The sequence below is a fragment of the Calonectris borealis genome, chromosome 4, assembly GCF_964195595.1.
Source record: "Calonectris borealis chromosome 4, bCalBor7.hap1.2, whole genome shotgun sequence".
Taxonomy (NCBI): Eukaryota; Metazoa; Chordata; class Aves; order Procellariiformes; family Procellariidae; genus Calonectris; species Calonectris borealis.
Genome location: NC_134315.1, coordinates 56519392 through 56780940, shown reverse-complemented (window position 1 = coordinate 56780940; position 261549 = coordinate 56519392). Strand labels below are relative to the sequence as shown.

Here is a 261549-nt window from a genome sequence, read left to right as displayed (position 1 = left end):
CTTTAGACTAAACACCAGATCAAAGAATTTGGAAAACATTTTCTCTGAACTTTTCATTCCTATTTTGTTTCTCTGAACCACAAACAAGGCTTTTGTATCTGAAAGTCTTACACAGATGAGCAAAGCCTTTCAGTTATTTCACCCTGTTTAATTCCAGTCCAATACTGTTTTCCCTTATCTTGACTACCTCCATAGATAGTTGTTAATGTCCTGCTGATTACTAGCTATCTTGCTCAGTCTTTTAACTTGCAATCTTAGCTTGTGTTAGAGGAAAAAAAAAAGGCCATTATTTTTACTTAATGTTGAAAAAACAACCCACCCTCACTATGATGTTCTGCCCTTCTTTTTGTGCTTATTTGGATTCTTCTATGAGTTTTGAATATAAAATATTTCTGTTGTGATTGTGACTATAAAATCCAATGCATATTAAGTTATTGTGTTGAATTCAGATTGAACTGTTTAGTTCTCATGTACTCATTTCAGATCTAGATCCCAAATTGTCCCATAAAAAGGGGGTCTGTGTAAATAGCATAGCTTACAGATAAGGAAAGTAAGTCAATAACATGAAATAGCTATCCAGAAGAAGGCAAGAAGCAGAGTTAGGAGTAGAATATGAGCCTTCTGTCTATTTTTGTTAGCTATCCTTTAGACCATTTGAGAAAATTGATGACATCCCAAAAGCCAATGTCATCAGAAACTCTCCTTGATTCTTTATTGCCCTCTTTTAAAAATATTGGTTACAATCTGTCCGTTGTTTTCTGTAGCTTTTGCGTAAGTACAGTTGTTGTTAATGGCACTAGGAGCAACACATGCATAAATGTGGTTTAGTTTAAAGGAGAAAAAGATGCTGTTCTCTGGCAATGAAATCCAGACTTTGCATACGTGGAAAAATACTTATGAGTGGCTCTTGCCTGAGATCAAAAGCATACCACTTCTCAGAAACTCCAAAATCCGATTCTGCTCTCTCTGTTTTATCGGGGCTTTACCTCATAATTCACAGCCAGTATCTCCTGATCGCAGCTACATAAATCCCATTCTGAATTACTGTTTTACCATCTTAGCAAGTGCTGAGGAGGAGCCCATCATGATTTCGTTTGCTAAGAAAATACAGTTGGACTTACAAAGTTGCTGAAATTAGCCACATGGTGTTTTGTGGAGTTGGTCTTGGCAATGCCTGAGTTATTAAAAAGAATAATAACATAATCCTGTCCAATAAAAGCATTTAGTTATTATACCAGATATTTTATTATGTAGAACAGTAGTGGTATAGACAATCAAAGAAGAAAATTTATTTATATCCAGCTAGCCTTAGTCAATTGGAAAGACAGCAGCAGTCATCTCTGGATAGGCTGGTTTTTGAGAAGAAAACATGCACAGTGGCATTCCCCTACTGCTAAAGAGTGAGAAAACCAGTCTAATTAGAAGAAACATGAAACAAAATGATATGAGTCAAGCATAGTTAGTTAGTTAGAGAATACAAAAAGGCTTTGATGTCATTGGCCTAAAGGATACAGAAACTGCACTAAAATCCACTTTTCCAATTCATGGATGAAAGCTAATGGAGTTTTTGCTTCATAGTAAATTCAACAACAAAATACTGTCTAGAGAAAGGTAAATAATTTCCAAGTTGTTTCTGTAAGACAAAAAAAATCATTGCTACATCACTGATTTGTATATTTTTTTGTGAATTGCAGTGCAGTGAATTGCACTAAGCCAACTTAATTATAATGAAAACTTTTTTTAGAATGTTTCTTTTATCTTTGAGAGAATCATACTTGTGTTGATGCTGAGAAGATTTTGAAATTATTTCTCAGGTTTTCATATGCTGAAATTAATTACATCTTGTAAAGATTATCACAGAACTTTTAGTGTCTCTCTCCCTCTCTAATTTTCTATATACTTCTTATAGTCTACAGGAAGCTCTTGACCATTTTAATAAGCTATTAGTAAGATAATACAGATCCCCTTTTGCTTGTAAAAATGTTGGTAGTAATTTGCAATAGGTAAGTGTTCATTAGAAGTAAGTTATAGTGTGATTTGTTTGAAATTTTCTTTTGCAAACAGCAGACCCAAGTGCAAAAAAATGATTCTATCATGATTAATGTTCTTGTATTAAAAAGCATGGTTCTCTGTGCCAACAGAGAAATTGTTCTCCATTCAGTAGAGATTTTGTAATTTTTCACCTCCTTGGTATATTAGTGAAATCAAAGCTACAGCTTCTGCTGAATTGGTAAGTAATTAGATGAGGTATATAATGTTCCCTGACCCTTCTTTGTTTTTTAAAAAATCAGTCCATAAAAATTACTTTTCCCTTTTTGCATTTTTATTGCTCTTCCAGTCATAGCTAAATCTATGGTTGCTTGTCTTACCATAATGAAAAATCACTTAGCAGCTCAAATGAATGACTTTCTTTGATAACAACAAAGGGCCTTGTTCACTGAAGTACTTGCAAAAAATTTCTTCTATACTTAGGGAGAGGTTTGGGTATGCAAGAGGCATAGAGCTGACTTCTGAATATGACCATACTCACCTTATTTCATACTTGAAAATTTATGTCTTTGAAGATGTGTTCTGCCAAGATTGTTTTGTAAACTTAGAAACCAATGTGGTACTGTTGGACTTGCACTGTGTATAACTTTGTGCTTGACGTGTTGAATGGGTATGTCTGTGCTGCACAATGAAGAGTTGTGTTGAGAGAGATCTGTACTACCTCAGATACACAGAGCAGTATGTGTTTATAAATAGTGTATGCAGGAAGAAAGACAGTCATATTGATAAGGCAGTCAACCCTACTAAGAAAGGTGTACTATGTCATGAAATGATAGTATCTCTTTGTGACATAGTGATAGTATATCTCCATGAAGTGATGGTATTATATATTTGCATAGTATCAGGCACAGGATTTTCTGTCTTAAATGTGTATAGTACTGGAGCTTACTGCGCTACAAACTTGTTCTGTCATAACTGTATTCTAACACATTTGGGATAAAAGCTGCCTATAGACCATCCTCCTCACTCTTTAGTTAAGTTTGGCATACTCATCTTTTTTTTTTCCCCCAGAGTAGAATGTGTAGAATGCATCTACAGGATAGTATGAAACAGTTCTACAAAACAGTGGAAAAGGATGACATGAGGAATTTTCGCTTGTTCACTGAGAGTAAAGCTCCTAACTTTTGAAAGGCTAACAATGGTTACAGCAAGCAGAACCTGCATTTTGCATCTTACCTGAAAAATGATAACCTTTGTTACTTCCAGCACCATAATGTAATACTGGTTCAACATACTCTCTACAACACCTTATAAGTCATCAGTTCTTGAAGACTTTTTAATCACTTGCTGGATTGCAGCCTCAATTCTTAGCTAAAGTCCTATTTCCTAGTCTACTTAGCCATGCTGAGGAGAAAGCTCATAGAGTAAAACACAACAGAGAGGTGTCAGTCTATTTATAAGGCAGATCTCACCAGTGCAACCTAAGAGTACTTCTTAGCTGATAACTGGATGGGTGTCCAGATACATCTTGACGCCGTATTGGGATGAGACCCAGGTAAGTAACATCCTTCTTCCTTATCTTCTGTGTCCACTCTAATTTCCACTGGAAGGAAAGTGGCTTGCCAGCAAGGGTAGATCTGTAACTGTTTGCTTTAGGCAACTGGCACACCTGGGACTGTGGTTTACTCTCCAGAGCATACTTGCCTTGTGATTTAGACACAAACATAGGTACCAACATAGCTATAGAGCAACAATTGGAGCTGTTACTACATTTGACTAGTAATTACTTGTCCTGTGTGGGTGTGAAATACCTGCAAAGTGCCCGGCCTAGAGGGTTAAGGGAATATGTTCTGTTTCAGAAACATTATCCTTTTGGGTCTTCAAAGTGAAACTGCGTCCCAGGTTGCAGTTTACGAGAAACTTGAAAATACTGGTATTGGTAGGAAATTTAAGCCATAACTACATAATAGAAGGCACTCAATGAGCCACAAATCCTGCTTTTCCCCCAGCTATATCTACGCTATTTGTCTCAACTAAATGAACAACTAAACCTAGCAAGATTAGTAAATCTGTATTAGCAAGTTGGAACAGGATAGTTTGGTCAGGTTGCTGGTAGGTGATGAGATGCTGTGTGTGAGGGAGGAGCTTTCTCGTTCTTTTTCCCTCTGAGGCAGGAGAAAAAGTATATAAAGACATAGCTGACACCAGAAATGCAAGTCAGGGTGATCATGATTTGAGAGGGCACAATTAGTAATACAATTGCATGACAGTAGTAATAATTATTATAATTACTTTTATTTACATAAATTTAATTCGGCACTAAATGCTGTAATTAATGTTATGGACACATTGTGATTTGTGGCTTGTGAAGTGAAAGATGATTCAAATAGAGATTTCCCCTTGCACGGTGAACAGTGACTTCCTTTCTGAGGCTAAGAAATGTTGTAGTTTTATACTTAAAATAACAACAATCAATTTCTTTAAGAAACTCAGCCAAGGACGGGAGCGTATGGAAGGCACTAGCTCCTTTGGGCACTGTTCAGTATTCACTAAGAGCAAAGAAGAGAGAGGTCTGCTCAGCTAATCATCTGAAGTCTAACTGATCGCTGTGTAAACAGGAGTCATAAGGTAGCACCTGGCAATAACAGGCTCAGGCCAGAGTCTGAAAGGTGAAGTCCCCAGCAGTGGGTACAAGGATAGGAAGAAGATGAAGTGTCAATGTGGGAAGGGAATGGCACAGCACCTACTCCTTCTCTTGTGAGGGGAATTAAGGAGGACTTGCAACTCTTTAATGAAAACTGGAGGCTACCAGAGGGTGGATCTCAGAGCAACTGGTGAGAAACTAAATAACGAAGAGAAGCAAAGACTTGGGGCTGGCAGTGTTGCTGCTGAGAGGATGGAAGTACCTCTTAAGGAAGAGTCAGCTGGAAGGTTTGGGGGCAGGTATACTGAGAAAGCAGGGTTGGGTGATGTGGGGGATGGATGATGTCTTGGGAGAAGGAAAATAGGAAAACTGCTGATGTTTTATCTAGACTGGAAAAGGGTAAGTAGAATAGGTGGGTGACTATAGTCTGTCATGCCTACCCTCTGATTTCTGGTAACCCAGCATGGATTTGGAGCACGTGCTCTAAAGAATTGAAAGAAAGTAGCATAAAAGATCCCCTGTATTGTGGGAAACATATGGGCTGGGGCACATGAGAGACTTGCCAAGTTGGAGTACATTAGTGAGGTGAGGTAATTAATTATATATATGCTGTAGTATGTATTGCAAATGTGAACTATACATTGACAAAAGAGGCTCCCATTGGTGTGGACTGCAAGCATATGCTGAGGCAGTGCGTAGCCCAGGTGGCGTGCATGAAGCCATTAGCTGTGATAATTAACTCCACACCTTCTCTCAGCTGGGTTTAGGTGGCTAACAGGGCTCAGTGAGGTTTTTGCAGGGCCAGGAAACAACCTGCTTTAAAAACTTTAAATATGTAAAACTGATGAAGATGTGCCATAAACAGATTAGAGACGCACCCTTAAGGGTGTTTATAACAGAACAGATGGTTCTTCCTGGGCCTTACTGGCATCTTACTGCCACTCATACTTCTGCTGGGATTAGGCATGAGTCAAAGAGAGAGTTTGCTACCTGAAGTCTTTTGAGGAAACAAAATGCCTGGCTTTGAAATGGGAGTGACTGGAGCCTGCATCACACTAGGAAACCTTGGAGAGGAGGTTGAACTGCTTTGGACTTCTGTGTTGATTTGAGCTGAGGAGGAGGTAAGAGGGGTAGTGTTTCTGGGAAGGGTGAGCTAGGGAAGCTGAGAAGCCTCTACCACTATGGGTGGTATGGAGCTGGGTTGTGTTTCTGCTTTTCTGAACCTGCTCTGGGTGCTGCAGCTGTTTGTGAAGTGAAGTGCTGAGGATGCTGGCCAGAGAGCTGTGCTCCAACCCAGCATGTGGAAAACCCAAGGGAAGCATGAGGCAAAGGGACTGCAGTGGCAGGTTTCTCCAGAAGCAAGTACACTATCGGGGTAGCTGCAGCACGGAGTGCTTCTAAAGGAATCCTATAACAAAATCTTTATAGAATATTGTTCTGAATTATTGCAAAAAGAGCTGGAAGTTATGTAATTGCTGTGGGGTATGATTTCTGGGCACCATAAAAATGGAGGGGGGAGTAGCTGTAGGTCACTTGTATTTATCCAGATCCATGTGTTCAGCTGCATATCCATGTACAGCTGAATATAAGATGATGTTCGGTACCTGAGTCCAAGTCTGTTGCCGGGCTTGCTACAGCTGTGCTGGGTGCCAGAGAGAGTTGCTCAGCAGAACATGGACTGTGTTCATGTAACACAAGGTGCTTGCCACTTGAGCTGTCTCAGGAATGGGGTAAGTGAAATAGTGGGGCTAACATGCTGCTCTGCCTGGGCTAATTAAAAGCAATTTGTTTATAGCTTAAATTCCTATCTTTGTTTTGCTGTTGGGGCTTGATATTTTTAAGGGCGTATGAACTGTGATTTCTGAGAACTGCTAATGAGTTCTTTTGGTTGCTTTCATCTGAGCATACAAAGTTTTATGAAGATGTCATTCTTTCTCTTTTAAATGGTTCTGTCCTGTTAGGTGTCCAGACTGTTGGGTATTTTTTTTTTTAATTATTTTGTTCTATTGCTGTTGTAATGAGGGTGATAATCTTTGAGATGCTGAGTGTTTTCTATGGGGAATTAAGCCACTGGATGCTGTGGGCTTTCATGGGTGCCTGCCAGCTTAAACAATTGGGTCCCTTTTAATCTTAGTGTATTCGCTTAATTTTAATGGATGTGAATGCACCTTCTTGGAGAGAGAGGTTTACAAAACAACTTTTATCACTTCCTCTCTGCTCACTGTTGGGAGGGGGAAGCACCAAATCACTGAAAACTAATTAACAAAAAGAATGAATAGTAAGGAAGATATTGTGTTTAAGATGGGAGAAGCAAGGACTGTTGAGAGCTCTCTGCTTGTGGTTTTTGATCTTTAAGATGAAGATTTCCTACCTTTCAGGAGTGGTACAAGCAAAATTCATAAATATGTACGTTATAGTGACTGCTATGCAGAAAATCATATATAACATTTAAATTTAATGGTTTCAAATGCTTTCTGTTTTCTCCTCTGGAAAATAAGAGGTCAAGGAGGAGTAAGACCCTGTGACTTGCTGACACTGCAGATAAAGAAATATTCAGCTTGGCTTGTAGTAATTCCTGGATGGAAGCATGGGGAACACAGTACAAAGATGCCCAAGTTCCCTGGGTCTGCAACAGCATGTGTCTATAACAAGGCTGACTGTATTTGTGTGGTAATGCAGCCAGTGTCTTATTAAATGGGGTATGAGTTCATAAGAACTTGGCCATGTCGTGGTTTAACCTGGCAGGCAGCCAAATACCACGCAGCCGCTCACTCACTCACTCCCCCCACCCCCCCAGTGGAATGGGGAGAGAATCGGAAGGGTAAGAGTGAGGAAAACTCGTGGGTTGAGATAAAGACAGTTTAATAGAACAGAAAAGGGAAAATAATAATAATGATAGAATATACAAAATGAGTGATGCACAATGCAATTGCTCACCACCCGCGCTGACCGATAACCAAGTAGCGATCGGTACTTCCTGGATCACGCCTACCCTTCATATACTGAGCATGACGTCACATGGTATGGAATACCCCATTGGCCAGCTGGGCTGGCTGTCCTGACTATGTTCCCTCCCACCTTGTGTACCTAGCTCAGTCAGTAGGCACGGGAGCTGTCCTTGGACTAGGAGGGCCCTTAGCAACAACTGAAAACATCAGTGTGTTATCAACATTCTTCTCATACTAAATCCAAAACACAGCACTAGGAAGAAATTTAACCCTATCCCAGCCGAAACCAGAACATCCCCAAATCACACTGGTGAGTCCATGTGATGGCATGTGATCCTACTTGCATATTTGTTGACTTTTAGACAAAGGCAAAATGAGGTTTTCAAGTTGGGTCTCACTTTAGCTGCTGCTGTGATTTTGTGTAGATCACTTAAATCTACCTTCTCCCTTCATTTCCACTGCCTCCCTGAAATGGCAATAATGGTCCATCTTGTCTATTAGTTTAAAGCATTGCTAATTGCAGGCTGTTAATGTTTGTAAAACACTTAGAAAATGAATAGCCATCTTGGGTGAGATCAAATTGCCACTTTGTTCTTACCACAGAAATAAAAGCACGTCAGTGTCAACTTGCCCCAGATCCATTTTTGACCCCAGGCCTGACAACACTGAGGCCTGTGCCTGGGGAGGCAAGTTGTGACTCATATAGTGACAACAGAGCTATTTGCTGTCTATTCTTCAAAAAATACACAAATCAAGGAAAAGAGTTTCAAACCTTGGAGGTAAAACACTGCTTTGCTTCTGTATTACTTCTTGGCAGGCAAGTTGCAGGGAAATTTCTCACAATTTAGAAAAAAAAAAAAAAGGTTGAGCACTTTGTGAATAGACTTGGGAATGGCAAAACAATATTCAATATGCTGGAAAAAAACAGGGAGAAGTGTGTGGGTGGTAGTAAGAAAAGAAGTTCCTATAAAGGATACTGAGTACTGTCATAGTGCTGCCCTTCTATATTTCTACTAGTGAGTATCAAAAACTGTCTGTTGAAATTCATAAACCTGACTTCTTACAGCTCTCCCTAGCTACCCCAGACAGGAAATTCCCCTCCACAGACGTGGCACAGTTCTACAAGTCGGAACCCAATGTTTGCTACTTCAGTGACCCAGCTAAATCCTGGGTCTTCCCACAGGAGTAGGATTTAGCATGGCTGACAGCTGCTATTAACATTAATTTGTCTGGCAAACTAACTAGAAGTGTCTTTTCTAGTTCCAAATGCTAAGAGCCAAGATGAGAAGGTGGCAACTATCTAGTCATGTAAGTAAAATGATTAGCTTAGGCTGAATTTTTAAGCTCTGAATTCTTTCAAAGAAGATAAAAGAACATAGAAGCTTTCTCAACATGAATAAACAAATGCAAGAGTCCTAACTGGCTTTGCAAAATTGGAAGGATGTCCAGTCTATCTAGATCCATGTCCAGATTGATTATTTGGTCCATATCATGGTCAGGGTAAATGAGCTAATGTTCCTTTTTAGCAAGGCCATATATTTCATAGCTGAACCCAGTCAAGATAAAAATCTCCTTTCATCAAAAATACACAGACTTAAGCTGAAGGCTGGTTTTAATGTAATTCTGGTAGGACTTGTAAGAATATATACGGTATATCTTCTACAGCAATTTCTGCTGGTTTCCTTGAACACCTGCTGTTCATAGAGTAGACCAGACCTTGGTCATGCCCTTCCTAGTAAAAGAAAGTTGGAGGTCCAGTCTTCATGAGTGGCTGTTGATGTCTGCAGACTGGGATAACGGGGCTAGCCAGGCCCTTGGCACAGAACCTTCATGTGTGGGCTGCAGGTCAGAGCAGCTTCGAAGTACTGAGCCAAGATACTAAATGCTAGAGGAGATGCAAGTGTGGGGGAAATGATTGCTGAGTCACACAGCAGTGGACAGGGGAGGAAAGGGTGAACATGACTTTTAAGCTATGGAATAAACCACGACAGATCTGTGCACTGGGGTATTTGTGATAAAGGGCCTGAAAAGGCAGCCTGGACTGAAATAGAGCAGACAACATCAGACCATAGTGCTCCCAACTGAGAGCTCAAACTTGCTTAAAGTCTGTACAAGTGATTTTAGAGACAGCAAGTTGGAGAAACACTTTGGAGTCTGGCAGACACTGGAGGGTTAAAGCAGAGAGAGATTTGACTGCTAATTTGCTGATGGTTGCTTAGACTGTTCTCTGGGTAAGAAATGACAACTCCTCCTGTCTTGCCTTAGCAATTGGGTGCAACTGTGCTTTCCTACAGAAGGAACTGAGGATATGTTCAAGCTCAGCCATATTACAGCAGTTTTGTACTTAAGCCTGAAAAAAATATATTGCAACCTCCCTTTCTTTTCCCTATTAAAAAAGCTCCCAAAGCTGTAGTGAATCTTTGCAAAATAAATGGGAGCAGAGAAAACTGGAATGGGCAATCTCTCACTGAAAACATAGGTCCTATAACTTTACATTCGGGTATCTTTGAGCTGCTAATGTCACTTGCCTCTTTGGTAAATTAAATCAGTTTTTTCTTGACTATTTATCGATTTGTTCCCTTTGTGGGAACTGTTTTATCTCAGTGTTGGTGCAAAAAGTTTTGGTGAAGTCAACAGTGCCATACTTGCCCTGTTTATTTGTAAAATTGAATCACGTACTTTTTGCTTGAAATTGAGATTAAAACTTCATCCACCATGGGAATATTTGTGTCGGGCAACAGTACCATGTGCTGTAAATTCTTGGTGCCAGCTGAAGCTCTTGAAGGTCTTATTTGTGGTATGGGCAATCAAAAAATGGAATCTACAGAAGCCCAAGATCTGACCTTAATTGAGAGAAACTTCTGGAGCATCTTAGAGACTTCTTCTATTCAGGATGTCTCTCCTAAAGCCCTTCCTGGATAGGATCATCCACATGTTCTTCTCAAAAATCAAGGTGTGTTTCTGAAAGACAGGTCCTGTGTTAGTATTGCCTTTAACCCAGTAACAAGAAGGAAAGAAAGGAAACATAAATTTTGCTTATGATGGCAAACTAAGAAATATAACTCTCAATATTCTCTTAATAAATTGGACTGATTCTATAAAGGTAAAAATTCCTTGCTCATGAGACACTCTCTAGGTCAATAATATAGGAAATATAAGGGATTTTTTTTTTCCTCCCAGAGTTGGCCATTTAGTTGTGGTTTCCAAGGAAGGTCAAGAGGAAAGGAGCTATTATCAATGGTGGTTGAAGCCTTTCTGATCTTGCTGGCTGATATAGCAGCTGGAGAAATTAGTTTCCTAGCCTTGAACTCCTTTTTCTTTGCAATTTTCTCATCTTTGCTACTAACAAAAAGTAATGCTTGTCTGTGTTACAGATCAGCTACTTCTTTTGTAATTTCTGTAGTGTTTTCATTGCTTTTAGTGCTGCTGGCAACTCAGCTGATGATCTCATGGGAGAATTGCCACTGAAATACCTGGTTCATGTCTGTCATGTCTGCTCATTTTGGATTTCCATATGAGATATTTTACAGAAAAGTAACACTGGTTATGCAACTGTGCATAATATATGGGCTGAGGGGAGAGAGCTCCTCAGTTGGCTTAAATCAGCCCTGCTCTCAAAGCTTCTCTGAGATTTTGTGCAGTGTCCCTCCTATAAATACTGCCTGTATTGGAGAAGAGTAACACCTTCATCTCAACTGCATCACCCCAATTCTTGGTCGTAAGTGTGTGTGTTTCATAAATGGAGGCTGAGGGGTTTTGTGAGATTAGACCAGTGATCTTTATCTCTCTTGTTGGACTGCAGTCTCCATGGGGCTGTAACATAAAGGCCGCTTTCATTCTTCCCTTGGCAGATTCCATCTATTGTGAGTACCTCCCTCCTTTCAAAAGGCAATCACACACAGATAAAGAAATTAATTATCTTTGCATGTATGGTGAGTTCCTGTTAATACCCTGTTGAAAAATACCCTTTGGAAATAACTGGAAATGGATTTGTTGTATAATTTGCACCACCTTACAGAATATTGAGCAAGGAATTTGCCAGCAATTAAAACAGTGGCTGGATGTGTCAGGGAAAATAGTTTTTCATTTAGTAGACTGCAGATGTTTGGTGCATACATTCTGGCTGTTCCTCATGTTTGGAAACAATTTTCCCCTCTGTTGTGAAAAAATTGACAACAACAGATAGAGACAAACTACAGAACTTGGAAGGTGCTGTAGGTTATTCTAAGGCAAAACCAAATTGTTGAGTTGTCAGATACTTATCAGTTGTTAATCACATCGCTTCCTGTCTCAGCATAGCTACACTGCTGTAATAAGGTTCTTGCTGCACAAAAACTGTGCTTATTTATAGCTTCTATGATTACACATTTGGCTTTAAATTGTGAGGTAGCAAACCAATCCTAGTGGCCAGCTGCTTTCTTAAATGGAAAAAATTATCCCACAGTCCAGGGCAGATCTTTGAGACACTGAAATAAGCTAGCTGCTCTGGACTGTGGTGGAAAAATTCTGAGGAAGTTTTAGGATATGAAGAGTCCACATTGCTATGGTCATCTCTGTCTTACGGAGGCACTTCATACCTCTAAGTCTTCCCCAAAATCAATCATGACATCTGTGCCCTGTTTGGGTATAAAATTTATTTTTAATTCCTTAGTGCTAGATTGCATTGAGCACTTACAGATGTACATCCATTTCCTACACATGCAAGCACTTGATTATTAAAGCTGTCCCATCAAACTTAACTGTAAGTTCTTGCAGATGGGAAGAGGTGTAGGCTGGTCTCCACTGACAGCATCAGTTATACCTGTGTTATAGGATGGCCTCCATCCAATACAGCTTGCAAGCCTGATTTCCCTATGGCCTTGCTGCATATGCCGCTTGCTCTTACAACGTATGTGTACAACACTAAACTATACGAATTCCCTTCTAGCACGTATCTACTTTGTTTGTCACGAAGAATTGGCTTCAGTGTTGCTCATGGACGTTCACTAGAAATGACTCAGTGTCATTCCCTTGGAGCGTGGCTTTAGAACTGGATTGGCTGATACAAGGAAAATGACTGTTACAAGGGCTTTGCTGAAGAGCTCCCTTCAAATGAGTCATATGGGTTCCTACCTGTCCAGCTTGGTCATTTCCATACTTTTCGTACGGCATAGGTGTTTCAGAAAGATCTCTATATTAGGGAGAAAAAGCTTGAAATCTCTTGCAAATCTGAACCAGTTTTCTTCCAATTATATGAGAGGAGATCACAGTTTGAGGCTTGAAATGAAGTCAAATCCCTTTGAAGTGCTGAATAAATAGCACCAACCTTCAGAAGGATGAAAACTGACAATGCCTGAATCTTACTGACATGTAAAAGACACATGGTTAGCTACTGGAGAAAAGGGGGTTGGTTTTTTTTTTAATAATATATTTTTGCTCTCATCCTTTTCTTCAAACTCCATCCTGCCATGACCTGTAAGTTTTTCATATGATAACAAGCATTTTTACTTCTTTGTTTAATTGGACACCATGTAGCCAAATAATTCTGTGCAACCCTTACAAAACTTAGCAGAAATACCTGGATGATTTTGATCTCAAGTCTACCAATAAGCGAAAAAAGACAGTTCAAATAAGTAGAGGTACCACAACCGATGACTATTACTACTGTGAATAATTTTAGGCTTTTGTGCAGCTGCATTTATTTCTCCTTTTCTAATCCCTGAAGCATCGTCTATAGTATAGAAATAGAGCCTTTTATATATATCAGGACTGTATAATAAAGTATGATGAAATCCAGCAACTAGAAAAAAACCTCTATGTATGTGTGGGCAAACTTTAATTTTGCGTAAAGAATGTAACTTTCTGCTTTTTAATTTGTGGTGCAGATACAGCAAATCTGCAATTAAGCTTTCTAGCAGGTCTGTGGGACTGGTAATTGTTTTGTAATCCTTCCTTAGAACACAGTAAATGCAAACAGTAATCACAGGTTTAATGAGTATAATCTATCATAAAATACCTAACAAAACAGTATGTGCAATATTATCTTCTGGTTCATGCTTCAAATATTCCAACTGTATTAAAGGAGTGCAGCAATTGCTGAGCACCTACTTAGGCAGGAAAGAGAGAACAGACTTCTAAATAAATAAATAGGATGTATCTGTATGGTAAACAAGAAGGCTTATTCAAAATTCATTTGCTCTTGCGGAGGTGAGTGGAAGCGTCTTACTGATTGCAGGTGCACGCCCGGCTGCTACGCTAAGGCCTAGTTATCTAAAACCTTTTTCGAGGGATCACACTGAATATACAACAGGATATTTAGAAAAGGTTGCTGAATCATGAACTGTAAGACTCAATATTTGTCCTAACTGCATCTCTGCAGAAATTCTTATCCATGTCTTTGTTCTCTTATGTCTTAATTGCTTCAGGTTTCTCACGTGTGCATTTACCTCTCAAAAAACATATGGAATACCCAGTTTCCAACTTCATGTAAACCAAAGGGAAAGTTACTGTAGAGCTAATTATATGGCTCTAGTTCTACACTGCCCTTACACTTGCTCCTTCATGAAACACATCTTGGACCAATCTGAAATGAAAACTCTAGCTGTGTGATTCTTTTGGGGAAGCTGTTGACACTGGGTAACACTGAAATAGTTTTAAACTGAAGTTTCTGGCCAGAGTTGCTGAAAGGCTCAAAACTTGTAAACTTGAAATTGAGAAACCTTTTCAGCCCAAGATTAAACCGAACCTGGTGCTACCTGTGACTTCAGGCAGACCTTGCTGACCTTTAGGTTAACTTAATTCTGTTGCTTACCTTCTCACCGCCCTGAAATGTTAGGAGAATTTGTTGCTTGAAAAGCAGATAGTTGAAAAGATAGTGCAAATGTCATTCTCAAGGGATTAACACTTTCTGCTAGGACAAATGCATAAACTTAGTATGTTTTTCTAGTCTCTTCCTGAGCATACAGAATAGTATGCCGTAGGGGAAGTATCTTGCCTTGGTAGAAATTTGACTTTTGTGTATAAACACGTTCTGCAGACCCAATTGCTGTGCCTTTTCTGTAGGTATCTTGTGCTGTCACCAGAGAGAAATGCCACCTCTTCGAAACCCACGTGTGGCAACTGTTGCAGGCAGTCTCTTAGTCTTTCCCTTGGTTTACATCCGTTCATTTAAATCCACTATGGAATCAACTAAAGGAACTGACTATTCAAAAAGCTTACATGAACTTCTCTTCAGCTGACTTGCAACACAGTGTTGTTTCCAAGTGATCTGCCAGTCTGACATCAGTATTAAATAGAATATCGCACCTCATGGACTAACCATCTGATTCATTGTGACAGTTTTTTCCTCTAATGTCTGAAGTTGTAATTAAGGGAGGAACATGTGGGAGAGAGAATAAAAATCAAGAGATAAAATAAGAAATTGGATTGTAAAGGCAAGGAAAGAACCTTGTAATTTATTACTCTAAGAGAAATATGGGAGCAACACTAACTGCACAAACAGTTGTATATCCTGGTTAAAAAAAAACAAAACCATTTTGATTGATTTTACTTAAATCTGGAGCATTTTTAAAGCTTTTTTTTCATATGCTTATAGAAATATAGTAATAAGTAATAAGTGCAAGGAATAGTGCTCTTTACCATTTCAGTGGATAAAAACTCCAGAGTGAACGCGTTTGTGTGCACACACATGTGTGTTATACCAAGCTGAAACTGTAGCAAGGGCCGAGCACACCACCACTCTGAGCCTGCACATGCCGTGCCTTGGTCTGAATTTTCTAGTTTGAGCTGGCCTCAATTAGAGAAAATCTGAAAGTGACATCTGCCGCAAGTTAGCTTGTGTTTTGTAGTCACAGGGCATTAGTCAGTGCTCATTACAGACAGATGAATTTTTGGAATAATTTGTCTCACCAAAGAGCAGTGTCAGTGGATTCAGTTTCATTAGACTAAAGGTTAATTTGGCTCTGAAAACTAATAATTTCTATGGAAACAGTGGCATTTTCAGTCACAGGTAATTTTTAAACACCAGAGTGAAGCCATTCCCTGTAAAAATACAGTGAAGTTGTTGAAGACTTCAGTTTAATATCAGTTATGGTGTTACTTCATTTACAGCTATTAAGACTGAGAAGTTCTTTTGTGCAGAGCAGAGTAAGTAGGTTGTGGAAGGGGCGATGGGAGACTTCTGGCAGGCAGTAGTTTTCCATCCTGTATAGCTTTACATAAGGCAACAACGTGCTGTTGAACAAACTAATACAGCTTTTTATGGCAGCTGCGGCCTGTGTGTGGTTTGTATCAGAGATATTTAGAGCTTTTGACCACTGTAGCAATAGATTCAATAGCCACCTTCCTATCCCTGCCTGGCATGACTCAGACCCTGTGATGATGAGGATCGCTTTAAATCATGTACTGTGAAGTATGTGAAATCCACCTCTCCAATTTCTAATTGTTCTGAATGTAATCATTTATCAAGTATAGCACCTTTTTTGGTAAGAAAGTTTGGCATGGGGCTTCTGTCTTCAGTGAAGTCCTTGTTAAAAGCCAGTTGTAACTTGGTGCATCCCATACTCTTACTTGGCTGCGTGAGGAGGGCTGGGGTGAGTGTCACCCATACTCTTTCCTGGGTCAGATGTGGACAGCAATGAGCAAACCTGCTGAACATATCCCAGGTGAGATGCTGTTGGGGAATCAGCTATTTTCTCACAGTATTTGGGCCATCATTCTTCATCCACACGAGTTTAGACAGTTTTTCAAAGCGCTGTATTCTACTGTATGACAATACTTTTCGAAAGGATACTAAATGCTGTGGCTCGTGTTGCTTAGAGTAGATTGTGGAATAAGGTTTATTCCTCGATAATCTTACCAGAGTTGGATGCCTTCATCTTTGAGCAGAGCTGTGTGGATAAAGGAGTCTGCAGTCTAGGGGGACAGTTCTGTTTTCAGTGGTCTTAGTGCAATGAGCTCACATGGAAGTGAAGATCCTGGGAAAGAGGGATGTCTGGGAACTGCCTTTTCTCATGGCATCCTCTTCCCATTATGCCTACTATTATTTCTCCCAACCCTTTCCTACCTTTTTCAGTGGCTTCTATTATCACTAGTGCAGACAGGCTTGGAAAACCATAAGGGGAGAAGGGAAAATTTGTTTGCTCAAGAACTCAACATTGTTCTTAGATGCTTGGGAGCTACTAGGAGCAGTGGGATTTAATATGATTTAAGACCATTCATTCCAACTTCCTTTTCACCCAGGGGTGCCTCGCAAGCAGGGAGAAGGCCCGTTCTTTGAGACCTGTGCTTGTACCATGACGTGGCCTCCTCCAGATCCAGGCTAGTCCAAATCTCTGAAACACAGCCAGCAAATGCCCTGCCTGATGGTTGTGCAACAACTTTAGATTTACAGCACTTTGGCTGTTGCTTGGTAATTATTCTGTGTGGGTTTTACTGCTTGGCAAATGAAAGATCACTTGTTCCTCAGTTACTGCTGGGTAAGAGCTGGCACACAGCAAGTACCATGGCTTGGCTGAAGGGCTGTGAATCTAAATGAGAGATGGCTTGCACTCTGGGCTGCATGCTATAATCTCAAACAAGTGAAGCATATTCATACAATACAGGCATCTTCCTGTTTTTCCAGACAGGGATTTTTATATTGAATAAAATTTGCTATCAGTTATGCTTCCAATGTGGAGAGTTTGACATTTCTCCTAATGGGACATTAGGTGTGCCTGATTTTAAACCTGCTGTGATCTTACTTCTTACTGTGAGAAAAAATAAATTGTGAAAGAGAGTAAGACAACTAATTGCAAAATTAAATACATATTGAAAATTGACATAAGTCTCTAACCAATGGAGCATGCAATGTATTGTGAGAGCTTGCATCTACATTTGCAGAAAGAGCCTATGTTTCGGTAATTGTTTATATTATATAAATAAATGCTGTGTTCTTGGTCTCATGTTGTTTACCTTTTTCCTGAAGGTAGCTTATGTGAATACAGAGATAGCACTTCTTTCCTCCTTTGCAAACTGCTTTAGGCACAGACAATCATGATCTGGAAGCGCAACTCTTTGTTCAGTGGAGTCTGATCACAGTAGTTACGCTTCTGTAGTACAAATAACTATTTTTGTATCAAATACATCACTTATAGAGTGATGCTGAGACTTTAGTCACTTGCTTAGGTAAAAAAGCCACCTCTGAAAGGGGTTTGAAAAGAAATCTCTCTCTTTCGCAGGTTATTCCAGAAGAATCCTCTGAGTCTTTTACTAACACCTAACACAGTTAATACTGACAAGTAGCAGAATGGTTTTTGAACTGAAAAGATAGATTTGAGGTCTGGACCATTCCAGCAGTGCCGGCTTTGCCCTTGGATATTTCCTTTTTTAAAGAGAAGCTCCAGATCTTATTTTTGTCTCCTTAGAGTAATGACAGAATATCTTGGGAAAAGTTTGTTCAGTGATTTGCACAGTGGAACATGCTGAAAAATGTATTTTTTTTCTATATTAAATCTATGGAATGAATGCAGGCGTAAGACAGCTTATGCAAATCTGTAGCAGGTACAGTCTTCCTTTAGAAACACATCCTAGCTGTTTGTAAAATATAGACTGTAGCTTTTCTTGTGACTGGCATAACTGCCTTTCCACAATCTTTGGAAATTAAATCTCTTGATTAGAAAAGGCAATTCACTAAGCTGACTTTTGGGGCATCGGAGGAGAAGGGAGGGAAGAGAAAGTAAGGAAACAAAACACCTTTTCATCTAAAGAATGGCTGCTAAGGGGTAGGAGGGACAGGAATACCAATGGCAATGAATCAACCAACCCCCTGTACCACCAGTGTAATGTGTATAACTAAGCTTAATTTTTTTCCCCATCTTCATATGGCTCTAAATCATAGTAAATATTTCCTATATTCCATCCTATCATGTTATTCCCTCTTCTCAGGGTAAGTTAAATCACTGTTCTCTGTAGGTAATAACTTATGATAGCAGCAGCACAATTGCTTTTCAGTGAAACTAATTATATCCTATTTCCAAAGCAACCCTGACGCAGATTCTGTTACTCTACTTGTACTTTATGAGTGGATGGCTCTTCTCCAAACAGGCTTTCATTCTAGTAGTGTTAAGTAGTGGGGTGTTTCTCCCCGCCACCCCCACTTCACCAAAAGATTTGAAAAGTGTGCATACAAAAATGCACTGCGTTTTGAGTGGGGAAGGTGAGTGAATGGGAGAAAGTGGTTCCGGTATTTCAGTATTGGAGAGGAGGGCTGGAAAGGGGGAATAGAAGAAACAGGGAAAGGATATCATAGCCTCTCTGTACGTGGTCAGACCTGATTCCCCACCAATTCAAGCAGTAGTTAGGAATCATGAATCTGCTTAGGAGCAGCACAGCAGTCACCTGCTGTGAGTTGCATTTCCAACAAGCAGTTCTAGTTGGTATAAAATACCTCCTGGTAGTCCTTGAAGCTCTTCTGAGTTTTCATGTTATCAAAGTCAAATATTGTAAGACCATGTCCTTACAAACGTTGTCGCTATGCTGAAATCCATAATTGCCACTGAAATTAGGCAAATTCCCCCAACTTGTCATCTTCAGTTAAAAAAAAAACCCCACAACCCGCCTCGTGTACAACAGTGAAATTAAAGAAAAACAGCAATATTTTATACCAGACTGCACAACTATGAATGAATATCCAAAGTGTAAGATGGGGAGAATTGGTGTTAAGGCTCCAGTTAGACTCTGTCATGTACGTACTAGCTAGTGCTTGACAGACCCTTTTATAAAGAAAACATGCTTGCAATGTGTCTTCTGGGACTAATATTGTGTTGTCATAAGATACAAATAATAAATGTAACAACAAAAAGCAGAGATTGCAGATATGCTAGGACTAATCTAATTGCAAAAGCTCAATGGGAAGAACAAAAAATGAAAGATTTGGGGATGGGATAGTTAAATATTTTTATATGATATAAATCATACGAACAGAACTGCACTTTTATATGTATATTGCATAATTTAAAAAATCCTTTGTCAAAGGATGCTAAAATGAGTATGAATTATGTCAGCTTTTACTGAAAGCACTTTTACACAAGTAGTGTAGCATTTTTTGTACACAAAGAACCAGATTCCGTATTATAAAGAGGGTAGGATTTACTAATCTATCTTAACTTCCTATTGCGGATTTTGTTGGCCTCCTGGCATAGCAGGCATGATTTGGGGATGTAGAGTAAAACAGTGAATTTCTTCAATGACTCCCTAATACAACAAATTGCACTAATCTGGTGGCTATCCTACGTATAATGGATTATTTAGAAGATCAGTCAACTTCCTGTGTATGTGTTTATCTTTAACCATGATCAATAAATACCCCAAACCTTAATAAAACTCTAACAGCAGTTGAAGGGGAAGAAAATGACAGTCTGGCATAAAGAGCAGGTATTTGGAGCTGTCTTCCATTCTTGAAGTGAAAACAATACAATGTTTCCTTTGGTTTTAGTGGAGGGAGAGGGATCTAGATGAAGCGTGTCAAAACAAATAGAACATCTGTCAACCACAATTACATTTTTACCCACCGTAAATATTCCTTTTCCAAACTTGTTTAACTCTGAGAGAGATGTGACATGAGGACAGCTTCCTGAGGTCATATAGTACTGGAGAAAGGTAGGGAGGGATGGGTAAGAGTGTATCGCTTAACAAATCCATCAAGTCAATTCAGAAGAAGCAGAAGTCTTAATATTTAACAGGTACTCATTGTAACTCTTAATTAATTCTCTTCACTGCAATAATTTATTGATTTTGTTTGCTTCTGGGTCATAACCTAGAAAATTAAATGGCAAAGAAATTCCAACGTAGACATTTTCTGACCAATAAAACATCCAGTGTAATGAGCAAGTAGCCTTGCAAATCTGCACTTGCTTTGAATGGGATCTGCTTGTGCTGTTCTGCTAAGCCTTTTCTTTGGCTTCCTGTGAGTTGCTTTGATTATTGTTGGGAGGTTTAGTAGCCAAAGCATTATTTCCAAAGTGCAGAGGTGGGCAGTCTGGAGCCCTGTGGTGCAGTGCCACCACAGTGCTTGTTTTTTCTTGCTAGTTCAGCAGGGGCAGGAGGAGATCTGTGGCCTTAAACTCCTGTTGTCTCCAAAATGTCTCTCCCAGCACTAATACCTGGTAACGAAGCCATCTTACTTCTCACCTTCTCACCTTCCAATGGATTTCAAAAGAGCGTCTGAATGCTTGCATTTGTTACCAGGGCTTGTAGTGTTCTTTCTCTCTCTCTTTATATATATTTTTAAATTTTACTTTAAGCTTTTATACAGCGCTTACAAATGCTGTTTCCCTTATCTTTATTAAATTGGGCTGAAATATTATGCACAGCATAAAAAATCCTATGGTTGAATTTAAGCAAGGTTTGGAATTCCTTAACATTTAATTGTTTTCTTGTATACATCTGGTTCCAGAATAAAATGAGAACAGAGTACAGCAGTCTCTGTTAACGAGGTAAGTGGTTTTTTCCTACCGTTAGCTGGGGGTTAGCATGGTGTGAGGTAGGATAATAACCATGGCCATACCAACCACAGGCTAATCTCATGGTTGCTCTAAAGGATAGGCAGGAACATAAGAATTGTGGTGCAAATAGGTATAAAACATCCATTATAGATGATTTTTTTTTTTTCCAAATCCAGTGGCTGAGGTATATCCTGAGGTATGTTTTATGAATGTGTAAATCTTATTACCTATTCATGTCAAATGTTCTTTTAAATTGGTGAATTCCTGGCATCAACTATATTTTTAGCAACACAGTGACTAATTTATACGTATTTTCTTTCCATTAAGCTTGCTTTTGGGTTCACTCTCTTGTATTTTGAAGGTTCAGTAAAACATGTCAAGTTCATTCTTTCTGTATCTTTACACATATTCCCTGTTATCCTTTCTTACTTGACTTTCTGATCTTAAGAGTAGCAAAACCTCCCCAGTCTTTCACAATTACCCACAGTGCAATGTGAAAGACATGGAAAAGAAAACAGATTTGAAGACTGGGCACGTGGAGGTAGTTTAAAGCATCTTATCCAAAGAGGAAACAACTGATTTTTTTTTTTTCATAAGTAGCAACGTGTTTTCAGCTTTATCCTCCATCATTTTCTTACGTCAGTGTAAGATTTTTTTTTTGTTGATGCTTTAGTAACAATTGCGGATTCAGCAGAATCTCTCATGGAACTACTCAAAGTGCCAAGTGTTTCTTCCACGTTACTCATCCAAGCTCCTGGAGAATGTATGGTTTATTCAAACTGGAAAGAAAAATGTTCCTGATTTCAGAACATGAACTCAACCTGGTATCTGGTTACCTTGTGACTTCAGTCCTGAAGCTTGTCAGGATTTTTCTTCTAGTCTTCTGAGAGACTTGGTTTATCAACACATCACACCTCAGTGCTGGTCAGAAGTTACCTGAGCTGGTTGGGGCTCTGGAATCAGTATTCCTAGGCTGCCCCACACAGTCTAACTAGCTCTACCTATGTTTAATGTATATGGAATAATACATTTAATATGTGTGTGTTAGCCGCACTTATCTGCAGATGGGACCTGGACAAGCAGGGGAGTCTCTGTATTTTACATTCCAGGCAGGCATTGCAAGCACTTTGGAGAAGAGGTGTAACTGAAGGAGCTCTCCATACCAACACAAATCTGACAAGAAGCTGAAGCTATGCTGTGATGCCAATTAGGAAGTTGGCTATTAGCAAGAATGCTATTGATCAAAAACAATTTGCCAAAATTAAAAAAGAATGTTGAGCAGATATATTATCTGGATGAATACTAAGACTAACAAAGAATGTGTCAGCTAAAATGTTAATAATAAATTATGCTTTCCCATCCAGTGTCGGGACTGACAAGTGCAGTTATATCTGGTGAGTTGAGCCTTCTCCATTTCTTTATAATTTAAGTATTTTCTGGCTTTAGTTTACAGACCTTAAGACTGGGAGGACTTCTCACATCATCCATCCTGGTTTTTGCTCCCACCATCTTTCCTGGTTTTTGCTGGAGCACTGTACTCCCTAATATATTAGTGCTTTAAAAAAAACGCCTGAAACTCCGTCCCCCTCCCCACCCCCAAACCCCTGCCTGAGTCTTGCATACGTCTGAATTCTCCTGATACAATCATTAAAATGGCCTTCAACAGCAGAGTCTTCTCTGAAGAGTGAGAAGTTATGTGAATGTAGGGGAGAGAAAGCAGAGGGTATTTCTGACAATATGAGTAATTATAAAATAATTTGCTAGCACAGCTACTGATATTGCTCTGTTAATTCACATTTTGCAATGAGCACAATGAGAAGCCATTTCATCTAACGCAAGGTACTAATTTAAAGCCTGCGCTCCTTAGGTTGTGGATATTTGGGGGAAAAAAAAAATATTCCATTTACATTGGACCTCTAGAGACTACTCTGTCCCAGAGTAACTTATGAAGTTTCAGTTTAAAAATTATGAACAAACAGTGTAGGTTAATGTAACGTTTCTTTGTCTGCCCAAAGAGATTAACACAAGGCTGAGTTGTTAGAACCTGTTAATCACTGGCAACAGTGGTTTCAAAATAAATGGCTTTTAAGCCTCATTTATTTAAATATCTTAAAGCATCTGAAGAGTTCTCTCCCCATTATTTATTTCTCCTGCTGCTGCTAAGAAATACCTTGTATTTGCTAGACGCCTTTCACAGTGAAAAGTTAGACTCCAGGAGGCTTGCAGTGGTTATGGATAACGTGAATTCACCCATCCTTGCAATGCAGCCAGCTGTGGAGCTGAAAAAGTGCCACACGTTTCAGCAACAAGTAAACAATTTAAGGTAGAATAACCAAAAAGGGAGTTTTAACCCCCTTAGATCAAGCTCTCTGGTATTCTCTGTCCTGGACAAGACATCTAGTATATGCTGTAATGCTCTTAAGTCTTAGCCTTGCAAATACATCTTTCTATTTTAGCAGCTTTATGCTTTTTAGAAGTTAGGTGAAAACTGCTGATTGCTGAAGAAGGCCTGAAAAGGCTGGATTTTCAAATGATCATAGGCCTCGTGACAGTCAGCTTCTCAGCTCTGAACTTGTAGGTGCTGCATCTCTAATTCCTTACAAACGGGTATTTGGTCCTTCCTGCAGTACAGCCAGGGTTCGATGCCTTAGAGTGGCCCTGAGTTGCTGCTATGTGGCCAAAGCGCTCAAGTTAGAGGACAGCTGTGTCCTTTGGGCTCCAAGTGCATTGCTTAGATTTGGGATGAATCTCTGAGCTTAATCTTCTCATCCCCTGTGAGAGCACTAATCACAAGGACAAAATCTTCCAGGGTGTTATATGCCGTGTCAGGTGGTGGCAGCCAGACTGACTGTGCCCCCCCCCGGGGAAAAATGCAGCTGGCAGCCTACAACCACAATATAGAATTAAGCTACATGCAATAGCTGCTATGCTAGGGTAATGTGCCCTGCCGCCCAAGTCTCGGCTGGTGCTTTAACAGCAAGAGCATCCTTCTCTTTCCTCCTCATTTCTTTAAAAATGAGAGTAAATTTTGCAATATTGTCCTAGCAGGTAGTCACCACATTTGAAATTGGCGTACTTATTTAACAGTCTGTATAATTTAGAAGCTTGGTTTCATGCATTCCGGGCTGAAAGCTTTCGCTTGATCATTATTTTTCCATGCTTTGCCTATCATGTTGCTATACAGTCTTTTGTGTTCACTGCTGGTTATCTAGCTGAGTTGTAATCCAACCCCTCTTCTACACTGAGACACAATGATTCATAAGAAACCCGTATCTACTGAGAAAACCAAATAGATTTAAAATGGCAGTTTCAATCTGTAGCAGCAATGGGGGTTGTTACAGTCTGGTTGCTGTAGAATTTACTGTAGTCTGTGTCACTGCAATCAGCTGAGCACATCAGCTGATAAGAGATCGTGGGTTTCATCCTGAAGAGATCGTGAACTGTCAAATAATGAAGACAAAGTAAGGGAATTTTGCCATTCCTGCTATTATGCTCCATGTCTGTGCCCCATTATGTCTTCCCTTTGCTATTGCATATATCATGTCATGCTGGTAATGCCCAAGTTCATAAAGTGGGTGTCTGAGAGCTTGAAATACCACTTGCAGGGCTGTTTGTGTAGCTCACTGCTGGGTCAGGCTAGATTCTTTGCTATGTGGGGCAGAACTGTACAGTCTTGAAGCTTGTCTTGAACCCAGAGGGAAGAGGAAAAAATGCTGCTAGGAAAACATGAGGGCCCGGATGTGCCCAGGTATCATAGTTCTAATGGTGTCGGTAGAAGATGATTGCTTTTTCTCCTAAAATGTTGTTGTGTTGAATTTCTTCAGTAATCGCCCTTTATCACAATGTGAAGTGGAATGCATGGAGAGGGGATGCCTGGGCCCAGGCCTCCCTCTTAAATAAGACGGGGTTTTTCTTCCTGAATGTGGTAAGAGGCGGATACATCCATTCGGGATGAGAGAAGGGCTGGACAGTGTGAAACAAGAGGGAATGGTTCACTTACCTTCATCTCTCATCCCCGTCTGATTCCAGTGCAAAAGGTGTCAGCTCTCTTGCCTGAGGACTCAGTGGCAAGCAAACGTGGGGAGCTGCCTTTTCCATGGCTATCAAGGCTGAGCTCTTCAAGTTCAAGCTCTTGAATTTCAGCTGCCTTTAGCTTCTTTGAAACCCCGCTTTCCATGTTCGATGGTTACTGATGCTGCCTCCGGATCTAAAATTAGCAACTACTTGCTCTTGCAAATAGCCCCCGGGGGCGGTTTCAGTGGCTTTGCATCAGTTAGCTTGAACACTGGAACATTACATGCGTGTGTGATGTAAACCGGTGACGGTCCATCTTGTACAGCCTTTCAGAGCCTGCTCTCCCCACTGCTTCTCTTATTCTCTCAATAGCAGAGTGACAAAAGCCATTACTGTAATTCTGAATGCATATGTGCAGCTGGGCTGTCAGCAAGGAATACATGTGGGCGAGTGGCTGAGGGAGCATGAATGAATGATTGAACAGAGGTAAATGCAACAAAAGCTGTGGGTGGAAAGAGAAGGCTTGAAATTGGCTCACCCACCACTTTCATACATTCTTTACAATCATGTATATAAGTGAGAAGAGGATGGAGGGGTCTTTACTCCCCAAGCCGTTTGAATTCAATGTGGTTTTGTCTTGGGCATATTTTTGTTTCTGTGCTCTGCTTAGGAATGAGGAAAATGCCCTGGCTGCCAGTGCTCTTAAAAACCTGCTTGAATTTCCTGAGTAAATAAACTGCAGCTCCTGTGGCGAGTGCAGGGAATCTTGCTTAACTTAATGCTCCATGGAAAGCTGCTAGATAAGGAGGGCTTGGCTGTGTGAACTGAGCAAGCAACTGACTGTGGGGTTTTCTGGTATCCTAAAACTCACAAAAGTTCAGTGAACAGATTAGGTCAGTGAAGTAAGACAGACGTGTGGATGTTTCATTAGTCTGTTCAATTTGATGATATCTGTGACCTCTTCATGGAAAAAAAAGGAATGTTTTCCACCACTGAACTGGTTTCTCTCTAGGCTATGTTGTGGTTTGGCTGTAGCTGGCTTGCAGAAATTTAAGGGAGAATAAAAAAGAACTCAATCTCTGTGTGGCTGCAGAAGAGTTAGCTGGCATGCCATGGGGAAAAGTATGTCCTTTATGGCCTTCTGGGTGGGCAACCAAGCAGAAGGGAGAAGTAAGAAGTATGTGGGTGGGATATTGGCTTTTCTTCCTCAAGGCGTGTACCAAGCTGAGAAGGGAGGGGATCGAGGGAGGAGGGGGCACTAGGCTGAGCTGTTCGTACAGATGCAGTAAGTGTTTGAGCAAGGTAGGGCGGGAGGGAAACAGACATTATTGTGTGGCTTCCTTTGAGCTAGGGGACTTACATGCTTTCCTGTAGTGCGTAACTTGCTCTAGCCCTATCTAATTTCATTAGCTTTGATTTTCATTTATGTTAATTTGGTATCCTGTGGAAAACAGTACAGCATCTCAAATGCCTTCTGTCAACTGCCTGTAGAAAAAGGTTTCTTGTACTCTTGATTGTGGTTTGCTTTGTAGCCTTAGAGTTATTAACCTGGTCTGTGAACTAAGAGAGTCTCCTCCTAATGGCAAAGCAGTTTCTTTTCACCCTGTTGTTGGTACCACAGGAATATGCACGCATTCTTACACATGTAATTCAATTCACGTGCCTTGTCAGGAGCACCACCGCTTTTAGTTCCAGTATTTTGCTGAAAGGGGAGGCGGCTGCTTAAATTATCTTGGAGAAGTAGAGCTATAACTACAAAATTTGATCGCACTTTGCTTTGACTTCAGTTGGACAATGACCAGATCGGCTATGCAGGTCAAATTTCTGCTTTTTCTTCAGTAGTGCCATAAATGCTTTAAATTATGAGCTTTTACAATCTTAACTATTAATCTTACATTCAAAGGTGAATTAAAGAGTAGTCACTCTGTGAAACTAAGAATCTCGGGGTGATAATGACCATCAGGCCTGGATAACTGACCGACAGTACTGTCGTTGCGGACGTAACATTTGGAACGGTCAAATCTCACCTCTGAAGTATTAGCTGATCTGTGCTGCAAATGGGAAGCTATGTTTTCCTTACCATTTAAACATCAGAAACACATAGAACATCAGAAATTTGTCACTGTATTTCAGCCTTCATCCAGTTAACCCCTGGTCCTAAGTGGGGACTAATGACAGCTCAGTCACTGCTCTGGATGAGCCGGAAAGGAAGGACTTGGAGGGAATATCCCAGCAAAAGGGATATTTAAACACCAACTCCCATCCTGGGGTTAAGCCATCTTGTCTCATTTGGGAGGAGGAAGGGAGCCTGCTTTGGATCCACAAAATTACTTACTTACCTTGTTTTATAAAATAGTACTACATCTGCTGTCCTCACCAGGCAAAACAGTCAGTGTTTTACAGCACTGGGCTGTAGGAAGTGTTACTTACTGTTTCAAAATAGCTGATGCTTGGTGGGGTAGGGATGGCAGGAGCAGAAGTGTAGCTTTCTCTAAGACTATTTTGGGAAGCAGACCCATGCTCTAGAGAGCTCATTTTGTTAGAATCCTGATCTCAGCTTAATTTTGCAAACAGTATGTTTTTTTACTCCGAAATGCCTCCAGTGTGCAGTTTTGTTTATCTTGCGTGTGTTTGCAAGGCATACGATTAGACACAAATCTGACATCTAGTATGTAAAACTGGCAAAAGAAATAGGAACTGTATGCAGATCAACAGTCAGAAATAGAATACAAGATGTTGTTAATGACACTTGTGCAAAAAAAACACCAACCCAAAAAACCAACATAAAAATTAAGGTAATGCATACTGTGTGATGGCAAGCGAATTCAGTGTTCAAGCGCACTTAGCAGGAAATACTAACAAAAAGTATCCAGAAAAGAAGTAGTCCTGCCTGAGAAGTTTTATGATGTATCTTTCCTCCGAGGCTTCTTTTACGGTGTGTTCACATCTTGTAAACTTCTACTTTAGGTGGGCAGGAGAAAATAAGAAATGATGTGACAATGCTCAAATGGCAATGAAATTCCTCCTCAGACCAGAGGAACATTGCTGCCTCTTTCTTTCCTTTCATTCTGCTGTTATCCCAGGTGTCTAAAGCTGAGAAATAAAAATACTTCAGTCATTTTTCCCACAGGAGATGGATTATGTTAGTGTGATTTTAGCCTCCTCTTAATAAACTAAGGCAAGTCAGGTATGGTGTAAAGGCAACTTAAAACTCATTAGATAGATCAAGGAGAGAAGGATCCTCTGTAGAGCTGAGGCAGAAGTTTCTTGCGTGTTTTCGTCTCATCACTTTTCGGTCAGTCTTGCCTACCAGAACATTGCACCGCCATTGGGCCTGATAGATTATGTGAGATTGAAACTATCGACGAGAGAGGCTGTGGAAGTTGTGCAAGATAAAATATGCACTGCAGTTTGTGGATTTCCCTGTCGTACCTGTGTGCCATCTCTGTATTAATACCACTCCAAAAGTTTTTAGTGTGTTAGGGCTGGAAAAAGTTTGTTTTTAACGGTATTGATATTAATGAAGAAGCTTGCTTGGCTCCAAAGGGATTTAATTGATCAGTAGAGACAGCATCAGGAACTTCATTTATTGCATCCTGTGGTTATAGAGTGACTGAATCCGCCCTAAAATTGAAGATTAATGTAAGTTGTTGGCTGTACTGGCTGTGATGGGGTTTTTGAGGACGTACCTAAACGAAGGCTTCCCTTTTGCACTAATGGTGCAATTTAGCCCTTGCCTAATCCTTTCCCATTCTGCGTTTCCTTCACCAGAGCAGTATGTGTCTCTCCATACCGCCTTCGTGTGCTGTGAGCCCAAAACTATGACTTGGGAGAATGACAGCTGATGCGGGCTCTGTTTTGCAGCTAGGCAGCCGCTGGTATTTGCTTGCCTGGTTAACAGCAGATTGGAGTTGAACAGCCACTGCATTTGGGTGAAAAAGGATATGAAAACCTACCAATGTGAAAATCTGAGGCAGAGGTGCGCTGACTTGCAGTAGCACCGTTTGTTCGGTTACTTACTGCTACCTTATGGTCCCCGATTCTTGCCTTCTGAGTATAACTGAAATCTAAGCTGTGGAGCGGGCGCTGTATATTATGTACGTGGATCCTCATCTCCAGACTGAGGCACGTGGGTTTTCCTGCAGTGTAAGTAAACCGCAGTGATGTGTGCCGGCCCACGCCTTGCACGTGGAACTGTGTGTTGTAACTTCAAATACTACAACAAAGTTTATCAAGTCTGCTTTGTGATCTCAGTTTAAGAAGGGAAAGGATGTTTTCAAAGTTTTGGTTTTTTTTTTTGTTCTTTATCTAGAAATATCTTGGTATGAAAAGACTTCTGATAACAGCACTTAATCTAGCAGAGTAAGGTATTGCAAGAGTCAAAGGGGGATTGAATTAGACAAACCTCTGCTGGGAACAAGTCCTTCAGATAGTTGTCACACCTGTGTGTTTTGCCTTGAAGCACACTGGATCCAAGGTTACTTTCTGAAGAGCTGCTGTAACCCAACCAAGTTTCGTAGGTTAGTGCCCTGGGGTGAAATGTTCTGGCCTGTCTTCTGCCAGGAGTGAAACCACAGGTTCATAATGAGTCATCTAAGCATTACAATTGATGAGCTTTAATACTGGCTGATTAAAAAATACTGCTTTTTGCATATGTTGTGTTTGTTTTTTTTTTTCTTTCACCAGGTTAGGTGCGTTGTCTGTATAGATGGCAACAGTAAACTTTTTCTGCTGGTAAATTTTTTTCACACGTGGTTTTATTTTTTTAAATAAAACTAATGTGGTTTAGATATCCCATAGGAGCAAGTATCTTAGGTCACTTGCATCTGCAAACAATTGTATACATGTATTTTTTACTTTTTAATTCTGCTTTGAGCTGCACTTTGCACCATACCAAGCCGGGAGCACCCATGTCGGGCAGTCTCAATGGATTCTTCACCTATGTTGAAGGTGTCTTGCTGTCTGCATGTAGGGGGTCTTTGCAGAAGTGAGCTGAGACCTGGGTACTTTATTCCTGGGTTTTCTCATCTCCAAGAAGAGGCTCATCCAAGCGTTTGGAATAACTGTTGAGAGCTGGCAAGGTTGTTGGTATAGGTCTTCTGATTTCTTGTACTAGGAGTCTGGCATAAGCTGACTGTCCCTTCCCCGGGTCCATTTTCTGTCTCCATCAAACTCTTCCCTGCTCTCTTGATGCAGTTCTTAATTTCAGTTACTGCAGCCCAGCATGTCTGGAGTGGGATGAGACTGAGTACGTCCCTCCACCTCGCTTCTTGATGGCTTGTCTTGGGGCCTGTTTCTGGAATGATTCACTTCAGGGTTGCGTTTCAGTAATGCTGAAGTTTGTCAGGACGGATGTGGTTACAGCAGTCAGTCTACATGGTCCTGCCTCCCCTTCATTATTAACACCCCCTCGAGGACTGTCAGGACAACTCTTGTCATTTTGCTCCTGCTCTTATCACAGTAGAGGTTTCCTACCACGACTGAAATATATCCTCGGTGTCACTTACGTTCCTGCAAGGATTATAGCTTCTTAATAAAACGAAAGCAGGACTTTAGATTTATTCTTATTCTGCTATAGATTACACTGTTGTTGAAATGCTTCAAGTATTTTTTCATAGGGTGAACATCCAGCAAGGCCATACTGCACCCTCATGGATGACAGGCTAATCTGAACGGTGAGTTGCCCCAGCAAAAAGTGGACAACCTTTGAGCACTGATGACCCAGTGAAACGTCTCCTGTAACGAGGCTCCTCCTGGCACGTCAGCCAGGCCGACCACAGGATCCTGACAAGAGTTTTGGCTTGCTGATAACTACAGTCACTATGAATCTCTTTGTATTGTTTTCTTTCTCTTGGACATCACCATGTTTAAAATACTTGTTTTTGAACAGATTATCGGTTGAAGTTTAATAGAATACACACTGGCAGCTGGAAGGGCAGAGTGGTGTTATTTTGCTGATTGGTCAATCAGTGAATCTCCTAGCTTACAATGAAGATAGTATTTTAGAGCAGCTACAACAGGGATCTGTGTCAGTTAGGCTTTCAGGCTCTTGCGATTTACTTCATCATCCATGCTCTGCTAAACAGACACTTGCTGATGTTTCCTGTTAGTAATGCACATTTGGTTCGTAAATCTTCAGGACTTCCTTTGTGTCAGAATGTCTGCTTATAAACGTGTCTGAAGCTCAGTGGCACACCTTGGTGAAATATATGGAAATCCTGCAGCAGAAAATACTGTGTGAATACTGAACATGAGAGGGCTGGGGAACAAATGCTTTTATTTTTGTAGAAGTATAATGATTTCACTTGTAGCTTGCACATAATTAACTACACTGATATTCAGAAATTCCCTTTGGAGGAGGCGGGGGCGGGGGGGGAAGCATCCATCCCTTCATTTTCCTTCCGGGGCCTTGGCTGGCTGCCTCAGAGTATGGGTGGGTGGGGGCAATTCTGTGTGTGTAAACAAAACCCAAATGAACAAAAGCCCTGTTCTCGACTTGCTGCTTAGCCATTTCGACTTGCTGCTTAGCCGTGTGGAATTTCATGCCATAGAAATCACATTGTCATAGATTACATACAATTTGTCAGAAAGTTTTTGTACACCGACAAGAATTGAGCTGAGATCCAGGACGCATAAGAAACACTGAAAGCATTTTGGTGGGGGGTGATTTGTTGTGTTTTTTCCCGCCGTCCCCCCCCCCATTAAAATACCAGGAGTCAGAAGAGATTAAACTATTTGTGTCAAATCCACCCTCAGCTGAAGATCAGAGTGATAAAAGCAAGCAAATCTGTAGCATAGCAAAAAGTATTTCTTATTAAAGTGACACTGCATGTCTTTCCCATGGATTTCTTGCATCCTTTTGAGACTACTTTGCACTCTGTAGGATAGTTGTACTTTTGTGACAGCGGCAAAAGTAGCTGTCCCAGCTGCAGGAACTGAAAATACTATTGCTTTTTTGTACATCAGGGCTCAAGATTAAAGTTGTTTCAGTGACAGCTTTAGCTAGTTTAAATATTTACTGTTATTATACTTCTATTGTGCAACAGTGAGACGTTGTGGCTGTCAAACACTAGGTGCACTTGCTGCCTGAAAGAATGACATAGCCTTAGAAAATTGTGGGGAGATTAAAAAAGGAAAAAAAAGGAAAATGTGTTGGCTGGGAGGGCCAGCCTGAAATTTGTCAGTGTCTTAAGCTTGCTTATGAAAATTCCCTACTAAGCAAATGCTTCACGGATGAAAAATATGCGAGGTGCCTCTGCCTGTCCTCGCGTACCCTTCCTGTTCAAGGATTACTGAAGCTTTTTGCCTTTTAAATCTCACTAATGTTGCTGGGGCTTGAATTTGGCCTTTAAAATTCTAAAATCCTCTTTGCTGCTGTTACCCTGTAACAAGGCAATAGTTTCTTCTGTGCTTCAGTCTTTCGCAAATGGGAATTCCCTGCTTGTGCTCCCAACTGGAACTGGTGCTATGCTCGGACGCTGCTGAAACCTGTAACACTGGCGCTACTGTACTGGGTACGCTGAGAGCCGCGCTTGAAGGGAGCAGCAAAAGCAGAGAACAAGAGTTGCTTTGTTATGGGTAATCCTGGACTGCGCTGGGTTGGAAGTTGTGGCGTATCATACCATGCATTATAGATGCAAATACTTGTACATGCATAGACAGCACTTTTTTTTTTTTTTTTTTAATTTCCTGAGGGGAACTACACTCTGGCTTCTAGTTTGTGTGTTTGGCACTGTTGCTATATTGTTACACTCTCTCTTTTCCCTAGGAAACCCTTTTCCTTCATGTAACTTTCTGCGCTTTATTTTTGCAAATTTCCTGTTTGGTTGGGTTCTTACCATTGACCTCAAATCTCTATGTTTCCCAGGTGCCCTCTCACTGGGGAAAAGGAGCCGCTGGGCCACTGCCTCCCACTTGGCAACACTGAGAGCATCTGGATCCTGCCTGGAGGTCTGTGAGGACTGACCCCAGAAAGGTCCCTTCATCTCCTCTGCTACGGAAACAAGCAACAAACTTCAGAAAAGACACCGGGTACCGACATGAAGAAACTTTCCATGATTTGTATTCTCTTTTCAATTTATATGTCAGCTCCTCAGGAATGCTTGCCGGGGATACACTGACTAGCTAGGTTTGTAAGAATATAAATGGTTTTTTGGGGGAGGGAAGGGAACATCTTAAGGGAAAATAACAGCTTATACACATTCAGGTTTCCAAGTAATTCTCCCCCTCCATTTCCATGTGGCCAGGTAAGTCTAAAACATCACAGCTCCTCTCCTATAAAGCCTGACAGTCTCATGTCCCTCAGTTCATAGACACTGACTGTATTTCCAGATCTGGGAGACCTTATACATTTCAAGGTTTTTGCTGTGATTCAAATAGCTCATAGAAGCCTTTGTATGGAATACAAAGCTATGTTGCCACACTAATACAGCAGTCACTGAATATTTATGACTTCATAGCAATACATCTGCAGTATTTGTGGGAGTGTTTCTAACAGAAATGGAGAGTTTTTGCCAGAGAACAGATAATTTCCTGAAAATGTTTAATCAACCCATTTAAAATAGAATTTTAATTAGCTTAAAGCTGTATGTGGGATAGAAACTTGCAAGATTCTGTCATTATTTTAAAATCCCAACATTGTGTTTTTAGCTTGTTTTTACTTGTAACAGTTCTTGGCATAATAATTTGTTGAAATTGGAAAAATAATGACCCTCAAGGCTCATAAGTCTGAACATCAAATCCACTCCCCTCTTCCAAATTTGGGTGTCACATTAACATGTAGTTAAGGAGCAACATTTATTTATATTTAAGGGTTTCTGATTATAAGTAGTTTTCAGGTTTTTCTAACTAGAATTTAAGTGCAAGCATCTCTTAGTACATGCAAAGCAGAGATTCAACACTACTGAGAGCTTGAGGGGAGGCTTGCTATGAACAATTCAGGTTCCTGAAGATGTCTGCGAATAACGCACAACTAAGACCTTAGTAAAGATTAAGGTCCCTGTGGAGGCAGTTTTTGGCTAACAGCATGTTTAAGAAGGCTTGTGCAAAGCTCAAATAACTAGGGTGGGGGAAGTCTATTTAAGCTCCTACTTATCTGAAAGTTAAAATATTCTCTTATACCCTCTGCAGATTGCATATGAGATTTTTTTTTTTTCCTTTTTTGTGTATGAAATCGGGCAAGTCATCTTGCATACCCCTGTATCGTCACATGCTCACTTAGATTTTGGAGTATATCACTGTGGGAATGCAGACCATTATACCCGTTAACCATATTTATTCCTTCACTTTTGCTGTGTAAATGCAGTAGAGATTCTTTTGGTTTTTTTTCTGGATATCACTTACCTTAGGCAACTTATTAAACAAAACACAATTTCATTGTAAACCCAATTCTTGTAATCACTTTAATGCATTAGTACATAATTAGTACTGATTTACATAGTTTGACTTTAGAAATTAGCTTTACTTTGAGTACAATTATTTAAACTAATGATGGAGTACAAATATTATTCCTAGGAAAGACAAATTTATATACAAAGTTTATGCAAAAATGTCTTTACAAAAAGTAAAAACTAAATTTTATGTATTATAACTTCATAATCTTCATAACTTTTCATGATCTTCCTCTTTTGTGCATAAAATCTACTTTTAAACAACTATTAAGCATTATGGAAAAATTGAAATGGGTTTAAAAATAATTAAACAAAGCATGCAATATATCTTTATATAAATCCTCAGCTGTCATCTTGGAAAAAAAATTGGCAAAGAAAAAATGTAAAATGCAGTGCTGACTTTACAAGAAGTCTTACTAATTTGCTTTAGTGATACTGGACTTCTTCCAGAGTTGGCCCAGGTGAGAGATTCCAAGACACCGGAAGTGCAGCGATGATCACACAGCCATGTCACAGCAGTATGCGCTGGAGCCTCAGCCTGCCAGGGCGCAGCTTGGAGATGTGTGGGATGCCACGCAGAGGAAACTGATGCACAGCCAGCTGAAGAACTGCACTGTAAGAAATAACGAAAAATGCCTGTTATTCAATAGACTGGTCATGTTTGTTTAGAAGATCAAACGCTGTATTTGTTGAAATGAGTATGACAGAATCAAAACCACAGTCTTCAGATCCACCAGCTGGATCTCAACTCCGTTACTCTCCTCCCCCCTTGCTTAAGGAAAGTGTGATGATCTATGGGTAGGCATGAGCAACATAGCTAAGAACTTTGCACTGGAGTTGGAGGCTCGACTTTGGAAAGTCAGAATATTAGCAATAGAAATGTAGTTTTTGAATGTTTTATCTGCAATTTTTTTGTAATAATCAAACACTCAGAAATCTCCCTGCAGTTAGTCAGAAAAAAAGTGGTCTGTCTTCAGACACAGGTGGTTTTTTGTTTTGTTTGGGGTTTTTTTTTTTTTTTACAAGAAGGGGCCAGTCCTCCTAAGTGATATGCACACTATTGTTGTGTACACCACTGAATGTATTTCATAATTTTTAGAAAGAATACTGGAGTCTTTTTTTTTTTTTTAAGACTTCATTGGGTTGTGTTTGTGCCGAAAGCACATTTCAGACATGCAGTTAGTTTCTCAGAGGATTTTAGAATTTCACCTTAAATGCATGTTTTCCAGTGCATGCGGGTAAATGAACATTCCCTTTCCAACTTTGTAATTTTTCTATTAATATGATCTCCTTGAAAGTGGTGTAAAAGACAGAAGAATAAAAACCAACCCCCAAACCACCAAGTTTTTTTTAATCTTGCCAGGGCCATTCTACTACTTTACAGCTGCGGCACATATGCCTCTACATAAACTCTTTGCTTTTCAAATACTAGCATATTTAGTGCTATAGCATTATAAGGCCTCTGAACCAACCTGAAGACAGAAAACAGCAAGAAAGCTATGGAGAGGCCATACTTTGCAGAAGAGGAGAACCTCGGAGTTGGTGTGGATAATTCACAAATAGAATTGATTAAATGTGCTGGATAAATTGTATTTTGCAAGTTCTCCCACATCTAATTCACCTTCTCTCTCCCACGTAACAATTTTCTAAAAGTGACAGAGATCACCTATTCTGATCCCAGGGGTAATTCCCCCTCCCCCCTCTCGCTTTAGCTGCAATTTATAAGCACCAAGTTTTTCATATTGGATTTCTCCAGCTTCAGAGCTTTTAACATTCAAAGCTTTTTTACCCATTTAGTGTAGGTGACTTCAGCTCTACTCAAGGAAGCAGCTCTGTTAGGAAAGCCCATGTAGGAGTTGAGCTGCCCCTTGAAAAAGGAGTGATAATTTTTCATTGTCAGGTCACGCCACAAGACTAATTTTTTTTGTCTTATGAGAACTTTGGAGGAAGGGGGCCTGAACAAGTGATTTAGAGGATAAGCAGCGGCAGAAGAGGTACTATTGTTTTATGGTGTGGGCACTGTACTCCAGTGAGCTGGCTCCAGAAATGAGACATGGAAACACAGTTCTCACAAGGAACAACTGCCGCCTCCTTTACATGAGAGAAGGGTGGCAGAAAAGACCTCACTGAAGATTATCCATTCTCAGTGCCACAAAAATAACGCTACAGCAGTATAACATGTCATTCCCTCCACTTGGAAAAGCTGGAGAGGCAAACTGAATCAAAGTAACTTAGCTAGCAAAGACTTTAAAATTACATTTGTCTTCAGGAATAAACTGTATCATTTTGTTACTGTGGACAAATATTATTTAATCCCTTTTATAACTCTAATAATGCAAAATTACAAATACTACTCATATCTAAAATGGTAAACTTTAATTTTGAAACTTTCAGGTCCTAAAGTCATCTGAAGGAAAGGAAACTGAAGAAGAAAATCTAACTCTGACTTTTGGAGCTGTTCAGCACAGACCGTTCTTGCAGAGATCAACAAACTGAACAAATTCAGTGCCTAAGAAAACCAAGGGATCGGAAATTTGTTAAAGATCTCAAGGAAAAGATTTGCACACACATTAACAGAATGCAGACATCCTTGTTCTTGGCCTTAAACTTTTAATGGCAATCATCCTTCTGTACATAAGAAAGGTTGCATGACTCCTTCATTTTCAGAGGAATTAGCAAAATAAGAACTTTTCCAGGTGATTATTTCACTGAACCCTGTTCTCAGAATGAATGCAAGATAATTCATGAAGTCTACAACCTCAGATGGTGATCTAAGTTCAGTTCCTGGTAAGTTTGTTCTCAGCACAGATGTTGAAAACTGAACTGATTAAAAAAAACCACAAAAAACAATCACCAAACCCCCAAAACCCCAATGAATGCCATAAAACAGATTTGTCTACTTTTATCTCCTAGCAGCAAGCCTAATGATCAAGTTTCATTGAAAGGTAGACATACAGTTTTAAAACTGCTATGAGATATACATGGAAGCACACTGGTAGCATATAGTAGTTAAAAGCCTAACTATTAAAGATCTCATTAGATGCCCAAAACCAAGAAACTCACAATCACTAACACAAACATCAGAAAATTCTGCTGCTTGTGGAGACAGTATCATCACCTGTAAGCTTTCCAGCACTTAAATGACCATTGGTCTCTTGGTTAATCAGCATTTCTGGCCACATCCTTGCATCTACACCTCTCAACTTTATTTCGATATTCAGTATGTTTGACATTGCATGTGTGATCAGTATGTAGGACTACACTCTAATACAGCTTTTAGCTGCAGTAACTAATGGGAACTCCCTTCAACTGCATCCACAAGTCAGGTAAGTGTCTAACTGCTTGCAAATCTGCCCTGCAGTAACAACAATAGGTTGACACCTGACAAAAAATAAGTTCTAGGATAAACCAGATGATTATGGCTTATCTTGTGAAATCAGACCTCCGAGATGCACTTCCATTCTATTGTTAGGCAAATGCACTCTGATGGAAAGTATTTCCACAAGCGTTCATTTCCATGACAAATAATGTCTGTGTGTGTGTTTGTATACTTTAATTTATTTGCTCTTACCTCTGTTAATTAGATATCTGTTCCTTGTCTGTTGGGTTCCTAGTTGGAGACTAAAAAGAAATAGATGCAATTAATAAATATTCATGTATATCAGTGATAAATTAGGCCATTGCAGAATGTCTTTCAAAGTTGAATAATTCACAAAATACATACCTAGGATGAGTCACTTTTTATGTGTTTTATTTCAAATGTGAATACAACACATGTCCCTGGGAGCAAGACACATCCAAAAAAATAGGCAGGTGTTGTGTGGCAGAATGACATGAGGTGGCTTTTGTACAAACCTTACTTCTAACAGCATGGCTGGACTTTATTGGTGGCAATTAGGAGAGGCTGAGGGGTACATGGATATTCAGTTGTCTTGCTGAACTCCTCAGTCAACAGGTTGACTGTGGGCTTGCTCATGAAGACCTGATTTCGTGACAAATGGGCAGGAAACTGATTTTTGTTATTTTCTTGATTTTAAATTCGAGCATCATGTGAAGCTACAAAATACTTAAGAAACTGGAAATAAGCCAGGCTAAAGATGTAGCTTCACAAGTCCAATGGACGCTATTGTAAACTACCAACAAATAAGTATTTTCAAGACTAGAGGTCCTGGTTGAAATGCACACTGTTGAAGTCATGAAGAAAAAAAATCTTTTCTATGACTTCCTCACTCTCCACACATACAAAAGCTTGTATGTGCTTCAGGATCCCAAGTTATTTCAACTTTGCTAACTGGGTTAAGTAAAGAAGTTTGAGTTCCCATGGATCCAAATGTCAAAATTAGGGTCTGTCTTTGTTCATCCTCCTATTGACCTATCAGAGACAACAGCAATTGGTTAATGTGCTCAAAATTAAGTGCTGGTTTTTTAGTTTTCAGGGAACTCTAGACACTACCTGCAAGCTGGAGTGGCATCAACTGATGAATAAGCAATCTGTTAGCAACTTGGACCAAAAACAAGGTGCTGATAAGAGTTGAGGAATGAAGCCAGACATTTAGGATAGCGAATGTAATCAATAACCTGCCCATTTGTGAAAGGTGCATAGTGCTCTTTTGAGTGTTTTTTGGATGAAGCTGAGGAAGAAATTTGGTCTTTGGCAGCTGGTTGAGCAAACTTAATTGAATCACACCTGCTTTATGTCATAGGCATCTACAAATCTGGAAATCAAAATCTGGAAGAAGAAATTCTGTGGAGGCTGCCTTTACTGCCGTGGGTGACCTGGCTGTTTACAGTGCCTCACAGGAGTGGGTGAGTATTAAACAGTCTATAGCAACAGAGAAAAAAGTTGTCCTTCTTGGGCATGAAGGCCACTTTCAGTGTAAGTACTTACTGATTTTAACAGCTAAGAAATAAATGGTTTCACCTGAGTTCCCTGTGGAAAAAGCTTTTGACCCTTCCACAGCAGGCCACCTACCTTGTCAGTCTTGCCAAGGATCCCAAGACTGGAACAGATGCAAAGACTGAATTGCTCATTTGCCCCCCGGGTATATTTGTCACTAGAGGACTACTAAGCATCTGACATGTTTCCCAAGATCTACCTTCATTTAAAACTATTATGTAAGTTGCTGGCATTGAAATAATAATAATAATAATAATAATATTAAGTTAAGCTTAACATTTGCTTAATGCAGTATTGCTCTTCTGAAGTCCATCTGAGTTAGTTTGTCTTCTGCGGCCTTTATCTTGCTCATTACCTAGCAACGAAGCAGTGACACCTACTACTCAGTTCTTGCTACTACGCCAAGAGTGGAGAACAGAGGGTATCAGTCATTCCTGGTTTTGATGAGGAATCTTACACTATACTAGCTGTATCCCTAAAGACCAAGTTCAAGATTCTACAGAGATTAGCTGCGAGGGGATAACTAACTACCAGCAATTCAAACCATCTTATGTAGTTTCTGCAATCTTGCACTTCATTTTTAGATGCTGGATGACTAAATCTGGGGGATGTGGCACATAAGGTGCCATAAGTAACTGCAATAGGAGACAGATTTTGAAAATCTCATTTTCAGAAACAGCTAAATGAGATTCACATAGGTAATTCAAATGGCCAAAGATGCAGATAGGCATCATATAGGTTTTTTAAAAATTCCTGTGTGCTAGAAAGTATGGACATGGAATGCATGCGAAAGCTGCGTTGTCTTTTAAGACTTTAAAGGAAACTTGTCATCCTTACATAAATGTTGTCTAAGCTGCAGCCATTCATTCTGTTAGTGGAGACACACAAACCCAAGACTCTCAAGCCTTATCTTAGGCTTAAGGGTATAGGCAAGGAATCAGTTACACAGAGTCAGCTGAGGTCTAACCATACTTGTATGCTCATGCCTTGTGGGACCCCACAGCAGCAGCACGCATCTACCTCACTGTGGGCACTTTCTGCTGTCCCGATTTGGTAACATCTCCCAGAGGAGCCCTATGGCTGAGGACTTCAAATGCCAAGACACACCTCATCAGTTCAACTGTTTCAATTCTGTTGTTCTCTCCATTCTTCCTTGTCTCCTACTCTGTAGTATTTCACAGTTGGCACAGTGGCTTTCCAAACAGTGTATGAGCCTCGCTTATAGATAAAGTTTCCCATAGGCAATAGGCTACTTCTAGTTCAGTGTTTCGGTGGTGTCAGAAAAGATGCCGAGGAAAACCTTAAATACCTTAAAAAATCTGGGCCACTCAGACCAAAATGGAGCTTTTGTCCCCAAATAATTTATGTATTTCCATGAAATTTTATTAAAGGTATTTTTTGTTGTTGTTCTGTTGGCTAACATCTTACTTCCCTTCTTGGAAAAAAGACATTATCAATGTCTATGGGCAAGACCGTATGTATATTATATAGTAATGAGATAAATCACTGTCTGTGCCTGTACTTTCTGCAAATGAACATTCTACATGCTTAGTCCTTATTTAGTTGTTCTTAAAATAGGTTTTTGTAGATATTTCACGCCAAGAGTGACAGAACCTTTTGCTTTGCCGTTGATTTTTTTGAGGGGTGTTATTCAGTCCCATATTAAACTGTTGCAAAATGAGACACGAACTTTGAGATAGCATCAAATGTTATAATGAAAGACTGAACTGAGTGCCACTCTCATTAATAACTTTCATTACAGTGGAAACAAGATCAAACTTACCAAGAAACTAAAAATTATATTCCATACTAATTTATAGGAGATATTTTCTTTTCTCATTAAAATAAAATCAAATTCCTTTTCTAACAGGCTTCTGATGTGATCTCTTTAAAACCTCAATCAAGTCTTCAAAAACCGTCTATGAAAAAGACTATCCAAATCCTGATTTCAAATGTGGAATGTGAGAAGGAGGCCCATGTTTTTAAAGGTACAGATGGACAGTCTGTATACAGATGTAAAAACTAGAATTCACTAAACAAATCTGAGAACTGCTAACATTCATACATACCGCTTTATTAAATGGCATCTGGAACAAAAAGTCTCTAAAATGGATGCTCTCTGGTCTGCTTTCCTTAGGAACTATGAAAGAGAAAAGAATGTGATTGTCATTTTTGCTTCAGGCAATTTATTTATGTCTGGACTTGGGTATTGATCTTCTGAGATCCTTCTCTACTCTTGCCATCAATATGCTTTCCAGTTGTAGAGGGAGTTCCGCCTTTTAGAAGTTTTTTTTTCAAGAATTTAAATCTTTGATAATGAAGTGCAGTGTTGGACAAGACAGGGGCCTCCATAATGATTCTTTCCATTGTATTTCTGCAGTGCAAAGCTGCTGATTTATATGCATCACAGGATATAAGATAGTGTAACAGAGGGCAGAGAGATTAAGATCAGAAGGGAACATAGTGATCACTATCTGAGTTACTGGATAATTTCACAAAATTTACAATTCTGCTGTTGATACTACTGGTATGATTCTATGGTACCTACTGCTGGTATGATTCAACAACCAAACTCTGGAGAGAGAGAGGACAGCTACAGAAGCAGGACTGATGTGGCCTTAAAAGAAAACCCTACAGACAAATACTTTCCAAGAATCACCCTCATGTCATCACGAGCTTTGCCTTGCCTATAGAAAACAGATTGTAGGAACAAATGCCCTCAGGCTCCCAGCACCTTGTGAAGGCTTACGGACTGAGCTGTTCATGTGCTCAGGACGCTGCACCCCTCCCAACCACAGAGGGTATTAAAGCTGAAATATAAATAGTCTGGACTGCAACTCTGCCACTGGGCCAGCAAGAATTTCCCTTAATTACAGTATCTCACAAGTCCACATAAATACAACACTGTGTAACAGAATAACGAAAGCAATACTGTGAATTATTTTTCTCTCTTGCAGTAAGGGAATAACACATTTAGGTGGTAATTTTAAATAGTGATATACAAATGGTACTGAGTCCAATGTGAAAAAGCAATACTGAATTTCCCATCCAAGAAGGCATATGTACTGAAGTTTACAGAAATCATAGGCCAAAAGTCAATACCATCTAATACAATCTTTTCATAACAGCAAGAGAAAATAATTTGCAGGAAATGCAGGGGATTTATACTGCTGCAGATGACATTCAGTCACAAAGGGAAAAAAGCATCTTAAATGACCAATGGTACAGCTTTTATTAATGACTCACCATACTGAACTGCTGTAGCAGTGGAAAATTCATTAAGAATTTGCAAGTGCAAATTGATAGCTGATTTACAAATAAAATATTGAAGTCATCAAGTAAATTGTTCTAAAGAAATCATCTACCCTAATTGTAATGAAGCAGTAGGAAACGGGCTACAGAAAAGCTGAGCCACAAAGACTTGGTAAATTTTCTGCCCCATTAACTCTCAGTGAGCTCATCTTTGGGATGAAATCTTGACCCTGCTGAAGGCCTGATTACACTAAAATAACTTAAATATGGTCAGACACAGAAAACGCTCATTACAAATTCAATGCTTATGCTTTGGATCAGACCTTTGTAGTATTCTTACAGTTCAAGGCTTCAGTGTTCTGAAAGGCAAAGAAGGTGCGACTTACCATTCAGATTTTCCTTTTCTAGTCTGCTTCCAATAGTGGCCTCTCTAAGGTGGTGCACTTTTTCCTTTAAGTAAAAAACAAGCATAAAACCAGCAGCAGAAATCAGGAATGGAAGTTTACTGTAGAAATAATGAATAACTATAAAAAGCTGGATTCTTCAGCATTCTGAACACCAAGCTTCTCTCTCTTTTAAGAATAATTTAAAAAGACTGAATAACATCTATGATGCGCTTTAAGTAGATGCTAATTTTAGCATTTATACCTAAGAGTCTTGTGGAGTTTTTCCTATCAGTAAGTTATATCGATTCTGGTGTTAGATTACAGAGGCTTGGGAGTTTATTTTTTGCTTTGAACAAGCGAGTTTTCCTCAAAAATCCCAGTGCAGACCAGACAACTGCAGTGATATCATGAAGTAAATTCATCATGTTCATGTTGGGGTAACAGTGAAAGACTTCTCTACAGTACAATACCAAAGAAAAGTCACACATGCAATGCAGGGTATAAACTACCACTAGAAAGTAGTAGCTTTTTCCCTGAAGCAGTGAATCCTCCTCGAAATACACGTTTACGACTTAGTGCTGCTGTCTTTGCACAGATCAGATATCTGCACAAGTAATTCCCCTGACTGATAGAGCAATACTAGCAATTCCCATCTGCGTGCTTGGCCGCAAACAGATTCGGAAGGGGTATCCACCATTCTCTCGCACTGCTGCTGAACAGCTAGTGCTGTGCTGCTGGTGCCCAGCCTGGAAAGTGGGCTGCTACGCCGTTCTAAGCCCTTGCGCTTTTGCTGTTAAGTGTTCCACCGTGATGACAAAGCTCATTCTCTTTCTTCAGTAAATGGAAGCACAAAGAGCATTTAATCTCTCCTTGTTGGCAGCACCTGATAGCTCTCCTACTCTGTAGAGTAGAAAACTATCTTTGGTTCTCCTCTTTCTACTAAATGCACTTAAAGGACAACAAGGAAATATTTTTGTTAATACATGGCCTCATATAAAATGAGGGCATAACCTCTTCCTCCAGCTGTCTTGTTAGAAGTAATTAACAAACCTCCTCACCATGCCTTTCTCCTTAGCTTCTAGCTTTGATGCAGTCTTTCAGTGACTCAGTGTGTGGGCTTGTAAATCCTGTTTTTGTGCAACTCAACTTACTCCATACATTGAATATAAAGGAGCTGAAGAGTACTGCTAACAATTGTGAATTTCACTAAGTAGATTCAACGCTTTCAGATAGGCATAAAACCTGATATAAGTCAATATATATTAACAATGTATGCTTCATATAGTTATGTTCTGTTAGCTGACACTGTTCAATAGAGCATTCCATTTGTTCAGCTATAGAAGGTTTGTGGTTTCATAAAAGATGCGTAGACGAAAGCATCACCTAGCAGTTTAGAACAAAAGTCTTAAAAGATGAACATATTTAACTCAGGAGTTTAACCAAATGCAACAGCACCTGAAGTTAGGCAAAATAAATTCAGGAAGCCTCTCAAGTAATCAAACAACAGAGTAAACGGGCATCTAGAAGATTCAGAATCATAAGCAGCAAGTTCCTTGGGAGCTGATAGGCATATAAATCATGACTCTTATATTTGACCTCAGATGTAGGAGCCAAAATACAAGAGTTTGTTTTTGGAACTTCTGATCAAGATTCCCGTCAAGAAACATAAATTTCAGACTCATACCTGTTGAGTGGACCGTAGTCTCTGTTTTTCATTCTGCCACTGTTTAAATCTCTCAAGGGCTTCATCCACAGAAATTGCCCCCTTTTTCACCTGTTCTTGCAAGTGGATGAGTTCTTCCTGTTCAGCAGGGATGTTGTGTTTCACAGTGCTATCAGTTACTGTATCAGTGTGGCCTCTGCGTGCTGCCACAAAATGTAGAAAGATAAAGGTAAAAAATATTATTAACCCATTTCATTCCTTTCTCTTTATTATACAAGCATTTTTTTCAACAAAGGCATGTAAGCAGTGGTTTTATAATCTGACATCAATAAAACCACACCATTTTTAGGGTGGCTCCACCCCTCCCTTTTCTTCTTTCTGTTTATTTCGGTTTTTTTTTTTTTTTCAATGAGAGAAATGCAACAAATCAATGAGGATTCTACTATTACTCTTTGGCAGCAGACTAGCATCTTAAGCATTTCATTCATTACTATTGCCCTGATCCATGGATTTTCCATTAGTGTCAGTTCAAATAAGAACTTCCTTCTAGTGCTAAAGCTATAGTACTGACATTTTAAAGGAAGTTGTTGCTACGTTAAGACAAAAAATATCCACAGTGCCTTTTTTTCCCTTCCTTCTCCAACTTCACACATTACATTTCTCAAAAGCTGGGGCTGAAATTTGGTCAGAAAGAATTTTGAAGTTTCACATGATTTCCTTCCCCCAAATTATTAAATACATTGCAGTGACAAGAAAACATTACAACCTAGTCCTCCTAGAGATGACGATACAGGTGCACAACTGAAGGGAAATGACAGGGAGACGTGTGTTGTCAGATTCACAGCTTGGTCCAGGGAGGTGTAGCACCATGTATCTCCAGGATACTGATACTGAACTGGCCGATCCAGAACACACAAGCAGCCATGAAACAGGGCTCTCCGAGCCCTGTATGAGGCTGTTGCAAAGGTGCCATAAAGCACCTGTTTCACTGCACAGAGAATGCAGCCAGGATAAAAGTTTAAACCATAAGTACGATTTGGGTCAATTTTTCTGCTGTGTTATACACCAATATCTTTATTTTAAATGAGGAAGGACTGTGCAAAGGGAAATATACTAAGGAAGTGAAAAAACAGCTACTGTGGCTTCTCCCACTCCCTCCTTTTGATCATACTAGCCCATATTAGGCATGAATCTCTACTCTTTTCCATTTCAGCTAATTGTTTCTGCTTTGATGGAGTATCTGATAAGATTATTTGGAAATCAGACCAGTTTAGGTAAAACTGCATTTTTTTATATCAGCAAAAGGGGGGTGTGTGTGTGTATTTCCTCAAACCCATAAAAGCTATTCTGTTTTATCACAGAATCATAGAATGGTTTGAGTTGGAAGGGACCTTTGAAAGTCATCTAGTCTAAGCCCCCTGCAATGAGCAGGGACATCTTCAACTAGATCAGGTTGCTCAGAGCCTTGTCCAACCTGACCTTAAATGTTTCCAGCAATGGGGCATCTACCACCTCTCTGGGCAACCTGTGCCAGTGTTTCACCACCCTCATTGTAAAAAATTTCTTCCTTATATCTAGTCTAAATCTACCCTCTTTTAGTTTAAAACCATTCCCCCTTGTCTTGTTGCAACAGGCCCTGCTAAAACGTCTGTCCCCATCTTTCTTTTAAGCCCCCTTTAAGTACTGAAAGGCCACAATGAGGTCTCCCTGGAGCCTTCTCTTCTCCAGGCTGAACAACCCCAACTCTCTCAGCCTTTCTTCATGGAAGAGGCTTTCCATCCCTCTGATTATTTCTGTGACCCTCTTCTGAACCTGCCTCAACAGGTCCATGTCTTTTTTGCGCTGCGGGCTCCAGAGCTGGACGCAGTACTCCAGGTGGGGTCTCACCGGAGCAGAGCAGAGGGGCAGAATCACCTCCCTCGACCTGCTGGCCACGCTTCTTTTGATGCAGCCCAGGATATGGTTGGCCTTCTGGGCTGCGAGCGCACATTGCTGGCTCATATCCAGCTTTTCATCCCCCAGTACCCCCAAGTCCTTCTCGGCAGGGCTGCCCTCAATCTCTTCATCCCCCAGCCTGTATTGATGCTGGGGGTTGCCCCGACCCAGGTGCAGGACCTTGCACTTGGCCTTGTTGAACCTCATGAGGTTCACATGGGCCCACTTCTCGAGCTTGTCCAGGTCCCTCTGGATGGCATCCCGTCCCTCAGGCGTGTTGACCGCACCACTCAGCTTGGTGTCATCTGCAAACTTGCTGAGGGTGCACTCGATCCCACTGTCTATGTCATTGATGAAGATACTAAACAGTACTGGTCCCACTACAGACTCCTGAGGGACACCACTTGTCACCGATCTCCATCCAGACGTTGAGCCATTGACTACTACTCTCTGGATGCAACCATCCAGCTAATTCCTCATCCACCGAATAGTATACCCATCAAATCCATATCTCTCCAATTTAGAGAGAAGGATGTTGTGGGGGACTATGTCAAAGGCCTTACAGAAGTGCAGATAGATGACATCCATAGCTCTTCCGTTGTCCACGGATGTAGTCACTCCATCATAGAAGGCCACTAGGTTGGTTTGCAAAGGTATGCTACCAATATTCCACCATAGTAAGATCTAGAATGTCCTGCATTCTTTTCCTAAGTGGTTTAGCATTCATGAAAAGTAACGTCAGCAGCACTGGAGACTGCAGTTCCCCGCTGCAGAAATAAATAGGTGATTATGTGCTGCTCTATATGCTTTAATGCTGACCTGCTACTCGTTAACAGAAGAGGGAGGAAAAATCTTCACTGAGTGTTCATTCAGTTTTTACATAACATTGTTAATTATTTTAGGGTACCATTAATAGAATTTATGGTAGCAACATATTGATGGGCTAACAACTCAAATAACAACTGGACTGGCACAAGTAATTCCTTTTACATGGATGTTGGGGTACCCAGGAGAGGACTGTTGCTCCCCACACTGCTGCCTTTCCATGGCTGGAATTAGTGCACAGCTGAGCCCTCCTGTCCTTCCATTTCTTGGTTTTAATCACAATGGAGAAAGGAAACAGAAAAGCATAAAGTAACTGACTCAACAAATCTTTCCCACAAGACTGTAACTTTTATTTTTCTTTCTTTTATCTGATCTCTTAATGCTGCAATGCCATTAAGGATATAAATCATATGTGGGAAAATAGATGCTGAATCAGTCAAAATCAAGTCACAGCAAATCTCTACTAGTTCTACTGAAAAGCATCAAAGCAGTTAAAGAGCTAAATTAAATTCTGTACCGGGCTTCCTGGCATCGCAGTACGTCCTGTCATTGTCACTGGGCACTCGAGTGGCCTTTTGCTGAAACACTACAACAAAATTAAGAGTATAAGGAAGTTGATGAAAAATGGCAATAAAAAACATCACACGTTCTGAACGAAGGAAGGAGGCTCATGAAAGCAGGCTGGAATAAATTTCTTGTTCTAGCCTAGGAGTATTTCTCAACCCACTTGTCAGTCTAATGTTAATTACTTGAAAAATTGTTCTGTTGCACAGAATGGCAGGATAACTGATATTACAGATATCATGACAAGAAGCTTTGAAGAAAATAAAATAGACTTATCACATTAACATATTACTTTTTTAGAAAAAAACCAGCTAAATCTCGGAGTTCTTCACATGGTACAGACACGTACTTATTTTATGGGGAAAGCTAAGGCAGAAAAAAACAATAGTACTAGGTGAGAATAATGACACTGCTTAAGAAAGATTATGTGTATCTTTTTGTCTACCTTATTCAAGCACTAGGAACAGCAAAGCATGATCACTTATTCCATTAGCATAGCCCATCATCCCCATTCCTGTGAGGTGCCCAGAGTACAGCCAGCCTGGATACTCCGTGAAATGCTGCAGTCAAACTTGTGCTGGCAGCATGTGTAAAACCCAGAGGGTGGGAATTGCTTGGTTTCTGACTTAGCTACTGCCATATAGGCTTTCCCTCTTAAGTCTCAGTTCTGATTTTAGCTAAACAAACTGATCATCTAGAATAATTCCTTCCCGTTAAGTAATCTTTCTGACATCACTGCAATGCAGCAAACGTGCCAGTTCAATGGAGCTTGGGGACCAAGGCCCAGTACAATGGAGCTCTGATTAAGTGGCAGAGCAGGCATGCTCTGCATGGTACCCCGGAGTCCTGGCTTCTTGCTCCTGCTGACCAGGGAAACCCAGTGGACCTTGGTTTGCTCCTTGTCTGCCTGCTCAGGCTGCCTGTACAATGCATCCACTTTACTCAGGGAAACTTGTAAAACGGATGATCAAGACCGCTGTGACATCTAAACTCTGCGCATGCTACGTGCAGAGGTGAGGAAGGAGCAATTCCTAAGGGTGTATTTTCTACGCTGCAGAATAAAGTCTTTACGCTAACTCCTGAGTAGGCTTGTATGGAAGGTGATGATAAATGAAAACAGCTGGGGACTTGATGTTCCTTAAAATGTTCTCAGGCTAAATGGAGAAAGTAAAAGAACTATACAGGCAGCACAATCTGCTGATGTTATATCCCTAGCTTCAGCTTAACACTGATAGATTTTAATTTTTGTAATACTCTTCTCTGTAATTCTCAAAGAATCCTGCTAAATATGGTTGCAGTATTTTTTTTCTATACTTGAAATAGTATTCTCTTTTTAAAGAAGAAATTAAAGTAACCAGAACACAAAGGTAATGCAGGCAGCCTGAATTTTACTGCATAAGGAGGATATGGGATATACTCAACAATGTCCCTGATTGGAAAGCACTTTAATTGATAGGCTTTGAAATTTCTGCTGAGTTTTGCGGTGTTGGAGTAATCAGAAATGGAATTACTCTTTCAGTTCCAAGAAAAATTGTTAAAACCACTTTACATGCCGCATCTTGCTGAAATGATTTTAATTGGCAGCAAGCATTCAGCATGGGTGAGGTCAATGAAAACAAATTCCTGTTTCTGGAATACCTGGAAAGACGTATGTGCACACCACTGTACGACTGCCAAAGGTTTAGGGAAGACTCCAGCAATTTGCTCTTTCATTCCCACATTCTAATTACTTATGAACTGCTCAAATACAGCAGTGGAATGAAAGAAACAGGTAATCTTGCACAGGGATATATTCCATTATTTCTTATGGAAGATAAAGCGAATATTCCTTCAGTAAAGCAATATTAATATAGCAATTTTTTAAAGTGTCAGAATGCCCCAGTCCTTCAACTGAGGAAGGATGTCTATTTTCATATTTTCAGAGCCTCTCTGCCATAGATAATCTGATTAAAAAATTGCAGTACTTCCATTATGCTTTTTGACTTAATGTGCACCCTTCAATAATATCTGTATGATCAGAAAGAGAGTCCTTCTGAATTTTTAATCGCATTGTGACTGGCTAAAGTACCCATAGATGCTTGTAGGTCAAAATGTACAAATTAAATGTCCCGACCCGATATATGCTATATAATTTTTGTCTGTGTTGTATCTCCTCTTCTCTCTCAGTTTCTCAGAATTAAAAGAGGCTGAGAGAACTAATAAGTAATTCCACTTTATTCCCTCTCCTCTCTTCAGTTGCTACAGGACACAGATGAAGTTCTTTGCATGCCCTAAATACATTTTTATGTCTTGTGTAGTAAGATCACTTTTTAGGAATATAATATAACCTCAATATTTATTTCTCCAGGAAAGCAAACTCGGAGAGTAAGAAACTACTGCAGTATTTTCTAGTAGGACATGAAACCAGAAAACAACATTTAAAAAGTGTGACAAAACACAAACTTTGTGGCAAATATGCAGAACTCTGGGAAAATCCCTAACAGAAGGCTTGGAAAGTGAGTGGGATCCAAGGAACTCTGAATTGCCTTTTTTATCTCAATCAGACTAGCTACAGATGTTGTTTCAGGCTGTCTGCACATGCAGGTAAACAATGTTATGAGGCTTAAAATGTGGTTAATATTTTCATGGTTATCACCACAAATAGAAGGGCTAGAAACATTTGAAATCTAAGTCTCCTGTGTATAATCCTGTAGCAAGAGGAACATTTTACAGTCACACACTGCGCAAGAAACTGTGATGAGTATAAAGGGTCTAGAAAGAGAGAATGAAATTTTTTACAATAGCTGCAGGTTGACAAAAAGAACAGGAATTTGATTTTCAGAATTAATTGAGGTTTTAACACAAAGCCATAATGGTAAGGAATCATAGATGCACTATGACATTTCAAAAATTGCTTAGTGATAGGCCAGTAAGAAGTGATATAATTAGAAACACAGGCAATCAAAACGTGGAAAGAGTTACATTATGAGAGAGGACAACTCACATCAGTTAAGAGGCAATGATCAATCAAGGTATGGTTTCTAATTTACATTTCACTTTACCCATCTAAACTATGAGGGATGTTGCCTAATTTGTTTTATTAGCAACATTACCTCTAAACATCAAACAACAGTTTGCCACTCTACTAGCGATTCAAATAAAGTTAGATCGATGAACCTACCCTCTGGAAGAATATGTGAGCTAAGCATACCTAATACTTACCTACTTAATCAACACTTTTAGCAGAACAAACACAAAGGAGAAAAGACACAGTGAGAAAAAAAAAGTCAATAAATATCACTAATTTAAATTCAGTTTGCTTAGGGAAATTCAAGATACATTTATTCATCAGCTTCACTGAGCTGATGTTCCAAACAAAATTATCTATTGCCATGACTGTTTTATTTAGGAAACATTCAAATTAAAATCCAGGGGAACAAAATCTTTATAGAAGCACAAGGCTAAGCGATAATGCAAATTAATTAATACACTAGGGTTGCACTTATTAACACATCTCAACTCAGTTGCAAATTACAGTGAGTTTGTAAGCTTCCTCCTTGTTCTTAGTAGGCTTTTGCTTCATTCATTTTAGAATTGTCACGCAATTAACTCATGATTAATGGAAGAATGGAGGAGGAGGGGTGAATTACTAGTTGGGACATGTTGCAGGGACAGAATCCTATCTTTGCCCACTCCATTTTTTTTTCCCATTATTTAAACATTTTAACATTTAAACTGTGTGTGCATAGTACCTAGGCAAATAAAACTTGCAAGTTTTTTTTCTGGTAGAGATTAGATTGTAAATTAGATGTACCACAGCAAGGGAAGACAAATACACAGAGAATACTAAGGAAGGAATATAGTTGAATGATGCTTATTATTCAGGAGACGAGAACTCTGCAGATGTTTGTTCACATCTTTTTAGACCTCGTTTTCCTTTTGTCTGTTTTGTTTGCTAACACACTGAGCATCACTCAGCATGAGGACTAGACAGAGTTCATCAATGCAATGCTAACCAATAAGTTTTGTGAGAGATGATTAAGGACCACTTCTAAAATTTATACAAGATATTTCACATATTTAAGATTAAAACAAAAAATTCTAGTGATTCATAACATGAAATCAACTATGAAAATGGGGCACTGTAAACAGTATGGCCTTTTTTATTTTTCCGAGGCAACACAGCTGAGCACAGAACAAAAGCGTATCAGCATGCCTCATGACTCTGGTCTAGTTAGGCCCAAGCATTGCGGAGAAGGTATGGCTGTGCTGTGCTGTGCAAGGTAACAAAGGCTCAAGTCCCAGGAGCTGCCCTGTCATGGTAGAATGGGTGTCTGAATGCACTTACACTGTCAGAAGGCAAGGGGAAAAAGACTGGAGAGTCTTAACTGCACTGGTGTGAGAAAACCAGTGACCAGATCTAAACTGGTACAGCAGTTCTGATCTGTTCTAAATGTGCTGCCTGACACACAAGACATTTATGAGAACACACAACAGTCATTTCATCAGGATAAAGACTAGGTGATGTCAAATGCACGTGCAGAAATATCAAACTGCCATGCTGCTCCGTTACTTGCAGTGGCCCAATGCATGCTGCCTGAGTTTTTCAGCTACAGCATCACATCCACTCAACACAACTTATACAGGCTGTTGTCAGCCTCTACCTTCCACAGCCATATAATTAGTTGGTTGAGATTGAAAAAACCCAGTTTTCTCAGATCAAAAGTAAAATGATGTTAAAAAGAATCACAGTGTAATGACAATGTGAAAACACTAATCCAAAAATAAACACATGCTCACCAGCAATTCTCTTCCCAATTTGCAGTGAGATTCTGAGTCTGTCAAATATGAGCTCAAATCTGTTAGAATCCCAGCAACCTTGGTCAGGGAGGGACGTCAGGAGACTACACAGAGACGACTCCCCTCACCGAGGCAAGATAGAAAAAGTAATACCAGACCCCCTTCTTACAGAAGGGGTAAAGAGTGACTGAGCAGAATAGGTACTGGTGATTAGTTTAAGATACCATTCAGAAGGCGGTGTCAATGTACTTGCTGTACCATACACAATGAAGAGAACTCTCCCACTGTTGCTCTTATCAGACATTTAACTTAATGGATTATGGAAGTTGGAAGGACTCTAGCAATATACTCAAGAATATTTGCTCCAGCATGTAAAACCTGAATATACATCTGCAGTTCCATTTTTCTTCAGTGGAGAAAAGCAAAAAGGGGAAGACTCTAGATCTGGTTTTACCAGAAATATGCTATTTAGAACAGTTTGCTTTTCAACCCCGCAGCATCCTATAAATATTTTCTCTCTGTGCACCTTATTCAGTACATGTTTCAATCTACCAAAGTTAAAATAGCAAAAAATCTGATTGAATGAACACAGTGGGTGAAGCCAGTATACCACCTCCCAGCCAGGTCTCTAAAAACAGTCTGAGTGCTCTAAGACAGCTGAACAGTGGTTCCTAGTATTTTATTCATGGAAAAACACCCTCAAGTTGGGGATACATAATGAAATTCATCTGCAGTGCAGTACTTTATACTCACTGTAGGAAAGTACTAAAAAATTCCTCTGTGGGACATAAATGTTTTGCAGTTTGCATGGACTCCGAGGCTTCACTTTGGAAACCCCTGCTTCAAAGCATTTAAACAATCTTCATAATAAGAATTACTAACTCAGGATGCAATCACTATAGTTCCGAGTAATCAGCCTGAGAAGCTTCCAAGACACTAACAGCTCTGTTCTGGGTTTTGTTTTTTCATTTCATTTGGGTTTATGTTGTCTATTCTGTACATGAGAGATTCTGCCTCCCTAAAAATATCCACCGGCTGCTACTTTTTCTGCATACCCTGTGATTTTGATGAGCAATGAGAATGCTATTCTCTTCTGGGATAGTAACTGGGAAACATATTTTTCCACTGCTAACTTTTAACCCTAGTGTGAAGTCCCACAGACAGCTATCTTAAAATAGTAAAATGTTTCCAGTGCACAGAGGGGAAATGCATTCCTTCAGGGATTTGTAAGAGCAAAGGAACAAAGGCTATATAGCATATGACGTTTTATTTATGCTGTGGTAGGGCAGGTGTCCTTGCTGCAGAGAACCCCTGTCAAACTGGTGGTCTCTGATAAGAGGTAAATGATCAAACCAGGACAGTAGTGTAATCCTTAAGCCCTGAGGCAGTTCTGGTAGGTCAGACTTCAGAAATGGTAGGGAGGCATTACAGAAACTCATGCACCTGTCCTAAGAATACACCGGGGACTTCGGTTTCCAGCTCAGTCAAATCTGGTATCGATAGGGAACATTAAAATTGCACTGTAAACTGAAAACACACCACCTTCATACATTTATTTAACAGTTGTTTTGGCAGCACACAATTGGAAAAAACACCAAAATAACCTACAAAGGAATACTAAGCACTTGAGGAATGGAAAGGGAGCACACTAAGAATGCACACCACCTGGACAACAAGCTATTTGGCACCGATTTGCAGCTCCATTGGTTGATAAGCCTTTCACACAGAAGGCAGAGTTCTTGCAGTGGTCTAAGTTAAAGAACAAATGTACTCTCTGTTTGTTAAAGATGCAGTACGTTTAGCAGTGTTCAATACAGTAGTTTGCACATTCATTAAAATTTGAAAATAGAATAAATGAAAGTGAGTAAAAGCGATTAGAACACTTATGTTTTAAATCTTTCAACTCACTCATGTTTCCCAGAATTTATTTTTCAGCAAATTCAGGTCAGATGCTCAAACTGTAAATTGCGGTAATTCAGTTATGACAGCTTGCATCACTGAGTGTCTACTGCTTAGGTTTTGAAGTGTAGATCCTGCTCTGAAAAAGACTCTAAAAACGGGCTTGTGGAGTTCCATGTTTTTCTATACATCAACAGTTCCACTATCCTATTCTGCAGAGCACCAAGTGGTAATCTACAGGGAGCAGGCTTTCTGCCTAATGTAAACTTGAGCTTCCATGTATTTGAAAGCTACTTATTACAAAGAGAGCTATTTGCTCGCTTTCTTTGTTGTTACTCTCATGGAAACACCACTGCTTTTGCTTAAAGGAGAAGATACTCTTTTGTAACTTCATGGACTTCAAGGTATGGTGAAAACCCACACGTGAATTCAGCCACTTGATTTGTCCCGATGGATACAAAAAATAAATTAAAAAGGAGGCACCAGCATGCAATCCAAGAGGCAAAAGGCATTTCTGTTATCCAATGCTTACGCTTTTTTTTTTGCCAATAAATGAGCCCATAATTTTCCATCATCTCTGTGGGTACATAAAGGGCAAAAAGAAATCCTCCTCTTGCATCATGGCACTATCACAACAGCCCCTGCAATCCTTGGAGCATGAAGCTTATTCTTTCCATGAACTCCCAAAGTACATGGGGATCCAGTTGTGGGTGGCCGTGTAGCCTTAACACAGCCCTCCTCTGTGCATCATGCTCTATTCTCTAATCCCATTTTTCCCATAGGACCTGTGTCTTCCTGAACACCAGAAGGGAACGGTTCTGAAGATCAACCAGAACTGTGCAGTGAAGATAACCTGTTTCTTACAGGAATATGATTTAATTTGTTTTAGAAGTTAAAAGGTATTTAGTGAATGGAGAGAGAATACAGAGGAGGGAAGGATGCCTCAGTTAAGTAACTAAATGTTGCTCTGCGGAACAGGACTTCTCTCTCCAACAAAGCCCCAGCGTAACCCCAGACAAGTCATTTAAGCCAGCAATTGGGCTCGTGAATCCCTGACGTTAGGGTGCTGACTAGACACACTAGTGATTTAATTTGAAGTTCTGAGCACTTGTAGTGGCCACTGAAATCAATGGCATCTCTGCTTTGAATGAGTAAAGTATTATGCAATGCTGTTAATCTCAAGAATGGCATCTTAGTTACTTCATATTGGGCATCCAAAAACTCAATGGATGCAGAACAAACCAAAGGGTTTATCACAGGAGGGTCTGAAACAACACACTGGACCTAGGGCAGGCACGAACTGTATTTTGAACAAAAACGGGAATGAAAAACTGAAGAGTTTTGCATCTCACTTTAAACACTAGAAACAAAATATCTGTGATAAATAGCAGCACACAGCTTTGTACTTAAGGACTGTATTGTAATGTTTGTAGCAGGGAGAAGTAAAACAGCAAAACTACCTCAATTCTCACTTCTTGGTTATTTGACTTTGCAACTTCCGCAATGCTGTTTTTAAGATAACATATGAAAAAAAAACCCTGAAATTATCTTCAATTTATTTGAGGGCTGAAAAATGTGTATATGCACTAGCCAGAGTAATTTCATTTTACACTGATTAGATTAAATTATAAAGCAATGGCTGCAAACACATGCAGATTTTAATGATGGACTGGAATGAAATTTTCTAGTTCTTACAGCCGAAACAATCTTTTTTTCCCCCTGATTATAAGCAGTTTTAATATAATAAACTGGAAACTGGGATATTGCTGGACTGGATGAAGAATTTTTTAACCACTGTGGAGAAGAACAAAAATTGCCAATCCAAGTAGCAAGAAAAATCTTTCAGTTGAAGATATATGACTTATGTCTAAAATTTGACTATCGATTTCAGGAATCCCTGCACAAAACAGGAGAGCGAGAAACTCCAGATCTGAAACTAGCAGGATGGCCAGGTGAAACAGAGGCCTGAGTGGTCAACTGAAGCTTTCTTGAAGCGCTTCCACTTTTCTCATTTATTGTATAAGTAAATGAACTTGAGCCAGAGGCTGATTTCACAGAACAACAGGAAATTAATTTGGCTACCACCACCTGCTTATAAAAGCAAAGCTAAAAACCTTGGGGTGTGTGTGTGCGTGTGTGTATATATATGGTGTAAAAGAACCACAGTCCCATCAAAGCAGTTCCTCTGATAGTCTCTTCCTTAGTGAACAGTTAGGGTAGGCAAAGCAGAAACACTCTAGTGCAATAAAAGACAGTAAAAGCAAACTCCCAAATAACGCATCTTCACAGTAAGGGTTTTCAAGTTACTGGTCTGTCTATGACAATGGAGGACTAAGATTTGAGACACTGCTCTAGCAATCTCAGTAAAAGCAGCCATTTCAGGACTTTTTTAGTTGTAACAGGTCCCCTATACACATCCGTTCTTGGATTACACTTTAACCACCGTAATGATTCATCCTTATACCTCCTGAACATGCTAAAGAAAGAGCAACTAAGTGATGAACACATCACTCCACGCATTCTGGCCCTCACCTGGAGTTATACAGCCTGGAGGAAGAGAGCTAGCTAGGAAGAATAAAATAAATCACTGACTGAAATAGGCATGAAAAAGGAGGTGCTCCTCTGTATTTGGTAGGATGATTTGGGTAGTATTAATCCTGTTTTGGTGCACAGGATGGAGTATGCAATCTACTGGTATCCTTTCTTAACCTGGTTTTCTACCATTTATTCTTAGGCACATTCTTATACCTTGGCAGGTTTTTGTAGAGGAGGCTGGAAATGCAGGCAGTATGGATTTTGGGGCTTACAGACAGATCTCTGCAGTAGGTTCACAGAAATTCCTTTTGTTATTTTGAAATTTGGCTTCAGTTTGAATTGGACTACAAGATACCTGAAATCTCTTCCAGCCTTACATTTCCATGAATAAGCTCAAAGAGGTCCCCCAGTTTTCACAGCAATGGTAAAAGGATAGAATCCTTCCTCAAGTGGCCATTTCTAGCATCTTGCATTGGAGAAAGGATATTTGAAAGAGGAGTTCTCACACAGGCATTTCTCCCTACTGTTCTCATCAGAAAAAATAAAATGTCGCCAAAATCTCTCTCTTAGAATTAAGTAAAAACATTTTGACAAAGAAACTGAAAGGAAAGGCAATTCAAATAGCACATTCTGTATCGCACTGTTAAAACAGACATGCTCACAGCTAGCCCAGTGATTGTTAGTTTTCCATCATATTGTCATAATTTTTATAAAATTAAACCAAAAAAGTGATGCTATCCGAGATGCAAATTGAAAATTAACATTAGTCAGAGATGTTCTCAGCTCATTTGAAAGGTAAGAACAGGTTGACTGAATCAACCATTTGTTGGTTTGAAAGTAACTGAACAAGGATCTTAGTCTTTTAAGAAATATTATTCATCAAATAGAAGAGCCATGTCTATGTTCTACCAGCAAATATTTACAAAGCAGCAGCACTAACCTTGTACTATATAGGGAGTGTTCTCCTCTCTGACGGGCAAACACATGGGACGAGGGGCAGGGGCTGGCGGCCTGTTCACAATGAAAGACCTGCATTCTTTCCTTTTCTCCTCCTCAGCCACTATGAAATCATACAGAGATTCATCCAGTTTCACACAAGTGTATGGGTGTTCCTCCTCGCCGTCTCCCTCGCATGGATCTTGGTCTTCTCTGTAGCATGCTGTTATGAGTCCGCCACCACGTTCTCTTTCACTTCTGTCCTCCACAAAATTCCTCTCTGAAAAAGTGAGGAATTGTGTTCCACATATAGGGTAAAGAAAGGAGATTAGGACTTAAAGCTTTAGAGTTTCCTAAAGTAACTCAGAGACCTAATTTCACTTCTAAACTAAAGCGCTCTGATTTTCAGAGGCTTCTGATCATTTAAGTCAGTAGAGAGGATGTCCCAAAGGAATAGTTCTGACTTTAGGGCCTCCTCATGATTTCACATCAGAGTATAAAAAATAGATGCTTAGCTATTAGCCCCAAAATAAATGGGCTTATTTAAAAGAAACACTGAGTGCCCCAGCTGCTCCCACAAGAGTCACACAAACATGTTCTTTAATGGTGAAGCCAAGTAAGTGGTACCTGTGGCCCTTGGCATTTTGGAAAGTCAGGCTATTTGTTAGCTGTTGCAACAGCAACTTAAGAATTGAAACTTATTTTAGAAAATGTTGGGGTTTGCCTTTCCCACACCTTCAATGTCCCACTTGGTTTTAAGGGCTTTACTAAGATGTACTGTAGGACAAGGTGAAAAAAATTTAAAAAGCCCCTTACAGCGTAGATGGAATTTATGACCTCTTATAATCTATGCTAAGACTATCCAACGTCCCCACCTCAATAATTTCCCTGACTCTTTGTACTCCCTATATTTCATAGTACAACTACTCAGAACTTGCTTTCCTTTAGCTTTTACATTTTACAGCATTAAAAGGAATCGATGAGCTTCCTGATACCTGGCTTTGTTTTCATTTGTCTTTAAAAACCCCACAAACTGCTATGAGTTAGAAGCTGTTACTGAGGCTGGTGTTCCCATAAATGTTTATAAATTCCTTGTGCTGATTACCATCCTTCCTGCAAAAACAGTAGGCCTGCCTGGAATTCTTGTATTGAGTCATGTTTTCCTCATGCTGTAATCTAGTGCCTGTACATGTGTATCTGCTGAACTAGGCTGTGGTCGCTACTGGTGTTTTCAATCCTTTGGCTGCTATTTAAAGAATTGTTTTATCTGTTTATGGGTTCGGAGGAGCTAAACAATCTTTGTAAGTGGGATACATTTATAAATGGGATCTGTCATTTATAAATGGGATGTATAGTAATACGTACTATCAACATGTATTTTGGGTAAGATATAAAAACGTTTTAAAACAGCAAGTGGGATTAATACACCTGCCATATTTAATATGAAAAATATTTTGTTTCCATGTCACTATGAAAGTTCTGTTTCTTTCTCTGTAGGATATTCTTTCTTTTAACTCCCACAGGGGGCACTCTCATGCCAAAACAAAGACTTCAGGAAGAGGGGACTTGCCTTTTAGGTATTCCACAGCAATAAGGTATTCCACAGCAAAGTAGCTGACTAAAAATACATAGCCATGACTCATTAGAGCTCCTCTTTGAAAGCCAGCATCATCCTCATTTAGAAGAATTCTGATACCCCCCACCCCATTCCCCAGTGATGAAACCAAGGCTAACACTTCAGGAAAATTCACAGCATGTTTTAAATGAACTATTCACACAGGAGCCTTTTTAGATGAACTCTGCCTTACCAGCACAAGATTCAGCAGAGGACACTATGTAGCCGAGAAACTTCCTCTGCTGATACCCGCATACAGACAACCGGCATTTGGCAGAGAGGGTCACATTACTACTTGACGGTATAGCCACATGACAGCTATTCCAAGACAGGCATTTATATCAAACATACACTAACAAATTCTGTATGCCAAACCTGACCCCTCATTTATGCACACATATAGCTGCAGTTGAATATTTTGTGGGAAGCAAAACGCATCTTTAACATTAATTTTATTCTGCCCCTCCTTCTCTTAGAATCCACTTAGAATAGCCAACTTTTTCTTTCACAGCAGAAAACAGGACGAAAACCTACCTATAGCAGGCTATAAGGCTAGAAAGCTATTTCTGTCTACTTATGTGAACTTCAAAGTGCTTGGTGATGGTAATTTAAGACTCTAACAGGTTATGCCACATTTAAAAACAGAGTTAACAGTAATAAGCAGTGGAGAAACTGAAAAGCAATTTGTGTGCACATTTATCAGTAGTGTCGATGACAAATAAGAAGGTTTTTTCCCCTATGTGACTATTTAAGACTGGTATTTAAGCTTGAATTCTTTTGCATACTTATTTTTCCCAAAGAGGAAAAATGATAATCATTCCTTCTAAAATAGATGCAAATAGTATTTTGGGCTTCTCATCTCTTGAATCAAACTACAACACTAAATTCTAGATTTTTATTCTGGGGCAGAAGTATTAAAAAAAAAAGGCAAAAAAAAAAAGGCAAAAAAAAAGGCAAAAAAAAAGGCAAAAAAAAAGGCAAAAAAAAAGGCAAAAAAAAAGGCAAAAAAAAAAGGCAAAAAAAAAAGGCAAAAAAAAAGGCAAAAAAAAGGCAAAAAAAAGGGCAAAAAAAAGGGCAAAAAAAAGGGCAAAAAAAAGGCAAAAAAAAGGCAAAAAAAAGGCAAAAAAAAGGCAAAAAAAAGGCAAAAAAAAAGGCAAAAAAAAAGGCAAAAAAAAAGGCAAAAAAAAAAAAAGGCAAAGCATTTCATTAAAGGTCACAATTTCTCCCTCTCTTTTCAATCTGCAACACAATATAGCTTTTTATTTCTAACCACAACATTGGCTAAAGTGTTATAAAATACTATGTCACTCTTCTCTGCGCAGTCACTTTCTATTAATTCTACCTGTGAAATTCCAAGCTGTATTAAATCAAGACAGTATTTAATATTTGTAAATGGTAAATACTTAAGTCAACTTGACAAAAATACAAGCTCAATCTTTTGTTTCAAGCCTCTCTTATAAATCCAATGCATCATGTATTATTTCACAGCTCTCTGAGATGGGCAGAGTGAGGAAAACCTGAAACCTGAGCCCAGCAGCCCATACCACAATATCAGCTGACATACCTGGGCATGAATATCTTGATGCAGCAAAGTTCATATGCACATGCTTGCTTTGCAGAATTAGGGCCATACTGCCTAGCTGCTGTTAGAAGTGATCATACATAATCTCTACAGCAGCATCTCGTCTGCACTTGGACACGTTTGTATCTGGGATTGTTTTCCTCCCAAGATCGTACCTTGTGATAAATTGTGCAAATTGTCCTGTCTTAGGATGCCAAGCAGATTTCGAGGGGGATGAGAGGGTGGCCTCTTACAGAAAAACCAGTCTCTTCTGTTCTCTTTGAGATCATCAGGTATGCTGGCATACAAATTGTCAGGACTATTGTGAAAGCCGTATGAATCTTCCTCTTCTCGATCTTCATGTTCTGTGTCCTCTCTGCTGTCTTCTACATGATCTTTCTTTTCCTCATCCACCTCAGCTTCTTGCGGCCATCTTGATCCAATTCCATATTGATCTCCTGGGTTCTGCTTGGCTTTTAATGCTAAAGAATGCATTATTTAATTTAAAATTTGCCATCTCGAAACATTTCCTGTTTCAAGGATTCCCACAGAAGCAACACAATGGCTAATAAAACTTTTATGAACTGATACAGTAGGAAAGCTGTCAAATACATACTGTCAGAGAACAGCTTTTTAAATATTTACCAAATCAACAGTGGACGTTTTTATTGTATCTTGCTACTCTGATACACACCATCTTCGTGCATGCAATGTTAAACTTTTCTAGAATTGCTGTCAGAATGAAATCACACACACTTACCTTGCCTCCATAATTTGTATCACTTAACTTTCAATGCAGCACAGTGCAACACTTAGTAAAATAAAGCCGCAGCTCACTTGTGTAACTTGTTTTTATACAATGGTGTTTGGGTGCTTATTTAAATCTCTCTAAAATGAAATAAACATTGCCCCTGGGAGACATGGCTGTACTCCTGTGGAAATGGAGCTCTTCTGTCTTTAGTGGCTGACGGACAACAGAACAAGAATATAGTGGAGGGATGTGAAAGTGTACATTTTTATCACTATCTACAGCATCAAGATTTGGGTAGTCAACCTCAGTAACATAACTGAGTAAACTATACAAGTCCGTCAACAGACTTACAATCAATACGGAGCCCTTGAGGTAGGTTTCCACTCTGAGTTATCCTTTGGTGATGCCTTTCTTTCACCACTGATTCAAATGGGAGGTTAGGGCATTTAGTTGGCTAACATGGCCAGCTGATACAACCCGTGTTCTTCTTCCATATGTCCACCCTGAGGTGTTCCCATATACAGCGTGACAGAGACAGTGAAAGTGTATCAGGGCTAACCAGGTTTCTAGCTCACATTTTCACCTACCTAGATGTGCTAAAGCAACCGGTTTAAACTTAGCAAATAAGAAAAATCCTTTTCATACAGAATATGAGACAGTTAAAAAGATAAAATTGTCAACAAGCAGATAAGATAGAAACAGCATGAAGTTTAGCCTTATAGATCCATGATACTGTAAAACATATGCAAAATATATGCCATCAGTAAATACAAATAAGCAACTTTGTTTGCAGTTTTCAAGGGGAATGCATATGACCACACAGATTATCAACAAGCTTGTCATCAATATATGCTTAGATGTATGAACATCAAGCTGCAAAATGTCTACTATCTGTGCCTCCACACAGGAGTTAGCCGCACCTGGAGGCAGTGCCTCCCCTTATATGAAGGCTGATCTCTGAGAACTTGGAGAACTCAGCTGTTTTCTAGATTCAGAGCAGAGATCACAAATTTCCAGAATTTACCAGGAGGGGTGGTGGCAACTGAGGTCTGTCTTACTGAGCGATGACTTTGTTATCACGACTGAATCCCTCACCTGCCTTCCCCCTTTTCCTAGGATATCTGCCCTCCCTGGAAGTTGCAGTAACGTGTGGAAATTGAAAGTATTAAAATAATTTGCCCCCTCTGTTTGTCCATAATCCCACTCACCTAATGCAGCACGTGCTTTGTAACCAATAAAGCTGTCTAACAACATGACTTACTCACGGCTGGTTGAGTTCCCGAGCCTAACATAAGCACATAAGTGTCATCATCTTCTGCTTCCTCCTCGCAATTGGTGAAATTATCTGCTGTATTAATCTAGAAAGAAAAATAAAGGAGAACATTTGTTTTGGTGACATCATCTCCTACCTTCACACTCTGCTATCGATAGACTATTCAACATTCTACTAAGGGGAAAGTGGAGACAGAAACATCATGCATTTGCAACTATGTAGTGGTATACGTACTATAGGCAAAAGGAATGCGTATATGGGTACATATAAAGGACACATGGTTCTGCCATGAAGCGATATCCAAGTTTGCACAGCAAGGATTGAGGCTAACTGATCTTTCCTTAGCACTGCACTGGGCTGTCCACAGAGTTCCCAACTCTGCTCCCAACTGTGAAGCACTCATAGGTAACGAGAAAGATCAGTAACAGAAAAACAGAAAGTCTATAGGACATTACTGAATAGCTCAAGGGTGCACAGAGTGCAAGAAATCTCCGGAGAGCTCATTACACAGAGTTCCCGCATCCTAGAGGTTGGTACCAAAAGCCGCATGTGCACTGAAAAACTAGAAACGGGACTGCAAAGCAGTTCTACCTCAGTTCCCAAATGTAGCAAAGCGTTGTTTCTTGTTCCTCCAGAAAGCTGTTACGTTCACACAGCGCTTTTCAAAATTAGCCTCGGGAGGGTCAGAACAATCGGTTCTCTAAAATGTTATCAATGTATTTCTTCAAGCAGAAGAGGTACAAACTTCTGCTCAACCATAGCTGCTAAGAGCAAACCTGTTGCCTTATAATATACAACACGCACTTGTTAATTGCTGATTTTCAGAAACAACTGGAATTTCAAAAGGTGACAGTTTTTTTCAAGGAACCCAGCAGGACTTTGATTCCCATGTAAGTGTAATATGAAACTATCCTGCATAGGCACAGCGGAGCCCTCAATAATTATTCAGGAATTCTGAATCACAAAATATTAACTCTGGGGGTTTGAATACACCAACCCCAAAGCAGGTAGGGAAACAGCATGGTCCTTTTATCATCCAGTCTCCAAGACTAATTACAAGCAGATTAGTGGACAGTGAAGTCAAGAGGAAGAACTGATGAGTGTTACATCCTTCTGCATGGTGCAGAAACTGATTCCCATGAGCTCATGCCAGATCCTCAAGAAGTTTGTTCCTAGTATCCTGCTGCCTCCTGGCATCCACAGCCACTGTCTCAGGGACAGAGTTCTCACTGTGTGAAAGGGGAAAAAAATTGGAGAAATAGTGGGTTCTTCTGGGGAACTGAGAATGCCTTCTCCCCTGCTGCTCTTGTACGCAGCCATGTCATGAATACCAGTCTTAAGACAGTGCAGCCACAGGCCGTGCAGCAGGTGCCTCCCTGGCCTGCTTTGCTTTGCTGCTTTAAGAATATGCCTGGTTCTCCACAAAGCTATACCTGCCTCCAACAATAAAGTATTAATCTCTGTCTTCTATGCCCATATAATGTGCACATAAGTGAGAGAATCCTCTGTTTTGCTTGAATTTCCCCATTATTTAAGTGGTTCTCTATACTTCAGAGAAACAGGATACCTCTTAAAAACCCTGAAGTTAGAGCTTTTCAGAATATTTATTTTCAAAAGATTTAGGCCTACATGTGCTAAATGTAACTGTACAGTTGGGGAAAAAAACAGGTCTTCTGATAAGTTCTGTATTTCTCCTGTGAACAGAGGATGTGTGCAGAAGAAATCAAGCAAGCAGAGCTCTAGATGTATTAAGCTCTCCTGCTATTACAGTGGAGTACCACACCAGAGAAATTCTTTCAAGGTGTTCACTTTTATCTTTGCAAACATGAAGTACGCATGGATATATAGTTGGTAGAATGAGGTCAAAAGAGTAAGTGGAGGAAACAAATGGCACTTTCTGATTTTCTTCTTTGGCATAGATATTTCTCAGCTGAAGGAAACCTGGTGACTCACAGGAAAACAATAGAATAGATATGATTAATATGCATCTTTGAAACCTCAGTGTTTCAGAAGATTGAAGGTCAGCCTGCCCTGCTAGCTTATAGAGGCTCCACTGATAATGCTGAATCTTGGGGAATTCAGGATGCAATTCAGAAGTTTAGCCCCTGACTACACTTCCTAAAAGTCTCCTGGACCTGGGAGACATAGAAAAGCTGAATAGATGGAAACAGTCTTTAACTAAATATGTTCACACTAAAAAAAGATTCTGTCTGTATAATGCATAAATTATTGATAAAAGCCTCCTGTGTCATTGGGCATGATGACACCGTGCAGCTGAAAATGGTGCAGTGTCTCCAAAGGCAGTGGAGAGTATCCTTATCTAAGAATGCAAAGCAACATAGCTAAACCAGAATAATGCCACGGCTCAGCTTGAAAACTTTGCCATGATATCCTGAATGAATGCCCATTACTTTTAGGTTTGGAGTGTCTTTTATATGGGCTGGGTCACATAATTTGAATGTAATAGCATAGTCAGAATGATGCTTCTACAGTAGAATTTAGGGTGCGGTGTACAATACGCACACAGACCTGAACTTTAAAGTCTTTTGAGTCAGTTTGGCTGAAAATGGCTCTTTGATTTACATTGAGATTTCTTATGGAGGTCAAGCCACTTTCTAAAGGAAGAACTAGTTTTACTGGAAACCGGTATTACAAAAAAAGGTATAAAAAAGTTGTTGTTAGCACAGAACTGCTCACAACAGACTACTGAAAAGGGCTCTGAAGGTTTGAAACTCTAGTTTGCGAGTTAGCAATAAAATTTCTTTACCTCAAGATACAACAGGAATGTTGGAATGAATTGAAAGTCCTCTGAGAAACTGATAATGTTTCAAGTCCTAAGATTAAATGCCACCTCTCAACATCAAAAGGTAGATACTTAATTTTCTTTCAGTTATGTATTTTAACTGTCTTGATTAAGCTTCATGCCAAAATACTTTCAAAAAGGCCAAGTTTTTGAATAGCTTCAAAGCTGTCCCTCTTATACAAAGACTGAATTGATTTACCTCAGTTATTTACTCAGGAATGCTATTAGCAAAATTATTATAACCATCTTGTCAGCATTTTTTGCAATGCTCTTCTGAAAAGCCATCCTTTTTAAGGCATGTTTTCTAAAGATTTCCTCCTTCTTATACAAAGGATTTTCTTATCCCTCAAAAATATTTCTCTCCAGTGAATATATACTGAGAGGGAATCCTCCCACCTGGCAAGGGCCCACACCATGAAATTTGGTGCATTGTACCTTCTTGTACAGTGAGGAATGAAACATTAAAGAATTCAGAGGAATCTAACCCAACAGTGATATTGTATCAAATTATGGCAAGAGTGAGAAGCACCTGGACATCAGCACTTCCTTTATAAGCAGTAACTCACAGGTAAATATACCAATCACAGCTCACGTTACCTTTTATGTATAAGATATAAATGGATATATATAAAAATACATCCATACCTTATATTCCTAGAAACAAAGTAACACAGAACTCCTTATGGTACATTGCTCGACAGCTTTCAAAATCAGATCTTCATGCTTAAATTGGGCCTGGGACAATGCTTAGGGTAATAATTCATTAATTCATGTGATTCTTATGTGCTTGATTCCATTGTTTTCCAATTGTCTCCTTATTAGTTGTCCTTTTCTTCCAGAAAATTGGCCCTTAATAAGTTGAAATGCAACTATATATCTCTCTCTATATATATCTTTTTTACACTGAATAATTACATCCCTTGTGAGCCTAAATTCAGACTCACATCTCTATTTCATCTTATTGTACTGGTATTTCTCGAAAAAAAAATTAAATGTATGTAACAGAGGCTTCCATGTCTGTGTTGCAATTTGGGAATTCATGCTTTCTCCTACGTCCTCAGTTTTTCTGGATTGCAGCAATTAGGAAAACTGCTGGAGAAAATCCTTACCATTGTAAAATTACCATTGATCCTTTTGACAAGACATTCTCTTTAGTTAGGGCTGAATTAAAAAAGAATTATTATTCCATGGAAGTTAGCTCCCTGTCTTGATATAGGGTAGCTCATAGAAATGCACTGCAAGATTTAAATTGTTGTACAGACTAACAGAGTTGCTTGTTTGAGCTTAAGTATCAAGTACAATATTAAAATGCTGACATGGACTCAACAGTTTTGTGTCTCTGTCTTGACAAATCTGTCATCCCTTCTGTTGATTATCCTCCTGTTTCTTGCAGACTCTGTCTTCTCAAGTCACAGCCTCTGTGCTGTCCAGTGTTCAGTATCATTTGTACCTGAGAGCTCACATGCTGCCTTGGCAAACTCCTTAAATCTGAACAAGGCACATTATTGCAGAACCACTTACAATGCTAAATGAAATGTATATTCTGTGGGATTCTGCAGCGAATCCTTCCATTAAACGCTGGAACTTAAACTATTTTCTTCTCTACATGTAAGTCAGACTCTGCCAGGCCTACCAGGATATACTTCACAGCATTCTCCCCAGATATCCTCTGCTTCAGGATGAAATGATGTTTTTGCATCCTGTGTAAAAGATGCCTGAAGAACATCATGTGTTCCTTCCTCGAGACAAGATTTTCCTTCCTGAAAGTCAGTGCATTACTGGCTGAGCTAGGTGATCCCCTTCTCCTTTTCAGTACAAATTATCTTTCTCTTAGCCAGTATATCGAGTAGGAGAGCACAAAAAAAGCAGCTCCCTGCAGCCAGTCTTGCAAAGCCCATAATTTATAGGATTACTGCAGGCCACATCTAAATTTTAATTCTAATCTTAATTCTAATTCAATTTTCACACCTCAATCAGTCCATCTGCCTACGAGTTTTCTTCATTAAGCCTTTTTCTGAGAGAAGAAAGACTTCAAACAGTAGATTAAACTGAAGGTGCTGCCTTTAATTTCTTTAGGACAAACACTATCTGATCTTCTTCTGGACTCTAGAGCATTTCCAGCTGCCTGTTGGATAGCATTCAGGCTTGCTATCAGACAACTCAAAAATATTATCCAGTCACACTAAGGCCCGTTCTTTCAGAGCTGAGACAGATCTGCTTGTTTGATTTGTTTATAACATGTCACCACAACATTCCTTCTTATCCCACTCCCAACATTCAAAGTCTGCAGCTCAGAGTGTTGCTCTCATCTGTCTCCCACTACCCTGTAGCTCAGCATTTCAGATCAGAGACAACCTTGGTATGGCTGTCCTACAGGCATCTCCTTCTGACTATTAAGCAGCAAGATAACATTGCTGGTCACCTGGAGCTGAACCCATGTTGAACACCAGAAGAGAAACAGTTTCTATGTGTGGCTTCCTTGAGATGCACCAGTCTGAAAGACTCCACTGCTGCCCTCTCCCTCTGCTGATTTGGAGCCCTGATTCTCCTGGGACTCTGAGAAACAAGATGCCAAATGCTGGCTGAAGCTATCACAGTCTATATGAGCTTGCTAGACAGGCTGCCAGGGCATGTAGAGCCCAGGTGCAAGTACAGCGGTGCTTTTAAAATGATCTGATATCAACTATGCAGGTACATGGATGCCTACGTCTTTGGGGTCAGTGAATCCTAAAGAAACAATCACTATTTTCTCTAAATATTGCTATAAAAGAAACCAAGTGGACATGGACTCATTTGCACTTACACTTTCAGTGTCTTTTCTTTCTTTTCTCCCTTCAGCGCAGACCTCAATACTGCATACAGTCCTTTCTTAAAAGTAAAATCAACAGCTTTGAAAACCTGGAAGTAGATGTGAACTGGGAACATTTCAAAACTTCATGTAACTGGGTAAGATTATAAATCACTACACTGGATCATGGAGTTGGAAGGAATTTAAAAAAATATTTCTATTATCTAAATTGCTAATAGGGTACTGAATAGTATGGGAACCAGAACTACTCTAATCAATGAGCCTTTTGACAATGAATCACTGAAAACTAGCCTTATAAAAACATTTCTTATTACTTCTGATTTCTCTTGTTCACTGCATTTCATTTTGTGCCTTGGTCTTTCTCATAATGTCCTTAAGAGCCTGTGCTACACTTCTGTCTTTGACCTTAGTAACCTGATACAGTTTCTACTTCCGATGGACTTCATTCCCCTATTTGGGGTTGTTCTCTTACTACACTTTCAATGTTTCCTCCACAGAGAGGTAAGTTTGCACTTAGATATGCTTTTTTGAAATCTACTGCTATTATGCTGTTATTTCTCATTCCCATCATAGGAACTGTATATAATAACATATCTTAGATTGCCCTCACCAACATTAGCCTGTCTGGACATCCTCAATGACTTTCTCTTCTTTGTCCTCTAGCTATTTCCTTCACCTTAAATGTCAAAAGCTTACCAATGCATTTAAAAACCTGCTGGATAATGTCTCCTGCTGTACTTCTTTCCAGGCAGATGCCGGTGATCTGGGACCTCAGAGCAAGCCTACGCATCGCTGGTACACAAACACAGCACTTTTTTCCTTTTTCCCCTTGACTGTGTTTCCTGAATAAGCTACACTTTTTCATATAAATCATGCAAATTTTTCCATCAGTTATCTGTTACACGAATTAATTGCACATTTGGTCACATAAAAACTGTATCCTTATCTTAATTTCTGTATTTTTTAATTTTTATACAAGTACCTAAGTTTTTTGAGCACTGGCCTACTTTTCCTTATTATTTCTTTAGGCTAAAAATCCCCTCCAAATGAAATTGTAAAGAAACTTCTGCCTTCCCAGTTTGCAGACCACAATACAAATCATTACTGATCAGCATTTAAGATTCTAGAAAAAGGAGATAGCATAAGCAACCTAAGCCTCAATTTATTTTTTGAGAACAACAAGCCCTAATATGATCATGAGAAGTTCTCTACTCCAATAGAAAGGGATGTTTTTTAATCTATTCAATTCAAAGCAATGGCATGAACACCAAAAGAAGATATGCTGGCTTCCTTCTACAAAGTATGCTGGATTCTTGTAAAAAAGGTCAACTTGCTAAAAAAAAACCCCAAATCCCCAAACAAACCAACAAAAAACCCCAGTTTCCACACCCTCTCTAGTGCAAAGTGGAAAGTCTCTTCCAGATAATTTAAAAAGAATGTTTTTCCTAAGTGACATAACTTTTCAGTAATTTCATGGCCTTTTGCATGTGATTTCCTGATCTAATGGAAACATTATTGATCGCTTCACAAACTGCACAACTGAAAACCAGGATTGGCTCTGATAAAAAAAACTCAGAAAAAACTCAGCTGGTCTTCCCACAAAATCTACTTTCATGTATGCTGTAAAGATGTAGAAACAGATTAAATATCATGCAAAATACTGCCACGCTTCACATTCTATGCCCTACATTTGTATTTCTGATCTCAGGAGCAGAAAAATATTTTCTCAAATGATTCCATCAGTTCGTATTTCATTACTGAATCATTTGTTGGTTTGACCCTAACATGCTCATTTGGAAACTCAGCTCTCTTCCTTACCTAGCATTAAAGCATCAACATAATACATTTCTTACCCCTACGCTTCTTCCAAGTGCCTTCTACACAGCTAACTGTCTGCATTTTAATGTTAGCTGTTTTTGGATGAGTGACACATCCACATTTCATTTAGAAAGGACTTAAATTCTGCAAAAGTAGGACTAGATTCCAACTCTAAGTCCTACCACAATAACGACTTCAAGACTAACTTTATGGAGTACTTCAGGGTAGTTGCTGATGGACAAGCATTCCCATTTTGGGACAACGAAGACAACCTTGCCTTCCAGTAAGAACTGATGTTGGGATGAGTGTGGTGAGCCCGTCCCAAAAGAAAGGGCTGTCCTTCTGGCCTATATGTAAGAGCTGGCCTACTCTATGCCATCTGCTCCCAGAAGGCAGCAGCAACAATACAATACTGCTTTCCTCTGTTACTAGATTATTAAGTGGCATGCTTGGCAGGTTTTTTTTTCCATGGGAAGTGAACTGTGCTGGCAAAACCAAAAGCTCTGTCCTCTAGCCCAAGCAGGGTGCTGGGTGCCTCCCAGGGGAAGGAGTCCTCTCCCGTGCTCTGAAGGCTTTATTGACCAGAGGGCTTCAGTGCATGGATACAGACCTCACCAGGCAAGGATTACAGAGGTGGGAAACTTGCATCGCTTAACAGACCACAACGATAGCTATAGCATTTCCTCATTGGGAGTGAACTTGCACAGAGGAAAATGGGATGGAAATAGGGTAAGTCATCAAGACAGAAGAAATTATTTTCCTTAGCTGGATGTTTCCTCCATTTCCCTGTCATAGGCATACCAGACTCGCTTTCTAAAGTGTTTGTTCTTGCTTTCAGAGAAACTGGATTGAAACAGTAGTCCAGTAGCTGGACTTTTTTTCCAGCCCCAGGTGATATGCTCGTACCACTCCTCAGACCTGCCAGCACTGTCTGCGTAGACCCTAGTGCAGCAACCAAAGTAGAAGGGACCTCAAATATACTGCCATTTGGCACCCATCTTCACAGTTATCACTCCTTTTGTCTCACCCTTGCTACGGTCTAGCCTGTACTATACCCTTTGTCACTGGGCCTGCCAGAGCTTTCCAGAATGCAAAGGTGAGAACTAGATATACTCTAGGAAATAGCAAGCAGACAATTTGGCAAACTCTTTCATTCAGTTCCACCCAGATCCCTGAGCTACAGCCTAGTGACCAGCCATTCTGGTTATAAAAATTTTTCTAACTCTCAAGTCTCCATTAATGTTACTAATATTCACATATTCTACAATGTAAAATATTCATCAAAGTATTGGAAGTGTTTAAGTATTTATTACTCATTTTTCCCAGGACCCTATATGAGCACCTGGAGAAATGACTGAAGAAGCCAGCTTCATAAAATTGATTGCATGCATGAGGACAGATCCAACATTGCTGTTCATTAGCTTTATTAATGTTAAGCACTTTTACTACCCTATTACCTTGCTTGATAACTCATGCTTGCAAAAAAACAGATGAGAAAACACAGATTTCTCTAAAGCATGAGCGCAGTGAAACATTCAATACAGTGTTATAATCAAAGACAAAAACCACTTGGGAACCTAACCTGGTTTTAAAGCTGGGCATGTGGGAAGAAAGGGGGTGGAGAGAAGTTTTGCTGCACATGTTCTACCATGAAATGCTGAAAGAGAGAGCGGTTTAAAGCAGTGTGGGCTGAGTAGCCCGGGGGCTGGATCCAGCCCATGAAACACTTGAACTTGGCCTCCTGACCTAAGCAAGACTTGTCTTAGAGAAAGCCAAGAACAGCACATATTATCCTGCCGCCAAAACTGCTGCCTTCTCCTGCTTGCTCCCCATCTGTCAGAGCAAGCTGTGTGATGTGCAGTGCACTCTGCCTTCTCAAAGAGCATGGCTGAGCCATCCCTGATGTACTCTGTGCTGCTGTACAAGGTGGCCCTCAGGTTCCTTCTTCTCTGCTTCACCACGGACGAGGGAGTGTGCGTGCCCCAGTGCCTCAGCTCTACACCACATCTTTTGACTCATGCACATCCCGGGCTGTGCCCAGGAGCTGCACATGCAGCATTGCTGAGCCAGAGAGATCAGCACATCCAACGCCCAGAAATGAGTTAGAAGACCCTTCTCTGCTCTACTCGTTTACAGCAAAAGTACAAGGGCATAGAAAGTCCCTGGGATTTTTCTCACTGACGTTTGGTGCTGTTTTCCATGATTTCCTTTCAGTTTTCCCTGCCTTTCCATGCCACCTTCTATACAAGATGACAGCATCCACAGTGCCATTAACATCCATTAGCCAGCTGAGCGAGAAGCAACTGACCCAAACCTGTGTGTGCCACACAAGTCAGACCGCAAAAAGAACAGGTATTTAAGATCAGTAACTTTGTTTTTGAAATTTTTGTATAAAGCTGCTTACTCTATGAACAAAAGGCAATGATTGCACCATTACTCAAAATGACTTCTCAGAGTAGCAAGCAATCATAATTTATTGCAAACCCCTCACGCCTTTCTAGTTTCTCATGCAGCTGCTTACACCATTTGGCTTTTTATCAGGTCTCTGGACACAATAAACGCAGCAGTGTTGTTGCTTCTTAAATATATGACCCCTACCCCTGTTATGCCTTTAACATACATCCGTTATGCCTTTAACTCCTAACACTTGGAAGTATTCAAGGTCAGGCTGGACAGGGCTTTGAGCAACATGATCTAGTGGAAGATGTCCCTGCTCATTGCAAGGGGGTTGGATTAGATGATCTTTAAAATTCCCTTCTGACCCAAACCATTCTCTGATTCTACCTCAGCAGTATACACGATTTTCTTTCAAAGGCACGTTGTGTAAAACTGCAGCATCATCTTTCCCAGAGCACAGATTTCTCTTTTTGGGTCATAGCTGTGTAGAATTGCTTTATTTATCTGTATGGATTTCAGTTTAACCAGCCAGTTGCTGCTTTGTTCGTATCAGTTCAAATCAGGACTATCTCACGATCTAATGGACAAGCATACTTATGTTCTGATTAAACTAATCCTAACAAATTAGAACAAAACAAACACATACTAAATTAGGTAGAAAACCAAGCAAGGACACAGAATGACAGTAAAAATAATATTGTGACATTCACAATAATTTGAAAAATTCCTTCTGCACATAGTTTGCCAGAAGTCCCAACAGCTACCATATTTTCTGCAATACTAAAAGATGACGAAGTGTTATGATTCTCATGTCAATGTGCTGAAAGCATATAAATGCACACAACTACCAGAGATAGACGATTACATAGAATAAAAGAAACGAGACATGAAACACTCCACTGCCAAAATCTAATGATTTTGGGATCGGTTGGGAGTAAACATATGACTGAAACAGATGATTTGTAGTATATTAAGAAACTAAACAAATTAAAATATCAATGAATACCCAACTTTGGGCTCAGATATTTTAATAAGAGCAAAAAGAATCACTTTGTTTGAAATAATCTATTGTAATCTTAAGTAATTTCCTGCTCGTCTCTCTTACTAAACCATTTCACTTGCATGTCTGCCTTTAACTTCATTACAAGCAGATTTACTGCACCGCGTATCAGCCAGCTAGCATCCCTGAACTGATCCCTATTCACATCATTTTTCTGTGTAACTTCACACTTGCTTTGTATGCCTGTCTATCAAATCATAGTAAACTTTCTGCAACTTTTTTAAACTCCTGCTTTTAAATGAATTTCTGGGAAAAAGCCCTCCCTTTGTACAAATTCACCACCACCGAGAAACAAAAAATCAACAAAAACCAAATTAAGTAAAAGGTTGGTGTGTCGATAACCATATACCTCTTTGTGTTTTAAACGTCCATTTATTATTATACAGCCTTCATGACTACAGATTTGAGAGAAAAACATCACTGCAGGAGAAAGAAAAAGGGACTTCTAATCACAGAACTTAATTTACTGGTATATACAAAAATGTCTTTTTAAATCAAATCACTGCAGTCTCCATTTGAAGAACTTGTGCTCACTTTCTCTCTTCTAACATTTGTGCTGTTCTCTAATCTAACTACTGAGTATCAAGGGATTTTTCTTCTGAGCCTTCAAAAATAAAATTCCTCCTCAGACTCATTTTAGCTCATTTCTCCTTTAGCGACAATTCTTGTTACTTCAACTTTTCACACACCCACACGACTTTTTGAAAGACTTTCAAATCTTGTAGAGTACTGACTCTGCTGAACAAAATATCCACTGCTGTTTGACAGGCTGTGTAATCACTGCAAACTCCACAAAAGCACTCCCATCTCGCCAACAGGTTAATTTTTCAATCTAGCAGGATAGGAATTTCTCTTGCTTTTCTTAATTTTTTTCTGGGCAAAATGATAACCATTCTCCAGAGAGCTTCTCTTTCACTTGATGACAATTACACTGTTTGAACTTTCAGTGTAGTTACTAAATTACTGCTCCCTTTGCAGACCAACCGGTAGCAGAGAGAGGAGGTGGAAGACTCATTAAGTAACAGCAAGGGTTTGTGTATGCTGTGAGATGAAGAACCCCTTCCATAAGGATTCCCTGTGGGAATCTGAACGGGGTTAATAAATATAGATGTACTGGGTCTGCCTGGGATGGAGTTAACTTTCTTCATCGGAGCCCCTATGGTGCTGTGTTGTGGATTTGTCACTAAAACAGTGTTGATAACACACCCATGTTTTGGTTAGTACCGAAGAGTGCTTGTACAGCCTGAAGGCCTTCTCTTTTTCCTCCTCTGTCCCTCTCCCAGCAAACAGGCTGAGGTAGGCAAGAAGCTGAGAGGGGACACAGCCCAATGGGTATTCCGTGCCATATAACGTCATGCTCAGCAATACAAACGGGCAGAGGAAGAAGAGGGTGGGCTTTTTGGCTTTCCAAGGTGGCTGTTTGGAGACTGGCTGGGCATGGGTCTGCCTGTGGGAGGTGGTGAACGATTTCCTATGCTTCACTTGTTTTTTGCCCCCTCTTTCCTTCACATACTAAACTGTATTCATCTCGACCCACGAGTTTTCTTGCTTTTGCTCTTCCTATTCTCTCTCTCATCCCACTGGGGGCAGGGCCGAGGGGGCGAGTGAGCAGTTGTGTAGGTGCTTAGCTGCTGGCTATGGTCAACTCACCATATTAGATAAGTATACCCCTGTAAAAAGGGACATGTGTGGCATAACATTGATTTCTAAAGCTTTTCAGGCTATGCCAACTTCAGCATCAGCCACTATGCAGTGAATGCTCCCTCCCATCAGTTCATGACAGTTCTCAAGAAGCTGCTGTCCAGCTCAAAACTGCTCTGGCATAGCTTCATCTAGCCCTAGCACCTCCAAAACTCACCCTGGAACAAAAATGCTCTACCTACTATAGAGGTTCCTTGGCTTAAAAGAAAGAGAGCATTTGCAGTGCCTGACGGACAGATAGGGAATAAGACAGAATTTTAGATCTCATACCATTTTATTTCTGCTTTTGTTTCTCCTAGATGGCACATATTAAAACTTTTTTTTTTATACAAAGCAAGAAAAAGCTCATTAGCTCTGAGAAGCTCTTTGATTCCCTTAGACAGCAATAATATGAACAAGTAAGAATTTTAGCTTTGTAAAGCATAATTATGTTTTCTTCTTCCTCAGAAACCAGCAGTTTTGCCCTGTCTAGCAAACATTTTTTTTCTAATATTGAATTAAAGGAGAGTGGGATAAAGTGCCTAAATCTGTGAAATGCCATGGTATTTCTAGAATATGTTCCACATACATGTGCTATCAATAGTCAGAGTTTTCAGATACAGGTTTTTATATTCAGGTTCTTAAAATCATCTTTACATTCCTAAACAATAGCTAAGATAAAGAATGAAAACAGCAGCTGAAATAGCAGTTATTATCTGTACTGCACTTAACTGTGTCAATTAAAAAGCTACTGTTCTCAGGATGTGCATATACACACCAGCAAAGATTATCTAGTGAAACATTTCTTCTGTGGGGAAAACATTGGTACAGCATGTGGTAAAATTAGGCACTTTATGAGAAACAAAAGCAGGAAAAAAGGTAAAACACAATTTTCCCTTTGAAATGTATCATGTAAATTACACCCCCAGTCAATCAGATAAATAATTAACCGCTGTAGAATTTAGTTTTCAAAGGCCAACCAAGGTCCTTCTCTTATTTTTGCTTAACTGTGAACGGATCCAAACTTGGCACATGTATTGGCTTTCAGATTCAACTATTATAAAATTGTTGCTAGTACCCTGGCCATTCTGCATTATTGTTTTAGTTCAGGCACATTTTCATGTATAAACTGAAGGATGGTGATACTATAGTCAAAACAATAGAAAGCAAATCAGAAGACAGACTCTGCTAGAGACTTCATCTCTCTCTTTTTGTAAAATGGAGATGATAATTTTTTCATTCTGTAAGCAAGTTTCAGGACTTGGTAACAGGCTGCAAAACTACTTTGGGACCTTTGGACATCAATTTAAGTGAAAGCTCTTCTCTCTCTCCCAAAAAGACAATCTACGCATTTCATCAGTGACCTCTACGCTATTGTCTTCAGGCAAATCATTTCCCTTTAAGGTGCTTTGTTGCTTTCACGTATTTCGATGACAGTTGGTTTTATCTGATGGCTATGTATTTACTACTTTCAAACTGTAATCCATTGTCTCAGAAAATCCTGCACGTACAGAAAACACCTAAAAGAGGCAAAAAATCCAGTCTAGTTTGGGTCCATTTTGCATACAGCATGCTAACAACATGAAGTTCATCTTCATGGCTTCTGCAAACACTCTGACAATCTAGACCTCCAAACACAGGAGAGAAGATGGACAGGAGAGAAGATGGCAATCGAGAAAAAGAATACCAAGCTACAAGGTACTTGCAACTCAGCAAAACAAAATTCTTCTCAATGATCTGTGATGTAATGTAAAGTAACATTGTGTTTCACTTGAATATTTCTATAGAGACAAACTCCTAATGTTTGAGCAAAAAATTATACAACATGGAACTGTGAGTTCACAGAAGATGCTACTGAAAGAAATAAAGTTTTTTTTGTCCTAATTTTATAAAGTATTTCTCTCTGACATGCTCCCATATCTTAAGGAAAATATCTAGTCCTCTCAGCTTTGTTTGTTCTATGAACAGCAAGAAAACAACAGTGAGCAGTCACCTGTGCATTGATAATCTTTCCAAGAGTAGATCTACGTGATTTGTACCAGGGCTGTATGTACTTTGACACTCGGTGACCTACTGTGAAACCTGCTGTGATATGTGGTCTCTGCCTCTAGATGAGAGCATCCTTCTTGATCTATGGTGTTGCATTTGTTCCATCTTTACCACAGCCTGCCGTCAACTGCAACTGCTTTCCACATAAACCCAATAAGCATCTAAATATATGTTACCTGTGGCACTGTATCCCCTCAGAATGAACAAATAAGGGTTGAACAGCATAATGCGCTGAATTATACGCTATATACCATAAAATCTGTCACAGCTAAGGAAAGGTTAAACAAATATGAGTGTTTTGCATAAATATGAAAGAAATACATTCCCTGACTGATGACTGAAATACAATTAGTTGCTGCTTGCAGAAAGCAACCGAGTACCTGCTGAAAGTCATAAAAATTACTTTTGATCGCATGACGTGTTGAGGCCTACTTCTGCTTCAGGAGGGCAAGAGAGACGTAAAGACAAATTATAACTTTAAGACACCGATCTATGTAATTTCTGTTAAAAAAAGTCTGTAACATTTTTTCTTCTCAATTTAAGGGGGGGGGAACCAATCAAACTTGGGTAATCAGCCTTCTTTTATGTTAATGACATCAGTATTAGAAAATGCTTAGCAAGCACAGCTCGCTAAAAATGTATTTGACAGCCATTTTAAAGGCAGCTCCTACTAGATTAGAACTTGATATGAATATTGATCTCAAATATTACCTTTTCAGTGAGGACTTTCAGTTCTCAAGACCAGAAAGAAGGAGCAAAGAACAAAATAAAAGCCAAGGCGGAAAGAGACTATAAAGCAAGAGAGAGAAAGGGGAAAGCAACTTAGATCTGACACTCAGCGTGTGGCTTCCTACAGCATCACGTTCTTATTTAATACCAGTAGTGTTAGTGTACTGCAATTACCTTTGCTGTCGCTTACATTTTTCTAATTCACAGTCAGGATCCAGAAGCTTAGTTACTCAGCTTTATAATTTAGAGCAGTGGGCCAAGTTTTGCATTTGGCAGACATACCTGCTGCATTAGAGTAAAACCAGATGCTAATGAACCTGGGATGTAATACATTAGTGGATTGTTTTTTTCCTGCTCCTATCCCTCTCTCAGACACCTTGTAGCCACTGCTATCAATAATACAACACTATAAAACAGAAAAACAATATAAGCAAGCAGAGATACTGGAGTTACTAAGCAATTGGATTCTACCTTTTCACTTTAGTTTTTTTAAGAGAATTTTTCTTTTTCCCTAACAGGACATATAGCATTTTTTAACTAACTCGTTCCCCTCCTTCTCCTCTCCCCCCAGCACCACACAGAAAATAGCTATTGAGCGTAAAGACTGGGTAACTTTACAAGAGCTCAGGAGCTGGAAGGACCGCAGCAGCAGATGGGAAGAACAGTAGCAGCCAGCTACAAAAGGAGACCCATTTTATTCTTTACCCTGTGGTCTCTGCCAGTCACGTTGCACGCGTTTTGCTGCAACATGTGCATGCAGGATAACACTCCTGGGGCAGATCTTCATGTGTAGTAAAATGTATGTCAACCTCAACGGGACTGTAATACTTTACATGAACCTCTAAAGCCTATTTTTTGTCTAAATACGTGTAGCAGTGTAGGAAGAATGTCTGAATCTAAAGGTCTGTAAAATGCACCTATAAAAACGGGTCTGTGGAGGAAAAAAGAGTTGCAGACAAATGGGCTACTGCTCCCAACTATCACTTCAATGTCACTTGTCACAGCTGACCTCCTATTAAGTGTGGTTACCCTGGCAGGCAGGAATAAAAAAAGCAAGATAGAGATGGCACTGTATAACCTGTTGCCCATAGCACTCTGGTATTGTTTTTCAATGGACTGTTGAGTGTCCTGCCTTGTCTTTTTATTTCTTTGTTACGGTGTAAACTCCCTTTTGTGGAAATCTAATAATGCGTATAAACTCTGACACACAATTCCTGTGATGGGCAAGTCTTTGATATTCATGTTTCACTGAACAAACTCACAGTACGTGTAACTTTGTACAGCAGCGTATGATGCTGAGGAAGCTTAGAAATTGCATTTATTGTGGAGGGTGGAAATTATTTTTAAATAATCTCTAATACTGAGGAGAGGTTATTTATTGTCACAGCAGGCAGCTGTGGAGCATTGAGAGATATAACTTTGCTGGCTGAGGAGGAATGGGTGAATAGGAAACCTTAAAATTCAATCTATTTTTAAATTCAAAAGCTTCAGCAGACACCATAAAGAAGAGAGAATGCTATTGCAGGGGAATTACAGTTTAAAGAATATGAAAACCAGCATAACCCAAGTGTATTTCATATTGGTATTTCCATTCCTGCCTAAAATGCTTGAAAGGTTCATTTCCCCATGAGTGCTGGATAAACTGTTGTGTTGTTAAGTGCTGAGGAACCCAAGAATAATAAAAAAAAAATTAACAACATACCTAAGGGGTAGGAAGGATATACAAGACCAAATATCTAGCTTTAACAAACTGGTTAAAAATACCCAAGCATTCCTGAAAAATAGGCAGTCACATGATAGATTAATATGAAACTTTCAATTTTGCTCAATTTTCAGCCTGTCTCTATTTCAGCAGCGAGGTAGACAGGATAGACTGACACAAGAGAGAGCTAGAGATTGACAGATGAACAAGGACCTTGAGGCCTAAGTCATGAATTCATTGACTTACTACACTGTGGAGCACCAGGCTTTAGCTAACTCATGCTGAAATAGCAAGCAGCAAAACCCACACAGGAACAGGTATCATCAATACAGAAGATACATGGCTTTGACACTTGGTCATGCCTGCAGTTCAGTGTTCCATGGGTGACTTGTTAATGCTTCATACTTCAGGGTGGTTGCAGACTATTGCACTCATGTTTATTATACTTTAGATGAGTTCAGGTTTAATAAATGAAAACCAGCTCACAAGTACTGAGCAGACCCCAGCTGATCATCAATTCAAATGGGATGCCTCCCCTTCAGCACAGCAGATTCTGCAGTTATACAAGTGCTTTGTATGACTGATGCAATGGAAATACCAAAAGAATACAAACACTACCCACGTTTTCCAGCAGAGAGATAAGACAAGTTAAATTTTGACACTTCATTATAAACCATTTCACTAACGATGACAGTGGTTTGGCACATCTGGAAGGAAGGGAAAAAGAACTAAAATACAAGCAGATTCTCTTGCTTGGGATCTTTTTCCCAAGATCTGTACAAGACTCATAACCTCCCAACAGGCTGCCAGAAAGCAAATCATGGAACTGGACTCCATAGCCCAAGGGACACACACCTTGCATCATTTTCCCTCCCCATAAGAGAAGGCAAAGTAGGAAAAAAATGATAAAACCATACTTCTCTCCTGTGCAGTTGAAGCTGCACAGTTTTGGAAACCATGGGGTCCTCAATTTACAAGCTTTAGGACAGCTTTCATTTACATTTTTATATTTCACTTTGTTTTGCTCTGCATGTTTGGCTGTTTAACCAGTCAAGCCATCTAGATTTCCCTTTTTTCGCCAGTTTAACTTTTTGATTGCCTTATATAATGAAACACTCAATGTTTAAGATGCAAATGCCCAGTTTAGAAAAAATGTGCAACATCCAAATTGTTTTTGTTAATATAAGAAAAACAAATAGAAACCCATGAAAACTAGAGCTCTACAGAACCCCAAAGTATTGGCACAGAAAGGGCTCAGGGAAAGGCTCTTGTGCTTCCAAACAGCTTGGGAAGCTTAAACAAAGAATTTGTCTTCATAGTTCTCAGTGCAGGATTGTGTATCCCAAAACTCACGCCCAAAATATGCACCCACTGAGTTAAAAAGCAAGCAACTAACTAGGAGAAACCTATTAAGACCAACACAGAGAAATTTTAGGGAATGAGCTATCTCTTCTCTCATGTTTCATACCTTGAAGGTCTCTTATCTAATCAGCGTACCAGAAGATCGTTTACCAGCCCAGTAGATTTTCAGGCAGTGTCTCATATAGCCAGAAAAGAAAAACTGGTCAGAGAAATTCTTTGTGTAAACCTTTTGTTTCACAAAGCATCTACTAAGGGTGCCAATCTCTGAAATACATTATGCTTTTCATTGTAGTTTTCTGTCAAATGAATCCACATGAATATAGCTATCACAGCCTAAAATACTGTTCATCTTCAGACTTACCCTCAAATAACACACAGAATGTATTAATGCAATGTAATTACAGAAGTTCACCTACATCAGCATATCTTGTGGAAGACCTGAGTCACACCCAAGTCTTTGCAGGGTGTATATGCAAACAGGCTTTCACTGAATTACAAGGCAGAAATTAATCAAGCAGCCTAATTCTCTTCTATTTACAGTAGTAAAGGTGTCACTGTTATCAACTGTTGCAATGTTTAAGTGCAGAATTCAATACTTGAAAGGCATTTTCCAATTAAAAAAAAAAAAAAAAAGAACCCTCCCCAAACCTCCAAAGAATGTACAAAATTATATATAGCCACCAAAAAGAGACAAAATAAAAGAGAGACAGAGGAGAGCGAGAAAGAAAGAGAAAGAATGTAATAAAAAAAGAGAATATAACATTAAATCAAGCTATGGTGCTTTTCAATGGAACAGTCAAAATATTATGCCTCCTCTTCAGGCAGAAGAAGAGATAACTCTCATAACTAACTTATTCACTAATTTTGAATGTTCTTCATATGAAAAGAGGGTTTTGTATGTACACACACGTGCAATATTTTTATGAAACCACTTATGACATCTGTGGCTGAAGGTAAACAGTCATTACAATACAAACAGTACTTCGCAAATGTAGCAATTCCTTAAACATCCGTAGAGCAGCACAGCCATCTCCAGGTTTTGACACTTAGCAGACCCATCTGAAGACAAGGTTTTTTTGTTTCTTTTGTGGGGCTCAAAAAGGAAAAAGAAATGGAGAGTATCTGGAGATAACTGCAGTGACTCTTCTGAAAGAACTGGAAACAACAGAAATGAGAAGATCCTCTGGGAGCTCCAGTAAGGGAGCAGTAGAACAACCATCCTGATATACTGACTTCAGGAGAGCAATACTGCGCGTGCAAAGGAAGGGTAGCAGCTGAACTTCCTTGACCAACAAAATGAACGGTGATATATATGCAGGGAGGCAACTTCCTACCAAGACAGAGCAGAAGTATACAAGTCGGGACCCAACACCCACTGAAGCATACGAGTTTTGCACTGGCTTCAGTGGATCTCATAGCACTGATGCCATTTTTACCTCCTGTCAGCCACAAACACCACCAGTTAAACTTCCTCTTTAAAACCCGACAACTAGCACTGGACAATTTCTACAGTGGTGAAGAAAAGCATGTTATCTGCTACTCAGACTCACAGTATAGAAAATATCTTGCTGCGTTTTTATCATGGCAGACCTGTAGAAAAAGGTTCTGGCAAATACAGACATAAAATGGCTTTTTCTATTCCTCTCGTATTCTGAGATGATAAAAAAAATGCTGAAGTTGAAATGTGTGGTATTTAAAAAAAAAAAAAAAAATCAAAATCTGCTCCTTTTCTGAAAGTTAGAGCTCTTAGCTATCTACACAAGGTGCTATATGGCCTTGATTATATCCTGCCTGCTGGATAGCCACATCTCTGCTTTGGTGTCCTATAATGCTTAGGCTGTTTGGTTTAATTTTTCTTAGATCTTTGCAAAAACTCCAGTTCCTTCCTCTATGCTCTTGCTGGGTAGAGACTGGTTACTACGACCTTCCCAGGAGTGTAGTACAAGGGCTATAGGAGCAGTGTTGGCTCCTGAGACCCCATAATTACTTAGGCATTAATTTGTCAAGAGCTCCAACCTTGTGCATAAGGGGACAAGTTAAAGCTCATACAGTCTCTGAAATTTTTCAAGGAGTCCAGACTCTTTACCTACAGCAGTAGCATAAAAAATACAGGTATCTGTGAAACAACAGATGCTCACATGCCCTACTACACTTCAAATTCCTTGCCGTATTTCAGCACTCCTTGGAGCTAGGTCAGAGGTTCAACACAGCTTTTCTTGAGAAAAGGGAACCAGTTTCCCCTTTTTAAAGCAATCTGTTTCCTTTTCTTCTCCTCTCCAAACCTCCCTATTGCAAGCACTTTTGTTTTATAATCCCCATCCTCTACACCTGGGGACCCTTCCATCAGCCTCCTTAGGTGATCCAAGTCCCACCAGCCGACCTGTTGCTTAGTTACAACTCCTCTGTGTTTCAGACTCAAAAATGATCTGCCAACTTTTTGTAAAATATCGGTCTATTTAAATACATGTTCATGGTAGTTAAAATGACCTGTTATTTTTGCTTTCTGGCACTGCCGATACTCTCCCTCTTCTCCCTGGTAGATTTTACAACCATACAAGAACAGAGGCTGCTAAGAAAGAAACCAAGCTCCATGTTCAAAGTGGGGTTTGCAGCTTGATGCGACTCTGCTCCCAGCACTGAAGAGAAGTCCTATGCTGCACAAAAACTGAAGAAAACCCCCATATTTTAATAGCATGTGACAAACCTGGAGAACATGCTCAAAATATGTGGTTTTGTTTTACATGGAGCCAATTGTGCCAGATGTATTTTGCTGTAATAAAGTGCAGAAATCCACTTACAACATGCTAACACTCTGTGATGCTAGGTGATGTATGAACTTGTTCTGCTGTTTCCATCAGAACTGAAATCCATTACAGTTTGACCTTCTTAGCGTCTTTCAAATTTCCCCAGATCATACTTCTTTTTTCCTCCAAATCTGCAGTTACAGGCCTGATTCTGATTTCCCACTCGTTAGTTGTAAGCCACACTAATTCCCCCCGCCTCAGCTGAATTATTCTAGATTCCCTAAGTATCCATGAGTGGAGAATCAAGAAACTGGGAGAAAAGGAGAAAATCCTTGATTCCTGCAGGCAAACAACTATCTACAACATAAGACCTGATTAGCACTAGACTCCTGTCTCAGTCTTTGTTCTTGGAAAAGTTGTTAGTGGTTCCAGACTGTGATATAACATTTCTCATATTCCGCCCTATGTCCAGCCATGAATTTCACAACTGCAATGCAAAATGCCGGTTTGCTTTGGTTTTGGATTTCTCAACTTTTTTTTCTAGCTCAGGGTGGCAAGAGCAGTGTTGGCCATTAACATGCTGCCAGTTTACCTTGCAGATACACCACCCAACACACATTCCTCACAAAGACGCTATCTTCTTTTCTCCAACAAAGCACATGGAATAACTTAGGAAACAATGACAGGAGACTGCTTGTGGGAGACATACTGATAAAGATCTATGGCAAAATCTTGCTTCTGCCACCATCTACCAAGTAAGTTAACAGGAGTACTGCATCCAGCTCTGGAACCCTCAGCACAAGAAAGACATGGACTGTTGAGGCAGGTCCAGAGGAGGGCCACAGAAATGATCAGGGGGATGGAACGTCTCTTCCAAGAAGAAAGGCTGAGAGAGTTGGGGTTATTCAGCCTGGAGAAGAGAAGACTCCAGGGAGACCTTATTGCAGCCTTTCAGTACTTAAAGGGGGCTTATAAGAAAGATGGGGACAAACTTTTTAGCAGGGCCTGTTGCAACAGGACAAGGGGGAATGGTTTTAAACTAAAAGAGGTAGATTTAGACTAGATATAAGGAAGAAATTTTTTACCATGAGGGTGGTGAAACACTGGAACATGTTGCCCAGAGAGGTGGTAGATGCCCCATTGCTGGAAACATTCAAGGTCAGGCTGGACAGGGCTCTGAGCAACCTGATCTAGTTGAAGAAGTCCCTCCTCATTGTAGGGGGGTTGGACTAGATGACTGTCCTGGTTTCAGCTGGGATAGAGTTAATTTTCTTCCTAGTACTTGGTATAGTGCTGTGTTTTGGATTTAGTATGAGAATAATGTTGATAACACACTGATGTTTTAGTTGTTGCTAAGTAATGTTTACACTAGTGAAGGACTTTTCAGCTTCCCATGCTCTTCCAGGTGCACACGAAGCTGGGAGGGAGCATAGCTGGGACAGCTCACCCAACTGGGCAATGGGGTATTCCATACCATATGACGTCATGCTCAGCATATAAAGGTGGGTGAAGAAGGAGGAAGGGGGGGACGTTTGGAGTGATGGCCTTTTGTCTTCCCAAGTCACCGTTACGCATGATGGAGCCCTGCTTTCCTGGAGATGGCTGAACACCTGCCTGCCGATGGGAAGTAGTGAATGAATTCCTTGTTCTGCTTTGCTTGTGTGCACGGCTTTTGCTTTACCTATTAAACTGTCTCTATCTCAACCCATGAGTTTTCTCGCTTTCACTCTTCTGATTCCCTCCCCCATCCCACTGTGAGGGGAGTGAGCGAACGGCTGCGTGGGGCTTAGTTGCTGGCTGGGGCTAAACCATGACAATGACCCAAACTATTCTGTGATTCTATGATTCTAATACTTCCACTGTGTTCAGCAGGAATTCGATGTCACTCCTACAGCATCAGGACCTGAATTTTGTAGACAATTTAGGAGAAAATAACAACATCAGGACCTTAAATAAAGATGACAATTTAAACAACAGGAAAAGAAAATGAATTTACCAATCAGCTGGGCCATATTATTAGTGCAAGGTCCAAAAATGAGTATGTTTACTGTAGGAACCATCTCCAACAGCCTTATTTTCATTAGATAGCATTATATTCCAGTGCAAGTGCTTGCAAGATAAAGGACTACTGCCAGTGAATAAAGGCATGAAAACTCTGGCCTCAACAGTGTTAAAAATAATCTAGCTAATAAAGATACACAAAAGTAACTTAAAACAGCTAAAAAGCTGGAAGCACACAGAATAAGCTTACACAGGAAATGTTTCAAGATTGCTGTTTTAGAGGCCACTTTTGTTCCGGAAAGCAGTTTTTATTGTCCATCTAGACCGCTGTCAATGACCACAGAGGCGACCTACCAGAAAACATAATTGCTTTCTTCCCACAAGTGTGTCCACATTTCTCACCGAGGGGCCTTCCAGCAACCCTGCATGGGAATCCAGACTGAGAGACACCCTGCAAGGTCTCTGCCCTGTAATGTAAATACAGCCTTTATGTATTTTTCAGATGCTGTTTCACAAGGCCTGCAGGTTGATTGGAAAACCATTTATTGACCAGAAGTGAGGGGCTATGAGGCGCTGTGTTCCGAGTACCCAGGCACCCCACCACTGCCAGTAGCAGGAACTGCATGCCAGGTGGGAATTCAGGACAAGGCTGAGATGTGTTGTTAAGATTCTCAGAGATTATCAACAAGGTGATGACATTTTTAATGTAGTAGTAAGGCACAACCGAAGTATGAAGCTCAGCTTATGCCAAGTACAAAGTTTGCTCTCCTTCCAAAACCAATCAGACAAATTCCTTTTTGTATTTATATTGTGGCATTTGACATATTTGCATTATGTCTCTGTTGTACCTGTGCTTCCACCCCTCAAAATCCAACCTCACTTAGCATTGTGAAGTAATAGTGAAATTGCAATAAAACATTAAAAAAAAAGAAGAAATATCAAGATTTTCATTGAAAAAAAGATAAAGGTTCCACAAGGGACCTTACTATTGCTATCAATTCTTACGCTGAAAGCAGAAGAATAATACAGTAAGGAGTGATAATATATAAACCTAAAATAGAAAGCTCTCTCTAAGCAACAATTATAGCTTAAGGATGTTGCATATTTGTGACTGCGCACACAACCCTTGACTGTATTATATTCTGTGGAGCAGATCCTCAGGTAGCGATTTGGAGTCATGAAATTAATTTATGTCAGCTGAGGAGCTGCCTTATGAGAGTCTGAAGCTTATATTAAACTGAGAATACCGATGCAAGCACTTACTTCTGTACCTCTTGACTAGAGGTCCAATTATTATTCAAGGGATTTAATGGACTATATTCATGACTACTGATACTCTTCAGTGTACTATTTTAACTGTTTTTATACTGTGATTCATAATGCAACTTCTACAAGCAGCTGCATAACCCACTGTCGCAATGCATTATTTTCTCAACTGGTTACATTTATTCCCCCGACACACACACAGAGCTAATTCTGACACAGTGGATTAATGCTCACATTGCCATTAAGATTTTCTGTTCCCTGTGAAAAGTGCACTTTTATCCTGAATTACTTTTTATATTAGGGAAAACAAGGAGAAACAAATGCAATGTCTCCATGAAAGATTGGTATGTGTATCTTTTGGGGGGCAGCTAGTCTCAGAGCTGCAGTCAAGCACATGCCTCGTGTTGAGTTTTTACAGGTTTTGACCAACAAAAGTAACTTCAAAGCTCTTACACACATTCTTTTGTGATCTCAGATTTTCTTTGCATTCAGCCTGTGTATTAAGCTATATCACACACTCAGAGTCCCATCTTACTAAAATATTAATTCAGTGTACTGGGAGGAAAGGTGGTATCCTAGTTAAAGCAGGACAGTAGCAGTAATCTCTTTTTCTCTCAGCATTCAAAGAAACTGCAAATATTATCTCCCACATGATATAAAGCAGACACTACTATGCTCTTGCTTTGTCTACAATTAAGGCTGCTTACAACTTCAAAATCAATGTGAAATAACCACGGATATGCACAAGAATATCACTCCTGCACAGAAACAGCTAAATCAGCTCACTGGAGGCTTATATGAAGCATAGTCCAAAACACACAGCCAACGTGCTTTCCCTGTCCAGCTAGTGACCAGATGTGGAAGACTAACACAGCATTCCCAAAGCCATGCAAACGGAGGATGAGGTTTGCCTCATTTCTCTAAAATGCAACTGCCTCATTTCCCTAAAAACATTACAGTCTAAAGAAGAGTAAAATCCAAATAAGGGTAGTCAGACATCAAAGACTGAAGCCTACAGGGAAGAATTTGGGGACTGATAAGAAGAAGAGGGAATTAAAAGCCATTCTCCCATTTTGACATTGAGAGAGATGAAACTGTAGCTCCCAGGGTGCCCTTCTACAGAATACTCTAGCTGCCTCTATGCCCACTTTGATGTGACATGGAAGCTGCATTTTCCACTTCTCTCATGGATTGAAGCAATTTCTATTCAACACACCATAGTCCAATTCAGCTTTGCTAAAGCAAACAGTTGAAGAAAACAGTAAAGCTTAAGAGGTGCATGTATGTGCCAAGCACACATATACCTACATACCCTATTTTGCAGTGACAGAAAGTGTAGACCTGCTCTGCACTACTTTACCACCAGCTCTTTAAAACAAAACACACTATGCTCTGAACAATGCCCCTTTGTTAAATAACAATCCAGCAGTTACGGGGCCTGTGTTTCATGCTTTCTCCATTAAAATGCAAATCTCTGCCTTGACACAATGAGACCCAAAATGGAATTCAAGTAATGCAAAAGCACAGAGCTTGTGTCATCTACTGATAATGACGACTTCTACAATTATTTTAATTGCTTTCATGTTTATAATTTTATGTACACATTTCCTTAAGGAGGGAATAATTTTTAATATAAACTTAACAAGAAAGACATATACTAAAAGATGCGAGCTTAAATTAAGTTTTCTGATCTCAAACAATAAATTCCACGATAAATTAACAGAAACAATACAACAAGTAGCAACAGATTATTAATAGGAGGATTCTAGCCAAAATAGACTTTTCTAATCTGGGGGTCTGACAGTTCCATAAAAAATAGCAGACAAGAAGAAATAATAGCAAAGTTGTAATCACAATAATGGTAATATAGAATAAACCATGTCTTTTGAAAGGTAATGCTGTGAGTGGAACTTTGCACCAAAATTTCTTGAGCAAAAAACTGAGTACCTATGAAGTTATCTTTCGCTTCTTGTTCTGGTATGTATACAAATGAAAAAAGCCACAGATCTTAAAAAACACAGCAAACTGGCCCACTTACAGAATTTACATAGCCCCCTGAATAAAACAGGAAGAAATTTTAACCATGGGAGACTACAAACATAGTAGTTTATGCAAATCCACAACTAGCACTCATCTCTGGATGACTGTCAAAGAATACTGCTGTAAATATTGAAATGATATCTTACAAAAGCAGCCATAATTCTGCTCTTCTCTTTGAGATTTAAATACGGTTAAGCGTCTTTGCTTCTTTTTAGTTTGGGGATCAAGTGATCACCTTTATGAAGGTAAAACTAGACAGGCAAATTCTGCTGTTAGACCATGTGAAACAAAGAATATTAGTAAGTCTGAACCCACTTTCCTTTTCCATGCAACAAGTCAGTCAAGGGGCAGTGTTAGAAAGGGTTTGATATCAGCTCCAGTTGCATGTCCTTTTTGTAACAGCCTGATGTGGCCCCCATGCACTGCTCTATTTGAAAGTATTACCACATTAGCCACTATTACTACTTACCAACTCATCTGGAATCCCAGGGCAAACAAACTGCCTTACAACATTTAATTCCATTAAAAATAAAAATGAATATACTGGGTCAACCTGGTCCCAACAGTAGACATAGTGCAGAACACCTTTGATGCTCTCCATATCAACTATTTTCAGCTCAAGAGATTTCCTGAGCCAAATATGGTTTCCCTCTACTTATTAAGCCACCATGATTTTCTCTTCCAAGTACTAACCCAATCTCCCCTTGAACTAAGGGACACACTTTTAAAGCCTGAGCATTCACAGCACCCTGCGGCAACGATTTCCAGGAGTATATTGCCTGCTCTGTGAAAAATAATGTCTTGAACTCAGCTCTTACTAGTTTCACCCAGTGCTTCCTAGCTCTTGCACCAGAAGAGATGCTGATGGAGAGATGCCTACCTCCCCACTCCCTGCCCCTCAAGATGCCTGTATCCCTCCCCTCTTATATTCCCCACCTACTGATGCATTGCTGAAGAACACTACTTATGTAAAGCAAGTTCTTCCATACGCATATATTCTGATAGAATTGCATCAGTCGTGCTCAAGACTGATAAAGGAATCCTAATTTTATCTATACTTGCTGGTTTTACTGTGATTAAAAATTAATTAAAATATCTGGCTCAGTGCTCATGTGATAGTATCTCCTTTTCCAAAACAAACTTTCAGCTCTTTAGCTGACACAAATATCCTGCCTTGAGAGCTGCTCCTTTCCTAAGTAAATTGCACCAAGCAACTCAAAGATCTGTAAAAATACTACTACTGCTAAAACCTCTTCTTGACAGAATTGTCAAGTTCTTGACAGAACTGTATTTTATTCTTCTGAACTTCAAAAAAGTGTCATAAAAATCCTTCTGGCTGTTTCTGAATTATAAAATATAAAAATGCAAACAACATTCTTCAGTTCTATCCACATTAAGAATTCTTGTTCAAAAGATTTAATAAAATATTTTCCTGGGACTGGGATTATAAAACAACTTCTTCTGACAGTCATAAAACCACAGAATAACTTTTGTCAACATGATAGTCTTTGGTCACTAAAATTCACCTAACTGAAAATTTTCTCATTATACACAGCACTAAATCTATCATGTTATGCCACACACTCCTTAGAAAACTCCTTATTTTAATATGGTGATGTGGGTACTGCAAACCAAATACAGAGTTATTTTGGTTGCTTTGCCTTCTCAGCCCTTAGTTGGAATCTGTATCTTAGTTTTTTCACAGCAGTAGTGAAATTAGGCTTTTCTTATTTGAAACCCCTTCTAAAGCTCCTGGTATAGTAATATACCAGGCTCAAATCATCATTTCAACGTTTCTCTACAAACGCTGTGTTAGACTGTTAGTAATATACCAGACTGTTAGACTGTTAGTAATATACCAGGCTCAAATCATCATTTCAACGTTTCTCTACAAACGCTGTGTTAGACTGCACTTGCTTATAGTATGAAACAAAACTTGTGGCTTTACCTTGTTTACATTCTTTCAGCTGATTTATACACAGTGTAAGTCAGGAGCAATTCCACTGCAGATCAAGGAATTGTAATGAAATCAACACCAGTCCCTAACGATTCACATCATTGAGCTGTCATGCTGTATCAGTTTCTGCTTCTTCACCTTCGAAAGTCCAGAAAATGTAGCAAACTCTCTAGACCCGATTTTCCCCATCAATTAGAATTAAATAAACCAGGAATATCTCCACCACAATCACCATCATTGTGTGTAAGAATCAATGCACTTCTCCTCTAAACTCCGTTCTGAAAATTCAGGAGTTACTTTTAAGGCAAAACACCCAATTAATTCTCATTTCACTTTTATCAGCAGTCTACCAGTTAAAAAGAATACGAAGGTTACAGATCAGCTATAGTGATGAAATTGGAGAAAGCTTTTAAAAAACACTATCATCCAAAGAACTTAAATATCCAAGTCCCACCAAAATAGCTTATAATTTTTAGAGTCATAGATACTTTTGCAAATCCACTGCATTCAGCTAGACATGAGTTTATGGATTTTGCATGCTTTGTGTTCAATTTCAGCAGTCAGCGCTGCAATGAACTCAGGACAGAGACCCTTTGCTGATTAAGGGCTCATCATTTTGCAGGAACAAATACTTTTAGAGCTGCCAGTAAGCAAGGTACCGTAACTTCATTTAAATGGACACAATTTATCTTGTTCCAAATATCATAGAAAGCTATGAAACATTAAGGTGCCCAACTGCATCCTGTGTCAAGTCAAGGTTTTGAGAGCAAGATGTTAAAACATGCCTGACAGTCAAAAGGTTGCAAATGAGCTCAGGGAAAGCTGGCAAACATGTTTTCATTTTCTCTGTCCGCACTTTCTGATATCAGCCTCATCAAACACCTGCCACAGCGAGGCCTGCTGTGACCCTTAGACAATGCCAGTTGAGCTCCATTATTAAAAAACACCGTGGGCAATGCAGCTGTGTTTTGGTGCTAGCATGTTCCCAATTCAGTTTTCTCCTGAAGTACACAAGACAATATTAAGTATCATTCCACTAGAATAGAGCACTGCATTAATTCAGGGTTTTGTTGCAGAATCACACCCAGTGAGAATACATTTACTACATTTTGGCCCAGGAGGGCAGAACAATCAGCAAATGGATTTCATGGCTAGGAACTCCCTGAATCCAGAAAACCAGAAGCCTGAGTCTTTGCCATATCCTTCAATGAAGTCAAGCACTGTGATACACGATGAGCTCAGAAATCAACATAAGAAGGGAGGCGAGGACAAGTATTGTGAGGAGTGGGAAGAGTAAATGGGCTTTCAGAGCCAGTTCCCATTTACAATAGCAATGTTGTTGTTAGTTTTAATCTTGACAACTACCTTTGTTCTTGCAACTAAAAGAATGAGTGTATGGCTTTCCACTAATTAGACTGGAGCGTATTTTCAGGAAAAGGGTGTAACAAAAAAAATCTCTTAACTGAATGGCATGAAAGTGGTGATGATTCTGAACGTTAATTCCAAATTATTACACATTATGGTCTATTAACCTTTCCCATTGCACTATTTCCCAGTATATCAAATCCACAAAGTAACTGTGTAAGAATTGGGAGTGGCTATTCAAAGCTTTCGAGTTGTTTCACAATTTTCTGATGGACTTAACAGTCTAGAGGTAGAAATACCATTTCAGGCTGACAACATACATAGTCACCGTGATCACAACATCTGACAGATTTGGCCATCTGAATTAATCTTTGGCCTGGAAATGTCAGTATTTGACTCTTCTCTATTTTTTATTTTAGTCACTTGGGTCACATGGGAGATCACTTCAGAAGCATTACAATTGCAAACTTGTTCTGACATCAATTTAGCTTTTAATCATGGTAATTCCACTATTTAGATTTTGAAGCTGCACCTGATTTGAGCCACTTTGCTGAAAGCATAGAGTCCAGTGAAAGAAACTTTGTGAAAACAGCTGGGCTAAAATCAGTATTGCTATAAATGAGGATAGGAACTGAGTGGAAAATAGGTGCGAGATGATAGTCTTAAGATGATTTAACATTCAGAGGGCAAGGAGGTAGAAGAAGAGATGAGCTGCACCTGTGCATTTTTGGGCCCTCTGTGTTTGTGACCAAATTCTATGTTCTCATCACCTGTTCACTGGGAACACTGCTCACTTCAGAGCTTGAGTTTGATTCGCCACCCAAGACACTTATTTTGCACACATATACTAAACACAAAATCAAGTTCTAGTCACACCACGCTTCTATTGCATTTGGTTTCGACCAACTCAGACCTAATTAACAGCTCAAGCTACTATTTACGTCACCACTGAACAGGCCCAACATTTGTTTTCTCTTACTTTCAAACCTAAATTTTGCTGCACTCAAAACATACTGCTGGAGTTATCCTATGGAGACACTCTATAGACTTATTTCACATTTTATGAAATGTCTAAAGATCAAAGGACTCTATTTGAAATAAACTTCAATAATGAACCACATACAAATAAACAAAACAGAGTCTTACTATTTCTAATGAAATGACTGTAGCAAGATAGTAATAAATGAGTATAAACTAGAATGTACTTTCTCCCACAGGTTACAAAGGAGAAAAAAAAAGTCATCTTAGCAAAATGTCATATTTCAGTATAGTTCTTTTTAAGGTATTTTATATTCTGTTTTCTCTGTTAGGTCTTGCAGTAAATACATTTGATTTTAGCTATCCTTAATTGGAGATTATATTTACTAGGGAGTGAGAGAAGCAGGAAGTACTGCTTTTTTTTTTTCTCCTTTTTTTTGTGTTTGCGCCTTGGTCTCAGCTAAGGCATGCGATCCATTTATTGTATATGACTACCTGTATCATACTAATGGAAATGGATTTAGTTGTGGTCTCTGTTCCTAAAGGTATTGTTTATCACACCAATGCTAACTCTGCAACATGAGCTCCCCGAGAACTGGCCACGTATCACAGGAAACAGAGAAAGCCGGAATGAGGAGTGAACTTTCTGTTATCTGGTATGGTCAAACTCCAAGCAAAGCTTTCTCCTCATCAGCATGTAACAACTTGTGAGAGAGCTGAGTAACAGGGCATGAGCTCACATGGGCTACTTTCCTCCCCAGAGCACAATCCCAAGGGTCTCTCCACCACTCTTGTCATCGCTTCTTACAAAATCTGCAGAAAGCAAACATCTTTAAAAGGTAACAGTAGTTAAATTCCTTTCCACCAAATACTAAACCTTTCATCATAGTGAATTGGAAATGGACTGATAAACCTAAGCCCAGGTTTGTTATTATAGTTATGGCGAAACTCATATGGAAAAGATTATGCTTACGCATTTACTGGGGATTACCAAAACTTCTATGTAAACTATTGCAAACGATCAGAAAAAAGACGTTGTACTGAACATCCTGAACACTCTTAAGAAATATACATAATACAACAATAAAAGTGCCTTCAATCCATTATGTATTTCCAGCTGAATGCACTAAGATTCCTGAAATACACATTCCCTGGTACTACATTACAACATCGTGACTAAAACCCACATCTTACACTACGTTCTTGCTATGCTACCTCTGCAAATACCTGAGCTATTGTATAGCTCAGGTGTTTAAATTTCCTTCTCTAAACTGATGTCTTAAATGTGGTGGTATTAGGCAATAACAATGGGAGATGCAAGTCGTCTCTGCATATAAAAGTGGTTTTAGTGGCAGGTCATTTTCCATGTTTCTTCAGCTTTGCATTTTATAAAAGGAGAAAACACTTATCACACTAGCAAGGCAAATAATGCATGCCAGATTAGCTTTCCGCTGTCACAACTGGTTAGGTGTGCTGCAGCACTCTTCCAAGCAGCTAGGCATAAAGAGACATGTCAAAACAGTGACTCCTTCATGCCTGACTTTTAGGATTTACTTTGACATGGAAAACTATCACTCTGTACACTGTGGAAGAAATTAATTCACAACGCTGACACTTCAGGTATATTAAAAAGAAAGATGCAATCCTAACTTTTTTGGTAGGTCAGCATTGTTTCTCTAATGTATATCTTCATTACACAAGCCCTAAAGATGGTCTGTCATTTTTAACTTGTTCTTGTGGTATCAATCCAAGGTGGACTTGCTTTTCTTCTAAGTATTGTACAGTGGAACTGCTTGCCAAATAAGTGTAAAATATGTAAGATGTAATTTTGTTTAAAAGTCTGGTTTTTTTGATTATATAACACCAGAGAAGCATTTGTCTTTCTACATAATAATCACAAGAAACAGTTCTGAGAAAATCCATCTATAGATACTATTTTCCCTGTGATCTGCAAGCTTGCTATTTTTGTACAATACATACCCTTTGGAACATTAAAAAACTTGGTTGAACCTCTCAAGACTTTATTCTTCTGCCTTTCAGATGCCAAGTAAGCCACACAGCTACAATCTATAAGCACCTGACACAGGAAACTAGCTCCACTGAAAACTAAGCAAGTATTTGGTGCCAATGGGGAAGAAAGATGTTGAATGCCTAAATCTTGTTTACATCTTTCAAATAAGTCTCACCTAAAATGTTTTGGTAGCTCAAGGGCTTATAACAATGCGATTAAGCTAATACTAGTAGAGATACTACTAGTTCACACTAAGCAGAACAAAAGGAGGATTATGTCAATAATACACATGTGGGTTTCATGTCAGGTTGTTTTCCATACAGCATTCAAATTCTACAGACTTTAAACTTAGATCTATCACTCCTCAATAACATGTAATGGTAAAAACCTAAAGAAGGCAGTTTATCAACAGACAAATATCTCAAAGTTAGCACTTCTTGTCCTACTAGAGAGGTATAGGAGAGTCAGAATGCTTGTCAAATATGCTCACCTGCCACATCAACACTCAGCAAACACAGCTTTCAAAGGACAACAAACAAAAATTAAAAATCACAACATGGTATTCAAAATACAAATCTAGGAGCAAGTGTTCTCCTTTCATTCACAGATACCTTACTGCTACCTAGTGTATACAGGTCAAAGGAATTATCTATAAACATTAGGAAATCCAGTCAAATGGATGTGTGGTCTCTAGGATGTTCTTGAATGAGCCTTTGACACAGATTATGAGAAAAGACTGCATGTGTTCTGTGAATGGTTAAATTCTAAAGTTAGGGTCAATTTGTTTAATTATGACTGGAAGCGCTTCATTGTATATTTTAGAAAAGAGCGCACAGAAGAAATCTAAAACAACCCCAAAAAACCCAAATAAGCAGACAAATGGTGAACTCTTATTATGCATATTCATACTTTTTTTCTTTCTTTTTACAATACATACTTTGTTCTGACCTAGCATATGGGTAATTATCATCCTAGACAAAGAAACAGGATGCAGGGTATTTAATGTGCATTTGCTCCCACAAAGGCCCAAGCTCAAAAGCCAAATCTATACTCTTCCGCACACTAAACTCTGTTGTTATGAATTTATCATTTTTACTAACAAATGTTCAGAACTTCTTACTCTTTTTACTTTTTCTTCTTTTCCTGTGTTACCTTTGAGATAACAGTAAAATGCCAGTACTGGAATCCATTGGGATTGCTAGAGTGTTGTTTACAGAGTCAACTTCATATTTTTACTCTTAGCAGTTTACCAGTTCAGCTGATGTAAACATTACAGACTAAAGACAGAACGGAAAACTAAAAAAATTAAATCAATGTAGTCAAACCCTAACCTGTACATAAGAACTATGACATACTGAGAGTTTGGTGGTCAGTAAACAAGAACAATAGGAATAGTCAGTTTCTAGCAGCCAGCTTATTGCTCAGTGCTTGTGCATAAAAATCAATGCCCAAAAGCCTTCCAAATATATGGAAGAGAAAATTAAAGACAAGCCTGACATTTAAATCCCAATGGTATCTAAGTGAAATTTATCATCCCGAAATCTGACTCACGCCCTTCTGATTTGAAGAACATTACTTTCAATACACTAAAGCACACTAGTATAACTAATATAACGTTTGCCAGACACAATAAAATGCTGGAATCATCATATCATTGTCATTTTGTCAAGCAGAAGCAGTTTTGGGGGATTCTGGAAGAGAAAAGATAACTCTGGCAAGCTGCATTCACCCCCATGGCCAAAAGCAACAGTTTTTAAAGAAACTGTGGTCTCAAATTTTGTTCCCTCACCCCATTTGTCAATTGATGCTTTAAATTCTTCTAAGTCTGCTAGTCTTTGACAGACTGCAGTTCAATGTTCTTTTTTCTTCATCTAGTAGATGGAGGCAATGCGAGTCTCTGCATTTGATTGCTGTACAACACCAAGTAAACTCTGAACAACAACTACATCAATGTCGACTGTAACTAGTTACCTAATCACCTCCTTCTAGAGATGAATGGGAACAGACAAGCACACAAGTGCCTTTCAGGTGCAGTTGCTTCACTCGGCACTCATGGGGTTCTGCAGGGAAGGACCCTTCTAATGAAGTTTTATACTGAGTCCTTATTGGAATAATTCATGGGGACCATCTGCCCAAACAGCATCATACTCTGTATTGGAGTCATCTAATTACGGTCTTCAAGGAGTAGCACAATCCTCTGAGCATGGTAGTCAGTCCACATTTTGACACCATTGATTTCTCCTTTTACATCATTGGCTAATTAGCAATAATGCTGTGTTTGGATACATCACAGTCTCCCTCTTCTGGCACACGTTTAAAACAATGTAGGTATCAAAGCTCCTTCCCTGTTGCTTCCCCCCGCCCACAAACCACATTAAACTTCTGCTTTCTGTTTTTGGTTTGTAAACATAAACCCATTTGAGGCTAAGTTCTATGCATTTGTATTTATTACTACTTCTTGAATGTACCCCAAAAACATTTATAAGCAGAAGCGAGTGTGCAACTGTGGACCATCTCTATGTAAATAATGTCCCCAAACCAGTACAGAAATTTCCAGCCAAGAAAATCAAAACAGGACGAAAGCCCTTTTCTGCCATATATCAGGGACTGAACAGTAAGAATCTCAATAAAATTAGTAAAAAGTTAAACCAAACTGTTAACATGCCTTACTGCAAAGTCCTCATCATGGACAAGAACTCTAGTGCCCTACATGCTGTCGCAGACTACAACCATTTCTCTGCTCTTGCATCCCTGAGTCCATACAGGATTATTTCTTCAGCTCCGTGCTGTCTCTCGTCTTTCCCTAAAATTCTGCAATATGACTGAATTTTTTCTTTCAGACAAGTTACTAGGCAATTAATATTCTGAAAATCTGCTCTATGCATTTTATATTAATAAGAATTAATTACTGCATCCCAATGTAGCTTTGCTTGTAATCTATTCAAGTATTCTGATGGTTTCCAGATGAAAGAGTTGTAGACTTTATTCTTTTTACATTTAAAAAACACAAAGTACATTTCTCATAAAGATGGTAAATTGTCAGTTGAAGGTTGATTTGTTTGTTTGTTTAGCTAGGAGAGAGAAACTGTACAGATTTCCCTCCCTGCTCTGCCTATAAACTCTGCCTCAGAAGTCCATCATCCAAGAGAACCTTGGTGGCCTTTCCACCAAGACATTCAACAAAGACATCAAGTAACTGCAGTGGTGATAGTATTCTGCAAAAGTAAGGCAAAGAACAAGAGCTAAATTAAATTTTTGCTGCCATCTTTCAGTCTCTGCTGACATAGGCTAGATCTGAATGGTTAGGCTAGACAGATGGCACTGCAGATAGGAATCATCCATACAACAAAGAAGAATCTCTATACAAACCTACTTAACATGAAGTAAATCACTGAGGAATTTACTGTTTGTACAACAGCATTCATTTTCCTTCTAGTTTAATTAGGCAAGGAAATTAAATATCTTGCAATGCAGATATTACTCTCCTACAATAGCATAAAAGGCTGGCTAGAACACAGAACAGCTTAACCCCTTGGGTAATGCACAGCCAACCTCTATTAAAAGTAAGGAGTTGGTTAGCATCTCAAAAAGCAGGAATAGCTCCCACATTTGGTGGACTACATCCTCCTGGTGATATACATGCTATTCTAGTAATCATTTGTCCACCCCCATCTCTGCTGCTGTCAACACTGATGATGAGTGCCCAGCATTGTGCTGTATGGCTTAGCTGGTACAGAGATTTGAGCTGCTGCTGTCCATCATCTGTTCCTTCTCCACCTACAAACTCAAAAGTGAAGGAGAGAGAAACTTCCTGCCAGCATCCATTTTCAGACTTCAGAGGAATGAAATCTGAGAATATCCAAAGCAGCTATGATGCTTCTTTCTGCCACAGCTTTGTCTTCTCTATCTTCTGATTTTAGAGGATTTCCTTTCTGCCACAGCTAGGACCTACTCAGTCCTCTATGGGACTCAGGAGAGGAGAAGGGGAATAAATACATAGTTTGATAAAACCTTGATCTTCCTCTTCTACCCACAGGCTCTATGGGAAGCACTGTCTTAGCGCAAATATTTTTGTAAGACACAATTGAATTTGGAGAAAGTACATTGCCTTAAACCCTGGGGACCATATCAGTTCCAGAGCTGAAAGGTCAGCACAGCAGCACTAATGCAAAATGTATAAACAATGCAGGCTACTTATATAATGAACTCCATCTCTTCTGACCTTCAAATGTGAACTCAGGCTGTGCAGTCCACAATACCAATAAAACCCTCTACAACATAAACCATGAAGTTACTGCCTTAACTGGATGTTGTCTTGGACTCTCATCCACTGGGGGGACAGAACAAGTCTCCTCCTCTCCTACAGTACATTGCATATTGTTCCCTGATGGTTGCATCAATGCTTCCCAGAAAGTAGTGGCATCTGTAAAACAAATCACCTGCACACTCCTGAAGAAAGAACCTCAATGCTTGAACTAGATTGAGTAGCCCACAAGTCCATGGCCAGAGGGCACATGTAAACCTCTGCCTTAGTGTTTCCATGGAGGCTGAAGAGAACTGCGCTGTAGCCCGATGGATGCATGGCTCTGAACCTAAATAGTATCTGATTCCAAACATTGGAGGATATCTAACCTCTCTTCCCCATAGTCTCTAAAGAACTCCTACTCCGGGGTCTAATGCCAACAAAGCAAGCTTTTTTTTTCAGGAAACAGACTCTCTAGTTTTATCTTTTGGTATTCTTGTAGCAGAAAGCGGGTGTAAAGTGATGTACAACTTGGCTGTCTCCAACTGTATGCATTGCTATATACAGAAGTACTGTAAAAAATACAGAGCAAACATGACACAAGACTCCCTCCTCAGCCATGTGTACAGAATATTTATGATAAATCCATAGATACACGTATATGAACAGGAGCCAGTTAAATGAGATGAGGCATGAGTAAAGAGGATAAGATTCTATCTGCACTTTAATACTGTGTTATATATGTATTAGAATTATGAAAGTTTTTTTTTTTCATTATGAAAGTTTTTTTACTGCAACTTCTGCAGAGGTTAGAGGAAACTATCTTATTATTCAGATAACTTCTGACCCAGGTCAGGAACTTCCTCATCTCCAAATGAAAAATATCTTCAGCTAATGTTGAAAGTTTCTATGCAATCCTTTTACTTCTAAAAATAGGAAAAATGTAATAACTGCACTGCTTTACCAGAACAATAAAAAAAAGAGTGCAGAAAATGGTAATCTTTTAGCCTGTCTGATGGAATGACAAGAACTGCATTACCAGCATTAATCCACAAATTAGGATCAAATTAATCAACACTTCAGCTGCAAAAAGAAGATAATTCTTTTCAGCAAGTTATAAAAATAAAATAAAAATGAAAAAAAATTAAAAAGGGCTTAAAACTAAAGTTCTGCGAAATCAGCACTAAGGCTAAAAGGTAAAATGACAAGATTTTCTAGTCAGAAAAATTTTAATATACATTTTCCCCTATTTTTCTGTTATTTTAAAAATATACAAGTAGGGGGAAGTGATAAAAACAACAGATGACAGATGTCTTCTGCCACGTGTCAAGTCAAATTAAATCTATGCTCTAAAATATACTTCAGCCATGAATACTGATGGCTAAATAGTGACCTGTTGTCATACACATCTCTAGAACAATCATGCTTGAGACATTCTGACAAAACTACTTCCCACATACATATGTCATCTGAACACATTTGCACCAGTTCAGACTGTGTTGCTAGAACTAAGATCAATAGTATTATAAAAAATGGAAACATCTGCTTAGAAAACATCATCGAGTCCTGTGAAATCAGCCTCTGTCCCTTAGCAGTATTTTGACAGTCAGCATCAAATATTTTTAGCTGAAGCCATCTTCAAAAATCACAGCTAATACAGCATTTTAGGCATGTATAAGCACGCCCAGAAATGTAAATAAGAAACTATGCTCTAATCATTAACAGTATTTAAAAAATGCCAAATAGCTTTAAAATTCGAACACCCTCAATTTCTCTGATAGCTTGTCTATTCCTTACAAGTTCACCTTCATCTTTGCATTTGTTTTATTGAAGTCCTGCACTGTTCAGCTCAAAGCTTAAGACAAATAAATAAATATGCAAAAGTTAAAATAAACAAACAAATATGCAAGGCATGGGAGTGATGTTTCTCAAATAGCAATGGCAATTATTAAAGTACCCAGAGAAAGACTATTTTGTAACATATTGTTATATAGCAGAGAGGGAGCACAGGGCTTTACAGAGAATATGCTCCTGGCTAGCCGTATTTGCCTTGGTTGTAATCTCTTATATGGGTATAAATGAGAGTCACTACTAAAATCTCTCATGAAGGTGCCATAACAAATAATGCTGATGATTCCATAATGGGATATTTCACTCTGTGAAAGTCTTACTCTGCTTGCATCAAGTTCTAGCTATTTCTGATGTTTAAGCATTTTCTAGAACACTCACAGAAAAGAAAAACTAAAAAAGGAGCAAACACAAAACACTTAATAAAGAACCACAGTCAAATGTTTTGTGAATACTGATTTTGGTTTCTTATGTTTTCAAAAATATATCTGTAGCAGGTTTGTATGTCTAACATTTCAGCTTCCTTAAAAAGTATCTTCTAAAGAGGAAGTTCTCTACTAATACATAGGCCTTACTGGAAAAGCAAAAAATAATTCTTTGATTCTGAGAAATCTGTAAAAATTGCTAAAAGGTGTGCAGACCTCCTGCATACAATGGGCTAAAGACAGAGTAACTCCAGACGTAAGGCAAAGGAAATTAAAAGAAATATCCAAGGGATTAATTTGATGAATAATAAATCAGGAGGATAATACATTATCACCATCACTAATGTTAAAGCATATTACCAATGATTGGGCATAATATGGTGCTATATTAGTTTAAATTATTGTGGGTTAAGAACTAAAACCCAGTAATTCTTACCATTAGGCTAAAAAATAATAATTTGCATTTAAAAATCACATTTGTCAAGGCTTCCTTTTCTTTCAGACTCTTTAATTCTGAACCATTAAGTGCTGCAGCTTTTCCCCCAAGCAACTGAATTAGAGACAACTAGTATGCCCTCGTCTTACCATACAACTCTGCAGAACCTCTTGTGTGATTTAGTTCCACTCCCAGTTCCAAGAGAGTCTTAACAGACTCACAAGAAGAGTATGACTCATCTCTGCTTGTGGAATGGGGAACCCAGAACAGAGTGGGGAATCCCAAACCCCAAATACAGATTAGCAGACATCAGATTCGCAAATTCAGACAGGCACTGGTCTCTAAACTGGATTAAAAATACAGATACTTGCATGCAAAAATGGAGCCAGAAAGAGCCTTCTGCACAAGCCCCAGCAATTCTGATACTAACAAAGTCCATGTTACTATTCTGAAATCCTCAGTAAACATCTGCTTCTCAATCTCGAGTTTTTCCAAACTGTTACAGTATAAAATCACAATTTGAGTTATACAATTTACCGGTGTCAGAAGAGGGCGGTAAAAATCCCACTGCCCTTCCTGCAGGCACCCTTAAATTCCTCTCAATGTTTATACTCTGGCCTTTTGCTGTGACCCCTCAACAAGAAGGAGGTTCTGAGTGTGCACTACAACATAAGGGAAACTGGGTAGGACTGGTGCATAGATCAACAGCAAACCACTCCTCCCCTCACACTCAAGCAGGAAAAGGACAGGGAGACGCCTCCCTCCATTGCTCCATTCGTAGGAGACATGGCAGATCCACAATATCAGAAACTAAACCCAAAAACATTCCTTAAAGTCAAAAGGCCTTCCTTATCTGATGGTTTCACCAAAGAGACAGGGCTCCTGCATCAGTTACAAATCTTGAGCTCCTACTGCAGGAGCCACTGCCAAACTTAATTTGTCTGTTTTGTATGAAATGTACAAATGATACAGTAACAGTTACTGGAACAGCTGTGAATGAATCATCAGCTACAGTAAACACCATTTAGAAAGGCCCAATCAAAACATCTTGGTAATACTGCAAGTTTTGGGAACTGCAAACACAGAACTAGACTATCCCTACACTTGTACAATCTGCTGCTCTCTGAATCCTTCAAAATCATCCAGAAAAGGAAGAAAGGTGGGGCAAGACAGATAAAGCAGCTCCTTTCCTTTGGCTTCATTTTTCCCTCTTATACAACGCTTTTGTACCATGGAGATCGGAGAGCGATAGCAGATATGTAACCTCTCCTCAAGCTCCTCATATGCAGTCTGGCTTCTCAAAAAACCTTGCCATCTCACTGCATACATGGCATAACACACTGGCCACTTCCCCAGTTTTTTGAAGAACAGCCTACAGGTCCTTATGAAAATGAGAGGTGAGATAACATGCACAAACCAATTTTGGACATGACACAGAAGCCAAAAAAAGCGCAAACCTTTCACTACCTTCTTTATTGACTACATTTTGTTGGTCACGGCAGCACAAAAACCAAGCAGGAGCCTTGTCATGCTGTCTCCACTGGATGTCAAATATAGCTTCCAGGACTAATTTTGTTCTGAAGAGTTTCCTTCTGATATTTTGTCCTGCTCTTTTTTTTTTTTTTAATAGATTGCTGCAGTTTTTCATCACCTAAATCTAGCTATTCTTTGCTGTCAGATAGACTTGGCAAATTACAGAATATATGATGAATCATCTAAATATAAACAAATGGATAACATCTCAGTTGTCACTGGACTTACTCTGTTCCCTTAATATGGTTGTGAATTTTATGACTGTACACTTAACAACAGAATCCATCTATTAAATGTTTTTTAAAATATCACTGTAATACACAATAGCATCCCATTCTATAGGTCCTTAACCCACTTAAATGTACACAGACTTTGTGGCAGGGAAAAGCACGAAGAGAAATCGCACCAGGCAAAATACTAAGCAAACACAAAAGTCTACCTAGACTTTTCCTAAGTTTCAAAATAAATTTTACTTCTGTAAAAATAGTTTTTACTTTTTCAGGCCTTCCCACTTAGAAGTTTGAAACTTTCCTTCCCTCTGAGCCCACCTGCACATGTATTCTTCTATAATACATTTGATCTGCAAACAGAGGTTTACATAAGCATTTTTAGCTGTGTTCATCTCTAGCTGTTCATCTTCAGTCTGCTAGACTTACAACAGGACTAAGATTTGGAAGCACTTAAAAAATACCGATTGTCAAATAATGTCTCCTGTCTGCCAGCTTTTAATGTTGCAGATTTATCTATAGTACTTAGAATTAATTTTCTGATTTGTCACGTAAGTGCTTAAGTTTTTTTTACAGGAAATGTGCAGGGTACACACACAGGAATACCTTGCACAGCCAGCTAAAATATGGCTGTGATCATTTGACGAGGATACTATGTTTATTCAGCTAAGTCAGGATCTGAAGATACAGAAGCTTAATGGCAAAGCCTGTATATGGAACAGCTACCGATTACCTAGACAATAATTTACTTCACTCAAAAGACCAAAATAGTGCAAGTCTGTATACAACAAGGAACAAAAATCTCTGGGGAAAAAGGCTACTTTTTGCATGAAAACAAGCTATACGTGAATTTAAATTCTGAATTTAGCAGTCATGTCTCCTTTTTTATGAAGTTGGTTAATCTTTCTAGTCATTTTCTTGTAGAACACATTCATTCGCTTGGAGAATGCATACAGCTGCAAAAATTTTAACAGCTCCCACACTGGCATATAAAACTGCTACAAAATGATCTTACCCTTCTGTATCCACCACTATTAAGCTCAGGATCTTTACTTTTCCTTCTTTTCTAGGTTAGCTGCTTTATTTTCCCAGAGCATTACCTGCTTTTCTCTCCATGGAAAGACAGACATGGCATGTGTCATACAAACAAATTCCTTCTCTTCAGAAATAATACTCTAACCTGCATTACCCTCCAATTAGATAACTCCCTAGGTCAAGTTTCCTGTGTTCAAAAAAACTATCAAGTCCCTGTTTGTGATCTGAAGATCAAAAGCCTGGCTGCCTTAGTATTCCTCAAAGCGTGGAAAACAGACAAAAAAATAGCTGTTCTTGTTGTAGCACATCACTGCAGCTCGCTATCACTGACAATGCCAGGTGAAGCTATGCTCGAACCACTGCTTCAGCTATTTCTTCTTCTTTTTGTATGCTGATAAGCAGCACAAGCAGTATTGGATAGGGTAACCAGACTTGCTGACTTTTTTCCAGACCTAGAAGCTATTTCAGTGGTACTGTCCAAGGGTATCATCGCTTACGTGTACTGTGAGGCAATAAGTGGAGTTACAATAGGGAAGAGAGAGAGAGGTCAGAGACCCATACCTCAAAATGAAAGAGACTCTTCCGATGTAGAGGTATGAAACATTTCTTTTTGTGGAGTCAGAACACGTAAGGCTGAACCACAGCCCTATCATGTTCTAGGTCCACCAGGCAGCGCCTTACTAGCTCAGAGGAAATTAACACTAGACTAAAATAGCTTTACATCTTCTTAACATATCCACATCATACATAATTAATACAAAAGAATCTTACACAAGCACCATAATTTTATTAGCTTACATAATTTAGGTAGCACTAAACAGAAAGTCCACATACATAAAATCTCTACATATACATACAACATTTCCTGACTTCTACTCCCTTTATCTTTCTCTAACCCTAGGAAACACCCTCCTATTATTTCTGTGTAGAAAATAAAACCTGACAGCCCCAGTGGCATTCATCCCTTTCTTAACTAGTGTTGCACTTCTCCGATCAATAGAAAAAAAGAACATAATTTTGACTGAGGTAAGAAGTGATGAAGGAGAAATGACAGTGAAAGCACCTGAACTACTATATGTTTATAGTGGGCTTGGAACTATAGAACAAAGTCATAACAAATGCAGTAGCTGTGAATAAACTGATAAGCTGAATAGATATTTAAAAAAAAAAAAAAAAGGTTTGCAATGAAAATAGCAACCAAGTCTAACAAAAAACAATGATCAGAGTTAACTTTCATAACTTTGTATTCAACTGCGGGTTCAGTTCTTTACCTCCCTGAGTTTCCCGGGACAGAATCACCTACTCACTCAGCCCAAAGGACACAAGCTTATGTCATGAGCAACATGTAGCACTGTCACTTGCCAGAACTGTAAAGAATTGGGTAGATGCCCACAAATCCATCTCTATTACATTAGCAACTTTGGGATAAAGTATAAGAAATTTTGGTGTGGGGAAGACAAAATAAACAAAATGATCAGATTACCAGTCTAAATTTTACATATGTAACATATATAACTTTTGTGAAGCAGAACTTGTTGATATCTTGGAAATCATTAATAAAATAAGTATTAGATTTCTGCACTGATTTCTCCTCCTCCTCCTGTTGATCTCTGCTTAGCCCATCGATTAGAGTCATCTCTACGTTCTGCTTTCTGCTCAACACTGTCCTATGCTTTGCAAATAATGTTAGGACTCTCACCTAAATATTGCTTTGCTTCCATTTCATTCTTTTACTTACTCCAGCCCTTTTTGTATAAAAAGGTTAGGAAAAGAAGCTTTTCCTGAAGAAGGACTGAAGAAATTTTCTGAAGGACATTTTCTCCTTTCTGAAGGCCTAGTGGCATCCACTGAACATATGGTGTTTCAGGGGCCTCATACTCCATTTGCTGAGTATTTTCAAAGCCTGATTAAGCCTACAAGAGCTGGAGTGCAAAGCACAGAGCAGGACTAAGCCCAGAGGGAGGCTGGTTTAAAGACACCTATCACATTTACAATTTTTTTTTACCAGCTTCCTGTGCATGGAGATAAAGTAATAGTAAAAAGACAGAAGGAAAGAATTGACAAGGATAAAATGAGTATCTTCAAGAGCCACTTTGAGGAAAAATCTTAGCTTTTTTACATGGATATAACTGGGATCTCAACAAAATATCACGTTACCCAGAATTATATTTATTAAAGGCCACTCCCAGAACTTAAAGCTTCTCTAGGAATAAAATTTAGGCCTCTTCCTTCTCAGTCGAACCAACCTTACTTAGTAATAATGCCTAACCATCATGTACAGGTTGAACAAGGGAAAGAGGATTCACCATCACAAGAGACACACAATTTGGTGTTCCTTAACTACTCAAAAGCTGCACATCACTTGCACAATTTTGAGTATTGTTGGTATTGTTTTTTGGGTAGGGTAAGTTCCTTATTTATGATGTTAAAATATCCATAATCCTAGTGTTAATGGCAAAAACCTGTAATGAAATTGCATCTCATTCCTAATCAGCAGCACATCAAAAAATGTGATTATAATTAGAGATGGATCAAAATCACAAACAGAATCTGATTTTTTTGTTGGGTCAGGCATGTGACACCCACATGGCTCTGGCCTATTTCAGAGATTAGCTGTGATAGGAGTACCAGAAAGCCAGATCTAGACTCAGAAGCTTGCAAATACCAGGAAGGCTGAGATTCTGTTGGCCCATTTCTTATAAATAAAAGGCTTCATAGGCACTGCTCTGACATTCCCTCCTCTTGGTAGCTACAGACAGCTAAAATGTGACTAACACATGTAAAGTCGGTGACTCAAATGATTTGTCTCTATCCCTCTTCTGTAAGCAGATGTAGAATATAAGCTTAATGGGTTAGGGGCAACAATTTTTTTGGGATTTCTGAACTTAGATCTCTAGTCATTTTTTCAGGTCATTCAAAGTGATGGGAACAGAGGGTGTCTGATCTGTACAATATGTGTATTTACCAAATAAACTTCAAGCTTTAAATCTTGAAAAAAGTTAGCATACTCTCAGCACGCAATGCTTAAAATATGTTGGAGCTGGGACAAAAATTTAGAATACAGTTTGGTAATTAACCATTGATATATAGGATGACAAATACTGGCAGGTATTTGTAACGTGAGATAATTCTAGTTGTTATTCATAATGCCACATTTTAATGCATGATGTTTCATGTGTCTGAGCTCTAGGAAAGATCACCATGTACTTTTACATACAAGCTCTACTGATATGTGAATATTGCATCTAAAGCAACACTTGAAGGATATAATCAAGAACATCTTTAAAATTACAAAATGTTTCATAAAAACATAGAACTGCAGATGTTACGAGCCAAAGACTAGAATAATTTTGTTAAATCGCACTATTGACACTAATTTAGAGATAGGGATATTCATATACATTTCTTCTCAATGCTGAGACCAAAAATTGAAGAATTCAGTAACCATGGAAGCATTTACTCCTCAAATCACTCAGAAACAATTCTTAACCACATTCCTATCCTATATACCAGCATACTATGAGCTTGGTGTAGTACCAATAGAATCAATAATAGTTATAAGACCATTATAATAATTTGTATACCAACCTAACACAAAAGTTCCTCCAATCAGAAAAATCTGCAAATTAATCTAGAGCTATTATCTAAACAAACTAGCAGTATTCAATTAACATTTAACTGCTAACTGAATTATAATGAACACAATAAAATTCCCCAACTATTAAGTATTCAAAATGGAAATATCTGTAACTAGAGAAATCCAAAAGAAAGGTCAAATTACAATTCTGAATATCAAAAATGACTCACAAACTTATTGAGGCTATGATGAATTCAAGTCTCAAAAAATATCAGGGAAAATGTTTGAAACGAGCATCATGAAGCTAGGGTTCTTGGCAATTAAAATTCTTACAATCAGTTTATTAACTAAACAAACTAGTAGCATTTAAATACTCCACGTGATTCCTTGTAAACACAGGTAGATTTCCAAGTTTTCTAAAATACGTCAACATCGCTGCAGTCAGGTAGCAACAACCCATTTCTTTCTTCTCGATAGATACCGGGTTAGATACTGCAGTTCTGATGCCTCAAGTATTTATGGTAATCTCCTGTTACTCTGCAAAACAGTCCACTATTTTTTGTGAAAACATTGATATCTGCAGTCGCTGAGACCATTCTAAATAGAGTCTCGTGTCGAGAGCTGCTAGATCATAAATCCAAGTTGAGTTGACTGGCCTCTGCTGCTGTAGCCCTTCACATTTACAACAACTGTCCTCTGCTACCAAGAGCACAACCTTCTTGGTTACAGAAGATGACAATCCATTATTCATTTGCATTATTCTGCCAACTTACATGATTTAATACAGATCCAAGTATAATTCTACAGCCTGTTCGCATATAGCTACTTTTTAATACAATTTTTCACTAGCCTTTTAAGAATGAAAATAATGAACAGCAGCACTCAAATTTTTAAACCTGTATCTAATTGCAAAGCTTTTCACTCTTGCCCACATAAATATGGTTAATTTTCATATATTATGAGGTAAAGTATAGTGTTATCCAGCAAAATCAACATTTGATATATCCGATCACTAGTTTATCTACATTTGCTGTGAGAGCTATTGAAAGATCTTTTGAAGCTCTCTTAGGAAAATGAGACTAAAAATACAGAATACATGATTCCCCCTGCCCCCGGCAATATAAACAAACCTATGTCTACTTTTCTCTAGAGAGCTAATTCTTCATAAACTATCAACAATGCATTCTTTCACTTGACCTGGCCTATATTTTTGACATATATGAAAAGTCTTAGCTGTGTCTCCAATCATATGGTTTATTCAACACAAGTATAAAATATCTCTGCTTCCCCTGCCACAGATTTTTCTGTTCTTAAATGCATTTGTATTCTTTTGTATCCTTTATACTGTATTCACCCAAAACAGTATAAAAGTTTCCAGTTTCATCCCGTTAAAAAAGAGAAGAAATTCCACCTATATAGCAGAAAAACGCCTCATTATAGTAGTAATTGGGAATATGCAACCTTTGTTGCTTTGCACTATTGTCATCATTATTATCCACAAATCCTCCATAGCCCTTTTTGCAGCAGATCACAAAGTTCACTTTCTCCAAACCCAATACATATTTTTTAATTCATCTTTTATAACTAGACTGCGATGTCTGGTGTTCAGATTATGAATCCATAGCTAGCCTTCCCCTGAGTCCTCACGGACTTCTTAGGCAATAAAGCTGTTTATGATCCATTTCATTTAACACAAGCTTTTCAAAAGGATATTAATCTTTGAAAATTCTTGGAATCCTGCTAAATCCTTCTCATTTGCTTGGTATAATGGCATTTATTTTTGGTAGTGACCATGTTACATAAGCCACAAGCACCAAATTTTTAGCATATGCTTATGAGAACATGGTGCCACACAGTAAATCTTAGTTTGATGCTCACAGTCGCAGTACCTCAGAACTCCAGACACTTTAGTGATCATTTTTAGCTTCTCCATCTCTACTTGACCAATGTATATTTTCACCCCCAGTGATCTTCAGTTGCTGGTGGAAAAAGCCAGATCAGAAATAATTCCCTAAGAACAAATTCTCAATTCGAAGGAAGTGCAAATCCCTTTATCATCTTCTGTTCCAAATCTCTTTACTTTTTTCACCTCTACTGTGGTAGATAGTTAAAACTTCAGCTCCATTGAAGGTATGGTTTTGTTAATTTATGCCCTGGGTATGTTATTTCTGCTCTGTGGAACGGACAGCTCTGTAGCCCACCAGCTCTGCGTTTTTCCAAGGTTGCTTAAATCCTCTGCTCATGCACTTCTACCATCTACTCTTTTTGCTGGCATCTTCTGCTTGCAGATACAGAGTGAATCACTGTTAAAACCCTACTCAGTTATTTACCACCTTTCTGGAGATCTGCAACTCCAATAAGTCTTTTAACTACTCCTCCTAGTTAAGTGCTGCCTGAACAATGTGCTGCATTTTGCTCCTAGCACTGTGCATTATTTGTTCTTCAGTAATGATTCACAGTCAAGGGTCTTATAGAAGCCTGTTTCGTTGAGTGCCCAAGCTCTAACTAAACACATCATATTTCATGAGCCACAACACAATGCAGTCCCAACATACCGTATATGCACACTTGCTTCTTTGTCATTTTATTTACTAAAAAACTAGTAAGAAATATCATCTTTCTCTTTACATTACATGGGTACATTTAATATGCACAAAAGAAAAAGAAATTAAAAATAAAAAAATATTCTTTAATTAATAATCTGGAAAAAAGGAGGTGAACAAGTTCTCACTAATAAGCTCAATCATGATTGCTTTCAGAATTCTGAAATTATCTATTTTGGCTTTTTTTCTTCCTTGTTCTGTATGTGCATGATTAGCTCAGGCCTGCACCTAGGTCTGTCTTGTTTAACTTTTCTGAAGCGAGGAACAAAGAAATCTATAAAAATCACTAGCTTTTACAGTTATAACTTCACTGATTATGTTGTCAATGATAATAGGTGTCCCTAGGACAAGCTGGCCAGAACTGACTGCAGATCTATATACCAGTCCTAGATTTTGTCACCTTTAACCTCTTTTCCTTGCAACACAAGACTTTAATTAATTTGGAAAGCACCTTGGAGCCATATAAAGTCTCCACGGAAACTTTTGCTCAATCCTTTGACCCATTTACGTAAGACAGTACATGCTATCAACTGGCAGCATTTTAAAAAAATATATCTCATTAAAAAAGATCTTTGAAGGTTTAAGTGATCCAATTAGGAATCACACTTATTATATTACTTCCATGTCTGGTACAGATACTGATTTCTGTGTTTTCATAGGTGCCTGAAGGGAACTTGCTAGTGTCTTCCATATGGCAGGAGACTTTCCTAACTACTTTCATGCTTATGGCTCTCAGAAAGTGGTATTTATTAACAGCAAAATAATTCAGTTGGAATTCAGAAGGTAGCAGGTGACCAACTGCAGGTCTTAAGCAGTTCTCTAATATTTCAAGGATAGCTTCCAGGTCACCCCAAGACCATACAGGAGCAGCAAAATAACCTGAAATCTCAGGAGGAAGTAAAATCAAGCCAATGTGGTTCACAAGATTGGCATCATCAGAGAGTGCTAAGATCCAGTTATATGTCTCACACTCACAGTTAAGAGCTGTAGAGAACCATTAACAAATTCTGCCTGAGAAAAACTCCCAAACCTCTGACGTACATACACTGCTGCTGCCATCCACATGAAGATTCTGGCACATAGCTCATGGGGCTGAGGAAGGCTGCTCATGTCTGTTACACACACAGCATACAATTTCAATTATAGTGATTGTGATGGTTATTAAACATGTATTATAAAGCAATCTATTAACATATTGGCCTTCTTCATGAAAGTGAACATATATATGTCAATCACTGCATGTTCTTCTGAGTTTGGTAGAGTGTGGGAGCTCAGAAACCATTTTTAAGTTTGCATCAAACGTAAGAAAAGGAAATTATTATTGCTAGACAGCCTAGAGTCCTGGCAATGAAATACGGAATCATTTATTGTAAAACAATACATGGGGGTGGGAAGAATAGAAGGCAAAATAAAGAGGTGTGCCTTCTGTGCAGGATCCTCAGACAGAATTATAAATTGAGACTGTGCATGGCTGTGTTATACAGAACTAACACTATGCAGGACAGAAATGGATTTTCTTAAGCAGTTTCCATATAATGGGCTTGGTAGCTTTGAGAAATGCCTTTCCCAAATGGTCATTCTATTGATGTAGAGCCTAAAGACAATTTTTTTAATTAAGCAATAAATTACAGCTGTAGCAAAGTCTGGTAAGTCACTATTAGATCTGTGCAGAGCTCTGAACTTTCAGATTGCTAAGGACACAGCAAGCCTCTTACCTAACTTTACTCATTAATTCTTGCTCCTCCACCTAGTTTTTCTTAAGGCTTTGAGGTCAAAAAGCTCCCTTCAGAGCTCACAATATCACTCAGAAGGTAGGTAGTTTTGGCTCACAGATTATATCTACCACAATAACTTTAACAGCTCCTTTACCCTCCTAATTTTCCTTCATTTTCCACCATGAAGCTGAAAACCCCTTATTACAGTTTTGCTCTGTGGTTTTTTTTTTTGTTTCTGTTTTTTCCCTTGAGAGGCTGGAGAAAGGCATTGTTGATATGCTATCTTTCTTTGTGCTCAACAACTTGTAAGATATGACAGATGTTTGATTCATAGAATCATAGAATCATTAAGGTTGGAAAAGACCTCTAAGATCATTGTGTCCAACCGTCAACCCAACACACCATGCCCACTACACCATGTCCCTAAGGGCCTCATCTACATGTCTTTTAAATACTTCCAGGGATGGTGATTCCACCACTTCCCTTGGCAGCCCGTTCCAAGGCCTGACCACTCTTTCAGTAAAGAAATTTCTCCTAATATCCAATCTAAACCTCCCTTGGCGCAACTTGAGGCCATTTCCTCTCGTCCTATCGCTAGTTACTTGGGAGAAGAGACCAACACCCACCTCGCTACAACCTCCTTTCAGGTAGCTGTAGAGCACGATGAGGTCTCCCCTCAGCCTCCTCTTCTCCAGGCTAAACAACCCCAGTTCCCTCAGCTGCTCCTCATAAGACTTGTGCTCCAGGCCCTTCACCAGCTTCGTTGCCCTCCTCTGGACACGCTCCAGCACCTCCATGTCCTTCTTGTAGTGAGGGGCCCAAAACTGAACACAGTATTCGAGGTGCGGCCTCACCAGTGCCGAGTACAGGGGCACGATCACCTCCCTACTCCTGCTGGCCACACTATTCCTAATACAGGCCAGGATGCCGTTGGCCTTCTTGGCCACCTGAGCACACTGCTGGCTCATGTTCAGCCAGCTGTCAGTCAGCACCCCTGGGTCCTTTTCCTCCGGGCAGCTTTCCAGCCACTCTTCCCCAAGCCTGTAGCGTTGCCTGGGGTTGTTGTGACCCAAGGGCAGGACCCGGCACTTGGCCTTGTTGAACCTCATACAGTTGGCCTCGGCCCATTGATCCAGCCTGTCCAGGTCCCTCTGCAGAGCCTTCCTGCCCTCGAGCAGATCAACACTCCCACCCAACTTGGTGTCGTCTGCAAACTTACTGAGGGAGCACTCGATCCCCTCGTCCAGATCATTGATAAAGATATTGAACAGGACCGGCCCCAATACTGAGCCCTGGGGAACACCGCTCGTGACCGGCCGCCAACTGGATTTAACTCCGTTCACCACAACTCTCTGGGCTCGGCCGTCCAGCCAGTTTTTTACCCAGCGAAGAGTGTACCTGTCTAGGCTGTGAGCCGCCAGCTTCTCTAGGAGAATGCTGTGGGAGACAGTGTCAAAGGCTTTACTGAAGTCCAGGCAGACCACATCCACAGCCTTTCCCTCATCCAGGAGGCGGGTCACCTGATCATAGAAGGAGATCAGGTTGGTCAAACAGGACCTGCCTTCCATGAACCCGTGCTGGCTGGGCCTGATCCCCTGGTTGTCCTGGACATGGCTCGTGAGCACCCTCAAAACCAACCGCTCCATGATCTTCCCCGGCACCAAGGTCAGGCTGACCAGCCTGCAGTTCCCCGGATCCTCCTTCCGGCCCTTCTTATAGATCGGCGTCACATTGGCGAGCCTCCAGTCATCCGGGACTTCCCCAGTTAACCAGGACTGCTGGTAAATGATGGAGAGCGGCTCGGCAAGCTCCTCCGCCAGCTCCCTCAGTACCCTCGGGTGGATCCCATCCGGCCCCATAGACTTGTGAGCGTCCAGGTGGCGTAGCAGGTCATTAACTTCTTCCTCTTGGATTAGGGGGGGTTTATCCTGCTCGTCGTCCTTGTCTTCCAGCTCAGGGGGCTGAGTACCCTGAGGATAACCACTCTGACTACTAAAGACTGAGGCAAAGAAGGCGTTGAGTACCTCAGCCTTTTCCTCATCCTTGGTGGCAACGTACCCCCCCGCATCCAATAGAGGATGGAGATTCTCCTTGGCTCTCCTTTTGTCATTAACATACTTACAAAAGCATTTTTTGTTGTCTCTCACGACAGTGGCCAGGTTGAGTTCTAGCCGGGCTTTTGCCTTTCTAATTTCCTCTCTGCACGACCTAACGAGATCCCTGTACTCTTCTTGAGTTGCCTGCCCCGTCTTCCACAAGTGATAAACTCTCCTTTTTTTTTCCTGAGTCCCAGCCAGAGCTCCCCGTTCAGCCAGGCCGGTCGCCTTCCCCTTCCAGATCACTGGGAGGCAGCCAAAGGGCATACTCCAGGATAGTCTCACTGAGAGCATATACTATATCAAGGTAAACTGCTTTTTGACAGTTATACATATACCTTCAAATTGCTTCAACTGACAGAGACAAGACCCAAAACTTGCTTCTAGACTTTCCATTGGAATGTCCCAGCAATTCTTCCTTCTGCAGTAAACCTGGAGCTAAGCAAATTATTTTAGATCATTTCACCTTTTCCTCTGCATTGTAAGGGCTTCTGAGATGTCTGTATTTGAGGAAGAAGAAATAAAAAGGCAACCTTCTCACCTAATAAAAAGTTATTGGAACAGTCAGTACAGCAAAGGAACAATTGTTTTAATGGACAACTATGGAGTAGCTTCTCCCTTGGAGAATTTCTTCCTTAACCTCGTGCAACTGTTTTGTAATTCAGGTACAGGATTCACGCCCTCATGATGAAAAAAAACGTACTACATAGTGACTAAAATTTCTCCTTCCTATGCTTCTAGCTTCAGTGGTATCTTAACTAGCTGAATAGAGAAACTACATCTTGTAAGAAGAGTATTTAATGTAAAACTTATTTGTTCACTTACCATGAGAGAGGTTAAGCAGAAGCAGCTCATTTACTTTGAAAACAGTCATTATTCTACATATCTTTACCACATACTTTCTAACACTTCCTCAGGCTAGTGTAGAGTTTTTATCTACCTGAACGTATTTATTTCCACACTTCTTTAAAAGATGTGGAGGCCTGATTTGACATAGGCATCCCATTGATTTCTACAACAACATGATATGGTCACTTTTATTTTCTCTCACTTCTGTAAAGTATTTTATTTGCACTTTTCATTAACATAAACAGCTTAGCCAAATGTTTTTCACGTGTTCAAACAAATTCAGAGCCTAATGATGCAGATGAATGATATGGATGATTCCTTTCAGCCTAAATACTACTTCTGAAAAACTGGACACTCCCCACCCCACCTTCCCAAAAAGTCCCTTAGCTAAGTATCTTTGCTGATGTTGCCCTGTCAACAAAACAGTCAGAAGGACCTCTGGAAATCCCTTGGGTTTACAATTCTAAATACATTTAAGAACAGAGGTATCATTACTGAACCCTTTTTCATTTTTCCTGCTTCTAATTCACAAGCATTTTGCCTGGCATTCCATTAGTATTCAAGTTTCCCTTAAAAATTGTAAAGGCTTTTTGAAACAGTGACTTCCACTGTGTCACTGCTATAGTTACAGAATATCAAAAGGTGAGACAAAATACCAGACAGTTCTTTGGAAAAACCATCCTAGTTCATTTTAAATTACACACAACTTTCAATAGGCATCTCATACAGAAGTAAGGTTTCCAAATCTGCAGTTCCATTTATCATTCTTTTTGCAAGGAGGTTGTACTCAATTGCATAGTTATGACAGAAGATTTAATCACAGTTAAGGTGCAAGGTTCTAGCCTGAATAAAAGTCTACATAGACAATTTAAAAATGTGTTTAGTGTAATGACTGTGATTTTTTAAAAATGAGAAATCTAGCCTTTTCTCCTTAAAGCCAAGCTTCTTTTCTGTGCTCAGTCTGTACCTTACCTCTTCACTAAAACATAAATTGTCTGACCTCAAAAGGCAGTAGATACCAGCAAGGTGTTATTACAGGGAGCATGTCTTTGAGAACATGTGAAAAAGAGAAGAGGGAAACCTTGTCAGCCAGTAAAAATAAAAATAATGAACTCCCCAAACCAAATCTTAAACATAAGACACAAAGCGCTGATAATGGGAAGCCTCTCCACAAGCTATTTTGGAAAAGAAAGAGAACCCAGTGAACAAACATCTGATGGAAATCGTAGGATAACATTTGCATGTCAGCTGGCAGAAGCTCACAAGACTTAGCTCCAATTTCTCAAGAAGTTTAAGAATTTGATTTGTGAATATCCAGTCACTAAAAAAGTATCAAAGAATACGTTCGCTTATTCATTTCAGTTAAGTAACTTCCAGTGTACCAAAGGATGCATGTAACCAACATTTCTGAACATTAAAATATTGTGGCAAGAATAAAATCCCAGCAGGCTTCACCAAGGAATCACTAGTGGAGTAGCACAAATTTCAGAAGACTAATCCTCTTCTCTTTCACATACTCTTCCAGCTATTTGAAAGTAACGAGCTATGGGCCAGTGCAATACTACAGTAGCATTTAAAGTAATTAAAGAAATATTGATAGCAATCAGATTAATTTCATTTAAGATTCTTTAATATATGTCCACTTCATCTTTCTAAGCGTGGTCCTTCCCAAGCAGAAAATTAATATCTCAGGAAGATATTGTAACCAGATTTAAAAATATATTAATTTCATGCTGGGGAGCTATGCCATATCATGTAGCCTTTTATGGAAACATAAAGCTAAAAATAAATGTAAGAATAACACTTCTGTGTTCAAAAAAGCTGATTCCTGATGAGCTTCTAGAACTCCCTAGCAAATCATGAGAATCCTTGTTGAAGGGATTCCTGCCGTCTAAAGATTTATTGTCATTTCGCGATAGTAGATACAAAGCCAGGTAAGATTCTTTTTGCATAAATGACTGAGGAAAAAAGTACCCTCAATTTCCACAATACACCTTTTTTGCAGATTCTCTTCTATTTCATCAAGTTGAAGACACTTGAAGAAATTCTGTATTTTGGTTCAACCATTCACTTCAAAATAAGAGAGAGATGAGAGAGGTATACAATGAGGAATTACTTGCCAACCTACATCCCTGCCCATCCTTCACATTTGTTAAGATTTATAAAAACACAGTTTGGCATTTCAGAAACAAAAACTTCCCCCCCCAACTTATCTAAAACATGTGTCTTCCATAAAACAGGCTCCGAGTGAAAATTATGACCCCCTGTATGATTATGTTTCTCTCTGCTATCGAGGGAACTGCTAACAGCAGTGAACTCGGTAACTATCTAGACTTTGCAGGATGTACCTGAACAGAGTTAGAAAGGAATTGATGTAACTCTCCCTTCTGGAAAAAAACAAGCTTCTTGTGAAAGGCCCATCCAGGGCATTGTCGCAACCATAGAATCATAGAATCATTAAGGTTGGAAAAGACCTCTAAGATCATCAAGTCCAACCATCAACCCAACACCACCATGCCCACTACACCATGTCCCTAAGCGCCTCATCTACACGTCTTTTAAATACTTCCAGGGATGGTGACTCAACCACTTCCCTGGGCAGCCTGTTCCAAGGCCTGACCACTCTTTCAGTAAAGAAATTTCTCCTAATGTCCAGTCTAAACCTCCCTTGGCGCAACTTGAGGCCATTTCCTCTCATCCTATCGCTAGTTACTTGGGAGAAGAGACCAACACCCACCTCGCTACAACCTCCTGTCAGGTAGTTGTAGGGCGCGATGAGGTCTACCCTCAGCCTCCTCTTCTCCAGGCTAAACAACCCCAGTTCCCTCAGCCACTCCTCATAAGACTTGTGCTCCAGGCCCTTCACCAGCTTCGTTGCCCTCCTCTGGACACGCTCCAGCACCTCCATGTCCTTCTTGTAGCGAGGGGCCCAAAACTGAACACAGTATTCGAATCTATGCAATTCTAAAGGAACTTCAGCAATACATACAGAATTAAATACCTATTATATTTTCAACAGCTGCCTAAGGGATGCCCGAAGCAGGCAGACAGAAAATTATACTAAACAAGAAATCCAGACAGAGTTTTGCTGGTGGCAGAGGATAAAGATTCTTCCATCAGCCCACTGTTCTGCCATGGATTGCCACAGGCCCGGCCACAGATCTTCGGCAGGTTAAAAAAGCTCAGTAAACCTGTATTTTCCACCTTAGATTTCAGGCAACCAATTCTGAAATGTTAGAAGGTATTTTAAAAATAAAAATGAATTTGTGCTGTCTCGGCTGTGTGGTGGCAACATGAAATGACTGTTTCAATTTTTATATTTAAATAACATTTATGTCACCCCTAGGAATCTGTTTTAAAGGCCAAAGCTAACAATCAGAAGTTATTTGCATCACACAACCAATAAAACACTTTCTGAATTGTATTTTTCTTAGAAACTGTGATGTATACTACAAGTGGTACACAGTAATCTTCTTGACTACCACACATTCAGCAGCACAGTTCTTAGTAAAAGAAGGGAGAAATTAGCAACCCAAAGTGCTGGAACAAAGAATTACGCCCATACCAAAGCATAAATGCCTAAACTGGCTATCAGTGCGACCTCCAATTTTAAATGGTTAGGTCACAAATTGAACATACTCCCTTCATTAGTCACTTAACGCTTAGAAATTTTCTCTCACCTATTTTTCTGAAGTCTTCCTTTGTGTGCTGGATAAGAACGTCATTTAAGTGATTCCTTTATTTTCTGGAGGTGGAACTTTTATGTAGGCTTAGAAGACCACAGCTGGTGACAAGAACAACAGGCTGGTGTCAAAGCAGCTTTCAGGGACAGAGCATATGCAAAAGACAAACATTTGAAATGTTTGGGGCCCCGATATCCGAGCAAACTACTGTGGCTTAAGAAGGTACTACCTGTCATGGGTACTGTAACAACTGACCGCAAGATATGTTTGGAGCCTGTGGCTAATGGAAGGCAAAAGTACTTTGGCCTTTCTTACTGGTGTTTGAGCCATCAGCTGGATCAACTGAACTCAAAAGGCTCATTGTTTCCCCTGTTCAGATACTCTGAGACAACGATTCCTGCTAGTATTCCTACTGAATGTCTCTTACTAGTTTTAAATTCACACACTTGATCCAAGCAATTCAACCTAAAAGCAATTATGGAAAATATTCAAGTTCTTGGTTCTATAGAGGAATAAAATCACAAGACAAAGTAACAATTCAGGATGTTATCGCAGAATGTTAAGCGATATCCCTCTTTTATGCTGTAGAAGAGGGAATTAGTTAATCTAAACTATAATGAAACATGTAGAAATTGGAAATGAATGTCCATTTAGGTGGCTTTGTGCTAAAATGCAAGAAAAATACAACTTGCTTAGTAAACTGCTGGCACATTTGAAACCGAGCTTTATCATAATCCCCATTAAAGACTCGTTTAGGGACAGCTCCAACAATTTAGTACCTTTAACACAAATGGATCAAGTTTTGCAGTGTTCCCTCAGCACAAAGGAGACATTTTCAAGGAGTGTTTGAAAGGCAGGATTTCTGACAGAGAAGGCAGACACTACCACTTGAGGAAGCACACATTTATACAGGTTCTTAAGGGGTGTGATATTTTAGCATTTAATGACCCTGCATATAACACTGGTACTAAAAAGGGGAAAATCTCTTCCCCCCCATTCATACAGCTGTATCAACAGAAGCATGCCACATGTTACGTGATCCTTCCCTTGTGCTTTGGTTTGACACAAATCAGGAGATGAGCTCCCAGCATGCCCACCAGACACTCCAGATCTGCCTTCTGTGGCTATAACACTCCCCACATCAATGCTGTCGGTGTCCAGTTCCAGAAAAGAGGTTTTCCCTTTAAGCAAGGACAGGGAACTTGTGCCGTACAGATGACTCGGTGTGCAAGTTAGCCAGCTCCTACAGCTCACTTTTGCCAAAGGAGCCCTGAGCACCTTTCCAGTAAGCCTGCTGGACATGGGAGCTGAAGGGCATTACCAGCAAAGCTGGTAAAAAGCCCTGAGCACAGATCTGCTCACCAGCCACCAAAGAAGGCTGCACGGCAAAGCCCTGGGCTTGGAGGTAGAAATAGTAGCTGTGGTGCTGCCAATTCTTCCTTTGCTGCTCTCTCTCTAACCGTGTCAGGGAATTCGTACTCCCCAAAGGATTGCCCAGCACAAGGGCAAATGAAAGACACTTTCCAGGATTTTGGACAAATTGAACATATGTTTTAATACACTCATTTTTCTGGAACCCTATTGCTCTTTAAGATAGAAGTCATGAATTACTGTGTACATTTTGTGGCTATTCCTTAAAGGAATGACAAAACACAGGTAACAATTTTAAAACAGTGAGAGGTATGCCAAGTACAAGAGTACTTCTATTGTAATAATGAGCAATTTCAATACTCCAGCTGTAACGGGAAGTTCCTGGGATGTGGTTAAACTAAATTCTGCTTGGCTCAGAGCCATGCAAATATTTCTTTTCCACATTCCCATCCATTACAGTAGTACAGTAAGTGTTTTTGTTCTTAAGTGCACTATTACAGGGGACACAAATAAGCCATTTTTCTTCCAGTAGTTGGAGCTAACATTTCTAAAATACCACATTACACATTTGGCAGACTTGAAGCATGCTCCAATTTTTACTTGTGTCGGATTAGTAAGCACGCCATTTGAATCAATTGAAAATGGGTAGTACAACTGCATGTCCTAACCAGACTACACATGCTTACAATAGTAGTAGAGTTGTTTTTACTTCAGTGCTGGTATAAGTATTCACACCTGGGAGAGCAGCCATCATGAGCAGAGACCAACTACTGTTAACTGTTTACATGCAAACAATAGCAGATATGTACCATGAAGGAACCGCTTTAATGAAAAATTACACTGTATAAAGTCAGAGTTACCATTATAAATCCATGTTTTAGATTGATAATTTTATACTAAGACTTTATTAGGGCAATTAACAATCCTACTAAAAAAGAAAAGTTAATCAGAGGTATGCACATACTTTGCACACTTTTTAGAGTGAAATATATCACCCTCACAAATACTGCCTTCCATCACTAACAAAGTCTACCAAAATGTAAAAAGACTATAGAAGTGCAATGTACTCACTCCATGCATATCAGTTGTAGTCTGCCTGGACCATGTGTGCTTATGTTTCCTCTTACAGAGGCTCCAAACTATAACATGAGGTTGAATATGAGTGCATTTCTAAGGACAAAAAGAAAATTACCCATTTTCTGAAGCCTCCAGTCCCTTGTGGGGTGCACAACAAAGACACATGTCTGAAGTGCACCAGGGTGAGTTTCCACAACACTAGCGTAAAAACTAAATGTCCCATGGAATTAATCATTATCATTAAACATGATAAATTAACCATGGAAACTATGTTTCCATGCTCAACTCTTTGACTCATATGACCACCTTAGAAAAGAAATTTAGTTAAATATCACCTTCTATCAATTCTGCCTAGTCTTATCAATCCTTTACACATAGTGTGTTCCACCAGGGGTACCTGACCATACAAAGGTGGTATCTAGCCAGATCCACAGGTAGGGATGTTGGGGAACACAGTTCCATTCTCTTCAAAGCAAACTGGTAAGCTCCAAGAGCTGACCTTATACATCAGACTGCTACTGGCAGAAGCTCTCTGACCAGTGCTGAGGATGACTGAGACAACTACGGCAATTAGAAATTGTTAAATGTGAAATTACTAACGTGTTGATCGAGGAAGACAGCCTGGTTTTGTGGACAGTTTTATACTGCATGGTAAGGAGGATCACATTTTCTTCAGTTAAATCTGATCTCAACTACAGTATCAAAAACTGAGGTAAAAGCATCACCTCTGTAGAGCACTTCTTGGCACTCCATCAACAGAACAAGTTCTGCAATGCTTTTGAGATCTGATCAGATTAATTGTCCAGTAAATGCAAGAAAATATTCCCTGTCACTTCAGGAAAGACATCAGATCACATCCTCAATTAGGTATAATCTTTCTTTAACAGTATTAGAAAAGGACAAATACCTGCTTTGCAGATATCCTCCCTCCCTCAGTGTTTTTACAGCCTGTATCAATAGCTGTTCAAAACAACAAAAAGTTAAATAGCATATTCTCATTCAGCATCTTGACCACCACCAAAATGCCTTACTTTCAAGCTCTAGGGTCTGCAATTTTCTTCCCCTTGAACTCATTGAAAAAAAAAAAATCTGCTCATAAAACACTGCAAAAGCCATCTTCATGGTTCAACACTGATCACAGTAAACTTGACTTCAGTTTTCCCAGTGCCTCTCCTTTGCTTTTACATGAGATGCCAACTGTATCAAAGAAAAAACTTGACCTATCCCTATGTCCTTCCTCTAGAATTTTAATAACTAACCTCAGTCAGCCAGTGTTTCAATTCTTTATGATAGCTCTTTCTACCTTAAACTACCCTTACGTTTCTTGCATTAATCATGCAAACCATTCTCCCCTACATAATCTACACAGCTATTATCTTACATTTCTTCAAATGCCATCTTTGGTCTTATGTCTATCCATGGTTACATCAAGATGATTGGTTAACAGAAAAGTGAAACTTCTGGCTTTCTCACTCCTTGTATTTTCTCCTCTTTCATGTCTGTTGTTACCATCTGTCTGTGAACATGGAGTCTGACACCAAGAAACTAAAAAAAAAAAAAATTAAAAAAAAAAAAATCACACCATCAGCAAAGCTGTGCCAGGTCTTCACAACATAGGCTTACTTATGCCAGTGTTCACTTCCTGTCTTTCTTTCAATATATGATTTACCTGATTTGTTCTCTAGGGTTTAAAAACTCTAGGGCAAGAATTATCATCTCTGCTTATATTACAGTTAGCGCAATAAAGACTTAAAATAGGTTAAAGCTCTCAAATGTTACTACAGTATATTGCTTTTTATACTGCCAATTCTGTTAGATTTTATTGGCAATAATTTGCCTGCTAGAACTATGCACAGACCTTTATTCTATTATTACCTTTCATGTGGAAAGGCAACTATTGCCCAAAACTCCTCCTGCATAGCCAACTGAAGAAAGATTTACTCCATCTAACAAAGGGTGGTAAAATTTAGCCTTCCTTCACAGTGGAGTGGACAGCCAAGGCAGGGCAACCACTCTCTGTTGGATGCTGAAGGGTGGCAATGCTAAGAGCGTTCAGAGTCACTTTTAAAGCGACTTTTAAAGAAGTCTTTATCTCCTACTCTAGACGGTTGGGCTAAATTACTTACAATATAACTATTGTTTGGGCGCTGAAAGCACCAATCTAGCTAGGTCACATGAGGTAATTCTGATTCACTGTTCTCCTTCCATCAGATGCCTAAAATTCAAGGAGCACAAAAACTTTGATCTCCATTTATGACAGTGCACAAAGAAAGCGGCTATACCCCATTTTGACCCCTCTTTCTGAGACAGCAGGAGTACAATAGTATTTTCAGACAGAAGGACTACAACATATTAGGTTTTACAAGAGGAGATACTATGGGATCTCAGTAGTACATCATCATAGTCCCCCATAGTCATATAGATGACATATGAAAAAGCATATGGACTTACTGACAATTCTTCGATTAATTTTCTTAGTTCCCTGTGCCCGTGCTTCTCAGCAATACTTGCTGGATCATCTCCGTATTTGTTGGTTATTTTGCAAGCCCATGTGGCCTCAGGACAATTGAGTAGAAACGTTGCAAGATTCTTTAATCCAAATCTGGCTGCACAGTGAAGGAGAGTAGGAAATTCTTCGAAATGGCTATCTGTATATGGAAACAAAGTTTTCACAAAGAACAGTTTTGGTTTTATAGAACACCTTTCACCACCTTCTACAAAAGTCCTTTGAATATTAGTGCTACGGAATCACAGTTATCAAACTGCCAATACAGAACTGGCATCCAAAGAACAATTCCTCCAGCTAACAGTTTTACAATTCACATACATATTTTAATAAAGGAGCCTTTAGCATAACTGAGAAATCTCATTTTTTTCTGACAGAGGGATTTTAAAGCACTTTAGTTCTATTGAGAAATAAGTTTTCTTGCAAGGGGAAGAAAATTCTACAGCCAAGACATGCTTTTGCTTAGGTGTATATTATTTAATGCTTTAGGAATATTTTTAATTTGAGACATTTGAATGGGACATTTTTATAGGTTTATGGTGCTATGTTTTCATATTAAAAGACACTTCTGAAAATTCACATGACTACCAGAGACTTGCAAAAATTTGCTTATCCCTGTAACGAAAAATCAGAGAATTTAAAGATGAATGTATCAGATAACGGTTTTTAGGATTTATCGGAAATAGCATGATATTCATTTCTATCACAGACTTTATTTTTCACCTTGGAGAACCGGGACAAAGCTAAACTGAAGTCAGTTTATCATTTCAGCATAGTCCTGTATTCTAACCCTAAGAGTGGGCACAAGTTACATACAACAACAATAAAAAAAAATGATCAAGCATAAACAATACTTCCCTCTGCCTTCAAACTCTACTTTCTAATCACTTGTGGTTTGTTGTGTAGTGATTTGTCTATACATCAGCACGCAGTGTATCTCTTTTCCAAGTATGCATCCAGCCTGCCCCAGGCACCATCAACTTCTTGCACCCTCAGGGAGTTTTGGCAGTGTCTTTACTAGCCACTGTGTGAAGAAGTGCTTCCTCTAGTTTGTTTTGAACCTGGCTCCTGCTTGGTTCCCTAGTCCAATTGATAGTCCCTAATTAATCTTATTCTCTGTCCCTGTCTGCCCTCTCTGCACTTCTAGAGATTTACTCATTCCCAGAATTTCTTTCTTGAAGAGCTCCAGTCTACTTGATTGTGCCTTATAGAGAATCAACTCCATCACCTCCACTGCTCTTTTCTGAACCTTTTCCAGCTTTAATATAACTATTTTGAGATGATAGAAGAGCTGCACATGATACTCAACTTGTGGGTGAACCATGTAATTTATGCGTTGTCATAATTATGTCCTGTTTTGTTCTCTATTCCTTTTCTAGTATTTCATTTGCTTTTTGATCCGCTGCCTAGCAACAAGTTGATGTTATCATGGAACTACATGGTCTTATTCCTCAGTGCTAACAGCCTGCTCAAAGCCTCTCATTTTGTATGACAACATAGGACTGCTTTTTCCACTTGCATCACTTTGTTTTCACCTACAATGAATATCACCTGACATTTTACCGCATAATTAGTAAATGTCATGGGCCTTTCCCCCATTTCTCTTCCCAATTAGCCCTCCTCCTTACTACCCTGAATACTTTGTATCCCTAGCATAAGTTTTTTCCAACTGTCTGCCTCCTGGTTTTGGCCAGTAATTCACCCATGCCCAGTCAATTATTGTCTTGATCAGGTTTGCTGACTCTTACAAAAAACTACAAGAAATCTATAAAGCAAGACTTCATATTACAGAAAATTTGTTCCATTACAATTTCTATTAATTTGTCTGGCAGAGACAACACATTAACCTGCTTCTAGTTCTCAAGGTCCCCAGAGAAATTGGATTTTGGCATCACAGTTACACCTTCTAGTACTACAGAACTGAAAAATTGCATACTGCTGTTAGAAATCCAGCTGTTTTACTTTTAAATTCCCTCAGAGCTTTTAATGAATACCAGTTAGTCCTGGTAATTTCTTTGTGCTCAACCTGCCCATTTTTGCTATAACTTCATGATTCTTTCAACTCCAGACAGTCTCTTTCCAACCAGGACTACAGCTTGGGAATCTACACAGTTTCTTCCAGCTTTCTTGAGTTCTCTTTTACATCCCAGTCATCAGTTGTCCTACAGGCTAGCCAGCACATTTTCAGCCCTTGGTGCGCTGGAAAAAAGACTAAGTAGTAGTTATAACTCCTTTTGGAATTCTCTTAGCTGCCAAGTCTTTAACAAACTTTCTCATTTTTACATTCTTCTACATATTAAAATTTGGCTCAGCAGTGGCCAATTTGTGAATTTGTGTACCTTCCCCCCTACCCCACCTGTTTGCTCCTGCAAAACGTTAATATGGGAGAGAGTAAAACCTCACCCCACCATTAGATATAAGGATTCAAGGAACAAGAATAGTTCTTGGAATAGGCATAGCTAAGTACTGACTGACCAGAAAAATTGTTAGGACAATTCTTGACTGCATTTTGGACAAAGAATATTCCACCACTATCCCATTCCAATATTGTTTTGACACAAGGTATTTGAGTGGACTACGTTTTAGTTGAAAGTCACATTAACAACCCGAAATTGATATTTAAACAGAGTGTTGCCTGACTTTTATTTCCACCAGGCAACCAAAAATCCAACCAAGAAACTGTAAATACACAGCACCTGTGTAAATCAAGTCACTTATTTTAGAAGCCTTGGCAGGCTGAGCTTCTATCAACAAGGGTACGTGTTTTAGCTTATATTCCTTTGTATTTGCAGCATGCTTTAAAATCCTTTGAGTTACAATGGGCAATCTTGAAACTGTATAGCAGCTAAGGTTTTTGAGAGAAGCAGGTGCCACACAACTTCTTTACTCCATACCGCTCAACATTTTAACTGAAGTTCCACAAACTGGACTTAATTCTGTAATTAGAAGAACTATAAATGTTACCTCAGAGTATAGCCATTTGACTTATGATTTTTGTCTATACTTTGCTAACTGCAGGGAAAAACTAACGCCACCACAGACTGAGGCAAATATATAGCAACTTAAGGAGCTGTCACATGAGCAGTAAAAATGTACGCAAGTAATTTTAAGGCTGGGACGACAGCATCAAAGCTAAACAAAAAAAAAAGTGTCCAAGCCCAAGCTAATATTTCAAAAAACATCCACAAATCATCATCAAATTGCTTTTCTTAATGCTTCTGTCTTTTGCTTTTTTTTTTTTGAGATGTCCAGCAATGAAATAGGTGTTGAGCAGTAATTTTAAAGAAGAGCAAATTACATGAACTCTAATCAATATCTGCATTCTGTTAGCAGAAGGTCAAATACAGTCAGTAAAAAGAGCCTTAACAAAGTATTAATAACATGCTCTAAAAGAATTTCCACTCATGCTAATGAAGCCTGAAACAATTGGTTACAAATCTGAAAGGGGAATCAAGTATGTATTACCAATGGACTGGATGGTATGATTTCTTCATCAATATAAAAGAGAAAAAGAGTCAGTGGTATTCATAAGCCTATCCTGAGTTTTCAAAGTAACACAAAATAGAGGTATCCCAGAACCAACTCCAAAACCCCTTCAGCTCCTTAGCAGTTGAGCTGTTTTTTCCGGTCATCACTCAACTCCTCCGTAGCTAGGTTTGATATTCAAGCAGGACTGCTACACTTACATACTTTGAACATTGCAGGAGCTACATCATTAACAAATGAAATACCTCAGCCAGCCATGGAGGATGGTAAAAATCAATAAATCAATTTCCTAAAACAAACTTGTTTTTTATATTACTCTTCGCAGTAAGCAGAAAAAAAACGCTGTCTTCAGGTATGAAAACTTAAACAGCAGCACTGGTAGTGAGATCTTTTACATAATACTCAAAAAAGACATACATGAAACAAATGTTTTTAACACCACATAAACCATGTTAAAAAACTTTCACCAAGAACAGGAGATAGAAATAGTTTCATTTGTTTCTTATTTTGAGAATGAGTATTCAGATAAATCCGACCTGTACATCTTCACAACTATTTGGGCTACATGAGCTTTGTTATAGAATCATACTGTCTCAAAATGTTGGTTCTAGTTACGACTATAGCTGAAGGAGCCGTTGAGGATAGTGCTACTGCTACGTACTGACCTATCAGTCAGCAACTTTGTGCAACGATGCAGCAAAATTCCATACATATACGCAGATACAAGCAGGACTGTTTTTATTCAATAGTACAGGGATTTTCTTTTTTTACAAGATCCAATGAGATCTCAGATTGAAAGGCAATTTCCAAAAAGGTTAATTTTAAACAAGCATCAATGCTAGCATCACTATTGCATCTCTGAACAAAGAAGCTACAAGGATTACGTTATCTTCTTGGGAGTGCGTTAAATTTAAAGACTGAACTTAATTATTGAAGTGTTAGTTCCAGGATACAATTCTTGCTCGAGACATGAATCTACTGACAGTCATTATAAATAATTTCATCTTTTCTATCTTTTCACGGCATCCACTTCAAAAATGAGCAAAAAAGGGAAAGTTCTGTTCACAGAGTAATTCAAATGACTTTCACAGTACGAATTTCCGCCCCATGCTTAAAACAGGTGCAACAGACAGGAGTGCCATCAAAAGACCCCAAGTCCAGAGAGGACAAGTAACATAGGTTACAATAATTCTGTAATCCCGATGCAACTTATCTCCTAAGTTCATTCAAGAGCTCTCTCTGCAACATCTATTGTTACAGATAAATTTAAATACTATGGTGAAATCCATTTCTATAATAAATATGGCTTTATTATCGATAAATAAGTGAATAATTGACCCTTGAATTGAAAGTCTTTTAGTAGTACAAAAAATGATGGCATAATGGCAATTTTAACAGGAATCGAATCCTCTGGGAAAAACAAAATCATCACATTTATACCATTATTGGTATACTGTTATTACAAGTAACACAGAGTAAAATTGGCTGCCTGAAATATTTTGTATTGCTGAATACATAGTTTGCGCGTTCTATGACCGGATTTTTTTAGCCATGAGCCTTCCATGAAATTAAACACAGTTCCTTTTTAGTAACACAACTGCATGAATGCATTCTTCTTCCCAGCAAAGATTTAGCAAAATACAGTATTGACAAAACACTGGATTTTTGCCAGGCCATGCAACATAATACGTAGTATCACTGTTAGCTAGTAGACATGATCATAAAACACAATATACAGCCACATTCAGAAGCTTCAAGTTGTTCCCTTCAGACATTACTGAACTTCTTGGTGCTTATACTCTGCTCAAAATGAGCAGAACCCAAAGACCTATTTTCTTGTGCGAAGAAATTGGAACTACACAGCTTTATACAGTAGGGTGGTTACATGAACACTTTCTAGAAAAAATGCACGTCAGGTGAGCACACGCATGGCCTCTGGGGCTTCCTATTGTACAGATGCATTAAGAGCGAAGAGCTGTCTGAAAATAGCTGACTCCTGTCACACCAGTCCTACCACCCTAAGGTGGCGATCCCAGCTAACAAAACTCACCATTGTGCTCTCCTCAGCCAGGTGTTCCTACTCCCAAATGAACAACCAAAAACTCTTCCCTGTTGACAAGAAATACAGGCTTCTAACTCAAGAAGTCACCTGGGGAGACGCTTCATTTAAGGAATCCAAATATCGTTGAACCACATCATCATACTATTCCCAGTACCTTACTTTGGACTTCAGCTGCTTTCTTTTAGGCATGATAATATTCCATCTCCAGCCTAGGCTGGGTACTAACAAGACTGGGATTAGAAGTGGAGAAAGCTTTTTTCAGACTTCTTTTCCCTTCCCCTCAAGGAATTAATGCTAGGCATGAGATTGATCCAGTTGCTGCTGCGGAGTTAGAGATTCAGCAATGAACAATGTAGGAAGATAAAGCTTCCAGCCGCGACGACTGCTGTTTCTGCATTCCAGTCAGCCATGAACAGTTTCAGACATCAGACTACACCAGCTGCTCCCACAGATGGTTCATATGTACCACATGGTGCGGAGGGAGGGAGCCACACAAACACCAGAGATTTGTGAAGAAAGCAGGTATGCAGCTTTGTCTATTGGTCCTGGGCTTTGAGATTCCATTTCATTTAATTATCACAACACTTTTGGACGATAAGAATTCTTCAGGTTCAAGAGAGACAGATGTGCACTGTTTTTCCTTTAGTTATGTAGGTCACCAGCTGGGATTAGGAAGCCTCTGACTTGTCACCTTGCCCCTCCACCCACTAAATGTCTCATAACTACACCTTCTCCAGGTATCAATATATGGTGATATATCGATAATATAGAAAATAAGCAAGCCCTCAATCTGCACGCACTAACCTCATATCATCTTCAGCGGCTACAGCACCACCAGTCTTACTCTCAGAAAGGAAGGACCTCCACATCTTACTTCAGTGTTGTGCAGGATCGGTTGCCTATTAGAGCAGACGCATGCAAAGGCTGTGTTGAGTGGTTAAAATGGACAGATTTAATTTCTTTTGCCCATGAAACAGAAGCCTGGTGCCATCAAGTTGTGACACAAGGCAAAAAGTTATTGTGAGGACCATCAGATGACCATAGTGAGCTCCACCAATTTAAGACAGCTTTTAACACTTTGATTTGCAAAGCCTTTTCAAGCAACACAATGGGCCGCCCTCTGCACTTACACGAAGTAGGATGCAATCTTCAAGGGCCAAACTTTCCCAGTCTTGCTGATAGAAAACTCCGAACTATTGAACTACTTGAGGCCACCCTGGTACGATCGCTCTCTTGGTAAATGCTATACCCACAGCTGAGATGGCTGCTGTTCCTTCAGCAACCTCAGTAACACTTCAATGCCCATTTCTGTTTGCAGCTGTGGTACCAGTAGTCATTCTCTGCCCTGTATAAGCTAATGGCTTTGCCACCCATGCAGTGAGGGGAAAAAGATGTTGTTGGACTTGACCTCTCAGAAATTCCTCCCCTAAATACGTATTTAATTAATTAAAAATATAATAAGGTTAATGACCTCAAAAGAGATGATTGAAGCCTACTGGTCTTTCTTCTTGCCTTCATTCTGAAAAGAGGCACCACTAACTATTTAAATCCCTCCCAAGTCACCTGACAAAGGTGAAGAAGTTATCTCCTTCCTCCAGGTTCTACAGCAAAAGTCAATGACAACTAAGGGTACCATTATCAAAATTACCAAGTAAGAATAACCCAGTGCAAGATCTATTTGTGTTTGGGTTTTTTTTAAATTATAATTGTTCACTTAATTGCCAATTCACAACATTCAGTGAGCTCTTAAGACAAATTAGATGTTCTACTGTAAAGAAATTTCCACCATACTGTGTTTAACTGCTTTAACTGAAGTTCTGTATTATACACAGTAGGAAGAGGCTGTAATTATTTGAAAGCCTCAAATGCTTCAGGCAGAAAATACCATTCTTGAACTTGCAAGTTTGTCACACTGAATTGGGGAAAATTGCTGGAACTTTTATCAGCTGTGAAACTGGAACAACTGATACATTTCAGCTAAATATATAGAACTGAACAAAAGTAACAGTTATTAGGGTAACTAGAAGTGATCAGCTTTTATGCAGTAGCAGTCCTTTAAAGAAGAATGTTAACAGAGAAAAGGTGCCACTGTTTGGCACCTACGCTAAACTAGTTAGCTGATGATCATAAGCAGGAAGGAAAGGTTAAAGAGAAAGTGCCCAAGTGGCATATTTTTAAATGCATTAAGGTGGCTTCTTCAACTTTCAACTAACTTTAATTAAAAGCAAGCACTGGCCTCAAAGTTTGACATACACAAGTTTAAGAGAGAATTGCTGGTTTGTATGTTTTGTTCTGCCACAATCCCTTCTCTACTCTTCTCTGCAGAGCATTCTGGAACACCTCAGCTATAAACCAGAGCATAAAATCTAATATTACTGTATTGTAGCACTGTCTTAGCCTGCAGGAATTTTCATAAAATTGCAGTAAGCAAACAGAACAGCCTACAGTGATATTTCTGCAGATCTTTTAAGACATGCTTCTTTTATTTCCCAAATTATTGACACAGGACATTACTTTCTTTTCCCAAGCAATTTAAATAGACACTTATAATTACTTTTACAGTGTCAATATCAATTAAACCAAAGAAATACTTAAAGCCCCATCTGTTTCTTCTCCCCCAGTTTATCTTTTCTCCCATTGTTTCGCTAGCAGCTGAAAACCCAGATTCTATTTCTTCTTTTGGGACAGATATTTCAGCTTGAAAGAAAGAATTACAGAAATCAGGATAGGACTTGTTATGTTGCTAGCACTCTTAGGTGATAGAAAGCAGTATTTTCTACAAAAAGAGTAAATTCAGGACTTTTCATAAGCCTCGATGTTTGAGTTTAATCAGAGAAATACTAACAGATAACTTGTAAAAAAAGGAAAATTCACTAACAGTGGAAAAAGAAACAGGTTTTCTCCAAGTAAATTGCCATCTCTTGGACAGGCATCAATGCACCAAGAATTCCCAAACCTGAGGATTCAAAAGCAGAATCAGAGCTTCCCAAGCTCAAGAAAAGTTTTGAAATATGTTTGTATTTGTTAGTATGTTTTGACTGGATTCTACTACCAGAATATAAAGGAATAATACACATACAGGGTACCCTGAAATCAGTTTGGTACCGAATGTACAATATTCAGGACAGTACCTCCAGCTTTCGTTACATGCTTCCACAAGGGATGGAGGACACCACCACTAAAAATCCCAGACATGCCTTGGCTCTGTCTTTCAGTTAATGCTGCTGTTAAACACAGTATTTTTTCAGTGGCTTCTGTTCAGTCTGCGTTTAGCTTTCTAATATGATTGGGCTTCCAGTATTCCTCTTCAGAGACTGCAGAATAATCTCTTTAAATATCACTCATTACTAAAACATTCTTCCCCTTGGTAAGCTGAATAAAAGTCTTTATCTTAATTCTTATATACTGCTAGTAGGTAATATCCATGCATAATCCTAAATATATTTTGATAACGTTCAGTTACTTTTATCTTCTTTAGAACTACATAAAACATATCATACAACAACAAAAAAAGCAATTTAAACAAAAAAAGGCACAGTTCAAGTCTGAAGTGTGCGCTTTATTTCTGACAATCTTTTACATATACAGCAGTTCCAACAACATTTTTCTGGTAGAGTTCCGATTTACTTTTTGGTTACTACAATAACTATTACAATAGGATACTTCATCAAAAGCAAGCAACTGAAATTCGTCTTGTGCATGGCAAAATACATTCCAATGGCTATCATTAGAAACTATGGTTTGTAAAAAAATCAGCACAGATTTCTATTTTTACCATTTCCAATTGCTGCCTTTTATAAATCAATTTTTTTTTTAATAATACTGACAAACTTAAGAGGAGGTCAAACAACAAGTAAAGATACAGTGTCATCATTGCTTCCATTTAGGCAGAGATGTAATTTCCTTCCTGCATGTAGTCCAACAAGTGAGATCCCACAGAGAAAGAATATTACATACATGTTAAAGTGCTTGCAGGGCTATAGCCCTAGGTTTTCATATTGCAAGGAACTTCACAAAGTCTGATGTGCTGGTCAAACAATTCTCCTTGCTTAGATGGCAAGAGATTCAAATTTCCAGAATACAGATTTGTGATCCATGGCACCTTTTGAAAAACTTCCCTTATCAGAAATCATTATATCCAGTGATATACCTATCCTAAGCAGGTTCTGTTAGATACTATGGTAAGTTTATCAGGACATCTTGCTTTTTTTTATTAGTATTTAAACCAAATAGGAATACTGAAAATATTCTAGTTGAGTCTACCCCAGGGAAATAACAATGGATGATTTTACCCCAAGGGCATCTTATTTATAGGCATGTTTGCATATACATATGTTAGTATAGAGACAGGTAATCACACACGTTTATGAGACCTGGTTATATTGATATAATAGACTGGGTATAACAGACCAGTCATTCAGAAAAGATCATATTAAGCAAGGAACTACACATAAGGCCTGTCATCAAGTGCTCAAAGCCTCCAACTTAATTTGAATAAATGGAAACTGAAAGACAGGTAAACAGCCTCAGGGTTTGCAAGAAAAAATACTATAAATATGATCATGTCTGTACATGATAGGAAACACGCAGTGAGAGCTATAGTAATATCATGTACATACTTTCGTTCTTATCACCTAGAATAATGAAATTGCATTTCCAGTGAGATTCTGTGTACAAAATACAGTTATAAGATTGCCTTAAATTAGGCAATCTGAAACTATGCATTTTATAGTGAACCAAACAAAGAAGTGCTAGCTGAGAGGATTATTCAGACATTTCTAACAGATGCACTGAAAGTAAGATGGTATCACAGTTGAGCTTTTGCACCTTTGCCATCTACCTTGACTTTGCCAGCCTAGACACCGACCTCTCGCAAGTACTGCATTCATCATACTGAAAAACTGTTAAACAGCTGTTATGGGGAAGGGAGCGGCTCTTGAAAAATTATGTAAGCAAACAAGCATCTGGTAATGTCTTCATCTAAACCATTGTTAATACAGGCAAGCATCACATTGCATTTTTCTTTGATTACATCACGTGCATTTTCCCTATTAGATTTTACATTTAGTTTTACACTCCTAAGTTTTTAATCACACAGCTGTACACTTTATGAGAAGTCAAACCATGCAATTCATTAGTTAGCCAATAAAATCAATCATGAGATCTTCATTATTTGTTCACTTTGAGTTCATATTGAGAATTCTCAAGTACAGCAATTTATCAGCTGTACCCTGATGTGCTAGCTATAAAGTTAAAGTAAACCATTAAGGTAAAACCAAACAGAGAAAGGTTTCTCTTATCTATGCCTCATGCTGGAAGATTGACCTCCTGTAGTCATGCCAATGACTGGAGTCATGAAACAGTCTCCAAAGGATAAGGTTTAAAAAGATTTAAACTTTTTTTAGTGTTTAGGTTGAAAGGAATGCATCTTTACTTTGGAAGCATCTAGCTTCCAAGGAATGCATCTACGTTTGAGTAGAGGTATTATTATTAAACTAGAGCTTTTACACCCAGACCGGAAAGACAGAAGATTAAGTACAGTCCATCATACGCTAGAGGCACAAAAAACTCACTCCAGATTTTGGAGGAAATTACATATGCAAAGCTTTATGAACTAAGCATTTGATACCAAGTCTGATCAGAGGCTCTCTTTACTGAGTTCAAACAGGCTTTGAAGCCTTTAGAAGTGAAGTTTGAAAGTGGGCAGGAATCCCGTAGAATCACACACAGGTAGTCACTGAGAAGTTAAAAGTATATCTGTACTCTGACTTATTGACATGCCTCTATTTCAACCAAGTATGTCTCAATGCAAAGTGTCTGTGTTCCCCCTGAAAAGAGACAACTGGATTTCTGCCATAAGTTAGCCTATTTTGACCCCTAGGGAAAAGCAACACATACAGGAATTATGAAATTAGGGCTGATTCATCTGCCTGTTCAGAGATACAAGAAAAACTCATCTCAGTGCTAAAGAGCTTTTCATCTGATAGCTTCACTTCCTTCCCAAAGTATTTAATTAATTTTCATTCTTTGACATTGTCTCCTTGAAAGAAAAAAACGGTGCTTGGAATAAAATGCTATAAAAATGGCTGAACAAGGAGATGCTAGTCCTCTATTAGACCTGATATATCTAATACCTGTTTGGGATGCTCTTGTAGGGAGTCAAAGACATGGGTTTACATACCTTTCAGGGAGAAGGGGGATTAGAGCCTAGGCCTCCCACATTCTGAGTGCTTCCAGCTCTGCAACCACATCTTTCTTTCATGAAGAATCTAGGCATCTAACTTTGTATTTTCTTGTTGTGCTGTACATCAAACCCATTCATTTTAAGAAGGTCACTACTTGGCTCAAGCTCACAAGCAGTCAACTTGCTCTTGAACTGCACAGGCCTTTCGGGGAGGGATTGCAGGTTGATAAGCATTATTCTCAATATTCAAAAACGTGCCCAGATCTAACTGGTTACTAGAGAAGCAGAAAATCTTTTATTCATCAGAACTAACGTTTCACATGGGAAATGACTCTTTAATGCGTCCTATACACCCCCATCCTGCAGTCTTGCACAGAAAAATGTCAAGGACAGGTGCCTCACTTAACACCATACTTGTTTGCTTCCACTAACCTAGACTCAGATTTAAGCTCATTTTTAGAATACAACTGGAATCATGTTTATCTAGGACAGAGGGGTGAATTCCACCATCAAAGAAACCTTACTGAAAGGGAAAGGAAGCATGATAGTGATCACAGTAGAGCAACCTTCAAAACTTGTTATATTTCGTTATGAGAAGTAAGTGTTAAGTTGTACTTGATTATAGTGAGCTTATTTTCTCTCAAAACCATAGTCCAGGTCCACAAAACAGGAGTCGGGCAACAAGTGAAACACATCTTTCTTAAGTATTTCAGAAGGGAAACACATTTTCTTGGCTTGCCTTTTTTCCCCAAAAGTTTCTTAGAAAAGCTGAGGTCTAAGACACATCTGAAATAACATCATAATGATGCTTTCAAAACACACGCTGAATAATCACACTCTTGGTTTATTGCAAACCAATAAACGGTTAATGAATTCAACCAGGACCCTCCATTTGGTACTAAACAGTAGCTCTGTTGATACACTACTGAATTGTGCATGTAGTGTGTCTACTTTATAGACAAATCCTATTTTAACTCACTGGGATGCCTTTTTTTTTTTAATTAGAAATAATATAATTATCTTTTGGCCAGAAGTAATAGAAACTATTAAGTGCATAGGTAGTAAAGTGAATGGAGAAGTTTAGTGCTGTTCTAAGTTCAAAGGCCATCCATTCTCTTCAGATAGAGAAATCTTTCTGATTTTCTTTTTATGTCATCAAACTTTGAGAAAGTGAAGTTTAAATTGTATTGCAGAAGAGAAATTAGTAAAAAATATATAATGTACAGGCAACTACTCATGTCTCTTATTGCCAGTTTTCTCTATAAGTATAAATTTGCTCAGCTGTAAAGCTGTCAATTTGCAGTTAATCCAAAGCTGATGAAACACCCAGACAAGTATAGATACATAGTACTGAGTCACGAAATAATGATTTACAGAATTCTTTTTCCCATTTTTCCTGGTCATGTTGTTTTTATTGTGGATTCCTCCATTTCACTAGTGGCTTTAAATACTTAAAGATTGTCTTATTAACATTTATAAGTAATAAACATAGCATCAGTAATAAAAATCAATGCATATAAGAAGTGACTCACTAGTTTGCTGATGGTGCTCCTCTTCACTTTGGAATGGGCTGAATTCATAAGTAGATATTTTGCTTTTCAATAACAAAGTCAGAACATTGTCCAGCTTCTCTACAGAAGAAAATTTAAAAGCCTGTTTGAAAGGAAAAAAAAAAATTAAAAAAATAGTGCATTTGTTGCATATGTATTTTAAACTTTATTCTCAGAGTGCTGGTGAAGCAAATTACTCCAAACAGTATTATTACAAACTCACTCTTAGTAAGAGCAGCATAGTTTTTGAAAGCTACAGAACAGATATTCTAATATAGAAGGATCATGATAACACGATCCAACTGAAGAAAAACAAGAATTATAACTTATGAAGTTCAGCCACGACTGAAAACTTCTGGATGAAGGGTAAGGACGGGAAGATTTGTGTTTATCAACTCTCAATTTAACTACAACAATGCAGCGTAATAACCAGGAACTGTTCTGACAGATGCGAGGTGCCAATAAATCCAAGGCGTTACTACAGCAGTGATACAGGATGAGTTTAAAGACTAAAGTAGCTCTCTGTTACCCAAAACCTTTACATTAATATTGCATACTTTGCTAGGTAGGAAACAGCTTCAGTTCCATCAGCCAAGGCATAACATTGCTGACAGATTAAGAAACTGATAGCAACCAGTTAGAGTAGCTTCCTACTAAATACAGAGTCTTTAGACAAATCCTCAGTGACTGCCACGAGATCTTTTTTTGATTGCCTCTTTCTGGACAGAAGGCCAAGATCTATTCCTAACAACTCGCAAGGCAGCCATAATTAAGTGTTTCTTTGCTTGGTGTGACAAGAGAAGCACGACTACAGAGATTTGAACAGTACGGATATTTTACACTGAGTACTATGGCGCTAGTCCAGTCTGTGCTGCCCTGGGCACCAAAAGGAGTTCAGCCACAGCAGAGAAGAGCTCAGAGGAGTTGGTTTACTCTGCTCAGATGTCAGCAGCCCTGCGTTAAAGTTTGCCTTTCCATAGCTGAACTGTTTCTGGTTAAGACAATTCTGGGATCACTAACAGGGAATATCTGCAGACACGCTTAGCATATAAACTTAAAAAGAAACTCCGTGACTGACATGCTGAGGAGAAAAGGACAGAGGGGTCTACTGATGAAAAATGAAGTTTAATTCCCAAGGCTGTTAAAAGTGAATAAGAAAATAAATGTGATGTGATCAGAAAATGTTGAGTACACAGGCAGGATATAATTTTCATCTAAGTCCTTGTCATCTAAGACAAGTTTGTGCAGGTAGGGAGCTACCAATAATAAAATATGGTTGTTTATTTTTCCCATAATTAATATTGGCCCCTCTAATATTGATTATGATACATAAAAACCATTATATTTAGTAACTTGTGACCTATTTCTTTCCCTAATTCACCCTTTCTGTACTGTAATGTTATATTTTTTGTATTTGTAATTCAATAATTATGAATACATAATTTAGCCCTCAATAAGCAAAGCAATAAGCATTAAAAAAAGACTCCGCCTAGAAAAAAAAAATCTTTAAGGCTTGTTCTAGAATAAAGATCTAACCTGAGTACCAGACTTACAGTGTGGATTGAGAAATGATATGCAAAACCTCCCAAATATCTATCAAAAAACCTCCCTAATTAACACAAATAACCACATTATATTTAAAAATTATTAAGGGGAATAATACTAAAATTCAGTTAGGAATCCATACTATTCTGTCTTATTCCAAGTAGGTCTTCTTAGATATGGTATCATCATTGGTACTACCTTAAGAAAGTTCAATCTAGAGTAGGACAAAAATAAGTAATAAGACAGGAACTAGCTCAGATGAGTGTATATGCAGATATTGTGTCATGAAGAAAGAGGCTCAAAACCACCGATATTCACTGAAGCAACTGTATAGCAGAAATTCCACTATATAGATAATGAACATATAGGTGGGCTTCTAGACAAACTAATCCTGAAGTAATATCTTTAATTTCTATTTAAAATGGCAGGGACACCCCTTACACATTTTGCTACCTACCTAGCCCTCTCTGTTAAAAAAAAATGAACAAAAGAACTAGCCCAACAACACCTGCCTCTTATCACCTGTCCTGAAATGCCCAAGGAGCAATTTCAGACAGAATCCATTTCAGACTGTCTTGTATATCAAAGCCAAATAAACACCCCACAGTCTGTTTTCAGCAAGCACTCAGGGTAATCTTGCCTATAAAGCTCCTCTGCTTTTTAATCTAAGCTAAGGCAGGAACCCTTCCTTCTCCCTTTTATTCAGGCAGAAATCCAGAGGAGGAGTACCTTAAGAGTGTATAGCTCTTACTTTGCACTCAGACAACCAAATTTGCATGGGATAAAACAATGTTTCACAATCTGAGATGGAGCAAGTTTTTGAAATGAGAAGAGCGTACAACTTCAGGAACTCGCAGCAAAACTTTCAAGGCCATAAACAGTTGCATGGCTTAACCACATCAGGCTAGCTCAGTTTTTACAAGCCTCTGAGACAGAAATTAAACTGTCTGATCTCCCAAAGGGAACAGATTAAATTAGAGCTAAATTTCTGATGCTTTAACAGGCCTGCCTTCTGATGGCCAGCCTATCCATTCCTACGACTTCCAAGTCAGGCACAATACACTTCTTATACAGAGTTATCAGTGTAATTTGCTTCAAATTTTCCACCTCAGATTTTTTCTCTTACTCCAGGGATCTAAAATATGAAGGCTCAACCAATGATTTAACAAGCGATCTTGTTAACTAAACCATAACTTTGTTCTGCTACTCTACAACAAAGACACAGTAGGAAAATCTAATTTAGTTATTAAAAAAAAGTCTATGCTTACACCTTCTATCTCACATACAGGAGATAAAAGTTCCAGTACTTATGTTAAGATAATAGCAGAAATAACAGTGAAACAGAACTAGCAATAGGACCACTCTGCACTATCCAGCTCCATACCAACATAAAGGTCACCTCCCTCAAGAAGGAATTCAGTTTAGAGACTTTTACTTTACAGCCCATTCCTGCTCCAGAGCACTCACAGACTATGCAGTATGCTGCATTTACATATTTTGATGTACCCTACACAGGTCTCTACAGGCCCATGAAATCTTCCCAAGAAATCCCACCAACACTATGCACCTAAACTTAATGCTGAAGCTTCACTAAAGCCAACAGAAGTAGAACTGTATTTAAAGTTAAGCACACCGCAACAGAACACAGAGCCAGTCAGGAGTTTGAGATAGCCCACATTTTATCTGAATAAAGATTTAAAACATGACAGGAAAGAAGTAAAAGCCCTACTTTCTCCCTGTGTCCTTGCAGGCAAGTTCTTCTTTCCAGGAGCCACTCAGAATTAAGCCAGCGAGTTTGTAGGCAATTCTTCCCATGCTCTCTGAAGCACAGCCAGCTGCTCTCTGCTCTACCCTTCAATCTTGGTCCTTCTGCAAGTGCTCCAGAGCTTATCACCAGCAGCTTGTCCTTGCTCAGTACCACCTCCCCAGGTGTAGGCACTATCTCCATTTCCTCACCCCCTTTTCAGAGCAACAGGACGCAGCTGTGAACAACAGGGAAGCCCCAAGTGCTGATCATCACACCTGGGCTTCCAAAAACATCCTTGAAAAAGGAGAAGACCAAGCACATATTTTGCTACTTTTGTGAATGAGATGATCTACATTCTTTAATAACTGCTAACAAAGCCCTGAAACCGTGTGCCACTGAAACACAGCATACACAGCCAATAAATTAACGTATTACTCATTGGCTTTAGCAGTACTAACAAGGTTAATTTACGTAAAGATGAACTTCTTCAGTAGTTCTTACATATCAGACACTACTTTATATGCACTTCAATATCTAGATTATTTCTCCCAAAGAGAATGGGCTAGGCTTAAAAATCACTTAGGCATTTCTGACAATTTTAGCCAGTGATAGAATATGGAGAGATTTCATACTTAGAGGAAAGAAAGAAACATTTTAAAATAACAGCTGCTGACGTGGCTTTGAAGATTGAAATAATAAAAACAGTTTCAAAGGAAGTATCTCTGGGGATCAGGTAAAGGTGCATACATAATATCACCACATAAGTCATATAGCTATTTCTTACAAGTTTTCATAGAAAAGGCTGCAGTTTATTTTCATTCTTCTTTTTCAATATACACTGTAAATGGAATCCTGTTTGATGACTATGATAAAAACATCCTTTAAGATACCAAGTCTCTCAGAATCATAGGAGTATTATTCAACCACAGTTTGTTATAAAGACTTCCTGAATCTCTCTAGGTATTCTAAGTCACTCAAACTGACATGAACCTATCAATTTCAGTAATAAGGATATGACCTTAGTTTCAATTTTTTTTTTAAAACTTAAGAAATCTGTACCAGGAAACCCCAACACTACATAATTGAATCAATAGTTGCATTTGGTAGAAAGTCTGAGAGAAAAATCAGTATAGCATGTAAATCCAGCAGAATGTTGAAATTAGAAGTTGAAGAAAAGTAAAAAATGAAATATGAAAAAGTTTAATTATGAATTATAAGAACCTTAAAATCAATCTGTACACCAGGTTACTGCAAGAACCCAAACTCTCTAAGAGAGTTTCTTTAATGCAGAATTATATGAAAGTGAGAGAACAAAAAAATTCATGGCCTTTAGCCAACGCCCACCCTCACATATTCTGATAGCAAATTCATTCAGCATTATGATTCAGTTATTAGGATCCCAACTCTTCCTACTTTACTACAAAATTTCAGTTTTTTTTCTTTCAAAACTTATGCAAAGAAACTTATTTCATTTTTTACTCTATTTATTTCCTTACATTTTAAATATTTATTTGGTTGTTTAAAATGTCTTGCTCATGTTGGTAAATGCTTTTTAAATTCAGACAAATTTGGAACATAGAAAATTACAATCTATTAGATGTGGCAAAAAATTTCATCCAAAAACATGATTTGTAAAAATCTTAGAATACGTTTAATCTAAAATATGGCTAGTGTTAATCTTTAATTCCTCTCTAAAAAGAGGAATTGGTAAGGGCAGTGGTACCATACTTTGTTGGTCTCCCACTAAGATATGTGAACTGACCTGACCATCAGTAAAAGCAACGGATAGCTGTAAGCTTATTTGTTGGGTTTTGTTTATCTGTTCGGCTTTATTGGGGGACAAAGTGGAGAAGGGGACAATAATCTCAACGACAATAGCATCTCAAAGTAGCTGGAAGGGTTGGCAACACAACATACAACACAATGGAAGCATTTTACCAAAGCATTGTATCTTTGGTATGCATTACTGTAGCAATCTGCTTTCATCACAGAATTTTAATAAGGAGATACTTCTCAGATTGCAAGTATTTGTGAAAATCTTGAACTTTTCTTTGAACCACAGAGTGATATTGCTTTGATCAATAATTGCTGTAAGCTTTTCTATTTTATTTTAATTTTGTTTTCCATTGTATTTGATTGTTATTTTGCATAGATAAACCACTGTTGCCCCAGGATACTTTTGCAAATAAGCTTATAGTCTCAAAGGTTTTAATTATCCTGGTTAAATAAAAGTTACTACTAGTCCTGCTACTTGATGGGAATTCTAATTAGTATCAAGTCTGTTTCGTTTTTCCTTGTGTGAACATATTTTTAAAGGTTAAGTTAAATCATGCTCTGTAAATTGCATTTTTATGATGTATCTTATTGCCATTAAATCATGTTTACACAAGAGCTTAAAGTATTTTAAAAGTTTGAGGAAATAGTTTAGCTACTTAGCTAGTTAAGTGTACCTCACTCTGTGGCCCAGCAGGTATCATTAAATATGATGACAAATATTCCAACACACATGTACACTTACAAAAGAATTACCATTAGTATACTTTCCCACAGAGCAGCCATGATATTGTGTGGATTGTAAAACTTACCCGATTACAAAAATTTTCTCGGCATTAATTTTTCAGTTGCCAAAACAATAAAATTAAGAGCAGGCAAACAGTGTCTCCTCATTTAAAACCTTGCTTATTATCCAGATGAGTAAAGGTGAGGAAATTGTTAAACATACCTGATAGCCATAACACTGCAGCTGTATTTCCTGGTGTGCACTACTGCTCTGCACAGAACTATTTTTGCACTTGAATATAATTTGAATTGCATGTGTCTTACTAAATATCAGTCATGCTGGTTAAATGAGGGGTCAAACTCCTGAATAACACAAATAATTCTCCAATGGAAATACCAGGTGTGTTGTAGGTATCTAGGTTACCATGTTAATTGTAATTTTTTAATCATTATAACACACTTCTTATGCATAAAATTTTAAATGAAACCTGTTAGAAACTTACTTCAATGTCCTTCAAAATACAGGCTAAAGAATGATGGATACTATAAAGATTTTAAGAATGCACTTGTACTTACAGTTGCACTATTTTTCTTGTGCAACAGCCTGTTTTCTTAGAACAGAAGTGACTTGTACTTGGAAGGAATCTACCCCCATCCTTAACAGAACACTAATAATGCAATGTATCATTTTTTATTAATCCTTTCGTTATGAGTGTAATGCCTTAGGTGGTAGATAAGGTAGATTTGTCACAGGAAAATGAGACTGTCTGCACTGGAAACACAGGCTATTATTTTTGTTCTGGCTTTGCAATTACAATATAGACATTACGACAAGTCTGCTTGGGCTACCCACCATTCAACAAATGATACTTGAGATTCCGCCCTTTCTTAATAGATGCTTTCTTTTCTATTATTTTCTTTGCCATTGGCAAAAGACATGCTGCAGAGCATTGCAGCCTGTTGTGCTGATTTGAAACCCAGCTCAAAACCTGAATTCTTCTAAATATATGCAAAGAATCTGCATGGCAACCAGCAAACCACATGAACGATAATTCAGCAGCTGTAAATGGACTGTATATGAATGGCAACCTACTGTCTTCCATACAAGCTATGCCAGAAAAATCCCGTTTGCTGGTGAATGAATAATAACCCTCCAAATACAATGTGATTTAAGATTACTTGCTTTTATTGGTTTTAGAACATACTAAAAAGAACACTTGAAATGGAGAGGGACATCACTACTGTTCGTTATTATTTTCATCCTCTCTAATGCAGGATGTTGTTCACTGGGCATATACAGCACAAAGGATGTTTATATCACTCTCTAAACAAAAACAAAAAAAGAGAGAAAATTTGTTTTCACTTGCCTGACTTGCTTACAGCTAGACATCTCAAAGACAGGTCTCTCTAATCCTGAGCCTATTATTGAGCCATTACTCATCATTGTGCAATCAAAAGATTGCGTTTTATCTCTTAGCTCATATAGGCACTTATATTCTTTTTTTTTTTATTAGAAATGCAGAAGTCAACTTACCTGACAAGTGAAAGCTATTGGGTCAGCCACTTTCTTAAAAATGTGCTCAATCTCCTCTAGTGCAGTATAGTACTCAATCTGCGCTGTCGTCCTAATGACTCCCCCACAGTAGACATTTACATACACAGGGCCAGCAGGAAAATCTTATAAAACAGAAATCACAACAGTAGCTGAAAATATTTTACAGTCCCAGACCAGAGGTCTTGGGGAATGAGTAAAAGAACAGGAAAATATCACAGAAAATGCATAGAGTCAATGAACTGGATTTACATTTCACAGATGATTCAGTGTAGTCAGTTTTTTATCCAGGTCTTTCAGTCTAACATTAAAATGCTGACAAACGAAAACACGTATCTGTAAATCTGTATAAAACAAAGCTATTGTCTTGCTTCACGTTAGAAAGGAGATGAAAACAGTATGCTTCAAATTTCCAACTTCCCTTTGATAGACTGATGAGCTATAATCAGCTCCCTTATGCCTACAAATTAAGGAAAAGTTCATTTATTACAAATAGTGGAATTACTATTCATCTTTTGAAACATTTTTCTTAATTGCAGGCAAGTTTCTCAAAATTGGATTTGAACTAGGCTGCAGAAATTGCAGTATAATTACTTCCATTCCAGTTGTTTACCTAGTAAAAGCAAAGGAAAGAGGCATTTGCACAGTCTGTTACTTAAGTATGACTTGCTCTGTGTATGCGGCATGAGCCCTCTTTATGAGCACATTTTATAATTCATTAATATTCATTGTGCCAGGACTCCTGCTGTACCATACCAGCACTAGCATGGTTTTCTTAAAATTCTAACTCCACCCACAAAAGAGCGATAAAAATGGGCAACCCTGAAAATGGAGAAGAGTAATAGGGCCAAAGAAACTAAATGAATAGAACATCACCTTAAATCACTTAAATGGAAACTGCCCAAATGATTTTTTTTTTTTAAAAAAAAACATTTTTCTTATAACATCAGATCAGTTGGACTCTTATTAAAAAGGGTACTCCCAAACTTCCAACTTTTCCAGATTTTGAAACAGAAAAAAGCCTACAGAGAGAAGCATTAAATACAAATGATATAAGAAACAAAATTAAACTTGGGCTGCAGCTCTCTGCCAGTTTTTTCATAATATTTCATTTACTGTTCATATTTTATTTCTTCATCTAATATAGAAACCTTCCTGTGATCAATAACGTTCTCAGAATAATTGTGGAAGATCTTTTAAGATCTGTGAATGAGGACTTCAGCTTTCCTTCTCTGAAATCCAGTTACAGATGAAAGTTTCCTGTTGGTCATGTACTTCCCAATCAGGTCTCTAAAAACAAACTCTCTGCACCATCACAGCAATAAAGAACTCACAGGCCATATGTGGCCGTCATCCCAGAATGGTGTTCAGGATGAAAATCAGGCCACAAAATTACCCAAACGTAGCTCCAAGAAGCCACTGTTGAACATTGTGGCCTATATATATATTTCTTCCTATCTAATGTTGCATTGCAATGGTTTTAGAATAAAATATTGTATAAGTTCCTTTAGGAATTCACAGCATGCAGTGCAGTAGCAAGCTACACTCTGAATACTTAGGTGAAAAATTTTTTAATTCTTAACTCGCATCAATTGAGTGGGGATAGGTGTGCCCCTTAAATCTGCATAGATCTCCTAAGAGAAACTGCTAACTAGTTGAAACTGTTGGCAACTAGTTATGGATGGGGCAGTTGAAAAAAATCATTAGAAACTAGCAGAGCTGAGTGATACAGAGAAATGGCATGGACATGGACAAAGAAAAGAAATTATTTCCTGTGTCAGTAAGAAATATAGAGAGGAGCATAACCAATTTTACTGCATCAAATATAAAATGAAACATTTTAGTAATAGAATAATAAGAAAAGAATATAAGCTTTGCATTTTATGGCAGTGATTTTGAAGAATGTTAATCTGTGACTAATCGATGACATTTTAAGACTGCCACCTGCCATTTAACCACACAAAACCAATCTAATAGAACCTAGTTTCCCATAAATCACAAGGCCTTGCTGCTCTGCATTATTAATAAATGTTCGGCGTGCAAAACCCATGTACAGGAAACACCTACAAAATAGTGCAAAGTGAAACTACTTATCAGAAAAAGTGAAGGGAGTCCAAAATTTTCTGTTTACTTAAAGGTAAAGAATGTTTTTCTTACCTAAGGCTGTCAGGTACTTGACCTTCTTATTCCAAGAGGCTGGCTGTGTCCTAATTCGTTGATTATCTGCTATGAATTCAATTTCTAAAGTTTCATCATCTATTTCATCTTTCAACAAAATGAATATTTCACCAGGGTTCTATAAAATTAAAATATGTTCCCATTAGTCCTTCAGAAAATTATACTGGAAGTGTAAACTGCAAATGAAAACATAAGTTGGAAGGAAAGTTCCTTTACCAACAGCTTCATACAAAAAAATCATAATAGCAAAACATGATGCCACCTCAGTGTTATCCTTTAGTATTTCACTGACATAAACGACACAATAGTTGTAGCATTTTAAATTCAGGTTACCTAAAAATATTTTAAAACAGTATTTTAAATGCATATGTAGGTGAATTGTTACATTTTCTAAGACCGTTCTACTTTATAGTATAGAAGAATGACATTCAGCCTAGTAAGAACCTAAAATACTTTAGACTCACTTAAACTCTTACAGTGAACTGACAGTAAAGTAAGACAGAAGCAGCAGGTAATGTGAGACAATACCCCACTACTGCCTCCTGAGCCAGAGGGAATGTTACTCCCTTAGAACTGTACTGATCTCAACAATGAAAAGATGTAAGTTATCTTTGAAAGACAGATAGCAAGCAAAATACATGACATTCCATGTACACCGCAACCTCCACTTATTAAAGGAATGCAGTGCTGGATATTGTACTTCCTCTGTTTACATTTTCACATATTTTCTCACAGCAATTCTGATTTAAAAACAAACACACATGAACATTTGCATCCATCAGATATGCATGCAGATATGTATATATAAGCATCTCTGATTTAATTTAACATCAATACAACGTAAATGCTCACACAAGCACTTGTTGTGTAACTCGTGGTATGGGCACATATGCAGGTACCCATATACTCCCATGGATTCCTGCCAAGAGACACTCCATACCTCTCAAGAAGTGCCTGACTACATGCTCCCTCCAAACTACAAGGTCCACATGACAGTAATATCTCTACCCAAGCTGCCAAATAATTCTAAGAGAGATAAAATCCCTCAGAGGCTGTCTCAAAACTATTTTATTTGCAAATCTTTTGGCTGCAGTGTGGATGTGACACAAAGGCAAAATAAATCCCATTGCAGTGTTGATGCACTCTCATTTTGGCCCTTTACCTGTTATTTGTTTTCAAAACTCGTATAGTATGAATGAGATATGTCCTGGAAGAGGACAAGAACCTTGATTGTTATCCCAAAGATTTTAGCATCCAAAAACCTTACCTCACATGATATTCTTCCTGGAAGCACCAATATCGACTGCTCATTAGTTCCTAATGTTTCAGAAAGTATCTCTGTTTTAAAACTGAGGTCTGTTTTTTCTGATGCTCCCCTGACATCTGACAAGTTGACATTGGAGCTAGCCTGGTGATCTGAAATAAATAACGTGGAATGAGGTCATTGTTAATAATCCCAGATCAACAAAAGATGGCAATGATGTGGTTTCCAACATATTACTCATATGGCACGTGGAGTCACATTAAGGGCACTGCATGAAAGCCTGGCAAAATTCCTTTTCATGTAAATGTGGGGAGGTTTCTCCCTTTGACAAAGAGCTTGCCTCTGAAGTTCTGATCCTGCAGCCTTTATTTATAAGAACAGGCTCTGCTCATATGCTTCATCTTACTAAAGTCAAAAGGGTCACAGCCTTTAGACCAAAGGCGTTGTGACCAACGAGGTCACAGAGATCAGCGAGTTTTGTAATCTCAGAAAAACAAACTCTCATACGCGGGGATAAACTGGGATTTTTACCACTCTTCCTTTCCCAATATGTAAACAAGGACATGCTACACATCTACAACATCAGCCCACCTGTCCTACAGGAAGGATTTATGTGAGGGCAATGATACCTGTGACCAGGTAACTCTGACAGTAGACACAGATTTCCTTGTCACAGACTCCATAGTCTTTGCCTTCCTTCATGGACAAAATGATGGACTGAAGGCATACTTTTTTTGTGTAGGATATTCTGGGTTTGGAAATGCTACGCCAGTCATACAGATAGCTTGCAAGCAGTTTCTTTTCTGTTTTGCTGTACAGGTGAAGGCCCAAGAGCCATAGTGAATCCTTCACCAAATCACAGAATTTTAATGAGGAAATATAAAAGAACTGACAACTGCATCTGCAGAGCTCTGACTAAGCCTTTTCAGAAAAGCTATTCTTCACACCTGCTACTTCTCAGCTGTATCATTACTACTCCTTTCCAGACACACTGTTACCCTGTACAACATGCTCTTGCCACCCATCTCAAAGGACTGCAGCAGCTCTCCATCAGGCAGGATTACCCAGCACATTGCAGTCACCTAGTTAGATTAATGATATCATTCGAAACAGCTCAGAGTTAAAAAATCTTGACTGGCTGATGAGAAAATATCCTGAGAGACGTCAACAGTATTTTGTATTACTGTAAATTATAGAACACTCACAGTCAATTATATTCAAGGACACAAATAACTTTTCAGGCACATCTTTTCCTCTTAAATGGATGTAGAATATTAATATAAATTAGTGATGGGCAGAATACAGAGAAGCAGCAATTTGGCTTTGTTCAAACAAGTACCACAGCAGTTTTGAGTTTTTTCCAAAAGTGCCCAAGTGACTGAAGTACACAAACCACACAGTGCTCATAAGTGGTACAGAACTCATTCCATTCAGCATCAGTATTGGTAATTTACAATTAGTTTTCTCACTTCTTGCTTGCCTTTATTTCCTTCATATGTACCCGTTTGTCTGATACAGAAGGTTCCCTTTCCTTACCAACCTTGCCTTGCTTAAGAAGGCAGAGATTTAATAAACTTCTTCTACAATAAATGTGCCTGCTAAGTGAAGTTATCCCAGGGAATGTAGTACAGAAACTTGGGTATGCTGTCTGATGTAGCATTTTTTTTTTCCCAGAGATGTGCTTTAGTTGTTAGAGAGATCTCAGAAAAAGAAAAAAAAAAAAAAAAGAAAAGAAAAAAAAGAAGTATCATCTGTCCATGTTTCGTTGAGGAAGCTAAATGTTCTTTGAACATCTAAGGTGGGCGGGTTCAGTGTTCATCACCAGCTAGTAAAATCTCCCCAGCCTACTCCTGCTTATATCGCATGCCTTTAAGGCAAACTAATTCTGAATTTAAGCTATGAATTCAGTGTAGATTGGTAAAATTACACTGAACCTATGTGAAGACATACTTTACTGAATTGAAGTAGTTTTAATTCCATTTGCTTTAATTTATTTTGAAAGTTAAATAGGCTACACTGAACAAAGGCTATTTTGATTCTGAATGAGAATCCACCCACAGTTCAATGCAGTTTAACTAATCCAGCTCAAAAAGTAAATACATTAATTTCTCTGATTATCACTGCGAAGACTAGACTTTATTTAGCACCACCCTTCAGAAGAAGGAAGGCCTGAACCCTTGCTGAGGAAAACAGTTAGGATACTGTATGCCCATAGCACGTACTTTGGGAATACTATGTGTTCATATTTAAGTCACTCATAAATCTTATACTTAAGCACATAGAATTTACTTCAGAAGACAACTCATATGAGGTGCATGCTTCTTCTGAATTTTTTTCTGCCACGTTAGGCAAAGGAGTCTTGCAAAGACAAGAAACATTTCATTATTAGATTGACAAAATGAAAGGACTGAATAACAAATCTGGAAGGCACTGTATTCTCAGATGTCAGCTTTCTGTCAGTGATCATTCTTCAAGGATCGTGCGGATGCATTCTAATCTATGTGAAGTTCATGACAGCTTTATTTCTACAGTCTGCACTCTACCTATCGAAGATGACAGTAGTTACTTCCACCTTTTAATGTCCACAATAATTCATCTACTGAGAAGGTCAATGCTAGTGCTAAGAAATTGGTTTAAATTAGGATAACATTTTCCTCCCACATTAATTGCATTTTAATATTTTTATTATGCCTAGTGACATATAACTACAATATCAGGACTTCAATCCAGTCAGTATTGGGATTGCACAGCCCTAGAGTTTAGACAAATTATTAAGAAACGTGGCTCTTGCATCAAAGACTTGGATATTTAAGAGAATAAGGGATTCCCCTGCTGACTGTGAAAGTGGTTAGCAATTTATTAGTTAAAAATCATCAAGCAAGACCTCTTTCACTAAATGTCAGGTCTACCTGACAATCAATGAAAGCCATGTAGAGCAGTACAAGAATAACAGGGTTCTATATTATCACTACTATATATTTAATAACCAAACTCCAGAGCCACCATCTCCAGCACTCAGATTCCTACCAGCAGTTGCACACTATCTGTCCTAAAATATGGAACATGAAACAACCACGCGAAGTATTATTTGTAAATGCTGAACAAGCAAGACACCAGACATTAAGCAAGCCTTGGCTTGGTGGCATTACCTAAAACAATGTAGCTCATAAGGGTTTAATACCACAGTAATGACTGTAGTAACACAAATGGAGCAACGTATAGACAATATTTGTTTAATGTGGGCAGAAGGTGTGGCCTGATGTACAGGTCTTTTGAACACTTGAATTTTGGACATCTTCTCTGTGAATCCTCTTTACAGTCTTGCTTTTAACCTGAAAGCAATGGCTAGGGAGCTCCACTAATTGCTAAGGCTTTCAGAAAAATGATCATTTAACAAGAATTTACAACTGTAGGTGAAGATTAGCTTAAAAGAAACATAAAAGGAACATCATTATAATGCTGGAATATCTAAGAGAGAGGATTTATTAAAGGGTATTTGTTGCTTAGTGAATGTGTTCTTTTAACATTTATACAATGGTGACCTATCTGTGGGGTTCTTAAAATGTAGCAGTAACGATTAAAATAATGGATGAATAAAACTGGACCCTTTCTTGTAGGATCGAAGTATAACAAATTATTAACTATATCTAATGATGCTTAGACAGCACTATGAGCTAGAAGCTAAAAAGAAGGAAAAACCTATGATCATCTTCCCTTGAGTATTCAGGGCAGTCCTACTGAGAATTATCATCTATTATAGAGGGTAATGCTCCATTTCCATCCCGTTACTTTTGTTGGCTTACTTTTCACAAACGTCTACTGTTGATGGTCACATTGAAAGGACTGATCTTAAATTTAAGTTCATACTGAAATAATAAAATATTACACACATTTACTGTAACAGTTATTCACTTAATTGGGCACAGTGCTGATGTTTTCGATTTTACTTCAACGTTCTCTCTTAATTCATGTAACTTCAATACATCAATTTGGTATATTTTCCACAAAACCTTTTGGAATGCATTATTGCTTTCAATTTAACGTTTTTAACTGAATTAATGAAGTAACTTTGAAATTGCATTCCTTTGCATAAACTGAGAAATTTTAATGAAGCCTCTCTAGTCTCTTATGGATTCAACAATTAATGCCTCACCATGGCTTCTGAACGACTTCCATGCCACATCCAACCCCCCCCCCCCCCCCCGCCCCAATTCTAACTTTTAAAATACACTCTTCAGCTATCCCTTTTGCAGTTTACATGAGGATTATAAATTGTCTCTGTCTTTGATTACTTGGTAGTTGCTACATGTTTTGAGTCAACGATATATGTGACAGATTTGGGGTATTAAAAATAGCAGAAAACAAACTTATGAAAGATTTATGTGTTTTCTAAGGCTACTCATGGAATGAATCTCACAGCCAAAATTTAGTTGGTTTTACAAAAGCAAAATGCCTGCTAGCTTTACAAATTTCAGTTCTTCTTTAAAGTTCTTCCTAAAGCAATGCTAGCTGAAGAACTGAAACTGCATTACAAAAAAGGTCCTCATTTATCGCTAGATCACACAACATATAAGAGGATGAGAAAAAGGGCAAATCAGGTTAGGCAGATGACAAGGAATGGAAAGGTAATTAAGTACATGTGGCCAACTTGCCACGTGAAAGAAAAGATGGGGTGTTCCAGTGTCAAAGATTAAAATAAAGAGGATTACAGGGAAGAGCACTTAGCCTAAATTCAGCAGATCATTTAAGTGCAAGAGTCATCCCATGTAGTATGGTAGGACCACTCCCCAGCACAATGTGAGGTAAAGGCAGAGGTGGTCCCACTGGGTTCTGTGAGGTATAATTGAAAAGGTGCTCATGTATAAGTGACTTCCTTGCAATTCAAAAGCTTAAAGTCCAACACAGGTGTGAGTGCGCTGTAGAAATGTGGATAAAAGTAGAGCCATACAGAAAAAAACAAAGTAACTTTCTGTAACGTGGAAAAATCAGAAAAAAGACTTATGCACATCATATTCTTCCTGCAAACCACCGTAAGTTTATCTAAGACATTTATGAAAGTTAATCCTCTTGAAGTATGGGTATTGGTAAATGCTGTATAAACTCAGCAGAGAATGCAGCAGAGTGGGATTGAAAGGCAGCCTCTAACTGCATAAATTGCTCTATAAATGACCTGAGAAAGGCTGTGAGAAACATGGAGGCAGAAAACATCCACCACACTGGGCTTCATTCAATAAGCCTGTTTTCCTCAGCATGAACATGGGATTTATTAATTTTTACCATAAGCCCTTTCTAAAATATGACTTCAAAGCAAATCCCCTTTTCTGCTCTGCTGAAAAGTTTTCTTTTACTGATGATGAGAGAGGGCTTAGGAATGGAAAGGTTTCTAAAAATCACAGAAAATTATTAAATACATAAACATATAAACATCTGACTTAAATCTTGATTTCTTTCATTTGTTTTCTATCATGTATATATTCCAGACCAAGATAAATATACTCATTATTGAACAAACTTTAAATAATGTTTCTCTCCATGCTGAATCATCTATTTTCTGCAAATACATTGACAGTTATCTTTGTTTCTCCCAAAAGCATTCTCAGTCCCAGTTTCTCCTGCATGGTTGAGTTCTTCTGTCAAAAACAGTAGCTTTTGGCAAGTTGGCCTATTTTGCCCATGTCTCAAAAATTTTTCTATTACCTTATTTATGGCAAACATTTTTTCTTGCAAATAAGCATCAAATTGACAGTTCCTTTAAAAGCTATGAAGAACAGTTTTTCCTTTTCTGAATATTTGGAGTTGGTGTTTATGTCATGTTAGCAACCGATGGTGCTGCAATTTTCATTCACATCTATTTCTCTCCCATAACAGAGCAATCCCTGGAACTCCCCCATATCTATTGTTTTATGCATTACTATATACATGTAGGCAAAGATTGATTTGATTGTGAGGGTGCATACCCACCTGTTCTTGTATTATCGGGGATGTTTTTGTACACAACAATTTACCACTCTGATATAATTGTAGACTAATGGAGTCATCATAAAGGCATCTAAACACAATATAAAAGTCCTACTATGTGTAGCCATATTGGATCTGATAGTAAACCCCCAAAATCCTGCCTTCAAATAGCCCCAAAACAGCAAAAAGCAATTTACAATGAATTTATCAATAATCTTTAAGAAATAATTTGCATGAAACTGTAGGTGTGTGTTTATATATATACTTTCATATGATTTTAATTGTATATTCAGAGGCAATCTAAGGCTATGACAACTAACTAGTTCTTAACTGGTCTGTGGCTTGGAAGAAAGATTTGACTTAAACTCAGCAATCAGTGCTTTGGTTAGGATGCATACATTTAGAGGCTTTTTGGGACTAAGTTTATCTTTTACTTTATATCAACTCATGTTATTATTTTTACTGCAATCAAATCTATGATTTTCAGCTGCAGCAGCAGCATTAATAATATGACCACCCTGCTGAGCTTTAGACACATAGTAAGACTGTCCCAAAGAGTTTCTAAACTATTAGGCACACTGATTAGTTTGGAAATAATAACTGCCTGCCTGAAGTCATTTAGGTGCTGAGCAGAACTGTTGATGGAACCCAAGCCTGTTATTTCCAGTTTCTACATTCTGCATACTTTCATCCTGCCTCTTCTCCAGGCAGAAGCAAACTGAAGTCTGGCCTTCTGTATGCACCAGCAGTTCTCAGTTATTAAAGCCTCACGTTTTATTAAAGGGTCCATCTATCCACTTCAGTTACTGGAGTTCTAGCACAGTTTGGCATTTTTGTTCCATTTCTCTATGGTATCAGCACACACATATCCCACCTCTGTTTGAGGAGGATTATACAGCACCAAATATTGCCCAAAATGTGAGACGAGCTGTTACAACAACAGAGACAGGTTATTCTCCTGCTGCTGACTCAAATTACCACTGAAAACAAAAGGACTGATAGCAGAGGCATCCAGGGTTGTGAGCAGACCTTCAAAACTTGTTTGCCTGATAAAATGGTCCTGCAACTTCCTTATTATTCCAAAAGGGCTAGCTCTATTATCTCTAAACTACAATTCAAGCCTCTTATAACTGGCCTGACACAAATTGCACACTATGCTTGGACACAAAAGTGGCATGTGGCTACATTTTGAATTACATAGATATAAAAGAACACAGCTAGAGGGGAGCATTTTAGAATCAAGTCGTACTTCAGGGAAGCTCACCTGGCAGGCAGGCCAGAAGCTCAGATTTCAGGCTGAATAGAGGTTTAGGTTTTTACAGATATCACCCTCAAGGAACTACGAGTGAGTAGCCAAACTTTCCCCTCTTGGCCATGTTTGAAGCTATTCTCTTGATGAAAAATATTCTTTACAGTCATCAAACTTCAAAAAATGACATGGCTGGAGGGTCATGAAGTTTAACATAACTGAAAAGTCCTTTAACAACTGCATTGGGAGAGGCTAGGGGGAGAGATGCTGGTAGCTGGCATAGATGGCATTCTCAGCCTTCGCCCTACTCAAAGTACAGGATACACATCATTAATATTATCCAAACATTTACTGACACAAGACAGTATACTCCACGTTACAGCATCCCTTAAATCAATCTGGTAACAGAAACTAGCTTGGACTGCAGCAGCTTATTTACCAAATAGCGTATCTTAGTCTGAGTATGACAGCAGAGCTCCAATACCTGCACAGGCCTCTTAGCAATGCCTGGATGAAATTTATGATGCTGTTCTTGGTCTGTACAGCTCTAAATTACATGGCGCTTGTCTGTCTAAAAGACCACAGGTCTCCCTGTGCCATGCTGCCACAGCTGCTGTCAGCAGAAAGACTCACACCAGACACATTTGGTATTAAAGAAGGAAAAAAAAAAGTGAGTTGTCAGCAAGACTGACTCACTAGAGGACAGGCTGCTTTGCAATTTACGCCCACCTTTGGTTTGAAATAGCTAAAATCTACTGACCCTTAAAGCGGGCTAAAAGGTACACTGCTTTCTCAAGAACACAATCAAGAGTGATATTTTTAGAGACATCTGAAAACCATGCTTGCTTTCTAACTCCTGATTATTTTCCTTTTGTTAGGGTTATGAATAGGAAAGTAATCTGAGGTCTTTATCTTTTAAGGCACTGTCCTTTAATCCAACACCTAGACCCCAGAATAGGCACATTTTACTAAAACAGGATTTCAGAGAGCGTTATAGGAAAGAATAGCATAGCAGAGGTACTCTGATAGCTCTTCTTTATCTGCAGAAGCGATGCCATCTATTTTGTTACAAAGTACTGGCCTTTTTACAGTTTAGTTTGGTAAAGGATACAGATAACACAGTATGCACATATATGTTAGTTTGATGAGACCTCTGATCAGGACCAAAAGATGCCTGCTGTTAAACTTAATAGGCAGACATCTATTACATTTTAAAATCATCTTTTTGTGTTCCACTTGCCCATCCCTAATTAGTTCAGTTAATTAGTGCTAGGATACAAGCCTTAATGGCAAAAGTTAAAAAAGACAAAGCTGTTTCACAGAAGGGGAACAGCCTTTTCTGAAGCTGAGTATCATCTAATGGGTATCTAAATCTGAGGTTAGCTCTGTTTTGCAGGTAAAATAATGAATGCCAATTCCACAATAAGGCATTCACATTTTATCTGTGTGGTTACAAGACTGTATACCCAGATTCTAGTAAGATTGCTTCACTTTTCCAACCTTAGTACAAATTATAAATAATGATTCTTTGGGGAGCAGAAAATTTCCTGAGAAACCCCAAGGAAATTTCTCAAAATACAGCTTTCTAGTAATAAAAATAAGTCTACTTTTCTCATGTAGAAACCAGAAATAAAGTAAACACATAACAACATTTTTGAGTGGCTAAAGAGCTGACTTGTTCAGTTATCACCTACAGGAATGAGTCCTCATACATTCATATTATGGTGATTAGTATTCCACAACTGGATCTCTTCCAACACTTACTAGCAAATCAATTGTTTTCACATCTGCTTGTAGCTCATATTTCCCCAAAGGATCTCACTGATCATATCGTTTTTCCATTTTCCAGTGTACTGTCTGACCTTTTCTCTCAAGGCCTTGCTCAATTCACTTTTGTCAATCACTTCTTATTGATTGTTAGCGCTTGCTCATTCCCCACCTATCTTTGCTTTATTGGATATAGTTTGTTTTGGTTTGTTTTTTGGTTTTTTTTCTTTTCCTCCCCCAAATGTCCTGTCACCCACTTGCTACTCTTTCCACCCTTGTTGCTTTAGATTTCTCATTTAGCTTTATATTTCTGATCTGTTCAACTTTCATTCCAGTTCAAGTCTAAACGCCATCTTCTCTCGGCTTATCCTTTCTTTTGTACAATATCTGTATATTCAAAACAAACTTCAGCTTTCAGCATGCCAGTCTCCACTTAAGACCTTACATGAAGTGCTGTTCTTTTGTGAATTTACAGGGTTCTAGCAAAAATCCTTTCTTGGTTTATAATTTCTCCTGACACTTCTTGTTTGTGTCATACATACAATTTAGCACTGCACACACTTCCTTCTTATTAGGAAGAAGCAAAGAGAAAAGAGAGTCACTGGAAATATTTTTTCACAATTCATCTAAAGTCAAATCCTGTCTGGTACCTGAAGATTCACCTACTTTCTGCAGGGCACAAACACTGGCTCATTTGCAGCTGCCGTCTTACCTTTCTTGGTTTCGTAAAGACTGACATGCTGAATCTTGGAAACTGAATCATTTCACTTCTTAGGCTACTTTTCCCTCCGAAGTTCTGCAGTGGTATCAGATAACTGCTCCCTGTTGCACCACCACAGAAGAAATGTTGACTGCGTATTTCCTTACACTCATTCGGGAGTCAATCTTAACCTCACATACTGGATACAATTATTGGGAATCCTTCTTTTCCAGTTGGCCCTTTCACTCATCACAGCAATTGAGAATCTCTTTGGTCCTCTTAGCAATAACTAGATATTATTAACAAGCAGAGGCTACATACAATCAGTGCTATCGAGATGACTGCCAAAAGCAGACTGAGAACTGTGGTCCAGGCAACTTCAGCAAAGATTTCAAGTGAAATTTTTTGCTTTTAATGCAAGACTTTCTGAGCTGGAAAATAGTCAATTCACTTTATTACAACATCAACAATTCACCTGATGGGAAACGTGGACTTAAAGATGCTCTTCAAGTCCCCTTATAAAAGCAGAGAAGGATTCATATAAAAAGAATCAGGGTTTAAAGCGGGAGTAGCTTGGAGGAACATTTCCCTGGTCCTTTCTTTTCTTGGGATTCTCCATTTTCTCTGACCATTCTCTCTTTTACTGTCTCATTTTTTGGACATCACGATCATGAATGAGAGGAACAGTGATGCCAGATTATTGAGCACCTGGATGATGAGCCAGTAAATACAAAAAGCCTTTTTTATACCAACAAACTTCTTCAATGCACTGACCCATAGCATATTCAACACAGGACCAAATAGGAATGACTGGAGTATTTAAAAGCACATAGGTTGATGCACGTGTCTTGAAATTAACTGAAGAAGCTAAAATTCTAAACTCCATACATCACCTATGTATATTAAATTTGTGCCAGTAAGGAGGAGCCAGTGAGCTTGCAGCATCCTTCTGCCCTTACACTTTGTCAGCAAAACAGACCCACAGAGCCAGTAACTCAGAGTCCAGCAGCACAGAACTGCTACACCAGGAATTCCAAAATAACTTACTCATCCTTTTCCATCACTCAGCATGCTGGTGCGCTGTTAAGCCAATCACTTCACAACAGTGTCAACCCAGAAATAAAGTTGTTTAAGTAAAAACTGGGGATAGGAAACATGTTATGTAGCTCTTTACTAAAAGCAAGTGGAGATTTTGCCAGTCTGTCTTCCCTACTAAGACTCTTTATGGGCTTTCACAAATATAAATAAACCAGAATGGCAAATGTCAACAGGCTCTGAAGTCGTGACGCAGGGCTTCTCCCAGCCACTGGCTGCCAACGAATGATGCTGCAAATGTAATCTGAGTAGGACTGATCTATCTGAAATTTCAAATCAGCTCTCTCTTTACTACAAGGAAAACTCCTCAGGCTGGGAACAGAAAAGGAAAGCTCTCCACGTCTTGCTTTTTCTCTACTCTGAAATTAAAGGAAAAAGGAAACGTCCCTGTTGAATCTCCTCCCCTTTTCACACTTCTCACAAGAATGTGTAAGTGTAGATGTGTGGGTGGATGTTTGAGAACAAGGCATGTTCCTCTACACAACTGTATGCTATAGTAAGGTTAGTTTATTGCCTTTCATGTCTGACAAGATGTAAGAAAACAAATTTAATTTTCTGAAGAGTATCAGCTTTATCTGAGTAAATGCAACGGGAATTCAACTCACCATCTGCAAGAACTGTTTCATAGATGTAAGACAAAGAGTCTCCAGAATTTTCGTTCTGTGGCTTACCTAGGAAAAAATAATAGTTCTTTAATGGTATCTACTTGAAAATATCTTTAACTGGTCATCAACTCTGATGACAGTGATCATTACTATCATACTTGATTTTTCACAGAATGTTTAGTTTGCTCTAAGGAAGATCTTAGCATCAGAAATCAACCTGGGGGAAAAAAAAAAGGAAAAATTGGCAAAATAAAACAGAGTAAAGAAAACAAATGGACAAGCAACTTCAAACCTCAGAAATAAGGAAATACCATGACACCCATTTCCACTTTCTTTTTTTAGATGAAATTCTGTATGTTATTTTAGATGTAAGATAAAGTTATTTTAAAGCTACAGTTTTGCAGATAGGAAAAAAAAAAAATCCACAGGCTAGTGGAGAGGAACAAGCCTAGAGAGAACTTTAGATGGAATTGTATTTATCCCTTTTCAGTAAACATCCCTGTGACTGACCTTTTCAATTTACTATAGCAGGTAAGAAATGTGGGCTTGAGGAAGAAGGGAAGTTTCCCTGAAAGTCAATATAGCAAACAATGGAAGAGTTGGGCAAAAGGAAAGAGAATAGAATCATGTGCAGGAAAGTGAGAAATGGAAAATGGATGCGGGCATTGGGGTTTGGAAGACAAGACAACTGTGCAGGGCTGTGTTTGACAACACAATAAATCTGGTTACAGAGTTCCTGGTATTGGGTGAAAAAAAGCAATGGCCACATTATGTAAAGTACTGGTCAGTTCCAATTTGTTGAAATTATTTTGATGGCTTAATAACTACCAGGAGACTTTCTGCCGTATTATGCAATATCTGCCTATGCCACTCTTTCTTTATGTTGGATCAAATTATCACCTGTTTTTCCACATCTGAGATAACATTGACATAAGAGACATAAGGCCTGCCTGAGCTCCATATTGTGAGATCCAGCTAACTCAACAAACATGCTGTTGTACAGCATCTGCGGGATCCTGACCAGGATCCCATATATATTGCTGGATGCTCCAGAAGTGAGTAACCAATATTACCACAAGGGACCAAGACTGAAAAATCAGAGTCACTGGGTAACGATGCCAAGGCTAGGATTAGAAGAGGAGCCTGGGAAAGCGATTGCTTTACAATGACTTTATTAAGGTTGCATAAAAACCAACCACTCAAAAGCAGTTTTTCTCATTCGCAGTATATTATTGACTATTTCTTTTAAATTGATCTGTACTGTGGACAAGTTAGACCTACTCTGGCATTGACTTTCGGTCTTGTACTTAAAGAAGGTGTTGCTTACCATATTCTGATTCAGTTATTCTTGTGATAACCTGACCCACTGCCCTGGCAAAAGCTTCTTCGGAGGCGATAAAGGGAATGCTGTGGCACCGGCAGATCTGGCTGCGTGTCTAAATACGCCTGACGTACCTTCCTCTCTCCAAAGATGTGCTCATGAGGATGGAAAATATTTTAAGATATATTTTTTGGGGGGGGAAATATATATTTTTTTTCCATGTATTGTGGAATACACTGGAAAATTTCAGGGAAAATGCATTTAAAAGCCTTTTTTTAAGTCAAAGATTAGTATATTTATTAACTATTAACTCAATGAACGAGGAGAGGATTCCAGTAAGAGAAATGACAGTGATATTAGCTGATCGCTGCTCTAAAGAATTTAGGTAATTTCAGGTTCCCATCCTGAAGTTTTGAGGCAGAAAGCTAGAAGGCTTTTAAAACATGCTTTTCGCAAGTGCTCATTAGTTTTGTATTGCACTTTCTGTGAAAGACCTTAAAGTTGACCTGCAGACATCTGAGCAATCACAAATGCATCTGAAATTAAAGGGAGTTTGAATATGAATGTAAAAAATACTGTATACTGGTAAGTGTTATGAAAAGTAATGTCTTAAAGTGATATCAGAAATGGAAGAAATGCTTCATCCTAATCTTGCTAAATACTAGTATGCAAAATGATGATAAAATAAAATCATGTTTGGACAGCACTCACTACAGAAAGGAGTTCCACAGAAAAGCACGTTAGGAAATTAATAATTCTGTTTTCTCAACCGGATTTGAATAGCATTCAATACATAAATAATGCAACTGCAAACTCAAACACAAAACAAAGTAACAAATAACTGCTGCTTATATATATAAACTAACTGAGCACTATTTATCCTGTGTAGCAATGAGGGCAGGTTCTTCACAGGGCGTGGGGGGCAGGAAGAATGCACTTACATAATTAAAGGCAATCAATGCTATGAACAAGGGTCCTAATTAAAGTTTAATAGGCTACTTTGTACCTGTAACTTTTTGACTTTTGAACACCTAACTTTGTAACTGTAATAACATTTCTGGACAACATTCTCTCCTCATAGCCATTTAAGTAAGTACAGAGAGATCCTATCAAGAGCAAAATCTGATTCTATACAAAAAAGTTGTTCTTTTGCTATCCTAATATTGTTGGTTTTTTTTTTTTTCAGTATGAACTTAAATAGGTGCTACACTTCATTTTTTCAGGGATAGGTGTTACAATTTTTTTAATCTGGAAAACAACACGACCCTTATTTAATCCTATTTCCAAGAAGCTGACACTAACTTAACAGAAATACATCATGGTGAAATTACAAATAGTGATTTTGTTACAACAACACTTCTGGGCCAAAAAATATACAAAGAATGCATTTCCAGAGGACTTCTCTAGACGCCTTCCAATATTAACTTTTTAGTAATTGTGATTGGTAACCACAGTGCAAAACCTGACGAGAGTCAATAATACATTATATGAAGGACGTGCAAACCTACAGATTCACACAACCATTTTACAGTTCTAGCTGCAAAATACTTGCTGGAAATCTTAAATTATTTGTAAGCTTTAGAATAAGACTCACAACTAAAACTAAATACTGACTGATGACTGTTGTGCCATAACCAAGACAAATTTGGATGTTGTCCACTTGCAACCTTGAAAGAGCAGACTAATGATGATAAATCCATTAATTCATTTTAAAAATAAAAAAAATTATAACCTAAATAAACAACAGTAAAATCACAGTATATTAATTTAATTAGTACATGCTGTTGCAGTAATGCTTATGTTCTAGTCATTTGACTTTTATTATTAATAAAACTTTTTATGAGCTTGTCCTAAATGCTGTTAAAAAACATTCACTTTAAGATGTCAGTGCATTCACTTTTCGAGGTGTAAGCAGTTTTCATCCAATTAGTGTCAAAAATAAGAGGAAAAAACATCACATACATGATGCATACTTCAGAATCCAATGGTACAGGTCACCATGACTGGCTAGACAGACTGAAACATGAGCTGCTAAGAAACCTGATTATATAATGAATAAAGTCGTCTCTGGATTTTGCAGAAATAAGAAAAGAAAGAACAAAGAACTCAAAACAGTTTAAGCAGCAGGGGATGGCAGTCTCAACATCCTATCTCTGGTTGCCACCTCCAGGCTGCCACTCCAGTTTCTCTTCTGGTTTGAAATAGCCAGGATCACATGCCAGATGAAACAAGTTAGTGATACTAAGCACAGTTTTTTATTGACAGTCATCCCCATTACAAATCCCCATCACTGCACTGGCATCCCAGCAATCATTCTGTGTGGAGATGGAGAAACACATCCCAGGAAGATTTATTAATCTGGTAATTTTAGTAGCAGTCCCTGCAGAGCAGTTCAAAGACTCATTGGCAGGGCAAAAGGGAAATGAGGACTAAACCGTAGCACACTTCAGATAACAAAATCCCCCTTCTGCTCTTCTGCTTATGATAAATTCATACAGAGTATTTTTACTTTAATAAAAAAGTTTAATTGGCATCTGAAATGTTTCTCAATAAGCAGATGACCTCTCTGCCTTAAAGCACCAACAGTGGTATTCACTGTCTGAATGTAAATACATTGGGGAGGAAGGAAAGGGAGGCACAACTGTGCGGTCTCATTTACTGTAACCTCCCCTGGCAGTGAACGAGGCAAGAACCACCGCCCTCCCTCCCTCTGTTTACTCAATCTTGTGTGTCCATGTGAGAAATCTTTGCAACCAAGACTTTAATTCACACACACACACAAAACCACGCTGTATTCAGTATTCACAAACAAACAAAACCAAGAATTCTAGTGATTTGTTTCCTCTTCAACTTTGGTTCTTGTTAGCACTTTAGCTTCATTTCTTCATAGACTCCAAGTCAGTGTCAAAATCTAGGTGAAACACTTGCCCATTGAAGACAATGGTAAAGTTTCCACTTAAATTATGGGTTTTAGCTCATCAGCAGAAGTCTTGCTGACAGCCTAAGAAAACCCATCGTCAACCCACTCATACTTGAGTACCAATGTGAAGAGGATTTTACAGGAGAACAAGCAAAGCAGTGGATTGAAAATGTGAAGTATTACTTCAGTACTCAACGTTATACCCAAATTCCTGGTACAATTCCAATAAAATCTATGCCACTGTACTAGAAATGAAACAGAAGACAGATACCATAAAAGCTTATGGTACAAATATAGTGATTTATTTCTCTTTTCTGTGACCTCCACAATGGAAATTAGCCCCATATTTGATGCGGGCTGAAGATTTGCCTATGTTAAGCCCTATTTTAAGCTCCCAGCCTGTTTGTCCTACATTTACTTATTAGAGACAAATACCCAGTGGTAGTATCTCATTACTCCAGATCAATATCTTACTAGTAGTTGCAAAAGTAGTTTTCTTAACATTACTCTTCTTGGTGATTAAAATTGTGTGCAGGTACATTGAATACTTTTTAGGTAACAATCAGAAATTAATGGCATATTGCTGTCTCAGGTAAAAGTTACATATTCATTCAGGACATTTAAAGATCTAAGTAACTACCTCCAGCTGCAAATATCTATTTGTATCTACAAATCCCCTGCTTAAACATATGGCTAGCCTGAATTTGAAGTGAAAGTGTTTCAGGACTAAACAAAAAACCCAGCTATGTCTAGGCTAAAAAACCCCAGGGTATTGAATTAATACATTGAAAGTATGTCAATTTAATATAAAAAGGGGTACACAATTCAGCAGACCAAGAAGAAATTGTAGAAAGAAAAAGGGAAAGGAAAAGATAGATGCAAACAAAACGTGTCTCCTGATTCTACTTTCAGCAATATTAGAGAAAGTTGTTAAAGTCAGAATGCTAGAGTCACACTGGGCCATCTTAGATGTTAACACAGAATAATAAAATTTCTGAGTGTTCTACTCTTTCCCAGAGATTTATCTTTTTTTATGACAACAGGGCCTTACACAAAATTCAAAACCAACTCTAAATCTGAATGTAGCAGTTTCAAACAGTGAAGTGTTTTGTGAAAATCTGTCACCATCCAGGAAACATACATTAGCAAGGCCAGTTTCCATGTCTCAGTTCTCCCTTTATTCCTCCAAGAACATTCAAACAGGAATGACAAACCCTTCAGATTTTGTGTTTGAATCACATTACAGGGCAAACAAGCTCTCTGCTGGGTACAAAACCCACTGCATCTTCTGTTTTATTTAGTTTTACTAGGCATTTAATTAGTATTGTTTTTTGCCTAGAATTTTTGGCATATATACTACTTCAAAGGTAGAAGGAAGTTTTAACAGACAAAGAGCCCTACCTGCTCCAACAAGATGAAACTGGCACTATCTGGCAGGCAAAAGTTTTGGCAAAATAATTGGGGACGGCATATAAAGTTAGATTTATTTTGCACTCTTTCCATCTCAGACTGTAGAGACAATGCAAAGAAAATAGCATCTAGGGGAGAAAAGACAGCTGAGAATTTACCTTGCGTAGGAACTTTGCAGAGTATGGAGAAAGCTGTACTGGAAGGGTGGTGATTACTAGCACCTAAGCTACGCCATTACAGGACTGTGAGGTAACAACCTGATTTGGCATCCATCTTCAGTTGTTCTAACTACCCACAAGCCACTCCTGAACCCTGGCATCAATTAGACCCAGGATCTCGATGGCCTGCTGTCCTAAGGGATTAACAGAATTTAGTTGCAGTGGTGCACAACAGCGTGGTGCCATGTAATCATGGTAATTAAAGCACATCACTAAATTTTTAGACTTCGGTAGAGTGACAGCTCTTGTTAATACTGAGGAGACAAGAAGGTACAAATGCATGGAGGAACAAGTTAACAGCAATGAACAGTTTAGGAAAAAAAAGGAACTGAAAAGCATGAAGAACATATAGAAAAGTGTTTTCATCACTATCTCCAAAAGCAGAAATATAAGGGACAAGGGATAAGCACTGAAAACAATTAAAAGTGACAGAAGATGATGATCCATATGAAGAGAGATGGCAAATCTTGTGAGTGCACAGTCCTGAAGAAAGGCATAAAAAAATTGCTCCAAAGGAAAAATAATCCAAGTATACTTAATAACCTCTTAGCAAGCCATTTTAAATACAAGGGAAAAATCTTTTTCTCAGATGCGTAATCTGTCAAAATCCCTGCCACAGATATCACAAAGGCTAAGAGCTTAATAGGATTCTGCAAAAGACTATCATAAATACAGACACTGCAAACAGTCACCATTATCTTTAAGCAAAGGTAAATAATGATAAGACATGCACATCTTCATTCCTGAGAGCTTAAATCAACACCCAGATGTCAGCAAATCTTGCACTTGGAATACTTTCACTGTGCAACCGAGGGCAGTGCAGAGGTCTCCTAGCAAGCACTGATCTGAGTTGGCCTGCCTGATGGCCAGGGCACACCAGTATAGAAAAAAACAGGGCCAGAGCAGTTCTCAGCTCTGTGTATGGAGGAGGGCTTACACCCTGAAGCACTAGGCAGCAACACTACTTCCAGTCCTGGATCTAGTTCAGTCAATTGAACTTGTCTGATCCCAGCCACAGTCTTTGCATCCCTGGTAAAGATGTACACACTGAGACTGAAGCCTTCAACAACTATTCATTAATTCAGCTTTGCGCTCATCTCTGAAGTTGCTGATAATTGACCACTGCCAAAGAAAAGATCATTTCAGCACCTCCTAGTCACTTGACATTACAATGTAAGTAAAATCCCAAGGGCAGAGGCAATAAATATTTTTGTGAATGGACAGACCTAAGCAAAGAACCATCATCTGCCTTCTAGGAAACTGTTTATATTTGCAGAAAAGTTTGCCATTTCCTGTGCATGAGTCAACTGACTGTCTCTGGGCCCAGTTCCTTCCTATATATACACACACACATAGTATAGACCCACTGTTTTCATTCCACTAAAAAGCTGCCAAGGAACTCCAATCTGAAGCTACATATCAGACACAGTCAGAAACTGCAAACATTACCTCCTGAAACCAAACCAGGCAACTGTAATTAGCCCCAAAACTTAAAGTCTGAGAGACACTCAGAAAAAGATATACTGAGGAAAAGGTTAAAAAATACCAAACAGCAAGAAACATTAGAACAGGAGATGGTGGGGAAGGAGGAGTCCAAAACTTAGTTTTGAAAGCACTGATCTGATATAGCCAGACTCTGTGTAGACACATTCTGGGCAGGTTTCAAAGCCTTATAGTATGCTTAAGCTTATCTGCTCAAGCACAAGGCAGCAAGAACATCCAGCTAGGTCACTCTGACTCAGCTGGGGTCTCTCTACCCCTGTGTTCAAAAGAGTATTCTTGGTTGTTCATCTGCATCCAAAACCAGGTTAATCTCTGAGTAAAACTCCTGAACTGTAGGATGTCTTTCTTAAGCACAAGCTTCTGTGCCAGTAAAAAGGCACCTTGCAGGCAACAAAGAGAGAAGCACAATGTTCTGTTTAGTAGACAAAATCATGACAAAATAGCAAGAGCTGAGAGGAGGTAAGAGACCTAGAGACTACAAAGAAGCAGAAGTAAATATGCTCTCAAAGGAAAACACACAGCCACCTACCTGAAACTTGTGCACAACTTACATCGCCTTTCCAAAGTGGCCCATGCATCTGTCTTTCTAAAGCTATTTCTTGGTTTCATTTGTGCAGCCTGACAAAGTTAAACTTTGGGTTAAACTAAACCATGTGCATAGACTTTGCCATTTCAGTACCTCTAACCCTCAGGAGAGGGGTTTTCCTTACATTCCAGAAGTGCTGATTTTTACATTAATGCTTCTCTGTAGTTTCAGTGGATGTGCAAACACATACAAACTGGACAGTTTTAGTCCTTCCAGTGCAGACTTATTACTTGGGTTGGTAAAAGGGGAAGGGGGCTTCTGCTCTTACAACTTTTGTGTGTCACACAGGAAATGATGCCATCATAAGACTCATCCACAAAACTAGGTCTTACTCAGTAATTACTTTTCACTCTGTCAGATTTATCTAAAGAGACATATACACTGTCACATTAAGGCATTTTGAAAGAGATGAAACATAAGCCCATAGTTTTGTACAGTTTCTGAGATTTGTAAACTCGGGAAACAGAGAAACAAGTGTATGTCAGCTCTTCAATTTACCACGAAGGTAAGAATGGTAGGTTCACAGGTGCCAGTGGCAGCTTTTAGACTTTCCAAAGCTGCTTCTCTGTGAAATGAAGCCGATTAAGAGTACAACAGTTTCATCACTCTTCAATGACAAATGCGCCATCAAACTAAAACTGTTGGACCAAGCTGAAGAGAGATAATTTCTCCAGAAAATCTGAATGATCACTTTTTTTCTCTTCCAAATGATATTAATACAGCTAAGAAAACTCTTAATAATCATACAAAATTTTCATTTTTAGATTACCTGGTTGAATAATTCCAGTAACAACAGAGAGATATTCCTCAGGTTCCTGATCAGTGGAAATCTCTTTGCTGCCTCCATCTAAGGTCAGTGTCTCATAAAGAATTTCTGAATTCTCCACCCCACAAAGTAGAATCACCACATTATCTGGAGGTTTTAGAACTTGCTCCAGAAAATAACTTCTCTTTCGATTCAGGCAGTTAAGCAGTCCACATGATAGTATCAGGAGTTTACATTTATAAAAGGGTAAAGAGAATAGCTCCTGGTGCTTGAAAGATGAAGTCTCTAGATTGTAGAGTAAGATTCCTCCTTTGTTCACTATGTGTCCAAAAAGAGATTTTAGATACAGAGCCCACTCTTCCGCTTCTTGTTCATATATCACGAGAATATCCTTCGTATTTTCTAGAGAGAAAATATAAAAAAAAAAAAAATTCAAATGCATTTTGAATCCATTATAAATATCAGAAGACAGATCATTAGTTTTCCCCCCTCTTAAAAACTTGATGGGCTGAAGAAACAGGACAGGTCATCACCTTGAAATGACAACCATCTGCTTATTTCTAGACCAAGGCAGAAAGATCATCCATAGAAATGCTGGTAAAATAGCTCAGAATATTTTATGTTTAGAATAGCTTCAACTAGTATTTCAGAATAATACTGAAATTGCAGTGTAGAAAGCAGAGGGCATTCGCACATTCTGCTAATTCCTAGATTCTTGACAAGTAGGTGATACTATTAAAAATGCAACAGTTAGCTTTTAATGGCAGAAGTAAAGAATATATATTTGAACACTGGACATGATCTGACTCCATTAGAAACAGGATTGGTACGTTTAGGATATTTTCGCAGCACGGTATTAGGATAGTTGTTAGTGATCTTTCTTTACTGTCCTTATTCTAACAAAATTACCTACGAACCTGATAAAAATCAATCTAGAACTACATTTTTTTAGTTCTGCTTTCCCTTTAGGATGTAAAACATGATGCTAGTAAGAAGACTAATACTCTTCCACAGTGTTACTAGGGTGACAGTATGAAAGAACTGGCACAGGCTGCCCAGGGAGGTTGTGGAATCTCCCTCTTTGGAGCTACTTAAAAGGTGCCTGGACATGGTCCAGGCTCTAGGTGGCCCTGCTTGAGCAAGGTGGTTGTACAAGGTGGCTTCCAGATGCCCTTTCCAACCTCAACCATTTTGTGATTCTGTGAAACCATAAAAAAGCCTGTGATTTGCTGACCAACACAATATACATTAAAATGCCAGGGTGGCTTAATACTCCTGGAGTAGTTCACAATCACAGCCCTGTGGAGCAACAATAAGAGACTCAGGGATAGATACAGCTGCTGCACTTAACCTCCATTGAACTTCATTGCGTCTCCCAGGTTCCTGATGGGTCAGGCAACCTGACTGGCACTTGGCTGCAGTGCACCAGAGCTTCTTTGCAGGTGAGTTTCTAAGCTGCTTCTTTGTGAATATCAGGAGATATGGAAATGGTGGGCATGCACAGAGTTAAAATGTTTCTTGGGCGCATAATGGATCTGGATAGTGGGATGCATTGTTGGAAGCATAGTACAGATGTAGGTAAGGAGAATAAAAATCTTTTCAAGGATCCCACGTAAGCCTTTATACAAAAGAAGAAACTGAACCTAGATCTCCAGTCCAGGATTACTGCTTTAATTATTGGACTTCCCTTCTTTTTAGAAGAAGTTATTTCTAAATTTTATTCATTCATTCTTTACTCAGGAGATATTTCAAACAAAGATTACCCAGCTGAAGGCTGACTGAAATTTGTAGAATAGGGACACTATAGCTTAGTCTCTTGAGTTCACTATATGTCTATGAACTACTTGGAGGACAGCTGCCATCTTTTAAACATTTGTGAATACTCATCCCTTCAAAAACTTTTCTGTCATAGGAAATCATATAGGGTCATGCTCAATATGATAGTGGGTGATGATATTTCAAGACGAATGACCCTGACCAATACATTAGAGCAGGGTAATATTTGTCAAAATACATTTGGAAAGGTGGCTGCTACATTTTTCATGACAAAAGCATTCTGAAAAACGCCTGTTTCTGCTGAAATGCTGAAGTTTAATTGTAAAAATAAGTAGTAATGTATTTCTCATTTAACTCGGAGCAAAGTTACGTGTTTTATGACACTAGGATAAGAAACCTACTTGCTGCAATGCTGCAATGTTATTTGTTTTCAGAATCTTATTTGATTTTCCATAACTCTCACACACAAAAAAAGTAGAAACAAAAAGCTATGAAGCTTGCTGCACAGTTTCAAAAGAAGAAGTTATATTAACAGAGCTGTAAGGCCAGAAGCTCTTTCACCCTGACCACACCGTTTCATATCACAGGAAGTGGAATCACCAAGCACCTTCTATTTTCAGACCCTATTTACTAAAAGCACTGTAGTGGTCCTTTAAAAATACAGATTTAAAGAGGATGATTAATCCATGAAGAAGATTTAAGAATTCATTCTTTACACTTTGTTTGAATTTGCTTAGTTTCAACTTCCAGCCACAAAATATAATTTTATCTATTTCTGCAAGCTTAAAGAAGTATCTGGTCTCAGAAATCTGTCCCCTAGGATCTTCAGACTCTCATGAAGAGACTCTTAGCCTTGCCTTCGTTACAGTTTGTAAACTGGGATTATTACTCTTCCCACTACAAGAGAGGCTTTGTAGAACTCCTACCATTCTTTCTGCACTTTTGTGAACTCTCCCGCCTTTTCAAAATACTTTTTGAGGAAACCAAAACTGTATATAGGGTAAGAGTTCCTTGATACGGGGCATCAGAAGAATAAAATAATGTCACTTGAGATTACCTCAGATATGCATGGAAAGTTCACATTCAGTTTTTAAGTCAAAAGGTCTCATTTTAAGTTAATGCTCAGTTGCATTTCCTTCTATTATGATGGACTTGGTAAGGGCATAGCTAAGTGGAATTGCAGGGAGGGATAAAAAAGTATGTTTAAATTGAATGCTAAAAACATTTTTTTAGAGCTTCACAGAATCTTGGCATCCTGACTGTGCAGAAGAGGGATCTGCTGGTGTCTTCCACAGCACCCACTTGGCCAAGAGTCTAAATTTCCTCTCCATGTAGAAGGAGAGCACTGGTGAGGAATGGTGCACAACTGTGCCTCATCCCTGTGCAGACTGGAAGCACCCAAAAGGCATTCCCATATCCCAGAGCAGGAAAGAACTGCTGGACCAAACCATTCAGGCACAGCTGAAGAGCCCCCTGTGTGCTGGGTGTGGAGGAGTAAGTCCTTCAGTAGAAATATTCTTAAACACCTGACATTATATAATAATCCTAATAAAAATACACATAAGGTATAAAGTTCACCCCTGTGCAAATGGACAGTAAAAGGCTTGAGTACTCAAGAAATTCTAAAGATAAAAGTGAGGAAATTGCATTGAAATGATGAAAGAAGATGAAATAATTCTATTTCCATACAGTACATATGCACCTAAGTCCGCAGCTTTGATCTTAGCTAAGTGTGAATAAGCAAGGGATTTTAAGATGTTTATTGAAGGCTCGACTGCATTTCTTTTTAACAATATTGATTTTTATACATGAGAAAGAAGGCTTTATTTGTGTAAGAAAAGGGAGTGAAATATATCTAACACCACACTTGATGGAAGAAAGGCTCTGCAACATACATCTCATAAAACTTTAATTTAATATGGCTGCCGTATTTAATTTGTCTTTTCTATCTATATACAGAGGGAAGAGTCATACCGTTGAGGAGAGACTCATGTGAGCAAGGTATTTCATGCTGCAGTTTGGTGCAATGTTTATTGGTTTGAAGAAAGCAGCTAGTGCTATCAAGTTACCTGTGGGAAACCAACTGTGAGTTTGTTTTGAATTATATGCTTGTATTTTTTTTCTGCCATTGATCTGCCTTCTAGATTGAGAGTTAACTTTGATATTAAGGAGGAATGCAAGACCTACATCTTACTTCCCCAATATTGTATTAAAAGGTGAAATATCACTATTTTGAAATGCTTGCCTGACTTTAAATGTAGAGTCAAAGTTTACCCTAGGAATAGTTATGAAGTTCCCTATCTAAAATCTACTCTATGTGCCTTTAGCTTTCTCCTGTTACACAATGTTTTTGCCTTCAGAAATTTTACTAAGATGTAGATGCTTGAATGCAGCTTACTTGAAAACTAAAGCCCACCCAAAACTCTGCTTTCAAAACAGCATCATTTTAACCTGAAACAACAAAAGCTGAAGTCTAGGTTTAATGCAACACTACCCAATATTGAATACACAGTAACAATGCTTAACTTTTCAACTAGAGTTTTTTCCCCTTCATTATTTTCCTCTCTCACTGAATATTTATTTGAAGTTACTGCACTTGGAATATAATGTAAGTTGAGATGAATTTTGCTCCCTTGAACGTTAATGTAATAGAAACTATCATATCCTGACAAAATTAAGCCATGCTTCAACTACTCCTACTTGGAAATTGACTCAAAGGTAGAAATAAAATGTATTATTAGTTCAGCAATGAGAAACAGTAAGAGAATTTATGCAGTCATCCATAACCTGAAAGGGTTCTTCTGACAAGCAAAACTATTCTCTAGTTACTGATGTGTGGTTGCCCAAAAAAGCACATCTCGTGAAACATGCCATCTGAAGCCTTCCTTGAAAAGGAATCTTATGAGAACCAAATGAGATGAGGACATCTTTGCAGACTAGTGTGACCAAGCAGGAATCAAGAACTTGCACATATAAGGCAAAAAACCATCTCTTTTACGGCAACAATTAAAAGATATAGTACGGAGGGAAAAAAAAAAAGGCAATATATTAGAAAGTGAAAGGAAATCTCAAGAACTCTGTAATGCACTAAACACATCAGGAAGGCAAAGGAAACAAATCAAAGATTGGGGCTTGGGGCTACTCTTAAACAGGTACCTCAGTTTATGAATCTTGCAATCTTGTAAAAGATAGTTTCTGTGTGTTTAGAAGTGAGTAAGAAGTACTTGGTAACAGTCATCTTCGATAACTACACTGCTAGATTCAGAAAAGCAAGTCCTCTGCACAGATGCCAACTTATTCCCTACCTTTTAAAGGCTTAATGTTTGTAGATGATGTGCTTTATTTCTAGATATCTGCATTTTACTACAGTTGTTTCCAGCAAATCAGCATTAACATACTTTGTTTGACTTAAATAAGGCAGATTTCAATTAGGCTAGGGTTTAAAAATTTGCTCTACAGTCCCACTGTCTTAGGATGCTTTGACTAAAAAAAGTGAAACTTGAATACCAATGTTCACCCAAGTTTTAACCAAAAGATGGATCACCATATTTCTCGGGGTCATCCACAGCCTTCTCCAGTTAGGGTACTGGAACACAACAATGTCATTCCCTGTTGTTCACTCAGCTGCCCAGGAATTCCTATAACCACACAACAAGCTTGCCGCAGTCAACCCTAACTAAAAAGTAATCCAAGTCTGTTTACAATCTTTGCCTCAATCGCATTAGCTCTTGATATCTGTGTGAAGAAAACTCCCTTTCAAATTGTTCTCAAACACTATGTTGAGAAAGGAGAGGATAAACTGCTAGAGAAAGAAGAAAATTCATCCCTTTTATTTCTTCCTGTCACAGATGTCCTCACTTGGGGAATGGGAGGTTGTTTTATTTTTTTTAAATGGCAGTCTTGAAAGGAAAGACATTTGAGAAAGAAGTGTATGAACTCTGTCAGTATGTAATGAGCTACTGTCCATCAGCAAAAATTTTGCTAAAATAAGTACGGTTGCTGAGTATCTCGAAGGAGAAGTGGAAAAGCACAGAATGGAAGTTCTTGCTCACTTTCTCATAATATATTGATGAAAAATTGGGGCAACATAAGCAATACGGAATTATATCCATTGCATCTTTAATTCTGTTGTGAATAGCAGACTACACTCTCCAGGATTACCATGAGTATCTTCCCATGCAAAAAACTTACACAAAAAGTAGTAGTAGTTTTTTCCAGGCAAGGAGAGCCAGGGTAGGGAAACTGAAGACTTTAGAAGTCGACCACACTCATCTGATTAGACTTTTACGTATCTTAAGATTCTAGTTTCACTGTCCAAATCAAATGTCACCCAAGGTGAATGCTTAACATTCTGCCACGAGTTCCCATTCCAAAGAAACATGCCTTCTTCATCTAGAGAGTCTTAAGCCCATGGTTTTTAAAACGGCTAGGGTTTGAAAAATGTCTGTTTCCCCTCTGAGACATCTCCTCTGCTTTCCCTTTCCCCCATATTCCTTTCACCCTGTAGGATAAAACTATGGGTATAGTCAAGGGTCATGACACAATGACAAAAAATGGAGCATGAGAAACATAGGGAAGCGTAATAGACTCCCATCTTTGCTCGGAGATTTGCAAAACCTTTCTTCTAATCTCAAGAAGATTCATTTCCATTTGGGCTGTATGTAGGATGAGAATAGCAAGCATACATACCAGTTCAAATGAGACTCCAGAAACAAAAGACCTTTAGTCTCTTGGCCCCTTTGCAGTCTTTTCACAAAGATTCAGCCATTCATCTCTTCATATTGCTTGCCCTGATCACTTAAAATGATATAATAAGGAACTATAGAAAAAGTTTCACTAGCACTTCAAACAACCCCTGCAATTTAACATTTGGGAACAGAATGAGAACATTTAATTCAGCACTAATTAGTGGCCTTAGCATAATGAACTGCCCCTCACCCATCCAGAAGGCATTGATTTTCCCAGTCAGCGCATCTGACACACATCCAGTAAATGTATCTCAAAATGCATCTGTAGCTCTTGGTAGCTAGAATTCTGCAAGGCAAATACCCTCAAGCAAGCCAAAGTGGATTCATCGTGGGAAGGACAGCAGAAAGCACTTTAGAACTACTTGCAGATAATGGAAAATGTTTTCAAGTCAGTCATGTTGCTTCTCAGAGACGTTCCACTAATGGAAATGAAAATTATATAAGACCGCTTGTAAACTTTAGAGTTTCAGAGTGAGATCACAAAGTAGCTAAATAGCTGCAGTGCTGTGGCACACCTGTTTCAATTAAAGCAATTATCCTAAAGCATGGGACATTCCTGCCATCACTGTATCAGCCAGCAGAGCGGCTGCAATTCTATTCTCAAATGCCTATTTAACTAGAATGTAATAAGAACATTTTTATCGTTTATGTACCTTCTGTTGCTAATTGCTAAGCTATATGTGAAAACAAATACTTGGTCTATCTGTATAAAATCAAGCCTCATGTCTTCATCATTCTTCTTACAAAGCTCAGTCAGGTCTGGAGCGGGCAAAATGAGGTTCTACAGAGAGGAACAATTTTCCTACAAATGGGATGAGTTTAGGCTTGATCTTGTGGGCTTTCTCTGTAACAAAATTCCATTGACCTTCCCTACAGTGACAATGGGAACACAGAGCCAAGTAAGTTCCTGAGGTACCTTTCCACAGCATGGACCTGACCCAGGTAGACTAGAAAGATACCTGACTATGAAAACTGAGAAAGCTAACACTATGCCCAAAAAGCTGTGATACGGCCCTGGTTTAGGCCTCTCTGTCTGATCTGTCCTATGAATACATATGCAAGTGCAAGGATTATCACAGTATCTTTGCCTGTGGAGGCTTGTCCATCTACAGCTGAATACCTACTGATGGACAGGCACTCTCATTTCTAATGACTAAGCACAAACATGGGATATAGAGGTCAGAACTCAGTCCTCTATTTCAAGGTACACCTCCTCCTTTATCACCATCGCAATGAGGCAAAATTTTGTGACTTTACAGTCACTTCCTCAAGAGCAAATCACACCTTTGGTAGATTTTAGCAGAATACGATCAGGTAATGCAGAAATGCTTTAGACACAAATAAATAATGAAAAGAAAAATATACCGTAATGACAGTATAAAGAGCTGAAGTAATATACTACTTTTTTTATGATTGCTGTTGAACAAGTCCTTAAGGTCACATGAAAAACTGAACAAGCTGTATCCAGTTTGTATTAACTGATGCTATTGCTACTAGAATCAAACACCATCTGAAGCTTTCCCTTACGCTATCACTATAACTATAGTTCTATAAACATGAAACATTTTTAAAAATTTCAATTTCAAAATTTCACTGTTAGGGTAGACCAAAGTGTCCTTTGTTTTTTTTTATTGCTAGTGTTTCTCTTATCAGGATCTCTCTAGATGTGCCCACCCTGACTTAGGCCAGATATTTTTGCATTTATGATCACATTTAAACTCTGCTCTTTTAAATTCACCTTCTTTGCTTTTTCTTCTGCCTTCTGTTGCTTTTTCCTCTGCCACCTTTGATTCCATTGTTACTTCAGTTTCTCACAAATTCTTATCTCCAATTCCTTCAAAATAAGAAACAGAGAATGGAAAACATTCTGCAGATATTAATTAGTGCTAGGGGAAACAGTCTCGTGAAATCCAGTACATTTACCTCTATTACAACAGAACATACGTCAGAAAATGGTGTATATACAACAAAACAGAAAGCATTGATCTTGCAAGCAATAACATTTTGGGCAAGTTGCTGTGATCTGGGGAGGTCACAGAGTAGCACTGCTGTATCAAACACAAGGAAGATGTCTTACACTATAAGTAGTGTAATTTGTACAGCAGAGACTTGGCAGACACTGATCATCAGATAATCACCATTACACGAAATGTTTTGCAATAAATATCACCACTTATTGCAATTTCTGCTCAGAGATTTCTGTGTTCCCTGCATTTGTAACATGATCAAATACACTGAATTAACCACAGATGACATCCCAACAGTTCCTAAGTTACAGATTATCATTGACACAAGAAATTTGTCTGGTAGAACTCTCTTACAGTAGTCATAGAATCACAGAATGGGTTGGGTTGGAAGGGACCTTTAAACATCATTTAGTCCAACCCGTTGCCATGGGCAGGGACACCTTCAACTAGATCAGGTTGCTCAAAGCCCCTGTTTGGCCTCACTTGGAACACTTCCAATGATGGGGCATCCACTTCTCTGGACAACCTGTTCCAGTGTCTCACTCGTACTTCTTTAGGTTTCTAAAACTATTGTTACCTTTGCCACAAGTCAGCAGAGTATCCAGGGAGGGCTTCTGACACCCCATAAATTGAATGGCTTGATCTTCTCCTGCTTTTGCAGACTGGTTTAAAATACATTTTTTATGTATCTCATTTACTTGAGCATTCATCCAGAAATTAAAGGAAGTGTGAGAAGCAGTTTCTATTTGATGTATAACATGTCTAAGCTATGAGCTGTAGAAGAAAATGTCCTCTGGTTTCAGCTCATTTCTTTTGTCCCTTTCTGAAAAATATGTGACCGTCATCAAAAAAACCCCAAACAATAACAACCACAACAAAAAAACCCAAGACAAATCTCTAATCAGTGTTGGACAAACACTTTATAATTTTGTGTTGATCTTTTTAACAGCATTCATGCTAATGATGCACACAGAAGGAAGTAAATGAAGTAGAAAATCATTACATAAATATGTGTAGCTTTATAAAATGAGCAATGACAGAGCTAACAGTGAGTTAGAAACCAAGATAAATAAAGCATTCAGCAACAACCTCAGTGGAAAGCTAACTTCTCTGTATTAAACCCACCTCAGCTTCCTCTCTACTGCCTTAAGACAAAGATTCTAGACACTAGCTATATAACAAACTACTTTTATTTCTGCCCATCAGACAGAAAGAAATCGAATTAGTCACATGAGTGCAAGCCTGCCTTTACACAATTCACCCATAGGATTGCAAAATCAACCGCAATGCCCAAATACCGTTAAAGCTTACGTGAGATTCAAAGGACATTTTTCCAGCAAGCATATCGCCTCAGCATAAGTTTAACACATGCAATTATCTTTCCCCCCTGCAAAATATGAATTCTCAAATTATTACCAGTCCTAAAATAGGACCAAATTGAAGAATTACCTGGGTATCAATTTTGGGTCCTCCTCTAGTGGATAGCACTCACGGAAAGGTTTAATATAACTACTACTGCCTTTGACCAAATGGGTTGCTTCCTGGAAATGAACCAATTGGAAGTTCTGTATGTTCACGTTCTTGCAAATAGATTTACCATACCATACGTACATACCTACCATACTTTACTGTCGCTGCCGTATATTCTCACTGTTGGATAGAAACAGGAAAACTATGTCTACATAATTATGTAAACTGGAAGAAATGTATCTCACTGGTACTTTCAGTTTTTCAAGCACACTATCTTCCATTTCTAGTTAGAAAGGTACAGAATAGAAAGTGAAAAAAAATCCTTCCTGAACCATTTCTGAGACCAAATTAAACCTTATCTCACTACAGAACTTGTGTAGTTCAAGTATAGTAAAACTCAGAAGCTTGAGCGGGACAGGACAGGACCATGGAATTATGAAGCATCCTCCTTTTCACATGATCAAGCCTCTCATTTTTTGACAAAATCTATATAACCAAATTTTTACTTTCCTCTTGAATATCCAGAAAAAGAAAAATCTTAAAAGAAAACAGGCTGATGCTGTCATAGGTCTATCACCATCTTCTTTGTACATAGATTTTATTAGCATCTAATCTAAGACCTCTCAAGATACCACAGTTTAACATGCTACTGCATGCCAGCTGCTCAGCAATAACTGATCATGTGTTTGGTATAGACATGAAATACAATGTGCAGTCTTACATTTCCTCCTCTGAAGTTTATACCGTGAATGCTTCATCTTCCATTTACTGCAAATTACTGCTATAACTGCACAAACATCTTAAAAACACAAAAAAATCTCACTGCTACCAGAAGGGGCAGTCCTACAAATCTCTGCTATACAGTTGTTTATACCCACCCTGGCAACTTATTTTTTTATTCGCCACTTTGATCAACTCCCCAGCCTGCTTTGCCTTGCAGTTGCCTAAACAATTCTGTTGACAAAAGGGAAAATGAGGCATGGGATAAATCCAAGCCTCTGAAGTTAATGGGAGGGGAAGATTGCCACTTGCAGCAACAGCTATGGCTTAGAGTGAGTCAACATTAATACTCAGTTAAGATCGTGATACTTTTAAAGCAAATCATCTGATTGTCCTTACTTACCAGGCTTTGCTTCACCTTACCAACTGGCCATGGAGCACATAAACTGCATACCTTTCAGATAAAAGTAAAGCAGAACATGTGCTTCAGAATCACACCTAATGTGCGCCACCGGCTAACGCCATAGAACTAGACTAGAAATAAGCTCCCTTCAATGTACCCTGCATGGCTCTCAGGTCCTTAGCACTTACTGCTGGCCTCTACAAATCCCATTCTGTAGGGAGCACTTTTTACCAGTGTGGAAGTAGCCGTACAGCATTTGGGAAACTAAGTCCTGAGAGTGCTCACTGACTTGGTCATGGCCACTCAATGCTAAACCGTAGTAACGTGAGCATGCATCTGAGCTCCCACTCACTCTTGCATACTTGCACCAAAGCAGGTTGCTCAAGCGACACTTTTGAACATAGCCACTTTCACTGAATTCGTAGCTGGTACGGACTGCAATGTCATATGGTCCTGTAATATTCAATGCATTTATAGGTACCTGAATTGGCTAATTAGGACTACAACAAAATGAAACACTTATTAAATTAAATGCTTATTATGACATTAAAATTCAGTGAGCAAGATTTTAACAATATACTAAGAATGGAAATATCCAGAAATAAAACAACACATTCAAGAGTCATTTTCAAAAAATTACAGTTACTTAAGTCTCTTGTGAAAATTTTCATCAATCTGATCTTCCAGTAAGAAACATAAACCTATAAAAAGAGAGGAATTTAAGTTTGGAAGCACTCCTCTAAAGACTCCTACTGCTTTAATAAAGACACAGATTCTTAACTATTATTTATCCAGTACTGGATTGTTTCATGCAAGCTTTTTTTTTTTTTTTTTTTTGCTAGATGTGTGTGAAAACTTTGCTCTTTTCAGTGTACAAAGCAAAACAGACTGTTTTGGGGAGAGTATGTACATTTTGGCAATTTAAATTTTACAATGCTCATCTGTGACATAATTGTGGTGAAAGAAATACAATAGTATAATTGACTTTTATAATATTTTAAATATGGTTAATGTTCAACCCTTGATTTCTGATAAAAAGGACTAGCTTTTCACAAAAGTCTCCAGAACATTAAATCCAATGAATGAGTTGTCACAGCTTCAAAGGATAGTTCTGCCTTTTTATGGTGTTATTTAAGGCATGTTTTAAAGAAGAGGTTGTATACAAAATGAATAATAATGATTATCACATATCATCCACAATGAACAATATGGACTCAGCAGCATGTGGGAGTACCAAATTTATGGTATACACTATCTACTTACAAGCTAAAATACAGGAATATGGATTGCCATTTTAATGAATTCTATAAGCTTCAGTGTTGAAATACAGGCTGCAAGTTTGCCAATGAAACAGAGCTGTTTTTAAACTCTCGTAGAAAACCAACTGACAATAGCTTGGCAAGAGCGCTACAAGAAAATTAAAATGAAACTGTCCTGAATGTGCCCTGTAAGCAGAAAATACTTCTGTTTCCAAACTGATAAATGTAGGATCTGCCTTAAACTTTCACAGAAAATATCTTTTCTCCAACTCAATCATTACAGACTGTTTCATGCATTCAATTTGGCCTCCTCTAAAATGGAAGGAGGGAACAGAAATGATAAGAGAGAGAAACAAATTTGTAAGTTTTGATGGTAAGATTATGGTGTTACAAAAACAGTATACAAGTATGAAAAACCTTAAAAAGTTTTGATTAAAAACAGTGGCAAAATTTCCTCTGATAGCGCACAGCAACAAGGCTTCATTGATTAAATAGAGCTATTCTGACACACACTAGCTAGGGAATTAGCCTTACATTTTTACAGGGAGGAAATCTACAGCGACTGGAGATTCACTGCAAGGTTCTAGCAGCAGACATCTTGGGGGGGTGGAAGAAAAAAGGTGTATTGAGTTTTCTGCATTTTTACTGGATTTTCTAGATAATATTGAACATCTTTTCCAAGCAAGATTTTTTCTATTCTTTGATTCGATCTTTATTAAGTTTCTGGTAATGTAGCCCTACCTTTTAAAAATACTATTTAAAAGATTCAGATAAATTTGAAATGTAAATTATCTTTAGATATTAAAAGAAAGATTAAGCTGCTAGAAATTACTTTCTGGACAGAGGTAAAACCATTTAGACACTCATAAAGATGTTGTGTGGTCTATCTGGTTTACTTAAAGGCCTAATCAACTTGCTTTGAAGTAAACACGAATTGAGACTCATAAATAGCATGGATTGTTTATTTCAGTTCCCTTGAACAAACAAAAGGCATGTGAGAAATAATGATGATCAAACAGTCATTTTTCAGAGGGCTTTTTTTTTTTTTTCTTTTTTTTAAAGTCAGCTCCAAAGTTGTAAATATGTTAGATCTGATTGAGCCAGCTTCTCTTTAAATGGTCAGCTAAACTGAGCTTATAATGGGAAGAAGTTGATCTAGATAGAGGCAGTCTGCTTGTACACTGTTAACTACACTGGCCACCGTCTTAGGATTTTTCATACATGCTCTCAAGCAGACACTCCCAGCTAGCATTACGTGCTTATCAGTCATAACTGAATTATGTGAATGCTACTGCAAACACTTCAAAAAAAATCTTAGTAACAAAACCTTAGAGAAGTCACTATGTGATGAAGCATTTTATACTGAATACTGTATATCTACCAGTTTCCCACTGTATTTCATGTTTTTAAAAGGAAGCTAATCAAAGTCAGAAGATATCTGTGTTTTGCTGTTTGTATGGTTTTGTTAATTAAAAAAAAATCGACTTCTGTCAGTCATGCATATTATAGTTTAACAAAGAGCAAGTGCCCAAGTCTTTCCAATCACATGAATCTTAATAAATCAGAAGAACACCACACTTGTGGCTTCGGATAAAAGTACTGCTTGTTTTCATTTAGTGCCCACTATCACATTAGCATTAAATGCTTTGAAAGCTGTACTGTATTTAGCCTTTCGTTTTTACAGAAGACACTAGCGTTACTTAAGATGGGGGCTTTTATTTTCAGTCTTCAAATGGCTCTAAATTGTCCTTGTTCAATTCACTCCAGGCATACTATATTTTTTCTTTTTAGCTATTTAAACTGTAAATGTTTCATGAATAAATGAAAATGATGAATAATAGAAGGGTGCACTATATGAAAATATGTTTAACATACATATTAATCAATTTCTTAAAAGTTCAATTTGTAAATGTAATTCCATAAATTTTTCTATTTTTTCAAAAGCTTCTAGAATTTTTTGTATTTTCCATTAGAAAATAAATAATGCTTACTATTTCAATCGTACCTCTAAACTGATATTAAAAAAAAAAGAACCAAAACCCCACCAGTTTTTATTGACTACAGTAAACAAACTTGAATTATTTATTCTTCATGAGTAAACATTGCCCCTGTGCCATAAAGAACAACCAAAAAAATGCAATATTTGGGTTTTTATTTATTTGGAAGAAAGTATAATGATAAATAGTGAGTGAAAATATAATTACTTCATTATTTTGACAGGAAAATAGCTTGCTTTGTTCGAGAGACAGAACACATGCACATTGCCAACACTGAGAAAGTTGGAGGGTAAAGTACATTGAGGAACTGAATTGCATGTGTATTCTCACACAAGGACTTGAATGCATTAGAGAGCCTCTGATAGGATCTCAGTCAGGTTTGGGGGGGGTGGTGTTGTTCATCTTTCAGTCTGACATTATCTTTATTTCTTGCAAGAACATTCTTTTATCTGGTTAATACAGTATGTCTAGAGTAGGGGATCTAGGATCAGGTATTAACTCCTAGATCCAGCTGCACTATTCAGTTGCACCTTAACTTGGTGTCAGGGCAGAACTCGAGCATCCATGAAAGCCTCTCTTCCTCCACACCTCTGATGTTGGTTTCCATAGAAAGGAAACCCAAGAATGTGAGCTGGACAGAAGCTGCGGTACACTTCAGCAGAAAGACCAGACACAGCCAAAAAAGTTACTTGGCTGATGAGATGGATGTTTTCCTTGTGGTTTTGAGAGGTTTTGCTAAATAGAGTAAGATGGAGAACCTTATAAGAATACAGTCTCCTCATTCCTTCCAAATTCTTTACCCCAAACTCATGTGCAAAATCACGAAACTGCTAGAGCATGTTTCACAAGGGCAAAGAGAAGAACAAGAAAGGTGTGCAGGACGTATGGACTTCAGAGGTAGAAGAAGAAAAGTTTTCTTATAAGATGAAGGAATTAAGAAATAAAGACATCTACTAAGACATTCTAGTGGAAAAGGGGAAGACATTGGCAGTTCTTTTTTTCACCTGTGAAAACCTGCAAGATTCAGCAACTCACTTGAAGTAAGTTTACCAGTAGGTACCAAAGGGAAAAATACAGAATTTGACAAAGATATTGCATTTCAGCTTCATAGTCTTACATGAATTGTCCCTAGTTCTTAAACAGAAGCAACAGCTGTTATGAAAATCCCCACTCCGTTCTTCTAAAGAACATCCTTAGGTATATACATACACTTTCACACAAACACATGCACATCACACCACATGCAAGATAAATATTTAAAATGCCAACAGATCACCAAAGAAGTTTTAAAAATTTTTCACCCATTTTCTTTTGCTTGCTTTTCTTTTTTGATTTCCCAATTTTAGTATTGTATTTAGCAATAACAACAATGAAATATTGCAGTATGAATCTGTACTTCATACATAGATCTCAGCTGTTGAAGTAAAACTATGGGGTAGTACATCGAGTACATCAAGACAGCTGGATATGCTAGAGACAGCATTTCCAAGAAAACACTACTCTTAATATCTGTTTTGAGGAACCCGCTACTGCATTGCCCACTGAGAAGGTAGAACATATGCTTGTAAAAGCATTTCCTTTCTCATCTCAGCATCCTGTAAGAGCTTCTCTGGACAGGAAAGCTAAGCCCTGCACTGCACTGCAAACCACCACTGTGTCCAAATTCTGCAGATGCTCAAAAAGACTGCAAAAAGTTGAATAGGGTTTGAAATTATTTTTTTTCCAGTTAAAAGCAAACATTACTATTTTACTATTACTACTACTACGATATTGTCATAATGGTGTTTTTTTTTTTTTTTTTTTTACTTAGAGAGATAAGGCTCTTAGGTTTGTAGCATTAAGACACTCATATCTTGGGTATCATTCCGAGTTTTCCATCTCATTCTTGGACAAGCTGTTTAATTTAGGACATCTTATTATCTTTCTTTTTTTTTTTTAAATATTCCCATAGTCTTAAAGCAAGTCATTCAACATCAAGATAACATAACAAATTTCAATGAACTACCATAAATACTGGAAAGAGCAAAATCCTTCCATGCAGCATCCCACCCAAGGGAATTTTTATCGCTAGGACTATCATATTCTTTCTCTAGATTTAGTTTTGGGCCTATCTGCACAGCAAAGGACTGCTGTATGAAGACTTATCTTTTGCTTTTTTCACACTATTACAGCACCCTGAATATTCGACTTTTTCTGCCCTCGCCAGAATTACATTTTATTTGCTTAAAACAGTGTGGGACCTGTAACTAAGTGTATTCACAGCAATTTTTGCTCTGATCTGATAGGAGACACAAATGTGTCTTCTAGATGTGTCTGAACATTAACAATAGCTTTCCAGCATTTTACATACAAATAAGAGAGATACCACTCTGACAACCATGTTCAAGTCAATTTTATGAACAGGCAGTAGAAGCAAGTCATAATAAATACAGAAATAAATAAATGTATTTTATCCTTTTAATGTTTTGTTTCTCCACAACTTGAAAGGTACTCCCCTGAAAGTTCTCATGCAGCTGATCAGTTAACGTTTAGGTTTACTGCAGACCTGCATATTTTCAGTATCCGCATTACCCATCCAAGACTTTACTTCAAAAAGGCTGAGTACTCACAAATCCAACTGTGGTAAAGCATAACAGTGATTTGTAAGCATTTGAAGAGAAATCCCAAGTATTTAAGAAAGGTAAACAAACAGGCTCTTTAAAAACATGTGGTCATTTCAGAAAAATCTATCCGTGAACTGTCTGTCCCAAATTTTCAAAAAAGCTCATCTCCTAAACTACTTGGTACTACATGCTTTTGAAAAATCTTGGCATCTTTTTTAATGACATCTGTCATTTACTTATATTTTTGAAGTACACTGATACTATCTTCATGATCAAAAAGGAAGGTAGAAGGAAGTTTGCTTTCCTTTTCTAATTGCAGTATACATTATTGTGTACTTCAGGGTTTGAATGCTCTGAATAAATGCTCAGATGGTGTACTAGCAAAACACTGTTCTCTGATGAAAGTAGTAACTGAGTATCACTGAATGCTGATACTCCAAGTAAACTATACTCAGGCAGTAACTGTATTTCCTATAGATACATTGTCAGTTCTCATTTATCATAAAAGTGATTTCAAGATACTGCTAAAATGAATTGTACTTACTTTTGTAAATTTGTTTTTAATAGTATGTAATATTTGGCAATAATGAAGAGTCATTAGTTGGCAATTGGTCATATAATAAAAATGACTGCTCATCACCCCTAAGCTTACAAGAAGCAATGAACCATAGCCACAAACTGTAGCTATTTATAAACACCTGTATAAAGTTTCAAGTCATTTACAGCTGTTAAACATGTGATCTCAAAGCAAAAGGGTGCTTTTCAAACTCACCTATACCTCTGCTTGAACTATCTCAATGTCAAACATGTGTACGCCTTCCCTTATTTAATTGTACACAAAGACTCACAGAAACATTGAAAAACAAAGTAATGATGGGACTGCTTAAGACCAGTTTGCTTTAACTGTCAGGCCTGCAATAGCATAAATTATACTCTATGGCTTAATGCAAAGCCTTGCTTTCTTACTATTCGGGGAGCCAATAAACACTAAATAATCATCAATATTACTGCATGAAATAGATCCCAGTTTAAAATTTAGATCTTGGTATTCGTGACTCCCTTCTTATCTTCATGGCAGTTTCAAAATGCCTAGATATTTAAAATACCATTCTGAACTTATTACTTTTGTTTACATTTAATAAAACTGTTTATCAAAAATCACTTTGTAATAGTATGATTGCAATTTATACAAAAGGTCAGGGCAACTTTATTTTTTTAATGATAGCCAGAAATGACTGGACCTCCCAGGAAGATATAATTATATCATAAGCTATTGCTGCTGTTTGCATTGTGGCACTTAAGCTTATTAGAGGAGTTATGTAGAGGAGTTAAAACATTCTTTATTACCTACAAGCAAATAAAGGAGTATATAAGCTAACCAAATGCTCAAAGACCAGCTTCAAGAGATACAAGGACAAGAAAACAGCGACACTGTGGTTCCTGAGTCCCTGGACACAAATGCTCTTCTTTTCAGAAACTGAGCTTGCTGGTCTTCTTTCACCTTTATTGTGGCATCAGTGATGCAATTTTTCAACTGTAGGTGGTCAATTGCTTGCATGCAAACTTCAGTAATCACTGCTTGCCACAGAAGGGAGACCAGTGAGGATTAGCATAAGGGAAACATCTTGTTAGGATCAACTTTTGAGTCTGAATCAGCAGCTCAGCACTTCTGAAGACAAATGATAGCTTTATGTTAATTACATGGCACTTGAGTTTCAAAGCTTAATGGATCCCATTTTTCTTTTTCCTCGTACAATATTTTTTCAAAATATAAAATTCTAGTTTTTAACCAACAAACTCGCCTGACAATGTTGCATCTGGAGTACACATCAGAATAACTTCTTTATCCGTGGTGAAGATTTCCATTTCTAAATTTTAGGGAGACAGATTTCAGCTTTAAAATATCTGAATGTTATATTTTTGTTTCTCACTGCAGAAATATCAAAATGTTTCATCAATAATAAAAAATAGGAACTTCCTTTCAGAATAATACGACTGTAAACAGATGACAGCAGCTTCTGCAGTACTGGCTTCTTTGATACTCAAATTACTAATACATTATTAGTAGTAATATTAATTATTCATATTATGATGTTATTGCTGAATCTGCTTCAAAACTCCACCACTAGACCCCTTAGCTTTTGAATCAAATCATGGTCTGAGACCTATTTTGTCCCTAAAAGTGAAGGAGTTCAAAAATTTTTAAGGCTACTAAAAATTCAAGCAACCCCAATTCTTGAGAAAACCAAAAATCAAGTATTGTTTGTGTCTATTCACTGGCTAGATTCCCTTGCAGAACATCTGTCATGTAAACACTGTCCCAGAAACAGTTGGAGGCACAGAAATGTACATCGTGTAAATAAAGAGCACACAACGGAAGATCTCAGTAATGATATTTATGTTCATGAGTGAGGAGAGGAGTGATAACTCAAACATGGCATAGCCATTAAGAAGTTATCCCACCAGTGCCTCCTGTCTCAAGTGAAGACAGATATCATCAAGGATCATGCATTACAGATGTTTTATCTCTACTAGGTACAGCATGTTTAATGGAATTTGCATAAAGAAGTTCACCTAGGCTAGGGTTTCCCACAAAGTACTGACAAGTACCAAGTCTGTCTCTCCCACCAAGCACCCCAAAGAGTTTTCAGATTTGAGCTAGACTAGGCCTTGGGCAATCCACCCAAAGCAACTTCAATACCTCACAGTTAACGTCCCATCAGGAGAAAACAGACCTCTTTTCACTGTGGAAAGAAAGGTTTGGTGCTGTGGTAAAACTGCAAGAGAGGGAAGGGTCTATGCATGGAGGTCCCAGGTGGATGAGGCTTGCGCAGAGCAATACATGAAAAAATGACAGAGACAAATGATGACAGAGTAGAAGGCCAGTGTATTCACTGCTGGCTGAACCTACAGTTACTTGTTTCCCTGCCAATGACAACGTGTGGAACTGGACAAGCAGCTGGGAAACCGACCACTCCTCTTTGGTGCTCTTATGTATTTGCTCAGCCATTACTCCAGCAATTTCACATACATACTTTGGATTTGACTGCCTTTATTCACCAAAAGCCAGACTTTAAACTGGATGTCCCCAGGTCATGCACAACTGTGTACTGTCATTTACATAAAATGGTCACTAAGCAAACGTCTGTGATTATCAGAACACAACTGAGCATTCACATCTAGAAATATGTTTGCCTAATAACTGGAATAGTACATAGCATGTTTAGAAAGGCTATTAAACATGCGTTTTTGCTCACGCATGCTACTTTTTTCTTTGAAGAAAGCTTGCAATACTGCAAGTCGAATCTAGATAGAAAATCCTATCTATCAAAGGCTAGATACTAGTAAAATAACTATATCCATTTTATAACCAGCCTTGGGTAGAAAGCAAAGCAGTCCTGAGTTTTGATATTTTATCTACAACTAACTTATTACACAACAGCTGGGAAAGTCACTTTGCCTTTCTTCTCTAGTGTTTTCATCTGTATAATGAGAGTAGTAGTTTTGCAATGCTAATGTCATTAGAATGCTACATTTGATAATTAATATCTAATATGGTTACTTTTATGTTTTAAAATGACACAAAATATTAGGTGTTCTGAAAAAAATAGCCTGTCTTGACATCTGAAGTAGTAATTTAAAATGATGAACCAGAACAGTAAACCAAAGCATTGAGTCACCTTTGCAGAGTCAGGCCTTCAGATCTTTCTTTCTTGATTCCTCATTCATAAAATGAAGATAAAATATTGTCCTGACTAATAGAAGAGTCACAAAGACAAAGCTGAGCTCCCTGCTGCAAGCAAGTCAAACCTCTGGCATCTGGCTGCACATCTTCCATTCCCCCCTTATTGAGTGCCCAGCTTTGCAGTCACTGATTTAAGTGTTCCTGAGTCTTGCAAATGCACATGAAGAAAATGGGAGCAGTAAATAGACAGTATTTCTGTGAATAAGGAAACATGACTGGGAAGAATGAACACAGGGACAAGGAGTCAGGGGTTCCTGGTTCAGATTCAGGACTGCCTCTGATTTACATGTGACCTTCGTAAGTCATTTTATCTTTTCATCAATTTCTTCCACCAGTAAATGGGATGATAATACATTCCAATAGTACCAAGGGAGTAACAAAATATACACTAACAGTTTTGAGGCACACAGATAATGTGACAAACACCAATGAAAACATAAATAAGGACATGAATACTCCTGTGCAAAGTCTAGCAGGGTTTTGCTGTACAGTATAAAATAAGGCTGGATTCCATACTAAATGCTGAGACTCTGAACAAGGATGATCAATTTTTAATTCATAACACAGCATGTGATTAGCCAGTTAAGACTATCCCAGAGTGGATACACATGTAAGACAGAATTAACATTGCTCATACAACTTTTATTCTTTCATTTCCTAACTTTTTAGTGCCAGACTTCCCACTCTTCAGAAAAGTTACGTTGTGTACTGCAAGACAATAATAGGTGCATTGAGTACCAGTTGCAACTGAGGATTATTTTCAAGGAAAAGTTATCTAAAACTGTCTTGCGGTACTAAGAACAGCTGCCTCAATAAAAACTCTGGCATAATTTGTCATGAAAACATGCAAACAGGTAACATGAGTTGAAATATCAAAAGGAAAAAAAAAATTATTTTGGACTAGCCATGCTAACAGGGTATGCACCCAAAAAGCACCCAGCTTTATCAAGAAAAAGCAGAAAATACCTCATGCAGGTTTCTCCACTCTCCAACGCGACACTTGAACAACCACCTGGGGAAGCAAAGGCACTTCCCGGGGAGAAGCGCATCCCATTTCTCCACAGGAGTCTCACCACACACCACTGCCTCCACCCTTCACCAACAGCCCCCCAAGCCCCCGCGGGCAGCCCTGGAGAAAACCGGCAGCAAAGCCCTCCTTCACACCCAGCCCTCAAAAACCCTCCTCATCCACGAGGCCTACCCGTGCACGGCTTTAGCCCCCCGGCCGCCCTGCCCCTCACGCTTGGCCCCCCGGCCGCGAGATGGCGGCTGTGGCGGGGCGGCCTCCTGCCCTCGCGCCAACGGCTGATTTCAATGGACGGGCGCGCGCCCACCCTCACACCCCCGCCCACCCTCGCGGCCCCCCGCGCCGCGCCGCCCCTCCCCGACCTGCCGGTCGCATGGCGCCGCCGCCGCTGCTGCCGCCGCCGCTCGCTCGCTCTCCCCCGGGCCAGAGGGCGCTCTCCCGGCCGCTGAGGTCGCCGCCGCCGGGCCGGAAGCGCGGGGCCGCCCCCTGCTCCTCCCGGCCGTGGGGCTCCGCCGCCCGCTCCGGCCCCCCCATGTCGCCCCCCGGCGGGAAGCGTCGCCGCGCGGCTCCGAGGCGGGAGTGTGAGGGGAGCCCTTGCTGAAGCTTATCCCCCGCCCCGGTTAGACGCGGTAAGAGCCCTCGACCGTCGAAGCTGGTCGGCTATGGAGAGAAAATGAGGAGGGAGTCGAGCCTTGCCAGCTCCGCAGAGTTTGCGGTTTAGTGCGAGGCCGCAGCAGGGAGCCCAGTTCATCCCAGGGAGCCGCCGCGTTGCGTTGGGAAGCCCACCGGGGTCGAAAGGCACCCAGAAGATTCCCCCAGAGACCTCTGTCATAGCATCGCAGTTTCAGTGCCCTGCTGGGAAGGTGTTCTGGTGTGGCATGATTTAACACCTCTGCTATATTATGCCGTATATTTATTCTTTTATGTGGCACAGAAGAAAACCAAAACCTAAAAAAGTGAGACAAAGCAGCCTGTGAGAGAGACTGCAAACACTTCAGCTCACTGCTATGTTGGCCATCAAATTTAGTCAGGAGCCATTGATGAAGGTAGCATCTTTCAAGTTCAAAATAAAGGCTAGACCCACCAGGAGGAGCCGGAGTTGCCCCTTAAAATAGGATTACAGGAAAACTGGAAGTACCTTCTGGAAGAAAAAAGTGTTAATTTGGTTTCGAAAGGAAGCAAAGCTTGTCCGACTGCACTTCATGCATAGGTGTACGCTTCTCGCCCATCTGAACTTCTGTGTTCCCCTTCCCTACCAAAACTTATAATGACTTGTGGCTGATTTTAGTGAAAGATTTTTGTCAAAGGTTTTAAATATCTCAAAGGTGAAGTTGCTAAGTATCAGTTTCAGGAACGTGGGTGGCCAAAATAGAGGAGAAAAATGCTCAACTCTGCCTGAACTGAAGGAAAGGCTGCAGAGTGAATTCAAGCAGTATTAGGGAAAGCAAAATCCATATAGAGGCAGTCTTTATAGATGCCCCAGCATGACAAAACCTTCACAGTTTGCAGTCAACCACAAACCACAAATCTGCAGGAGGCTGGGCTCAGTCAAAGAACTACTTCTGTAAAGGCCTTGCACGCTGCAGGGAGCATGTCCAACTCAAATATGTGAAAAACTGCACCATTGTGAGCTGTTCCTGTTTCTGTCATTACACAGGTAGATACTTGTTTTTCATTTGGTATGTTTTGGAGGGGTTTTTTTCAGTATACTTTTGCTAATGACTGAGTGGTGGATTTCTGGCTTGGCCTGGCCTACACAGAGGAAGCCTCTAGCTACATATGCACAGGGAAAATCCAGCCTAGATCCAATCATATCAGTTTACATGTGCATCAGGAAGAGCCTGGAATACCTCCCATTGTTCCTTTCTGTTCATTTTTCACTTCAGGTTTCATTCATTGAAGTGACGGGTATCTAGGCAATACCTTATTCCTGTACTGTATTTTTGGACACAGGGGATGCAGTGCTAGGGTGTCAGCAGTCTTGAGTTGTGAGCAGGATGAACAGGAAGGAGATATCTTATAATAGAGGAAGCAATATGTCAAAGATAAAACCCTTGGAAATATTGTATCTGACTATTTTGCCAAGGCAATAATGATTGCTGCTTCTTAAAAGACAGGTTAGATATTGTGGTTGGATGTGGTTGGGATGATTTAGCCGTCTGAACTGTGACGATCTTCACTGTAGAAGTAAGAATTCATAAAAATTAAAAAAAGATAAGTATAAATGTATTTAAATACAAAAAATAACTAAAATGGAACTTGGAACTCTGTCATTCCAGTAAAACCAAAACAAAATTAGGAATTTTTCCTGGGTGTTAGGATGAGGGACAAAATGGAATTGTGATAGGCCAATTACTTACATTTTGAGAGGAAAGAAAAGTAAGCCAGCACTGTGGAAATGAGACCTAAAAGGAAGAATATGCTTTGCTCTACTCACAGTTTAAACCAAACAACAGGCAGGTTTTTACTAGTCATAGAAAGATAAGCCTTCAGCAGACTCCAAAAGCAAGAAGCGCTGCTCCAGACGGAGGCCTTGCTGGAGCGTTGGTTAATGTACATGGCATGCATGAAGGCTTGCAATGGTATGGGCAAAATGTGTGTTCTCATCCAGGGGGGGAGAAGGAAGCATGGTGCTAGGTGTAGTGTGGTCCAGATAAGGCTGGAAGGAGACCATCTAGGACAGGTTGCTGAGAAAATGAAGGCAGATGGAGCATAATGCAGGAGTTGGGTTGTTAGATCACAGTTTAAGGGAGAATAAAACTTAGTGAGGATTGTGGCAGTTTTAAGAAGGACTGCTTGGTGTAATGCAGATTGTTTGTCATGGTATGTGCACTTTAACCCCTACCTGATGATGGTTAGGCTGAATGTGTTGAGTCTGTGCTTCTAGTTGAACCTGACTGAGCCTTTGCTACTGACCTGAAGTAGTGTTCGCTTGAACACTGAGTTTTCCTGAGCTATGTTGCTGCAATCACAGCTTTTGAGACCATGATACTGGATTTTCCTGGCCTGTCCAGGAGAATGATGAGAACAACAGGGGTAATGGTGAGCATGGTGCTGGTCTCTATTTGCAACTCAAGACAGTATTAGGTATAGCGAGGCCTACAGCCAGTAGCCTTATTTCTAAGAAAAAAGCAGCTGATTTTTCTAACTGCAGGGTTATTGCCATCAATTTATACTTCTTCCTATACCAGCCTACTCATGAAGGTTTTCTCTGGTGAGATGTAATGTCTGCATATGACTAGATACTACTGCCAATGCCATTTCCAGCAAAGACTCCTGCTGACAAATTAAGTTTGCTGTGAAGTCTCTCATGTCGAGGTCTTCTCTACAAGCCCAGCAGAGGAATTAAGTTTCCCCAGTTCTACAACCTCCTAATGACTGCGCTTTGTATCTCTCATAAAATCAAGGAATTCATGCTGGAGGTGTAAGAACACTCACTGTTTCTAGGCAAGGAAAAACTAGTTAAATTACTAAGCAACCTCAGCACTTGTCATGAAGCGGTGCTATATTAGAGGGAAAACAAAAAAAAAATCCATGTTGAAACATGAAAAACATGTCTTGGGGATGACGTCAGTGTTGTGTTCAAGTTGTCTAGGTGTCCTCAATATGAGTTTCAAGCTTGAAGTAAATTTTGATAAATTTACTTCAAGTATAAGCTTACCTCCAAAAATCCTAGATTCATAACACTCATTTGGGGATAATTATATACTTCTGTAATGCTTTTTAGCTTTAATTTCTCACTGATCTTCTCAAAACTAATTTCTTGCTAGTACTGTTTTTGTTTTTCGCTTCGTGGGTATACTGCTATTATTGGAATGGTGGCTTCTTGTCTGGATATAATTAATATTCAATACATTGCCAGTATAATTTCCTACATATATTATGTTTGTTTCCTACAGGTCTGCTAAGGTCTGAACAACTTTTTGTCTGTTAAAGAGCTTGAAGTCGTCTTGAAAGATTTATTCACAGTTCATTATTAACTCTTAATTTTACTTGCAGCTTTCATTGTAAAATCCACTGATAATATTGCTAGGTTATGCTACAATACAGATAATATTGCTACAGTCGCTAATATAAGCAGTTGGGAGTATTACATTTCAGATGATGCTGTTTGGGTTTGTATTTTAGCAGGAGTTTGCATATGTGTGGGATTTTTTAGATTCATGCTGTAGTCATGTTAGTTTATCTGCTCATGCACACAGATATTTCATTTTGATATCAGATGTTACTGTAGAAATTAACATGGATTTAGCTGAGTGTCCACTCGTCTAGAGGAAAAAAAGAGAAACTAGGTACATGATATATTTCTAAATATTGGTTAAATCTTATGAAGAGATATCAAAGAATTAAGTATGTTACTCAGTTTGTATGATAGCTTTCAAGAAAGCAAGAAAATAGTGCTTGAGACCTTCCTTTTGTTACTTAAGTTCATGCCTACTAAAATAATAATAAAGCAGATCTAGAAGGGAACATGAGTCCAAAAGAAAATGTTACTGTACACAGTAACACTGTCAGTTAAGGAAAAAATGGGTTAAGTGAGACAAATCTAATAGCTTCTTTCTCTAGTACCATTATGATTAAATTGGTTAATGACAGAGATGAAATATAAGAGAATATAAAATCTATGTCATTCTTTAATTTCATTCTTAGATAAAAAAAAAAATCTGTTTCTTTCCATAGAGTCTTTGGTGGTCACAAGAAGAGTTTTATATAGTTTTGAAGAAACTCCAGATACGTTATACATCTGTGTGGATTTAAAAAAAAGTCTCTTTACAACTATAACAGAGAGCAGAAATGAAATCCCCCTCCCCCCCATCTATGGAATATAATTTCATGTAGAATTACCTGTTATTGTGATTTAAGTTTTGGTATGCATGTACAGGTCACATTAATTCTCAAGATTTTGCTTAACAAAAATCTATGAATTTAAGCCTTCAGTGGTAATAAACTGAATTAATCATGTTGTGATTAGAAACCAGTTCAAATGCCGTTTACAGCATAAGAAAGTCAATGACACAATATAATGCTATATAGCAAGCTACTCTAACATACTTAGGAAGGTAATACCTGATATGTCTTGTCTATGTCTTGCTGTAATTGTTGGTAAATATGAATTTTTCATGCCTGCCATCATGGTTGTTTTATACCTTTATTTGAAAATCTGTATTGAAGAACTACACCACTAATAAATGACTTGATGCAGCGCCCAACAGGATGTTAGAAAATTTTAGATCGAATTGATTTGGACTCAAATCCCATTAAATAGACAACGGAGTGATTTATGGATTATAAGTAAAGCTTGGTCATAAATGTACTGCTGGTTTGTCTTCCCATGTGCAACCCACAAAAAAAGGAATGATCAGAAAGACAATAAATAGTTCTTCACGTCAGTTCAGACCCCCAATAGCAGAATACTGTGTTTCTTTGCTTCACTGAAAGCATCACTGGATGCATACATACTGAATTTGTTAGACCTAGATTACTCACTGTGTTTGGTCTGTATTCTTGGCTGATTCAAGTCAGATTTATTCCCTCTTCAGTCTCCTCAAAGTCCGTGGACATACCTTCCTATGCATTACTCTTTCTTCCTTTGTATCCTATTGTATGTTCTTTTCAAATTAGTAAAATATCTGCCAGTATGTCTAGCAAAGTAGTGACTGCTTGAACCACGCAGGAGTAATGCTTGGCTCCTCTTTAAAATGAATCGTTAAGAATGGTCTGGAAGATAAAGGAAGGGGACACTTGAATTGCATTCTTGAAAAATAGCAAATGTATGTGTTGCAAACAGGGAAGGACTAATTTAAGACAATTTAATAGGATTGTAGCAACATGTGGAGATTTAAAACCAACGAGGCTATTGACTTCAATGTTTGGGATTGCAAAGAGAGATACCCAATAATGAAACCAGAGCAAAGGGGATGTATAGTTCCCAACCAATAATCAGCACTCGCTTCTTATTGATTGTATGTGCCTGAGAGACTAGGGTGACATCATTTTCTTCTCAGTAGCCATGTAACATTATGCAGTCCTGACATTTGATTTGTTGAGGGCTATTTGTAATTTTTCAGAACATAATTATTGTACTGTAATGGTTTGTTAAAACAATGTTGATTTACAGCCTCTTCCTGTTAATTTAGTAATGCGCATACCTTTGACCATTGACCATAGAATTAATTCAGTCCAGATTACAGTCATTATTCTTCAAGTAAGAAATTCCTTTTTAGATACAACTGAAGCAGTATGAAGAAACCAATAACGTCTATTAAGGAATATTTTCTAATAGCATGAAGTTTAAGTACTTTGTGGTAGTTTTCAAAGATAACTTGTCAGGTGGCAAATGAATTATAAAGAACCTTTCACTGGAATGATCTTATTCACTTTTTAATTGGAGTTACTCAAAACCAGGTTGTACAAAACACTTCAAAATGAACAGCTCAGTCCTGTCAGAACAGAAGAAATAGACCATGTGACCTAAGAGTTTTTTGCTGAAATTATAGTCTAATTTGCCAATATTTTACTTTTCAACTAATGAGAAAATCTAACAGTTCCTGTTGCAGAAGCAATTTGAGCATACATTACATTGCCATTTGCCTGCAGTTAACTATTTGCGAAGATACAGTTCTTTTTCCTATTTGCCTCAGCTTGAGGTTTTGCAGGGCTTTTTTTAAGCTTTTTTTAGAATAACTGATAAATGTGATAAAATAGATGGTTTTTTTCTCAGTGTGTTTTTTCCTCTTACTGCTTTCATATCAGAGAAATACAACTATGTAGTATAGACCATCATGCCAAAACTGTTATTAGAGTCCCATGAGGAAAAACATATGAGATTATTTAAAATACCTAGTGATGCAAATTTACAGAACCGAAACAAAAGATTAGCAGCAGAGATTAAGAAAAAAATTAGAAACTGTTCACCACCAAAGCGGACAGTTTACAAGATTAAGAAATAATATTTTAAAACTCAAATAGAGGTAGATTTGAATTGCTGTATTTCAGAATTCTGTGGTAACTACCTGCTAATTCATACACCGTAATATTCTAAAATTTTATTATACCAAGAAGCAGATGATTATGAAGAAATTCATTGAAGTGTAATTACTGTAATCTTCAAAATAACTGCCAAGAGCCAGTTGGTAATCCTAGTTATTGAGCTACAAATTGCAAAGGAAAGATATGCTATGATTTTAGACTAGCCAAGTTAAATGTTCTGTTTGATAACACCTCAGTCTAATAATAATAATGTCTCTCAAAAGCCCTTCCATCCCCAAATTTCAGTTCTGAGAGGTGGTAATTTTAGTTGTACATACTGCACAAACTGGTTTTGTGTTGTGCTAGGTAGAGAGGGAGAGGTAGGCTTAACCCAAAAATATTTATGACCACTCTTTTCTCCCATGATATACCTGCAGAAGCAGCTTAATGCTTGGCTCCGCTCATAAAGGAAAGGAAAGTATATGAATCTCAAGGAATTATGTTTCTCTTCTAGATTGTTTGCTTGTAGGTCATGTTGAATTGTTTTGTTTTGTTTTCTCCAAAATATTATTGTACTGAGGAAATAAAATTCAGATGGCAACTTTAAATCCACATAGAAAAAATGATAATTTTTATACCTTCTCTCTGTGTGGGTTTATACTCCTTTTCTCACTTTGCTGAAAGTTGTCTTGTGAATTCTGATCTCCTACCTCACTGTCTCATTACATACAAATCATCATACATCCAGATGCACCACAAATATTAATTAGTTTATCATCTCCTTGCCCTTATGAGATTGGAAAATATTTCTCAACAGTTGCACAGTTTTTTAGGAGTGTAGAACACAGAAGAGGTGCAAGTCTGAAAAAAACACAGCTTGTAGTTTAGTTGGTCCCACATCCTCTGTGGTGGAGCTGCAGCAAAGCAAGTGTAAATGTGACTCATTTCCCTCTGTTCTGGAGTGAACGAGTTCAGACAGTCTGTCAGATAGCTGGGACTCCCAGCCACACAGAAATGAGCTCCCCAGCACCTGAGGCAAGAGGGAGGGCTTGGCATCCTGCTGGAATCTTGTCTACATTGTTTTACACATAAAAGTGGTGTAACAAAGACTGGGGTGTAACAGAGACTGACTTTCTTTGCACCGTTGTAGCCTGGTATCACTATTTTAGGCTTTGTGGCTTGATAGAGAGCGGGGGAAAATATAGCATTAAAAGCAACTTTTAAGAGTTGCATGTTCAGCATACACAGTATGCATTTTTTTATTTTTACTTTTTAAAGTGCCCATAAGTAGGTGGGTGCTTGGAAAAGAGGACAGCATGATGAGAATGACTTAATATTAAACGTGCTTTATAGGCAATAGCTTCGCATAAACTTGTATTTCAAAAATTACTTATTCCTTCCTCTGTTTTATAGGAGTCTTGTGGTATATTACCATAATCGGTTTTTCTTAAGTCCAGTTTGGAAACCTGGACTGTTTGTTATGATTGTTAAATCATTTCCTTCCCTTTTTATAAACTTTTTCTCACATTATCTATCCCTCTATGGGTAAATTAGCACGTATCCAAGAAGTGGCCTGATCATTTTTAAAAGCCCATCAGAAGAGAGGGAGAGATGCTCAGTCAGTAATGCTTCTGCACATTCAGCCTGTTGTAGCAAATAGAACCCAGTGGAACCTGGCATTTTTGAGAGCTATGAAGCTTTGGGTAGCACTGATCCATTTTGGAGGGTACATAGTAACATCTTAATATGCTTTTTATTGGAAAATAAAAGCAAGATAATTTTCTGTCTGAATATATAATGTATGAATGACTGCTTTTGAGACACTGATACATAAATTATAGATAGCCTTTCAGATTCTGCACTATGTATTATTAATTAAAAACTAAAGATCTTCATCTACATCCAAGTTACACCCTTATATCTAGGCCACTGGAGAACATATTATAGCATTGAGGACTATAACCCAGGCAGAATGCAATAAAATGCTGCCTTTTTATTGTTTATGGGTAGCATTTCAGTACACGAAATGCCCAGAACCTTCCTATTACAGTGGACAGCAGGCTTTTTGCTTTATGAAGAGGAGGCGTGAACAAGAATGAAGCTGATGTTATATTTTCCTTCACACACACACACACAAAAAGAAGAAATATTTGTATCATGCTTTGCCTAGATTATATAATTTGCCACATGGCACAGTGTGCTCTAGGAGACCTCTCTCTCTGTCCCTCACTCCCTCTTCCCATCCCCTCTCTTTACAATAGATTTTAATGTTGTTTGATGGATGCTGTAGTTGCCTGTTAGATTCTTTCTCAGTTACAGGTTTAGAGGGCAAATGATGAAGACAATAAAAATTGCCTGATATTCTTAATAGCTGAGCTTCTAAAGTAAAATCAAAGAGATACATAACATAACATAACATAAAGCACAATAATCCCAGCAAGCCACAGTCAGCAGTAATTCCTTTTATGTTAAAATGGAAACAGCCTATCGTAGATGGCTGAGATGTTGGTTAGTGATTGTAGATTCATATTGAAGAATGTACTTGGGGAATGTCCATTGCTTGTTTCTTGTAATCTGAGGAGGATGTGGTATAATTGACAAATAACCTTGAATTCATTGTGTAAGGCAAAATACAATAACAGCTAATATCCAGCAAATGTCTACAATCACAAATTTAACAGCAATCAGAATATGTCTGCCCGATTCTGCAGTTAACATTTTGTTTTGCTATTTTTACATGGAGACCTACAGATGGTTGCTTGTTTATTTACATTCTATGAATCAGTTGTAACTTCTACAGTAATACATGGTTTTGTAGTTTTTCATTTTTGGCAGAATTGTTCATACTGGGACCATTATACAGAAGATCTATGAATCTCATGCAAAAGGCAGACCATACAAATGAAGATAAATGCAAGCTACAAAAACCAGACTAGAATGAAAGCTTCATCTCATCCTATAGCTCCTGCACTGGAAAGAGAGAAATCATTTGTTGAGGAATGGGTCTCCTTCAAAACCTGTACAGATCTGAAGTGTTTATTGTCTCACAAACCAGATCTTGTCACAGCTTCCTTAAGCAAAGTTTCCAAAAACTCCAGGGGAATTATCACAGCAAGACTCAACTCTCCAAAGTGCATTCATGATAAATTAAAATAAAAATTGGTGTCTGTAAGGATTTCACCCAGGGAAACTCATCTCGGGCAGTGAGAGTAACAACCATTTATTTTCTTTTAGTGATGAGAAGGTAAAATAGCTGCCATCTGCTGATGATCCAAAGAAATAATTTTTTCCCCATCATCTACCACTCTTGTGCTTGGAAGTAGCTGCCTTACTGAGCTCCTCGTTATATGCGGGCATCCTGTGTATGAACTGGAGTCCAGCTATCAGCTATTCATGAATATTTGAATGAGTTATTTTCCAATTAATAATCTCCCTGCATTTCATTGCTGACTAAACGAAAATGGAAGGAAGGGTTTTGGGGAGGCTGATTCTGTTGGACAGTAGTGGGGTAGCTGCTGGAATTTACAGGTTGCCTAGCTTCATTTTCCTTAGGAAAGGAGCTGATGCAGCAGTTGCTGTTGTGGTTTGTGCTGATGGCGGTCTGCCCATGCAATCAGTACAATCAGAGCAGTGTAATCACCCTGTAATGCTACGTCAATTGACTTTTAACTTTGACCTGCAATGTACCCACGTTTGGCTGCTTCGCAGCGGTTGACAACAGGAAGGCCCTAACTAGGCAAAAAACCAGGATTTCCAAGGCCTCCACAGACCAAGCACAATAGTTATCTCCATCCCTCACTACTCTCCTTCCCTCTGCATCACCTTCTTTACTGCTGCCTCCTTCCCATGCCTTTTATAGGAACTGGTAGGTCATGGCCTTCCAGTGTTGACCTACCCTGAGAGTTGCAGTGCATTGCAGTGTGCAGAGTTAGAGCAGGCTCTGATGGACCAGGGCATGAGTGTATGAACGGCTCAGGGAAAAGGCATGGTATGGGCTACGACAAAGTGAAAACAGATGTGGCATTGTAGAAGAAAGGAAACCACTGACCTTTTTCTATTTCCAGGCTCTGGGAAGCTCACGTTGCCAGAAGCTGTTCTCGTCATACCCTGCAAGTAACCCTCAGGGGCACAGTGATTCAGAGCTACACCACTGAGTCATAGTTCACCAGAAGTGACTTTCATTAAATACTTCTCATGCAGCTTCTAGCTAACAGAGTGGTATCAAGTTCAAAAATGATGCAAATCTGAAGACTGATGGAAACATGTCCGAAGTTATAGTACTTAGAAACAAAAACTTTGGAAGTGGGATTGAATCTGGGATATTGAGTTTAGAACAAGGCCTTAGAGATGATGGAAGGTGTCTGTCACCTTTATTTCAAAATTCTGATGCTAGCTACTATCAGCGACAATGTTCTGGACTGGATGTACAAAAAGTCAAATACAGAATTACAGTACCTTTCATTCCTGTTTCTCTGTGCTCCAGGGGAGAATAGAAGTTAGCTTCTATGATGTGTCAGTAATACATCATACCTTCTTCCATCAGTTTATATATGCAGGAATACATACATGTATTTTTGCAAGTAAGTATCTTGTAATGGAGCCATATTTCTCACCCATGTACTTTAGTATCCTATAAGCAAACAGGTTATGCAATTTTCACTCTCGTGCAGAGTTTTATGGTTGCATGTGCTGATACAAAATCAAACAATTCAGGCAGTGCTGAGTTTCCTGTCATGTTCCCATGCTTCAGAATAAATTGTGCTGTGCTTTCTGTTAGTACAGTGCAGTTCTGTGGGGTTTGCCTTTTAAATATACTGTTTCAAAACAGGTTTTTGGAAATAACTATTGTGGCAGCAGGATGCCAAGTGGTGTGTAGGCTGTGTGAAAGTGGCTCAGAGATGTGAAACTCCAGCGTCATGGCTCATAGGGATTATTGGACACCAAGCAAGTAATGCAGTAAAAGCTACAAAGTGAAGGCAGTCGGTTGCTGACTTTTATGGTGTAGAAAACAAATAATTGCTCCTCTGAGCCCTTTCACCCATTATGTTTGTGCAGAACAGGGAAGATGAGACATGATGCACAGCAACTGTGTGCAATATTGTATATTTGAAATCCTCAGAGCTAGAGCCAGGTTTTTATCACCAAAATTAGAATTATGGTGCGCACTGAGGAGCCATTTAGTCTCATGTTTTTTGTCTCTGGTTGTGGCTAGTGCTGCTTTAAAAGAAAAAATAATAATTATTGTTAAGGCAGACAGCCTAGGTGGAAGCTATGGTGCAACGTGTGTCTCCTAGTGTTTGACTAAAGCAACTAGAAACGAAAGATTTAGCTTAAAAAGCCAGGCAATAGTAAACCTAAAAACAATGGCATACTTGTGTTCCAGACAACTGTTCTTTCTGGAATTTTGGTGTGCTTTATTGATTATTCTTTCTCTCTCCTTTTGAAACCAATGTAGTTAACCAAGTCCACTGAAAAGAGTGGAAAGATTTTTGTCGGCATTAGTGGATATTGGATCAGTCCTTTAGACCTGTAGCTGGCTTTAGATGCAGAAGAATGCAAAATTAAATGTTGAAATCTAAAAATATATGTATATGTATATGTTAAAAATGCTTATATACACACACATATATACACATACAAATATATATATATATGAAAAAACTTCTTTAAAACATTTCTGAAACAATTGTGTTTGCAGAATAATGGTTTTAGTGGCAGTCATTTGTTATGCTTTAATTGCTATGCTGTTCATGAATAATTTGGTGCATTTCTTGCCAGCTAAACTCATGTCACACCACACATACTACCTATTTCATATCCGGGCCACACATGTTCGGGCGATACCTTGAAAGTATTGTAGAGCCTTGTAACGGATTGTTTTCCTCGTATATCTTTGATTAAATGAAATCAGGGCAGTTCAGAATTGAAATACATTAGAGGTGGTGGGTTTTTTTTCATTGACTCTTTCTAAGTAGTTTTACATATTTATTTTGTTCCTTGTAAAATGTCGACAGCATGTACATAGATTTATATAGATCTGTGGATACTGCATAGATGTGGTGTACATATACGCACAGAGGATTTTCATTTACGCGTACTGATTTTATGTGTCTCCCCTGTTTATTCTCTAAAAATTGAAGAGGAAAATAATTTTGGGCTAAGCAGTTAGAATTATGTATATGGTAGACGATTATGTTTTAAGTAGAGATCTAAAAATGAGAATACATGAATGCTATAAATATTGGCCATATTTTTAAATGAATAGACATAGCACTCCTTCCCACATCCAAAGCTGCCACTTTATATTTGGAAAGAAAAGTGATACCTTTATGAAGCACACACATGCATCTCCTTTGCTGAGTTACCTCCTTGTTCAGTGAAGACTATATTCTCTCCACTTTCCATTCCAGTTAAACTGTAGGGAAAAACTCCTATATTTTTAAAATACAGTAGGCGTATTCCTGTTATTAGTTTGTTGTAATGGAACCCAGCAGATGTTCCTATCATCCTGCATCTCAGTTGGACATTCTTGTATAAATACTAAAAATACATGCAAATACAATTTGAAATCAAAACATAACAGCACATTAAAATACTTAGGTCACAAGTGGTGTGAAGGGTTTAAACTTAAAGAGTTAGAAACTCCAACCTGAGTCCCGAGCTACGAGTACAATTTGTAATGTGAAGCTACTGCAGGCCTCAGGAGATAAGCTGATTATTCAAATATTGCAGGTAACAAAGAATATTAAATTAAAGCCCCAAGTTAGTAAGTTTTAAAATTAACTTCTTGCTGTTTTTTCGTATTTGAAAAATGCTGCTTTTTATTTAAATGGGTTTAATGGCTGTAGCAAGGCAGGTGGGTACAGAACATCACTTATGTTGTATGTTATGTGGGACACTGTGACACAACATGTCAGTGTCTTGCTTAGTGCAGGGGAGAGAACAAAAGGACCCTGTAAAATATACTAACTGTACAAAAAAGCATCTAGGTGAAGAGATGAATGCCTCACTGCAAAGTGGCCATGATGTCAGATCCCAGATGCACAGGCTTGAATTCAGGTGATTTAGGGCCCTTAAAATACCTCCTTTACTGCCTTCTGCATACGTTTATTACTTGGATTAGGAAAGTAGGAACTGAAGGAACTGAAAGGAAAGAAGGAACTGAAGTAGGAACTGACTTCTCTGAGTCAGATCTTTTGTTTGATCTGAATAGAAGGTCTTCCGATGCAACAACTAAAATGCTCAGTGCGAAGCCCATGTCTGTATTCTTTTGTTTTCCATAAAGTTTTTGAGTGCTTTTCTTCCATTTGTAACTTGGCCACTTGAAATGTCCATCAGAAGAGTCAGAAGGGAAAAGTCTAAGAAATCCTCTGTATGGTGTTTGTCACCCCTCCAAGGCTCTGAACCCTGGATTGCTTTGGGTAAAACATGGTCCATGTGGCTGTCAGTACTGTATCAGTCCTGCATCACCACCTGCAACAATGAAAACTGAAAATCATCGGAAAATCAAACAGGCAGAGCGGAAACCCACAGCATGTGTCTGGCCCCAAAGAATCACGTGAAACTTAAAATGTACAAGAGCTAATTACTTTCTAATCCTGGATGCTCTTAGAGGTAAGTCAGAACTGCATCATGCAGAAGCTTCAGTTTCTTTAGAATTGAAAACTGAGATTCTCATGGACTCTACTGACTGCAGTACTTGACCCATAAGAAAAAAATATCAAATGCTATGCGATTTTCCAGTAACACAGCAAATTGGCAAAGTTGCAGAAGCAATTAAACTGCGGCTGTTCTAGTCACTGCACAAGGGATATTCTGAAGTTAGGATGAAGTAATATCAGACCTTTTTTTTTAATAGAAGCTTCTTAGCTCTCTGTACTGCTCCTTCTGCCAATCTATGCTGTTGAAATTATAGTTTCCCAACAGATTGAAACTCATAACTGGCAAACTGGCCCAATCATAGTGACTATTTCTTCAAAAGGGTAGAAATGAGAAGCCAAACCTTTCAATTTTTTATGACCTGTGGCAATTTCTCCAATTACCTGAGACATTTATAGTGTGGGATGACATTAGGCAAAATAGATAAAGGAGTTGAGGACTTCAAAAATAGTGTGAGCACACACAATTTTATGGTAGTCTACCAGTAGCTGGAGTCAAAGGTGTGAGTGAAAACACTTGACTGTAGGATACCCCAGTACGTTCGTTCCCACTAATTGTCAGGTCCAAGACATGTATCTTTTGACTTTTGTCATACATCCAACAGTTACTGGATTGATCAGAAATCATAGCCTGGATGTAGGCCTCTAATGAGCTTAATTGCCTTTGTGACAAGCAGGGAGAGAGTATGTGGCCATCTATTCATATTGTATCTGTTGCAGTCAGCAAAAATAGTCATATTGGCTCTGACGTTGTAATTCAAGAAGCCAGCAGGCCTCTTTGGTGAGGTGTTAGAAGCCACTAATAGTTTCACTGGTGGATGTTGTGTAATAGGTTGAATTCAAGATGCAGACATCTCACATACGCATTGTCCTTTTTGGTTCCTCTTTTACCACTGTACGTAGTTTCTGGTCAGTTTGATTACCTAGAGTGACCCCCCTGCCATTTGCCTTTGTTTCCTTCCATCCTTCATCTCTTGCCCCCTTCCCCCACTTCCCTTTTGATGTTTCTTCATTCCCATGTCCTGCAGGAAAATACACGGTTACCATCATAACAACATCAATATTATTAGAGAGATGTTTCTTTGATCTTTTTCCAATAAAGTCATCACAGGAAATTTCTAATTTGTTCTGAAAGAGCATTCCATAAATCTTAGCACTTTCATAAACGTCAACTTGGCATTTCACAGGGTTGCTTGAGAAGAAATCACTGAATGCGTTTAGAATGCTACAACTATATATACAAGGTATCCAAAAGGACAGCAGTCTTCTTCAGAGAAGCAAATCTGACCAATGGATGTGAAAGTTTTAAATTTATTCTCAAGGCATGTTCAGTTTTCTTATTTTTAGAATAATCAAAAGTATTTTTTCTCATTCATAAAGACGTTTGTTGAAGCAATATCAAGTATTTGGAGAAGTATAGGTACAGAGAGTCCATTGCTTTGTTTCTTATTCATTGCACCCATATTGTCCATACTTGTGCCTATACAAAATGAGAGAATTCCTTTTCTGAAATGACTTCCACTGTAGGCAGATTAGGCCCACAGACAGAACAGAAACAGGAATATGACGGAATTAACATTATAAATTATTCTTTTCCTATTTTACTGGTTTTATATGAAGCTGAACTATTTAGCTGTTTATTGTCCCTTTTCTCAGGTGATTAATGCTATTTTTTTCAATGTCTTCATTCACTTCGAAGAGCTTCCTATCTTTTCCACACTGAAGCAGCAAAATAATGTCACATGAAGCCTGGGTTCTATGTGAAACGTTTCTGTGGAACCTGAAAAAGACTTCACTTGTCCTCTTCAGTCTCTATACAAATAACATAACCGCTTTTTCTTTTGTCAATCTTACTGTCTTTCTGCAATTTTTGGAGTTGTGCAGGCTCCCTCTGGTGGCCAACTACCGCTGGCCAGTCTAGAAATATTTTTAGTGATAGGGAGGTAGAACATAGGAATTTGATAGAGAGATCGGTTCTTATATTTGGCTTTTTATTTATGTGGGTTATCATTAATATATATAATTTATATAAGCATAGAAATATAATAAAATTAAATATTAAATATAAATATATATAAATATAAATTTAAATTTGTTGTGATATTCTAACAGTCTCTGAGTGAAGACTCCTATTCCATTTAAAAATATTTTGGTATCTTAGTTGTTAACCAGCAAACCAAGCATGGTTTCTTCCTTTCAAAGATTGCAAGACCAGGAAAATTCATTTTAGCAGTCTTTATCGTCAGGCACTGATATCAGGGCTGAAAAGGAAACAACCATCATGCCACTGTTTCGCATTTCCATCTTTCCAGATGCTGTTCTCACTTCTTTTACATTTGCTGTTATGCCTTGCAGAGCTGGAAGGTTTAGTGAGTGTAGTCATTTAGACTTCATATCAGCAGATGTGAGCTTTTGTCTTTTCCTCTGCACGGCAGCTGTGGGGATCACATGCAAACCTTTTTCTTCTTTCCTACTTGGGGTGGGCTGCAAGTGGGAACCAGGATGACCCCTCACTTGTTCACAGTTTGCTGTACAGAAAAGACATGCTTTGTAAAGCAGAGCATGGCAGTATTGACCATTTACCAGGATAAAGATATCAGGGCATCTTGAATGCTTTCATTTCTAGGCATTTTCTAATATTTTGTTATTTGTATCTTGTGTTATGTAAGTTTTAACAGCAGAGTTCAAAGACTGAATGTGAACTATGAACCACTTCTTTTGTTATCTTTTTAGGCTAATCCAGTGTCTACTAACATCAGTTGTAACCATGGTCTTCATCAGAGGTAAATCATGCTCTTACTTAACTTGTATTCAGAACAGAACAGGTAAAAGATCGCCTCCCTTCATGTTTTTAGGATTACAAAATAGGTTGTTTTTTTTTCTTACCATAATTTACTTTCACTCTTTGTATGTAGTAGGATAAAAGTCAACAATGTTTCAGACCCTCTACCATATTGGATTGTATCAATGGATACTTTCTTAATAACTATAAATGCTGTGTTGGCAATTGTAACAGAAAGGAAATTCAGTCTTAACAGCAAAAAGTACGTGTTATGCCAAAAAAATCCCAGGAGTCCAAGGTCCAAGAAAAGCAATTTAACCTAGTGAAAGATATTTTGTAGTTGCCTTTTTTAAAAAATTTCTATAAAACTGATGATGTTACTCCAGTGTCCTACTAAGCACATACTTTTGTTGCCTTTGCTGTAACCAGCACAGCCAGTAGAAGGAAGTCTGTAGTAGTGCACTGCTGGGAAAGGATGCTCAACCTGCCATGGAAGGGAGGTCAGAGGAACAGACTCAAGAGCATGACACAACTGTTAGTGGAGAACTACACTCAGGCACTGCACTGGCTTCAGCTCTTTCAGAGCAGCACAAAATTTATGACTTTTGCCCATATTCGATGCAATTCACCCCACTGGTTACCTGCCACCCAGAATCAGCAGCTCTGAGCCTACAAGTTGGCACTGCACTGCACTTTTGTGAGTGTGACAACAACTCAGCTACCTTTGCCATTATAACCGTCCTTCACGCTTATCTCTGTCATCTAGAAAAGCAAAAGGCAAAAAAAAAAGTGCCAATTGCCTCTTTTCGCAATTATCTAGTATAGGGCATACAACTCTTAATTTGTTATCTTGTATCACGAGGGATCTGAAAGCACATTTTGCTTTGATGTACACTGATACAACTTCAGGGAGTTCATTGGTGAAATGATGTCAAAATTCTGATTGTGGTTAATCAAATTGAGGTAAGAACCAACCATAAACCAGACTGAGCAATCCTGAGGTTTTATGAAACATTCTTTAAAAGAAATCCTAGGGGAAAAAACCTGAGCGAGTATATATGACATTTTCTTTCAGTCTGTAAATGCTGTAGCGTTTCTGTAATGTGTCTAGGTTTGTTTTATGAGAATTCTGCTTAGCTCCTAAACTCTACTTTGAATTAAGCAGAGAGAATTAAACAAACAGACCTAGAACTATACTGTTTTCAAAACTCTTGATTCATATTTAAGCATGGGAAATAACTCTCTGATGTACAAGGATGAGATATGAACATTGCCAAAGATTTTAGAGTATGTTGGCTGAGAAATATTTGTTTCCAAGCATGTTAAAAGGTCTCTGGTTGGTTCCCTGACTATTTTGAAAAAGATGACTCTGTGAAGCCGATAAGGCTCCAGTGTGTCCAGCTGTGTCAAAAATAAAGGAAAACTTTTGATCTCCTCCTCTCCTTAAAACAAAGGAGGCAACAACTCTGTGTGGCAAAGGATCATCTTCTGTGACATTCATCAACATGCTCCTATACCCACATGAAGTCTGATCTGCATGTCAAAATCATTCAGGTGACTTCCACCAATTTCAGCAGCTTCTGGATAGATCCCAGACTTCCTCAGACTTACATTTTCACAATAACAGATCTCTGGGCATTTAAAAGTCTGTTGGGAAAAGTAAAATCTAATATATTTACTTCACTATTCAAAAGGTTCAAAGAAACTGGCTGTGAACTCCAGAAAACTGTTCAGCTAGGGACCACCTGTAGTTCTGTTTGTAGCTCCCAGATCCACAAAATCTCATCTCATAGAAAAATGAGCTGGTTTGCCATAGCCAAACTATAAGTCCACAGATCATAATCAATTAAAAAGTGAGCATTTCCAGTAAATTTTAAAGTCTTTTCCACATGCTGGCAGAAAGAGATCTCTGTGAAGGATTGTATCTAATTCATACTGTTTATGAGAGTGAATGCTATCAGCTCCAGCTCAGCTTGATGCAGTAACTTACTTTACTGTTCTTGCAACCCAAATCAAATTCAAATCAGAGTCCAGATAGAGTGGGTATGTCTTCTATGATAATCTAATATAAAAGTAATTGTCAGTGGAGGTTAAAAATCCTGTATATGATTTATACAGAAGTAGAACTCTCCTCTTACCTATACCTTGTAGAAATGTTTCTTAAGGAAACCCTGTGTGCGACCATAGCTCTTCACTCTGTAAACAGGGATGTAGAAAGAAGAAAGCAGGGCAAGTCACATCAAAAACATCAGGAACAGCAGGAGACAGTTTTGAAGCTAGTTTCATACACTCATTTCTTTTTTAATTGCTTTGATCTTTTGAAAAGTCCATGTTATGCACTGAAAAGCTGGAAGACAGAGCACTCACATTACTGCATAAATTTAGCAGCTGTACTGGAGCTGAAATAGATAAGCACGTTTTTTGTGTGGACTTTATTAACAGAAGAGCACAAAAAAGTGCACGTTAATATATTTTTATTAGAACATTAGATTTTGTGTTTTATGTTGCATTGTGAAAGGTTATTTTCCTGACTCTAACGTTCTGATTCATTAGGAATGTGGGCTGTTTGGGGATGTAAGAGCAAAGATGAGAAAGGGATATAAATGCTATGCTGTGCTGGTCAAATAGTATTTTCCCAGTAACGTAACAGCATCAGTTGGTCACTGTAACCAGCACGGGGAGAAGCACTCCTGACTGCTGCACAGCCTCTGGAGTGGCACTGGAGAACACTTGGTTAAGCAGCTTGGTTGAGGGTATTTCTGAGGAGGGACTGAGTTGTTGTGTGGCAGCGCCAGACTTACATGATTTACCAAAAATAATTGCTGTCAGAGTGTTTTACTGTTTGCTCTGCCATCTACTATATCTAGGACTTCATCCTTCCCTGAATTAACATTGTATGACAGGAAGGAAAAGGTGCCACCTAATAGGTAGAGCACTGTTTATTATAGGGAAAGGAGAGGCAGACCTGGGCTCTAGTCCATCTACCCAGAATTCTGTATTGTTTAATGAATGCTTAATAGAAAACTGCAGAATTGGTCCTTTGAGCAGGGACTTGGCCTGTAACTGCTGCAGGATTGGTTTTGTTCTGCATTCTCTTTCTCTCTGTATTTTGAAGAGGTTGGTGCCATGCAGAAAGCAGTCAACTACACAAGTTGGCTGAAGCTGTCAATATCATGGTGGTCAGGGCACTCTTAGGAGAGGGGGGCATCTGACGAGCATATCAGGCATGTCCAAGAACGTAGGAGACAACCTCCAAATTTCCAACACACAATGAGACAAAGGTAGGAGAGAAGGCTGAAGAAGTATGTACATGCAGTGATGATGGGCTTTGGCGTATTCATAGAAGAGAGCTTTTGGCACTGACATCACTGAAAGGTCAAAAGCTCTGGAGTTTGTTGACAGACAGCTGGGTTTTCAGACTCTGGTTTTGGCCACATCGCCTAAATTCTGCTTATGCACCTTAGACAACTGTATCTCTTTCATTTGGTATATAACCCTTTTTCTCCTTCGTCTTTCTGTGATGTCTACCATCCTGAAAGGGACATTGCATACTGCCTGGAAAACACTTGGACGTGACAGCAGGAACAGTAAGTATCCAGGTAGTTGTAAAGGAATGTAACATAAAAGCTTTGTGATTGTGACAGCTGTATGCCCACAGTAGGCAGATTAATTTTATGAATGATGTGCCCTAGGAGTGTATTATCTTGAGCAATGGATTTGCAGTAATGTCAATAAAAGCCTAAAAATTTGAGCAGAAGTATTAGGCAGACAACACTTTGTCAGGACTCATCATGATAGACTTACAGTGCACGTCTTACAGAAATTAATAATCATTATTGAAAATCTTTTTCCCCGCTGCACTGATGTGAAGGCATTCTTGCATCACCTGAAAAAGTGTTGTTTTCAAATGCTAAGCACTGACTGAAAGAATATAACCACTCAACATATTTTTAGGTCATTGTAGGTACCAATAAATCACAGCTGATGGATCACGTGGATTTCGTACTAGAATCACCTTTTCACTTCATATAAATCCTCCAACCACATGGTTCCTGGCCAAAGCCACAAAGAACACATGAGCCAGGCTTAACAAGCAAAAGTTTTGAAGGATCCTATTTCTTTCTTTGGGAAATAAATGAATAAGCCAAGAAAACAACTCAGCAGGTCGCAGGAGAGCAGATCCTGGAGGAGTTACCACCTGTCAGCAGACATCTTGGCTCCCAGTTAGAAGTTGTAGTACATGTGCAAGATCAGCATTTGGTAAGCTAGCCTGGAGACCACCTCATTCTCTATCAGCTTGATCACTTGATTAGCACAAGTAATTTAGCAAGAGTACTTAAAAGGATTAAGAAAACACTTAGAGGAGCCTTAGTTTGGAAGAGAAAAACAAAACAAGGTAAAATGGGGGTGTTATGTGGCTTTTAGACAAAATACTAAAGGTGTTAGCCTGCAAGGGGTAGTCTGTGGATCACGCTCACCTTGCAGGCCAAATAAATTGCATAAAGAGAATAATCCCACAGGGAGCAAATACTTTCCTCCAGAGAACAAATGAGAAGGTAAGGACAAAACAGAGTTTCTCAAGTGGTCTAAAACAGTTTTCTAATAAAGAAAGAAAACCAAAGATCTGACAATACCTCAGGTTGATGTATAAATTTGTAAGAGTGCTCACAGCTTATGCAAGAGACAGCAGCATGAGCTAGCAAGAAAAAGAAGCCTTTCTGTAAAAAGATGCCTTCCTGGGTATGCTCAACCGCCTCATGAATCTGGGAGAACTAAGGGAGAATATGGCCAGCTAGTAATGCTGTGGCCTCCTGCATGTGAGGAAAGGGTTTGTAAACCTGGATATCTAAGTGTTGTTTTGCAGTGGCAGCCTTTTCTTATCTCTTGTTTGGCAGCAGTGGGATTGACTATGGGATCTTTTCCTTGGGGTCATCTGGAAACGTTTTGGAGCAAGGAATAAGATGTTTTCATTAGCTCAAGTTTTTGGGAGGCTTTAGTGGTTTTTCTCTCAGTAACCCAGGCCATGGCAAAGAGTTTTTTTGTCAAGCTGTATTAAGGAGGTGATAATGCAAACTGGAAGGTGCATTGTACAGAAGGTTGGGGAGAGGTGCCATTTTCCTGCTAGATGAAGTATGGGAGAGGACGTCCCCTTGCCTCAGGGAGATGTGGAATGGGCATCTGCACTCCTCGTGACTGGCATGAAGGTGTTCCTACCATTTCCAGAACAGCCTCTGAGGCAGGCAGAAACATTATGAAGGGTCCAGATTATAGGAGAATAACCACGTTCGTTACAGTTAGTCATTCAGGATAATTCTTTGGTCAGAATTAGTGGTTATAATTCCAGGTTTGTGAAGGTAATTAAAACTGCAGCCTAGCTAGGCCTTGGTTCCCTTGTCTTCTTGCTCTGTTTGGCAAAATGAGATTTGCAATATTAATTTGCTCCAAACATGCTAAATGTGCTTTGTTTTCTGCACAGCTGGGCAGTTCCTGAATGGCTGAAGGCACTGAGCCCTCACTGCAAAATGTAAAGAGAGAGCTGGGTAATAGGCAGTCCGTTAGGTCTTGTTCCTGTATTCTTTCCATGCACTGCAGTAATCCTACATACAAACTCTTGCATAATGTTAGAGAGACTAGCATGCAATGCACAATTTCATCCTGGAAGGAACAGAAAGGAATAGTTCATTGTATATAACTTTAAATGTCTTGGTTAATGTTTCACAAAAGGAGAGGAAAGAAATGAAGTAAGTAAGACTAAATTGAACTAGGAAGAAATTTTTCATGTTCTGTTATTAAAAGGGAAAAATTTAAAAACATCCTTTCTGCAAACTGATAAATTTATATGGTAATTTACTATTCATTATTAGGCTCAAAACAACTTGTATTATAATAAACTTTATGAAGTAATCCTACTGGAATTCTGCCACTGTTTTAATTAACAAACTCATCATACATTTTGGTCATTTATGTCTGTTTTATATATCAGAAAAAATGGGCTTCATCTCAAGTTGCATAACTGATGGTTGTTCTGTATAATGATTTGTAGTTAAAACACGTAGCGGGTAGCTCCAGTCTGTTATTACTGTAAATCAAATTGTTTCAGCTTGCACTCCTCTTGTTCTTGATATCTGTATTGGGGATGAGGTTTTGTTGTGCTTTTTTTTCCAAAATAATTTCCAAAAGATAAGTTCGGGGGAGGGCATGAAATAATAACCCAACTGTTTAGAATTACAAAGAAGTATTGGTGTTAAACCTAATGGAGAAATACACGTGCATTTAAGCTGAGCAATAATTGCAGTGCAAAATCAGGACAAGAATTCTTAAGCATGTTTATAAAAGTCTTCATTCACTACTATATCTTTACAAATACATCCTACTCTGAGGTCGTGATGTTTGCTGACAGAGGTTACCCAGAATCTGCAATATTAGGAAGATTTTTTTTTTATGTTCTGGGGCTTTCAAGAACCTAGTAACAGTAGCCGTTGTAAATAAACACAGTAGTACTTATGCAGTGTTAAAGAGTAAGAAATAATTTAAAATAAATACCCCAATTCTACTATAATATGAAGATAAAATTGAGATTCAAATGAAGATACAGTTAAGCTCATGAAGTAAGGAGATGCAAAACAGGGACATAGTCTTGCAGAGGATTCAGTCAGGCCAAACAGCCTTACAGACATAAGCATGTGGACCTCTGAAAAGTTTTCAAAGGTGTGACAGTTTCTTGCAGGCTTCAACCTGACCTATTTCCTTCACTGCAGTTTAATGCAATTGAGACTGGCTGAGGCTAGACAAAAGGTTAGTGTTTCTTAAATGATAATATCTCCAGAGTCGTTGAGACCAACATTAAAAAGCAGATCCCTGAGACAGGGTCGATCAGGCTGCAAGAGGTTTCTTAGAGAAGCCATTTCCACTTTAATCTGTCAAGTTCCTTCTGCTGCTTCTACTTCCTCACTCACTTCACCAGTTCTTACAGGTACACATTCTGTTGTAATAGCTAAAGCAAACTCCACAGTTTACCCTTTCTGAAGCAAACTATGAATGTGTGGACACATGGCATTAGACTGTATATATTTGTTTTACGTCTGTGTTCAAAAAAAAGTGTGGGGATGCAATGACAGGTAGAAAATACAACCAGTACAACCTGTAAAGGAAAAACAGTTTCCTTGGAGGTGCAAGACAAAAAAAATAGCATTCATGCTATGCATGGTCCTAGGCAAATTGACCATGGTTGGTTTGTTTGTTTGTTTTATTGGAGCTAAAGGGTTATTGAAGCACTGAATACAGAGAGAAGATGGTTTCCCCAGCAACTGTGCCTCCAGAAAAAGGTTTTGGCTTATTCTCTTGCTTGCGTGTTTTACAGCATGTAACCAAATGATATCACTGGTAGGAAACATATCTAGCCTAGTGATCTCCAGTTTGGGTCCTGTTGGCGTTAGCAGCTGTGGGAGTTCAGGAGGCAAAACCAAAAGTCCTGTTGGAAGCAGTGATTTCAACTCAGCTCAGGTTGGTGCAAGCTGACTGCCTGAGCCAAAGAGTGTGATCCAGGAGGACTGATTTTCCATTTCCTTTAAACCTCAGAGAACACAGCCCTTGGTGCTCAAAAGGACCCAGTGTTGCCTACCAAGAACCATGGTCAGAGTTTAAGGAGAAGGAAATGCAAGCCCTATTGCATTTCTTTTTTCCATAGCAGTGTAAGTCAGTCGTAGTAGTTTGTTGTAAGTAAGGAAAACTGTTTTACAGTAGCACTGTGATACAATCTAGGAGATAGAAATCCTAAAGCATTTGCGTTTTGTGTTAAGTATTTGGGACACACGTGATTGTACACTGAAATATTGAATAACTATTCAGCCAAGGAGAGAGAGAACTTGGGATTTTAAATAAGGGGTGTATTACCCACTCTTGGTTTTATTCATCTAGGCTACTGATTTAATAGCCCGGGCAGAATTCTCTGACTTTAAAGATTTGGTGTATTTCTAGATTAAAATGTTAAACTAGAATGAGACAAACTACACACCCTGTAATTGTAAATTGACTGAGGACAGGCTATTGCAAACAGATTGCAGGTCTGTTGTGCTGCTTGACTAGTCAGGTGAGAGACTGCGTTTTCAAAGGTTGTGACTTTGGATACACGGTGTTGGTAGAGACCTGTTAGTAATAGCAAATAAAACTATCTTCAATCTGTTAAGCTAGATCTTTGAGACACAGCTCCGATCAATATATTTTTAATTCCTAGGCTGGGGCATTGATTTCTAATTATATGATTATACTATAATAGCAATTAAACTATGAAACCTCAGTAACTCATGCCACATCCAGAAGATGGATTATTTATCACCAAGCAGATTGCCCAGCATGTTGGTTTGGGGTTCTGGTTTCCAGTGTACCTGAAGACAATGAAATCTAAAATCTTACCATTGATTTTTTTAAAAAAACAACAAAACCAAACTGAAACAAAACCTGACTCTGTGTCCAGGGTGTCCCAAGTTGCCTCTAACCAATACATGAAGAAGGACAAAACTCATTGATGGAGTGAAGCGGCAGTGTGTCTGTATCAGGGTGTTTTCTGCAAAAGATATGATAGCCTTCTGTAATGTCTTCAGGACAATTGTTTGGCTTCTGTAACAACCTTGTAATAATGAGCTGTAATGAAGAGAGAGGAAAAAGAATTCTTGGGGAAAATGTTCTAGTTCAGCTACCTATTCATCACTGAAAAAGCGAAGAGTGCCTGCATGGTGCACCTAATTTGATCTGAATTGTAACAAATCCAGTTTGCCGCCACAGAAAACCACTTCAAATACCTCAAAGTTTAGATAATTCGTCTATGTGCAGATACTTAAACCAAGGCATCTAGTGCCATTTTATACATTTGGATGGATGACAGTTATGTCACAAACAAGGGCTCTATACTCTTCTGGAATGACAGCTAGGGGGAAATGGATATCCTAAAGCATCTAAAATGGCAAAAGATATCTTTATATTGATCCTTAAACCTCACTCTAGTGATTGGGAAGCTTGACTAAATGAACCAAATAGATGAACACAGAATTGTTTGTCACTTATTTTGGATAATAAGTGCCCTCCCACTCCCAAATATGTTTTTTGGGGTGGTTTGTTTGTTTGTTTTAGAGTTAGCAGCAATAAATTGTATTTGCAGAGCTGCCAGGGAAAACTAGCTGTTTAGAAGTGCTGATGGCCTTTCCCCTCCTTGACTTATTGTTAGAATGAGAGGTGGCAAGGTCTTTCTTCTCAAAGATAGTTTATCATTCTCTGCAGATGATAATTTCTGAACCTCTTTCCACCTACTGCATATAAACCAGAAGTACATGGGAAATACTGGACCTCTATGAGAAATGCACTCTGCTCTGCTTCCTTTGAAAAACATTTTCTGCCTTGCATAATCAAGAAGACAGCAGGACGGAAAGAAATGGTGGGATTGAGTTCACTAGTCCCCAATGGTATCAACTGTATTCCATCAGTCGGTGAAGTCAGAGTTGTCCTCTGAATCTTTAACACATCAGGGTACAGTTAACCCCTTCTCATAGTCTCCCTTATGTCAAAGGAAATCAAAGGCTTTGTCAAGACAGAGGTCTAATTCCAAAGTGTAAATCTGTAATAAGGAGTAAAATACCTGGTAAAATTAACATCTGTTAATTTGTGGAATGGTCAGGTATCTGATTATATAAAGTTCAGGTTGCTTAAATGCCACTTGATTTGCTTGGAATAGACAGCTGTGTCTCTGAAAACCTTTACAGTATAGGCTAAATTGTAGTAAAGGGTATTGTGTATATTCTTTTTTTCCTTTTCAATTAAGTACACGTTAAGAGTGTCATCGTTTGCACTTACTGGTTTTTGTTCATCATAGACTTAACTTGATTATTGACATTTTAGGGCTCTGAATTTCAAAGCATGGCCTTTGTTGGTTGTGTAGTCCAGTTAAAATCTAGATGGTAGATTTTCTGTTCTGTTGTTGATGTTTTAACAGAGTTAGTCATGTATGCGTGACTGAATTCATCTCCTTTTAGGTTAAATGCAACTAATATCACATCAAGGAACTGAATAACATCCCTAGTAGGGGGAAAAATGAGGAATTAAGCTCTTTAATAGAATTACTCTGTAATACACTGAAATTCGAGATAATCCCTTTCAATCAAGTTATATCTGAACAGATCTTTTTCTCCAAATCAGTAGGTGGGTTCTCTATAAGAACTGCATAGGTATTTGTGCCATTTAAAAGAAACTAATTTTAACAATGCGTGTATTTATGCTTCACTGGCCTACTAAGCAGTATTATCTTGCAGTTCAGTGACTTTCAGATGTGCATTACTCTAAGACACTTAATGGTAGAGTTTTGTTCAGTGAACTCTGGCATAGTCCTTTATAAAACTTGCATACATGTCCTAATAACTGCCTTACATCACACATGTCAAGGAAAGGTGGAACACCGTTGCCTGGAATGGGTATTATGTATGCCCATGGTGTTCTGCAAGAATGGCCAAGAGAAATTAACACATCTATAATTAATACTTAGATGTCTGTGGCCCAATATATGATGGGATGGCCATTTTATGTTTGTTCTGATGCCCTAATCTTTCTACGTGCTTTGCTAGCTGCTTGTGCCTGTAGTCTGAAGAGAGCCATAAGGTGCATACTGGTGTGTATGCCCTGTATAGGCCACATCTATATTTGGCATTCTGTCTAAATTGCTACTGGAAGTGGCTCTGGGGCTATGTTAACACCTTAAACATCCCTGGAAATCCTTAGAAGAGCACAAGTTGTACAGGACAAATCCATGCCAGGGACAGTTTTAGTAATTCAGTTGTAGAGATGAGAGAGTGCCAAGCTTAAAAACATACTCTGGCACTGCTTAATTTATTAGTATAGACTTAATTTTGTAACTTTCTCATTGGCCTGACAGGAAGATTGTGGAATTGTTCTACCCCAAAAGAAATCCAGTCTTCTCCACCAGCTTATGGATGGGTTCAGAGAGTAGGGGGAAGATGGTCCCCATAGTTTACTCATTCTAATTTACCTTTTTTGATTACCTCGTTTGATTGACTTATTTAATGAACTGCTTTAGTGTGTATAACATATGCAGTATAGTGGCTAGCTAATGTGGAAAGATAAGGTTCAACTACAGTTTCAAGAGTTATCGATATCTTTTAGTACTCAAGATATAAATTAGGGCTTATTTTTTGTGGCTAGCCCAAGCCATGCTGATGATAGAACTTAGTATATTTATGATTAAGTAGATCCTGGAAAGAAGCAGAAGACTAAATACTCGAGGTTTTGAACAGTGCCTTGGAATTTCTGCAAAGAGAGGAAGGCTCCTTCTACCCTGTAGAGTATTAATGTTTGAACATAACCTGTTATTCCTCTTAAATTTTCTAATGGTATTGTGCAGCGCTGACTTATCAAGCTCATAGTTTAGCCAAGTTGTTCCAAATCTTTACCAACAACACAGATAGTTTTTATCCAGATAAGGTCATTTGCTTTATATTGTCTTTTCTATTTTCTTCCCCATCTTTCCATGAATCAGAAGATGAAGATATTATAGTGGGACTCTTCCTTTACATTCTGAACTGATTTTTGCAATCATCTTACAGGATAGACAGTCTAACAGGGAAACAAACAAACAAAAGAAAAGGAAGGCAAAACTTCTTTGAGCTGTTTATAAAAGTTACTAGTCCACAGCTATACCAAAGTTAAGCAGGTGTTTAAACTTGTGTAAGTAGGTTTATAAAATTATGAAGTAGTTAATATATTTAAGCATCAAAACCTTACGCAACAAGCACAACTACTTGTCTTTATTTACGAAGTGCATGCCAAATAACATCTCCTACAATTTTAGGGGGGAAAAAAATGAAAATGTTGTTATTCTCTTTGAATAATTTTACAACTAGAGAAAGGGTCTGGTAGTAATAACTTAACCATGTGCCTGCTGTGGAACTATTAAAAATTCTGTTCAGTTTCTCCCTCGAAGGTAACATTAAAATGTTTTTCATCTGTGTTAGTGCCCGCACTATCTCTATTCCTACCATTCCCTAAACCATACTTTCTTTTTTTTAACTCATAACAAGAATTATAGTTTTATGGATGTATTGACGTATCTAAAACTTTCCCTGGGTATCAGTCCTGGTGCCATTTTTGGTTGTTGTTGCGTGGCTCTTTTTTGTCTTTCATTTGGTACAGTATCTTCCATGCTTTTTCCTATAACAGGATGTTTGACTTGATCACCAGGAGCCTGGGAGTTCTCTCCATTCTCGTTTCCCAGAGACTTAGAGGAAGGAGTAATGAAGCACATCCAGGGCTTACAGCTCACATGGAAAGCTGGGCAATAACATAAGCCTTGATCCCTTGTAACAACTAGCAGGTCTGAAGGGCTGTGGAGCATTCATCAGATATAGACAGATGGATGGTGCCAGGCTCTTTCCAGAGGTATGTGGCTCTGCAGAGTAGCAAATGAAGTATCTGTCTCATTCCTGTCTTTACTCTGTTCCTTCTAGGGTAGTTATTTGCCCATTGCTCATAGATCTGGCATTGAAAGTTGAAGTATTGCAATACCACTTGTGTTGTTCAGTTTTCACAAGGGTGTGAGAATCTGTACAGAAGTTGTTTCCTGAGTGTGGTTTTTTTTTTTCTCTGAAAGTCAGTAGAGGTCTGAAGGAATGTATTGTTGAATCTTGCATTACTTCTGCACGTCAGAAAGCGAAATACAGTGGGAGGCCTGTGGTTGTGCTGCATGAAGCATGTAAGTGACCCCCTGCAGGTTTCAGAACAATTGTTAAAAATACAAGCTGCACTCTGCACATACTCCTCATCCATCACATGGTATTTAAACAGTAACTAAGGAGAAGTACGTGAAAGTCATTGAACGAATCCAGGCTCCTGTTTTTGCCAGTTCTGTTTTATAATCTTTCAGATAGGGTAAGGATAAGCATCCATGTAGTGGGGTCCTGTGACAGAGTGGGAAAAAAAAGGCATTTTGCAATGCCATTGATTGTAATTCTCCCGTAAATGTGTAATTATTAATCTTTCCAACATTTGGAGTTTCTACAATTTATGTCTGGGGGTGGGATTACTTTGTGCTTTATATATCAGGTTAGGAAAGAGGGCATTTCCTTCCAAACCTTAAAAAATGTGTTTAAATCATACATGTTTTTTTGGGGCTTTATATGCTACAAGAATCTGAGAATCTCAGAAATGCCAAGCCCCTAAAGGATGCCATTGTATACTTTTAGGCAAGGAGTTCCAAAATACAGTGACCATGATTGAAAATGTGTTCTTCCTAAAGCAAAGGTTGAAATTCTGCCACCTTTACCTACGTACTTCCAACCCAGTCGGGCATTTAATGCAAGAGTTCTCAGTTGAGGAAGGCTGACAAAATCTGGCCTGTGATGATTATGATTGAACATTGCAACCAGCTCATCCAAGACAGGTTGCATCCCAATCCCACAGTGATTCTCAAGAATGTGCTCAGCTCAAAGAACTGCATTCAGACCTCAGAATTTGGCCCTGAGGAATTCTCAAATCATGTGAATCAAGAAAAAAAAAATTCTAAAAAAATTTGAGAGATGTACCATGTTGGGGAAGAAAAATAGGTTTTATCAGAAAAATATTCCTAAACTTCATTGATTTTTCTTTTGTCACTTAGGCTTTAACATGAATTTAATTCAGCACTTGTTTAGTCAAATCACAGGGTTTCATATGACCTTTAGGTTTTCTTATCCACAAACCAACTAAGAAAACAGTCCTCTTCAGAGAGCAGCCCCTCAAACTAGTCTAGTCAAATCAAGACACCACCTCTTGGGAATTTAAACTAAAGAGATTCTCTCTGTTCAGATTCTTTGGCAACATTTGAACATAGTAAAATTCCTAAATATCCAAATTAAGAATTATTGGAATAAATGGCTCATAGTTGAGGTAACATTTCTTAAAACCTTTAGATGGAAAATTAAAGCATAAATTAGTCATATTGCCAGTAAAGTTATTCCTTTCTGTTTCTCTTCTCCTCTAAACCACTAATGAACACTCTAGCTGTAGAAGAAGCACAAACATTGTGCTCCCTACTTTGTACTTTTGGCAGTTCATAATACATCAGTGTCTGCACTGTCAGATTCTGCTTCAGATCAGATAGCGACAGATCTGGCACTAAGACAAATATGTTTAAATCTCACACAGCCCAAAGAAGTGGGGAAGTCTCTGCAGGTTTAGGTATGAATACAGCCCTTTCTTCAGCCAGGTGTTTTGGAATTAGAAGTTTTCACTAAAATTACTGGCATAATCCCTGTTGCAAATAGTCTCTGTTTCCTCTCTGTACTGGTAAGGTACTACTCCCAATGTATAAACAAACGGTGATTCATTAGCACAACGACATAGAACAACAGATGACCTTGCATATTATGAATGGGTTATTCTTCTACTTCAGTTATGGTAATGAATCATTTCCCTCTTGCACTCCTCCCTTCACTTCTACTTGAATACATTTCTTATTATTCAGAATTTTCTTCTTGAAAGAGCATTTGTCCCTGGAGGTTGAGAGGGGAAGGATCCTTACTTGTAGAAAGTACAGAGGAACACAACTCCGCTGAGTTATCAGGCAGCCTTCCGGTTATCAGTGTCTCTATTTACTGTTTTACATTGGACCATACTTTCCTCTTAACAGTTTGTGTCCTCCTGACGTGAGGTGAGTTTCATGTGCAAGCATAAGTTGTACATGAAAATTCTTATTCCTTCTGTAGAGATCTCATTGAAATTTGGAAACTAGGTAAATGTAAATTCTTGGTAAGAACTTCAAAATTGTTCATTGGAAAATCCATTAGAATAAATCTTTTTTGTCAGTATTTAGAAAGCAGTTAGCATGTTTCAGTTTTCTTATTCTCCAACCCACTTGAATACAGGGAAGCCTTGTTCTGAACTTGCTACCCCCACAAGCTTTTCACGTTTCTTAAAGTACTTCAATACGCAGATTTCCTGAAGGGCTTCTACAAACTGGTATTTAGGAGTCTCAGGATGTTTTTTCCGGAACTTTGTTGCTTAGGTAAATCTTATAACCATAATCTCACATTTAAATAGTCCTTTTGGCACTTGGCCATTTGTCCCTGTTGCATATCAGTGGTAAACACCTGAGTTGGCTGACTTTTAAAAACTAAAACATTGTGTTCTAGCTGAAGCTGTTAGTGAAAAGACTACTGAAAAGGCTGTTGGTGGAAGTTGGCAATTGCAACAGTCCTGTTCCTAGAAGTACAATGTCTGATATTAACAATGGCTTTGTAGGTCTGAACACTCCCTTTGGCAAAGGGATATGTGCGGTCTACCACCCAGCTAAGTAATTTCTGAAGCATGGGTTTACACACCTAAACTGTTTACATACTGCTTAGACTTGAGGTGAGAAGAGTGGAGACTCACTGACATTCTTCAAATGCTTAATAAGTTGCTGCAAAAGAAGGAAAATATTTCTGAGTCCGTGGTGGATAAGACAAAAGCAACAGGCTTAAATTGTAGTAAAGGAGGTTTAAGCTAGACATCAGGAGAAAAAAAAAATCTTCCTAAATATAAGTATGAATTAATCACAGAAGTAGACTGCCTAGAGGTTTTAAAGCCCCAGTCACTGAATGTTTTTTAAGAGCATTTAGACAAACCTTGGCAGAGATGCAGCTGATCTTGCTTCAGGGCAGATAGATGGACTTAACAACCTCATGAGCTCTTTCCTAGCCTAAGCTCTGTAATTCCATCACTGCTCAAAGTCACACCAGAACAGTGAGGCAAAACAGGGAACCACATCTTCTGCACCAACTCCTGCTACCATTACAGCTAAATCATCCTTGCTTTCTAAGGAAGGGGTTCAAAAGCCCGAATGTACTTATTTACTTTGATCAAGATACAGTGTTATGGCTTACTTTCCTAGTGCTTGCATTTCCCCTGGGTCGAAAGTGACTTTTAGTCAAAAGGCCATCATAATGTGTCACTTATATCCTTGTCCTGGTTCACAACTAATATTTCAATTACACCTCCTTAAATCTCTGTCCGGATTGATGTGAAACTGTCCTGGTTTTGTCTGGGACAGAGTTAACTTTCTTCCCCATAGCTGGGGGGTGCTGTGTTTTGGGTTTGGTATGAGAGGAACGTTGATGGCCCATTGATGTTTTGGTTGTTGCCGAGTGGCGCTGGCACCGGGGACTTTTCGGCTTCCTATGCTCTGCTAGGTGCACGGGAAGCTGGGGAGGAGGAGCATAGCCGGGTGGCTGACCCAGCTGGCCAATGGGGTATTCCATACCGTGTGACATCATGCTCAGTATATAATTAGGAGGCATAGTTCAGGAAGCAGGGGGCTCTTGTGGCTCGGGACAGGCTGGGCGTCGGTCAGCGGGTGGTGAGCAGTTGCATTGTGCATCGCCTCCTTTGTATATTCTGTTCTTGTTGTTGTTTTCATTGTTATTATTACTGTTCTACTTCATTTTATTTCAATTATTAAACTGTTTTTATCTCAACCCACGAGTTTTCCTGCTTGTGCCCTCCCGATTCTCTCCCCCATCCTATTGGAGGCGGGGGGTAAGTGAGCGGCTGCGTGGTGTTTAGTTGCTGGCTGGTGTTAAACCATGACAATCCTGCATAGGGTCTGGGCAGCTGGAGTCAGGAATAATATATCTGCATGAGTAAAGGTAGACAAAGATCTTTCCTTGCTGGTGCACCAGAATATATCAGTTATGAGTTGCAATAGCAATAGACAAAGAGAAAGTTGTGATCTCTGCTTCTGCAGATACAGCAGCCCTAATATTTCATACAAGTATGGATTGTAGTCAGTTGTCCACACCAGAAATGAAGTAACGGCCAAGGGGCTATGTAGGTCAGCACCATACTTCATGCTGGCAGTATGGATTTGGTCACTGTATGTTTTATACAGGCGTCCCAAACAATGAGGACACGTAAGTTGTCATCAGGCCAACTTAAAAAATGTTTAGATTCTAAATAAAATGGTTATCCTGACTTTCTTTCACTAGCTGACTCTTCTGCATATTCTCATGAGTAATTGAAAAAACCCAAACAATTTAACAAAAATAATAAAGTGCATAATAAAATGGCTATACAAAATGAGTTCTATAAGATTTGACAATGCTGCAGCTACACTCAAACTTTCCTGAGATAGGATTCAGCCAAGGGGTTTCTCTGAGTTCTTCACTGATCCTTATTCATATTTTTGCATTTGTGTTTACTTCATATTGATTTTTATGATACTGCGACTACAAGTATGTAGACCCTGAGAAGAATGAAGTGCGTCTGAAATGAAATACACTGCTGTTGTATTTTAATTGCTGGTAATAAAAATTATAATGATTTATGGTAACTGTGGGTGAGTATCTGTCTACAAAAGATCATAATTGCCTACTGTAATGCAAAAATTAGAAGGAAAAAAATAGTTCCTCTTTTCTACATTTCATAAATATTAGGTAAAAGTTATGGATTTATGTTGTACATATTGAAAACATTTTTCCAGAGTACCAGGATATAATTCTAAGCAATTTAAACATGTGGCTACATAAATCTATGAAATTTTTCTGAGAAAAGAACAATTTCTTACTTTTCAAATCTCATGTGCAGCCTTTCCAAGCAAAAGAGTCTATTTAAATCAATGGGACTTCTTGCATTACAGGATTGCTCTGGAGAGAAGTACATGAAGAACCCGAGGAGAACAGACTAAACAAATACTGCTTTCATTGCCAGCACTAGGTCCAAGTTCACATTGCAATGGTTTTGTCATCATCTAAAGGTTTCTGTGATCATATGGACAGCCTCTACACAGCTGCTGAACCTGAGATGTGTGACAGAGAGTTAGACCAGTGGGTGGACTCAGTCAGAAGAATCTTTTTCTGGTGATATGTATAGTTTCCTAAAATATCTGCATCACAGCTTAGAGTCAACAAATCCTTAAGAGTGAAATTCTAATGTGTTCAGATAAACAGAAAAAGCAGCAGACAATCTGTCCTAATGACATCTCATAATGATCAATAAAAGGCAGCCTTCGACCCTGCTATTCATTTGTCTCTTTTTCTCATGAAAAGGGATTGATGGAAGAAATTACAGACCAGACTGAAAGTATTGACATCACCATGTTTTTTCTGCAAGGTCATATCCACAGATATCTGAAGGAAGAAAAAAGTTAAATAAAAGAATGAATATGAGAGAAATCCTGAAGATGAAGCTAGGAAAGCCACTGAGGAATATAATGCAAAATTATGAAGAGAACACGGAAATATCCCAAATTCTGCTTTGACTTGCACCCCAGAAAAGCAGAATGATTTAGGGGAACATGAGTGGCAGGTTTGTCCCTAGAAGTAAAATTTATTTCAGCCTAGAAAAACACATATAAATATTTTGTAAGCTTTCAAGAAAGAATGGGACGTTGTTTTGGTTTTTTTCCTTTTCCCTTAAGCTGCCATTTTGTGCTCTTCAAAAGAGAAACATGCTCTTAAAAGCAGTTAATCAGCTTAAAAATGAACTTGAGTCATAGCTTCAGTTTTAATAGGGTTGAGTTTCCAGACGAAATATAAATATAAAATGTTATGAGATACAAAAGAAGATTGACCATAGGTGTGTCAGATCTGCTACATTTTGGAGGTTTCACAGTGTTCACCCAACTCCGGCTTACAACTAAACAACACTTACTACATGCATTCCTTAAAGTAACTTGTTAAATATTCAAACTCTCCCTTTGGTTTTCAAATGCTCTGTACTTCCTCCAACTTCTGTGACCCTCTCCATCAGTTCCCAAACACGTGTTTTCATCCCTTTTGTACTTCCACTTTCATCACTCTCTTTTGTGGATCAAATATTCACCAAGTCACCTGACTCTTGTCAGATGAGTTCATTACTTGTAGGATCAGTATAGTATGCGAACTCCAAATGCTGACCATGGTACAGGTAAATTGAAAAACTTCAGAAGATGTGCATGACTGGGTGGATGACAATTGGAGAGGGTGCTGGGTTAGGAGAAGAGCATGGCAGAGCAATGGCCAGCAGATCCATCCTCTTATCTTTCTCCCATGATGGAAAGCAAGACACTACAGCTCAGAAGAGGTTCATATAGAGTATTTGGTTGTATAGTCATTGGTCATACAGATATTTGTGGCTCTACCAAGCCTCCAGGAGGATAATCCCTGATGGTTATACCACCAATCTTCTGCAGACCAAGTGTTAATGTAGGAACATGAAATGCGTGGGGGAAAAAAGCGCATTATTGTGACAAAAGAATTGGAAAAATCTGAAGTAGATAAATATAGACTCAGTGCTGCAGTGGAATAATAGGTGTCATTCTAGGATGATGAACAGCTACTCACGGTGCTGCTTAAGCTCAGAAAAATTAGAAGAAACTTGCATTGTGTTTGTCATATCCAAGAGGAGATCAAAGTATACGCTTGGATGTAATCCAATCAGCAATAAAATCATTACAGTTCTTTTTCTAGCAAATCCAGTCAATATGTCGATCACACAGATTAACACTCCTACGATAGCAGATGACAAAGATGCAGTTGATGAGTTCTATCAAAAGCTCGAAGAGACATTCATTAAAAATGAAGCAAAACTATCACCCTTGCAACTGGGGACCTAACTGTGAAAGTTTGGCTGTTGATGTATAAGCTCTCCAAAAGAAGTAATGGGAAATTACTACTCATCTTGGTTTACTGAATGAAAGAGGTATCTGATTGAACTTTGTTGCTTTCATGTTCATTCATTTTTCATTTAACACCTAAATTGAATGCTCAAGATATTTGTACAGATGTACAAATACAGATGTACATACAGGGTATGGCATCATGACTAAGAGTCAAGTGATGCTGAAGGATGAACATGTAACAAGCAAAGAACACCCTGAGTCAGAAGAACAATTGTTGGCTTTTAGAACACCAAAAGATAGATATTCAGCAGCCCATTGCTTCTTGCCCAGAGGCAGAAAAATCTATGGGATGTCTATCCAGAAGAGGGTGGTGGTATTGGCATGGAGGAGTAGTCAGTTAACCCAAATGGGCTATGGAATAAAACTGCCAAGTGCAAGCTACCAATAAACACATCCTGTTAAGTCAGTATTGGGATCTGAACATTTGTGAACAGCAGCAAGCAACCATGAATAGTGAGGTTTTTTCATTAGACAGTGTCTAAAACAGTAACATATGCTGCCCGGAATTTTTCAACGTGTATAGGGAATTTGCTTTGAGAGACGCTCTGAAAGGATTTGCACGCTAAAAAGGAATAGCATGTCCCACCTCCCAGGGAACAAGTCAAATGTGCCGATAAGATAACAAGGCAAGCTGCCGTCCTAGATAATAGGCAGCAAATGCTGGAGTTAGTGAAAACCACGAGTGAAAACCACATTAAGGACCTTAATGTGGGAGGGAATGAAATGCCTGTACACTGACTCAGTTACCACAGATAGGCTGCAAGCAAACATTACCTAGTGATCAACTGCAGAAGCAATAGATAAATTCAGTTATCTGGAAACTTTTATATCCAACCACAAAGATATTCAGAGGGAAGTGGAGACAGAATTCCAATTCAGCTGTATCTTCTCACAGAAGAAAAGCATGAGAAACCCTAGAAACATTTAGAAAAGTACAAAGGTTCAACAGGTGAAAAGCTTAATTTTTTTCAACACTGGCTTGTAGAAGCAAATTGTAGGAAACTGAGCCTGATCACAGAAAGAGAGATGAGATGTGTAGGCTTTATGCATATTGTAGATAGAAAAGAATAAAAATGCTTGTTAGAAATATTGAAAGATAGAAGTGGTCTCCTGTAAGAAATCAGCAGGAGCAAGTTAGGTATCTTGGTGCTTAAGACATAAAGAAGAGAGAATGAGAGATTTACAAAGGACGGAATGACTGTGCTTTGTACCAGATGGGAACAACTAGAATGATATGGAAAGGTGGGGTGTACTGTACTGTACTCTGCGTTTCAACAATGCATTCTTTCAAGAAGGCTTCTAAAAATTCTGTCAGAAATGTTCCCAGCCAAATCCATTGCTTTTTCTTTTACTGTTCAGTCAGAGTTGACAGTCCTGAATTCTCTTGCATTTCTTGTGAGCCCCTCAGTAGCTTACTTTAAATGCCACATTAAAAACTGCTGTTTACAGATGAGTCTTCTTTGAGCAAGACAGGTAGTGAAACAGGCCATATAGTGGTCTGTGAGCAAATGAATGTAAGAAAAGCAACTTATCGCAACTTTGGTCATTTGGAACAATAAAAGGTTAGTGACTGTTCTATTTAAGACTTTTTTCAACACATTTTAAGTCCAAGGTAATGAAGAAAGGCAGATAAAAGCTTATTCTTCACCTAATTTTCTTCCAATTGTACATGGATCAATACTTTGTTAGCTTAGCCTGTGTTCCAGGCATATCTTCTAAAACATCAGCAAAAGCACTGCCACCAGCAGTATCTGCACATAATTTATGTAGATCTCATTCCAAATTACTTAGGCTGGTACTAGAAGGAAGTATTAACGTCATTAGTGTGCAGTATCCACCTTTTGGCAACTGTCCTCCCTAAGAAGATCAAGTTAGTTATATGCTACATGACTCTAATGAAGTAGTACTGAGAGACAAACAGTAGTTAGCCTTAATATGGATAACTCTTCTGTAATTTTAGATCTTTGAAATCTAGTTATTCTGTACTTTTTACCTCACTGCTTTCACAGCCTTTCTATATTGCCCACTTGTATTTTTCTAAGTCATGTCTACAGTAATTCAAAACTAGTTTTGCTTATTTGATGGAAAATCCAGACAGATTGAAATACAGCACATTGTGTCTCTGCTCTCTGCTGCTCTTACGTCCAAACTTTGAACAACAGACACGCAGTTTATCATGCTCATTATATTTTATTGTGTCTACTGCCATGCGGTTCTTTTCTTCAAGACTTATTACTTTAGAAGAAAATGTAGGTTATCTAACAGTTTCCTGGCCCATTGGCAAATACTAGGTTGCAAAATACTGTATGTAGGCGCAAGGAACCACAAAGATACCTGCACTCAGAACAATAGATTTTATAGTTTAACTGGACTTTTTAGTACTTTTTTCTCTTTTTTCCCCCCCAAAATAAAACCCCCAAACCGCTTATCCTACTTCTGACTCCTGCGGTATCTCCATTCACCCTTTCTATCTTTTATGTATTTGTATCATTTCCCTCCTTTTGTTGCACAGAGCGATCAAATTAAACTGGTCAGTATGTAATAAAGATAATGTTGGACTTTGTTCTATATGTTTCAGTTAAAGCTGACCCCATATTCATCGCTTATGGTCTGATTTAGATAATTACTGTTATTTTTCTTTAATACAAACCGTTTTCATGCTGCGAGGAAGAAATTTGAAGATTGGCATTCTCCCTTCCAATCTTGGTTTTCTGCATTCTAAATTGCAGGTTTTGTGCTGATAATACAGAAATAGTTGGAGAAGGCTCCATGGTCTCCAGAACCTAATGCAGGAGATTAATTCTTTGCCTGTTCTTCTTCCATTTATAATTTTTGCAGTCTGTGAAATACAATGCAACTTTGCAGTTGTACTGATGCTGTTCAGCCTCCCCTCTTGTGTGTTTTATAGGAAAAAAACCCGACGGCTTTTTCTGGATTTATTCTTAAACAATTAAAAACAGCGTAAGACCAGAAAAGGGAAAAAAAGATGATGTTTGATGAGCAGATCAAATGCACAAAATGATAACTTGGGGTTTATCCAAAGGACATTTTCTTTTACCCAGACATGCTTTTTCTCCTTGTTGCTGTCATAATTGATTAGTGAAGCACCAAACAATCCATGTAATTATTCACCAACTGCAGACCATCTGGAGTTAGGAATCTGCAGTCTCTTTCTAGAAATGTATCTGCACTGGGTTTGCTGTACGCTTTTGAGCCTAGTACTTAATCACCACATGTGGGAGGTGTTAACTAGGGAATTGCCTTTCCAGTCTAACTACATTATCATTTATATTGTGCTGTAAATGTCTATAACATATAAGATGCTTTACAAAGGGTTAGAAGTGCAACACACATAACAGCTCGTACCCCAAAGAGCATAGAGTTGAAGTGCGCAAGTAGATACCATAAAATAAAAGGCAAATGATGAGGGGAGAGTGGCTGCTAGAGAGGTAAAGGAACAGATGTCAGAGATTTTTTGGAGGAGGAGGTGAGTGAGGAGGAGGGAAGCTGTTCCCATGTGAAAGATGATCTAAAATGGGGAGTGGGCGAAGGAAACAATTTGGAGTTTCTTACAAGTAAGTCTGCTGTCCTATCAAGAAGTGTTTGCGCTTTTGAAAGCATAGCTAAATTTGACAGGAAAAATAAACCTTTTAAACATACTAGTGTAAAAAGAAACGTAAAAACCCTGCCCTTTGCATGTTCTAGACATACTATGCATTACAAAAGTAACTCTGTCACCAAAATAATGCATGTCTTACAACCAGCATCTCTCCAAAACCTCATAAACTCATCATAAACTGCATTTCTTCTTCTCCAGAGACCAGGAAAAACAACCCAGCTTGAAGAAAGACATGAAGCTCAACAACTTGGACAGGAAGGTCAACGGTCTGGCTTTGAGGATGTGAGGCACGAAGGCAGGAGGCTTCTTCCTCAGCTGGGGATAACACAATGGGTGCCAGACTCTGGCCATCTTATAGTTAAACCAGGGATTGCCCACATTTTTCACTGTGGTGTTTCAACATATGCCCAGTGATGACTGGGAGTGACAAACCTTAGCAATATGGTCTTTTTGGTTGTTTCAAGATCCAGCAGAGACAGCTGTATCATTATTGTTGAAGCTACAAATATATGTTCATAAGGAATCATTAAATATGAAAAGACATCCCTGTGTTTGGGATAATGTCTCCTGGCTGGGGGAACATCCATACTGCTTCATGCACTAGTTAGTTTCTGCAGAGCTAGTTTCTACAGCTCTTACGACACATATAGTGAGGCTATTGTCTGTATAGGCTGAAGTAACAAAAGCCAACTCATTTATCAGTATTTCTGTACAATATCTGGCCCTCCTTCCAAGACAAACAACTTTATTTTAAAAAGAAGGGAAATGGATAGATTTGTTGCATATGCAGTTTTCCTCCAAAGGCATGCGACAACGCAAACATATGGGCTGCATCTCTTTATGCTAATAAACATTATAATGCCATGGCCTGCTCTCTGGCAGAGGCATGTCAGAGCTTATAACTATATGACTAAGCTCTTCTCCTGGTATAATCTGTCCTTGCTACTTACAGAAAATAGACCTTGTCCTACTGCTGAGCCATGCTGTGGCATTGTCTGGCGGAGCACTAATTGGTATGGACCAAATTCGTGCCAGGCAACATGCTAACAATTAAACAATATAAATGGTCATGATCTAGTGCTGAAATTCATGCCCTGTTTAGACACATGGTACACTTGTACAGACATAACAACACCATTTAGCTAATTCAGAACCATTTTTAGACAGCAGATAAGGACCAGAAAGCCTCCGTAACACACCTGACTTTCTCTGGTTTCTCACAAACTGTACCTGAGGAATAGGAGCCACTGAGTGGTCTGGAACGCTCCATCTCCTATTGGGATGTTAGCTACTACCCATATTTTGCCCCACTGATTGTGTCTGGTTCTCTCATTCATTCACTGTGATGCACTTTAATCTTATCCTTAAATAATTTGTCATCCCTTCCCAGCTTATAGCATCTTGAGTTTGTTCTCAACAATCTCCATCCTATATCAAATTAATTAAAAATAGTTATTAATATTAATCTCAGGTCCCTGTGGAATCAGTCTCGATGCTGGGCCACAGATAGTTACTTAGTGAGCTGATTTTTGTAACCAGTTGCATACAGCAAATGAAGGGGCAGGAAAATTAGGTGAGGAATCATTCTCTCTACTGATCCTGTAATTAAGAAAAGGTGAGAAGCAGTAAATATCACCAAAGTTGTCATCTAGGCTTAGCAATGTTTTACATTCTATCACACTTATTCCCATTCTGTCTCTCTGAGCAGGCAGCTGCTAGACTGAACTACAGTAAGATAATGTCAGAAAACAGATGCAAAATATTTTGATTTGGGGACTGCAGAGCTGTGGGTGGTGTAAGCTGTGGCCTCCTTGTAGATCAGAGACCAACCAGGAAGAACTTTTTAGAAGAGTGAGAAGCTAAACTATGCTGTTACCAAACTGAAGTGCTATCCTTGCTTAAGTCAATGGGAGGTCCATCATAGTCTCCAGCGGAGTCACAATTTCTTCTCAGTACTTAAAACTCTACCAGGTTGACAGAAAAAGACTCAAAAAAATCACTTGCTGTACATTTTTGGAGACTAGATGTATGCAGTTGCTGCATCCCACTTAGTCACATCCCAGCTGCATATTGGGTAGGACTCAAGCATTCATTAGGTTCTCCACTCCTTGGTGCCTTGATTTCTACTAAGTGGGAATATTGGCATATGGAATGAATAGAAATCCTGGCCTGCTCTGAGCTTGTCTTTAGTCTGGATGATCATGGGACACCAGAGAACATCATGGCACATATCCACACATCACTTCAGATGATGAGATTTTCTTAGGAAAATCTCTGTCTTCAGAATGAAAGAGGTAGATGCCAATGCATGGAGAAGCCCATGTACTTCCAGTAACAATTCAGTCTTTTTACCTGGAGATACTGCTGTTTCATAAATGCTCTAATAATGCTTATTGTCTTAGATATTACAGGAAGGTATTCATTCAACACATTGGGAAAGTGCTTTAACCAGGCTGAGGAGCGAATAGTAGAATGACGTGCAGTAGAAAGATAGTGGGAACCATCTGGTGATACCTTGTCTGATTCAGATCATTCTTCCTTTGTAATTCATACTATTTTTTCATTAAATTAACACAGGTCCAGCATGACAAGGAAAGAGGGGAAAGAGAAGGGGAAGCGGAAAGTGAGGAGAGTCTTTGCCTTCGTCTGCCAGGTAAGAGGAGTCTCACTTCTGTTACTTACCCCTCCAGGATGTTTCTTCCCTAATGCATTTAAAAGTCCCATATGCCAGGGAAACAGACCACTGTTGGTGCCATATCTAGGTTGTGTATCTGCCAAGTTGTAAGAAAAGGGATTTTATAACCAGCTCTAAAAACGTGTTTTAGAGGAAACCTTCATTACAAGCAAATGAGGTAATGAGGTGGAAATGCCCTCATGTTTTCCAGAAGCACCCAGCACAGTCCTTAAAGCAAATCCCATAACTTGATCTTACTCATTCATAAAGGAGAATTTTTCTTCCCAGCACACAGTAGTATCCCTGGGAAGAAAGAAGAGTTTGTAATCTGACCTGGAGTCAGTAGGTCTATACTGCACCTTTTGTGTACCCAGTGAGGTATACAGTCACCTCGCAAGTCATGGTGAAACTGTATGACCACTGACATTTTGTCTGTGCAGTGTCCTGTAGGAGTCTGTAGTTTTCTGTGCCATGCTGATCCAGACACATCAGAGATGATTTCATGAATAAGGGGGCAAGGAAGGTAAGAAAAGGTTTTTAAATTTTCCTGCTACAGTCTGAATCAAGAGTAGTTATCAAATTAATTCATAAACTCCACCAGCCACTGGCAGTTCTTTGCTGCTTCCAGATTAAATAGAATTCAGACCAGTGATCAAGAGGCAAAGGGTCTCTCACTCATTAACAACCCCGTTAGCCATCAGTTTCCCAAGAGCGCGAGGTTTTATAGGAATGTCAGGAAATATGCAGTAATCGTGGTTTAATGTATGCTTAAAATGTTAATGACCTTTCTGGCTTAAATGTCTTTGAGTTACTGTAATTTGACAGCAGAAGACTTTTTAAAGATGCGTTCCTGGAGCAAGTTAAGCACTGTTTCCGTTACATGTCATTCTTCAAAGACAGCATCTGAAATACGTATCTAAGTGTAGCATCTGAACACTGTTTAGTTTACCCCTGACTTCACTGTAGCAACCTTCCCTGAATTTAATAAGGCTGCATTAGAATGAGCAGTGCCCAGGGTAACCTGAGTCAATGAAAAGCAATTTAATTTAGTTTATGGAAGAGGCACATTGTGTTTCTCTCCTCCCCCTCTCCCAAAGTACATTAAATGGAAATCTTTCTTACATATTGAATGAATGCTTTCAGGCTTGTGTATCACACTGTGATCTCTATAAAATCTTGTGTAAATTTGTATATTTGGGTCACTGTGTATTTGGTCTAAGATGCAAAGATGAGCTGAGCATAAACGAATACAATTCTCTAAACATACATAAATACAACTATTTAATTCACTGAAATAAGGAAAATAGGAACAAAATAGCTGAAGCACAACTGATATAAACTGTGGTAGTCTATGTGTATATGCTTTTATTCTTTGCAGTTCAGTAACACCTCCAATGCCATATATACAGGGCACACACTAGGAAATCCTGTCACTACTGCACAGAGTTTGGCTCTTTGGTGACATGGCACAGTGAAATATCCAGGGCTAGTGTCCAAAAATACAAAAGGGTTATGTCCTGTACCAGGTGCTGATTTGAATTTCACACTGATGCCAAGGGCCAGTGTAGGTGATACATTATATGTTGGTAATGTGGAAAGTGACGACATCCCGGAGACACCCTAACCTGTCAAGCCAAAGAGTGACCTCATTAGGCCACAGAGGAAAACTTTGAAAAGACTTCTGCATCCAGGATTAGAGTCAAGATAGATAATTGAGACATGTTATTTAACATAACAGTAAATACTTTCTTTGAATACTGTGCATTAATCAAGACAATGAAGGGTGGGGCTGTACATCACCATACAGGCATATGGTACAGCACAAATCAGTGTTCAGAGCAGAGGTCACTAACAGAAACCATCCTTTGCCACAGGTACAGAAGCTGTGTGTTTTAGTCTCCTTTGAACTATGAATACTCAGAAATTGCACCTGGGTGTATGTTGCACTTTTATTTCATGTTTGTATTTGAGCTCATCTTTCATGTCTATTTCATATATTCTGTTTTTCATGTTAAGGTTTCTGCTAGCAGTTTGAATCTTTTTGAGGTGTAGATGTTAAAATCAAATGCCTGAGTGTGGAGGTCAGCATTTGTTATTCTCTGCTTTGGACTGTATGTGTTAACATTTAACAGCAAAACTTAAGTGTACAGGATGCAGCACTATTAAGAGTTTTAGTTCTTCTGGCCTAGAGGGCATCTGTACTTCATTTTTTGCTACCAAGGCAACAGTTTAGCTTCAGGCAACAACTCATAAAGTAAGTGTATATGCTAAGAAGAGATCAAGCTGCTTCAGAAAATAAAACTGTGTCACCCTATGATTAGTTGTAAGAATGAATTAATACCAGAATTGCAAAGCTAAACATAATCTCTGTAACACCAAATTTACTTCTGTCTCTAATAAACTGAGTTCATGTTTGAGAGACAAATTAAAAACCAACAAGCATAACTTCTCTAACAGTAGAAAAAAGGTCAGGAGGAAAGTGAGATTTATTCAAACAGAAGTCCATACTTTTCTTATAAGTAGGCTTAGAGGGACAGTATATCACAACTGTATTCAATGTTTGTTCATCAGAAATTATCTCACAATTCAGAGTACGTAATTCCAGGTGTTGTTAACATCTGTACATACTATAAACAACTAATATATAGTTTAATGATACCTTCTGCTGTTTGGAATTGTTGTGGGTTAAGTTTGATCAGCCATTTTGGAAGACATACAAGTTTCATGCATTAGATATGTCTGGCCTGATTCTTCATTCTGATGTGAAATTCATGGATAGAAAATGGCAAAAAGCTGTACAATGTGCCGGGAAAAGGTAAATGAGTTAAGTAAGAAATAATGGGCTGGAATACTGCACTGTGTATGTGCATGACTTATCTGGGGAAACAAATCCCAATAGGTATTTACTGATGAAGTTGGTTTGTGAGTCAGTCAGAGCTTTTATTGCTAGCATGCCATACAGACACACTGCTCATGAGTCTCTAATTTTTTTTTTTTCATTTTATTTGTGAATATGAGTTTCCAAACCAGTCCTATGTGTCCTGTGCAGGACTTGAACAATGTTTGAGAGATGCTGTGGGCAGCCCTTAGGGAAGCCTGAATACTGGGGGGAGTGCAATAGTGTTGGTGCGTTCGGTGGGGCTGCTTATTATGGGATGTGGAAGGATCCTGGTGCAGTGGCAAAACCCCGGGCAGTGTGCTGGTGGGGACTCTGAGCTAGTGCTGTGTGCTGGCTGGATTCTGGAGACAGGAGGCTGGAAGGCCAGGGCACAGCAGGGCTGTAGGTCATGCAAGATCACAGTGTAACGTGGAGAGCTGCAGGGGGCAATAGGAGGCTGGACTGCAGGGAATGGGGAAATAAAACCGAGATGTAGCCTTATGGTTAGTCTGCAGAAAGGTAATTGAAATTCCTGTTTGGTTTCCATTAAGGAAAATATTTCCCAACCCTGCTTTAAAGAGTGTATTTCCATGGCTAGACAGAAGCATTAATGAAGAGCTTTCAAATTTCTGAAGCTTAGTTATATCATTCTAATAGCCATCAAGGGTTATATTAGCAACTATTGTGTGTGAAGAAGCGACTCTCAGTAAAAGAAGGCCATAGTACAAACAAACTCACATCCACCCCAAATTACACATGAGCAGAGCAGTGACATCACGTCTTCCTAGCATTAGCAAGTATGTCAAAGTTGGAAGGCTTCTTGCGAGTGCAGATTTGGTAGAGCTTCCTATGAAAAAGGCCTTTAAGCCATCACACAAAGTGTGATGGTACAGTCATTTCCTAAGTCAATGACTCCTGGCCTCTTACACAATAATTGCAGTGTCGCTGTCTTCTCCTCTTTTACCCCAGCTGCTGCTTCCTTTTGCATGCTTCTGCCTGCATATTCCATGGAAGAAGGTCTTTGTGACTTGTATTTTTCATATGTTATTTCAGGTAGAGCTAAGGCAAAGATAGCAGTCATAAAATGAAAGAACATTGCCGTATATGTGTGTATATATACATATATATAGTGTTTTCTTTTTAGACACTCTGTATCAAGCTACGGTTGTGTAGAACTAGTATTCAGCTTAATGGCTCCCATCCTCTCTTATTTTGCCACGTCTTGTGCGATGAAAGAGCAAATTCTTTCAGACAAGCAATATGCCCGTCAATAAAACAACTGGGACAACTCTTCAGTATGCCCAATTCTTACCCTGGTTTACTGGCCACTAGAAAAAAAAACAGGAGGACAGCTCTGGGTCATCCCCTTTGGAGCTCTTTTCCGTCCCGTTTTATGTAAGAAACCTGAGTAGAACTTTGTAGGAGTAGGTAGACAAATATAATAAAACTTAATAGCACAGATACAACAGGGACAGATGATGCAGGGTGTGGGCTGAATGTTCATACTCCCTTTCTTCTTTGTGGGAAAATCTTTAACAGTCACCAAATAGCAGAAAGGTAACAAGAAAGTTTAACAGCAAAAGAGAGGCAGCCAGCTTTTGAAAATATACTTGAAATTTATAATTATGTTCAACCGGCATCTCAGTATACATACTTATCCTGGGAGCCATACCATATTACTTTCTGAATAATCATCCATCTCAGCCTGGCCTCTACAGAAGGATCCAAACCCTGAATTCACCTTTCCTCTACATGTGCTAATGTTTTCATCATGATGTTTATATGAGAACATCTGTATAGAAGATCCACTGCTCTCCTCGTCTGGGATTTCCCATGCAGAACCTTCTTTAGTCAATTCAGCTTACAAATATATTTTCCAACTCAGTGTCAGAAGCCTACCCTAATTTGATTTGTGTTTTCTTCTGGTCAAAGAACAGTTCTAGGAGAGATCATAGAATCATAGAATCATAGAATCATTAAGGTTGGAAAAGACCTCTAAGATAATCGAGTCCAACCGTCAACCCAACACCACCATGCCCACTACACCATGTCCCTAAGCGCCTCATCTACACGTCTTCTAAATACTTCCAGGGATGGTGACTCAACCACTTCCCTGGGCAGCCTGTTCCAAGGCCTGACCACTCTTTCAGTAAAGAAATTTCTCCTCATGTCCAAAATTTCTCCTAATGTCCAAATTAATATTCATTAAATTAATTAATGTCCAAATTAATATTCATTAAAGACTCTGTGCACCAAATACTGTCTCCATTCCATCAGACAAAACTCTGTGGACCATACTATGTGACGTTTTTTTTCAGATTCCTTCTGCTGTCCTTCCAACCTTTCCTTTTTGGAGGGGAGTTTAAGGACCACCTCTCATAAGTACTCCATGAAGTCCCAGACATTCTCAGTGTACTGTGGTAAACAGAAAGTATCCCACTTGTTAATCCCTGAAATGAATCCAGGATTCTTAGGTTTGATTCTTATAAAAATTTTCATAGTCACTAAGTTCTACACAAAATTTTAACAAGAAGCATGTGACTAGTATAATTTACAATGCCTTTTGGTCCTTGACAAAACGTGACTACAGTAGAGAGATCATCAAAACATTTGTCTGTTTTCTTCTGTTTTACTCCACAGTAACTAGACTAGAGGAATTTGCCTTTCTTGTTAGATCCATCTCTGTAGCCAAATCAGTTGTTCCTGATACAAGCGCTCTGAGGATCATAAGCAATGATTCAATTAACCTTCCTTTGAAAAGTTTGTTGGTAGCATTTGAAATTAACCTATAACAGCTAAATTAGTATTTCTCTTCATCCTAGTCTACTTTTGACTTCTAATGAGTCAGAATTGGCTCTCCTAAAATAAATCTATGGATTCTGGATTAAGAAAATACTAAAGTATTTGTTTTTCCTCTTTTGGGGAAATACATATTTCACCTACCTCTTATCACAAATCCTTTGCTAAAGAAAATAATGCTTTCATTTCAGTAGGAAAAAGAAGATAGCTTCAAAGAGGGAACATGAGTTGAATACCAGAAGAAAGCTAATTATTGAAATAAACAAAAAAGATCCTCATTCAAAACCCGAAGTTTTTTATAATATGTTCTATTGAGTAGGCTTGGCTTGGGAGTTTTTTGGTTGTTTACCCTGTCTTGATTCCAAGACTCTGGACAATATGTGTATGTTATGTATAATGTATTTCTACCTCTTTTTTTAACTGAAGGGGAATGATCTTCCTCATTTAATTCTTTATGTACATATTCCTCTCAACATATGATAACATACCTATTGTTTGGGTTTTTTTTTCAAGAATTAAAATTCCCCACGATGTTAAGGAAGCATCTTGTTTTTTGCGTCATTGTCTGGTTCAGCATTGGACCAGCACTGAAAAGTCCTGCTTAGAGGTGAGAAGAGTGTTGAATTTTGGACACGAAGGTTTTAGTAATTTCACTGATTTGCATGCAGCGACAAGTTCACTAGAGAAATGAAAATTTGACATTCATCTCCTCATGATTTATTCTTTAAATCAAAGTAACCTACTCTGGTAACTTTTAAAGCCTTTTTTCATTTTTTTCAGCATCTGATTGAGGTGGTTTTTTTCTTTAGCAAAGGAATTTTATGTTCAGTGAGTTCAAATTTACTCAGACCTGACCTTAGAAACTGCAATTTCTGCCTAGAAAGTTATATTTCTGAAAATAAAGGTTGACTGCCAGTAGAAACCGTGGGTAAATCTTAACAGATGGCAGTACATGCTGCAATTTTATGAAATTCCTGCCCATGACTGTATATACAACTTATTCTGCATAGTTGGTGGGATCTGTGCAATTTAGTATGAATATATATTATGTGGGATTAGTTCTGCCTAAAAAGAAGAGCTTGTGTGGACTGACATGGTGACACAAATGCATGTTTTCTTACATTTGCCTGAACCTTGGACAAAATTCCATTAAGCCTGATACTCAATAAAAGCAGTGTAAGTGTACAATGCTTCCTGACATGGCCCTAGTGATAAGGGCTGACGTGCCTCTGAGATGATTCATGTACACATGTATATGAGCTGAGCCTGTTCCAAAGGTCACTTATACTGAGACACATATACAGATGGACACAAACATCTGTGGAAAATTTGGTCAACAAGAGAGCAAGTAAAGACCAAGGGATAATTTGGTACTGAGTTATTTGCCCTTTTTAAGGAATGAGACTTGTTCTGTGCTACTAGGATTCTGTTATGTTCTGTGTCCCCAACACAAGGTTGGGATAGTGTAAAATTACCTTATGTGGCCTCTGAAAAGATTCTTTTGCAACAATTCTGCTACCTGATTTGTTGGCAAGATCCTACTCTACGGGGTATTGTGTCAGCTGGACCAGAATGACCGTGTTTCACTCGCTTTTGTTCTTTTGGAATGATTTCTGGCTGGCCATGGAAGGAGTTGGATCTGACTTGCCAAGCTAAAATATAATTAATCTTGAACTCCAGAGGAAGCTCGGGTGGATTTTCAGAATATTCTCAATTCAGCAGAGCCAAGTATGTCAAACTTTTTTGTTTTGTGAAATGTGAGGGAACACTGAATACAGAAAAACAGATATTAGTTGAAAATAGCCTGAAAATTCTAATGTGTATGGAGGACAAAAGGTTTAAAGTGTTTAAATAACCCCTCCACAAACTAAATAGTTGCTGACCAGCTTAAAAAAGTTAATTACAGCTTGCTTTCCAGTAAGTAAGACCTTTTCAATACCTGCAGGTGTCCAGTAGATTCTTTTGTATCAGCTAGCCATAAGGGGTAACATGATCCTCCACCATTTCCTTTTGAGTGGAAGTAGACACGTTTTGTAAGGTAATAGAGAAGATGAATAGCTAGATCTTTACTGAAAAGAAAACGAATGCCACGCTGAAATGCCTTTCGACTTTTTGGAAGTTCAAACTGGGCTCCAGCAGGGCTCTAATCTGCCTTTGAACTCAAACTGAAACACTCAAATCAGAGCCGCTTTGTATGTTTGGATCATTGCTTTACAGCTGAGTTTCAGCCCCATCTTGTTGGAAATCCCCATGCCCCGTTGCTCTCTGCCTGGTGAGGTCAGGCACAGGATCCTCACTGCCAGATACGGCAATCAACCTTTTCTTGGCAGCTCTCAGAAAAAGCTAGCTGCCAGCTGTTTCCTGTGACTGAATGAAGCCAGTGCTTACTGCTGCAGCTTTCTTTTGGGCTTTAATGCCTTTTATCAAGAGTTTTCTTTTTATTAAAAAGACTACTATAGCAGTGCACATAGAAAATTCAAAAAGCTTTAAGTAAGGAAGAGACTTCAAATGTTTGGTGTCTCAGTGTCATGATGAGGACAACAATGGCCAATGCATTCAGAGGCTACTCGGAGGTAATGCTTTTGCTGTTGTACTTGGGGGCCTATTAAATCATCTGCAGGGGACTGCATTCCCTGCTGTATCCTCACTTACGCTTTTGGAGAAAGAAGAGGTTGGGTGAAAGAGGCCCTCCTCCCCCTCAGTTACACTTTTTATGCTGAGATATCTCTGAACAACCTTTCTCTTGTAGACATTTCTGACCACAAGAAACTCTTCTTGAATCTTCAGATGTCCAGTGTTCTTAGAAAATGGGTTAATAGCACTAACTAAAATGCTGCCAGTACACTTTGATTCAAATATATATTCAGATATAGCATTGCTAAATTGGACTATAAGATTCAGTTTGAGAACCTTCTATCAGCAAATGGCTTGATGTAGAAATCATGGACCTAAAAGCTACAAAAAGTAATTTTATCAGTCATTAAGCACTTCTAGGAAGTGATCACATAATAAAAAACCATAGCAATACTAGGATAGCCATCCCACATAACAGTGTGGAAAATCATTAATTTTCTTCCTTACGGAAGTGCAAACTGAAAGCCAAAAACAGAGGTGCTCTTTTACTTTGGGAGTCTGCTATCCTTCTGCATTGATTTTTTGGCCTTTGTTCAGGCAAGATACTGTTAATTATCTCGTCTTATCTGTAAAGTATATACTGAAATACAGAAGCTTGCAGAAGCACTTCTTAAAATACAACATTGTCTGTAATTAATAAGCTAGTATACACATGCTAATGCTATGTGTATACGTATAACCACTGTGAAACGCTTCAGTAAAAATGGGACCTATGATCAATACCCCAGGTATGTTCTCTTTATTGACCTAAATAGCTACCATGAAAAATCTCCAGACAAATCTACAGCAATGCTCCCCTTTTTGAATGTTGTGGTACCATCTAAAAACAGGAAACCTATGAGTAACCAGGACCTGACCCACAGAAGGCATCTAAACAAAGAGTGATACAAAGATCTAGTTGATTCTTTAAAGTAAATACAATGATCTGTAGATTACAACATCAGAAGCGGTCACAGAGACTCCAGCTTGTCTTCTTCTATAACACTGATCTTAGAATTTCCCCAAAATAATTGCTATTAGAACCAAAGCATAATTTTTGTGAAAACCTCAACTCCTTTTTCAAAAACTGCCAGCCATGGAGAATTCACCACAACCCTTGACAAGTTGTTCCAGTCCTTAACTATCATCACTTACAGAAAAAGCACTTTATTCCCCATCTAGACCTGTCCATCTGCACCTTTTAGCTGGTTACACTCATGTCTGCTAATCCAAAGGGCCTTTTACTCCTCATGTTATTACTCACAGAGAGGGGTTGAATTGCTTCTTAACCTTTTCCATTGTAAGCTAAATAGACTAAGCTTTTAGTTTTTCACTGATGCAGGACTTTTTGCAATCCTTTAAGCATTCTCATGGCTCTTCTCTACATTTTTTGCATCATTTTCATTATCCTCCTTGAATTGTCAATACCAGAATTTGAGATAATCAGCCCATAACTGCATCAGGAATGTCAAATGAAGGGGTTATGCAAGCTTTCTGCTCCTACTAAGTTCTTTTTTTTTATTTATCCATTATTTTGCACCTCGTGATGCTTTTAGACAGAGGGAAGTTAGAAATATGGAGCTTTGTGTTTCTGTCTGGAAGGTGTCCCTCTTCCGTGTATACTGAAAGCTCTCAATGTGCCTGAACCACTGCTACTTAGTGCTGCATGCTTTGCTCATAAAGTGAGGCAGGAAGTCACAGGCTTTTGCAAATGGAAGCCACCAATGCAGAAGGACCCATTTCTGGCATGTTTTAAAGAAAAAGAAGTTGTTTTAGGGACTAACAATTCATCTTTTTCTTTTCCCATTAAAAAGCCTTATGACAAATATGTATTAGGCACCTAAGGATCCGATGGTGCTTTGATATGGTCTCGCCCCAAGCAATGCATTGCAATAATGGAAAGGTCAAGCTTGAAAGCAGACAGTGAGGAACAAACGCTGGAGCCGGCCTCAGTTCACCCCACCATGCAGGGGGGCAGCTGGCCAGGCGTGCCAGACATGAACATCCAGCGTGCCTGCCGCGTAGGGAGCTTGCCATTAGACACATTGTGGGGTCGGCTGGGGTTGCCTTTCAGCCCCAGCTGGGCGTATGTCACTCAAGGTTGTAAGTCAAACATAGATTCCTAAACATGCATCTCATATGCACAAGCTTGCAGGCCAGCAATGCTAACGAAAAGTAAACAGCTGTTAACAGATAAACCTCACACATTTAGAAACAAGGATAACAAACCCATACTGTGCACTGCCATGTTCTGGTAATTAGCCTTGGAGATGGGCTGTACTGTTACCCTGGAACAGCCTATATACTGGTCCATTTCAAATTGTGCTGATGCTTTGCGAATTCAGAGCTTTTGGAAACATTCTCGAAGCTGGAGCAGAGCCTTTGGTTTGAAAGGAGGCAGTGGGAGACTAAACAAAGGATGGAATAAAGTAGATTTTTGGTTCAGTTGGCAGTTTATTTTTGTTTGTTGGTTGATTCACCCTTTTTATTTGGAGCCCTTTTGCCTTAGTTACTTTGTTATACCTCCTAAAATGTGGCATCTTCACAAACATAAGAGAAATTGTTAAGGATAACACAGCAAAATTATGTGGCAGTTTAGATATCAGACAAGGCATAGAAATTAAAAACTACTGAAATTACTCATTTTGTAGCACATATACACATGTGTCAATACGGGATATAAGTAAGTGTGTGTGTGTGTGTGTGGTTTTAAACAAGTTCCAGAATCTTACTTTTAACTTTCCTTCTATCGTTTTCTGTAGAAGCAGGATTGTTTTAGCAATATTTGGGAAATGTTAACTTGTGTTATTTGGGAAGAAGCCATGAAAATAATCTGATGCGTCTAGAGCACAAATAGGAAGTCCACTACTCCTCTGCAGTTAAACTGGGCTGAGGTGATGGTCTAAGAAAAAGAGTTTAAAAACCCTATGAGGATATAATAGGACATATAATCCCTGCAGTAAAAATGACTAACACTAAGTTTGGGGAATGAGGCTGAAATGAAAATCAAGAGGATAGGTTCAGTATCCTAAGAGGATAGTACTAGGGAGTTGAAATTAATTCAAATAAACTGATCAGGTGGAAATTAATTAAAAAGAGAAAGAGATATAGATCATACTTATGAAGGGTTATGGCTGTATAAGCAATTTAGGAGTTTCTATTTCTCTTTCTAATAGGGAGGGAAATTGGCAAAAGAATTGCTAGAATAAAGCCATTTGGAAAGGGAGAGAGGTACAAAAATCATTCTTCAACCTTTATCACAGAAATTGGCAAAAAGTTTGGGAAAGTGTCATTGTAAATAACCTGAAAGCTCCGGAGTAGATTGTTTTTCTCGTGGACTTATGGATTTTAGAATTTCCTTTCATCCTTTCAGTTCTTGGTCATCCCATAAGCATTTTGGTTTCTGGTTTCCCTATGATGGCATTCTCACCACATCCGAGAAGGAGATTCTAATAATGAGTTTTCTCTTGAATTTTGCAAAGGTAGTCTTGGAAGAAATATTAAAAAAATGTCAGTGGAGGTGTCTGACCACAGTAAATGGAAGAAATTGTGATATGAGAGAGGCACATGCAGAGGAAGCGTGTGGAGCAACCACCCTCCTTCTGTATGTCTGATTTGTCATCTGATGCTAGACATCTTTTAAGAAAGATATTTATTAAGAATAAATCTCATTCTCCTTTTCCACATCCACAGCAAAACCAATGTGTTTACATTCTGTTGCTTGCATATGTGTGCTGGATGTGCCTGAATAAGCATTACTGAACTAGTGTATAACCTTTGGGAGCTCTTGCTGTGAAGACAGGCCTTTAACTTTTACATTGTAAAGACAGTCTGAGTGTGAGTTTAGGACGAGTTTCACGAGGTGAGTTCTGCCTGCACAGAGCAGAAGCAGGCTCTGCAAAGCCAAAGCAGCTACTGCTGCTGCTGCAGAAATCTTGAGGTCATCCGTGTGCATTGGATTCAGTCCATCGTGGAAGGGCCCCCAGTTCACCCCTATCTGTGGAGGAGGGCCCTTTGACTCTCTTGCCATGTGGAAGTCTTGCTGGACTTACCAGTGAGGACGCTACACAATTTTTTTAAAAAAGCCCCTATTAAACAAAAATGCAGACAGTGGGAGTAACGAGGAAACTGGGAACAAAAGTCCTGAAATACCTTCAAAATGTTAATTTTTTATTTTTCCAGTTCAAATCACAGAAAAGCTGTTGTTATTTTTTTTGTAGAATTGGTTGTTGTTTTTTTAAAAATGAATGAACTTCTGCAGAAAACTACCTGCATGCAGAAAACCCATTAGCACTGCTAATGTACGTGCCTTATTGGCAGCCTCAGTGAGAGGGTCTAGCGGCAGAGCTGCAGCCTCAGTCTGACCATGGTTCTTCCTCAGATGTTGTCTGTGCTGCTTGTGTTTGCACCCACCTGATGAACAGCATTCTCCAATACTTTCAAACCAACCTCTGCCAAGAGCACTATGTTTAAGTCTAAAAATTACGTGGAATTAAATACAGCCAAATTCCAGCACTGTACAAAATATACGCTCTCACAGTTATAACCCAAACCATTCCAGATGTATATAAAGTTTGATTTTAAGTGACTATAACTTCAAGAAAGTTGATACGGTTTGGTTTGTTGTGTTATTTTAGAAAACAAGTACAAAATGTTTATTTAACTTTAAGCAGCTCTGAAACTTGCCTACTGTAACCCATAATCCTCTGATATTTTTAGAGAAATGCTTTTAGACCAGACACCATGAATGCAACAGATTCTACGTAGCCTTCTGTGGTTTCTTAGCATAAAAATAATTTAGGACTAAACAAACAGTAAGGGAAAAAACAAAACAAAAACGAAAACACAGAACAGAACTATTTCTACAACTTGAAGAATTGTGTCATGATGTTAAAAAAAGTTCATGCTTTCATTTTTATTTGTCATATGCAACTTTTCTTAGCAAGGATCATCTAACACTACTAGAACTAATGTGCTATCTTGCCTGTATGATATTAAAATATCCCTGAGTAGCTAAGTACAGCTGCTTCTCACAGAGATTCACAACAAACCTGAAGTGGATCCTTTATCCAGCCTACGTTTTAAAAAGTCTGGACTTGCTCCCTTGAATAACAAGAAGAATATCTAGCAAAATAGGACAAAAATTTATGAAAACACTCTCATTGCTTGTAATGCCAAAAATCTGGAGATGCCATCAATAACTCTGTCATCACTGACACGAATCAACAATTCAGAATATTAAAAGATTTATTTTATACATTTCTGATCATCAGTCTTCTATGCCCTATTCTGTATTTTTCCTTTCTTGAAGTTTTTTGTTCTATTCCCCCCTGCTTCACAGCTCTCAGAAATGATCCAGTCATCATAACATGCAGCTTTTTTTTTTTTCCCCAAAATCTGCATTTCAACTACAAGTCTCCTGGATCCCTGTATCCGAATAATTAGCTGGAAGTCTCATTTTTATTTACAGAAACAAAATAATGTTTCTGCTCATTATGGTTGTCAAAGATGTCTTAAGAATATAAAACCCAAAGGCTATGAGTTCAAAAAGAATATTAAAAAAAATTCCAAAGTTCAAGAATTCTCATGTTTTTAAGCCAACCTTTGTATGTTAGGCACCTTTTACTCATGTTTTGAATGTTCATATTCAGTGGTACTGCATTCAGCAAAATTAAAGGTTATCAGAAGAGCAGCTCTATGAGTAAATGTGAAAAAAAATGGAATGCAGAAACATACAGCTAGGGTTATATCAACCCTGGGACCTGGAAAGAAGTTTCTTTTTTCCCCTCTAGATTTCTGTTCGGGCATCTCCATCCTCCAGAAAAAAGGTGTAGAAACAGAAGGCACTCTACACAGAAAAAATTGCTTTCTAATCTAATACAACTATTTATCTTTATCCAAAGATGTGGATCAGTACATACTAATACAAAAGGAAATCCAATAATGTATACACCAAAAAGGGAGTGGAAAGCTTTCCTTTGAAAATAGAAAGTATGAACAACTTTATCAAATATGTAGAACTGAGAAATTGTTTTATTACTGTCTCATCACAGCCTATCTGCATGGCATAATATGCATCTATAAATAACCTCACTTATACTGCTATTGTGCATTGCCTATTTATGTTGAAATCTCCCTAGAAGGGCCACACGGTTTTTCTGCTTCACTGTCTAAACCATGCATGATTTCATCTTTCAGTAACATTCACAGGAAACACACATTTTCAATATAAAAGGGGCCTAATGTACCTCTCCCATGCATGGAAGAAAAAAATAATTACAGACTTCAGGTCTATCATATGAAATGCAGTGAAAAATTTTAATTTCAATTAAAACATATTGGAATGCAATTGTAAATTAGGTATGAATACAAATTAAAGGTACGTAAGAAATCTTAGGTAGGATGATTATACAGTAGCATGTTCCAATTTTTACATGGTCACATGTTCATGGTATAGTTAGCAGAGGCCTGTAACACGGTAGCTGATTGAGCTGCCAGTACTTCAGTACAGTGTCACGTGTCCCAAAGAACTGTAAGGTACTTCACAAGCTACTAAGATTCAAAAACCTAATGAAATATACCTGCCCCTGGCAAAACAGAAGGCAGTGAGTGGCCATGCAGCACAGGCACAACACTTCTTATTCCAATGCTTACAATGTTGTGCAATAATGTCAAAAGGCTTTCATTTTGATTTCCCTGGCGCAAATATTTTTCCTCATAATTAACTCCACTGGCTATTTAAAAGTTTAGCTTGCTTTACTCTGGCACAGAACCAGATTCAACACAGATTTGACTGAACAATCCCTTAGTTACCCATCTGCATTAAAACAGAGTAAAACACCAGCCGAATATGAATCAATACTATACTCAAGTCCATTCTGACGCCCAGCCTGATGACACGGTGTATTGATTGAGCAGAAAACATTGTCAAAATAAAGCTATTAATTAGTTTAAGTCTTGGAATAAAATTTCCAGTGTCTTTCCTCCAGTCTTTCCACTGTCAAACAACTTACTTGTGCATATTTTCTGTGGAATAGACTCAGATTCTCCGAAGTGTTTAGGTGCTAAAGTCATTGTGAGAAAATACAGTGGGCGTCTGGGCCCTGGAGGTCTTTCCTGAGCTCTTCCTGTCCATAACCAAGCATCTACACATAAAATCTTAGAAACCCAAATAAAACACTTCCAGTAGTCATATTTTGATTATGCCTAACTGAAAATGTGCCACTGTAAGTTTGATCTGCAGAACCAAAGTCCAGCTCTTGTCAGGTCAACGTTTGGTTTACTAATTTTTTTTTCAACTAAATATTCACATGAAGTTCTTAGAATGGTTTTAGGCTGACATTTTTAGGACAAAGTGGCATCAAATTAGGAAGGAGAGGGATGCAGAGATACTAAGAGTCAAGGACTGAATGAATTACCAAAAAGCAATTAAGAAAGGATGACAATTATTATCTCCTATTACTGAGAGATTATGATGGCCTAAAGACAGAGATTAAAAAAAAATATTCACAGACATCTTTCCTTGGTGTGATGGTGATTTTGCTGCATAGATCTTACTGACTCTAGTAGGAGTTAGGCAGCTCTGGGGCATGGAGCTCTTTGAAGCAGTCTCTCTTGAAATATTTATAGAAACGTATACTACAGAAATCTTGCTCTTGTTATATAATTTCAGTGTTAAAATTTAGCAGTCACCCTTCTCCCAAATGCAATGTGACTGACTGCTCTTTGATGCCTACAGACCATCAGACAGACCAATGCACTCAGATGCTTTGCGTGAAGAATTCCTTGGCCACAGATACTTCTGTAATTGCTGCCCTGCCGTAAAATGAGATTGTGCATACCTGTCTGACACGTGAACCACACACAATCTTCTTTGACTTTTCTAGGCCCTGATGAAAAGGGAGACACATACTGCTACAGTTCCCATATCTAAAGGATTAATGAGGTTATTTAGTAAGTGTTACGCAAGTTATGATCGATCTGGAAAAGTAGCATAGAAGTATCACCTTATTTTGCAAGGAACAGGGTAGGGCAGGAGCCTGGCTTGCATTTACAAATATTGTCTTTATTCTGTTGGAGATTTTCTTTCAATTGGAAATATATTGATGTGATAAGAAAAAAAAGGAAAAACTCTGACCTTATTAACAGTTGTAGAGTCGTTGCCTTCATTATGAAAAGGAGATGACTAAGGGAGGTATGACACAGGTCTCTCAAATGATAGATGGTTCAGAGAAAGCAGGTAGGCAGTGATTACTCACTATTTCTTACAGTACAAGGCTGCTTCTACACTCTCACAATCACACAATCAAGTGACTTCAAAACAAAACAAAAGGAGGTAGTTGTGCAGGCAATGCAGAGTGAATTGGTGCAGCTTGTTAGTTCATGACATTGTGAAGACAAAGAACTAAGAGTGCCGAAGAAAGGAGTAGACATTCCTATGGGAGACAGGTCAGTCAATGGCTATTAAAAGTTTTTTCAAGTGCAGTTTTCAGCTTGGGAAGTTCTTAAATGACTGGTTAGGAAGGTACTTAAGTATTTAAAAGAATGGATCGTTTCATAACTGTTCTTCTTGCATTTCTTCCCTAGATAAGTGCTAATAGCCACTGGCGAAGAGTGGATAGTGGAGCTGGAGGGATTTGCAGCTGAATGTAGCTGCCTTTATGTCCCTTTCTCCTGAACTTTGTGGTTTTCCATAACATAAGCTGTTCTAACACTTAGAAATTACTAATTTTCATGGCATTTTCTTGGCTTTTACCATCTGGTGGGATTCTCATTTAGACCAGCGCATGGGTTCTCATTTTGCCTATGCACTGGCATTTGTGATGAGGTAGAGGGACTGTCCTGTCAAAGTCACTCTTACCTTGAGCAACTATTGGATACTTGCAATTATAAATTAAGTCTTCTCATAGAGTGAGAGCTGTGTTTAGTAGCAAGAAACACTGACTCAGATTAAAAAAGCCCACCTGAAGTGGGCTTAAATACCAAACTCTCTGCAAATGCCGTGATTTTAAAATTTGTGCTATAAACTGGAGTCATTTTGTCATCACTTCTAATCCAGGAAGAACTTCAGGATTCCTTCCTGTGATGGCGAACTGCTAGTGCTATAACTACGTTGCTAGAGTGGATGGAATATTTTTCCCCACTTCTAAGGACAGCTCCATCTGCAGCTTAAAGAACTCTTTCAAAATGAACTGAATTGCTTGTTATTAATAATAGCTTGGCAGTAGGTAGTAGTAGGTAGAAGTTTTTAGAGTAAGCAATGGCAGAAAAACTGAAGGGAAACTTGTTTTCACCTATAGGGCTTCTACTCCCTGCTCCTTAATTTAGGTACAGAAAATTAAATGTTGACTGACAATGAAAATGCATGGTACAAGCTAAATATTGAGTGCAGGCTGGACAGAAGATATGTTAAGTATTTACTTCCTGGAAGGTCGATTTTTAGTAAGTATGCATGTTTAAATATGAAAGTTAATTCCTCAGCATCATACATTTTAATGCGTGGATGACCTTCCTCAAAACTCCAAGAGCAGCTCTGGGAAGCTTTGTTAGGTACACATTTCCAAGCTTCAAGGTTTAACGTGAACCCAGCAAATGATAAATCTATGTAGTTACATCAATTTTGCATGGCCATTAAGCGTTAAGTGGATACAAGTGACTATAACTCATTTGCTGCCCAATTTATACACCCTGTACACATAGTTTTTTAATGCATTTCTGTCACCACTGTATTTCTCCAAGCTTATGCTTATATTTCACTGATTTCAACAACATGCCAACAGAACAGAGCAGAGTGGAATTCTATTTGATATTGTGCCTGAGAGTCCGAAAACACATTGTATTAGAAAGCCATGGAAGAAAATCAATGCTGTGATCGGTAACTATACGCTATAGATTAATTAAGGCCAGAGGCAAGGGATTAAGCCCAGCACAATCCTTTATGCAGCTTGATTGCAAGCACAGTTGTAAGCAAACTTCTCTAAGAGTGCTCCAAGTTGAAGGTCATGTTGTATGGCATCGACAAGGCTTTTTTCCCCCAGAATTTCAGAGAGGACTCAAATTTCTCTCAGTCTCTGTGTGTAACAAGGTACTGGTGACACTGCGGCCATGTGAATGAAACCTTCAATGTTCCCTGTGCTGCTGTGATGCGGAATGGCATGTCATTTGTTTGGCCATTTTCTCCAGCTTGCCAATTACATTTTAGATATTTGTTTCCCCAGATTTATATCATGATAGATCATTGTTATCAATGCATAGATTCCTTATGAGGCAACCTTTGCCTGCTAGAATAAGTTCTAAAGTATTACTTGTCTGTATGACTTCATATGATAATTGGAAGAATAGTATTAATTAAGTAGTACCAAAAGTGACAGAGGGATTGATTTGGTTCTGCCTTGGACTATAATCAACATAATCTCTCCTTCTGCATCCTACATGGGATGTCCTACTCTCATCTTACTGCTCAGATGTGGCAAAACTACTTGCAGCACTATAGCCCAATGATCAGTAATATTTTTAGTTAACATAGCAAACTTCTGAGGTTAGAAGCTTTTCTTTTTAAATTAAAAACAAAAAAAGAGTTGAAGACTTTTCCCACCTTCATTCCCTTTGAAGCAATGCTCAGTTGGCAGAGTGGCCAGAGTCACTAAAGTAAGGAAGAACACATATGGTGAGAACATGAAAATTCTGATAAAGCAAGTAAAATCCCAGCTGCAAACACATGGCAAACCCTTCATTATTCTTCATTTCATGGAAAACACCAACTGCTACAAATCTGGTTAATGATTATTATGGCAAATTAAAGTGCATAAAGTCATCTATTGTTATAATCCCAACACAATTAGGAGTAACTTCTCTTTGGTGCTCTGTATGTGTAACATATTCAATATCTCACTGAAAATTATGTATCTCAAAGCAAATGCGGTTCCCTAATGCTTGAGATGCAGCTTTCCAGAACTGTGTTCTCTGCTGAAGGTTTTCAGTAATCATGGAACCAAGATCTCTGATTTGAAGAACTTTCTTTATCAGCACATCCCTGTGCAACTTTAGTGCATTGCTCATCCTCCATATAAAGTAGAAGCACTTCTATCTTTACACATTCCACACCTACTGTAGCTCCAAAATATCTCCCAATTTACAGAGCTTCTGTAATGATTACTCTTTGTACAATGTTTTCCAGGTCAAACAGTTCTTTTTAAATAATTAATTAGCTCTGTTTTGGTTAAACAATTATGCATGACCTAGTCTCAGTTTCCTCTGATTTTTTTCACGATTTGTAATGCTTACCCAGGTAGTCCCACTAAAAAACTGTGGTTTGTTTGGGAATCATTCACCTTGACTGTGCTTTTTTATTTGTTATCGTAGCTAGTCACCTAAATCTCATGGGATTATTTTTATTTTCTGATTAGGTAGTTGACACTTTTTATGCAAATGTTTCACAAATGAGCTCTGCTGTGAAAGATGGGGATATAATTACACTACTGTAACTATGGGGAGGCTAATAGTCACAAGCATTTAATTAGCATCCAGAAGTAGCTTGAATGCTTCAAAATAAGTAATTATTGCATGGCTTACTCCAAACAAAATACATTCTTTTGGTAAAAATGCATTAGCAAATTGAGATTTGTTCTTTTGGGGGGAGGTTAGGGTTGTCAGTCAGACCTGTAACAGGCACTAGTATCGCAGCATGACTGTGTTGCCCAGTGATGTCTGAGGACAACATAGAGAGTGCTGAACAAATTGTACCTGCAGCACAGAAGGTGCCAGAAACCACTCTCAGCGTAACTGAGTGCATAAAACCAGAAATTCTTGAATATATGGGAAAGGAGCAGCATAAATAAAATGTTATTTCCTAAGAGAGAAAGTGGAGTACATCAAACAGAATTTGAGTGAGAAAGAAACAATCGTACTGTGGAATCTCCCAGGAAAAGAAAGGGAATTTAGCTTCCTCAGATTGTTCCAGTATATGGTGTTAAACTTTTATTACGTTACATTGTTTTACCCAGCTCTCTTCACAAGTGAATCAGCCTTCTACCTTCTTAGGATCCAGTCTGACTGATCTAGAAATACCCGTCTCTCGCGCTCTGTCTTTTTTTAATTACACGACGCGCTTGGCAGTAGTCATCTTCATGTTTACAATAGCTCACTGGAGATCAAGCACCATTAACATCCCTCTGTGGTTTGATTCGTGGAGCTTGTGTCTGTCAGTTCGGTTATATAGACTTTGCTGTCACTTTTGCAGTTTTGTTGGGCTGTGGCTCCAGGAGCCTCTCCACCTCTCTGCCCCTTTGCCTTTCCAGTTTCCACTAAGGAGCCTCTGGACTTCAGAGTTAACTTTGCCGTGCCCCATTAAACACAGTTATTTTATCAGTCTTGTTATGTTTTTACTGAGTCTGTTTGCAGCTGATGTAGAAGGATCACTTCAGATACGTGCTGATTATGTCCTGATAGTTTTTGTTGGTTTGTTGAAGTCTTAATTGTAAAGTCCTAATGTTGGGCCATGCAGGTAGTGCAGGGCAGCTTAGGGCTGTGTCGGGACAGGAGGCTGCAGAGCCTGTGCCCAACTGGGGTGGTGTGGCCTTTGCAGCCAGGGAGCACAGCTTTCTCCTGGGTCTGTCCCCAGCCACAGCAACCAGTGCATGTGTGCACGTGGGTATCTCTGTGTAAGGCTTAAAGTGCATATGCTGTTCCTAATAGAGTGAACACGCTATGCTATGTTCACTCTATGCTATGGAAAACACAGACTTTGCAGTATTAGGGACTTGTCAGAAGTGTGAGGATGAGACCCAATTTGCACGTTCATCCACATAAATGTGCATGCATTTTCTACTTGCATGTACAAAAATGGATACAGTAAAATTAAAGCTATTTAATGGCTTCCTTTGGAAGGTACCATCTGCTTCAATGTAATATTTAACATTCAGGACTCTATTTATAAACAGGAAGAGGTGTAGACTTCAAAGCTGGATTTGCTCATCCCAGCACTATGGCCACCTCACAAGCTATATATATATTTAACATGAAACAGATCTACAGACCAAGCCCTGTATGTTTAAGTGAAGGAACAGAATGTGAAAGTGAAGGCTTATACCCTCCTCCCCAAGCTTAAACTAGAAGCAATCAGTGGGCGATAATTGTTCTTATCGTTCTGCTTTCATTAAATAATCACCAGCATGTGAAAATATATTAGAGAAATAGAAATTGCATAACTGCTTTGCTATGACACAGATGTATTTATAAATAGATCTGAGAATACCTATTAGGTATTAGGCAAGAGAATACCTATTATATTGATCTAACAGTTTAGCTTTAGTGTTGCCACTAAAAATTGTTCTTTACTAGTCAAAAGGTAAAATTGGTTGTCCATGACATGTTTGCACATATGGTATTTGGATTTGATCCAGTTTCTGCCTGAACCAAGTAGCCGAACCCAGGCATATGAAAGAGTGAAGGAACAGTCCAGAGAGGTTTGTGGCTATCTGTCTGAGCTAACCCATGAAGCAAAGCAAGCCAGGGTTTGTCTGTTTTCTACATGAAGGCAAGAAAGGAAACCACTTACAGCCAATACTTATCAGTTGGGTAGTTTTGGGTTTGTATTATGTCTTTGTATTCAAATGATAAATTGTTCTGTGAAGCAAGGAGCTTTAAAGGACACAGTCGTAGTGTTTGCTTCCCTACTTTGGGAAACAGCCTGCCAGATTACGAAGTGGTTTACGGTTAAAGGCAGGTTAACATATCCACTGAAATAGTTAGCAAATTCTTTTTTTTTTTTTTAGTAATAATGATGATTTCTCAGAATCTACTTTTGTTTTTTTCTACACTAGCTTTAAATTGGGAAACATAGCTATGAATTCGTGTTTCAAATACAATCCAAAGAAAAATGAGTAACTTGTAAGATAGGTTTACAAATAAAAAGTTGAATCTTTCATAACCATGCTTTCATGGTTGCCAGGAGTATCATCTGCCAGCAGTATTGATTTCAACCATCTTTAGTCAGACAGAACTCCTGGATCCATTTGAAAAGTTTAAGCTGTCTTTATTATAAGTTCAAATGGGTTGCAGATGTGGAAAAAACCCACCTTTTTGATACACCCGCAAATAAACTTGAGATGAAATCTAAGTGCAAACAAATGGAGTACTTCTTGTGATAGAGAATATGAAAGCACAACTACCTGAATTGTAAATGTAAAAAAATGTAAAAAAATTATTTTCAGAACCTATATTTGACATTCTGGGCTGACAATGAAAAGTCATTTTGACATTTCACATTGAAAAGCTACATTCACTTCCTGCTGTGGTTGGTTTACACTGCTATCAATGTGTACTGCATTTTCCCTCAGGAGGCAAGGTACAGTGTAAACTTTCTGCTCCAAACCTCCCTCTCATTTGACCCATGAATTTGGGCCTTTATGTGGATTGGGGACAGGAAATGACATAGAACTTCTTTGTTAAAATATTATATTTTGATGGGTGTTTCATCAAAAACATTACATGGACATTTAATCAAAAGTTTAAAGGGGAGAGGAGGAGAAGGCTATAAACTTACTCATGCATGTGCTTGTTTTGAATGTCATTGGATTGCAAACCAGACAAGAACAGATCTGTGTTCCTAGGAGTTCAAATGTTAAGTAATGCAGAATTTAATCATTAAGATGAGATAGCCTCTCCACATTGCATATACTCTGTCTGTCCTGACTGAACCATGATATTTGACCAGGAACACATCCAGCTGTAAAAGTGATTTCCTTCAGCATGTAAATAAGGTGTGTATCTTAAAGACAATTGTGACATGATGAAAGACTATAAAATCATTGCTAAATGTGAAGATAATTGCCACGAAGCTAGAAGATAAAAATACCCATAGCCTGAAGCACTTCAGACTTACTTTTCAAACATTTGACAGCACAGGTTATTTATTTATCTCGTATTTTATATGCCAGAATCGTGCATATGTTTATAGGTACGTACTTATCTGTTTACGAAGAATGAAAGTTATTTATTGCCACTAAGATGCACATAAATAAAGATGAGATCCCTGCTCAGTGACTCATAGGTTTTATGCTGCAAGGTTTTGAATGCACAGAAGAGATGACGAGTGTCTCAAAGTCCCTCCCATTGAATCAGTGGGAGGGGATTTTTTTACCTGTCTTGGAATTTGCTCAGGATGTTGCAGATCCTAATAGGAAAGACATTAAGATCCATTCAATTCCACAGGTGTATTAAGTCTGTAGATACATTGGCTGAGGAATAGACCTTTGCACAGGTTGTTTTTTATTTGTCTGGTGATAGATGTTGGTGAGACAAGGTAGGTGGTTGATTGGATTATTACAAATAATTTCTGAAGGAGATTTGAGTCTGCTGAGTGAGAACTGGGTACACAAATTTTTTGGAAGAACATTCTGCATACTATACATAATTTTGGGGGAGAGTTTTGGCTTTTATTGAAAAAATAAAAAGCAACAAAGAAAACGTTGATTGCATTTGGATAAGACATTTGTACTGCCTTTGCCTTGTCATTGCTAGAACCAGTAGAGAGACAGAATGTTTAGACTTGAAGCAGTTATACTAGAGAGAAAACAAATGCATGGAGGTATAATAAAAAAAAAATAAGGTCTACAGAAGGCAGATAAAATAACTTCAGTTCGCCTGGGCAAGGAGTGAGCAGGGTTCATTGTAACTGAACAATTGTAAACGCAGAACTGATGGAAAGACTTGTTCTTTCCATGTAAATATTTAGACTATTGGATTCAGGAGTGGAAGTTACATTTGGGGTCAGCCTCTTTATTTGGGTGCAAAGAGAATCTTTTAAAGTACCTAGAAAACAAATATATCCAGAGTTATAATATTAAATGCACAGGAAGTACATAATCAACTCTCAAGTTTCATAGAACCAATGAATTTCAAATAATTAAATTTTGGGAGGAAATTTTTTCTGGAGACATGTCTCAGAAATTGTCCACTGTGTACTTTTTTGCCTGTATTAATAGCAAAATACTAGGCTACGTGGACAACAATATGTCTTGATTTCTTATGGCCCAATGTTTTGATGTAGATGCGTGCCTTACTGTTTTTAAGTACTTGGGAGTCTAAGACTCTAGTGAGATTTTGTAGACTGCTGGAACATCCAATTAATACCAAAATCAACAAAAATAAAAGGGATTGTTTTCTGCAGGTCTTAATATTACGCCTCTGGGAATACCTAAAACCAGGTTAAAAGCTGATGTAAATTATCAAAATACTATAAATTGGCCACAATTCCTGCTAGAGCTTATAAATTACTATTGTTTGGTCATGGTCCTACTGTATCTAGATTTAAGCCTAAGGTATCCACATCCATACAAATATCATGCATCATTTTACTCGGATTCAGCCCTTTTCAAATGCTGCATGAAATCCTTTCCCCTTTCTGAAGCCCAGGGAAAACCTCTGACACCAGTAGACAAGGAATTTACCCAGTTCATTAGTGCAGGATTGCTGCTGAATATGTAAGTTCTATTAAAAAAAAAGTAACTACCTTAACGTTACCACGGAGAGCACTTCATTCATCTCACCTGCGAACTTAAGCCAGGGACTATCAGCTCAACTTCATGGGCAGAAAGCTCAGTTTCCTGAGGGTAGAAGGAAGAATGTGGTACCCAGATAAAATTCTGGGGTTAAGGGCCTGTATCGATGCCGTCTTCTCCAGTGCTACTGCCAGAGTGAGCCCCTGCTCCCTTCCGGACTTAGACGTATACATGCAGACAGAAGTATAACACGTAGGTAGAGATACATGCAAAAGGTTTTGTATATAATTTGTTGGTATATCCAGCCTTTGCTCTTTCAATTGATACTTGATCATGAGGCAGATATTACAAAAGTTGTATGCTTGTAAATAATGATCAACTCATCTCAGTTCCACAATGATTACACTTTTAGGGTCTATGTACAGAAAGCATGTATAATTTCTCTCCATGATCACTTTTCCTTGCATCCATAGCTATCCTTTTTTCAGATTTTGGCACCTGGGTAGCTGGTAGTAATTTAAAATGAGGAGTAAGAAGGAATCCCATGTACAAAGAGACCTTGAGTAAAGATTTAAATCCGAAACACAGGCAGAATGATGGATAATTCTGGCCATCTATAACTTCTTATTTTAAAATGAAATCAGTTGCTAATTCAGTTTGACATAATAGGCCCAATCTTACCTTCCTTATTTATCCCATAGATGTGAAATGTGAAATCTGAGTAGCAATGAATGGAGTAAGGATAAGTTCTAGGTGAGATATTGTGCAGTGTTTCAGTCCATCTTTACCTGGAAGAGGTGGTTATGGGCATTCTATGGAATAACACAGATTTATGAACACTCTGTTCTTGGATTTATAAAATTATTCATGCTTATAAACCATATTAATCAATAAGCATATTTATGAACCATATTAATTGATAAAAATGTTTCCTTGAGACAATATTATTTGCTCCATCATGTAATATGTTCAGCTCTCGCTCATGGTTTGTTTGATCAGTTGACAGTCACTAGCATGGGAGTGGACTGTAGCAGATGCACATTTAGTTTAGTTTTATGGCTGCACGCTCTTTGATATACAATTGGTGAATCTCCATTAAAACTTCTGATTGCTAAAGTTAAAATACCATCTGATCCTGACAATTATTTCTGCAAACATTGGCCCTTGAAGCCAGCCTCCTCTGTCCTATCCTTTCTGGCTGCCAAGTCCCTGTTCTTTACAAAATGTTGACAAAACACTGGTGCTACTGAGTGTCTATTTAATTTTTGACTGATTTTCCTGCTGCATGAGATCACTGGCAACTGCTAGAACACACTCTTGCTTTCTCAAACTTTGTGTTTATTTCCCTGAAGATCTTGCCATCTGCTGTGCTCAGCTGCCCAAATAAGTAAGATTTTCCATGTCTTATAATTTTTTTCCTGAAAACATTATCTGTTCCTTCAATCTTTCCAGTTTTCATCAGGTTCGTTATGATCAGTTCATCTCTAAATAACATGTATCATAACAGGCCATGTTACCACAAACAGGAGTATTGATTTTGGCAGTAGGACAGAGGTTGCTGAGGCAACGTTCAGTAAGTAGCATTCCAGATACTATCTAGAGGTCAGCCAACAGATCTGTGGACAACAGATTCATATATGATGCTCTTCGTGCAGTGTATATTTTGTTGGCCTTACTTAGTATTTACATTTCATTTGTTCCAACTTGCTTACTGTTGCCAACCCCAAGTGTTCAAAATCATGAAATTGGCTCGAAAACGGTAATGCTTTAAGCAATAATACATTTAGAAGTTCTTAACCCAGAGTGCTTCACTTTCAAGCATTTTCCTGTAGCTAGCAGGAAATGTGCTTTCTTGCGGGGAGGGCAGAAGTGACAGCAGATATTCACGCAAAATATTGTGACCCCCTCTGAGCTGAGAAAACATCAGATATCTCACTTTTGAGAACTCTTTCATGCTGGCTGAGTGGCTGAGCTATTCTTGATTTATACTAGCATAAGTAAATGAGAATGCTGCATAAATAACTTATGACTGCATGCAACAAAAATAATGTATTTTTTCACCTATTAGAACTTATATGATCACTGCCCCTCCCTACTGGTTGCATATTATTTCTCTTTAAGAATCAAGTAAACAAAAGCTCTTGGAGGTGGAAGGGCATGCTGTGCAATTAAATAGAGAACTGAAGCAGTGAAGACATC

General features: G+C 38.6%; 1 protein-coding gene across 2 annotated transcripts; it reads right to left on the bottom strand.

Moving 5' to 3' along the window:
- Positions 1 to 34447: 34447 nt before the first annotated feature.
- On the bottom strand, positions 34448 to 191660 carry BANK1 (B cell scaffold protein with ankyrin repeats 1). Of its 2 annotated transcripts, XM_075149623.1 has the most exons (18): positions 191553 to 191660; positions 177738 to 177833; positions 169479 to 169877; positions 160752 to 160817; positions 149381 to 149529; positions 148093 to 148231; positions 145918 to 146060; positions 138575 to 138695; positions 125256 to 125452; positions 63304 to 63400; positions 61468 to 61773; positions 58120 to 58395; positions 47920 to 47988; positions 44664 to 44845; positions 42980 to 43043; positions 41411 to 41481; positions 38016 to 38065; positions 34448 to 35057 (listed from the first exon to the last, which is right to left on the bottom strand). In XM_075149623.1, the coding sequence occupies exons 2-17, from the start codon at positions 177793 to 177795 to the stop codon at positions 38021 to 38023; spliced, it is 2382 nt and encodes a 793-aa protein (XP_075005724.1). In that variant the 5' UTR covers positions 177796 to 177833; positions 191553 to 191660; the 3' UTR covers positions 34448 to 35057; positions 38016 to 38020. The 2 variants fall into 2 exon arrangements, with proteins under 2 accessions (XP_075005724.1, XP_075005725.1); XM_075149624.1 differs by lacking the exon at positions 160752 to 160817 and having other exon boundaries at positions 191553 to 191605.
- Between the last annotated feature and the right edge of the window lie 69889 nt (positions 191661 to 261549).

Excerpts from the sequence above, each read along its gene's own strand:
- BANK1 (XM_075149623.1), bottom strand. The coding sequence starts at position 177,795 with ATGGAATCAAAGGTGGCAGAGGAAAAAGCAACAGAAGGCAGAAGAAAA. Across the intron at positions 169,878-177,737 it reads CAGAAGAAAAAGCAAAGAAG|AAAATACGAAGGATATTCTC; the intron begins GTGAATTTAAAA and ends TTTTCTCTCTAG. Across the intron at positions 146,061-148,092 it reads CAAGTACCTGACAGCCTTAG|ATTTTCCTGCTGGCCCTGTG; the intron begins GTAAGAAAAACA and ends CTGTTTTATAAG.